Below are 288358 nucleotides of genomic sequence, written 5' to 3'. Positions count from 1 at the left end.
AGTTGCAGCGCACAGGCTCAGCTGCCCAGCAGCATGTGGGATTTTAGCTCCCCAATCAGAGATTGAACTCGTATCCCCTGCTTTGGACCACCAGGGAAGGCCCTATAGTTGATCTTTTAATCCAAGTTTTTATTCAATTCCATTATTAGGGTTTGAGCAACATGGTCCGTTTGAGTTCTTATAAGCCAGTGGAATCGAACGAGTTTCATGAGGAAAAGAGTCACAGATTAAACAATGAAAATGTCAATGTATTCTTTTATAAGAATTGTGGTAAAATATATATAACATGAGACCTAACCTCTTAACACATTTCTAAGTGTACAGTACAGTGTTTTTTAACTCTAAGCACAATGTTGCACCACAGATCTCAAGAGCTCTTCATCTCACATAATCCAAGCCTGGGCTCACTGAACAGCAATTCCCCATATTCCTCTCCCCTCGCCCCCTGCCAATCATCATGCTGCTTCCCGTGAGTTTGACTACTTTAGCTACATCATAGAAGTGAAACCATGCAGTATGTGTCCTTCTGTGGCTGGTGTATTTCACTTAGCATAATGTCCTCAAGGTGTAACCTTGTTGTCTTATATGATGGGACTTAAGAAGTAAAATGAGTTTTTACTAGCAATTGAGAATTATGACTGTCTAGGAATGCATCAGATTTTCTTCCATAGGAAGCTCTCAAGTAGGAATAAAACTCAAACCAGGAATATATTTGCTGTTTTTTTTGGTGTTCAGTCACTCAGTCATGTCCTACTTTTTGCTACGCCACAGACTGTAGCACACCAGGGTCTTCTGTCCTTCACCGTCTCCTGAACTTGGCTCAAATTCATGTCCATTGAGTCGGCCATGCTATCTAACCATCTCATTCTCTGCTAGCTTTAAATGACCCTCAGTTAATTACTTAAAAAAACCCCAAAGTAATGAATTTGTGGGCAGCAATTTAGACAATGCAGAGTTGCATAAAGCATGTTAAGTAATTTCCTCTCTTCCACTCCTATTCTGAGTTAACAAATATTAGCATTTTGATGTGTATCTTCTAGACCTTCTTCTACATTTACATAAGGATGTACAGTAAAATTGCATACACATAAAGGGTTTTTAATTTCAAAAATGAGATCATGAAAGTTAAAGTCTTTCCACACTTCACTTGCTAATATATTATTGACATCTTTCTAGGTCAATATAGGTATGTGTCAGTCACTTTTTAAATAGTTGTGTCATCTTCCATATAACTGATAAACCATAATTTATTGAAGCACTCACCTACTTATTGATACTGTATCAGGAGTCTCCTGACATGTGCCTTTGGACTACTGATTCCAGTCACAATTGAAGCAGACGCAGAATCACTTAAACTGACACTTTGTTGCTTCAAGCATGTGCCTTGAGTCTTTCTGTCCCACTCTGCCTCCCACCTCTGGGACTTCTCTAGTGGTTATGCTCTCACCTCCGACCTCCAGTGGACGATCCTAGAAGTTATTCAGGTGGCAGAATCAAGACCTTATGGCCCTCAGGGGCGATCACATTCCACTCTTATTTTGGTTTGTCCACCTTCTCTGTCTCACTATCCCTGGCCCCCTATTCCCATCACTGAATCGCCTTCCAAATAAACTGTGGGTGCACAAGTCCTTCTCTCAGAAGGCAGGTAAACAGGTAATTTTTTCACTGTTAAGAAACGCTTTTTAAAAATTGTATCAGTGCTTTCCCAAATTTCTAAGTGTTAGATTTTTAAACTAAATATGTCACCAAATTGCACTGCCACAAGGCTGGCGCTGATTGCAGGCCTCTCAGCAGTGCGCCCGATGCTCACTGATTCACACGCTAACCAGCAGGGTGTCATTACTCTGCGGTTTTCTCCACTCTGGTTTGAACAAAATGTTGTGTCACTTGGCTGTAATTTCCTTTTCAGTGACTTTGGGGAGGTGAGCATCTTTCCATGTTCTTAGAGATGTTTTGCTTCAACCCATGCAATGTAAATAAATCCCCAACAGAGTAAACATATAAATGAAGAATCATAGTAAAAATATTCAAAAATAATTCAAGAGAAAGCTTGTTTAACTGTGTATGAGAGAAGATATCAAGCATGAAGGAAAGACATTCTTTTTTTTTAATCAATCTACTTCCAGTTTTATTGAGATATAAATGACATATAACTTAGTTTAAGGTGTACAACATAATGATTTGATACATACTGTAAAATGATTATCACAATCAGTTTAACATCACCTCATATAGTTACATATTTTATTTCTCTGTGAAGAGAATTTTTAAGATCTACTCTGTTAGCAATGATCAAATATAAAGGCAGTATTGTTAACTATAGTCGCCAGGCTGTATACTAGATCCCTGGAACTTATTCATCTTATAAGTGGAAGTTTGTACTTTTGCCTCCTTTTGCCCATTTCACCCATCCCCTGCCCCTTACTTCTGGCAACCACCAGTCTGTTCTCTGTATTTATGAGTTCAGTTTTTTAGATTCTACATGTCAGTGAGAACACACAGTGTTTTTCTTCCTCTGTCAGATTTATTTCTCTTAGCATAATGTCCTCAAGATCCATTCACATTGTAGCAAATAACAGTATTTCTTTTCTCATGGCTAAATAATATTCCATCATATTATCTGTCTAGCTATATCCATTTATGCACTGATGGACACTTGGTTTGTTTCTATGCCTTGGCTATTGTAAATAATGCTGCAGTGAACAGTGGGGTGAGATACTTTTTCGACACTTTTTGTTTCCCTCACTTATATTTCCAGAAATGGAACAGCAGATTTAAATAGTTTGCTTTTTGGCCTAGGTTGAAATGTTCATATAATTAGACTATTTTATCTTCCATATTATCTACACAGTCAATAAATAATGAGTTTGCATATCACTCTGCTTCCCAGGTGATGCAGTGGTAAAGAATTCGCCTGCAATGCTGGAGACGCAAGAAACACGGATTCAATTCCTGGGTTGGGAAGATCCCCTGGAGAAGCAAATGTGCTACCCACTCCTGTCTTCCCGCCTGGAGAACTCCATGGACAGAGGAGCCCGGCAGGCTGCAGTTGATGGGGCTGCAGAGAGTCGGACACAACTGAATGACTGGGTGCACAGCTTGCTAGATGTCAGGGGGCTTGTGAATAGACACAGCCTGGTCCCTGCCCATAAGTTCCTCAGAATCTCAGAGAAAAAGCACACAAATGGCTATCGGAATAAGCAGTAAATTGTGATGCAAGAAGAACAACTTTCAACTTGGGTAGACAGGAAAAACTTCACTTACTGCCTCTCTGCAAATATTCACCCAGCAGCATGGAGAGGAGCTGGGCCACAGCAGTGGTTGTGACGGTCCCAGTCCCCACCCTGCTGGTGGTGCTGAGGTGTGAAGGCCATGTGAATTTCTCCCTGGTGGTGGTAGCTTGCAGTTTGAGGCAGAAATACTCTTTTCCCCACTCTCATGCACTTTTCTAGTATTTTGAGTTGTTCTTTTTGTCCTTCCAAGCATCCCACAATCTAGCACTACTTTATAACGCAACGAATTCCACCTGTCTGAACATGACATTCAAGACTTTATGGTGTGGCCCCAGATTCCTTCCCAACTTTGCCTCGTTACCCTCCCTCCCTCCTTCCATTCACTTCATTCTCTCAGCACCTGATGCTGCACCTTCCAGAAACACCTGTGTTGCTTTAAACCCCTGTTCCCTTGTTTCTCTGCCTGGAATGCAATCTTTTTCTCAGTCGCACATTTCCTTGACTTCAGCTTTTTGAAACCCTCTCCATCTTTCCTTTGAGTCTCAGTACACAGCCATGTCTTCCACATTGATGCCTCAGATCTTCCAGTAAAAAATATTCCCTTTCTTCTGTGTCTTCCCATGGCACTTAGTTCCCTTAACGATGTGTGCAGTTTCCAGATGTCTTGACTTCGCACAAGATCTTAAACTCCTTATAGAGCACCTGACAAAAGCTACTTCAAAAAATACTTGTTCACTGAATAAAACACCCAACTGTTGAGTCTGAATGAGTTCACTAATTGAATCAATATGTGCCTCATGTAAACATATAGTGGCTGATTTTCAGAAATCTGTTCTCACTATCCCGGAATTTCCAGAAAAACGTGGGACACAAGGTAATTCAATATGTGCTGTTAATAGTAATTGTATCCGAATGTCAGGTGTGGCTGAAGGGTCCAGATGAACAGCTTCATCTCTGTATGTTCACTCATGTTGTGATTGGTTTTCAATCTCGCATCCGTGTGAGTAGCTCTGATGCTATTTTCCCCTCTGAGCTTTTGCTCTAAGGATGCTAGATTCTTTACAGCAAGGTTCCTTGGGCTGGCATAGGCTGCTGCTGGAGACTTCTCAACAGTGCCTAACTGGACAATGGGATGAGGAAGAGTGTTTCAGGGCATCATGAAAGCCTGAGCCATGCTTGCCCAACCCATGATTGCCTCATTCCAACTTGCTACGCCAGGAGCACTTGCAGATCCAAGTGTTCTCCATGTCTTGTGTATCCATATGTGCAGTGAGAGTGTCCATTCACACTCAGGCACCTGGCTTCAGTCCAGCACCTCATCACGGATGAGGCTGGTTCTCTCTTTAATGCTGGGCTGTGCTAAGTTGCTTCAGTCATGTCCGACTCTGTGTGACCCCATGGACTGCAGCCCACCAGGCTCCTCTGTTCATGGAGTTCACCAGGCAAGAATACGGGAGCGGGTTGCCATTTCCTTCTGCAGGGGATCTTCCAGACCCAGAGAGCAAACGCTTGTCTCTTAAGTCTCCTGCACTGGCAGGCGGACTCCTCACCAATAACGCCACCTGGAAAGTCCTATTAAATGCTGCTGCTGCTGCTAAGTCGCTTCAGTCGTGTCCCACTCTGTGACCCCATAGACGGAAGCCCACAAGGCTCCCCCATCCCTGGGGTTCTCCAGGCAAGAACACAGGAGTGGGTTGCCATTTCCTTTTCCAATGCATGAAAGTGAAAAGTGAAAGTGAAGTTGCTCAGTCATTTTCAACCCTTAGCAACCCCTTGGGCGGCAGCCTACCAGGCTCCTCTGTCCATGGGATTCTCCAGGCAAGAGTACTGGAGTGGGCTGCCATTGCCTTCTCCGCCTGTTAAATGCAGGTGATGTCAAAATAAGTGCTCAAAGGAGTCTGTGTGTAGAAGGAACAGATTTTAACCCTCACAGCTGCTCTGCTTAAAATCATTACTAGGAAAGACATTCTTAACCATAAATAAAGGTGGACAGGTTTGACTACATTAAAATTGAGTTTTAAAATTTTTTAGTTGAACAAATAATACTAAGAAAATTTTAATGAAAATCCAATTGTGAAAAGTTAAATGATGGATTGGCAAAAATATCAAACGAAATATTTAACAGACACTATGAACTGATAAGGTCAAACTACCTTATAGAAAGACGGTCAATGAATAAAAGGGAAAGAGAAGAGATATGGTGTCTTCCTTGCTTTTGCAGTGTAATTTATGTTATTTTTGGGTACACACTCACACACTCACACACACACAGGCCCATGAGCCCAGAATGAATTTTTTCAAGAGAATTTGCCCAGACAGAGCTTACTTGACAGAGGAAATAAATCAAGTGCGCTGGAATTTTAGGGCCATATCTGTATAATACAATAGGAGTTAGAAGTGATCTAATGTGTTTTGCTTGGCCTTTCCTGGTGGCTCAGATAGTAAAGACTCTGCCTGCAATGCCGTAGACACAGGTCTGATCCCTAAGTCAGGAAGATCCCCTAGAGAAGGGCATAGCAACCTATTCTATATTCTTGCCTGGAGAATTCTGTGAACAGAGGAGCCTGGTGGGCTACAGTCCATGGGATTGCAAAGAGTTGGACACGACTGAGTGACTCATACTTTAATATATTTTGCTCACCTTGACATGAGAAAAGCTTCCTTGTATTATCTAGACTGCTACTTATACACCTAAATTCACTCTACCAGCATCATTCAGCCAAAAACCACCAATATAAAAATTCACTTCTTTATGTGCCTAGTTCTCCCAATAATATCAGCCACCAGGTAGAATCCCTAAGGCCACACTGGTCTGCACCATTTATTTTGATATCTTAAAAACACTAAAAATATCATTTTACATAGAGTATAAACTAGATGGGTTGCAATACAGCAATGCCAGTTGCTTGACATTTCTATTTCTTCTCTACTCAATGCTCCATGGTGAAAAAATAGTATTTCTTAATCCTTATTTGTATTGACTGAAATACCATGAATTATGACTCTCCTCCAAAGCTTATGAGTTATGAAACCATAATTCTGTTCATACACAAAATAAAATGCTTACCTGTATTTGGCCTTTGGACATGACTTCCAACCGGGGAAGATCTCACGAGATATCAGATCCATGGGCTGTATCAGGTGTGCCAGATATACCTGATGACATGGTATTTCTAGATAGAGTCCAAGCTTATGATTTCAATAGACCTGTGAACTACAAAAGTTGGGGGCCATGTTTCCTTCTCCATTAAATTAATCACCATTTACACCCTACTGGTAAAGAATCCACCTGCCAATGCAGGAGAGGTAAGAGATGTGGATTTGATCCCTGTGTTGGGAAGATTCCCTGGTGAAGGAAATGGCAACCCATTCCAGTATCTTGCCTGAGATATCCCATGGACAGAGAAGCCTGGCAGGCTACCGTCCATGGGATTGCAAAGAGTTGGATATGACCAAAGTGACTTAGCATGCTACTTATTTTAAGTGTAACTAGAGAGAGGAAAAAGTCTCCAAATGCAAGTGCTTGCTGGGAGAGGAGAGAAGAACTTGGTTCTTCCTTCTGTGGTTGCTATTGTTAAATTCCAGATGAAAATGGTCAGTGACATTAGACTGTGAAAAGTGACTTCAGATGATGTGTTTAGAACCTGAGATAAACAGAAATCTGATACAGTTAATTGTATATTCAAACGATTGAATTTACTTTATTGGATTTTTTCCAAATTGCATAAACCCTTAACTTGGAAGATACTTGTCAGTAAGGTTAGGTTCAAACTTAAATTTCTTAAAATCAACCAGTGCATATGTGAAAACAGTAGAGAAACTTCTCTCTAGGTCTGTCTACATAATTTATGTTTGGGGCATGAGGTTACATATATATTATTTGTAGTTGGTTGCATGACACATAATATACAAGGATTTAAGGTATTGTGTAGTTAATAGTTAACTGCCTGTGAAGTAGAGAAGGCTATTTTTATGGTCCTGACCTGAAAGACCCCAGTACTGGTTTATCTGTGAGGCAGTTGTGGGAAAGTTATAAAGTGATCACAATTGACTTCTATTTCATCCATTGACGTCAAGACCATTTTATAATTTTGTGTTGGGTGTATTTTTAGATTTTAAAGGCATGGCTGATGTATTTAGTAGCATTAATCTCTGGCTCAAAGATTTATTGTTAACCTTTATCATTTGTTTTTAATAGAGAAGCAGCTATGGGATGGCAAAAGGCTTCCATTCCTCTAATCTTTTTACCTGGGAAGAGGTCATTAAATATTTTACTCACATGCTATGGAGTAAGAGGACTTCCCTGATAGCTCAGGTGGTAAAGAATCCACCTGCAATGTGGGAGACCTGCGTTTGATCCCTGGGTCGGGAAGATCCCCTGGAGAAGGGAAAGGCTACCCACTCCTGTATTCTGGCCTGGAGAATTTCATGGACAGTCCATGGGGTCACAAAGAAAGAGTCAGACATGACTGAATGACTTTCACTTCTCTCTCACGGAGTAAGAGGTCTTTAGAATTAGTTTAGAAAGAAAATGTGACTGGGGACAAGAGCAGGAGATGTGGAGTCCTATACAGCAAGTGCAGTTTGCTATATTTGTGTATATTCTTCAATTCTCTCTGTGTGTGGATCTATAGATATTCCATGCAAGGGCTATCTCTCAAAGTTATCAGCTTAGAAAGTTTTATACTTACTCCAATGATGGAATCTTTGTTTATTAAATATAATAGATTAGAATCTTAAAATATCAGTGTTTCTAATAATATTTGGCTTTAACTGTATAAGGCAGTTTCTCACTTTATGCATCCATACGTATCCAGCAGGGATTTGAAAAGACTGAAGACTGTTCTGTGATAACTCTGCATGCTCCCACATTTTCATCCCATTTAATTTCATTCAACCCGTTAAGATACTTGATGGAAAGACCCATGAAGTGGGAATTCAAAGGTACTCCTGTTTCTGACTCTACAATTTGATTTGTATGACCTTGGGTAAATCATCTAGCTCCTGATCCAGATGTCAAGAAAGAAATATGTAATGTTTGCCTTTGGGAAATGCTATGAATTTTTTTGATAGTCACACAGAAAAAGTTTTCATGTGAAACTAGTTTACAGTATTTGTTTTCTCAAGAATTCGATATGGTTAGTCTCTTGTGAAATAGGTGGGAGGATAGTAATCAGCTGAAAATGATCTCCCTGTAATAGTATTTTCACTTTGTTCATCTTGAAGTTTCACAGTCATTTCTAAAACACAAGATTTAACAGTTACCACTGAGAAAAACTTTAGGCTTGGAGGTAGAAGGAAGCCATATATTGGGGGCTAGGCATCTTATTTTATAGTTTTAGGGACAAGTAAAGGTATTTCATTATAAATTTTTTTCTATTTACTTTAGGATAGTCTAAAAGTTTGCCATACAAATTACTAGCCCATACAGGTTAATCCCTGATTAACCCTGCAATGATTTCTGATAAAAAATAATGCTGACCATACAACACAGACTGTTATTAATGGACAGACTTATGTAATAACTTTCTTATAGAGTCCAGCAAATTGTATATTACTCAAAACTGACTGGTTTTATTTTAGTAAAAGGATTGTCCAATATTATATACTTTCCTTTGATTATTTGATTTCTCTCAACTTTAGTCTTCCTATCAGAGAAATAGTTTATACAATATTTCTCATAACACACACATCCAATAACTTTTAAAGAAATAAATAATAAAAATGAGAAAGAAACACAAATTATATATGACAATAAAAGTATTAAAACTGTTATTTACTGAGTGCTTATTTTGCAATAGTTTCTGTTCACCATTTTACCTGTATTATTTCACTTAAGCTGCTCAATAAATATATAGGTATCCAGTATTGTTATCACCCCAAGTTTGTAGATGAAGAAATAGGTTTGGAGAGATTAAGTAATTTACACAAGGTCACATAGCTGGTAAGTGGCAGAATAAGGTCAAAACCTAGCCAGTATGATAGATAACCAACAAGGACCTACTATATAGCCCAGGGAACTGTACTCACTAATCTAGAAGATAAAAAAATCTAAAAAAATTAGATATGCATGTATGTATAACCTAATCATTTTGTGGTACACCTGAAACTAACAAAACATTGTGGCTCAACCATACTTCAATTTAAAAAAAAGAGAAACATGTTGTTTTCAAAAGCAAAGACCCTAGACCGTATGGCTCCTGAATATCCCTTTAAGAAGTGAGTACATGCTAAGAACTCTATACGAAGTAGTAGCTTATACATCATGATTAAAAGACAAAGTCAGTCATTTCATTCACACTGAGCCAGATTTCCTCCGGGCTTTGGTTCCTAGTGGTCAGAAAGCCCATTCTGCCAATGCCCTGGGCCAGGGTGGACTGAGGAAGCCAACTAATGTTAGGGAGCCATCAGACCGTAGCTGCCCCTTCTTACCTATTGGCCTGAGAAGTGCAAAGGTGACTGGGCCAGACCAGCTGCGACTGGCGCCCTGATGGCATATGTGACCAGCACGACTGGAGAGCTGTTGTCTGCTCGATTGATGGGCAATTCTCCCAAGGAGCCCAGGCTTCCTTTTGCTTCTGAAATGACTTTCTGGCAAGGTCTTCTGCCATCGATATTAGCAATGAAGGCTGAAAACAGCTTAAAGGCCAAATAATCCCTTTATAATCCCAAACCTGGATGTTGAAGAGGATAGATAATTGTGTCTGCTGTGTGGCAGAAAGGATTCTAAATTATGCTCCCCAGCATCCCTGTGAGCGGCAGGCCCTGAGTCTCTCATTTCTGCCTCAACCCCTGCAAAAAGTCTTCCTTCTACTTGGTATCTACCTTGGGATTCTGCGTGAGATTTTGTATCATAAATTATTTTCTGAAAAAATACATTTATAGTTACTAATGTGATATGAAGGTTGTTTCATTTTTTCATTAGAGAGAAGATGTACATTCAGACCCAGGGGATACATTAATACATTACTGCATCCTTTCAAGGGTCCTTAAAAAGATGCCATTAATAAGACATTAAGATATGACACTTTTGTAGCTGACAGATCTTTATTCCTTTTTCTTGTTAGGATATTATACCTTTTGTTTTATGCCTTTTTTTTTTCCTTGCAAGGATATTCAGTCTAAGAAAGGTTAGAAGACAAGGTATTTAGAATGTCTTTAAAAAAAAATTCCTTTAGAGGAAAGGAAATCCTTTCATAAGATTGTATAAATGGAAAAACTTTGGCTCTTATTTCGGAAAAAGAATCATGCATGGAAAATCCCCATTTTAAAGGTCACTTTTAACTGAAACTGAAAGAAACAAATTCAGAGCATAAAACCAGAGAAAGAGACAAGGTAATATTTTTTAAGTTGTAAAAAAGTGATAGTTTTCCAAAGTGTTATCTCTGGGAAAGTTATGAAGTCATTTCCCAATTTTCTTAAATTATTTGATCATCTATCCAGAAAACAAAGTTAAGTATTTGTTAAGAATTTTGAGGAGAATTCCTAGCCTTACACAAAAGGAACATTTTTAAAATTTTTTTTTAATTGGAGTTCCTTTAAGGGGAATTTTTTTTTTCCCTGTTGAAGGAAATGTTCCATTAACATTTTACATAAAGTTTCCTTAAGAGTGGGGCAGAAAGATAAAGACCATTACAGTATACTAACACATATATATGGAATTTAGAAAGATGGTAACGATAACCCTATATGCAAAACAGAAAAAGAGACTCAGATGTATAGAACAGACTTGTGGACTCTGGGAGAAGGAGAGGGTGGGATGTTTCAAGAGAACAGCATTGAAACATGTATATTATCTAGGGTGAAACAGATCACCAGCCCAGGTTGGGTGCATGAGACAAGTGCTCGGGCCTGGTGCACTGGGAAGACTCAGAGGGATCGGGCAGAGAGGGAGGTGGGAGGGGGGACCGGGATGGGGAATACATGTAAATCCATGACTAATTCATGTCAATGTATGACAAAAACTACTGTAATGATGTAAAGTGATTAGCCTCCAACTAATAAAAATAAATGGGAAAAAAAAAAAAGAGTGGGTCATAGGGGTGGGGGTGGGAGTGGGGGTCTATAACATTGTGTTAATGTTGGCTTTGAGTGTTTTCTCTCTAATTTGTCAGTAAAGGGTACTTTGTCTTCTGGGATCACAGAATGTCTGAAGAGATGATTTGTATGTTGAAAGGTGGTTGCGGTCTTAGAATTGTCTCAGTGACAAAAGAGGTGTATTCTTGAGTTCTTTTCTGAGGAGGATGGAGTTTGGAGATTTGTTTTCCTGCGGAGTAATTCCGATATCAGAATCATCTGCTGGCACTTGCACTTCTATATCCCTTATAATGCTTCAGGAGAAAACTTGAGAACCATGTTTCTTGGGCCATTTTGCTTGTAGGGTTCCAAACTGTCAGGACTCTGCCAATGAGGTATTTTCATATGGGATCTCAAATGAGGAAGACGGGAAGGGGGCAGACACTGTTTTTTGCCTGTCCCTTGGCCTTGGTGGGCTGCTTGGCTGCCAAGAGCTAAGTGGTTGCCATTTTACCCACGCTGGAGCTGTGAGAAGCTGAGGAGTTGGCAGCAGCTACTTGCATGGTTCCAACTTTGGGTGGCAGCAGCTTCCTTTTTTCTTTGTGGTCACAAACTTGACACTTACCACTTCTGTTGATTATTGATTATTTCCTTCGCTGTGAAGAAGCTTTTTAGTTCAATACAATCCTATGCGTCTATTTTCAGATTTTGTTGCCTATACTTTTGGTGTCATATTCAAAACACCATCACCTGACCAGTGTCCAAAAGCTTTTCCCCTATGTTTTGTTCTAGTAGTTTTAGAGTTTCAGGTCTCATGTTTAAGTACTTAATCCATTTTGAGTTGATTATTGTATGTGTTGTGTGGTAAAAGTCCAATATCATGCTTCTTCATGTGGCATTCAGTTTCCCCAACCCGATTTATTGAAGAGCCTATTCTTTCTCCATTGTGGGTTCTTGAGATCCTTAGTAAAGGACACTAAAAGAAAATAAATTTAGTTACATGTCAAAGTCCCTAAATAACATAGATGCAAAAATCCTCAATAAAATATTAGCTAACGAAATCCAACAGCCACATTAAATGATCTTATACCATGACCAGATGAGATTTATCCCTAGGATTCAAGAATAGTTCAACCTACACAAATCAATAAATATACACCACATTCACAGAATAAAAATCATATGATTATCTCAATAGATACATTTGAGCAAGTTCAACATCTTTCTATGAAAACAGTTCTCAGTAAATTATGTCTAGAAGGAATGTACCTCAATAAAATAAAGGCCATTTGTGAAAAACCTACAGATTATATCATACTCAATGGTGTAAAGCTGAAAGCTTTGTCTAAGATCAGAAACAAGAAAATGATGCCCACTCTCACCACTTCTACTCAGTTTAGAGCTATAAGTCCTAGCCAGAGCAGTTAAGCAAGAAAAAAATCCAAATTGGAAAGGAAGAAGTAAAATTGTCTCTGTTTGCCAGTGACTATCTTATATATAGAAAACCATAAAGATTCTACCAAAAAAAAAAAACCTGTTAGAACTAATAATCTAATTCAATAAAAATAAAGGATACAAAATCAACATACAAAGTCAGTTGCATTTTTATAAACTACCAGCAAACTATCTGAAAAAGAAATGGAGAAAACAATCCCATTTACAGTAGCATTTAAGCAATAAAATACTCAGGAATAAATTTGGCCAAAAAGGTGAAAAATCTCTACACTGAAAACTATGAGACATTGATGAAAGAGATATTGAAGAAGACACAAATAAATAAAAGGTTTTCTGTGCTCATGAATTAAAAAAATGAATACTGTTAAAATGTGCATACTGTCCAAAGCAATCCACAGACTCAATGCAATCTCTATCAAAATTTCATTTCAACAGCCACATTAAATGGTCATACACCATGATCAAATGAGATGAGATATTTTTCACAGAAAAAGAAAAAATAATCCTAAGGTTCGTATGGAACCATAAAAGACACAAACCAGCCAAAGTAATCTTGAGAAAGAAGAACAAAGAAGAAGGCATTAAACTTCCTGATTTCAAAATATTTTATTAGCTGTATGGTATTGGCATAAAAATAAACACATAGATCAGCGGAATAGAATCGAGAGCCCAGAAATGAATTTATGTATTTACAATCAACTCTTCCACAAGTTCTGTATTCTTTATAAATGTAGTTCCTGAATACATTCTGAGACCTTATTTTATTCACAGATCAAATAAATGAGTATCATGGCTTTTACAAGCTAAGTAAATTAAAAGTAGTTATTTGGAATGGCATTGCTGGAGGAAAGTGAAAACAAAAAGTGCAAATGATCATATGCATGGAGAAGATAAATTGATCAAAGTAAATTAAATTACTTAAAAAATATCAGCCTGGGGGTAATTAGTGTGGGGATTCACATTTTCACTCATTAAGGGTTGCAAAGAACATCACTGTATCACAAAACACCACTGTATCCCACTGTTCACAGTGGAAATTCTAAATAATCAAAAAAGTTAAAAGTTTCTTCATGTTGTTCTATAGAAGCATTCAGGGAAGTATGTCATACAGTTTTGAAATTTTTCATTACAGAAAAACTGCACAAATTTAGAAACGGATGCTTTATATGATATACTTTCAAGTTTATGAAATGGATGTACACGTCAAACATTTCATTTTTTAAGGATGCCAGCAGGCTAGCTAATGCTAGGTGTCACATTCTCAGAATAAATATTAGGATTTTAGATTCTTGGGTCTAAAAGGCAACTTTCTGTTAAGCTTTCTCTAGCATTGAATAATTACAACAAACAGTTCACAATTTCAGCATCAAGTGATTTACAGGTGAAACAGAGGCCCTGTGGCTAGCTGTACAGACCTGAGGGCCTGGAACCAAATCTCCATTGAAAGCTCAGCTCCACCTGGTATCAAGCGAGAAATCTTGGGGACCTCCCTTAACTCCTCCAAGACTCAGTTTCCTCTGCCGTAAGTTGGGGTAATAAAGCCTAAGAATTAGGTAGTTAATATGTATAACACAGCATAGTCCAGGCACTAACAAGTACCCATCTGTGATCATTTATTTATCTTATAGTTATATAGCATCATTATTATATTACACCTACTTACAATTCTTAGTGTATTTTTCTGTGTTGAAAAACTCATTTCTGTTAAGGCAAGTAATACGATCATGCTAGAGATGAGTGAGAATTTTCTGCATTTTGATTGGTTTACCTCTGCTGTGGACTGAGCATTCAAAACCAAGCATATTGGGCATATTAGGCTGAAGGGATAAAGAAGAAATATGGGGCAGATTAATGGAATGTTGAGTTATAAACAGTTGGATATCAAGAAAAGGGAAAGACAGAACTCCGCTATGGTCTTATGGGCACTGAAAAGTAAGTAGGTCCAGTCAAGCAGGCAGAGACATTAGCAGAAAAGCAGGTGGCAGTGAGTATTGAAGTCAGGGGAATATCACCAGTGAGGTTCCAGACAACATGGTTATTCCCCAGCAGCTGAGAGTGAAGGAATCAGCAAGAGCTGAATAAAGTATCAGGTCTCAATAATCAGATAAGGCAAAGCTCTTGTCCTTTTAGCAGACTAATGAATTGGAATTCAGAGGAGCAGAGGCAGAAACCCAACAAGATAGAAAGGGCCAGCGCTGCCAGAAGTGGTGCAGGATCAGTATCTGCATAAGTGCCCGGGGTCTACTGCAAATTCTTTGAGTGCCAGGCGTCTTCAGCTGCTCTTTAGACGTCTTCAGGCGTCTTCAGCTGCATACTTTAACAAAATGCCATAGACTGGGTCACTTAAACCAGTAGGCACTTCCCAAGTTCTGGAGCTTGTAAAGTCCAAGATCAGGGTGTTAGCATGGTTAAATTCTTGTGAGGGCCTTTTTTTCTGTGGCTTGTCGAGGACTGCCTTCATTCTGCACCTTCACATGGCAGAGAAAGAGCTCTGGGGTCTCTTTCTTTTCCTAAGGATTTTGATCACATTGTGGATGGTGCCCTCATGACCTCCTCCAAGCATACTTGTCTCTCAAAGGTGCCACCTACTAATACTGTCACACTTAGAGTTTGGGCTTCACCATATGAATTTTGGAAGGACACAGATATTCAGTCCCTAGCAGCAGTCTCGGGCAGTAAATTGTAGGTCTTCTGTGTTGCAAGTTTAGGGCTCCTATGTGACCTGTTTTTCTTGAGTGTTAGGCAGTGTTAGTTACTTTTGCAAAAAATGGTAAAGGCAGGAAGGAGCTTATATTCAATAGAACATCTTCAAATTTTTGTAATCATATTACATGTTTACATGTTACATGTTTTGTAATCATGTTACAACTGAATACTCCAGAGTTCACAATATGTTGAAGAGATGTTCTTTTTATTTCTTTTTTAATTACTGAAATTGTTATGTTGTGATCCTTCATAATGGTTTTAGTGCAAAGGTATTTGAATGTAGTGGAAAGACTAACTGCATTTAAATTAAAAAATATATTAAGTATGACAGTATTGCATGGGAAAATTAGTTTAGTTGTGTTTAACTTTGTTGTGAGAAGGACATCCACTGGAACCTAAGATACATGTTTGACGTTTGTAATTATGAGAAACTCAAGGGAAAGACAGTGGGAGTACAGGATTTTACACAACTCATGTTAAAAGTTTTGTTTTATAAAACACTTTTTTTTCCTGGGGAGAATTTTAGAGTGTTAAATTTTGCATATTTTTAGAGTTGGTGGGAGTCTAAAAAGTTACATTCTTAAGGATCTCAGTGAAATCACCACAGTTTTCAGATGGTACTTATAAAAATCTTGTACTCTAAAGAAAGCTTTGCTGGAGGACCGCTTCCTAATCCTCTAATACCCTCTTCCTCTCTACTTAACACTTTATTTTAGAAACATTTACATTTGAGAAGACAGAAAGAAAGTTTCTTAATACTGTGTAAAATTACTTTTAAGTTTTGGTGAAAAGCATGGTTTTCTTTTCAAAGAAGAGAGTAGTTTTACCATGTAGCTTATTTCTGGTAAAATTTTTGCCAAGATTTTTAAATCCTTTTCATGTCATTGCTTAATTTAACCAGAAAGCAAAGAAGATATTAATAAAAAGTCTTTATTTCTAAGCTTGTTGGCCTATTCAGGCTCAGAATGTAGGGCTATCATAGTCCTATGAGCTTTCAGCTTCTCTGTAAATTACTCAAATTTGATTACTATTAGAAGAAAGTGTGCTTTGAGAAGAAATGAAATTTCATTTAAAAGAAAGATCATTAGGGTCTTAGAGATTATAGAGAATACCTACACAGTGTGATGATGTAGCTCTATAGTTGATGGTGTTTGGGCTACAGTAAGACTTTTGAGAGATCTTTCATGCAAAATCAGTCAAGGGAGTCTTCATTTGAATCAGTTCTAATGAGATGGATGAAACTGGAGCCCATTATACAGAGCGAAGTAAGCCAGAAAGATAAAGACCATTACAGTATAGTAACACATATATATGGAATTTAGAAAGATGGTAACGATAACCCTATATGCAAAACAGAAAAAGAGACTCAGATGTATAGAATAGGCTATAGTCTTGAAAAACTGAGTTGGTGTGGTGAATTTTTCTCTGGGAAATATTTTTGTAAAGACAGTAGGAATGGATAAATAAAAAAAATTGTTTGTTGTCCAGATATGGTAGTGAAAGGGAGGATTAGAAAAAGAAAAATGAAAGCAAGATCGGCGGATTTCTAGATGCAGTTGGTAGGAGACACAACTTCTTTTGTGAAATCAGGAAAGGATCTAACTAAATATGGAAAGAAAAACATCAGTGGGAATGCCTGTTGGGTGGACTAGCCAGGGCAGTTGGGGCAGAGACAACAAACATTTTTATGTTGGTCACTGCATGGCTTGTGAAGCTGGGTGGAATGGTATTACTGTCATTGTCCCAGCCAAGTGGCATAGAACTAGTGGAGAAAGGAGGGATATTTGTGGGGAGGGACTGGACAAGTAGTTTTCAGAATAGCCAGCATCATGGAATCTTCACGGGCTGCGAAAGTGAGGTCCAGTCAGTTGAAACACCACTGAGCCAAGAGATTCACCTCACTCTGATGTTATACCAGCTCTGAACAGAAACAGGAAAAAAGTAATTAAATCACACCATTTCCCAGTACTACTTGGAATTTTCCCAGAATTTCCATTCTAATACCAAGCTATATTGGCTAAAATAGACATAAGTAAACAAAATACAGAAGTTTTTGAGGTGGGAGAAGGGTAAACTGCCTTGTGCATGCGTGTGTGCTCAGATGCTAAGTCAGGTCTGACTCTTTGCTACACCGTGGACTGTAGCCTGCCAGGTGCCTCTGTCCGCAGGCATTCTCCAGGCAACAATACTGGAGTGGGTTGCCATGTCCTTCTCTAGGGGATCTTCCAGAACCAGGAATCAAACCTGTGTCTCCTGCATTGGCAGGTGACGTTTTCACCACTGAGGCACCAGGGAGATCCTAAATTGCTGGTTATACTCCTTGAGAGCAAACACCAAACTCTAGCATACATTTCTTTCTTGTTAAAAAAAAAAGAGAGAGAGAGGGAAATTCTACGAATAATGATTTTTACTGGACTAGTCTGATAAATAAAATAATATCAAGCAGTTTTTAGGTCTGCATAGTCAAAACTATGGTTTTTCCAGTGGTCATGTTACAGATGTGAGAGCTGGAACATAAAGGAGGCTGAACACCAAAGAACTGATGCTTTCAAACTGTGGTGCTGGAGAAGACTCTGGAGAGTCACTTGGACTGCAAGGAGATCAGATTAGTTAATCCTAAAGGAAATCAACCCTGAATATTCACTGGGAGGACAAATGCTTCCAGTGGCCACTTGATGCGAAGAGCCGACTCAATTGGAAAAGACAGTGATGCTGGGAAAGATTGAAGCAGGAGGAGAAGGGGACAACAGAGGATGAGATGGTTGGATGGCATCACCAACTCAATGGACATGAGTTTGAGCAAGCTCTGGGAGATGATGGACAGGGAAGCCTGGCATGCTACCATCCACAGGATCGCAAAGAGTCAGACATGACTTAGCAACTGAACAACAACAAGCAGTTTTTTATTTATCAGAATAGTTCAGTAAAAACTTTCTCTGTAAAATTTCCCTTTTTTCTAACAAAAAGGAAAAGAAGTATACTACAATGTAGTGTTTGCTTTCATTGAGTATAATCAGCTCCATTTCATGTTAAATTCTTTAAAAAATCTGATTGTGCATACTGAAATATCAGTGTTTTTAGAACTTGCTAATATTATGGGGTACTCTTTTGGACACTAAAGATTTTTTTGATACTTATTGCTTTCTGGAGGGGCAAATATTATGGAAAGCCCAATGTGTAAGCCTTCTGTGTGTAGTCATGATTTTGGGTGTGATATCATCAACACATTCAACAAATACTTCTTGAGCATTTAGGATGTACCATAGACTGTGTTAAATTTTGAGGCTGCCAAAATGAATGGGTGTGAAATCCTTTGTGAAGTTGTCAAATGATCTCCAGACTTGCGATCAGTAGGTTTGTGGGATCACTGAGAGCACTCCAGTACAGAAAGAGTTATAAAAGCTGATAAGAAATATATTAGAGTACAACTTCTATATCAGGCAGGAAGTTCAAAATTTTAAATTTCATTTAATTTATATATTTTATAATGATGTTGGCATTCCAGATTAGAAACTTCTAATATACTAAATTATCTGTGAATACAAATTAAATTTCATTTAATTTACATGTTTTATGATTGTAGTGACATTCTAGATTAGAAGCTTCTATTCATTTAATCTGTGAATATATAGTAACTGTATTTCTTTTGTCAGTTGACTGCTTTTCTAGATTCATCTTTACCTACAATTTCACCTTTTAGCTGATCCTCTGGTTTCTCTTCTCTTAGCACTGCAATATGCTACTCATGACTGCTGCTGGGAAAATCTAGAGCAGTGCTGTTTGATAGAAATACAATGTGAATCACATATGTAATTAGACTTTTTTAGTAGCCACCTTAAAAAGAGTACAAAGAAAACATTTGAAATTAATTTAAACAATACATTTTATTTAACCTGCCGTATACCAAATGACTGGAAAAGGTCAGTTTGCATTCAGTCCCAAAGAAAGGCAATGCCAAAGAATGTTCAGACTACCGCACAACTGCACTCATCCTACATGCTAGTAAAGTAACGCTTAACATTCTCAGAGCTAGGCTTCAACAGTATGTGAACCAATAACTTCCAGATGTTCAAACTGGATTTTAAAAAGGCAAACGAACCAGAGAGCAAATTGCCAACATCCATTGGATCAGTGAAAAAGCAAGAGAATTCCAGAAAAACATTTACTTTTGCTTCATTGATTTTGCTAAAGCCTTTGACTGTGTGGATCACAACAAACTGGAGAATTTTTCAAGAGATGGGAATACCAGACCACCTGGCCTGTCTCCTGAGAAAACCGTATGCAGGTCAAGAAGCAACAGTAAGAACTGGACATGGAACAACAAACTGGTTCCTAACTGGGAAAGGAGTACATCAAAGCTGTATGTTGTCACCCTGCTTATTTAACTTACATGCAGAATGTGCATGCTAGTTGTTCCATCATGTCCGACTCTTTGCAACCCCATGGACTGTAGCCCACCAGGCTCCTTTGTCCATTGGATTCTCCAGGTAAGACTATTGGAGTGGGTTGACATTTCCTTCTCCAAATATATGCAGAATACATCATGTGAAATGCTGAGCTGGATGAAGCACGAGCTGGAAATCAAGATTTTCGGGAGAAATATCAATAACCTCAGATATGCAGATGACACCACCCTTATGGCAGAAAGTAAAGAGGAACTAATGAGCCTCTTGATGACAGTGAAAGAGGAGAGTGAAAAAGCTGACTTAAAACTCAGCATTCAGAAAACTAAGATTATGGCATCTGGTTCCATCACTTCATGGCAAATAGATGGGGAAACAGTGGAAACAGTGGCTGACTTTATTTTTTGGAGCTCCAAAATCACTGCAGATGGTGACTGTGGCCATGAAATTAAAAGATGCTTGCTCCTTGGAAGAAAAGCTATGACAAATGTAAACAACATATTAAAAAGCAGAGACATTGCTTCGCCAACAAAGGTCTATCCAGTCAAAGCTATGGTTTTTCCAGTAGTCAGGTATGGGTGTGAGAGTTGGACCATAACGAAGGCAGAGTGTTGAAGAATTGATGCTTTTGAACTGGTGTTGGAGAAGACTCTTGAGAGTCCCTTGGACAGCAAGGAGATCAAACCAGTCAATCTGAAAGGAAATCAATCCTGAATATTCATCGGAAGGGCTGATGCTGAAGCTGAAGCTCCAACACTTTGGCCACCTGATGTGAAGAGCTGACTCATTTGAAAAGATCCTGATGCTGGGAAAGATTGAAAGTGGGAAGAGAAGGGGACAGCAGAGGCTGAGATGGTTGGATAGCATCACTGACCCGATGGACGTGAATTTGAGCAAGCTCCAGGAGTTGGTAACGGACAGGAAAGCCTGGCGTGCTGCAGTCCATGGGGTCACAAATAATCAGACACGGCTGAGCAACTGAACTGAACTTAACTGATCTCAAATGAAATGATATTATTTCAATATGTGATCAGTAAAAATGTACTAATGGGATATTTTACACTTTATTTTTCTGGTACCAAGTCTTTGAAATCTGTCATATATTTTATACTTATAGCACATTATTTTAGGTACTCAGTAGTCACATGTGGCTAGCCACTTTCCTATTGGGCAGTGCAAGAGCTAAGTACATCTTTTCTACTCTTCCTATTCCTGATGAAAATATGATGTTAAAATGTCATGCATTACAATTCCACTATGAACAATTTCTAGCTATCCATTATCCTTATCTGTTTTCAGATCTTATTCCTAGTAAAATGAATCTGCTTGTTAGATCATCAAAATTACCTTCTCTTTGCTGTTTTTACCCCTTTCACAAACTCCTCATGTGCCATCAGTTTTACCTGGTTCAAGATTTCAACCCGTTTTCTCCCTCAGGAAGCCTTTATCAGATCTTGTTTTCTGCTTTCCTTTGTACTAAGATTGAGAATCACATTACCAGTTGATACCTATATGTAGATATAATACCTACTTCATATCATTTCATGGTAAGCATTTTATATTGTCAGCCAGAATGTTTTGATTCTCTATAACCTCTCTTCACAATAGGTCAAAGTAAGTGTTCATTGATTGGCTGGCCAAGATTGGGTAGGCCAAATTTTTTAGAAGCATAAATAAAGTACGGAACCATATTTCTTATTCTGTGTGATTTCACAGGTACATTCATTCATCTAAAAAATATTAACTGAGCACTTATTATGAGTTAAAGACTGTGTTATGCAGTGACTCAATGCATCATGCATCATTCAGTGTCAACACTTGGTCTTCTGTGAGATTGAAATTTATTCTACTGTTTTTATATCCCCTGCTTTTTAGAATTATAGAGCCGGAAAGGATACAGAGAACATCTGGTGTTCATTCTCTGAAGTTTGCAAATTGTGGGAACTGAAGTCCATAGGGGTTATATAATTAGATGGTTTATGGAGTTTGTTGGTAGTGGATCTGGAACTAGAATTCAGGTACTATTTTTTCTCTGGTATGTTATGTTTCCTCTATTTTGTGGTCACTGGAATAAGCACATCAATTTACAAACCCCGTGTAACAAACCTAGATTTTATGGCAAACAACACAGCTAACACTATTGCATGCTAGAGCAAATTTTTAAGTTGAAAACTTTAAGTATTTTTCCTTTTTTTACTGTGGCAGATTTTTAAAAGTGCTGCAGCTTTCACAATCAAATCTTTGTTTCTGGATTAGAGGCAGTTAGAAAGAAGACAACATGTTCCCAAAAGTTAATTATAAATTTTATTTTTCCAAGACTTTCTGCTTCCAGGATTCCGCCTCATCAGTCAGTAAACTTGTAGGTGTGTCTGTCGCCAACATGAGAGTCTGCAAGGAAATTTGTTAAATGATACTTTCGAAGATAAATTTCAGGTTAGCCTAGAGCCATACCTCAGATGATAAAAATCCAGCTTCACAATATTGTCTTTAACTTTAACAAGCAACAGAATAAACCGAGTTTGTATTGACAGATGGAAGTGGTATTATAATATTCTTTAATTAATGTCTGAGTCTATGTATATAGCAATGACATTTCTTAAACAGAAAATATATTTAACTTTTTCCTGCTTTGAATGCTTTCCTTGTGGTGCTTATTCTTGGCTGTGTCACATGGCATGTGTGATCTTAGTTCCCCCACCAGGGATTGAACCCAAGCTCCTTGCAATCCAAGTATGGAGTCTTAACACTGGATTGTCAGGGAAGCTGTCAAGGTGCTGTTTAAAGGTACTGTAAAAAAACAAATAAACAAAAACCAAACCAAAACAAAAAAGATATTATTGTGGTAGAATATTATCTGCACAAAATATTTGTTAAATCATATTTTAAGATGTAATCTTTGTTTTACTGCATTTGAATAATTTCAGGTGCTTATTCCTGGTGATCACCTTAGACCGATGGATTTGAATTTTTTTGTGGACTGCTAACAGTTAATGGATTTGCATTTTCAATACATTTTTCAGATGATTTTTATGCACATGAAATTTTGGGAACCCCTGATTTGAATACAGAGAAGAGTATACATTTAAAAACATTTCTGTCCCTCAAGATACTGATGTTTTCCTTTCCATCTGTTTTCCCAGGTTTTATTGTGTGTTAGTTACTCAATCGTGTCTGATTCTTTGTGACTCCATGGACTGTAACCTGCCAGGCTTCTCTGTCCATTGAATCCTACAGGCAGGAATACTGGAGTGGGTAGCCATTCTCTTATTCAGGGGATCTTCCTGACTCACGGATTGAATTTGGGTCACCTGCATTGTAGGCAGATTCTTTACGATTTGAGCCACCAGGGAAGCCCTCCATGTTTCACTGTTGTTCAGTCGCTCAGTCAGGACCGACTCTTTGCAACCCCATGAAATTTAGCACTCCAGGCTTACCTGTCCTTCACCGTCTCACAAAGCTTGCTCAAACTCATGTTCATTGAGTCAGTGATGCCATCCAATCATCTCATTCTCTGTCGTCCCGTTCTCCTCCTGCCTTCAATCTTTCCCAGCATCAGGGTCTTTTGAAATGAGTCAGCTCTTTGCATCAGGTGGCCAAAGTATTGGAGCTTCAGCTTAAGCATTGGTCCTTCCAGGAAATATTCAGGGTTGATTTCCTGAAGATTGATTGGTTTGATCTTCTTGCTATCCATGGGACTCTCAAGAGTCTTCTCTAACACCACAGTTCAAAAGCATCAATCCTCCAACACTCAGCCTTCTTTGTGGTCCAACTCTCATATCCATACATGACTACTGGAAAAACCATAGGTTTGACTATATGGACCTTTGTTGGCAAAGCAATGTCTCTGCTTTTTAATATGCCATCTACATTTGTCATGGCTTTTCTTCCAAGGAGCAAGCATCTTTTAATTTCATGGCTGCAATCACCATCTGCAGTGATTTGGGAGAGCAAGAAAATAAAGTCTGTCACTGTTTCCACTGTTAACCCATCTATCTGCCATGAAGTGATGGGACCAGATGCCATGATCTTAGTTTTCTGAATGTTGAGTTTTAAGTTAGCTTTTTCACTCTCCTCTTTCACTGTCATCAAGAGGCTCTTTAGTTCCTCTTCACTTTCTGCCATAAGGGTGGTGTCATCTGCATATCTGAGGTTATTGATATTTCTCCCGGAAATCTTGATTCCAGCTTGTGCTTCTTCCAGTCCAGCATTTCTCATGATGTTCTCTGCATATAAGTTAAATAAGCGGGGTGACAATATACAGCCTTGACATACTCCTTTCCCTATTTGGAACCAGTCTGTTGTTCCATGTCCGTTTCTCGCTATTGCTTCCTGACCTGCATACAGGTTTCTCAAGAGGCAGACAAGGTGGTCTGGTATTCTCATCTCTTGACAAATTTTCCACAGTTTGTTGTGATCCACACAGTCAAAGGCTTTCGGTTCAGTCACTCAGTCATGTCCAACTCTTTGTGACCCCATGGATTGCAGCACACCAGGTTTCCCTGTCCATCACCAACTCCCAAAGCCTACTCAAACTAATATCCATCATGTCGGTGATGCCATCCAACCATCTTATCCTCTGTTATCCCCTTCTCCTCTCACCTTCAATCTTTCCCAGCATCATGGTCTTTTCCAATGAGTCTTCTTCACATTAGGTGGCCAAAGTATTGGAGTTTAAGCTTCAGCATCGGACCTTCCAATGAATATTCAGGACTGATTTCCCTTAGGATTGACTGGTTGGATGTCCTTGCTGTCTAAGGGATTCTCAAGAGTGTTCTCCAACACCACAGTTCAAAAGCATCAATTCTTTGGCGCTCAGCTTTCTTTATAGTCCCAGAGAAGGCAATGGCACCCCACTTCAGTACTCTTGCCTGGAAAAATCCCATGGACAGAGGACCCTGGTGGGCTGCAGTCCATGGGGTCTCGAAGAGTCGGACATGGCTGAGCGACTTCACTTTCACTTTTCACTTTTATGCACTGGAGAAGGAAATGGCAACCCACTCCAGTGTTCTTGCCTGGAGAATCCCAGGGATGGGGTCGCACAGAGTCGGACACGACTGAAGTGACTTAGCAGCAGTAGCAGTTCTTTATAGTCCAGCTCTCACATCCATACATGACTACTGGAAAAACCATAGCTTTGACAAGATGGACCTTTGTTGGCAAAGTAATGTCTCTGCTTTTTAATATGCTGTCTAGTTTGGTCATAGTTTTTCTTCTAAGGAGCAAGTATCTTTTAATTTCATGGCTTAAGTGCAGTCAATAAAGCAGAAGTAGATGTTTTTCTGGAACTCTCTTGCTTTTTCTATGATTCAGTGAATGTTGGCAGTTTGATCTCTGGTTCCTCTGCCTTTTCTAAATCCATCTTCAACATCTGGAAGTTCTTGGTTCATGTACTGTTGAAGCCTGGCTTGGAGATTTTAAGCATTACTTTGGTAGTATGTGAAATGAGTGCAATTGTGCGGCAGTTTGAACATTTTTTGCCACTGACTTTCTCTCTGATTGCCATGTTTTGTTCCTAGAAATAAAATCACCTGCTATTCATTAAGTTGATTTGCATGACTAGGTATTCTGAAGATTCTTACTGAATCATTTGTTCAGTTAAATGGATACCTTTATTTAATTTTAATTTCAGTCAATTAAATAACCAATATGATATTTTCAAGGTAGTTACCCAAGCAAGCCTCTTTGGAGAGCAACCAAATGTGTTTCAGAACTGAGCCTCCATCATACTGTGCTCCATTATTTTACCACATTGCTGTGTTCTGTGTCTATTCCCCTGCCTGAATGTGAATTCCATGATGGTTAGGCACCAAATCTAAATTATTTTTGTGTTCTCAGTCCCAGGACCTGGTGTGAAATAACTACTAATTTCTTTTGTCTGGATTTGGATTTTGAATGAACAGATATGCCACTGAGATATGTTCCAGGAAGTAGGATAGAATGATCAAGTGGTTAAGTTTGAAAGCCAGGGTGTGTTCAGATACCACAGGTAACTCTAGAGAAGTTTTCAGGGATGTACAGGTGGGTTTCAATTTACATTTATTAATATTTTATTTAAATGTAGTCAAAATATATTCTATTAAATTTTATGTGCTTTTCTGTATATTATCACATAGATGTTCCCTAATACTATTAAAATTCTCTAAGTATAACATTTAATTGAATGAATATACATATTTTATGGGTTTCCCTATTGGATCAGACGTAGGGCATCTGCCTGCAATGCAGGAGACCCAGGTTTGATCCCTGGGTTGGAAAGATCCCTTGGGGAAAGGAATGGCAACCCACTGCAGTACTCTTGCCTGGAAAAATCTCATGGACAGAGGGGCCTGGTGGGCTGCAGTCCACAAGGTCTCAAAGGAATCAGTTATAACTTAATGACTAAACAACAGCAAAGGGTTCAAACATATGACTCAGATGAGATAGAAAAGGGAAAAATTCACCATGTGGATTCTGTTAATGCTCTGCCTGCCCAGATCCCCTCTGGTGACTCTTATTACTGCTGAGGGCGCTCTCCCAGCCTTTGTGAACTGCTCATCTTTTTTCCTTTATTGAGATATCTTTGACATATAAAAATCACATATTTTAAGTTGTACAACTTGATGTTTTGATATATGAATACATCGTAAAAAGATTGCCACAATCCAAGTAATACATCCATCACCTCTGTATGATTGCCACTCTGAGAGAGTTGTGTGTTTGTGTGTGTGTGTGTGTGTGTGAGAGAGAAATATCACTTGCCACTCTCTTCAGATGACTGCCTTGGGGCCATGGGAGCCACTTTGCCACAGGCGCAAGGAACCTGCAGTTCTAGGGCATTCTCCATCAGAATCTCACCTCACTAGGTAGCTATTAGTTAATAACTGACTGCTTCCAAAATATGAAAGCTCAGCACACTTGCTTTGAGTAGGAAAAACTGAGGAGTATAATTTGCACTTCAGAATTCCCCTGCAGGATCAGGCTGAAACTGCTTGTGGGAGACTTTACCTGAAAGTCACATCATGCTTGGTTTCTGCTCTACCCTTAGCTGGTTCCACAGAGCCTTTTCCAGTGTTTTCTGAGAACACTTCTTCAATAAATTATTTGCAAGCAGATTCTCATTTCAGGGTCTGCATTTGGAGAGCTTCACCTAAGAAGTCCTGTTATCAAGTGGTTTCAGGTTTTATGCCTTCCCCATTCTTTTATTTCTTTACATCGTTGAACACATACTGCAACCACACAATCATCTACTTTTATTAGCAACTGAACAACAGCAATCTCATTAAATATCATTTCAACCATGTCATTAGTGACTTCACAATTTTCCACTGGTGTCCAGTTTAATATACATTTTTGGAATCCCAAATATTTTTGCTATTGCTTTAACATTATGAAAAGTTCTCTGATGACTAACTCAATGTTTTCCTTATTATATTATCCTAGGATATAGTCACAAAATGTCTACAAACATTTTCATAATGTAAACTTTGCAAAAACTAGGCCAGTTTAAAAAGACACTATTAATGACTACTACCTTGGCAATACTGAACAAGTGTAAGCATTAATTTCTTAGGTATTATGTGGCACTAAACATCATATTGACAACAACAATTTATTAAGCACTTTCTTTGTGTTAGGATATTATCAGATGCTTTGCTAAGATTATTTTGTTCAATCCTGCAAACAAACATGTGAAATGATTATGATAACAAGGGAACCAAAACAGAGATAGAAATACTTTGTGAGGCTCTTAGAGCTGGTAGGTGGCCAAGCTAGGACTTGACATAAGGTTTGATTGTGAACCCATGCTTTCCATCAATTTTCTATCAGCATCATTGTTTAATTTGTATTTATTTTTTACTACTAGCTTTGTTAAGCATTTCCTCCATTTATTTATTTGCAAATTGTATTTCTTCTTGTATGGATTATCTGATTGTGTCCTGCCAATTCATCTATTAGAACATTAATGGATTTTCTCACCATTTTGTATAATATATGAACTATTATATACTATAGTTTGGGGCCCTCTGAAAATAATATTTGTTGAAAATATTCAGATCCATTTTATTTCTTAGGTCATTTTTATTATAAACATAAAGTTCTTAATTTAGTGTTTTCTCTATATAACTTCTTCAAAGTAATAGAAACATCAAATATGATTGTTTCAAAGAGCTGATATGCTTTACTATTTTTTAGAATTTTGATTTATAAAATGTTTACTTTTAAAATTCAAATTATGTATATATGGTATATACTTTTAGTATATTGGCTATTTTGGAGGCAAGAAGAATGAACCAACATATAAGGTAGTGTTTTAGCAAATGAATGTGGAAGTTGGATGGAGTTGTGTGAGGGAAGGTACTGTGTGCTTTTACATATAGGCATGGAATCTGGTTAGAAGGCTTTTCAATTAACCCACTCTTGATATGACAGGAGCCTGAAATAAGGTGTTTGCAATGGAAGGAAAACAAGGAAACAGTAAGACAGGCTCACATAAGCTCTGCACCTTCACTTTTTTCTTTATGTCACACATTGAGTGTGAAACACTGTCAGATGAAGAATACTGAAGAATGCCTAGTAAGCTGGGGTTTTACAAACATAAACATTATTTTCTGGGAAAAAATATTTTAGTTAAAATTCAGGTAAAAGCACATTTATTTTTTAGACAAAATTGTGTGTCTTTAGAATTGATTTTACCTAAACAAGCTACTAATTATGAGATCATTGTCTACTGAGCCAGAGAAGCCATACTGGCATCTATCTACTGTAGATTTATGCATTTTATGGATTTAATATGGTGGGGAAAGATTACTGGAAGTAAATTATGCATTTCTGCTCTTTAGCTGTCATCTGCACCTGGTTGCTCATCTCCTGGTTTCTATGACTTGTTCCAAAGGCAGTTCTTGTGATGCTGGAACAGAATACAACCCACAATTGACCTCACTTAAAACTAGTCTAACTAGTTAACCCAGTTAATTTTACAGTTTGAGTGACAAAGTTTTATAATATTTGAGGAATATAAGGAAATAGTTAATATAATAATGGCTAACATTTGAATAAAACCTTACTGTTTACACATGCTTTCACAATATATTATTTAATCTTCATCATAGCATAAGATAGAATTATCTTGAATCTAAAACCTACCTTCAGTTTCCGTGCATTATACAATGCTGAAAGAACTGTTTTCAGTTAGTAGAAAGGAAGGCTTAGAGTTGTTTCCTAACAAACATCAGGTATCAAGGGTTGTGGCGTGAAAGAAAGGAAAACAAGCAAATGGATAAATGAGAGGAGCAAAATCTAAAAAGCATATCTGAGAAATAAATTCCTCATAGTGAAGACTGGGTATCTGAAGGAAGTTTCTTTCTTCTCTAGTTTGAGTCTACCGTTTGGAATGATTTGTAAATGTTCAAGCTTGATGGCTAGAAATGGAATAGTTGATATCCCCAAAGCATGTGAAACATTTTAAAATAATGACTCTTCACTCATCAAGGTTGATGATAATGATGATGATGCAAGTTAGTGTTTACTGAGACTTACCTTGGATCACATACTATGCTGACAGATTTACATGCAATATGTCATAATTCTTACAATAATCTGATGAAGCAATCTGTTTCCCCATTTTTAAACAAGGGAAAATGAAGCATAGAGAGTTTGATCAATAGTAAGTGGCTGTGATGTGATTGGATACCTGACCGTATGCGTGTTAAGTCACTTTAGTCATGTCTGACTCTTTGCAACCCTATGGACTATAGCCCGCCAAGCTTTTCTGTCTATGGGGTTCTCCAGGAGTGGGTTGCCTGCCATCCTCCAGGGTATCGTCCCAACCCTGGGATGGAACCCGTAACTTCTGTGTCTCTTGCATTTACAGGCGGGTTCTTTACCACTAGAGCCACCCAATCCCGGATACCTGATTACCTGACTCCAAAGTTTACATATTGAATGATTTTCCTTTTCTATAGGACAAATGTTAGGGACACCCTAGAAAACTTGTCTGTTAAAAAATCTTGCTATTTAGCAGTATATTAATTGGGTGAACAGCTCAGGGAAATTTGACACCAATAGTCACTGGTTATTCTTGTTTGTTAGGGGAAGATCCTCTGACGGAGGGCATGACAACCCACTCCACTATTCTTGCCTGGAGAATCCTATGGACAGAGGAGCCTGGCAGGCTATAGTCCATAGAGTTGCAAAGAGTCAGACATGACTGAAGCAACAGCATGCATGCACATTCTTGTTAATGGGTTTCCCCAAGCAATGTATAAAAGCTACTGTTATGCGGGCCACACGGCTGAGCTCGCTTCTCCACCGGACCACTGACAAAATGCCTGGTGCCTGCGTGAGACAGCCGGCATGGCCAAAGTGGGAGGCGGGGTGAGCTCACACAGAACGGCTCTGTCATCTTAATATTTGGCTTTGCTCTATTACTGATTTACTGATTATGCCTCTTTTGTAGATAAGAAACCTGAGGCCCAGGGAGATTTGCCTGGTTTTATTAAATATGTATCCTTGTTGGTGAGCAGGAAATAATGTTTTGGACCTGAGAGGTTTTCATTAAACATTAGCGGTGTGGAAGATAAAGGTCTCAGATCGCCTTTTCTGGAAAGCTACTCTGGAAACACCATAAATTGCAGAATATCCATCAGTCTAGATAATTTTCCATAGGAAGTAAAGGCTTTCTATATTTGGTTGGGTTCTAAAATACTAGGCTCTAATAGAGAAGAGAGATTTCTCTACTAAGAAAATAAATCTTAAAAAAATTTTTTTTTCTCAGAATTCTAACTTCCTTGCTTCTTGCCTTTTCAGAGAATGTGTGTTCTGTCAGCAGCTAAGAGCACAGATCTGGTTGCTGATCAAGACTGAAGTGAGGCCTGAGAAAGTGCAGAACTGAGGTAAAAAGTTCCAGGAAACACTGTAAATCCTGTCACGATGTTCTGTGGTATTTCAAATGGTTAGAAAAAGGTGAACCTGAGGTGAATATGAAAAAGGTAAAAGCTTAGTTTAGCCTGAGAAACATAAATGGAAAAGCAAAATGTGAATTTTTGTTTTTAATGTAAAATAAGGATGGCTTTTTACTTACATTAAAAAGAGGAAACATTAGTTAATTTGAGTGTGGGGCACACTCTGGATAAAATCTAAATTTTTAAAATCAGAATCCTTAAGGCTTTTAGTCATTTGGCCTCACAGACTCTGGTCATGGTGACCTTCATTTATTTCCTTCTACACTGGTTTTGGCCTAAGGACCTTTGCATCTGCCATTCCTTCTGTAAGGCCTCTCCTGTTGCTTTCACTGGGAGGGTTCATCCTCATCATTCAGATCTCAGTTCAGCTGTCATCTCCTTAGAAGGCCTTTGCTGGATCACCCTATGCAGCCCTGCGTTCCGCCTCACCGCCGTACTGTCTGCTCCTGGTTTTCCTCTCCTCTGGGACGCACGGGAAGATGGTGCTTTCCTGACATTCTTACAGGCCGGCAGACCTCTAGGGTAAGTTTTAGGCAACTGGATATAGTTAAAAAGATATGATGATTGAGTCTCATCAGCCATGGTGTTATCTCCGAGCAAAGCATGAAGCAGAGCCCCCGACATAGGGTGTAAGAAAAAGCTCCAACTGTCTTGTTTTGGAATACTGAGATTTGGAGGGCTGTTTGTTATTGTAACATAACCACCCTCATTCGTCTGAAATATCATCCTTCTATTTTCTTCAGAGCACCTGTCCCTCCTTGAAATCATTTATTTATTCTTAATCTCTCTCCTACTTCCAAACATTGCTAGGTGTGGTCATTGCACACAACACACTAAAGGATTAAACTTACGTGTGGCTCCCCATCAAACCCAAACAATCATAAACCTGTCTCTCAGACTAGCCCGTAGGCCGTCTGTTAACAGCTTTGGCATGAATCTGGTCAACAAGAAGGGGCCCTTGAATGGCCATTGGTGAACAACCCAGTACCTCGATGCTCTCCCTGACCCAGCCCATTTTTCCTAACAGAGGGAAGCTACTTAACTTATTCCAGAAAGACTCTAGACTAGCAGAACCAGACAAATGGATACTTTTTCCTATCCATAATGAGAGTCTCCTCCAAGCATGTGTTATAGGAAAGAAGAAGGTGTGTGTTTCCCTAGCCCACACAGATTCTGTTCTCCCCCATCCTCACCCTATTCACCTGGATAGAACTGATATCCCTGTAGGCTGGGGGGATACGGGGATCCCAACATGTGCAGGTCACCAGCCGTGCCTTGAATGTGTTGGTTTGGTGTGTAAAGCTTTAAAGGAATGTCTCCACTTAGGAAACGAAGCTTCTGCTCTGCATCTGTGGTTTCCAAATTGTGATTGCTGAGGTGCTGCAAGAAGCAAAGAGATTACTGACTGCTCTCCCTGCCTTTGTTTCCTCTTCAGCCAAAACATCTCTTTTTACAAAAATCTGCTTCATATATTCAAGATTCTGTATAGCTATTCATTTGAATATGAATTTTTCGCTTTAAAATGAGTTAAGAAATTGGACTAGATATTTTCTAAATCTTCTGTTTCCAATGTTCTAAAAATCTAGGACTCTGGTATGTTTAAGGTAGTGTGCTGGCCACAAGGTACAGTGAGGCACATGGAAATCGATGAAAACATTACCACTGACTTCCCAATGTGGCAGAAGAAGGAGACTCTGGCATAAATAATAGTAGAAAATGCATACAGGCCAGGGGAAGGATGGAGGAGAGGAGTGTGCCAAGTGAGACTGTTTGTGAAAGTCTCCACCAAAGGCAAGGCCTGCTCTTATAGGCCCTTCCCGCCCCATGCTAGCAGCGTGCTTCATGATGGGGAATCTTCTCCAGGTCTTGACACAGGCTTTTATTGCTTCTAAATTGACTTTGGTACCCAGTTTGCCAGTACTCAGCTTCTTGCTTTGTTTTCTTATTCATCCCTGGGTCTTCTTATCTGCTACCTTCCATGCCTTTTAGCAATTTTATTTCCTATTAAAAATATTGATGACACGTGGCTAGCAATTTAAAAATATAGAATTTTCTCTACTATCAAGAGATTTAGAGATGAGAAATATTGATGGCTACATTTATAGATTTGTGTACCTGGTGGTACCTCTAATAACCTCTAATAACTCAGAGACAAACATCTTACCATGCCTTATTCCAGAAGCATCCTCTGATTATCCATAGTTCTGATAAAGGCTCTGCTACTGTCTTTGGATTTGCAGCTGTTATTTTCACTCACTTTGGCTTTAGTTTTTCCCATGTATGAAGAGGTTGGATCTTACTATCTTACTGTATTTTAATCTTTCTCTTTTTTTGGTCATGCATTCATTTATTTAAATTTCTAATTTAACAAATAGGAAATATAGTCATGTGCCTTAAAATACAAATTTTGATTTTTATTTCCATGGGGTCGCAGAGTCAGACACGACTAAGTGACTGAACTGAAAATTCAAATGCTACAAGCTTACACACAAAATTTCTCCCTCCCACTCCTGCCTTCTGGTTGCCCAGTTCCCACTCTTCCCCTACCCCACTTTCGTTGTCATACAGTCACTAAGTTGTCTCTAATTCTTTGCAACTCCATGGACTGCAGCATGCCAGGCTTCCCTGTCCTTCACAATCTCCTGAAGTTTGCTCAAACTCATGTCCATTGAGTCGGTGATGCCATCCAACCATCTCGTCCTCTGTTGTCCCCTTCTCCTCCTGCCTTCAATCTTTTCCCATAGATAACTATTCTTATTACCTTTTATTAGATTTTCTAGATCTCCTTCCAGGAAATTTCCCTGCGAACATAAAGACAAATATCTTACCCCTCCTTCCCCCATTGGTACAATTGAGGAGCACATTGGAACACTCTTGGTACATAAAAGTCTCTTTTCTATTGATAGAATATGTCTTATTTCTTTTGTTCAGCTGGTGAACATTCCATTTTACTGGTGTAGTTTAATTTATTTAGCTAGTCTCCTAAATATAGTTGTATGTATTGCTTCTTATTTTTTGCTATTATAACTATGTTGTAATAAATATCCTTGTGCATGTCATTTTTAATGTATGCAAATATATCTGAGAAGAAATCCCTAGAAGTGGGATTGTTAGGTGAAAGGGTGTAAATTTGTAATTTTTCTAGCTGTAATCAAATAGCCCTCCATAGGCACTGTATTTACTGCAAGACTCTTCCATTGAAATGGTATGAAAGTGCCTGTTTCCCCACAGCTTTACCAGCAGAATGTTCTCTCAAACTCTTGGATTTATCTGGTCTAGTAGGTGCGATATGGTATCTCAATGCAATTTTGATTTTCATTTTCCTTTTTATGATTCAGGTTAATCATCTGTTAAATGTTTAAGAACCATTTGTTATCCATTCGTCTGCTGATGGGCATCTAGGTTGCTTCCATGTCCTGGCTATTATAAACAGTGCTGCGATGAACATTAGCTGTGGTACATATACACCATGGAATATTACTCAGCCATTAAAAAGAATTCATTTGAATCAGTTCTAATGAGATGGATGAAACTGGAGCCCATTATACAGAGTGAAGTAAGCCAGAAAGATAAAGACCATTACAGTATACTAACACATATATATGGAATTTAGAAAGATGGTAACGATAACCCTATATGCAAAACAGAAAAAGAGACACAGATGTATAGAACAGACTTTTGGACTCTGTGGGAGAAGGCGAGGGTGGGATGTTTCAAGAGAACAGCGTCGAAACATGTATATTATCTAGGGTGAAACAGATCACCAGCCCAGGTTGGATGCATGAGACAAGTGCTCGGACCTGGTGCACTGGGAAGACCCAGAGGGATCGGGTGGAGAGGGAGGTGGGAGGGGGGATTGGGATGGGGAATACATGTATATCCATGGCTGATTCATGTCAATGTATGACAAAAACCACTACAATATTGTAAAGCAATTAGCCTCCAACTAATAATAATAAAAAAAAGAACCATTTGTATTTTAAGATTCAGTTCTTAATCCTGAGATTTCTAATTGGCTTACGGTAAAAACAGTACTCCTCTGGTTTATCTAGATCTTCATCAAGCCATGTCCCCAGACTGTGAATGCTCTTTGTTCTCTTCAGCCTTCTCACTGATTTTATACTTGGAAACAAGTATTTTATACTTAGCCTATTCTTCACCATCTGTATTCATCTTTTTAAAAAATATTTTTTTATTGAAGTATAGTTGATTTGCAGTGTTGCATTATTTCTACAAAATGACTCAATTATATATATGTATATATATATATATATTTTTTTTTCATATTCTCTTCCACTATAGTTTATCACAGGATGTGGAATATAGTTCCTTGTGCTATACAATAGTATGTTGTTATTTATCTATTCTGTATATAATAGCTTATATTTGCAAATCCCAAATTCTCAACACTTCCCTCCCCTCCCCTCCTTTGTTCTTTTCTCTCTCTTTCTCTATTTGACCATGTCACATGGCATGTGGGGCCTTAGTTGCCCAATTATGGACCAAACCTGTGGCCTCTGAATTAGAAGCACAGAGTCTTAACCACTGGACCACCAGGGAAGTCTTGTTTTCATCTCTTTTTAATTTTACATTATACACTCACCCAACTTTTGTATGGGGGAATATGGCTCCTTGTTTTCCAGGAGTAGCACTCTTAGCCAAAGCAGTTGCTGAGACATTCAGTAGGATTGCCTCACTGCTACATAATTCCCTATGGTCTTGTTAATCATAAAAAAGCAAAAAACAAGCAAAACAAACAAAATACCAAGAACTTTTTCTCCTTGTGTTCAAATCCAACAAGGCTAGATATTTGCTCACTGAAGACAGAGTAATCAGTGTCATGAATGTGTGGAATTTTCCTGTGACTTTTGACCTGATAAGACTATTTGCACATAGATACTGTGTGAAGTTAAGGCTATGGTTTTCCAGTAGTCATGTATGGATGTGAGAGTTGGACTATAAACAAAGCTGAGTGCTGAAGAATTGATGGTTTTGAACTGTGGTGTTGGAGAAGATGCTTGAGAGTCCCTTGGACTGCAAGGAGATCCAACCAGTCCATCCTAAAGGAAATCAGTTCTGAATATTCATTGGAAGGACTGATGTTGAAACTGAAACTCCAATACTTTGCCCCTTGATGTGAAGAGCTGACTTATTTGAAAAGACCCTGATGCTGGGAAAGATTGAGGGCAGGAGGAGAAGGGGACGACAGGGGATGAGATTGATGGCATCACCCACTCAATGGACATGAGTTTGGGTAAACTCTAGGAACTGGTGAGGGACAGGGAGCCCTGGTGTGGTGCAGTTTGTGGAGTTGCAAAGAGTCAGACAAGGCTGAGCAACTGAACTGAACTGAACTGAACTGTGTGAAGGCATATTTACATCCTGATGCAAATTCATGGTGGGGATGTAGAGGGACTTGGCAAAGAGAATATGTGAGAGATTAGGCAAATACAAATGAGTGCAGAAAGAGGTCATGAGCTGTGGTGATATCTGACCTCCAAGTTCTGATGTAGATCCCTCTGTCAACTTTAAAGTATCTGGGTAATTTGATATTGGACATGATATACAATATCCATTTCCTTTGTCAAAGGGCTTTCAAAGGCAAAGGATAGCATTTCATTTTCTTGTATAGTAAGCACACATATACAATATTGCTATAAAGAGCAATATTGCATAGGAACTTGGAATGTTACGCCAATGAATCAAGGCAAATTGGAAGTGGTCAAACAGGAGATGACAAGAGTGAACTTCGACATTCTAGGAATCAGTGAACTAAAATGGACTGAAATGGGTGAATTTAACTCAGATGACCATTATATCTACTACTGTGGCCAGGAATCCTTTAGAAGAAATGGAGTAGCCAACATGGCCAACAAAACAGTCAAAAATGCAGTACTTGGATGCAATCTCAAAAATGACAGAATGATCTCTGTTTCCAAGGCAAACCATTCAATATCACAGTAATCCAAGTCTATGCCCCAATCAGTAATGCTGAAGAAGCTGAAGTTGAACGGTTCTATGAAGATCTACAAGACCTTTTAGAACTAACACCCAAAAAAGATGTCCTTTTCATGTAGGGGACTGGAATGCAAAAGTAGGAAGTCAGGAAACACCTGGAGTAACAGGCAAATTTGGCCTTGGAGTACGGAATGAAGCAGGGCAAAGGCTAACAGAGTTTTGCCAAGAGAACGCACTGGTCATAGCAAACACCCTCTTCCAACAACACAAGAGAAGCCTCTACACACGGACATCACCAGATGGCCAACACTGAAATCAGATTGATTGTATTCTTTGCAGCCAAAGATGGAGAAGCTCTATACAGTCAGCAAAAACAAGACTGGGAGCTGACTGTGGCTCAGATCATGAACTCCTTATTGCCAAATTCAGACTTCAATTGAAGAACGTGGGAAAAACCACTAAACCATTCGGGTATGACCTAAATCAAGTCCCTTATGATTATACAGTGGAAGTGAGAAATAGATTTAAGGGACTAGATCTGATAGACAGAGTGCCTGAAGAACTATGGACGGAGATTTGTGACATTGTACTGGAGACAGGGATCAAGACCATCCCCAAGAAAAAGGAGTGCAAAAGAGCAAAATGGCTGTCTGAGGAGGTGTTACAAATATCTGTGAAAAGAAGAGAAGCAAAAAACAAATGAGGAAAGGAAAGATATACCCATTTGAATGCAGAGTTCCAAAGAATAGCAAGGAGAGATAAGAAAGCCTTCCTCAGTGATCAGTGGAAATAGAGGAAAACAATAGAATGGGAAAGACTAGAGATCTCTTCAAGAAAATTAGAGATACCAAGAGAACATTTCATGCAAAGATGGGCTCAATAAAGGACAGAAATGGTATGGACGTAAAGAAGCAGAAGATATTAAGAGGTGGCAAGAACACACAGAAGAACTGTACAAAAAAGATCTTCATGACCCAGATAATCACAATGGTGTGATCATTCACCTAGGTCCAGACATCCTGAAATGTGAAGTCAAGTGGGCCTTAGGAAACATCACTACAAACAGGCTAGTGGAGGTGATGAATTCCAGTTGAACTATTTCAAATCCTAAAAGATGACACTGTGAAAGTGCTGCACTCAATATGTCAGCAAATTTGGAAAACTCAGCCATGGCCACAGGACTGGAAAAGATCGGTTTTCATTCCAATCCCAAAGAAAGGCAATGCCAAAGAATGTTCAAAATACCACACAGTTACAATCATCTCACACGCTAATGTTCAAAGCAATGCTCAAAATTCTCCAATGCAGGTTTCAACAGTATGTGAATCATGAAATTCCAGATGTTCAAGCTGGATTTAGAAAAGGCAGAGGAACCAGAGATGAAATTGCCAGCATCTGCTGGATCATCAAGAAAGTAAGAGAGTTCCAGAAAAGCATCTACTTCTGCTTTATTGACTACTCCAAAGCCTTTGAATGTATGGATTACAACAAACTGTGGAAAATTCTTAAAGAAGTGGGAATACCAGGCCACCTGACCTCCCTCCTGAGAAATCTTTACGCAGGTCAAGAAGCAACAGTGAGAACTAGACATGGAACAATAGACTGGTTCCAAATCGGGACAGTCAAAGCTATATATTGTCACTCTGCTTATTTAACTTATATGCAGAGTACATCATGCTAAATGCTGGGCTGGATGAAGCACAAGTTGGAATCAAGATTGCCAGGAGAAATATCAATGACCTTAGATATGCAGATGACACCACCCTTATAGCAGAAAGTGAAGAGGAACTAAAAAGCCTCTTGATGAAAGTGAAAGAGGAGAGTGAAAAAGTTGGCTTCAAACCCAACATTGAGAAAAGTAAGATCATGGCATTTGGTCACATCAGTTCATGGCAGATAGATGAGGAAACAATGGGAAACAGTGACAGACTTTATTTTGGGGGGCTCCAAAATCACTGTAGATGGTGACTGCAGCCATGAAATTAAAAGACACTTGCTCCTTAGAAGGAACGATATGATCAACCTAGACAGCATATTAAAGAGCAGAGACATTACTTTGCCAACAAAGGTCTCTCTAGTCAAAGCTATTGTTTTTCCAGTAGTCATGTACAGATGTGAGAGTTGGACTCTAAAGAAAACTGTGAATTGAAAAATTGATGCTTTTGAACTGTGGTGTTGGAGAAGGCTCCTGAGAGTCCCTTGGACTGCAAGGAGATCCAACCAGTCCATATAAAGGAAATCAGTCCTGAATATTCATTGGAAGGACTGATGCTGAAGCTGAAACTCCAATACTCTGGCTACCTGATGTGAAGAATGACTCACTAGAAAAGACTGTGATGCTGGGAAAGATTGAAGGTGGGAGGAGGAGGGAATGACAGAGGGTGAGATGGTTAGATGGCATCTTGACTCAATGTACATGAGTTTGAGTAAGTTCTGGGAGCTGGCGATGGTCAGGGAGGCTTGGTATTCTGCAGTCCATGAGGTTGCAAGTAGTCGGATATGACTGAGGGACTGAACTGAACAGATGCCCTCCAGGGTTGGCTTCAGGGATGTGTGAACTGTGCATTTGCTTAGGGCCATGTGCTCAATAGGGCCCCGTGCTTAGTTTAATGTGCCTCTGCATTATGAAATTCTTAATTTTTAAATAAAAGTGTTAATCCTTCATTTTCTTTCTGAGTGAATCCAACAGTTTATGTAATGGTTCTGATACAACCTGAGATTAGATTGCCTAGTAAATCAAGTCGGTTCATAGAGCAAAGTAAAATGGATTGGTGTTATTTGTAAACATCTATGAATATCCTTCCTTCTTTTAAGGTAATTGACACTTTTGTTTATAAATTTAGATTGGAAGTGACAGCTATATTATTGGTTTCAACAGGAAAGGATGATATTTATTTTAAGCCTTTATGCCTACTATAAAAAGTAGACTACATTCAGCCATGAGAAGCAAAATGAAGAGTGAAATATATTCCCTGTGCTCTTGTGAGTCAGTACAGTGAACACAGTTAAGAATCGTTTCAAAATTATTTAGTGTGTAGCCATTTCTTTCTACATAGAGATGCTAAGTCTCATTCCCACATATGTATTTAAATTTAAAATCTTAATTCAAGTTACTTGCAAAGATGACATCCAAAAAGACATGAAGATTCAATTTTGCCTGTTTAAACCTAGCGCTTTAACCATCATTTAAAAATTGGTTGCCAAATAATCCAATGCTAAAATAAATGTCCTAATTAAGATACTCAAAAGTTTAACCTGAAGATATACTAAACAGTAAGTCCTTTCTCTTTCTTTGAATCTACAGACTCAAAAAGAACTGAGTGATCTACATCCAGAGGGTTTGTTGTCCTGGGTTGGGGTGAAAAAATAAACACAACCATTCAGAAGCAAAAACAAAGGTAGACTAACTTCGATATTAGAGATACTATTGCATAATCAATGCACTGTGTCATAAGTGGAAATGTCAGAACCTGTTTAGTAAAAAGAATCCTCATCTCTCTGGAGCCCTAGAAAAGGGAGGAGTTATATACAAAGTAATTTTGTTTCTACCAAACAGGACCTCCATGGTATAGTAACAACAGCTTGCTTCCGTATGTGGCGGGAGGGCCATAGTTTATGATACGCTAACTTATTCTGCATGCTTTTTTTTATTCTATGAAATTAAAAAATCATAACACCTTAAACAGGTCAAAGTCCCATTCTTTAATCAGTGCTTCTAGCTTAGATGTAATGTTACTTCTGAAAACCCATCAGATAAATATTTTTGGAGATTCCAGAAGAGCTCCCTTTGTGCCAATAAGCTAAAGCTATAGGTCGCTTGTCTTGATCTACAAAAGCAACATGGAAAGTGTGGTTGAAGTATTGTCTCTAGAAGCTATCCCATTTATACACCTAAATTATTTTGAATTTAATTCATTCAATTTGGATAATTTGCCTTAAATTTTATCAGTCGGTAGTGTTTTGCTTGTCTCATTATCTCAACAAGAGGTATTGCCTTTCAATTTTCCCTGATTTTTAGATACATCTAAATAAGAAGCAGAATGAATTTTTTGATGCACCTAATTCCACCAGGCTCTATTTATAGTAAAAATTAAGAATCTATTATTACTTAATTCTCTTGAGAGAGTAGCATTGACGTATATTCAGTCCCATGTGTAAAATAGCTAGCTAGTAGGAAGCTGCTGCATAGAACAGGGAGCTCAGCTCGGTGCTGTGATGACCTAGAGGGATGAGATGGGGAAGACGGAAGGGAGACTCAAGAGGGAGGGTACACGTGTATAGTGACAGCTGATTTGCCCTGCTCTATAGCAGAGACTAACACGACATTATAAAGCAATTATATTCCAACTAGAAAATAAATGAAGAAAAGAATTTGGTTAAAAAAGCCCTATTGCTTAATTCTTTGGAGCTTGATCAGTTAATTTCAGTATTCTAAGTCTTTTTGTTGTTGAGAATCTGTCATTGAATAAGATTATATTTGCTAGGTAATTTTAATGAGCTACATTTGGGGAACTTGACCAAAGGATTGCTGGATTTTAACAATCTGAGCTAACGTTGAAATAGCAGGTGGAGGAAAATGGAGTGATGTGGGGTTCTATAATGTATCATGAGTTTACCAAATTATTCAAAATCTGATGCTAGTGCCATGGGTTTGGTTTCTTATGCACATTAAGTCCTTTATATATATGCTCATCTAACCTTCCCCTCAACCTACAGTAGTATTATTAGTATAGAATTATTACTAGAGAAGTAAGAACCTGCTTAATTTCATAGTATATATTGGTGTTGAAGATGCGTTGACTCTAGGTCTGACTCCAAAATCCAAGGCTTTAACCACCGTCTTTTGATAAAAAATTTAAAACATGACCACCACTCATTGTCTCCCAGAGTGTCATTTCCATTGCTGGTTATGATGAGTTTAGGAAATGTTACCCCATTAAGGGCATCATCATCATCATGATTATTAATAACAGGAGCTATTATTGCATGTTTACTGTTTTCCCAGCCCTGCTTTAAAGATTTATAAACATTGCATTTAATAGGTAATGCCAAATATTCCTATTTTATAGTGAGGGAAACTGAAATTTAGTATTAAGTAAAATTTCCCAAGATAATGGATAGAACTCATGTCAGAGTTGGATGTCCTGGATTCACGGTCAACTCTGTATCCTTCTCACCCTAATTACCTCCTAAAAGCCCAGTCTCCAAATGCCAACACATTGGGAGGGCAGGGCTTCAACTTATGAATTTTGAGGGAACATAAACATTCAGTCCATAACATCATCTGAGAGTTAACATAGCTTACTGTAGATATGAGTGTACAACACACACAGACACACAGACATACATACAAAAGGAAGGATCCATCACAGATCATGGATGGAATATTAATTAATCTTGTTATTTCCCATTTAAGCTACTGTGTCAGTATTTTTCTGTTTAAGTGCATTTAACGGTAAGCAGAATGTTATTAATTAATTAAATAGTGTTTTATTTTCTCATGTAACAAGAAACCCAGAGATAGATGGCTGCTGGTGTTTGTTCAGTAGCTTGAGGCTGTTGGGGTTGAAGTCTCTATTATTCTCCTGCCTTTCTTTCATGGTTGCAAGATGATGGCTCTAGCTGTTGTCCACATTTCAGGAATGGGAAATAAAAACTGAGAAAGAGCGCAAAGGTGTATGTCAGATGATTCTTTGACAGGTTTTCCTGGGAGCTCCACCCAATGACTTCAGCTTACACTTGATTGACCAGAACCATATTATGGTGGCTGCCATTACCTACTTGCAAGGAAAGCCAAGAAATATAGGTTTCCCCTGCTTCCTTAAAGTACAGTGTTTCTATGAAATGTTTTGGTAAGCTGAAATGGCATGAAGCAAATAAAGAGTTATCTGAGGACACACCTTGCTAACAGATACACAAAATAAGTGGGGAGAAAGCACAGATGCTCACAGAGTTCAAAGCTACGGTGGCTTGATGCTGAGATGTTGAGTGTAGTTTCCGGGGAAGGAGCTTGGTGGGGCCACTCTCGTGGGTCGGGTGCTCTCTGTCTCTATAACAGCTGCTGCAAAATAAACACTGAATGCTATTTTCATCTTTTGCCTTTTCCCATAAAAGCAAAATCCTCTTGGGATTTCTTTTGGTCAGTGAAAATACGTACTAACATAGGTCTTTTGTGAAAGCAAAGTGGGGTAAACCAAACTTTTGAAAAGCCAGGGATACCTGTGTAAGTTTTTTCTGGGAATATTAGTAGGCCCTCTAAGATGTGGATTGTGTTAATAAGCAAGAAGAGAAATAGAGATAGTGAGTTGGAAGTCAGCATGATGTACCACAAGTCCATCCCAATAGCAGAAAAGCTATTGTGAATTTACAGACCCTCCTGCAATGGATAGATAATCCTCTCACATAGCAGAGCTTTAGGAAATGCCTGCCACAAAGGGATTTTTAAACAATATATCAAAAGGAAACCATATTTAAGGGATCAGAGAAGGTAGCATACTTTTGACACTGGAGTCTTTACTCAGGACAGCCACTAGTTTAATCCAGTTGCAACCTGGGGAAAGTTTTTTGTGGTTGGCAGATGTGCTGCCTCAAGTCTGCCTTTTGGCTCTTATGATGATTCCTGCTTCTGATTTCCTGTGGTTGGAACACACTGTTTTCTTTCATTCGGAGACATCTTGTTCTTGTCTGAGTCACCACACCATTACTCATTTTCTGTTGGCTTCTTGTTGGGTTTTCCATAAGGTTATCCAAGGAGATGCAGAGACATGAAATCACTGAGCTGCTATAGATCAAGAGGAGGGTGTTGAGATGCACTCTTCATATTCCTTCCTTTCAATATTTCTTAGGGTGTATTTCAGACTGAGCAAGGCAGACATCCTCTGATTAGCACCCATACTAATTACTGCTTTAAGCTTGCCTTTTACGCTCTAGGTTTCTATACTTAAGTTGGTCCAAGGAGTTGGTTTCATAGAGTGCTACTGATGCAGGGAAACAGACTTGGAGTTTATTTTTTTTTTTTTTACTTTACTTCAGTCTCAAGTTTGTAAATTGGTGAGCAACTGCTCCACTTTCTGCTATAAGAGAGATGTAAAGTAAATTTACCTGTTTCTTTAGTTTCTTATTTTTTTTATACAATTATTTGGGTCTTCCCCTTTTTATTTTGATTGGCAATTCCAGTATTTTTTTTTTTTTTTTTTGACTGTGTTGTGTGGCACTTGAAATCTTAGCTCCCTGACTAGGGATCAAGCCCATGTGCCCTGAAATGGAAGCAGAGTCTTAACTGCCGGACTTCCAGGGTATTACTTACCTGCCTCTTTAAAAAGCTAGGGTTATATATCACTGTGGTCATAATGCATAACATTAGTTCTGTAGAGAGTGAAGCAAAAGCTAGGGACATTCAATGGGAGCATCATAGTTAAGTTGGCTTCCCTTGTAGCTCAGTTGATAAAGAATCTGCCTGTAGTGCAGGAGACCCGGGTTCGACCCCTGGGTTGGGAAGATCCCCTGGAGAAGGAAATGGCAACCCACTCCAGTATTCTTGCCTGGAAGATCCCATGGACAGAGGAGCCTGGTGGGCTGAATGCATGGGGTCGCAAAGAGTCGGGCACGACTGAGCGACTAACACTGTAACACTACAGTTAAGTCAGGTGAAGGGATATGAAAGCAAACAGAAGATTCATGCCAGAAACATGGCTTGGGTAGAAGGCACAGAGCATGGCCACTAACTGGAATGAGGAGAGAGAAAGGGAAGGCAGAGGAGAATCAGAGTTGATCCAGGCGTCTGGACTCTGAGGATGGGACTGCCACTGGGTTAAAGAAACCCAAAGTGAGATCTGTTTGGGAGTAATAGGGGCCATGTGCTCTCTATTCTCCCATTTATTAGCACTTTGTGGTGAAGGTGGAGGATGAAAGCATCACTAAACAGACTGGTATGGGTTATTAAAATGCTTGGCTGCAAATCTCTTCCCAATCACTTTGTGACAGCATTTGATTTGAATCTTGAATCCAGATCTATTGGGTAACATGCATAAAACTCATTATATATGAAAGTGAGGTGAGAATTTGTATGTCATCACTATCCCATCTCTCCTGTGTGTGTTAAGTCACTCAGTCATGTCCGACTCTTTGCAATCCCACAGACTATAGCCTGCTAGGCTCCTCTGGCCAAGGAATTCTCCAGGCAAGAATACTGGAGTGGTAGCCATTCCCTTCTCCAGGGGATCTTCCTGACCCAGGGATCAAACTCACGTCTCCTGCATTGCAGGCAGATTCTTTACTGCCTGAGCCATGGGAAGCCCCCTCAGTTTTCAGATACTATAAAAATTTGGGGTGGAAACTGAGGCACAACTGAATTCCCCCACCTCACATCTCCATTTGCCAGTTCAAGGTCTAGATGTACACCCTCCTGCTCTCTATCCCCAGTGGAATGAGCTGCATGTAGGCAGCCTTTTGCCAGGGGGAGGATTTCGGGAGCACATCTGGTGGCCCACGTGTGGAGAGGCTGGCCAGGCTAAGGGCTGTGGATGGTGGAGCAGGAGGAGGGGTGTTGTTGGAGGAGCAGCTGCCGTGTGCGTGCTTGGGGGGTGGTCAGCACTGAATAAGGGACCCCAGCCGGGGTTCCATAACAATATCAGTGGGGGACAGGCAGAGACCTCTGCTGTCCAGACGGGGAAACTGAGACGGAGGCTTCAGTTTCCAGTTTTTGAGAAAGGAGGGGCCTGCCATCTGCTATTGAGGTTCATTCATCTTCCCCAGGAAGGCACCATGGCCCAGGAGCCGCCGTGCCTTATCAACAGTAATTCAGTGACACATAAGCGGGGAAGCAGCTGGGTCCCCGGGCCACCCACCCCCACCTTAGCTGCTGGGAGAAGGAGTGCCCGGCCCAGGCACCTGCCAGCCGGCCTGCCTTCCCTTGCTCATTTTCAGCACCTGGACTCTTTTCCCTGCCTGGAGGGAGCTCAGGGGACAGAGTGGGAAGGCAGCCAAGGGGGACAGGGAGACCTGGATGTAGGGCCCCAGGGGACGGCTGATCGTTCTGTTCTCCCCACCCCCAGGGGGCCCAGACACAGACAGTGGCCCTTAGCCGCCATGCAGCGTAGAGATGACGAGGACGCTGTTCTGGTCCTCAAGCTGGTAGTCCAGCAGTTCCCAGTCGGCATCGTTAATCAGCACCAGAAGCCCTGCCTGCAGGGATGAATAGCTGTTGCCTTGGAAAAACAGCTCTGGCCACTCTGCTCTTTTAGCAAATTCTTCTTGATCCAGATAAGGAGGTTCCGGCTGTCCCAGGGTGCCTCCTGTCCAGGTAAGGTGACTTGATGCTTCTCCACACTGTTGAACAGGAGCTCCGCACTGCCTCCAAACTCCACCTCCACTGACAAGGGTGCTGCCATGTTGAGGAAGCCGAACTCACCGGAAACTCCCCATCTCTTCTCGTCTCTTCCATGTCCCTGAGCCTGCATGATCACATACTCCAATCAAATTGAACTTTATGTGTTAAATACTTTTTTCCTTTAAAACTGTAAAATAATATTGTCTCGTTCAGGTTCCAGGGGACATCTTTTTATGTTTGCCAAATTGGTACCCAGCTTTCCTAACTCAGCATTTTCCAACTGGCTTTGATCACATGGACAAATTGCTTGCTTGCATGGCAACCTGCACACACTCTAACAACAATTCTTTAATATACCGACTTTGTAGAGTGAATTCTATTGAGGATTGGTGAATTATTCCTGGATGATAAAGAGTATTTAAAATAAGTGAAGATATTTGACCCTTCTGATTGGCACCCATGCAAATCACTACTTTAAGCTTGTCTCTCTAGGTTTCCATATTTAAGTTGGTCCAAGGAGTTGTTTTTTCTGAGGCAGGGAAACAGAATTGAGTTTTATTTCTTTACTTCTTCCTTGTCTTTTGATAGGACTCTGTACACAGGCTGCATAGTGTGACAGCAGCTATATGCTATCTCCACCACAATTGTGCACTTGGAATATAAAAAGGGCAACATTAATATCAATTACCATGTCCCACCATCCCTGCCAGATTAGGGCACATCAAAACAGGGTTCTATGTATCTTGAAAGGCCTTTGACCTCTCTATTATATAGTTCAGCTAGCAAGTGTGTATGTTTTTTAGCTCTATCTTGGTTCCATTTTATGTTCTGATTCTTGCTTATTTAGACCTATTTTTATATTTTAGAGCTGTAGGCTCCTTTAAGTGATTTTTGGAAGAGGAAGTACCTGCATATGCATCAGTGAACCCCAGTATAGCTCCCAGACGCTCTTTCAAGCCTAATTGTGCATGTAGATTTGATGTAAGTGATTGAAATCTTTTTTGGTTTTGGTGAAGAAAGTATTTCTTTCATGAATTTTTTTTAGCTATCACCAACCAGTGGGTACACTCATTAGTCAAAAAACAAGAAACAAACCTAATACTTGTTGAGCCCTTTTTATGTACCAGAAACTTTTCTGAGCTTTTTACTTATTTAATTCTCTCAATGAGTCTGTGAGTTAGGTCCTGCCTATTATCTCCACTTAATAGATGTGAAAATTGAGACCCAGAGACATTGGTGAGTTGTTTGCACAGTTAGCGTGGAACCTGAGTTTGAACCCAGGTCATTTGATTCCTGAGCTCATGTGATTAAACAAGAACATGATATTGTCTCATTAGAACAGAATAATCACAGTTACACAGGCCCTGGTCCCTTTGTTCTCATAAGAGCTTCAGTTCTTTACAATGTGCCCTGAATATTCTTCACCACTGACGGCAGTGTCATACGTGCTCCCGAACTACTTAACTACTACAGGGCATCATTTGCATGTCCTCTAGGCGTTAATGGACCCTGGAATCCTTGGGAAGCCACTGCTGTGGGGTGGGGCAGGCCGTGGCAAAGGGGAACACACCCTTTCTGTGTCATACTCTGGAAGTGAGGCCTCACACCTGTGCTGAGGGCTTGCTGAATTTTAAACCCACCCCTTTCAGATTTTAGCTTGGTCTCCTTCCTCTCTCCAGGTCTCAAACATCAGTCCAACTGGGACTTTCGAGAGTTAGTGCCGCCATGTTGGGTCCACACCCCTCATCCATCCCTTCATAAAACTCTTTGTGGTTAGTGGAGCTCATTATGCATAACTCTTTCAACCTGGGTTTTCTCCTTAGAGACTTCCCAGTCACACAAAAATGGGCTTCTGTCAACACATTCTTCAGTTTTCTAAACATAACTGGGCAAGTCTGAATCCTGCAGTAGGTTTCTTGGAACTCTCAATTCCATCCCCATGAACCATCACTGGTTCCCACAAATTGAAGCCTTCCTTCTAAGATTCCCATAGCTGCTGTGGGCTCCATCCGGCCCAGAGGGGAAGGAGAAAATTAACCTGCTTTTCTTTTCAAAAATTGATTTCTTCTTTTAATTATTTCTCTTTTAAAAATTCATTTGTATTTATTTTTTGGCCACGCAGCCTGAGGGGTCTTAGTTCCCAGACTAGGGATCAAACTCATGCCCCCTGCAATGGAAGTGTGGATTCTTAACCACTGGACTGCCAGGGAAATCCCTCAAGTTGCTTTTCTGATTTGCACCTACTCAAGCTTGGGTCTCGGGCTACACTCTAGACATCATAATTTTCTGGCAGGCTATAATGATAAGTCTGATTTGCCTATCTGCCCTAACCTGGTAGTGAAAACTTAAATACATGTGACTGTTAAGCCTCAAGGCTTCCTCATGCTGAAAGCAGAGCTTACTTTCATTCCCAAATATTTCACTTCTGTAGACAGATTTGAGATTTCTTGGACGCATTCTCATCTGTATATTCTACAAAGGCTTGAGTGACGGTTTTTCTATGATTCAGTCATTTTTCACATTTTCTTATAAAATCTAAGATGGGTACTTGGCTTTTCACCTGTGTCACGGAGTAGCCTCACCAGGGGTGAGAATCTGGTGATCTTTCCTACTTCCCTGAAGGCTTGAGTTTCCACACTAGCATTTCGCTGTGAACATCCTTGACAACCTATTTGATCTCTGTGGGTCTCATCTGCATGTCAATTTGCTGCATCCTTGCCTCTTTTCTTCTTTGACTGTTTTATCATGAAGAGAACTATAAGCATTCCCTTCTGCCTTTTGATGTGGGTTTATATAGAAAGGCAGCTTACTCTACTCTACATTCCCTAAGCACCTTTAGTATTAGAGGGCAGTGCCTTGCTGCTTTCATGTACCAATGCCTTGGGGCACTTCAGCTTACTCTGTTCATCTCTTTCCTCACTTTCATTTACATCCCATCCCACCTAGCCCCACACCAGATAACCTGTGCAGAGTGGGCTGCTGTCTGTCTATGGCGTGTCCTGGTTATGGGTCAATCCCTACGGAACTCTTCTGGGGGAGAATAACTACGATGGCTTTGATACCTTTTAGATTAATCCATCCATGCCTGCCAAGAATCTTACACCGCTCTGAGGAAGCATATAATATTTTCACAAATTTAAAGCCCACAGAGGAGGGCTTAAAACTAAACTTCCAGGGCTTACTTCTTGATCACTCTGGGAAAGAGTTTGCAATGTTTTGCAGTTGTGACTGACCGTTTTGAGTCAGTCCCCAACAACGGTCCTTCTGCCTGGGGACTTTCTAACCCATAGACGCGGACAGACCAAATCTGATCCAGAAGAAAAGGAAAACTTCTTTGAACAGAGAATGGATAGAAGTGAGCTCACACTCTAAAGCAGCGGTCTCCAATACTTCTGACACCAGGGATTGATTTCGTGGAAGACAATTTTTCCATGGACCGAGTATGGGGGTGGGGGGTGGGGATGGTTTTAGGATGATTCAAGCGCATTACATTTATTGTGCACTTTATTTCTATCTAATGCCATGGTTGATCTGAAAGGAGTTTAAGGTCTGGAGGTTGGGCACACCTGCTCAAGAGCATGAACTCCTCTGATAGGTCAGGGGCGGGGCCGCTTTACAGAGATCTCTTCAAGGAGGGGGAATTCTCAGGAGAAGGCCAAGGGGCCGCTGAGGGCTCTGCGCAGCGCCTCTGCGCGCGGCCGGCCGCCGCCATCTTGAGTCGCCAAGGGACACGCGGTCCGTGGAGCCGAGGCGTCTGCGCCATCTTTTCTCGGGCGCACCCTGGTATGAAGGGCCTCGGGAGCACTCTATACACTGCGCCCTGTGAGCCGGTGACCCTAGACAAAGCACAAAGAAAACCAGAAAGAAAGGTTAGACTTTATTACTCAGATTCTATTTTATTTCCTGGGAATTTTTATTGGGCTTTGTCAGTGACACAAGCTTGGGCAGGTTATTAAAACCCATATAGATCGTCTCCTAGATAGGTCTGGATACACCCGTCCCTGTGTGTTTCAAAGGCCCCTGAAAGGTGGTTTCCATAACTCCCTCACTTTCTGAGGGTAGCACAGACCCACATGCATCTCTTGCAGTGTTTGGCAAGTCATTTGGCAGTTTGTTGAGGAGGGACAAACCCTAGTTGTAGAGACTGCAATAGCAAATGAATAGCAACTATTTTCAAAAGCACCCACCATGTGCCAGACACTATCACTTTCTGTACATTATCTCATTTTATCTTCACATAATGAGGTAGGTATTTTCCACATTTTACATATGACTAAGATTGAGTAACCTATTCAAGGTCATCCAATTTCCCAATGCCTCACAGGTGTGGCTTGTGTAATTTCCATCATTTTCATCTCTACACACAGAAACCTGGATGATGGAGATGTGCAAACTACGCAGCAAGCATAGAAATTAATAATGATGTTATGTTGGTGTGGTCCGAAATGATACTCTGAATTTTGGGATCCTGCTGAGAAATAACCTTTTGTCTCAAAAACCTGGTTTGAGTCTTTCACCAATTAAATAAGCTTTCTGGATTGCAGAGTGTATGCCTCTGTATGACTAGTTTCAGTTTATTGATTATGTGAATGTAGCAATAGAAATGCTTTAGTTTTTGTGACAGTGCATGATTTTTAAGATATATTTCATTATTTTTATATATTTAACATTTCTCCTTTTCACATGTTCACTTCATCTTGCCTCTCTTTTTATTTGGTTCATGTTGATATACACAATGTGTCAAGTTCACCAGCCATGGAAGTAAGTTGTTTTTCTTCTTCTTCCTGCATACGCTGTGTGACAATAAATATACTTCAAAAAGGGAAGCATAAAAGGGAAATTAATTAGAATATCTGTTTATGTCCATGGCACCAATAAAGACTGGACCTTCCATGGATAAGGTAGGCTTTAACTTGAATCTTCCCTTGAGAGATGTCAGTTAAGGTCAACCATGCACTCTTTAGACAGCAGATCCTGGGTGTTGCTACCTATTTAGGACAGTTATGAAATCACATTCTCAGGACTGGCATGGTACTGTTGAGTGGCAGTTAATTCCACAACTAGGAAAGATGTTGTTGCTTTTCTTGGTATAGGATGTTAATCATATTTGCCCTCCATCAGAGATCAGTGTTTTTATCCTATGGGGTATCTATGCCCATCATCCTTCTGAACAGCCAACTCTTGAAAGGTACAACTGGGCCTTTGTTCATACTTTTTCCTCTTCTGCAGAACATATAGTTCTTGGCACATAGTGAAAAAGTGTTTCTCTTAACTTTTCCACTACAGTATTCTAAGGGCAGTGTGAATTTGTATTTCTTGTCCATTGGTGAGGCCTGGGGGAAAATTAGAAACACTTCATGTCAAAAAGGACATTCCTCTATTTTATTTTTAAAATTTGTGTGTATTTTGTATTTTAAAGAGTGACATAACCCTTAAATTTTTTTTTTTAAAAATTCAAATGAAATGAGTGCTCTTGAAAGATATTATATTACACTGAGGCTTTTGGTGTCTACTGGCCTACCATTGTATATTCTCAGAGGTACATTACTTTAGGTTTAAAAGCAGAAAGTATTTGTTTTAGTCATTTCAGGCTGCAATAACAAGGTAGAATAGATCAGGTGGTTTAAACAGTAAACATTTATTTCTTGTAGTTCTGGAGGCTGAGAAGTCCAAGATCAGAATACTAGCATGATTGGGTTCTAGTGAGAGTCTTATTCATGATTTCCTTATTGATAATATACATTCTATGGTTTTGACACATGTGTAATGAAATGTATCCACGACTATGCTGTCATGAAGTTTCTCTACCATAAAAATCCTCTCTGCTTAGCCTACTCCTCCCTCCCTCTCCACTAAGCCCTGGCACCCCCTGATCTTTTTGTTATTGCACGGTTTAGCCTCTTTCAGAATGCTATATAGCAGGAGTCAGAGTATGTAGCCTCTTCAGATTGTCCTTTTACACTCAGTAACATACATTTCATATTCATTTGTGTCTTTTCATGCCTTGACAACTCATCTCTTTTTAGTACTGAATTATATTCTGTTGTCTGGAAGTACCACAGTTTATTCATCCATTACCTATGAAAGAACATCTTGGTTGGTTCCATGTTTTGGCAATGATGAATAAAGCTGCTTATAAACATTTGTGTGTAGGTTTTTGTGAGGTGAGTATAGTTTTTACTTGCCCCTTTTCCTTATGCTAAGTGGAAATCTGACCTCCTATCGCTTATCTGTGTTGGTGACCTAATATACCATCTAGTCCCTCTTCTGTGCATGAAAACAACTATCTAGGAATTCCTACAGTTTTTCATATTTTAAGCTAAAGAGCACCAATTTGGCTAATTTGTTCTTATCTTGTATAGGATATTAAGTCTCATACAATATAAGTCCTATACAATACTAGGAAATATTAATTTCCTAGTTACCCATTCTTCAACCCCCTGCCTGGGTAAGCTCCATTGTATGAAAAAAGGAAGACCAGTGAACACCAAGAGAACAGAGGGACCATTATTACTCTCCCTGTTTTGGGCAAAATATCTTGTTAATGTAATTTAAGTTTGTATCCACCCTTTTGGAATTGTGCTACTAAATGCATTTAAAATTTCTGTGTTTATTTTAACAAACTTATTGTTAGGTCAGTCTTTGCAAAACTGTACTTTATCCAGAGGACTTTAAGAACTTAAAAGCTGGGCATTTTATATGCTCCTAGTAAGCTGCTGCTTGTTAATTTTGATCCACTATTCTAGCTTGTTGAATGTGTTTTCTTCCTTTAAAATATCGGTTCTATAAGCAAATGTATTATCCATTGCTCTTTATTCAAAATGTTGTCCTTATGCTAAAGAATCATCTATTCATGACAGGATTTAAAAAATCTTGAGTTAAAAGGAGAAAACAAAGATGTTCCCTAACTCCTTGCCAGAGTTTAAATATTATTAGCATTTTAGTATATCTCTGTCTAGTCTTCATCTCTATGTACATACATATATCCCTCTATGCATACACACAGTACATATACATTTATTGCAATACCAGACATGTGTGATGCATATGATCTATGGCATAATTTATTTTATAATTTTATTTTTTCCTCACTTCATTCATCTTTTATTTGATATATTTTAAAAATACCCTTGAAGTGCATAGGAAATATAGTGATGATCAATGCAAATTAATTGCTGTTTGATTAGTCTCATGACTTGACATTTAGAGTTCCCCCAGATATTTTGCTAGAAATAATACCATGTAGCTAAAGCCTTGCAAACATCTGTGACTATTTCCTGAGGAAGTAGAACTGTGACTCAAGAAGTAAGTAAAATTGTAACAGGTTTTTATATGTTTCAGTAAGTTGTCCTCCAGAAAGTTATGACATAATCTGTTATTTAGTTGTTTGAAAGCTTGATAAGTATTCCTTTTATTTGTCAGCAAATTATTCATGAAAAATTTGCAAGAGAGGAGCAATGACAAGATTTTGGAGAAAACCAGTAAATCATTCTTCCAAAATTATATTCATTAATCAGCTGTCTGTGAGGACAATTGTTTGCTCAGTTGTTTTATAACTTGTCCATATTTCTATGTTTTTAATCAACTAGGGTTTCACAAGAAAGTTTGTTGGATTTTTTTTTGAAATTGATATAGTCTATATCTACATACTCCCTGTCTCCAACAGTATAACAATCCTATGAAATAATAGAAATTTTATTAGTTCAGTATAACATTCTCTGTAAATGATACTGGTTCCCAGTGCTCACTACTTCCTTTAACAGGACTGTCCAAAGGAACTTTCTGCAGTGATGAATATTACCTATGCTGTTCAGTATGGTAGCCACTAGCCATATGCGACTACTGAGTACTTAAAATGTGACTAGTGTGACTCAAGAATTGATTTTTATTTTTTAAAAACTTAAATAATTTAAATGATGAGATTTGACTAGTGATTATAGTGGTCAGCACAGCTTTATAATATCTGGTAAACCATCTTTCTATTAAGTATTGTATCAGTTCAGTTCAGTTCAGTCACTCAGTCATGTCTGACTCTTTGCGACCCCATGAATAGCAGCACGCCAAGCCTCCCTGTCCATTACCAACTCCCGGAGTCTACTCAAACTCATGTCCATCAGGTCGGTGATGCCATCCAGGCATCTCATCCTCTGTTGTCCCCATCTCCTCTTGCCCCCAATACCTCCCAGCATCAGGGTCTTTTCCAGTGAGTTAGTTCTTCGCATCAGGTGGCCAAAGTATTGGAGTTTTAGCTTCAGCATCAGTCCTTCCAATGAACACCCAGGATGGATCTCCTTTAGGATGGACTGGGTGGATCTCCTTGCAGTCCAAGGGACTCTCAAGAGTCTTCTCCAACACCACAGTTCAAAAGCATCTATTCTTCGGTGCTCAGCTTCCTTCACTGTCCAACTCTCACATCCATACATGACCACTGGAAAAACCATAGCCTTGACTAGACGGACCTTTGTTGGCAAAGTAATGTCTTTGCTTTTTAATATGCTATATAGGTTGGTCATAACTTTCCTTCTAATGAGTAAGCGTCTTTTAATTTCATGGCTGCAATCACCATCTGCAGTGATTTTAGAGCCCCAAAAACTAAAGTCTGACACTGTTTCCATTGTCTCCCCATCTATTTCCCATGAGGTGATGGGACCAGATGCTATGATCTTAGTTTTCTGAATGTTGAGCTTTAAGCCAACTTTTTCACTCTCCTCTTTCACTTTCATCAAGAGGCTTTTTAGTTCATCTTCACTTTCTGCCATAACGGTGGTGTCATCTGCATATCTGAGGTTATTGATATTCTCCCGGCAATCTTGATTCCAGCTTGTGCTTCTTCCAGCCCAGCGTTTCTCATGATGTACTCTGCATATAAGTTAAATAAGCAGGGTGACAATATACAGCCTTGACATACTCCTTTTCCTATTTGGAACCTGTCTGTTAGTCCACGTCCAGTTCTAACTGTTGCTTCCTGACCTGCATACAGGTTTCTCAAGAGGCAGATCAGGTGGTGTGGTATTCCCATCTCTTTCAGAATTTTCCACAGTTTATTGTGATCCATAGAGTCAAAGGCTTTGGCATAGTCAATAAAGCAGAAATAGATGTTTTTCTGGAACTCTCTTGCTTTTTTGATGATCGAGTGGATGTTGGCAATGTGATTTCTGGTTCCTCTGGCTTTCTAAAACCAGCTTGAACATCTGGAGGTTCACGGTTCACATATTGCTGAAGCCTGGCTTGGAGAATTTTGAGCATTACTCTACTAGAGTGTAAGATGAGTGCAATTGTGTGGTAGTTTGAGCATTCTTTGGGATTCCTTTTCTTAGGGATTGGAATGAAAACTGACCTTTTCCAGTCCTGTGGCCACTGCTGAGTTTTCCAAATTTGCTGGCATATTGAGTGCAGCACTTTCACAGCATCATTTTTTAGGATTTAAAATAGCTCAACTGGAATTCCATCACCTCCACTTTCTTTGTTCATAGTGATGCTTCCTAAGGCCCACTTGACTTCACATTCAGGATGTCTGGCTCTAGGTGAGTGATCACATTTGAGTCTAATATTAAACTGAGAAACTCACAGTTCCTTGTGAATGAAGTTCACATTTTGTTCACAGAACACTGATTTGCATTGGTCTCTCTCTCACTTAGTTCTTAATTGAAATTTTTTATTTTACTGCATCAACTCATAATTTTTTAAGGATTTCTGAGAATGATTCCATGTCAATGATTAATATCATCAAGTTGTTTTCAGGTGCAGGGATATAACTGAATCTGGAATATAACTGATAACTAGTTCTTTCAACCTGGCTTTATTTCCTTTAACAAGATTCTTCTTATAAGGTGAACATCATTCTCCTTGATGAAGATGTAAATAAAAAGTTGAGTAATTTTTTCCTACTTTTCATCTTTGACATTATTCTTATCTTTCATAAATAGCTGGCTTTCCCCTTACTTATTTTTCTTAAAGTTGATGTAGCTAATAGGATCCTTTCTGTTGTCAATGACATTTTTCACAAGCCTAAAATATTTAGGTTATTAGTATTCTTGTTAGAATACTATTCTTTTAGGTCCATCTACAATCATAGGGCTTTTATTTCCTCCTAGTTTTTTTTCAATGTCATTTAATAATTTAAGTTCAACAGGAACATGTATATCCATATATATACTCCTTTAACTGTTTCTCTCTGCATTCCCTAGGAATCAGATTTGGTTATATTTTAAATCAGTTCACCCCATTCAATGGTGTTGACAGGCCTTTAATTGCTAGGCAGTGGGTCCAGACTGGAGATTGTTAGGAGAATTAGATATGAGTGTTACCATCAGAAGACTTATACTCTACTCAGGTAAGCCAACTTGTATACTACAAGCCATATACAGTAAATATAGCATATGCTTATTAAGAGTAATCACAATGTTCTGTGGGAGCATAGCAGAGAGACAGGATTAGTCTTGCTTGTAGAGCATGTAGAATGGGATAAGGGGGCTGTGAAAAATCAGAGAAGCCTGAAATAGAAGTGATGTTTGATCAAGAATGAATAAGAGTTTGTGGGACAGAGAAGCTGGGTAATGTGATATCCTATTCATAAATGTGATCAGTTTGGTTAGTTTTCTGTGATTGTGGTTTTCAGTCTGTCTCCCCTCTGATGGAGAAGGACAAGAGGCTTATGGAAGCTACCTGATGGGAGAGGCTGACTGAGAGGGAAACTGGGTCTTGTTCTGATGGGCGGGGCCATGCTCAGTAAACCTTTAATCCACTTTTCTGTTAATGGGCAGGGCTGTATTCCCTCCTTGTTGTTTGACCTGAGGCCAAACTATGATGGAAGTAATGAAGATAATGCTTACCTCCTTAAAAAGCTCCCATGCACACGCTCAGGGCCCCTGACCCTGCAGCGGGCCCCTGCTGACCCACGCCTCCACCAGAGACTCCTGGACACTCTCGGGCAAGTCTGGGTCAGTCTCTTGTGGGGTCACTGCTCCTTTCTCCTGGGTCCTGGTGCACAAGGTTCTGTTTGTGCCCTTTATTTTCTTGGGCTCCAAAATCACTGCAGATGGTGACTGCAGCCATGAAATAAAAAGACTCTTGCTCCTTGGAAGAAAAGCTATGACCAAACTAGACAGCATATTATAAAGCAGAGACATTACTTTGCCAACAAAAGTCCATCTAGTCAAAGCTATGGTTTTTCCAGTAGTCATGTACAGGTGTGAGAGTTGGCCTATAAAGAAAGCTGAGCACCAAAGAATTGATGCTTTTGAACTGTGGTGTTGGAGAAGACTCTTGAGAGTCCCTTGGACTGCAAGGAGATCCAACCAGTCTGTCCTAAAGGAGATCAGTTTTGAATATTCATTGGAGGTACTGATGTTGAAGCTGAAATTCCAATACTTTGGCCACTTGATGTGAAGAACTGACTCACTGGAAAAGATCCTGATGCTGAGAAAGATTGAAGGCAGGAATAGGGGATGACAGAGGATGAGATGATTGGATGGCATCAACAACTCAATAGACATGAGTTTGAGTAAGCTTTTGGAGTTGGTGATGGACAGGGAAGCCTGGCATGCTGTAGTCCATGGGTTTGCAAAGAGTCGGATGCGATGGAGTGACTGAGCTAAATGACTAAGTGACTGTTTCATAAATGAAACATGAACAGAAGCCACATAATATATACTGGGCTTCAGTTAGTTCTGCAGCTGGAGTAGAGTCCTTCTCGGGTGAGTGAGCAGAGACGAGACTGAAGTTAGGGAACAGCTAAATGAGGAGGAGTGGTAAATGTTTTCCTAGGGCTTTGGATTTATTCCAAATGGAATCAACTTGAATGTTCTTGAACAGAGAAGGGAAATAGATTCTTTTAGAAAAACAACTCTGGCAACGTGGATGCAGGATATGTTAGACTTTGGAAAACTTGTGACAGGGAAGTCATTAGTCAAGAGGACGATGAACATACAACTAGTTCAGTGCAGAGTAATACGGGTTCGAATTGAGTGGCATTTTGAGGGTAGAATTGATAGGATTCAGTGGCTGATTGAATGTAGGGAAAAGGAAGAGGCAGGAAGATGATTCACAAGTTTCTCATATTTTTAATGTTTTTGTTTCAGTTCATTCTTTCTCTTGAATCACTTTCCCTCTAGGATCTCTGGATATGAGATCATGTCTGTCGTTCCTCTGAGCTTTTGGAAACTGTTTCCCAATGGTGAATGAGTGTGTGCTGATTTTACAAAGTGTTCCAGACCTCCTGTCCTAGGAATTCCAAGATGTGCTCATCACATTTTAAAAACTTCTTTATTTTGAGACCATTTTAGATTTGCAGAAGAGTTGAAGAAATAGCCCAGTGAGTTCGCATATACCCTTCACCAGCCTGTGTTTGTTAACATCTTACATAATTATAGAACAATTACCAAAACGATGTATTAAGCTTTAATTCAGTTACTATTAACTGAATTACAAAATTCATTTGGATTTCACTCATTTCTCCATAAATATTCTTTTTATTTTTTTTTTTTTTCTATTCCTGGATCCAAGCAAGGATCATACATTTCATTTAGTTGTCACATTCCCTTAGTATCTTCCAATCTGTGACAATGCCTTAGTTTTTCTTTATCTTTTATAACACAGATGATTCTGGAAAGTACTTTACTAGGGTTGTTAACTTTGATCAGTTAGCTAGGTTAGTGTCTCTTAGGATCTCCACTAAAAAGTTACTATTTCCCTCTTCTTATTACTCAATATTTTGTGGGAGTTTCTTTGAGAACATGCAAATATCCTTTTTTCACTTAAACTTTCACCCACTCATTTTAACATCCTGAAGTACACCTTACTTTCCGTGTTCTGGTTGTTATTTTCTATGTGTTAATTGAAATTTTTCCTTTTTTTTTTTTTTTTTAAATAGCCTGATTTAAACCAAACTTAAGGAAATAAAGTTGTGCTAATTTTTTCCAGCTTTGTTAAAATATTATTGACAAATAACATATGTAAATTTAAGTTATACAATGTGATAATTTGATATCCATATATGTTGCAAAATAATTACCACAACAATGTTTGTTTAGTTAACACCTGTATTCCTCCCATAATAAGCATTTTTTCTCTGTGTGTGAAGGCATAACATTCAAGATTTACTCCCTTAACTTTTGAGTATATAATATAGTATTGTTAAATATATTTGCCATTCTGTACCTTAAAGTCCCAAGAATTTATTCATCTTATAGTTAGAAGTTTATGTCCTTTGACATGTCCCCACCCTGCAAAACTCCAAGCCTCTGGCAACCATCAATCTACTCTCTATTTTTATGAATTTGACTTTTTTAGATTCTATGTACATGGACTATCATACAGTGTTTGTCTTCATCTGTCTGACTTATTTCATTTAGAGTAATGCCCTCAAAATCCATCTGTGTTCTTATAAATGGTAAGATATATGGCTGAATTATATAACATATAACAAATATAAATGCATATGATATATAAATATAATATTTTCTCTATTCATTCATCCATCAATGGACGCTTATATTGTTTCCATGTCTTGGATGTTGGGCAAATTGCTGCAATGAACATGGGGGTGCAGATATCTTTTCCAGATATTGTTTTCATTTACTTAGGTTATTAATCCAGAAGTGAGGTTCCTGGGTCATATGGGAGTTCTATTTTTAATTTTTTGAAGAACACCTCATCCTGCTTTCTGTAATGGCTGAAATAATTTTCATCCCACCAACAGTGCACGAGGTTTTCCATTTCTCTACATTCTCATTTGTTGTTTAGTCACTAAACTGTGTTCAACTCTTTTTGACCCCATGGACTATAGCCCACCAGGCCCCTTGCCATGGGATTTTCCGGGCAAGAATACTAGAGTGGGTTGCCATTTCCTTCTCCAGAGGATCTTTCAGACTCAGGGATTGAACCCACATCTCCTGCACTAGTAGGTAAATTCTTTACCACTTAGCCACATTCTCATTAACATTTGTATTTCTTTGATAATAGTCCTTCTAGCAGGTATGAGTTGACAGCTCATGTAATGCTTTTGTAAGGAAGAATTATCTCTTCTCTCTCATTGGTTTATGTCATTATTTATTTATAAAAGGATAGATTCATGGATCTTAATTTTGTTGTTAGGGTTATAAGTCTATATTCATTTCAGTTAATCTGTTGGTAAATATTTTTCACCTTTGGCTATTGGGTACTCTTTCAGGCTCTTACGCCATCTTCACGTGTTTGCATCCTTTATTTTTGAGTCTTTCCTTATTGTTTAGGATACTCTGTGCTCTTCTGGTGTTTTCCTTGCCTCAGCTGTGAAATCAGCCAGTTCTCCAAGGAGCGCTCATGACATTTTAATGTCCTATCACTTCTGCTTCACTAAGCAGTTCTTCCTTTCTGATCACAATTGAGCCGAAAATACAAGAATGACAGATTAAGTGTTCTCTTTTGTGCTTCCTCAAATTTTTGAGAGAGAAAAATTTCAGTAAGATATACTGAACTTGCATTTAACAGACAATTATACGAGTCCCCCCTCTGTCAGTGCTGGGCTCGGTATGAGGATGTGCCCCCCTCTGTGGGAGTATTCTCTAGGCAGCTTGCCCCATATTTCAGTACCACACACTGGCAGAAGAGCTCTTCTTTAATCAGCCCCAGGTTTGCTTTGTCAGACCTCTTCTGATGACCCAGGATTCCATTAACCTAAAATGTCCCTGACTTCCAATGTGTTGAGGTGTACTCAGGAGATGTCTCGTATGTGCTTACAAACAAGGCCAGTGAGTCACGTACAGTTACTATGAGGAAGCCTCTATTCCTTGTCTTCTTGCTTGAGCTTCCTTCCTCTGTTTTGAGTCAACAGAAGTAATGTTTTCCCATTTAAATAACTTTTGGTTAGTAACATAATTCCTTAATTATGTCTGGTTACATTCCTGAAGATGTAAGAACTAAAAATGAAAAATAATAAAAACTAGAAAAAAAAAGAGGAAAGGGTAAGAAAAGTAAGTGATGTGATTTCTGGACATCCTAAGATTTAAGCATGTTTTCTGGAATTTTTTTTCTCAGCACTAAAGGAAAATAAGTATGTCTATTGACTGAGCCAGACTCAGAGAGAGAGAGAGCAAAGGAGTCCACTGATGCTGTGTACAGGCCAGCACTCCCGGTCACAGCAGGCTGAAGGGTAGACTTGCAGGGACACATATGTAGCGTCTGACAGGAGAGGCTCATGCAAGAAGGAAATGGTAGTATGATAGATTCCTACATTATGCAACCTGATGCTGAGAATTCAAGAATTACATAGTTGGTCATTAATTTCATCCTTAAACCATTCAGTTCAGTTCACTCGCTCAGTTGTGTCCGCCTCTTTGCCACCCTATGGACTACAGCACACAGACTTCACAGTCCATCACCAGCTCCTGGAGCTTGCTTAAGCTCATGTCCCTTGAGTCAGTGATGCCATCCAGCCATCTCATCCTCTGTTGACTCCTTCTCCTCCTGCCTTCAATCTTTCCCAGCATCAGGGTCTTTTCAAATGAGTTAGCTCTTTGCATCAGGTGGCCAAAGTATTGAAGCTTCAGCTTCAGCATCAGTCCTTCCAATGAATATTCAGGACTGATTTCCTTTAGGATTGACTGGTTGGATCTCCTTGCAGTCCAAGGGACTCTCAAGAGTCTTCTCCAACACCACAGTTCAAAAATGTCAATTCTTCAGTGCTCAACTTTCTTTGTAGTCCAACTCTCACATCCATACATGACAACTGGAAAACCATCGCTTTGCCTATATAGACCTTTGTTGGCAAAGTAAGTGAAAGAGGAGAGTGAAAAAGTTGGCTTAAATCTCAACATTCAGAAAACTAAGATCATGGCATCTGGTCCCATCACTTCGTGTCAAATAGATGGGGAAACAGTGGAAAAAGTAGCTGACTTTATTTTTCTGGGCATCAAAATCACTGCAGATGGTGACTGCAGCCATTAAATTAAAAGATGCTTATTCTTTGGAAGGAAAGTTATGACCAACCTAGACAGCATATTAAAAAGCAGAGGCATTACTTTGCCAACAAAGGTTCATCTAGTCAAGGCTATGGTTTTTCCAGTAGTCATGTATGGATGTGAGAGTTGGAGGGTGAAGGAAGCTGAGCACTGAAGAATTGATGCTTTTGAAGTGTGGTGTTGGAGAAGACTCTTGAGCGTCCCTTGGACTGCAAGGAGATCCAACCAGTCCATCCTAAAGGAGATTAGTCCTGGGTGTTCATTGGAAGGACTGATGCTGAAGCTGAAGCTCCAATACTTTGGCCACCTGATGGGAAGAGCTGACTCATTGGAAAAGATCCTGATGCTGGGAGGCACTGGGAGCAGGAGGAGAAGGGGATGACAGAGGATGAGATGGCTGGATGGCATCACCGACTCGATGGACATGAGTTGGGTAAACTCCGGCAGTTGTTGATGGACAGGGAGGCCTGGCGTGCTGTGGTTAATGGGGTTGTAAAGAGTCAGACACGACTGAGCGACTGAACTGAACTGGCAAAGTAATGTCTCTGCTTTTTAATATGCTGTCCAGGTTGTCATAGCTTTTCTTCCAATGAGCTAGTGTCTTTTAATTTCATGGCTGCAGTCACCATCTGCAGTGATTTTGGAACCCAAGAAAGTAGTCTGTCACTTTTTCCATTGTTTCCTCATCTATTTGCCATTAAATGATGGGACTGGTTGACATGATCTTCGTTTTATGAATGCTGAATTTTAAACCAGATTTTTCACTCTCCTCTTTGATTTTCATCAAGAGGCTCTTTAGTTCCTCTTTGCTTTCATGCTATAAGGGGAGTGTCATCTGCATATATGAGGTGACAGCTATTTCTCCCGGCAGTCTTGATTCCAGCTTGTGCTTCATCCACCCCAGCATTTCTCATGATGTACTCTGCACATAAGTTAAATAAGCAGGGTGACAATATACAGCCTTGATGTACTCCTTTCCCTGTTTGGAACCAGTCTTTTGTTCCATGTCCAGTTCTAACTGTTGCTTCTTGACCTGCATACAGTTCTTTGGTGCTCAGCTTTCTGTGGTCTGGTATTCCCATCTCTTGAAGAATTTTCCACAGTTTGTTGTGATCCACACAGTCAAAGGCTTTAGCGTAGTCAATAAAGCAGAAGGAGATGTTTTTCTGGAATTCTCTTGCCTTTTCAATGATCCAACGGATGTTGGCAATTTGATATCTGGTTCTTCTGTCTTTTTAAATCCAGGTTGAACATCTGGAAGTTCTCAGTTCCTGCACTGTCAAAGCCCATCTTGGAGAATTTTGAGCATTAGTTTGCTAGCGTGTGAGATGAGTACAATTGTGTGGTAGTTTGAACATTCTTTGGGATTTCCTTTTTTTGGGATTGGAATGAAAATTGCCCTTTTGCAGTCCTGTGGCCACTGCTGAGTTTTCCAAATTTGCTGACATACTGAGTGCAGCACTTCCACAGGATCATCCTTTAGGACTTGCAATAGCTCAACTGGAGTTCCATCACCTCCACTAGCTTTGTTCATAGTGATGCTTCCCAAGGCCCACTTGACTTCTCATTCCAGGATGTCTGGCTCTAGGTGAGTGCTCACACCATCGTGGTTATCTGGGTCATGAATATCTTTTTTGTATAGTTCTTCTGTGTATTCTTGCCACCTCTTCTTAATATCTTCTGCTTCTGTTAGGTCCATACCATTTCTGTCCTTTATTGTACCCATCTTTGTATGAAATGGTCCCTTGGTATCTCTAATTTTCTTGAAGAGATCTCTAGTCTTTCCTATTCTATTTTTCCCCTCTATTTCTTTGCATTGATCACCAAGAAATGCTTTCTTATTTCTCCTTGCTGTTCTTTGGAATTCTGCATTCAAATGGGTGTATCTTTCCATTTTTTCCTTTGCCTTTTGGTTCTCTTCTTTTCACAGCTATTTGTTAGGCCTCCACAGTTTGCCTTTTTGCATTTCTTTCTCCTGGGGTGGTTTTAAATCACTGCTTCCTATACAGTGTCAGGAACCTCCATCCACAGTTCTTCAGGGACTCTTATCAGATCTAGTTCCTTGAATCTATTTCTCATGTCCACTGTATGATTATAAGGGATTTGATTTAGGCCATACCTTAATGGTCTATTGGTTTTCCCTACTTTCTTCAATTTAAATTTGAATTTGGCAATAAGGAGTTCGTGATCTGAGCCACAGTCAGCTCCGGGTCTTTTTTTTTTTTTTTTGCTGACTGTGTAAAGTAGCATTGTTTTGTGGTCCTTTTTGTAGGCTATTTCAGCATAATCTATAATCCAACTGCCTGATTCACATTTTCACCCAGAAATATTACTACTTCATATGTTTTCTATTGGTTTAATATTTTAAATTATTCCCTTTTTATTTCTAATTTATACAAGTTATAGAGAATGAGGACCATGTCATAAGACAAAATGGGGATTCAATTAGCAAATCTAGAAGGCAGGAAAAAACTAGTGGTCTGTTGATCTAGAAATAAGGAGGGAGGGTTGAAGGGTGGAGGGTTTCTCAACCTTGTCACTATTGACATTTTGGGCCAAGTCATTGTTTGTGGTTGGGGTTATCCTGTGCATTGTGGAATTTTTAGCAGCAGCTCTGGTCTCTACCAACCAGAAGCCATTGGAATTTTGAGCTCTTGCCTCTAAGTTGTAACCACCAAAAACGTTTCTAGAGATTGCCAGGAGCAATCTGTCCCTGGGAGCAAAATTGCCTGCCATAGCTTAAAAGAAAGGAGACTTAAATGACACAGAAAAAAGAGAATTGTGTTTGCATCTTGATTTATATAAACCAAACATAAAAAATTATAAGACAGCTGGAAAAATATCAATAACTGGATATTTGATAATAGGAATAATTGTTAAATTTGGAAGTGGGATAATAGTATTGTGATTATATTTTTTAAAAGATTTTTAAAAATGTTGTACCTCAAGTGATATATACTGAGATATGTAAAATTAAACTGATATTATTTACTTAAAAAATACAGTGAGATGAGTGGGTAAAAAAGTGAGTGGTTGTTTAGATGATTGGAGATTGGCCAAATGATGGGTCCTTCGGGTGGATTCATTATGCTATTTTCTAACTTTTGTATGTTTTTCACATTTTCTATAATAAAATGTTTTTTTAGAGTGATAATAGTGTAAAATGGTATTTAGACATATTCCAATAACTACCAGAAAAAAAAAAAAAACAGAAAAAACAGCTAAGAAAAGATGAAAGTGGTAGTTTTGGGGAGGGTTACAGTTAAATTAGAGTACTGCCTTTTTGTTAACCTTTTAGCACTACTCCGCTATTAAAGCTGTGTGCTACTAATTCTTTGACAAATAAGAAATAATATTAAAAAAAAAACCCTAAAATCCAAAATAAACACTGGAGAGATCCTATTGATTATTCCTTTTTTGAAGATGCAGTTAGATTTGGTTCTATAAAAATTCCTATATCTAGAGATCAAGTTAAATGACACTGCAGAAAATCAATCAGCTGAATCTAGAATGTGGAGCACTATGAATGGCTTATCACTTGCTTTTGATTCAGATCCAGTTACCTTCTTTTTCTCTTCTACCTCTTTTTTGGGAACACATTAAGAGAACAAAAGCCTTCTGGGGAGGTGGATATTTACCTTTACTTCTTGCAGCTTGTGGTAAAAGGATAAAGAAGACTTTTGTCCCAGGCATAGTTGCCAGTTCCTTGCCTCCTTCTTAACTTTCTTTTTTAAATGTCTTCTGGCCTAAGCTACATTTGCCAGCTCAGTTTTTGTCGGAGCCCTTTGTTGGGGGAGAAAGGAACATTTGTCAACCTATTATTAAAGAATATTATCTCTTATTTTTGCTAATGATTGTCATTTGTATGATTCCTTGGCAAGAAGCCCAGAATGGGCAAAGAATAAATGGATTACGGTACCCAAACCCCACCCTGAGCTCTAAAAATTTTCATGGTTACAAGCAAAACAAACATCTTTTGACCTACTATCCCTACTCCGTGTCAGATGCATAATTATACTTCTTTTGTGGTGACACAGATTTCCCAGAACTCCTAGGAGACAAAATAACATAGTGACCCAAGGCTGTTATAAATGTGCAGGCCAACAGGATAAGGTACTTTGAAATGTGCTCTAAAGGCTCTTGCTCTGTGAGGTCTATTCACCAAGATTCCTGTTACCATGGTGCTCAAAGCCACGCATTTTAGAATCAACCCTTTGTGTAAATACATGTAAATCTCTAGAAGCTTTCTAATAAGATACAAATGTGTTACTTGGGAGAAACAACATGTCGTCTCTGTGCACCCACAAATTGTCTAGATATGAATTAGTTTATCCAGTTATTTAAGTTTTGAGGAAGGTTTTCGAAGAAGGAATTGCAAAACAGAATTTTCTGTGGCGAACCATGAGAAAACTCAGAAAAGTTATGAAAGTAATAAAAGTAGAAGAAAGGAAAACATGAGGAAATGCTTGGTAAGCCATAACCTGGGTGGGGAGAATACTGGCCAAAGAGGGATCACAGAAGCTTTAAAAGTCGAGACCAACATTGTACATTAAAACCTTCTGCAATGATGAAAATCTTGTTTATCTGCACTACTCACTATAGTTGTTATTAGGTATATGTTATGACTGAGCACCTGAAATGTAGCCAGTGCAACAGAGGAACTGAATTTTAAATTTTATTTAATTTTAATTAAAATTTAGGTAGCCTCATGTGACTTGTGGTCTAGATGAAGGATATAGGGGATGGGGAAAAAATCATAGAAAGGCAACATGTGGGGGAGTCAAAGACACATTTCACTTAGTTCATACTTTGTATAGTATCACATTAGTAGCACGTACTTTACAAATTATATTTAGCAAATTAACATGTATCATGAAATTTTGTATAGATGATATAGATTGATTATGGTAAGCCATATTGATTAGATTTGTCCTTAGTGATCTTATTTTACTCATGAGCACAGCCAAATGAAGGAAAAGAGAATACTCACTTAGAACTATCAGGAAAGGGAATATTTTTTTGCTTAATAGTCCATTTCAAACTTTTCTATATTTTTTCTTTTGAATAATGATTGTTTTTCTTCAGTGTCAATGCCAAATCAAGGTGCTTACGAGGACCGTAGTCAACTTCAGTGAACCTCATCTAGGGTGGAGCCAAAGGACATTCTTCCCAACCCCCTCAGAAGTATTGCCACCCTTGGAAAAATCAGGCAAACAAACATCCCTAACAACTCTCTTTTAATGCTAGTTAGGCTTATTGGCATAGAAATAGAATTAGCTTCCTGGTATTACTGAGATGCATAATAATTTTTTTGATTGCTTTTTATCAAGGCTGAGCTGTTCAGAAAGTATTAATAAACTGGCACCAGAAAATTTTCCTAAATCACTTGGTGGCTATTGGGGGCCATGCATCCTAGATGAGAATGAAAATAATCTCTTTAAACATAGCATTAGCCTGGACAGTCTTTCTGTTGTTCAGTAGATAGGGTCCCCTTTGGAATCTTTAGGTTTTCCTAATTAATGTGGCATTTCACAAGTCACCCCTATGCCAGATGATTTCTCTAGAGATAGAAGTTTGTCAGCTTCTCATTTCAAGCCATGTGAAAATTCCCTGCCCCCAAATTTCTGCCTGTTTGTAGAGTTTTAAAATTCTTGTGGTCACCCATGACTCTGAAATGCTGTTTCCTCTGAGCTAATTGACTTGGATCATGAATCATCTTGCAAATCTGGAGCTGGTATTTCTGTTCTGCACTATGTTAAATCAAGTGTGTGATTATTCCTGTACTCATTTCCCACAGAATCCTACCATCACAAAGCATATGCATCAGAATTATTAAAGATTTTATGTATAAGTTATGACTTACAACTCTGAAAATTGTCTTGAGGTCAGTGGAGGTGGAGGATCCTTTCTTGTGAAAGGATCCATAAATAGCAGGGAGGCCAAAGAATTGATGGTGGTCACCAGGGAAAGGGTAGGAAAGTGGACCCATGGCCATAAGCCAGCTAACTTCAAAAAACTTTTTGAAAGGAATGAAGATATCTTTAAAAGGTGAACACAGGGATCTAATATTTTGCTGACATCTTTCTCTCATTACCAATATGTAAGTTGTCTTAACATGAAAGGACTGATTTCCTTATCAGCAGAAACCCAATATTCCTTATAAAAAGAGCAGTTTGGTTCAGTGGTGACCTGTATGGAAAAAAGAAGATGAAATGTGAAAAAAGAAATAAAACTTAAATTTACTCATCGTTGTCAGTTGTCTTCCTAAGTTCTTCTTATGACTATTATACTGTTCTCTCAGGTTCACCGGGAGCTTTTTGGAGTTCTTGTGGAGTTCTACCCATTTTCAAACCCCAAGTCAGGAGCAAATGGTCCAAATATCAATTCTATCTTTTCTACCTCTTCTGCCTTCTTTCATGGACAGCTCCCCCACCAGACTTGTTTGAAATTTTATCAAGGAGTTACTTCAGAAAATTTATAATATTAAAAGTACCTCAGGAAAGAAATCAAGGATGACACAAACAGATGGAGAGATACACCATGTTCCTGGATTGAAAGAATCAATGTAGTGAAAATGACTACACTACCCAAAGCAATTTATAGATTCAGTGCAATCCCTATCAAACTACCAATGGTATTATTCACAAGATTAGAACAAATAATTTCACAATTTGTGTGGAAACACAGAAAGACCCTGAATGGACAAAGCGATTTTGTCTAGAGAAAGAAAAATGAAACTGGAGAAATCAACCTTCCTGACTTCAGACTATACTACAAAGCTTCCGTCATCAAGATAGTTTGGTACTTGCACAAAAACAGAAATATAAACCAATGGAACAAGATAGAAAGCCTAGAGATAAGTCCACACACTTATGGGCACCTTATCTTTGACAAAGGAGGCAAAAATATGCAATGGATAAAAACTGGTCAGCTATGTATAAAAGAATGAAATTAAAACATTTCTTAACACACTGCACAAGAATAAACTCAAAATGGATTAAAGACCTAAATGTAAGATCAGAAACTATAAAACTCTTAAAGGAAAAAATAGGCAAAACATTCTCTGACATAAACCACAGCAGGATACTCTATGACCCACCTCCTAGAATAATGGGAATAAAAACAAAAGTAAACAAATGGGACCTAAATAAGCTTAAAAGTTTTTGCACAAGGAAGGAAGCTATAAGCAAAATGAAAAGACAAACCCCAGAATGGGAGAATTTAATAGCAAATGAAACAACTGACAAAGAATTAATCTCCAAAATATTCAAGTAGCCCATGCAGCTCATACCAAAAAATAATTCAGTCAAAAAGTGTGCACCGCAATATGTAAGGCAAACACTAACGAGTATGAAAGAGGAAATTAATAGTAACACAATAGTAGTAGGAGACTTTAATACCCCACTCACAACTATGGATAGATCAACTAAACAGAAAATGAACAAGGAAACACAAACTTTAAAGGACACAATGGACCAGCTAGACCTAATTGACATCTATAGGACGTTTCACCCCAAAACAATCAACTTCACCTTTTTCTCAAGTGCACACGGAACCTTCTCCAGAATAGATCACATCTTGGGCCATAAATCTAGTCTTGGTAAATTCAAAAAGATTGAAATCATTCCAGTCATCTTTTCTGACCACAGTGCAGTAAGATTAGATCTCAATTACAGGAAAAAAATTATTAAAAATTCAAACATATGGAGGCTAAACAACACGCTTCTGAATAACCAACAAATCATAGAAGAAATCAAAAAAGAAATCAAAATATGCATAGAAATGAATGAAAATGAAAACACAACAACCCAAAACCTATGGGACACTGTAAAAGCAGTGCTAAGGGGAAGATTCATAGCATTACAGGCCTACCTCAAGAAACAAGAAAAAAGTCAAATAAATAACCTAACTCTACACCTAAAGCAACTAGAAGAGGAAGAAATGAAGAACCCCAGGGTTAGTAGAAGGAAAGAAATCTTAAAAATTAGGGCAGAAATAAATGCAAAAGAAACTAAAGAGACCATAGCAAAAATTAACAAAGCTAAAAGCTGGTTTTTTGAAAAAATAAAATTGAGAAACCATTAGCAAGACTCATTAAGAAACAAAGGGAGAAGAACCAAATTAACAAAATTAGAAATGAAATTGGAGAGATCACAACAGACAACACTGAAATACAAAGGATCATAAGAGACTACTACCAGCAGCTCTATGCCAATAAAATGGACAACTTGGAAGAAATGGACAAGTTCTTAGAAAAGTATAACTTTCCAAAACTGAATCAGGAAGAAATAGATCTTAACAAAACCATCACAAGCAAGGAAATCGAAACTAATCAGAAATCTTCCAGCAAACAAAAGCCCAGGACCAGATGGCTTCACAGCTGAATTCTACCAAAAATTTAGAGAAGAGCTAACACCTATCTTACTCAAACTCTTCCAGAAAATTGCAGAAGAAGGTAAACTTCCAAACTCATTCTATGAGGCCACCATCACCCTAATTCCAAAACCAGACAAAGATGCCACAAAAAAAGAGAACTACAGGCCAATATCACTGATGAACATAGATGCAAAAATCCTTAACAAAATTCTAGCAATCAGAATCCAACAACATATTAAAAAAATCATACATCATGACCAAGTGGGCTTTATCCCCGGAATGCAAGGATTCTTTAATATCCGCAAATCAATTAATGTAATACACCACATTAACAAATTGAAAGATAAAAACCATATGATTATCTCAATAGATGCAGAAAAAGCCTTTGACAAAATTCAACATCCATTTATGATTAAAACTCTCCAGAAAGCAGGAATAGAAGGAACATACCTCAACATAATAAAAACTATATATGACAAACCCACAGCAAGCATCACCCTCAATGGTGAAAAATTGAAAGCATTTCCCCTGAAATCAGGAACAAGACAAGGGTGCCCACTCTCACCACTACTATTCAACATAGTTTTGGAAGTGTTGGCCACAGCAATCAGGGCAGAAAAAGAAGTAAAAGGAATCCAGATAGGAAAAGAAGAAGTGAAACTCTCTCTGTTTGCTGATGACATGATCCTCTACATAGAAAACCCTAAAGACTCTACCAGAAAATTACTAGAGCTAATCAATGAATACAGTAAAGTTGCAGGATATAAAATTAACACACAGAAATCTCTTGCATTCCTATACACTAACAATGAGAAAACAGAGAAATTAAGGAAACAATACCATTCACCATCGCAACAAAAAGAATAAAATACTTAGGAGTATATCTACCTAAAGAAACAAAAGACCTATACATAGAAAACTATAAAACACTGATGAAAGAAATCAAAGAGGACACAAACAGATGGAGAAATATACCGTGTTCATGGATTGGAAGAATCAATATTGTCAAAATGGCTATACTACCCAAAGCAATCTATAGATTCAATGCAATCCCTATCAAACTACCAACGGTATTTTTCACAGAACTAGAACAAATAATTTCACAATTTGTATGGAAATACAAAAAACCTCGAATAGCCAAAGTAATCCTGAGAAAGAAGAATGGAACTGGAGGAATCAATCTGCCTGACTTCAGACTCTACTACAAAGCCACAGTCATCAAGACAGTATGGTACTGGCACAAAGACAGAAATATAGATCAATGGAACAGAATAGAAAGCCCAGAGATAAATCCACGAACCTATGGTCACCTTATCTTCGACAAAGGAGGCAAGGATATACAATGGAAAAAAGACAACCTCTTTAACAAGTGGTGCTGGGAAAACTGGTCAACCACCTGTAAAAGAATGAAACTAGAACACTTTCTAACACCATACACAAAAATAAACTCAAAATGGATTAAAGATCTAAATGTAAGACCAGAAACTATCAAACTCCTAGAGGAGAACATAGGCAAAACACTCTCCGACATAAATCATAGCAGGATCCTCTATGATCCACATCCCAGAATTTTAGAAACAAAAGCAAAAATAAACAAATGGGACCTAATGAAACTTAAAAGCTTTTGCACAACAAAGGAAACTATAAGCAAGGTGAAAAGACAGCCCTCAGATTGGGAGAAAATAATAGCAAATGAAACAACAGACAAAGGATTAATCTCAAAAATATACAAGCAACTCCTCCAGCTCAACTCCAGAAAAATAAATGACCCAATCAAAAAATGGGCCAAAGAACTCAACAGACATTTCTCCAAGGAAGACGTACGGATGGCTAACAAACACATGAAAAGATGCTCAACATCACTCATTATCAGAGAAATGCAAATCAAAACCACAATGAGGTACCATTATATGCCAGTCAGGATGGCTGCTATCCAAAAGTCTACAAGCAATAAATGCTGGAGAGGGTGTGAAGAAAAGGGAACCCTCTTACACTGTTGGTGGGAATGCAAATTAGTATAGCCACTATGGAAAACAGTGTGGAGATTTCTTAAAAAGCTGGAAATAGAACTGCCATATGACCCAGCAATCCCACTTCTGGGCATACACACCGAGGAAACCAGATCTGAAAGAGACACGTGCACCCCAATGTTCATCACAGCACTGTTTATAATAGCCAGGACATGGGAGCAACCTAGATGCCCATCCACAGATGAATGGATGAGGAAGCTGTGGTACATATACACCATGGAATATTACACAGCCATTAAAAAGAATTCATTTGAATCAGTTCTAATGAGATGGATGAAACTGGAGCCCATTATACAGAGTGAAGTAAGCCAGAAAGATAAAGACCATTACAGTATACTAAGACATATATATGGAATTTAGAAACATGGTAATGATAACCCTATATGCAAAACAGAAAAAGAGACTCAGATGTATAGAACAGACTTGTGGACTCCGGGAGAAGGCGAGGGTGGGATGTTTCAAGAGAACAGCATCGAAACATGTATACTATCAAGGGTGAAACAGATCACCAGCCCAGGTTGGATGCATGAGACAAGTGCTCGGACTTGGTGCACTGGGAAGACCCAGAGGGATCGGTTGGAGAGGGAGGTGGGAGGGGGGACCGGGATGGGGAATACATGTAAATCCATGGCTAATTCATTTCAATGTATGACAAAAACCACTGCAATGATGTAAAGTAATTAGCCTCCAACTAATAAAAATAAATGGAAAAAAAAGTGTGCATACTTAAACAAATATTTCTGCAAAGAAGACATACAGATGGGTAATAAACATGTAAAGATGCTCAACATTGCTAATTATTAGAGAAATGCAAATAAAAACTGCAATGAGGTATCTTCTCACAGTGGTCAGAATGGCCATCATCAAAAAGTCTACCAACAATAAATGCTGATGAGGGCGTGGAGAAAAGTGAACTCTTACACTGCTAGTGGGAATGAAAATTGATACAGCCACTATGGAAAACAGTATGGAAATTCCTTAAAAAAGTAGGAATAAAGCTACTATATGACCCAGCAATCCCACTACTGGGCATATGCCCTGAGGAAACCAGAATTGAAAGACACATGTACCCCAATGTTCATTGCAGCACTATTTACAATAGCTAGGACAACCCAGATGTCTGTTGACAGATGAATGGATAAGGAAGTTGTGGTACATATACACAATGGAATAATACTCAGTTATAAAAAGAAACACATTAGAGTCAGTACTAATGAGGTTGATGAACCTAGAGCCTATTATATAGCATTAAGTAAGTCAGAAAGAGAAAGACAAATATGGTATATTAACACATACATATGGAATCTAGAAAGATAGTATTGATGATCTACTTGTAGCGCAGCAAAAGAGACATAGACATTTTGGACACAGTTGGGGAAGGAGAAGGTGGGATAATATGAGTGGATAGCATTGAAACATATACATTACCATATGTAAAATAGCCAGTGGGAGTTTGGTTTATGATGCAGGGAACTCAAAGCCAGTGCTCTGTGACAAGCTAAAGGAGTGTGATGGGGAGGGAGGTGGTAGGGAAGGTTCAAGAGGAAGGAGATATGTGTATACCTAGTACGGATTCATGTTGATGTATGCCAAAATTATCACAATATTGTAAAGTAATTATCCTCTAATTAAAAATAAAATATATTACAAAAGTAATTAATCACATTCTCTTTATGGAAAGAATAGCCTAGAAAGTTATTTTCAGAGCTTGTAACTCCTTGAAAGTGAAAGTCACTCAGTCATGTCCAACTCTTTGCAACCTCATGGACTAGTCCATGGAATTCTCTAGGCCAGAATACTGGAGTGGGTATCCTTTCCCAATCCAGGGATCAAAGCCAGGTCTCCCACATTGCAGGTGGATTCTTTACCTGCTGTGCCACAAGCGAAGCCCAAGAATACTGGAGTGGGTGGCCTATCCCTTCTCCAGTGGATCTTCCTGACCCAGGTATTGAACCGGAATCTCCTGCATTGCACACAGATTCTTTAACAACTGAGCTATCAGGGAAGCCCCTTGCAACTCCTTAGGGGAGACAAATGGAATAGGTTGTTAAGGAATGATAATATATTCTTAGGATGTTCAGCAAGAAATTATGCAAAGATTTTAGATGTGTTTATAACAAGAAGCTTAGAGTCTGGACTCAAGATTTCTGAAGCTTAAGTCTAGAAGTGGGAACAGATTATTAAATAATATTTTAGATAAAATTTGTTTATGGTCAAATTCACAAATCCTAAGTGTAAAATTGAATGAATTTTGATGAATACATTTGTATAACTGCCAAGCAAATTAAGATACAGACCATTTCTATCATCTCCCCCACCAAAATCCCCTATGCCTCCTTTCAGACAATCATCATTCTCCTTAGGCAACTATTATTCTGAGAAATATATTAATTTTGCATTACATAAAAGAAATAATAAAGGATGTGCTCCTTCATGTATGACTTCTTTCATTCAGCATAATGTTTTAAAAATTTATCCATGTTGTCACATGCGTTATTATTTTGTTCCTTTGTCTGTTGCTGAATAGCATTTGTCATATATCTTCATTTGTTTTACACTTCCTTTATTTTACAACAGCATTCTGCAGTTTTCAGTGTATACTAATTCTGTATTTAAAAATTGATACCTTATTGTTTGTTTTATTTTTTAATTAAATTTTTTTTCATTGGAATATGGTTGATTTACAATGTTGCATTTTAGTTTTAGATGTACAGCAAAGTGAATCAGTTGTCTATGTACATATATCTACTCTTTTTTTGACTCTTTTCTCATATAGGCCATTACAGAGGATTGAGTAGAATTCCCTCTGCTATACGGTAGGTCCTAATTAGTTATCTATTTTATATATAGTGGAGTGTATATGTCAGTTCCAATCTCCCAGTTCTCTCTCCTTCTTTACCCCACTGGTAACCATAAATTTATTTTCTGCATCTGTGACTATTTCTTTTGTAAGTAAGGCCATGTACCATTTTTAAAAAATTTTACATATAAGTGATAACTTATATTTGTCTTCCTCTGTCTGACTTCAGTTATTTTTGCTTATATTTTGGAGCTGTTTTTAATGGTGTTTTAAAAAATTTGTGTCCAATCATTTATTATTACTATATAGAAATACTGTTAATATTTGAATTTTGAATTTGTATCCTGAATTCTGCTAAATCAACTTATAAGTTCTAGAAGACCCCCTGTTTTAAAAAAAACTTCCTTCAAATTTTCTATGTAGACAGTCTTTTCATTTGCAAGTAGAGACAGTTTTGTTTGTTTGTTTTCTATTCTCTATGTCTTTATTTCCTTTTCTTGTGTATTACACTGGCTGGAACATACTGTTCTTGTATGGATGCGAGAGTTGGACTGTAAAGAAAGCTGAATGCTGAAGAATTGATGCTTTTGAACTGTGGTGTTGGAGGAGACTCTTGAGAGTCCCTTGGACTGCAAAGAGATTCAACCAGTCCAACCCAAAGGAAATCGGCCCTGAATATTCATTGGAAGAACTGATGCTGAAGCTGAAACTCCAATACTTTGGCCACCTGATGCAAAGAACTGACTCATTGGAAAAGACCCTGATGCTGGGAGAGATTGAAGGCAGGAGGAGAAGGGGATGACAGAGGATGAGATGGTTGGAATGCATCACTGACCAGATGAACATGAATTTGAGTAAGCTCCAGGAGTTGGTGATGGACAGGGAAGCCTGGCATGCTGCAGTCCATGGGTTTGCAAAGAGTCAGACATGACTGAGTGACTGAACTGAACTGAGCTGAACTGGATAAGAGTGGAGAAAGTTCAGACCTTTGCCTTCCACCTGATCTTAGAGGAAAAGTATTCAGTCTTTTACCATTGAGTATGGTGTGGGATTGTTGTAGATGTATCCTTTCAAGTTAAAGAAATTTCCCTCTATTCCAAGTTTTCTGGAAGTTTTTATCATAAAATATAATTGAATTTTGTCAAATGATTTTTCTATATTAATTGATATGATAATGTGATTGTTTTTCTTTAACATGTTAGAATGATGGATGACATTGATTGATTTTCAAATAGTGAATCCCCCTTACATTCTTAGGGGGAACCCCAATTGGTAGTGGTATATTTGTCTTTTTATATTTTTGTTGGATTTAATTTGCTAATATTTTGTTAAGGACTTTTGTGTTTATGTCCATTAAGTATTCTGGTCTGTAATTTTCTTGTACTGCAAAGCAAGAGATCTGGGTTTGATACCTGGGTCAAGAAGATTCCATAGAGAAGGGAATGGCAGGCCACTTCAGTGTCCCTGCCTGGAGAATTCCATGGACAGAGGAGCCTGGTGTGTTGCAGTTCATGGGACCACAAAGAGCCACAACTGAGTGACTAAGCAAACACAGTAATAACTATTTCTCCAAACACTGCTTTGGCTATATCCTACAAATTTTAATATGTTGATTTTTCATCTTCATTCAGTTCATAATATTTTCCAGTTTCTCTCATGACTTCCTCTTTGAGCTATAAATTATTTAGAATTATGGTGTTTCAGTTCAGTTCAATTGCTCAGTTGTGTCTGACTCTTTACAACCCCATTAACTGCAGCACGCCAGGCCTCCCTGTCCACCACCAGCTTCCGGAGTCCACCCAAACCCATGTCCATCAAGTCGGTGATGCCATCCAACCATCTCATCCTCTGTCATCCCCTTCTCCTCCTGCCCTCAATCTTTCCTAGCATCAGGGTCCTTTTAAATGAGTCAGCTCTTCGCATCAGGTGGCCAAAGTATTGGAGCTTCAGCTTCAGCATCAGTCCTTCCAATGAACACCCAGGACTGATCTCCTTTAGGATGGACTGGTTGGATCTCCTTGCAGTCCAAGGGACTCTCAAGAGTTGTCTCCAATACCACAGTTCAAAAGCATCAATTCTTTGGTGCTCAGCTTTTTTTATAGTCCAACTGTCACATCCATACATGACTACTGGGAAAACCATAGCTTTGACAAGATGGTCCTTTGTTGGCAAAGTAATGTCTCTGCTTTTTAATATGCTATCTAGGTTTGTCATAGTTTTTCTTCCAAGGAGCAAGTGTCTTTTAATTTCATGGCTGCAGTCACCATCTGCAGTAATTTTGGAGCCCCTGTTAAAATAAAATCAGCCACTGTTTCCACTGTTTCCCCATCTATTTGCCATGAAGTGATGGGACTGGATGCCATGGTCTTAGTTTTCTGAATGTTGAGCTTTAAGCCAACTTTTTCACTCTCCTCTTTCACTTTCATCAAGAGGCTCTTTAGTTCCTCTTCACTTTCTGCTATAAGGGTGGTGTCATCTGCATATCTGAAGTTATTGATGTTTCTCCCAGCAATCTTGATTCCAGCCCAGCATTTCTCATGATGTACTCTGCATTTAAGTTGAATAAGCAGGGTGACAATATACAGCTTAGACATACTCCTTTTCCTTTTGGAGCCAGTCTGTTGTTCCATGTCCAGTTCTAACTGTTGCTTCCTGACCTGCATACAGGTTTCTCAAGAGGCAGGTCAGGTGATCTGGTATTCCCATCTCTTTCAGAATTTTCCACAGTTTATTGTGATCCACACAGTCAAAGGCTTTGGCATAGTGAATAAAGCAGAAGGTAGATGTTTTTCTGGAACTCTCTTGCTTTTTTGATGATCGAGTGGATGTTGGCAATTTGATCTCTGGTTCCTCTGCCTTTTCTAAAACCAGCTTGAACATCTGGAAGCTCTCGGTTCATGTACTGTTGAAACATGGCTTGAAGAATTTTGAGCATTACTTTACTAGCATGTGAGATGAGTGCAATTGTGTGGTAGTTTGAGCATTCTTTGGCATTGCCTTTCTTTGGGAATGGAATGAAATACCAGATATTTAGAGGTTTCCTAGTTATTTTCCTGTTATTAAATTCTAGTTTCATTCCATTATGATCAGGAAACATATTTTGTATGGTTTCATTACAAAAATTTGTTAAGTTTTCTTTGACCTAGAATATGGTCTATTTTGAGGTATGTTTCATCTGCATTTGAGAAGAATGTGTATTCTGTCTTTTGGTGGAATTTTGTAAATGTTAATTAACTCCAGTTAATTAATAATATTGTTTTTTTTCCTTTGATGTCTTTGCTAAATTTAAAAAATTTTACTTGCTCTATTGATTATTGAATGAGATTGTTGAAGTCTCCAACTATAATTAGAAATTTCTGTTTTTAACTCTTTCAAATTTCATCTTGTTTTAGAGGCTTTGTTGTTGGATAATTGATGTTTAAGATTGTTATATTCTTAGTGAATTAACCCTTGAGTCATTAACCCTTGAATTGTTATAAATTGTCTTTCTTTATCCCTGGTAACTTTTTCTTGCTATATGCTTTCTTTCTTTCTGGTATGAATAGCTATCCCTATCTTCTTGTATACTATCTTCTTATCTTCTTTAATACTTGCATGCTATATCTTTTTTTATTCTTTTACTTCTGGTTTGCTTATATGATTATTTTTATAGTGGATTTGCTGTAAAATTTAGTTGTGTCTTTTTTTGGGTACATTTTGAAATCTACATTTTTAAAAGTGGTGTATTTACAGCACTTTTAATATAATTAACTATGCTTAGATTTATAAAAGCAAGTATGTCTATTGCTTTATTATTTTTTCTGTTGTTTTTCTCTGACTTTTGTTCCTCTGTTTCACTTTCCTGTTTTCTTGTGCGATATTTGAATGTTTTTTAAATATTCCCTTTATCTGTTGAGTTTTTAGGGCTTCCCAGGTGGCCTTAGTGGTAAAGGACCCGCCTGCCAATGTGAGTAGACATAAGAGACACAGGGTGGATCCCTGGGTCAGAAAGACCCCCTGAAGGAGGGCACGGCAACCCACTCTAGTGTTCTTGCCTGGAGAATCCCCACGGACAGAGGAGCCTGGCAGGCTACAGAGTCCATAGCGTCCAAAGAGTCAGACACAGCTGAAGTGACTTAGCTCATTGAGTTTTTAGCTGTCCCTCTGTGCATGTTTTTGTGTGTATTTTCATGGTTGCTCTAGAAATTATAATACATTTATACTTGTACAGTCTACTTAAAATTAATATTTTATCACCTCATATGGTATATGTAGAGATCCTACCACATATAGAACCCCTAATGTTATAATTTTCATATGCATTATATTGGCATATATTGAGACCATGGGACAATGTTATAATTTTTGCTTTTACCTATCATAATTAGTTAAATAACTTATCAGAAAAATAGTGTCATATTTATTTAGATAACTATCACTTCTGTTGATCTTCCTTCACTTTCAAAGCTTCAAGCTTCCCTTTTTTTCTACAGATCTTCCTTTAGCATTTCTTTCAGAGTAAGTCCGCTGCTGACAGATTCTTTTAGTTTTTCTTCACCTGGTAATGTTTCAATTTTTTCTTCATTTTTCAGGGCAGGATCCAGGGTAAGAGTCCTGGATGGAGGACTCTTAATTGATAGCTCTTTTATTTCAGCACGTTAAAAATTATGCCCTTCAGGCATTCATGGTTTCTCATGAGAAATCTGTGGTATTTCATATTGTTGTTCCCATCTATTCTTGCCTGGAGAATTATGTAATGCATTGTTATGTAATGCATTGCTTTTTTCTGGCTGCTTTTGAGAAATTTCTTTTGTTTTGTTTTTACTTTTCAGAAGCCTGGTGATGATGTGTCTGGGCATAAATTTCATTTAGTTTATCCTGTTTGGGGATTCATTGAGCTTAATCCTGTAAGTTATGTCTTTTTCCAAATTTAGGAAGTTTTCAGCCATTATTTATTTATTTATTTATTTATTTATTCTTTTTTTTGGGGGGGATGGATTTTATTTGGGCTTCTCACAGTGGTTAGAGCCACTCTGTCTTCAGAACAATCACAGCACAGGAAATGCGTCACCGAGACTGCCCAGAAAAGTCTGACCAGCTGAATCTTATTGCTTAAAATACACATATTCACAATAACTGACAAAGGGTGATGTGCCTCACCCAGGAATGTGTTAGCAATTGCAAACTTCCGACTGTAGCACCAAAGCCTTGACCATCCCTTTCTTCTCACTTGCCTGGAACACCAGGCTCCCTCCATCTCCCGGGCCCCTCAAGGGCCCTTCAGCTCCCTACTCCCGTGCGTCCATGTGCAGGGCAGCCTCAGGCAGCAGGGGCCAGGCGGTGACACAGGACTTGAGTCCAGCTCCACCCGCCGCATTTCCGTTTTCTTCTTCTCGTGCCTTTAGGGTCAGACACTGCAGTGAACCCAGCAGTAAACCTGCACACCAGTTCCCCACTCTGACTGGAGAAGGAATCTTCAGAGGGCCAGAATCCACCCCTTTGACCAGTTAACTCAAACAGGGTTCATTTTGGTAAAACTTGACAGCCTTTGAGACACTTCAGTGAGTTGTTTGGGATGAAAAATAAAAAAGGCGTCAGGAAAGGCATCTGAGGGGGGCTGCAGGCACACTCCTGCCTGCTCTGGCCACACGTCGGCCATGCGCTGGACCTCAGCAGAAGGAGGTAAGCCCTATGGCACTGTGGTGGCCGTCAAAGGCTCCTGGCAATTCCGGGTAGGGCCGATGCCTGGGCCAAAGGCAGTCTGAGCTTGACCCTGAAGATCCAGTCAAGCTTCAGTCTGAGGTTCCACCTTGGCCCTCTGTCCTGAAGGGGTTTGGACCCCCCTGGGGGCCGATGCCGAGGGCTAGGAGCAGCCGGGGAAAGCGGACAGGTTCAGAGCACTTTCCGCTTACAGGGAACAGGACACAGGCCTCCGCGTGTCCATGGAGCAATGTGCAAATTGCAGTGAGGGGTAGAGTAAAACCTCTACTCGGAGCACAGTATCTCTGGCAAACGTGGGGACTGCCGTCAACAGCACTGCTGAGTACACCCGAGTGCACAGTCAGACATTTGCTCAGTAAACAGTAAATGCATAAAATAAATTACCTTGAGAGGGCTGCACCTGCTCCGAATGCATGGTAATGTGAGCAGAGTGGCTGCCGTTCAAAGTATATTCACAGGAAAACAGGGCTGGGGGCTCACACACAATGGACAGACACACACAGGTTACTGGAAAAGTCATCGTATACAGACTGCACTTGTTCAACATGGATTTTGGTTTTGTGGACTCCAAATGCAGACACTTGTTCACCTCACAGCCTCAGATTTGTCTATTTTGTGTGTATGTGTTTATATACATATACATATATATACACATACACATGGATATGTGTGTATTCATATATATATATACAGATATATACCTTCCTTTCTTAACCAAAACGTCAACGCCTACTCTGAATATCATCATTCAAGAGTGGGGGAAGAACCAAGCTATTCATGTGAACAGGGCTGGGCAGGGAATGTTAGTTTCGGCAGTTTGCTTTCTCCATTCAGATTATTCCTATCAAAGCTCACCTGGTTTCTGAACCCTTTTCTTTTGAGTTTTAAATAGCATAAATGTTAGATCTTTTGATATTGTCCTATAGCCCCTTCAAGTTATGCTTATTTTTAAAAATCTTGTTTTTCTCTTTTTAATCCATATTAGATAATTTCTATTTAGATCCTCTTCAAGTTTATTAAGACTTTCTTCTATCACCTCCACTTTTCTATTGAACTTATTCAGTAAATTTTAAAATTTTATTATTATATTTTTAAATTCTAAAATTTCCATTTGGTTTTTAATATTTTTTTTAACATATTCTAGTTGTATACTAAGATTTTCCTCCCCATATTTATATTTTGTTTCTTAAATACTTTACTTCTGGAGCATAGTAATAATAGATGCTTTATAACTGTTATCTGAAAATTTCAACATCCATATCATCTTTGGGTTAGCATCTTTGGGTTGGCATTGCCTTTCCTTTTCAAGATGTTCAAATTTTCCTAGCATTTTGTCTATCAAGTCATTTGGGCATGTATCCTGCCTATTTTGAATGTTCCGTTATGTGACACTAGGTCTTGTTTAAATCATATGGGAAATTTTTTTCTTTCTTTTAACAGGACATCAACCGGTTAAGTTTAGGTTCTTCTCACCTTCTGTGAACTATGACTACAAGTCAGGTTAGTTTTCAGTCTGTAGAGTGCTTTTCTGATTGGTCCTGTGTGAGCATCATCAGTGGCTAGTCTGGGATCTGGTCAGTGATCTGCCTGGTCATTTATCAGAGCCTTTGATATGCTTTTTGAGGTTATATCTGTGAAGTCACAGCTTTAAAGTGAGCCTAAGCATTCACACAAAACTTTATGAGATCATTTTCTCTAGCTCCATTCTCTCTATCATGTACCTGATACTTTCTGGCTCCTAGTATCCAACCCTCTTCCCATTTCTCTGGCAATAAGTCTAGGGCTTTAGTCTCCTCACTCTCTTGTACATTTCCCATAATTGTCTCTGCCCCTGAGGTTAAACAGTGGCTATATAAAGAGAAACAAGCAATGGGATTCCTTGTACATTCTTGACTTCACTAAGAATCAGGCCATCTGGCCAGAGAGAAGGGTTACCCTCTTTTCTGCCCAACCACTGCTGTCGTCATCACCACCACCATTGTGAAATTGCCTGGGAACTGGGGTGATTTACTTAGTAATTTAATTGTCTGCTAGAAAAACAAATCAACCTGCTTCAGAGGATGATAATAGAATCCAGAGTCTCCATAGTGTATCATTCACCGTGTCTGGTTATAATAACAGAGCAGGCCTGCTAGAAAAACAAATCAACATGTTTCAGAGGAAGATAATAGAATCGAGAATCACTATGAGGTATCATTCACTATGTCTAGTTATAATAACGTGGCAAGAAATTAAATTACTGTATGATAAACTGAAATTTGATTATAAGTTTTGTAAATAGAAGACTGGTTTTTAGTTTTGTTTGGGTGAAATATGTTGGGAGCCCAGATGTTTATCAAGCCTATACTGAAGACTTTAGACCTTTTTTCCTTACAGAGTACAGTAAATCACATCTCTGCTAACTTCTTTCAGCCTTCTAGTTGTTATTTTTCACGGGGTCCTCGGGGCCAAACTCTGTCTACTGATAGTTAATACCAGCAAGCCTGTAAGTCTCTGCTTGAATTCTTGGTGAACCATGCAGGGAACATCCTTAGTGAAAATGTCTTATATACAGAGATTGTACACAGTAAAATCCCTCTTTCACTTTCTTCCTTCTTCTGATCACTCTGCAGCGACTTTGAAGTGTTTCTTGTATCCTGTCCCACAGTTTATGATTGTTATCTGTGGGATGGTTTCTCTGCTATAAGCTATTCTGCAAATACCAGATCAGAACTGCTAAGTATATTTATTCATTTCTTTACCTACCACCTTGGTTTATGTTAATATTTTGCCATATTTATTTTCATTTTATTTTTAAGAATAAAATCTTATAGAGTTGAAGGCCATTTGTATCACCTTCCCAATCCCATTCTCTTATCTTCTTTCCCAGAGACAGCTGATAGTTGATTGGTGAGGAGACTCCTTGTTCATGTTTCTGTATACTTACTGCCTATTTGTATAAATATATTTACATAAACTATTTCATGATATTCTACAACATTAAACATTTTTTCCAGATCTATCCATATTGTATATCTAATTCATTCATTCAAACTATCAGGTTACTATTTTAAAGCTGTTAGTGGTTTTCTCTGTTGCATTAAGGGTGAAGACATAGTTTATCTTTTAGTCAATATTGTGCTTTATTTTTGAAAAAAATTTAAATGACACTTCAAGTTATGCATAGGTAAACCCAAAATGCCAGTCTGGAATGGAAAGTTAGGGACAAGGAAAAGCTCAGCTGTTCTATAACAGGAAATTGTGACGCTGTTGTGGGCAGAGTGCTGTTTCTGCAGAATTTATGATCTAATGATGATTAAGGGAGGAGCAATAGAAACTGAGGGCTCCTTTGGGATACTTCAGTCTATGGGAGGTAATATGAGCCTAGCAGATGTCAGCAAGCCACAACACTAAAGATGGAGGAGTCCAGGTGAGAGCCTTCCACTGAAGAGAGGTGACCAGTTGTCTCTAGAAGGAGAAATAGCTGATACATATTTTTAAGCTTTTCAGTTCATGTCTGACTCTTTGCAACCCCATGCACTGCAGCACACCAGGCTTCCTTGTCCATCACCAACTCCCAGAGCTTGCTCAAACTCGTGTCCATCGAGGCAGTGGTGCCATCCAGCCATCTCATCCTCTGTCGTCCCCTTGTCCTTCTGCTTTCAATCTTTTGCAACATCAGGGTCTTTTCCAGTGAGTCAGTTCTTCACATCAGGTGGCCAAAGTATTGGTGTTTCAGCTTCAGCATCAGTCCCTCCAATGAATATACAAGACTGATTTCCCTTAGGATTGACTGGTTTCATCTCCTTGCTGTCCAAGGAACTCTCAAGAGTCTTCCTCAACACCACAGTTCAAAAGAATCAATTCTTCAGCACTCAGTTTTCTTTATAGTCCAGCTCTCACATCCGTACATGACTACTGGAAAAACCATAGCTTTGACAAGATGGACCTTTGTCAGCAAAATAATATCTCTGCTTCTTAATATGCTGTCTAGGTTTGTCATAGTTTTTCTTCCAAGGAGCAAGCATCTTTTAATTTCATGGCTGTAGTCACCATCTGCTGTGATTTTAGAGACCAAGAAAATAAAGTCTGTCACTGTTTCCATTGTTTCCCCACCTATTTGCCAAGAAGTGATTGGACTGGATGCCATGATCTTTGTTTTTTGAATGTTGAATTTTAAGCCAGCTTTTTCACTCTCCTCTTTTATTTTCATCAAAAGGCTCTTTAGTTCCTCTTTGCTTTCTGCCACAAGGGTGGTGTTATCTGCATATCTGAGATTACCGATATTTCTCCAGGCAGTCTTGATTCCAGCTTGTGCTTCATCCAGCCCAGCATTTAGCATGATGTACTGTGCCTCGGAGTTAAATAAGCAGGGTGACAATATACAGGCTTGATGTTCTCCTTTCCCAATTTGGAACCAGTCTGTTGTTCCATGTCCAGTTCTAACTATTGCTTCCTGACCTGTTTGCAGATTTCTCAGGAGGCAGGTAAGGTGGTCTGGTATTCTTCCTCTTGAAGAATTTTCCACAGTTTGTTGTGACCCATGCAGTCAAAGGCTTTGACATAGTCAATAAAGCAGAAATAGATGTTTTTCTGGAACTCTCTGGCTTTTTCAGTGATCCAACGGATGTTGGCAATTTGATCTCTGGTTCCTCTGCTTTTTCTAAATCCAGCTTGAACATCTGGAAGCTCTCGGTTCATGTACTGTCGAAGCCTGGCTTGGAGAATTTTCAGCATTACTTTGCTAGTGTGAGAGATGAGTGCAATTGTGCAATAGTTTGAGGATCCTTTGGCATTGCCTTTCTTTGGGATTGGAATGAAAACTGACCTTTTCCAGTCCTGTGGCCACTGATGAGTTTTCCAAATTTGCTGGCATATTGAGTGCAGCACTTTCATAGCATCATCTTTTAGGATTTGAAATAGCTCAGCTGGAATTCCATCACCTTCACTAGCATTGTTCATCGTCACACTTCCTAAGGCCCACTTTAATTCTCATTCCATGATGTCTGGCTCTAGGTGAATGATCATACCATCATGGTTATCTGGGTCATTAAGACCTTTTTCATACAATCCTTCTGTGTATCCTTGCTACCTCTTCTTCATATCTTCTGCTTCTGTTAGGTCCATACCATTTGTGTTCTTTATTGTCCTTTATTTTAAGCTTTTAGTTTGACTTTTAATTTCCCTTTTTAATATGCTAATATTCAGTAAAGAAGCCTGGACACTTGAGAGGTTTAGCAACAGAGATTCCTGGAGCATCTGGCTGAATTGACAGTGAATATATAATAACCTGCTTGGCTTTCCTGATGGCTCAGATGATAAAGAAGCTGCCTGCAATGCAGGAGACCTAGGTTTGATCCCTGGGCCAGGAAAATCCCCTGGAGAAGGGAATGGCAACCCACTCCTGTATTCTTGCCTGGAGAATCCAATGGAGCCTGGTGGGTTACAGTCCATGGGGTCACAAAGAGACATGACTTAACAACTTACAAATATGCACACACACACACACACACACACACGCGCGCGTGCGCGCGCACACATGCACACACACATAGTAGCCTACACAGATTTGTGGAATGTATATGAGCAGTCATTGGGACCTTTAAAAATACTTAGAAGGTCATCTGAAAGACTGACTATTATGCTGTTCAAAGAGAATGGGAGAATTTGATTATTGATTTTTGGAAAGTAAAGGGAGGGCCTCTGAAGACTAGAGTCCTTGTAGTGTACTTAATAAAAGGACAAAAAAACCTAATTTACCCCAGGAATACAAAACAACCATCTCCAACATTATTGATCTCATCATTTGACTTCAGGCAATTTCATAATGCTCAATGCAATACTTGAATTACAGCAGGTGTTTCCACAAGTGAATTTTCTATAAAGTCATGAAATTAACAATACTCTACTCTCTAAATTGGTTCAAGTTCTGGGTAGAGGTAATGAGTCCATATTTAATAGTTACTTAGGAGCAACTACAAATCACAATTGCCTAAAAAGCTATTCAACTGGGGGAAGAAAATGTTTAATTTACAAATAGCTTTTAAATTGAAAAATGCATTTTTAGTTAAGTGAACTATAAGAACTTCATGGTGAACCCTCCAGCAATGTTTCTCCACCAGTTGCTTCTTATTGTATACATTTTCAAGCATTAATGTTAACATTTTTTTCAGGCTGCACTAAATGAATACCCTAGATGAGTCTTAGAGCCCTGCAGGTTTATGACTGAGAAAGAACAACAACAAAAAATCCCCTCTCAAAATAGTGTTTTTCATTTTTTATTTGAAATGAGTTCCTTTTTATTATATGACTTTTAAAATCACTGGTCTCTTTTTTTCATCTGATTTCTAAGGTATTCATGATAATTGAACCAGGTCATCATTTACAAATATTTCTAAAAATTGAATTTTTCCTCATAGAAGAGATAAATATTTCTTCTTATATGATAATATTATTTATATTTACAATTATTCATAGAAAATCAGGCTATAAATCCCATTGAAGGATTGGTTGTTGCTCAGTAGAATTTTGGAGAAAAGCTTTTTATTACTATTTTTATGTCTTAAGGACTTCATCATTTAAACTTCACTTTAAATATTTCTCACAACATAAATTGAACTAATTGAACGCTTATATTGCCTAAAATTTAGACTTTAGCAGCTCTCTTACAATTTATACAGTTAGCTATGGTCAACTGGCTTAAAGCTTTAACTTACAAGCAATAACTGTGATGTTTCTTTCTATGTTCTGGAAGAAATTGCAGTGTTTTTTTCTTTTTTCTGTTAGAAGGTATAAGTTGATCATCTGTAAGTTATTCTACAGTCATGCTCATTGTCCTTGCAGTCTTGAGTTCTGGAGGAAGAGCGTTATGAGAACGTGGAAACAGAATATATAAAAGCCCTCCGATAGCCAGAAGCTTTGTGTGCTTGGGGGCTAGCAAGGAGGTCAGTAGAAGTGGGATGAGTAAAGGAGAGAGAAGTCGCAGATGAGACAGGATGTAGCTGGGGTCAGATTACACTCAGCCTCACAGGCTGCAGGAGTTCTATATTTATGAATATGGAATTATGCCCAAGAAATGCTTTAGTGAAAAAACATTGTTTTGAACAGCATGGATAAAAAGATACCCTTTGTATAAAACTCTATATTCACTTCCATACATGTCTAAAAACACAGAGAAAAATTGAGGTGTACATGTTCAGTTCAGTTCAGTTCAGTCGCTCAGTCATGTCCAACTCTTTGCAACCCCATGAACCGCAGCACGCCAGGCCTCCCTGTCCATCACCAACTCCCAGAGCCTACCCAGACTTATGTCCATTGAGTCGGTGATGCCATCCAATCATCTCATCCTCTGTTGTCCCCTTCTCCTCTGGCCCTCAGTCTTTTCCAGCATCAGGGTCTTTTCAAATGAGTCAGCTCTTTGCATCAGATGGCCAAAATATTGGAGTTTCAGCTTCAGCATCTGTCCTTACAATGAACACCCAGGACTGATCTCCTTTAGGATGGACTGGTTGGATCTCCTTGAAGTCCAAGGGACTTGCAAGAGCCTTCTCCAACACCACAGTTCAAAAGTATCAATTTTTCACTGCTTAGCTTTCTTTATAGTCCAACTCTTACATCCTTACATGATCACTGGAAAAACCATAACCTTGACTAGACGGACCTTTGTTGGTAAAGTAATGTCTCTGCTTTTAAGGTTCTTCAGACTGCCCTCCTGCAAGCTCTGGCTTTGAGTTTGCCCACAGAGTCAGAATTTAACTTGTTTGTCACTGAAAGAAAAGGTATGGCCTTGGGAGTTTTGACACAACCCCGAGGGCCTCATCAGCAACCTATTGCATATCTAAGCAAAGAATTAGATGTAATTGCACGTGGGTGGCCCCACTGCCTAAGAGTAATTGCAGCAACGGCTTTATTAGCACCTGAAGCTTTAAAAATAATTAATGGACGAAACCTTACTGTACTGACTTCTCATGATGTGAGTGGAATCTTGAATTCTAAAGTTAATATTTAGATGACAGACAGTAGGCTTCTTAAATATCAGTCACTATTGTTAGAAGGACCAGTAACTAAGCTTAAAGTTTGTGGAAATTTAAATCCTGCTACTTTCCTTCCTGAGAAGGAAAATGAAACACCTGATCATGATTGCTCTCAATTTTTAACTTTAAACTATGCAGCTCGGGAAGATCTAATGGATACCCCATTAGACAATCCTGACATGGAAATATTTACAGATGGCAGTTCTTTTGTTCGGGATGGAAAGCGTAAAGCAGGTTATGCTGTGGTGACTGCTGAACAGGTTTTAGAAGCAAAATCTCTCCCCCAGGGAACCAGTGCCCAGTTAGCGGAGCTTGTGGCCCTGACCCGAGCTCTACAGTTAAGCAAAGGGCAACGTGTGAATATTTACACTGATTCTAAGTATGCTTATTTGACTTTACATGCTCATGCTGCAATATGGAAAGAAAGACAGTTTAAAACAGCAACAGGAGAACCTATTAAGCATTTCAGAGAGATCTAGAGACTTTTAACTGCTATCTATTGTCCTAAAGAAGTAGCAGTTATGCATTGCAAAGGGCACAGCAGGGATGGGAGTAAAGTAGCTGCTGGTAACCTGTTAGCTGACTCTCAAGCCAAAAAAGCGGCACTTTACGAAACCCCCTCCCTGCAGACGCCTTTGATCTGGACAGGTCCTGTGGAACAGGAAAAACCACAATATACTGAGGAAGAATTAGAAAGATATGAGAAAAGAGGAGCAAAGATTACTGATAAAGGATGGTTACAGTCCGAGGATGGACGATTAATAATTCCTGAGAATGCTCAGTGGAAAATTCTTAAGGGTTTACATCAGAGTTTTCATTTGGGTGTAGAAAGTACTTACCAGATGGCTTCTCGTTTGTTTGAAGGTAAAAATGTAATGAAAACTTTAAAGAACATTATCAAACGATGTGAGGTTTGTCAGAAAAATAACCCAAAGACTGAAAAGCTAGCCAAATCTGGGTTACAACGAAAGGGAAAGTATCCTGGAGAAGACTGGGAAATTGATTTTACTCATATGCCAAAAGCTAATGGATATTCTTGCTTACAAGTTTGGGTGGATACTTTTACTGGATGGATTGAGGCTTTCCCCTGTCGTAGTGAACAAGCTAAAGAGGTTATAAAGATTTTAATCCATGAAATTATCCCCAGGTTTGGGCTGCCACGGAGGTTTCAGAGTGACAATGGCTCTGCCTTTAAAGCTGCTGTAACTCAGGGGGTGTCTAAAGCTCTAGGAATAGAGTATCACTTACACTGCTCCTGGAGACCCCAATCCTCAGGAAAGGTTGAAAAAGCTAATGACATTATCAAAAGACATCTGCGCAAATTAACTCAAGAAACGCAGGACAACTGGATTAAAGTCCTACCCATAGCTTTAATGAGGGCTCGAACTGCCCCAAAAAAGGAGGGACTGTCCCCCTTTGAATGTATTTATGGAAGGCCTTTCTTACGCACGGACATTGTTATAGATCCTGAAGCCTTAGAGTTAACTAATTATGTAACTCAGCTCTCAGCTTTTCAACAGGCATTAACAGAACTCCAGGAGACGACTCCTGACCCAGCCTCTGAATCCAGCAAGCCTCTATTTGAGCCAGGAACTGAGGTCCTTATAAAAACATTGGGATCTGGGGGCTCATCCCTCGAGCCCCTCTGGGAAGGCCCTTACCAGGTTATTCTTTCTTCTCCCACAGCTGTCAAAGTGCCAGGAATTGATTCATGGGTGCATCACACTCGAGTCAAGAGATGGCACCCTGACCAAAACTAAGTGATGTCATTTTATGTCTTTACTTTCTATGCTCTGGCTTTGTACGTTTCAGATGGGCCTGATAATCTATGTGAGCCTACTTCTGCTGACTCCAGAAATCCTGAGTCTGCCATTTGATCCTCAAGACAATGCCTTCCTGTCCTGGGCTCACTCCTATGCTGCATTCCACAATCGGTCTAACTGCTGGGTCTGCGGAGCACTCCCCACTTCATCAGTGGAAGGCTTCCCGTGGTGGACATCTCCACTTCAAGGAAAAGACTTTCTCCAAGTCTGCGAATACCTTCAACAACAATCACATGTGATGCCTCTTCTTCATCTGGTGACATCTAACAACCCTAGAATGGACTGGTGTAATACTCTGTACCTTAACTATGGACATAATGTGACTTTTAATTTTGATTATACACTGTCTCAGTTTAATGACTATTTTGCTGCACATAAGACCAATAGGTCTAGATCTGATGGTTTTTTACCTGATGTTTATCAAATATGGGATGAGGTTATTTGGTTAACTCCTGAAAAAGGACGTCTAATATCTACTGCCCCTATATGCTGGGAACAAACTGAGCCATCCCCCAAGGTTAGCCAACAACTTAATTACAATGATTGGAAACAATTGGGATTTTTGCCTCAAGAAATATGTAACGTAATCATTCCCGTGTTTTCCAACCCCAGTTCAGGACCTCCCTTTGCCTGGCCAGGCACTAATTGGGACTGGATATCTCAGTCACGCTGGCTTGCTCCAAACGGGACTTATTGGATATGTGGCTCTTACCTATGGGCTTGGCTTCCCCCTGGCTGGATAGGGAGATGCACCCTGGGTCTAGCATTTACTCATGGCTTTATATTTTCAGAGCTTCCAGAAAAGCCTGCTAATTTACCTCACCTTAAAACTCGGTGGGCAAGGTCTGTATTTCACTGGTATGATTATTTGGCTGCAGTGTTTGTCCCCTCTTTGGGAACTACAGATGTTATGCTACGAGTAGATGCTTTGACTAATTTTACTCAACAGGCATTACAAGATTCTCAAAAAGCTATTTCAGCTCTTAATGCTGAACAAACACAAATTAGAAAGGTGGTTTTACAAAATAGATTGGCTTTAGATATTCTGACAGCTGCACAAGGAGGAACTTGTGCCATCATTCATACTCAATGCTGCACATATATACCTGATATGAGCACTAATGTTACTCATTTTACTAAACACATGAACAAGATGATTGGGGCCATGGATACTCCTGAAGCCTCTATTGCCTCACTTTGGGATACGTTAACTAGTTCCCCATGGTGGAAATCTGTCTTAATTACAATAATTCTGATTGTTTTGTTTTTGCTGTTTGCTCCCTGCATCTGTAACTGTGTAACTGGATTTGTTTCTAGTCGCATGAAAGCTTTTAAGTTACAAATGGTTGCTCAAACTCCTGCTATCACTGCAGCTTCTCCCGACTACTATTTGGGGCCCCTGGATCAGACATCCTCACTATGAGGATTAGGAGAATATGTTGCCTCACCAATTTAGGGACAACGCCCCTTGTCAGCTCGGAAGCAGTTATGGAATGAAAACGACGCCCCTTTTCCCTAGGCAACATAATTCTCCTAAAAGGAAAGGGGGGAATGAGAGGGTAACAGGCAGGAAGGCCAGGGGTCTCCAAATGGAAAAAGAAGCTGCAGGTGCCAGACATTTTTATCTCTCTTAAGCGGCAAGAAGAAACAAACCTGCGATATGTTTTTCCTTCTCTATACAAATTTAAAAGAGGTTTCTCTTAAAGTGCTGTGTTGCCATGACACCTGGTCTCACCTGAAGCTAACTACTCTCAAACCTTGAGTTGACCAATACGTTTCTTTTTCGTATGGAAATGTTGTCTTAAGCTATGTTAATGAACCCCAGACTCTATCTTCAAGTTGGTTCCGCCAAATGGCCTAAATTTACTTACTCAGGTATTGTTCCCCTAATCTATGTAAATGAAAATATTTGTTGGTATTCTGCCCTTCTACAAGATTCAAGTCAATCGTTTTATGGCCAGAGATGAATTATCTGGTGTTATTCTAAATTTTATGACATCCTTTTCGTTAACAGACTGTGAGTGACTATATAACAGACAGCTAAAGACTAGAAGGGGGGTATTCTTTTGCCCCCTTCTGATGCCTATGTCAGAAGCTTTCCCTATCTCCTTTATACTTTAATAAAACTTTATTACACAAAAGCTCTGAGCGATCCAGCCTCGTCTCTGGCCCCGGATTGAATTCGTCTCCTCCGGAGGCCAAGAATCCCGCGTCTAATCGTTTGGCAACAACCTTTCAGTTGAAGGCCATTTGTATCACCTTCCCAATCCCATTCTCTTATCTTCTTTCCCAGAGACAGCTGATAGTTGATTGGTGAGGAGACTCCTTGTTCATGTTTCTGTATACTTACTGCCTATTTGTATAAATATATTTACATAAACTATTTCATGATATTCTACAACATTAAACAATTTTTCCAGATCTATCCATATTGTATACCTAATTCATTCATTCAAACTATCGGGTTACTATTTTAAAGCTGTTAGTGGTTTTCTCTGTTGCATTAAGGGTGAAGGCATAATTTATCTTTTAGTCAATATTGTGCTTTATTTTTGAAAAAAATTTAAATGACACTTCAAGTTATGCATAGGTAAACCCAAAATGCCAGTCTGGAATGGAAAGTTAGGGACAAGGAAAAGCTCAGCTGTTCTATAACAGGAAATTGTGGTGCTGTTTCTGCAGACTTTATGATCTAATGATGATTAAGGGAGGAGCAATAGAAACTGAGGCCTCCTTTGGGATACTTCAGTCTATGGGAGGTAATATGAGCCTAGCAGATGTCAGCAAGCCATAGCACTAAAGATGGAGGAGTCCAGGTGAGAGCCTTCCACTGAAGAGAGGTGACCAGTTGTCTCTAGAAGGAGAAATAGCTGATACATATTTTTAAGCTTTTCAGTTCATGTCTGACTCTTTGCAACCCCATGCACTGCAGCACTCCAGGCTTCCTTGTCCATCACCAACTCCCAGAGCTTGCTCAAACTCGTGTCCATCGAGGCAGTGGTGCCATCCAGCCATCTCATCCTCTGTCGTCCCCTTGTCCTTCTGCCTTCAATCTTTTGCAACATCAGGGTCTTTTCCAGTGAGTCAGTTCTTCACATCAGGTGGCCAAAGTATTGGTGTTTCAGCTTCAGCATCAGTCCCTCCAATGAATATACAAGACTGATTTCCCTTAGGATTGACTGGTTTCATCTCCTTGCTGTCCAAGGAACTCTCAAGAGTCTTCCTCAACACCACAGTTCAAAAGAATCAATTCTTCAGCACTCAGTTTTCTTTATAGTCCAGCTCTCACATCCATACATGACTACTGGAAAAACCATAGCTTTGACAAGATGGACCTTTGTCAGCAAAATAATATCTCTGCTTCTTAATATGCTGTCTAGGTTTGTCATAGTTTTTCTTCCAAGGAGCAAGCATCTTTTAATTTCATGGCTGTAGTCACCATCTGCTGTGATTTTAGAGACCAAGAAAATAAAGTCTGTCACTGTTTCCATTGTTTCCCCACCTATTTGCCAAGAAGTGATTGGACTGGATGCCATGATCTTTGTTTTTTGAATGTTGAATTTTAAGCCAGCTTTTTCACTCTCCTCTTTTATTTTCATCAAAAGGCTCTTTAGTTCCTCTTTGCTTTCTGCCACAAGGGTGGTGTTATCTGCATATCTGAGATTACCGATATTTCTCCAGGCAGTCTTGATTCCAGCTTGTGCTTCATCCAGCCCAGCATTTAGCATGATGTACTGTGCCTCGGAGTTAAATAAGCAGGGTGACAATATACAGGCTTGATGTTCTCCTTTCCCAATTGGAACCAGTCTGTTGTTCCATGTCCAGTTCTAACTATTGCTTCCTGACCTGTTTGCAGATTTCTCAGGAGGCAGGTAAGGTGGTCTGGTATTCTTCCTCTTGAAGAATTTTCCACAGTTTGTTGTGACCCATGCAGTCAAAGGCTTTGACATAGTCAATAAAGCAGAAATAGATGTTTTTCTGGAACTCTCTGGCTTTTTCAGTGATCCAACGGATGTTGGCAATTTGATCTCTGGTTCCTCTGCTTTTTCTAAATCCAGCTTGAACATCTGGAAGCTCTCGGTTCATGTACTGTCGAAGCCTGGCTTGGAGAATTTTCAGCATTACTTTGCTAGTGTGAGAGATGAGTGCAATTGTGCAATAGTTTGAGGATCCTTTGGCATTGCCTTTCTTTGGGATTGGAATGAAAACTGACCTTTTCCAGTCCTGTGGCCACTGATGAGTTTTCCAAATTTGCTGGCATATTGAGTGCAGCACTTTCATAGCATCATCTTTTAGGATTTGAAATAGCTCAGCTGGAATTCCATCACCTTCACTAGCATTGTTCATCGTCACACTTCCTAAGGCCCACTTTAATTCTCATTCCATGATGTCTGGCTCTAGGTGAATGATCATACCATCATGGTTATCTGGGTCATTAAGACCTTTTTCATACAATCCTTCTGTGTATCCTTGCTACCTCTTCTTCATATCTTCTGCTTCTGTTAGGTCCATACCATTTGTGTTCTTTATTGTCCTTTATTTTAAGCTTTTAGTTTGACTTTTAATTTCCCTTTTTAATATGCTAATATTCAGTAAAGAAGCCTGGACACTTGAGAGGTTTAGCAACAGAGATTCCTGGAGCATCTGGCTGAATTGACAGTGAATATATAATAACCTGCTTGGCTTTCCTGATGGCTCAGATGATAAAGAAGCTGCCTGCAATGCAGGAGACCTAGGTTTGATCCCTGGGCCAGGAAAATCCCCTGGAGAAGGGAATGGCAACCCACTCCTGTATTCTTGCCTGGAGAATCCAATGGAGCCTGGTGGGTTACAGTCCATGGGGTCACAAAGAGACATGACTTAACAACTTACAAATATGCACACACACACACACACACACACACGCGCGCGCGCGCGCACATGCACACACACATAGTAGCCTACACAGATTTGTGGAATGTATATGAGCAGTCATTGGGACCTTTAAAAATACTTAGAAGGTCATCTGAAAGACTGACTATTATGCTGTTCAAAGAGAATGGGAGAATTTGATTATTGATTTTTGGAAAGTAAAGGGAGGGCCTCTGAAGACTAGAGTCCTTGTAGTGTACTTAATAAAAGGACAAAAAAACCTAATTTACCCCAGGAATACAAAACAACCATCTCCAACATTATTGATCTCATCATTTGACTTCAGGCAATTTCATAATGCTCAATGCAATACTTGAATTACAGCAGGTGTTTCCACAAGTGAATTTTCTATAAAGTCATGAAATTAACAATACTCTACTCTCTAAATTGGTTCAAGTTCTGGGTAGAGGTAATGAGTCCATATTTAATAGTTACTTAGGAGCAACTACAAATCACAATTGCCTAAAAAGCTATTCAACTGGGGGAAGAAAATGTTTAATTTACAAATAGCTTTTAAATTGAAAAATGCATTTTTAGTTAAGTGAACTATAAGAACTTCGTGGTGAACCCTCCAGCAATGTTTCTCCACCAGTTGCTTCTTATTGTATATGTTTTCAAGCATTAATGTTAACATTTTTTTCAGGCTGCACCAAATGAATACCCTAGATGAGTCTTAGAGCCCTGCAGGTTTATGACTGAGAAAGAACAACAATAACAAAAAATCCCCTCTCAAAATAGTGTTTTTCATTTTTTATTTGAAATGAGTTCCTTTTTATTATATGACTTTTAAAATCACTGGTCTCTTTTTTCATCTGATTTCTAAGGTATTCATGATAATTGAACCAGGTCATCATTTACAAATATTTCTAAAAATTGAATTTTTCCTCATAGAAGAGATAAATATTTCTTCTTAAATGATAATATTATTTATGTTTACAATTATTCATAGAAAATCAGGCTATAAATCCCATTGAAGGATTGGTTCTTGATCAGTAGAATTTTGGAGAAAAGCTTTTTATTACTATTTTTATGTCTTAAGGACTTCGTCATTTGATCTGCACTTTAAATATTTCTCACAACATAAATTGAACTAATTGGAAGCTTATATTGCCTAAAATTTAGACTTTAGCAGCTCTCTTACAATTTATACAGTTAGCTATGGTCAACTGGCTTAAAGCTTTAACTTACAAGCAATAACTGTGATGTTTCTTTCTATGTTCTGGAAGAAATTGCAGTGTTTTTTTCTTTTTTCTGTTAGAAGGTATAAGTTGATCATCTGTAAGTTTTTCTACAGTCATGCTCTTTGTCCTTGCAGTCTTGAGTTCTGGAGGAAGAGCGTTATGAGAACGTGGAAACAGAATATATAAAAGCCCTCCGATAGCCAGAAGCTTTGTGTGCTTGCGGGCTAGCAAGGAGTCAGTAGAAGTGGGATGAGTAAAGGAGAGAGAAGTCGCAGATGAGACAGGATGTAGCTGGGGTCAGATTACACTCAGCCTCACAGGCTGCAGGAGTTCTATATTTATGAATATGGAATTATGCCCAAGATATGCTTTAATGAAAAAACATTGTTTGAACAGCATGGATAAAAAGATACCCTTTGTATAAAACTCTATATTCATTTCCATATATGTCTAAAAACACAGAGAAAAATTGAGGTGTACATGTTCAGTTCAATTCAATTCACTCGCTCAGTCATGTCTGACTCTTTTTGACCCCATGAATTGCAGCACGCCAGGCTTCCCTGTCCATCACCAACTCCCAGAGCCTACCCAAACTTATGTCCATTGAGTCGGTGATGCCATCCAATCATCTTATCCTCTGTTGTCCCCTTCTCCTCCGGCCTTCAGTCTTTTCCAGCATCAGGGTCTTTTCAAATGAGCCAGCTCTTCACATCAGGTGGCCAAAGTATTGGAGTTTCAGCTTCAGCATCTGTCCTTCCAATGAACACCCAGGACTGATCTCCTTTAGGATGGACTGGTTGGATCTCCCTGAAGTCCAAGGGACTCGCAAGAGCCTTCTCCAACACCATAGTTCAAAGTATCAATTTTTCAGTGCTCAGCTTTCTTTATAGTCCAACTCTTACATCCATACATGGCCACTGGAAAAACCATAGCCTTGGCTAGACAGACCTTTGTTGGTAAAGTAATGTCTCTGCTTTTTAATATGCTGTCTAGGTTGGTCATAACTTTCCTTCCAAGGAGTAAGTGTCTTTTAATTTCATGGCTGCAATCACCATCTGCAGAGATTTGGAGCCTCACTGTTTCTGCTGTTTTCCCATGTGCATGTTCAGTAAAATGCTAATACTGGAAATCTCTAGATGCTGAACATTAGGAGATAATCATCCTCCTATTTGTATTTTCTGTATTGCTTTGTTTACCAAAACCAACAGATACATACCAAATATACATTCATGAAAACTGGGCTGGAATTTTTTTGAATAAGATTTGAAGCTAAGACAACATTGACGTTATTGTAACTTCCAAACTCTTGCAAAGTAGGAAAAAGGGGGATTTATAAAGAAGGGTTTGTTGAATTTCATGAAAAAATATAGAAATAAAGTGACCTATATACTTTTGGGGGGGGCTCACTGAATATGGAAGATAGAAAAAAAAGTCCGCCAAAATTCAGAGTACACAGGATACAAATAATCAGCAAAACCTCCCTTCCTATGTAACTGTTAAAAAGAAGACAACAGGTTCAAAATGGAATCACTTACACTAAACCCCATGTTACCAAACAGACAATTAGTTTAAGTTTCATCCTCTCCCAGAAATGGAATCTTAAACCAGTCAATCAGGAATCACCTGGTGTGCACTCATGAGGCAATCTCCCTGATAGACCCCTGCCACCCGCTAAAAGGTAATCATCTTGCCACAACTAATCCATGTTTTTGCTTGTTCCTGGTCCCTTCTGCCTGTAAAGATCTTTCATACAGCTCCTCAGAGCTTCTTTCTATCTGCTGGATGAGACGCTGCCTAGCTCATACATTTCTGAATAAAGCCAATAAAATCTTTAAAATTTGCTCGGTTGAATTTTGTCTTTTAACAATGCCAAGGTAATTTTCCATATACAATTCGCAAAGGGTAAAATAAATGATAAAACATTCCAGAAAAAGAATAACTAAAGGAAGGAGGTGGCAAAGTAAATAGGACAAATAATATCTAAGCTACACATTAATTCAATTACTCATTCTTTCAATACAGATTTTAACATAATCTGTACTAAATAAACAAGGGTTGCGTGCGAGAAGTCTAGTTGGATTAAAAATTCTGAGAGGTGTAAGAATAAAAAGTGACCACAAAGGGAAGCAGAACTGGCAGAAAGATAGCACAGAGACTGCTTGCTGTCTTCATAACAGCATGGGAAGAATCTATTAGGGTTTTAGTATTCTAGCAAAAAAACACATTGAAAAGTCCTCCGTGGATTTACATCTCCTGTTAAAATCTTCCCCTTGTTCTATGCTCTCCTTTTTATTTCTCCACATTTATCTGTGGCTCCTATCCTCATACAGAAATTTCTGTGGTATCCATGGAGTTATGGGACAGAGGATTCACTTGAACCAGCTTTGTGTCTGATGTGTAACAAACGCAGGTCAAATAGTTTCATGGAAAACCACTAGGAGAATGGTGTTATTCCAGTGTTGGACTACTTCCATAGATAATCTGAGAACATGATTTTTTTTTTTTCTGCCTATAAAAATATCTTGGGTTCCATACCGTATATGGAGAACAGGCTTTTCTGTCTCTTCAATTAAGCAAATGCCTGTCTCTTGGCAAGGAAAGAAGAAAAGCATTAATCATTTCCAGTCATTCTTATCAGGATGTTTACTTCTAAAAGACAAAGATTTGATTTATACCTTTTTTTTTATGGCCTCCAGGTTTTTTCTCAATATGGATGATTCTAAAAAACTCCAAAAGAGCTTATTTGTAGATGCATACTGTTTAGAAAAGTAACATGGGTGAATAGCATGAGAATGCTTTAACAATGATTACAGATAACCTACTGTTTGCTCAGATCTGTCATAATCTAGAAACTAGATTTGTTATAATAAATCAAGTTTGATGGTGGGTCTTTGAGGTTTCTGGCTGCTTTTAAGGCCCTCCAAAATGTCCATTTCTCCAAATGTACTAGATTGTTGCCATAGTTAGATTTTATTTCTGACCCTCTGCTCTTCAGTCTTAGCTCTGTTGCTCCATCTGGTAGGATTGCACCTAACTTTAGTCTTCCTAAACTCTACGGGCTTAGATTTAACTCTCAATTCTTTCCCCAGTAGCTGCTACACTTGGCTTGGCAATCATTGCCAACATAGTTCCTCTTAGACTTTGATTCAGCAATTGTATAAGTAGAGCTGAAGCTGGCCCCCAGACTACAGTGGGATGGTCCAGGTAGAGGCTGCATTGGGCTGCATGGAAGAGAGGTAAATCTGAGAAAAAGAAAGCAGAAAGATGAAAACCCATGAGTCTATGTCTTTAGATATTTTGTCATTTTGTCTTCAGTAGAAGGGAGGTTATAAAGGGCTATACTGATCACCAGTGACTTTCTGCAAACATACTTCTCTGCCCAGTCCAGGATCAGGATGAAGCAGCACTTTTCCATCAAAGGCCACAGGTATTGGCTGAGTATGCCTTTTTCCTAATTAGTCCTGACTACTACTAGTTTAGAATCTTTAAAGGGACTGTGATGTTTGAAATTTTTAGGACTTAGGACTTGCAGATTCACTTTATAAGTTAAAAAAAAATGTAACAATTAAAAATAATTTTATTGAAATTAGTATTTTATCAGTTTGTAGTATACTAAATGATAATTTGACCTATGAAAATATTCTAAAATGATCATGACTTCTAATAACCATATAACTTTATATAAAGCTATTATACTAGTGATCATATACCTCACACTACATTACATTCCTATGGCTTACTTATCACACAACTGGAGGCTGGTACCTCTTAATCTCCTACACCTATTTTTGCCCAGCCTCCCTCACCCTCTTCTCTTCTGGCAACCACTTGTTTATTCTCTGTATCTATGAGTCTATTTCTGTTTTCATTTTGTTTGTTTTTAATTCCATATATGTGTGGAGTTTTTCTTTTTCTGACTTAATATTATTTTACTTAGCAAAATATCCTCTTAGATTGCCCATGATATCACAAATGGCAAGATTTTTCTTTTTTATGGCGAGTAGTATTCCATTGTGTGAGTGTGTACACGCCATATCTTCTTTATTTATTTGTCTATTAATGGATATTTAGATTTCTCCCATATCTTGACTATCATAAATAATGCTGCAATAAATACAGGAGTGTATATATCCTTTCAAATTGGTGGTTTTATTTTCTTCAGGTAGATACCCAGAAGTGAAATTGCTAGATCATATGACAGCCCTATTTTTAATTTTTGAAGAGCTTCCATACTGGTTTCCATAGTGGCTGCACCAATTTACAAACCTATCAAGAGTGCAGGAGGGTTTCATTTTCTCTGCGTTCTTGGCAACACTTGCTCTTTGTGTTCTTTTGAAACCATTCTGACAGGTGTGAGGTATTATCTCATTGCAGTTTTGATTTGTATTTTCTGGATGCTTGATGATGTTGAGCATCTTTTCATGTATCTGTCAGCCATCTGTGTGTTTTCTTTGGAAAAATTTCTATTCAGGTCCTCTGCCCATATTTTAAATAGGTTCTTTGTTTTTTCCTTGATATTAAATTATATGAGTTATTTATATATTTTTGATGTTAATCTCCTTAGTGATATATCATTTATAAATATATTCTTCCATTTAGTAGGCTTTCTTTTCAGTTTGTTGATAATTACTTGGCTGTGCAAAAGCTTTTTAGTTTGCTGTAGTCTCATTTATTTATTTTGTTTCCCTTGCCTAGGGAATACCAATCCAAAAAATAATGCTAAGATCAATGTCAAAGAGTGTACTTCCTGTTTTATTCTGGGTTTTTTATAGTTTCAGGTTTTATATTTAAGTCTTTAATCCATTTTGAGTTTACTTTTGTATGTGGTATGAGGAAGTAGTCCAGCTTGATTCTTTTGCATCTAGCTTTCTAGTTTCCCGGTACCATATATTGAAGAGGCTGTCCTCCCCATAGTACAAGCCAACAGACCATGTAAATGTGAGTTTATTTCTGAGCCCTCTATTCTGTTCCATTCACCTGTGTGTCTGCTTTGTGCCAGGATCACATTGTTTTGGTTATTGTAGCTTTGGTATTATAGTCTGAAATCAGAGCATGTGATTCCTTCAGCACTGTTCTTTACCAAGATCGTTTAGGCTATTTGGGGCCTTTTGTGTTTCCAGTCAAACTTTAGAATTATTTGTTCTAGTTCTGTGGAAAAATGCTGTTAAGTATTTTGATAGGTATTGTATTGAATTTGTAGATTGCCTTGGAGAGTATAATTTTAACAATAATAATTCTTCCAATCCATAAACATGGTTCATCTTTCCATTTGTTTGTGTCATCTTTAATTTCTTTCTTCAGCATCTTGTAGTTTTCCAAGTACAGTTCTTTTACCTCCTTATGTTGGTTTATTCCTGATTTTTTTTCTTTTTTTTTGATGTGATGGTAAATGGAATTATTTCCTTAATTTGTCTTCTGGATAGTTTGTTTTTAGCATATAAAAATGCAACAGATTTCTGCATATTAATTTTGTATCCTTTAACTTTACTGAGTGCATTAATGAGCTCTAGTAGTTCCTTGATGCCTTCTTAGTATGATGTCATCTGCAAACAGTGACAGTTTTACTTCTTTTCCCATTTGGATTCTTTTTCTTTCTTTCTTCTTTTGTCTGATTTCCATGGCTAGGACTTCCAGTAGTATATTGAATAAGAATGGTGACAGTGTCTTGTCCTGACATTAGAGGAATTGCTTTCTGTTTTTCACTGTTGAGTATGATGTTAGCCATGTGCTTGTCATATATGGCCTTTATTATTGAAAGTCACTTGTTTCTTGGAAGAATAGCTTTGTCAAACCTAAACAGTGTTTTAAAAAGCAGAGGACATCACTTTGCTGACAGAGGTCTGTATAGTCAAAGCTATGATTTTTCCAGTAGTCATGTATGGATGTGAGAGTTGGACCATAAAGAAGGCTGAGCGCTAAAGAATTGATGCTTTTGAATTGTGGTGTTGGAGAAGACTCTTGAGAGTCCCTTGGACTGCAAGGAAATCAAACCAATCAATCCTAAAGGAAATCAACCTTGAATAGTCACTGGAAGGACTGATGCTGAAGCTGAAGCTCCAGTACTTTGGCCACCTGGTGCAAAGAGCTGACTCATTGGAAAAGACCCTGATGCTGGGGAAAATTGAGGGCAAGAGGAGATGGGAATGACAGAGCAGGAGATGGCTGGATGGCATCACTGATTCAGTGGACATGAGTTTGAGGAAACTCAAGGAGATAGTGATGGACCGAGAAGCCTGGTGTGCTGCAGTTCATGGGGTTGCAAAGAGTCAGACAGGACTTAGTGACTGAACAACAACAGCAGTGTTGAGGTATATTTCCTCTATACACACTTTGTTGAGAGTTTTTATTATCATAGATGGATGTTGAATTTTGTCAAAAGCTTTTTCTGCATCTATTGAGATGACCATGTGATTTTTTTATTCTTCATTTTGTCAGTATGGTATATCACATTGACTAATTTGAAAATATTGAACCATCCTTGCATCTCTAGGATAATTCCATTTGATTCTTTTAATGTATTATTGATTTTGGCTTGCTAATATTTTGTTGAGGATTTTTTTATATGTATTCATCAATAATATTGGCCTGTAAGTTTGAATTCCAGTATTTTGGTCATCTGATGCAAACAACTGACTCACTGGATAAGTCCCTGATGCTGGGAAAGATTGGGGGCAGAAGGAGAAGAGGGTGTCAGAGGATGAGATGACTGGATGGCATCATCAGTGCAATGGGCATGAACTTGGGCAAACTTCGGGAGATGGTGAGGGACGGAGAGGCCTGATGTGTTGCAATTCATGCAACCGCTAAGAGTCAGACACCACTGGGTGACTGAACAACAGAAAAACAATTTTCTTTTTTGTGATTTCCATGTGTTCTTTTTATTATTTTTACTCACAGTGTAAACTAAATGTTCTTTGAGTATATAACTATGGCCTTTGAGATAGCTAGGAAAGATTTGTTTTACTCTAATTGAGGAAACTTAAAGAAAAAAAGTAATTTATCTATGAATTCATTTCCAGGTTTTACAGAATCAGGGCTAGATCTTAGTAAGTTTCCTGGAGTTTATAGGCAGCCTGCTTCTTTGCCACACAGTACTAAACGTCCTTAACCTAAAGGCAGCACAGAGGACATCTCTTTCCTTATCAGTTTCTTAGTTCCTGGATTCAGTGTTTTTACAGCAGGAAGGAAATAGCTGCCCAGAATCCACAGTCCAAAGGGATGCTGGAAAAATAGATCTCTCTTATATCTTTGAATGAAAGGGAGATATTCCTTGTCTTGCTGGCACACAATTTTATTGGCCTTTATACTTGTTTACACCAGTGCAAAAAATGGTTCGCTCATGTCTTCTAGTATGTTGATAGCAATGTGTGTGTGTGTGTGTTTGTGTGTTTGTATGTGTACCTGGATGTATTTTCAGGTCATAGCCATCAATATATTTTTGGAACACTAGCTTCACAAGATAATTTCTGAACACGGCACTTTTTTAACGATGTTTCCCTTCCTATAGGTTCATAGTAATATTATCATATTAAAGAGACTAGAAAGTCCCAAAGTGAAGAGATAGTTGAACTTTGTTTGACCCAGAATTTCTCCAACTTCACTTGACCATGAAGTCCTTTGTTCAGATGAAAAGTGAAAGTGTTAGTCGCTCAGTCATGTCCCACTCTTGGCAACCTCATGGACTGTGGCCTGTCAGGCTCCTAGGTTCATGGAATTTTCCAGGCAGAAATACTGGAATGGGTAGCCATTCTCTTCTCCAGGGGATCTTCCTGATCCAGGAATCAAACCTGGGTCTCCCATACTACAGGCAGATTCTTTACTTGTCTGAGCCACCATTAATAATATCTAGTTCTATAAGTAAATGTATTAGGAATACTAAATTATATACTTTTTTCTGAAGGATTTTCATGTCTACAATAGCCAGAGATATACAGAGGCACGTGAAAATATAGGCTGATACCAACTTCAAAGTTTTTGTTGGTTCCCTTAAGCTTACCTCAGTCAATTCCAATTCTTAAAAGCTTTGATCTGCTAAAGCACTATTAGGTCACCAAACTATAAAATCCTTTCTATGCAAGTAGCTAACAATAAAGGATCTTGTTAAGACTTAAAAAAAAAAAAAAAACGCAAAAAACTGGAATGTTTATTTTTCTGAAGTAAGTTCTATTAGGCAAATTCTATTTCTGTTAAGCAAATCAATAAATTTATTCAAGCCAGTCCTATTAGGCAAATCAATAAAATTACTTCTACCAACTTCTACAGTTTGATTGGTAAAGTTGAGACCAAATATGTATAGATTTGGGGGGAAATACATACTCAAACCAGGAAAAAAACAGAAGTGAAGAAATATGTTCTTCAGATATGTGAGGATTCCAATCTTTGATGGCATTTGTTGCAAAAGGCAGCAAGTAACATTTAATATGATAAAGACTTTTGGTTCCTTAGATTATTCATTGAATAGAAATCTGGGGCTATTTTGATTAAATCTAAGGGAAAAAGTTCTAAATTTCTTAGGCATTTGCCTGCTGTTAGAAAAAAGGGTAGAGAAAGGCACAAAGTTATTAATTAACTTCTGCAAAAGACACTTATTTGATTAATAGTTCAGAGCTAAGTTTTAATTAAGGCCAGATCTTCCAGATAATTAAGTGCTTACCTAGATTATTACCAGGATATCTTACCAGGATAGTTATTAACCTGTAGACTATTTCTGATCCTCCTTCCCCCCATCTTTCCCTTTCTCCTTTTTAAAGTATAACTTAAAAAAAATTACTATGACTTCAAGAAAGAGCAAACAAACAAACACCAAAGAACAGGTTTACTAGGATGCCTGAAATATTGACTCAAGACACAATGTAAATAACTGTCGTTTATTTGAAGTTAAAACCACAGATATTTTTCCCAGGCTGCACATGTATAGCTTTCTGACTTACTTAAAAGAGAACATCCCACAGCAGTGATCTGGAATAGTGTGGATTAAATCAAATGGCACAGACTGGTGATCTAGATAATAAAAATTCCCTTTCATACCTTTATTTGTCATTTCAGGCAAACATCTAGTTTGAGGATCAGCTATACGAGGATAACTGTTAACTTAAAAGATTATTTTTCCTTTATAACTTCCAGTATAGAAATGGTTTAGTACACAAGACTATAGAGGATAGTGTAATGAACTTCTAATACTGGTCAGTCAGCTCAATAATTATCAACGTTTTCCAAATTTTGTTATTTTTTTCCCATTCTTCCTCTTTTCTCTTGAGTATTTCAAAGCGAATCCCAGAAATCATGTCATTTTTCAGCATGCATCTCTAACTGATAAGCCTTTTATATTTCACAATAAGTATGCCATTACTCAATCTGACAAATCTGAGAATGATTCCTTAATATCATCTAGTACTGAGTCCATATAATATCCTCTATTAGCCTCCCAATTTTACCCTCTAACTCTAGATCATCTGAACCTCACTAGGACTCTCATCTCTGGGAAAAAGTAGATCAATAACGGGAACAAGTGGAAAGCATCTTTGCTGTTTTTTCAGTCCAAAGCACCAACTTAAATCCACTCTTTCCAGATTTCCCTAATTCTGAATTCTGCTGCTACTACTTAGAGCAATGTTTCATTGTCTAAGAATTGGGAGCAAAGACAGGCTGTTTTTTATGATAAGCCAGAGATGAAATTCTAGAATTTATCCTGTCTAGAATCTCTTTTCCAAACCCTTTGAGAGGCACATGATCAGGAAGTGGGTTTAGCTATTGGTTTAGAAGCAGGATTTCTTCATAAGGAGTAAGGTGTTTTCATTAAATGATATGTCTGTTTACATTTTCAAGTAACCTATAGTATCCTTAGTTGTAGTGGGTCACTCGTTCATGTCTTCAGTGAACTTTTATTTAGTTCCAGTTGTGGGTAAGGCATCATTTAGTAAGGAAAATACAGGATATAAAACAAGTACTCTACAGAAAATGAAGTACAGTGGGAACTCAGAAGCAAACTGGTTTTTAACTTGGGTGGTTTACGGACAAAAGGAGCATTTGAATAGAACTTTAACAGGCTTGTAGACTTTGAGCAATTTTTTTTTTTATTTTCCATTTATTTTTATTAGTTGGAGGCTAATTACTTTACATCATTACAGTGGTTTTTGTCATACATTGAAATGAATTAGCCATGGATTTACATGTATTCCCCATCCCGGTCCCCACTCCCACCTCCCTCTCCACCCGATCCCTCTGGGTCTTCCCAGTGCACCAGGCCCGAGCACTTGTCTCATGTACCCAACCAATTTGAAAAGGAAGAAAGGCCATTTTGGTTGGAGGAAAGAGAGTGAGCAAAGGCACAAAAGTAGGAAAAGTAAAATATGTGCAGCAAATAAGATCGGTCTGGTGACCGTGAGGCTTTTCAGTCTAAACATCACAAAGTATCGTGACTAGCCATGCAGCTAGGTGTAGATGTTACGTAATCACTCAGTACGCAGAGATTCCAGTAACTGCTATCAGTCACTGCTGCCAGGAACTACTAATCAGGCAGCGTGTTTAGAATGTCAAGACGATGATTGTTAATATGTGACCAACCAAGAAACCTGGTGCCTGGTAGAAGCATCTGGCCCAATGTGATATAATAATGACCCAACCCAGTGGCTGGGTCAGTTGGCAAACACTGTTACTGTTCATTTGTGAAGAATATTTTGGCAACTTCAAGAGGCTTGAGAGGAACAGGCTCCACACATGAAGCTTCTTTTGCTGTAGGGCGGGATGTTCCTTAGAACATTCATGTGGTAATATCATATATATATATATATTTTTTGCTTTCTAAACTCAAAATGCCAAAACTATATCAGTAACATAGAAATAGAAAAATCTAATTGACCTCAACCTCAAGCTTACAATTAATGTATCTTTCAGCTAAAGAATGAATTCAAATGATGGTAGCATTGCTGATATAAGTTTTCTTTGCTGCATTCAGCACTGAGCTAAACTGTCCTAGATCAGAGAATGATTCCAAGTCAGACTAGTTCAATGTCCTGGTCCAGACTATGTGCTTTATGGGCCCTGAGAAAAAGGCTTTTCTTTTATTCCTCAACGTTAGCTAGAAATGCATTTTCAGCTAACATTTGTCATGTGTTTATTATGTACACAGCACCATGTCAGGTACATCATAAGAATTACCCGTTTCAACCTTCAAAACAACTCTTGTGAGAGGAGTTAATATACTGATCTCTGTTTCAGAGATGAGGGAGCTGGGGATTAGGGAGGATTAGTAATTGATGCCCAGTCACGTAGCTAGTAAGAGGGGCAGAGCTGATTTTTGAGTCCTGCCGGTCTGTTACAGCAGGCCATGGGCATCTGAGCAGGGACAGAGCCTGTGTGTTGTGATGAGAAGCAGGCAAGAAGAGGCTATTGCTTTCCTCTGCCCTTCTGTCTTTTCAGTTTCTACCCTGCTCTTCTTTCTACTTCCTCATTTTTTGCTATTTTTCAAATCACAACTCCTCTATTTCCGTGTTCCTTGTATGTAAATCTTTTTTTTTGTTTATATATTAATTTATTCCTCATCTCACTCACTGGTTTATCTCTAAGGTAGCAGGCTTTGCCTGCTAGGAAATTACAATGAGAGCTGGTAAGTGAATGAATGAGTGGATACAGTACAATGAAATGAATGGAGTACAGTTGCTTTGTGGGCATAAAGAAGGAAAAATATAAAAATTTGAAGCCTGGGAGATTATGCTTGAATTGTGTCTTGAAGGAAGAGAAGTTAAGTGAAGAAGCAGGAAGAGCTTTCTAGGCAGACACACTAACATTTGTGTAGTCACTGAGTTGGGGCAATAGCCAAATAAAACTAGGATCTGATGGTCATATGGGTTGGTGGAATAAATGCAGAGTGGGATTGTTGAGAGATGAAGCTAGAGAGAAAGGCAGGGGCAAGCCTGTAAAGTTCTTCAGTGCTAAATTAAGGAGTTTGAATGTTAACCTGAAAGTTATAGGAAATTGTTGAAAGGATTTAAATTACGGAAATACATGATTTTGTATTTTAAAAATAACATTCTCATAAACATCACTTGCATAGTCGGTTCCCATGCCTCGAAAAAGAGGCCTTAAGTTTGCACCAAGATTGTACATTACCGGCCTTGAGAGATTTCAAAGCCTTCATCACCCTGTGATCTTCCCTGATAGAAAGAGTTTTCCACCCTACTTCCTGATTCAGAAGTCTTGCTCAGGTGGGTACAAGGCACCCTACATAAATTGGTCTTTAGAGATGAAATTTATTGTAACCATGAAAGCCTGCTTGCTAGGCACAAGATGCTCAGGTGTTACAGAGACACGCAGATCCCACTTCCTCTCAGAAATCTCCCCACCTACATTCTCATGTCTCTGTATGTTCTGGGCCACTGAATTACTGTAATCGTCTTTTTTTTTCCCTCTGCTGTTACTCTTGAAATCTGGGGAAGTTCAGGTGAACACCTCTGCAGAGAGTAAATTCACTGAGGCAAATGGGAGGTGTGATGTTGGAGCAGGAGCAACAGATGGCATCAAACAAGTTGCATCCAACAGACAATATGAGTGCCTTTAGCCAAGATGCAACTCTAAAGCAGTGGTGGTCAAATGTTTTTGCTCACATACCCCGTAAAATACTTGGGTAAAACTAGGTACCTCATCATATATTAGCAGCTGATAGCTACATTTTTTAACTGTATGTCTTAGTAGTTGCAAATGTAATTTCTAGTGTGTTGTCTCTACTGACATTTTAAACTTTGATAGTTTTATTGGCATAGAGCTGCTGGTAGTAGTCTCTTATGATCCTTTGTATTTCAGTGTTGTCTGTTGTGATCTCTCCATTTTCATTTCTAATTTTGTTAATTTGGTTCTTCTCCCTTTGTTTCTTAATGAGTCTTGCTAATGGTTTGTCAATTTTGTTTATTTTTTCAAAAAACCAGCTTTTAGCTTTGTTGATTTTTGCTATGGTCTCTTTAGTTTCTTTTGCATTTGTTTCTGCCTTAATTTTTAAGATTTCTTTCCTTCTACTAACCCTGGGGTTCTTCATTTCTTCCTCCTCTAGTTGCTTTAGGTGTAGAGTTAGGTTATTTATTTGACTTTTTTCTTGTTTTGAGGTAGGCCTGTAATGCTATGAATCTTCCCCTTAGCACTGCTTTTACAGTGTCCCATAGGTTTTGGGTTGTTGTGATTTCATTTTCATTCATTTCTATGCATGTTTTGATTTCTTTTTTGATTTCTTCTATGATTTGTTGGTTATTCAGAAGCATGTTGTTTAGCCTCCATATGTTTGAATTTTTAATAATTTTTTTCCTGTAATTGAGATCTAATCTTACTGCACTGTGGTCAGAAAAGATGACTGGAATGATTTCAATTTTTTTGAATTTACCAAGACTAGATTTATGGCCTAGGATGTGATCTATTCTGGAGAAGGTTCCGTGTGCACTTGAGAAAAAAGTGAAGTTGATTGTTTTGGGGTGAAACGTCCTATAGATGTCAATTAGGTCTAGCTGGTCCATTGTGTCCTTTAAAGTTTGTGTTTCCTTGTTCATTTTCTGTTTAGTTGATCTATCCATAGTTGTGAGTGGGGTATTAAAGTCTCCTACTATTATTGTGTTACTATTAATTTCCTCTTTCATACTCATTAGTGTTTGCCTTACATATTGCGGTGCTCCTATGTTGGGTGCATATATATTTATAATTGTTATATCTTCTTCTTGGATTGATCCTTTGATCATTATGTAGTGTCCATCTTTGTCTCTTTTCACAGCCTTTATTTGAAAGTCTATTTTATCTGATATGAGTATTGCGACTCCTGCTTTCTTTTGGTCTCCGTTTGCGTGGAATATTTTTTTCCAGCCCTTCACTTTTAGTCTGTATGTGTCCCTTGTTTTGAGGTGGGTCTCTTGTAGACAGCATATATAGGGGTCTTGCTTTTGTATCCATTCAGCCAGCCTTTGTCTTTTGGTTGGGGCATTCAACCCATTTACATTTAAGGTAATTATTGATAGGTATGGTCCCGTTGCCATTTATTTTGTTGTTTGGGGTTGACGTTTATACCACCTTTCTGTGTTTCCTGTCTAGAGAAGATCCTTTAGTATTTGTTGAAGAGCTGGTTTGGTAACAGTCTATTTTAAAACAAATTCAGATGCATTCAAAAGCACTATATCTTTATACTCCCCTCTCCACATTTTATGTGTTTGATGTCACAATTTACATCTTTATATTGTGTACTGATAAATTATTAGAGTTTCAGTCAATATTTTTTAACTTTATGCTAGAGGGTTAAGTGATTTACCCATTACCATGACAATCTTTTAGTATTCTGAATTTATGTATTAATTTTTACTTTCACCATAGAATTTTATACTTTCATGTATTTTTCATCTTCAGCTTGAAGAACTCCCTTTAACGTTTCTTATAAGCCAGGTCTGTGGTATGGAACTCCTCCAGCTTTTGCTTGTTTTGAAAACTCTTTATTTCTCTTTCAGTTCTTAAGAACAGTTTTGCCAGTTTCGGTGTTCTTTGCTGGTAGGTTTTTTTCTATCAGCATTCTGAGTATATTGGGCCACTCCTTACCTGTAAAGTTTGGGTGAAAAGTCTGATGATAGATTTATGGGTGTTCCCTTGAACTTAAATTATTTTTCTCCTGTTGCTTTTAAGAGTCTCTCCTTGTCTTTAACTTTAGACAGTTGAATTATAGTGTATCTTAGTGTGGGTCTCTTTAGATTCATCTTTTTTGGAACTCTTTCAGTTTCCTGGATCTGGGTGCTTATTTCTTTCCCCAGGTTAAGAAAGGTTGGGGCCATACTTCTTTGAATAAGCTTTCTGCACCTTTCTTTCTCTCTTCTTCTGGGAGAAGAGTATATTGATCCAGTTGACATCCCGTAGATGTTGTCCCATAGGTCCTTTAAGATATCTTAATTCTTTTCTTTTTTTTTTTGCTTCTTTGACTAGAATAATTCCACTGCCCTATCTTTGAACTCGTTGACTCCCCTTCCCACTGACCTGGTCTGCTATTTGAATCCTTTTATGTTGAGTTTTTTAGTTCAGCTATTGCATTCTTCAGCTCTAGGATATCTTTTAGTACATTTTAATATTTTCTATTTACTGAAATTCTTACTTTTTGCATTAATGCTCTACTCTGACAAGTATCTTTATGACCATGTCCATGACTTATCTCTGCTACATTAAGATTGATTCCTAGAGATTTATCTTGTCCTTCTTGCTTGGAACATATTCCTTTGTTTCTTTATTCACCTTGACTGTCTGTGTTGGTTTCTGTACATTAGGCAGAACAGTCACCTCTCCCAGTCTTGTGTAGGAGATTACCTTCACCAGCTAGCCCAGATTGAACTCATTGTCTCTCAAACCTTTGTGTTGGTCCAAGCTTCCATCTTTGGTCTTAGCAACTCTGAGTAGTAGTGTATGTGTGGGTCCAGTCACTCAGCCTTGTCCATTTCTTTGCGATCCCATGGACTGTGTCTGCCAGACTCCTCTGTCTATGGGATTTTCCAGGCAAGAATACTGGAGTGGGTTGCCATTTCCTACTTCAGAGGATCTTCCCAACTCAGGAATCAGACCCAAGTCTCTTGCATCTCCTAGACTGGCAAGCAGATTCTTTACCACTGGGAAGCCCCTTTGAGTGGTAGAGGGTGTGCTGAGACCCAGTAGAGTCCCACAGAGGAGGGTTAACCGTTAACACCTCAGTGTGAGCTGATGAGAAACCAAATCCTCAGGGAGCAGCTGGGAAACTGGAAAATGGGCATTTCTGCATGCTCCCTCTGCAATGAGTTTGAGTGTATTATTGCTGGGGATGCATGTGTTTAAAGACTGCTTTTGTTTGCTATAATCCTGTGGAACTCATGAATGCAAGGCCTACTGGCTATCAGAGCGAGGTAATTTGAGAGCCAGTCCCTACACTGCAAGCTGTAAAAATTGGGGTTCTAGAAATGTGTACAAACTCCTTATAGGGAGGTATCAGTGACTTGCTTTTCTTGTTGATGTGAGCAGGAAGGAGAAGGCGGGGAAGGTGCCCACTGGCTCTTTTGGACTCCAGAGGGGATCATAGCACCAAAGTGTGTGCTAATTAGAAGCTGGACTCTCAGGTTGTAACTTGTAAAATTTTCAATCAAACCCCTTGCAGTAAAAGACTGGGAACTGGACGTTTTTGCTACCTCTTTTGTGCTGAGCCCTGGGGGGATAGCTTTGGTGAGTACTGGCATTCCCACTGGGCTTCAAGAACTGCATGCTAGTTTGTTGCAATCCTGTGGGACTCATGAATACAAGCCCCTATTAGAGCTAGGGAATTCAGGGGCCTGTTTTCCTGGTGGTAGATGCAAGCGCTGGGGAACCAGGCTTGTACAAGTTTCTTCTAGAGATGCTAGTGACCTGGTTTTCTTGTTGGGAGAAGGCAGTGGAAGTGTCCACTGAGTCCCCTGGCTCCATGAAATAACAGCCAGCTTCCAGGATCATGCTAATTAGAAGTCAGACCCTCAGGCAACGGCTTGTAAAGTATAAAGTCAAACCATTTTCTGGGAAAGAATAGAATGCCCCTAGAGATAGGCATTTTTTTCCCTTTCCTTTTGCGTTGAGCTCCCAAAGTAGGGAGGTACCTACTTTGATGCTTGCACATTAGGAACTGCTCCTTTGCTCTCGTCCTGTGAATTTTGTAGACTCCAGCCCCACTGGCTTTCAGGAGCTAAGAAGTGTTTTGAGGATCATCTCTCATGTGGTAGTAATAAAAGTCAGAGGACTAGATGTGTGGTCTAAGCCTTTTGCTCTTCAGTACAAGAATTGAGGCTTCCTTTCCAATTGTATGGCACTATTCTGGGAGTGGGCTTTGTGGTGAGAGAGTGTCTCTGCCCTTACTATGTATTTCAGTTTCTTACATAGTTCAGTTTTTTCTTTTGCCCAGCGTGTAGGAGTCACTTCGGTAGTAACTGGCTTTCTTTCAGGGAGATAGATACTCCTTATATAGCTGTGCATTCAGTGCATCTGTGAGAGTAGGGATATTCCGGAGCCTACTATGTCACCATTACTGATCCCTCCCTCTGTCTGATATTATTTTATTAACTTCTTGAACTTATATTTCTGTTTCATTTTTCCTTCCTAGATTTATGCTAATATATTGTCTTATTTTTGAAAGTTTTAATTACCTTATCACACTTTTTCTTATAATGTATATATTTTATTGAAGTATAGTTGACTTACAATGTTTTAGGCGTACAGCAAGGTGATTTGGTTACACAAATACACATATACTATTTTTGAAATAATTTTCCATCAGTGGTTATTACAAGATAGTGACTGTAGTTTCCTATGCTATACAGTAAACCTCTGTGGCTTGTTGCATATCTATTTTTCAGTTACAAACATAACATTCTATTCATACTAAGTCAAACAAGTGGAATCAAAATGTCATAAATTTTTAGGTAGGCAAAAATTCATAAATTTTATAGAATAGATATAGTATACATATTTATATATATGTATACAAAAGCTTTTCTACTGCACTTGATAAAGGCTTGAGAAAGAACATAAAAAAAAATTAAGAATGAAGTAATGGAGAAATTGGAGAACACAAACTATATGAAATGGGAGCACTGATTATGAAATACGAAAAGTGAAACTAGACAAAAATAAGAGATCATCAAATAGTCCAGTTCAGTGCAGTTCAGTTGCTCAGTCGTGCCTGACTCTTTGCAACCCCATGGATTGCAACATGCCAGGCCTCCCTGTCCATCACCAACTCCCGGAGTTTACTCAAACTCATGTCCATTGAGTTGGTGATGCCATCCAACTGTCTCATCCTCTGTTGTTCCCTTCTCAGCCCACCTTCAATCTTTCCCAGGATCAGGGTCTTTTCAAATGAGTCAGTTCTTTGCATCAGGTGGCCAACATATTGGAGTTTCAAATAGTCCAGTTGTTTTAAAACATGACTTCCCATTAGAAACATATCTGGAGCTCTGGAGATAAAAAGCAATACCTAAGCATTTGTATTTTTCAGAAAACTTCAAGATAATTCTCATATGCATATGGATTTTAAAAAGAGATTACAGGTTTTTCTATTAGATCCTAGTTTGGTGATATATAGAGTTCTATTATTTTTCTGTTGACCAATCGTGATACAATGGTATTAAGTAATAGTCATATAATCATAATAGTAAAAAAAATGTTTATCAGTTTTGCAATCAATAGCCAGACAAAAAACAAAAGATAATTACAATTGCAAACCATAATGGGAACAATATAAAATAATTACATACAATTTGGGGGGAGGGTCAAGCAGAGTGATGTGGTAAGTGGAAGTGCATACACGCACATGTTTACATCCATCCAGCCAGTCTTTGTCTTTTGGCTGGTGCGTTTAATCCTTTTACATTTAAGTAATTATCCATATGCATGATCCTATTACCACTTCCTTATTAGTTTTGGGTTTATTTTCTGTAGGTCTTTCCCTTCTCTTGTGTTTCCTGCCTAGAGAAGTTCCTTTAGCATTTGTTGTAAAGCTGATTTGGTGGTGCTGAATTCTCTTAACTTTTGCTTGTCTGGATAGCTTTTGATTTCTCCATCAAATCTGAAGGAGGGTCTTGCTGGGTAGAGTATTCTTTGTTGTAATTCTTCCTTTTCATCACTTTAACTGTATCATGCCATTCTCTTCTGGCTTGTAGAGTTTCTGTTGAGAAATCAGCTGATAGTCTGACGGGAGTTTCCCCGTATGCTATTTATTGTTTTCCCCTTGTCGCTTTTAATATTTTACCTGTCTTCAGTTTTCGTCAGTTTAATTTACTGTGTGTCTCTGTGTGTTTCTCCTTGGGTTTTTTTTGTCTGGACTCTCTATGCTTCCTGGATTTGGTTGATTATTTCCTTTCCCATGTTAGGGAAGTTTTCAGCTATTATTTCTTCAAATGTTTTCTCAGGTCCTTCCTCTCTCTTCTTCTGGGACCCCTATAATGTGAATGTTGGTGCATTTAATGTTGCCCCAGAGGTCTCTTAGGCTGTCTTCATTTCTTTTCATTCTTTTTTCTATATTCTGTTCTGTGGCACTGATTTCCACCATTCCATCCTCTAGGTCATTTATCTGTTCTTCTGCCTCAGTTATTCTGCTATCGATTCCTTCTAGTTTATTATTCATCTCTGTTTGTTTGTTCTTTAGTTCTTCTGGTCTTTGGTAAATATTTCTTGCATCTTCTCAATATTTGGCTCCATTCTTTTTTTTGTTTTCTTGCCTCCGTTCTTTCCCAAGATCCTGGATCATCTTCACTATCATTATTCTGAATTCTTTTTCTGGAAGGTTGCCTTAATTTAGTTGTTTTTCTGAGGTTTTACATCATCCCTTCATCTGGGACTTTCTGCTTTTTCATTGTGATTATCTTTCTGTAATATGGTTTTTGTTTTAGCCGCTGTGAGACTGTGCTTCTTCTAGAGTTTCTCCTGTCTTCCCTCTGATGACTGAGGCTAAGAGGCTTGTGTAGACGTCTTGGTGGGAGGAACTGGCAATGGGAAAAACTGGGTCTTGTTCTGGTCGGCAGGGCCTTGCTCAATAAAGCTTTAATCCAATTATCTGCTGATGGGTAGGGTTGCACTCCCTCCCTAGTATTTGTTTGACCTAAGGCAACCCAGCCCTGGCATCTCTGGGCTCTATGTAGGTTTAGTGGTGAACTCCGAGAGGGTTTATGCCAAGGGGAAGCTTCCAGTGACCCTGTCCTGGTGGTGAGCCTCTGCCGACCCAGGCCTCCACAGGAGGCCCTCCAACACTAGCAGGTGGTTTTGATTCAGTCTCTTGTAAGGTCACTGCTCCTCTCCTCTGGGTGTTTATGTCCTCCAAGACCAGAGCCTCTGTTGCCCCCAGTCCTCTGGAAGCCTTATAATCAAATCCCACTGGCCCTCAAGGCCAGATTCCCTGGGGATTCCCAGGCCGTTTGTTGAATCCCCAGGCTGGGAAACCTGATGTGGGGTTCAGAATCTTTACAGCAGTGGGAGAACTTCCTTGGTATTATTGTTTTCCAGTCCATGGATCACCCACCCGGTGGTTATAGGATTTGATTTTATCCTGATTGTCCCCCTCCTACTGTCTTGCTGTGACTTCTTTGTCTTTGGATGTGGGGTATCATTTTTTGGTGGGTTCTGGCATCTTCCTGTCAATGGTTGTTCAACAGCTAGTGGCAATGTTGGTGCTCTTGCAGGAGGAGATGAGCATATGTCCTTCACTGTGCCATCTTGAACCGGAAGCCCACTTTTTTGGTCACAAAAATAAATACTGGTCCAGCTTTTTTATTTTTGTTTTTATTTCTATTATTCTAGGAAATGAACCAAAATAGATACTGCTATAATTTATGTCAGAGAGTTTTTACCTATGTTTTCCTTTAAGATTTTTATAGTGTCTGGACTGACATTTAGGTCTTTAATCCATTTGGAACTTATTTTTGTGTATGGTGTGAAAGAGTGTTCTAATTTTTCTTCTTTTTACATGTAGCTGTCCAGTTTTCCCAACACCATTTATTGAAGAGGCTGTTTCCTGCCCCACCCCGCACCCCATTGTATAGTCTTGCCTCCTTTGACATAGATTAATTGACCATAGGTGCATGGACTTGTTTCTGGGGTTTCTATTCTGTTATGTTGATTTGTATTTCTATTTTTTGTGTCAGTACCATACTGTTTTGACGACTTCATCCTTGCAGTATAGTCTGAAGTCAGGGAGACTAATTCCTCAAGCTCTGGTTTTCTTTCCCCCCTCAAGATTACTTTGGTTATTTGGGGTCTTTTATATCTCTATACTAGTTAAAAAAAATTTTTTTTGTTCTAGTTCTGTGAAAAATGCCATTGTTAATTTGATAGGAATTGCACTGAACCTGCAGATTTATTTGCATAGTATAGTCATTTTCACAATATTGGTTCTTCCAATCCAAGAACATGGTATATCTTTCCATCTGTTTGTGTTTTCTTTGATTTCTTTCATTAGCATCTTATAGTTTTTGTAGTACAGGTCTTTTGTCTCCTTAAGGAGGTTTATTCCTAAGCATTTTATTATTTTTGATGTGATGATAAATGGAATTGTTTCTTTAATTTCTCTTTCTGATCTTCCATTGTTAGTGTATAGAAATACAACAGATTTCTGTGTGTTAATTTTGTATTTTGCCACTTTACCAAATTCACAGACAAGCTGTAGTAGTTTTCTGGTTCCACCTTTAGGATTTTCTATGTGTAGTATCATGTCATCTGTAAACAGTGATAGTTTTATTTCTTTTCCCATTTGGATTCCTTTTATTTCTTTTTCTTCTCTGATTGCCATGGCTAGGACTTTGAAAACAAGAGTGGACATCCTTGTCTTGTTCCTGATCTCAGAGGAAATGCTTTCAGCTTTTTACCATTGCGTGTGATGTTAGCTTTAGGTTTGCTGTATATGGCTTTTATTATATTGAAGTATGTTCCCTCTATGCTCGCTTTCTGGATTTTTTTTTTTTTATCATAAGTGTGTGTTGAATTTTATCAGAAGATTTTTCTGCATCTATTGGGATGATCACGTGGTTTTTATTCTTGAATTTGTTAATGCTATGTATCACATTGATTGATTTGCCGGTATTGAAAAGTCCTTGTATCTCTGGGATAAATCCCACTTGATCCTTTAATGTATTAAAGGTGTTTGATCCTTTAATGTATTAGGCTGGAGAGGTTGTTAAGAGAAGGGAAGCCTCCTATACTGTTGGTGGGAATATAAATTGGTACAACCACTATGGAAAATAGTATGGAGATTCCTTAAAGTAACTGAAAATAGACCTACCATATGATCCTGCAATCCCAGTTCTGGGTGTATCTCCAGAGAAAGATTTGGTTCAAAAGGATACATGCACCCCAACATTCATTGCAGCACTGTACAGATTGCCAAGACATGGAAGCAACGTAAATGCCCATCGATAGAGGAATAGATAAATAAGATGTGATCCATATATACAATTAAATATTACTCAGCCATTAAAAAATGAAATAATGCCCTTGTAGCAACATAGATGGGCCTAGAGATTGTCATACTGAGTAAAGGAAGTCAGAGAAAGAGAAGTATCTTAGGATATCACTTATATGAGGAATCTAAAAAGAAATGATACAAATGAACTTATTTTCAAAACAGAAATAGACTTACAGACTTAGAGATGGATTTATAGTTGCTAGTGGAAAGGAATATTTAGGGAGTTTGGGATTGACATGTAGACACTGTCATATTTAAAGTGGATAACCAACAAGGACCTACCTTAGATCACAGGGAACTCTGCTCAATACTGTGTAACAACCTCAATGGGAAAATAATTTGAAAAAGAATAGACACATGTATATGTATAGCTGAATCACTTTGCTGTATACCTGAAGTTATCACAACATTGTTAATTAGCTATACTTGAATCTGAAATAAAAGCAGAAAAATATATTAACATACATAAATTATTTTAAAAGTTTCTCATGACTATAGGACCTAAATACAAAAAGTGAATAGCATACTAATGACCAAAAGGAAAATAATTTGAAATGCAATCATTTAACCTAATAAATCTTTCATGGAGCTATTTATTTTTTATTTGTTTATTTTCTGCCTAGAAGTTGGTTTACATGGTAGAACAACATGAAGGAAGGCATAGAGGAACCACAGACCACAGAAGCACGGGCTGTGGTGGCAAGGTGACTGCAGCATGCAGCCTGCTAAGGGAGGGAGGGGCTGAATTAATAGGAATATCATTGTCAGATTATTAAGGCCCCTGGGAAGCAGTTAGAGAAAGTTTACAGTCAATTCTAATTATGCGTGGCAAATATGTTGTATAAAGTCATCATGAACACTGAATTAGCAAATACCAAACTGTTTGTCTTAGGGGAAATACAGTGTTATTCCTGTGAGCCTCTGTTTAAAATATTTTCTTCCTTTTTTGATGTTTGTTTCTATTTAAAGACTTCAAATTTAACACATATCATTGATTCATTAACAACTGACTCTTTGTGACCCCATGGGCTGTAGTCTACCAGGCTCCTCCGTCCATGGGATTTTCCAGGCAAGAATACTGGAGTGGGTTGCCATTTCCTTCTCCAGGAGATCTTCCTGACCCAGGGTTTGAACCCAGGTCTCCTGCATTGTAGGCAGACACTTTACCGTCTGAGCCACCAGGGAAGGATATTAGATTTATAGCCAACAGCATAATTGCTCATGCCTGTACAGAGATTACCTAGCACATGTATTTTCTCCATAAGGTACATCACAACCTTCTTAGGCTTAGGAACAGTGGACAGGACTTTAGCACTATGCTTAGGGGCCCTTGTAAACAACAAAATCAACAACAAACAGCACATAAATATAAAAACCATAGCACTAAATAGACTATAAAAGGATAATTTTTTATAGTCTAAGAGCTGAAACAAGAAGGCAGAGCATCACCTTGTTCAAAATCAGCTGGGAATAGGTATACTGGGTGACCCAAAGTTTTCACTACTTTGCACATATTCATGAATGATCTTGAATATGCCCCTGTATTGATTGTGGGATTACAAATAAATTTTAAAAAGTAGGCAAGTTTGCAAATAGGAAATCTGAGCAATGACAAATTATGTGTTGGTGAGGTATGCTGTAACCAGCCATTAATGAGACAGAGCAGAGGAATTACACAATGAGAATTATTTAGGAAGCTTACTCAGTCATTCACTCTTTGTGAATTAGACATTAAAGGAGCCTCGCTATGTTAGAGGTTGCATAAGGTGCTTGGAGTACAAATGAACAAACAAAGTGGTTGGTCTTAAGGAACAGATACCTAAGCACACGTAGCCTACCGGGGAAGCCTGGGAGAAAAAGCTGGAGCAATCGGAAGTCTTGTTGGTACACTTATTCTTTAGGTGCTGAGGACCAGGTTTCGCAAAGTAGCCATGGGAGCAAAGGCAAACGTAAAGAGAGAATTAAAGGTTTTTGTTTTTGCTTTAATAGTAGTAGAGTGAGAGAGACTGCCCATTGATTCTAAACTTTAGGCTGAGGAAAGGTATTCTAAGTCCATGTGCTTGTGTTCCTGCAAAATTGTCTTTCTCCTATTGGTGGGAATGTAAATTGATACAGCCCCTATAGAGAACAGTATGGAGGTTTCTTTAAAAAGCTAGGAATAAAACTACCATATGACCCAGAAATCCCTCTATTGGGCACTATTTACAATAGCCAGGAAATAGAAGCAACCTAGATGTCTGTCAACGGATGAATGGATAAAGAAGCTCTGATCCATATATACAATGGACTATTACCCAGCTATAAAAAGGCAGATTTGAATCAGTTCTAGTGAGGTAAATGAACCAAGAACCTGTTATACAAAGTGAAGTAAGTCAGAAAGAGAAAAGCAAAAACAAAATATCATATACTAACACGTATATATGAAATCTAGAAAAATGGTACTGATGAACCTATTTGAAGGGCAGGAATAGAGACTCAGACATAGAGAACAGACTTCTGGATACAGCGGGGTCAAGAGAGGGTGAGATGAATTGAGGGAGTAGCATTGAAATGTATATATATTACCTTATGTAAAATAGATAGCTAATGGAATTTTGTGTATAACACAGGGGGCTCAACCAGGTGCTCTGTGACAACCTAGAGGGCTGGGATGGGGTGGGAGGTGGGAGGGAGGTTTAAGGGGGCGGGGACATATGTACACCTGTGGCTGATTCATGTTGATGTATGGCAGAACCCAACACAACACTGGAAAGCAATCATCCTCCAATTAAAAATAAAATTGTCTTTCTCAAAGTATGAAGCTTGCAGATGGAAATTGATTCCCACTTTCCCCAAGAATCAATTGTTATTAAGCCCAGAATGGCTAAAACTGCTTTCTTTAAAAGTAACAATGGTGGTGGTTTAGTCACTAAGTCATGTCTGACTCTTGCAACCCCATGGACTGTAGTCTGCCAGGCTCCTCTGTCTTTGGGATTCTCCAGGCAAGAATACTGGAGTGGGTTGCTATTTCCTTCTCCAGGGGATCTTCCCAACCCAGAAATCGAACCCTGGTCTCCTGCATTGCAGGCAGATTCTTTACCAACTGAGCTACAGGGGAAACAAAGCCAAAAGACTAGATTTATCCTGCAGGCAGAACACATTTTTCCAGTGTCCAGAGATGTCATTGATTTCTCTTTGGACAAGTTCTGAAAAATTCACTAACAAACTTCTGTTGAATTCATGTATTCACATTGAATGTGTATAGTAACCTTGGTCAGCAGCAAAGGACTTAACTGTTAACCTTCCTTTGGTATATGCACAGTTACCTTAATTATTTGTTTTCTATTTTCTAATGTTTTTTGAAAATAGGCTTTTTTGTCTTTAGAGCAAGAAGTATTTCAAGTCTCAGTTCAGTTTAGTTCAGTTCAGTTGCTCAGTTGTGTCCGACTCTTTGTGACCCCATGAATTGCAGCACGCCAGGCCTCCCTGTCCATCACCAACTCCCGGAGTTTACTCAAACTCATGCCCATCGAGTCAGTGATGCCATCCAGCCATGTCATCCTCTGTCATCCCCTTCTCCTCCTGCCTTCAATCTTTCCCAGCATCAGAGTCTTTTCCAATGAGTCAACTCTTTGCATGAGGTGGCCAAAGTATTGGAGCTTCAGCTTCAGCATCAGTCCTTCCAATGAACACCCAGGACTGATCTCCTTTAGGATGGACTGGTTGGATCTCCTTGCAGTCCAAGGGACTCTCAACAGTCTTCTCCAACACCACAGTTCAAAAGCATCAATTTTTCGGTGCTCAGCTTTCTTTATAGTCCAGCTGTTACATCCATCCATGACCACTGGAAAAACCATAGCCTTGACCAGACAGACCTTTGTTGGCAAAGTAATGTCTCTGCTTTTTAATATGCTATCTAGGTTGGTCATCACTTTCCTTCTAAGGAGTAAGCGTCTTTTAATTTCATGGCTGCAGTCACCATCTGCAGTGATTTTGGAGCCCCCAGAAACAAAGTCTGACACTGTGTCCACTGTCTCCCCATCTATTTCTCATGAAATGATGGGACCGGATGCCATGATCTTAGTTTTCTGAATGTTGAGTTTTAAGCCAACTTTTTCACTCTCCTCTTTTACTTTCATCAAGAGGCTTTTTAGTTCATCTTCACTTTCTGCCATAAGGGTGGTGTTATCTGCATATCTGAGGTTATTGATATTTCTCCCGAAAGTCTTGATTCCAGCTTGTGCTTCTTCCAGCCCAGCATTTCTCATAATGTACTCTGCATTTAAGTTAAATAAGCAGGGTGACAATATACAGCCTTTACATACTCCTTTTCCTTTTTGGAACCATTGTGTTGTTCCATGTCCAGTTCTAACTGTTGCTTCCTGACCTGCATACAGGTTTCTCAAGAGGCAGGTCAGGTCGTCTGGTATTCCCATCTCTTTCAGAATTTTCCACAGTTTATTGTGATCCACACAGTCGAAGGCTTTGGCATAGTCACTAAAGCAGAAATAGAAGTTTTTCTGGAACTCTCTTGCTTTTTCAATGATCCAGCATGTCTAGTTTTATTAATTAACAACATCTTACTTGTTCTGCTTGGGAAAAACTTGATGGTTCTTCTGGGTCTGTTACTGCTGTGCTGATTCACTGTACCCCAAAGAGCTTCTCTCCTTGAGTGGGGTCATAGATCAGATGGGTATACATTTTGAATCAAGTAAATTAATCAAGTAATGATCCCCTCCTTGAGTGTCAGGCATTGTGCTAGGCCTGGGGATAAGAAAGATAAAGTTTATGTCTTAAAAAGAGCTCACATTTGTGAAAGGCCTAAGGTATTCTCCTGACATTAAACTTCCACTTAGTGTTTTATCCTGCAGTTGCTTACCTTTCAGCACTAATAAAAGGCAGAGCAAGAAGCAGCAGCTTCAGTCTTCTTTTAAGAAATGTCTATTCCTTTGATCATTTTTAATGTTTGTTTTCTTTCGAGTTTTGTGAGATCCTCATATGTTTGAGACATTAATCTCTTATCAGATACGTGGTATTCTCCCATTCCACAAGTTGCATTTTCGCTTTGTTGATTGTTTCCTTTGCTGTACAGAAGCTTTTTAGCTTGATGTTTCCCTTCTCTATTTTTACTTTTGTCACCTGTGCTTTTAGTGTCCTACCGATGAAATCACTGCATTTGTTACCTACGATTTTAGTGTCATGCCCATGAAGTCACTGCCAAGACCAATGTCATGAACTTTAAACATGTTTTATTTTAGAAGTTTAAGAGTTTCAGGCATTGCATTTAAGTTTATAAACCAACTTTGATTTTGATTTTTGTGCATGATGTAAGATAAAGGTCCAACTTCATTTTTTTGCATATGGATATCCACTTTCCCAATGCCATTATTTGAAAAGGTTATCCTTTCCCCATTGTGTGTTCTTAGCATCCTTGTCAAAGATCAACTGGCTATATATGTTTGGATTTATTTCTTGGCTCTCTATTCTGTTTCTTATATGTATATATCTGTCTTTATGCCAGTGTTATGCTGTTTTCATTGCAGTAGCTTTGTAATATATTTTGAATTTAGGAAGAGTGATGCCTCCAGCTTTGTTCTTCTTTTTAAAGATTGATTTGGTTATTTGTGGTCCTTTGTGATTACATATGAATTTTGAAATCATTTTGTCTGTTTCTGAAAAAAAATCTCATTGGAATGTAATGAAAATCAAAACCACAGTGAGATATCACCTCACACCTGTCAGGATGGGTATTATGCAAAAAGCAAAGACAACATATGTTGGCAAGGATGTGAAGAAATTGTAAACCAGGAACACTGTTGATAGGAATGCAAAATGATGTCAATGTTATGGAAAATAGATTGTTCAAAAATAAAAATACCATATGATCCAGCAATAACACTTCTTGATATTTATCCAAAATAAATGAAATTAGGATCTCAAGTGATATTAGCACCTGCATGTTCATTTCAGCACTATTTGCAATGGAAAAACTAAATTTCCATCAATGGATGAATGGATAAAGAAAATATGGTATTGTGTACAATGGAATATTATTTAGCAATAAAAAAGAAGGAAATTTTGCAATGTGCAAACATGGATGATTTTAAGGACATTCATTATGCTAAGTGAAATAAGCCAGTCACAGAAAGAAAAATATGGCATGGTTCCACTTGTATGAGGTATCTAAAAGAGTCAAATTCTTAGAATCAAAGACTGGAATGATGATTTCCAGGGTCTAGGTGGCAGAAGAAATGGGGAGTTATTAATCAACAGGCACAAAGTTTCAGTTAAGCAAGATGAATATGTTTTAGAAATGTGGTGCACAACATTTTACCTAGTCAGCAATACTATATTGTACACTTAAAAAAGTGATAAGAAGATAGATTTCATGTTAAGCATTCTTACCACAATAAAATGAAATTTGAAAAAAGAGGAGAAGAATCCAGGCTCCTCAGCCAAGCCTCTGCTTTCAGACGTCCCTAGAAATCTCTTACACTCACTGTGTGTCAAATACTTTCAAAGATAATCCTTTACAAGGAGGCAGAAAATAGAAATCAAGTTCTAGAGGAAATGTGACTCAAAACAAACATCTTCCCTAAGACAGTTTTCCCACTTCCCATTTTTTATTCATTAATTTATTTATTCTTCAAAATGTCTAGGCAACTGAAACACTTTGATTCTCCATACCATGGATATTTTCTTATTAGGCAATTCACAGCAAACTCAATGCATTGAAAGGTTAACATAAGTTCACACACACAAGTATAACTATAATAAAACACTTTTGGTTGGCTTCTCTTAAAAGTTGCCACTCAGAAAAGAGTTTGATTAGGGAGTGTTCTATGTAGTATTTTACCTGCAGATACATGTTCACGGTTGTCTTCTCTTTATTTAGCTAGTGATTAAATTCTCATACCCTGCCTTGGTCTTTAATACTAGACAACATGGTCTTTGTTTTAATAAATACCTGTGCCTATATGGATTATTTTAGAAAGGTCACATAATACCAATGTGTCTGAGACAGTATTTCTTGCAGAGAAGTTTAAACTAAAGGAAACCTGTCCAAGCAGAGAATTCTATAAAGGCAGTATTGTAGGAGTTGTTGAGAAAGGGAAATAAAAGGCTGTTTTAATTGTATCTCCTCATATAGATGTTGGAAACAATATGAAATCATTTGATTCCAGCTACAGAAGGTGATGAGGCTTGTCTGCAGCAGGAAAGGGAAGGTAGTGGCCTATGGGTGTGGCATGTGGGGAAAAAGGGCCAATGATTCTAATTTACGAGTCTTTCTAGTCTTAAAATCCCACCTTTCTAGTCCTAAGAGGATAATATTAGAATAAATTCATTGTTACTTTGTAGGACTAGTTAAAACAGAAATTGTGCTAATAGTAATTATCTTATAGGATTATTGATATGTTAAATGAGATGATCTATGTACAGTACATTGCAAATATATATATGTATATGCTAGCTACTGTTATAATTATCATATGCACCTGAAGTCCTTACACTTCCCATCAGGGTTTGAAGAATTTTATGGTCAAACTTCACTTCCTTTTAAGTGATGACTTCTTTAAAAACAGATTTATTGAGGTGTAATTAATATTCAAAAATGCACACATTTAATATCTAAATTTGATGGGTTTGGACATATGTATACACATGTGAAACTGAAGCATTTGATACTTTGACTGAGCCCCATGCCACTGGGATAAGTCACTTGTCAGACTATCACGGGGTGCAGCTGTGTTCAGCTGACTACTGTGGGTGCCCTGTATTTATCACTCTTGACTAAATGGGACAAGTCACTGTGGAGTAATTTGAAACCTAATAAGCAGTATCCCATTTCTAAGAGATGTTTTGGTTAGCAGACCCCTTTCTAAGATGTAAGTAAGCCGGGCTTTGTTTTTCTCATCCGGGGTTGATAGCCAAGATCAGATAAAGCGCGAGGCTGTGTTCATGCCTGGAGTGGGCAGGAAGGGGAATCTTGGGCTCGGAGCCGATGATGAAAGACTGACTGTTGGAAGGGATGGCCTCGTGGAGTGCCAAGCTCCAGGCGCCTCTGGGACCAGGTTGAGCATGATGGGGGTAGGAGGGTGTGGGAGAGTACTTTGCCGAGGGCGGGTGAATGGTTGATGTGTCACTAAAATTCCCAGCAGGTTGCCTGTAGCTCTCTGGCTGTGCAGTGTGTTGCCAATGCCTGAGGAGAGATGTCAGGGCTCGTTTGGAAGGCTGCAAATTAAAAATGACTTACAGTTCTGGCCAGCTCAGTCTCTTCTGATCCAGCTAATTGTATAGTTAATCCAGTTCAGCCCAGTATCTTTCCTCTCAGTCTTGGCTTCCCCTGGGAGGCGAAGTTAAAGAGGGAAAGAAAATAGAAGATGTGGAAAAAGAAAAGAGCATCCCCCCCAACCCTTTTCCTGATGGAAAAGTTGATTAGACTTTTAGATCCCTGGTCTCTACCTTCTTTTTCATCTTCACTATATACACAAACCAAGATTTAAAAAATTTATTCTTGAAGAAATGGCTCCCTCCCCTAACTGCTAATGAAAATAGTGTTCTTGCCAAAATTAACATTCTAGCCTCATTTTCTAAATATAGAGGAAGAGATATCATGTTACCTTTGGATCAGTTTTGTACACTTGAAGAATTACACTTCCCTTCAGTTATGTACTGTAGGAGTCTGATATTTTAAGAAAGGGTCCCATGGAGTCTTGTGGACTTTATAAAGGCAGTGTCTCTTGGTATGCAGGAAAACGAGTTGGGGTTTAAGTAATAAAGTAGAAAAACTAAAATAGATGTAATTATGTTTGTACCTCAGACTCGTAAAGTGGGTCAGCCCAGTTTTACTCCCATGGGGCTTATGAAAGTATATCTTAGGGTACCTGACTGGTTCCTTGGAGGAAAATAAAGGAAATGCAACCAATAGTTTATGCGAGGTTTTTAGAGGACTTTTCCTGTTGACCACAGAGAGATACAATTTGTTGAGAGGACATCCCTGGAGCATTTTTGTCAACTCGGAGAGAAGAATCAGCCTAACTTGTATGAAAGGCATAAGATAGAGAAGGCATGCTCACTCAGTCTTAAAAAATGTTTATTGCAGTATAGTTGCTTTATAATTTTGTGTTAGTTTTTGCTGTATAGCAAAGTGAATCAACTATACGTGTATATATATGTGTGTGTGTATATATATATATTTTTTTTTTTTTTTTTAAATTTTCTTTCCATTTAGGTCACCACAGCGCATTGAGTAGAGTTCCCTGTGCTACACAGCATGTCCTCATTAGTTAACCACTCTATGGACAGTAGCATAAAATACTACTCCCCCTTGAAAGTGAAAGTGAAAGTGAAGCCACTCAGTCCTGTCCAACTCTTCGTGACCCCATGGACTGCAGCCCACCAGGCTCCTCTGCCCATGGAATTTTCCAGGCAGGAGCACTGGAGTGGGTTGCCATTGTTATCTTTGTCTGTGTCTCTATTTCTGCTTTGCAGATAGGTTCCTCTGTACCATTTTGGGGTCGCACAGTCGGACACGACTGCAGCGACTTAGCAGCAGCAGTACCATTTATATATATATAAAAATAGAATGATATTTGTTTTTCTGACTTACTTCGCTCTGTATGACAGTCTCTAGGTCCATACGCATCTCTGCAAATGGCACAACTGCATTCCTATTTAGGGCTGAGTAGTAGTCCTTTATATGGAAGCAACCTGAATGTCCATCAACAGGGGAATGTATAGAGATGTTCATTCACTCTTAGTGCAAAGAGCAGCTTTCTCTGTGCCCATCACCCTGTGATGCTCCCTTTCTCAGCCCTTCCCCCTTTACCTATCCTCTTACCATTTCTGAATGTGAGTTCCTCATAAGAAAGGGGTTTTGTCGCTCAGTTGTGTCCAGCTCTTTGCAGGCCCGTGAACCGTAGCCCACCAGGCTCCTCTGTCCCTGGAATTCTCCAGGCAAGAATACTGGAGTGGATTGCTCTTTTCTCCTCCAGGGGATCTTCCTGACCGAGGGATCAAACCCAGGTCTCCTGCATTGCAGGCAAATTCCTTACCATCTGAGCTGCCAGGGCCTTCCCAGGCGGCACAGGGGTAAAGAATGCACCTGCCAATGCAGGAGACACAAGAAATGAGGGTTTGATCCCTGGGTCGGGAAGATCCCCTGGAGGAGGAAATGGCAACCCACTCCAGTGTTTTTGCCTGGAGAATCCCATGGGCAGAGAAGCCTGCTGGGCTGCAGTCCGTGGGGTCACAAAGAGTCAGACATGACTGAGTGCAGCACAGAACAACGGCTTTTTGTCTGTCTTATTCACTGTTAAATCCTCAGTGCTTAGAACAGTCCATAGCACCCAGTGAGCATTCTATAAATCACTTAGTTTTAAATTAATAAGTGGATAAATTTAAACTTAGGGGAATATTAAAGATGTTGCATGATGGAGTAAGGATCTAAAGAGATCTGTTGAAACTATAAGCAGAATCTACTAGGTAAAATTTAATAATAAAAAAGTGGGAAACCCTGCCATGGGTTCAAAATTCAACTATAAGACATCCCCAGATGGGGAAATACAACTTGGTGGTATCTAATGTGAAAAATTTAGTTGACAGTAAGTACAACGTAAATTAGCAGTGTGCTATGATTATGATAGAAATTTAATATGACCACAAGTCCTATTAATTAAGATATGATATCTAGAATAGAGAAGGTGATTGCTTGTCTTCTTTATGCTGGTCAGCTGGTATTGGAGTACCTATGTTCTATTCTGTATGCTGTACTTAATATTAATAAATGAGGTATGTAAATAAGAATGTGTTTAGTGGAGACTAGCCAGAGAAGTAACGGGATTTGGAATGGGAGGGATAATTGATAATACTGAGGATGTTTTTAGTCAGCCTAAGAAAGGGTTCAATGAGCTTTAATCTTCCTGTATCTGAGGGGCTGTTCTGTGAAGAGGTACAAGATTTGCTTCCTGTGGTAGGAGGGCCTAAAACTCGGGCAACTGGGCTAAAGTTTCAGAAAGACAGATTTTATCTTCCTGCAAAGAAAGATTTCTAAATTTGTCTGATGTCTATGGAGTCTTGCAGGGAAGTAAATCTTCTGTATTTGGAGATATTCAGCCTGCACAAAGATTGCACAAAGACTTGAGTGCCTGTTTGAACCTGAGGATCAATAGATATCTTCATTAGAGATGAGCAGTGTGAGCAGGTGAAGCAGCCAGGAGGGGTGAGATGCTTCACTGATATCAGGACCAGCCAGACACTGGAATTCTTTCCATGAATCACACAGCTTAAAAGCAATTTAAAAGTGTTCTAATTTATCTGGTCTGGCTCTGTGACACCTGATTAATGTAACTCAAATCATCTGGAATTTGTATGTGGGCTTAATCATTTAGTGACGACTGCTTATTGTACACTAGATCTATACTAAGTAATTGGTAGGGATTGAGACAGAATAATGAGTAAGATTCAGTCTCTGTCCTTAAGAATCCTAGGTATCATGCTCATAGGGCCTCTGTACTACAACTTGGAGGCTTCATTCTCAGACTTCATTGAGCATTTGATTCACTTCCTTATATAATCTCTATGCTAATTAGTTCTCCAGGCAGACATTTCCTAAAGGGGAGGGGTTATTTCTTTTTGTCCTTGAATGTTCACAGAATTTCAAAGCACAGTGGTTGATATAAAAGTGTGTGTTTAATAAACGCTTATACAGGAATCCCTCCTCAGTCATAAAACTCCTAGAAAACATAGATGGTAAGCTCTTTGGCATAGATCTTAGTGATGCTTTTTAAAATCTGAATGAAAAGAAAAATCAACAAAAGCAAAAATAAGGGGGACTACGTTGAACTAAAAAACTTTTGCTTAGCAAAGGGAACTGTCAATAAAAGTAAATGACAGCCTACTGAACAGGGGAAAATATTTGCAAATGATATATCTGACAAAGGGCTATTATCCAAAATATATAAAGAAGTCATACAACTCAAAGTACCCAAACAATTCAATTAAAAGTGGACAGAAGATCTGAAAAGACATTCTTCCAAAGAAGACATTCATGTGGTCAGCAGGTACATGAAAAGATACTCAACATCATTAATTGTCAGGGAAATGCAAACCAAACCACAGTGAAATATCACTCACATATATTAGAACAATTTTCAAAAAGACAGCAAATAGCAGGTGTTGGTGAAGATGTGGAGAAAAAGCAGCCCTTGCACATTGTTGGTGGAAACACAGATTGAAGTAGCTGTCATGGAAAACATTCTGGTGATTCCTTAAAAAATTAAAAAATAGAGCTACCATATGATCCAGCAATCTCATTTCTTGGTATTTATCCAAAGAAAGCAAAAACACTAACTTGAAGACAATATCAATAATTCCCCTTTATTGGAAGAGGATATGTTCCAAGACCCCAGTGGGTGCCTGAATATTGGATAGTGTCAAATCCTATGTATACTACATTTTCCCCCCATACATACATACCAATGATAAACTTTAACTTATAAATTAGGCACAGTAAGATATTAATGACTAATAGAAAAATTATAACAATATGCTGCAGCAAAATATGAATATGGTCTCTCTTAAAATATCTTATTACACAAATTTAATGTTTTTTTTCCTGTATTAACAAAGCATTTATCATATACTGTGGCTGTAACTTTTGCAGTTTGAAGTGCAGAAGCAAATGTAGCACGGATTTCTTTTCCTTCTTCACAGTTTCATGGATGGAAGACTTGTTCTTATCACGGATCCTCATAACCTCAGCACATGAATTTTTTCTGTTTTTAGTAAGTCAAGAACTTTCACCTTTTCACTTAAAGGAAGCACTTTGTGGCTGCTCTTTGGCATATGTGAATTGCTAGTATCCCAACTCTTCTGCTTTGGGGCCATTATTAAGTAAAACAAGAGTTACTGGAAGACAAGTACTGTGGCATTATGGCAGTCTATCCAATAACCCAGGTGGCTACTAAGTAACTAAAAGGAGGGTAAATTGGATAAAGGGATGAGTTACATCCCAGCCTATATGGGATGGGACTGTGTGAGATTTCATCATGCTATTTGTGATGGTGCACAACTTAAAGCTTCTGAGTTGTTTATTTCTGGAAGTTTTCAGTTAGTATTTTTCGACTGTGGTTGACCACAGGTAACTGAAGCTGTGGGAAGCAAAACCATGGATAAGGGAGGATTACTTTATAAACATAACAGTGCTCTGCAAGTGAAGAAATCCCAAGAAAGACCAGTGGAGCTACAGTGGCTTAAAAACTGGAGGAATAATTAAGAAATCTCCTCCTAGGCCTTGAGGATGGGAGCAGGAGTGGATTGGAGGTGATTGTGGGAGCTGACAAAGCCTGATTGGTTCAAGGATGACCGTGTCTGGGGAACAAAGCCACCAGACGGGCTGTTACAAAGAAGTTAGTCTTTACTCAGGGGTCTCTCCAGCATCAGGAATCAAGTACATCATTCAGTACCCAACAGCACACACAGGAATGTGTTGAAGAAGCACTAGAACTCCAGGGTTTGAGTCATCTACAGGGAGAAGGAGGAGGTAGTTTCAGAGCAGGCTGAGGCTCAGTACTAAGACAGGGAGGCTCCCTCCTTAGTGCAAGGGATGGGATGAGGCTCAGAGGATCAAGTTAGCACATAAGAAGAGTGCTTATATCCACTGTTAGAGAGCACAGACTAATTCTAATGAGCAGCATTTGGAAAAAGCTGAACTCTTAAAATTAGAAAAAAAATTTTTTTCATTCTTTTTCAGATTCTTTTGTTTAGATTATTACAGAATTTTGAGCAGAGTTCCCTGTGCCATACAGTAGGTCCTTGTTGTTTATCTGTTTTCAATATAGCAGTGTGTACATGTCAATCCCAAACTCCCAGTCTATCCCTCCTGCCCACCCTTCTCCCTGGTAGCCACAAGTTCATTCTCTAAGTCTGTGAGTTTGCTTCTGCTTTGCAGATAAGTTCATTTGTCTCATTTTAAAAGAGTCCACATAAAAGTTATACCTTATATTTGTCTTTTGTTGTCTGATTTATTTCACTTAGTATGATAATCTTCAAGTCTATCATGATACTGCAAATGGCATTATTTCATTCTCTTATTATAGATGAATAATATTCCATTGTATATATGCACCACAGCTTCTTTATTCATTCATATGTTGATGGACATTTAGGTTGTTTCAATGGCTTGGCTATTGTGAACAGTGCTACAGTGAACATTAGGGCACATGTATTCTTTTAAACCAAGTTTTTTTCCGGATATATGCCCAAGAGTAGGATTCCTGGGTCATACGGTAACTCTACTTTTAGTTTTTTAAGGAACTGTTCTCCATAGTAAATCTACCAATTAACATTTCCACCAGCAACATAGGAGGGTTCTCTTTCCTCCACACCCTCTCCAGCATTTATTGTTTGTGGACTGTTTGATGAAGGCCATTCTGACTGGTGTGAGTTGATAGCTCATTGTAGTTTTGATTTTCATTTCTTTAATAATTAGTGATGCTGAGCATCTTTTCCTGTGCCTTCTTGGCCATCTGTATGTCTTCTTTGAAGAAATGTTTGTTTAGATCTTCTGCCCATTTTTTGATTGGGTTGTTTTTAAGGTATTGAGCCACATGAACTGTTTGTAAATTTTGAAGACTAATCCTTTTTTGGTCACATAATTTACAAATATTTTCTCCCAAACTGTGTGTTTTCTTTTAATTTTGTTTATGGCTTTCTTTGTTGTGCAAAAACTTTAGAGTTTAATTAAGTCCCATTTGTTTATTTTTGCTTTTATTTCCCCTATTGTGGGAGATAGATCAAAAAGATAATGTGATTCACGTCAAAGAGTATTCTGCCTTATTTTCCTCTAGGGATTTTATAGTATGCTAAATGTATATTATAGTATACTTTAGGTCTTTAATCCATTTTGATTTTATTTTTGTGCATGGTGTTAAAGTGTCCTAATTTCATTTTATTACATTTAGCTGTTCAATTTTCCCAGCACTATCTATTGAAGAGTCTGCCTTTCCTCCATTGTATAGTCTTGTCTCTTTTGCCATAGATTAATTGATCATAGGTAATGGGTTTCTTCCTGGACTTTCAATCTGTTCTATTGATCTGTATTTCTGTTTTTGCGCTAGTACTGTACTGTTTTGATGTCTGTAGTTTGTAGTATAGTCTGAAGTCAGGGAGCCTGATTCCTCCAGTTTCATTTGTCTTTCTCAAGATTGCTTTGGCTGTTTGGGATCTTTTGTGTCTGTGTGCTGTGCTGTAGCCTGCCAGGCTCCTCTGTTCATGGGGATTCTCCAGGCAAGAATACTGGAGTAGGTTGCTACGCCCTCCCCCACGGGATCTTCACAACCTGGGGATCGAGCCTAGGTCTCCTGCATTGGAGGCAGATTTTTTACCATCTGAGCCACCAGGGAAGCCCAAGAATACTGGAGTGGGTAGGCTATCCCTTCTCCAGGGGCTCTTCCCAACCCAGGAATTGAATCAGGGTCTCCTGCATTGCAGGTGGATTCTTCACCAGCTGAGCTACCAGGGGAGCCCTTTGTGTGCCTACACAAATGTTAAGATATTTTGTTTTAGTTATGTGAAAAATGCCATTGTTCATTTGATAGAGATTGCACTGAATCTGAAGATTGCCTTGAGTAGTATAACCCATTGGTGTATAACCATTGTGTATCATGTATATGTGTGCCATACACGTATTGTGTATCATGTGTAACATGTGTATCATATATGTATTGTGTATCATGTGTAACGTCTAACACGTGTATCACGCGTGACATGTTTATCATGTGTATGTGTATAATACATGTATTGTGTAACATGTGTATCATACATGTATTGTGTATCATGTGTATCATCACATGTATCATGTGTACACACCATGGGATCATGGTGTATAACCATTCATTTTATTGCTGGATTTGGATTGCTAGTATTTTGTTGAGTACTTTCGCATCTATGTTCATCAGTGTCAGTGGCCTGTACTTTTCTTTTTTGTAGTATCTTTATCTGGCAGAATGAGTTTGGAAGAATTCCTTCCTCTGCAGTTTTGTTTTGCAATAGTTTCAGAAGGATAGGTGTTAACTCTTTACATGTTTGTTAGAATTCACCTGTGAAGCCATCTGGTTCTAAACTTTTGCTTGTAGGGGTTTTTAAATCACACTTTGAATGTCAGTACTTGTGATTGACCTGTTTCCTTTTTAAATTTTTTAAAATTAATTTATAAATTATTCTATGTTTTTGGTTGTACTGGGTCTTCACTGCTGCACACAGGCTTTTTCTAGTTGAAGAGAGTGAGGGCTACTCTTTAGTTGTGGTTCGGGGACTTTTCATTGCAGAGCACGGGCTCTAGGTGCGTGGGTTTCAGTAGCTGCAGCACACAAGCTCAGCAGTTGCGACTTGCTGGCTCTATGGCACCGGCTCAGTAGTTGTAGCATATGGAATTAGTGGCTCCGTGGCCTGTGGAATCCTCATGGGCCAGGGATTGAACACATTTCCCCTGCAATGACAGGTGGATTCCTATCCACTATACCACCAGGGAAGTCCAGTTGGCCGGCCTGTTTCTATTTTTTTTTTTTCCCCTGTTTCAGTCTTGATAGATTGTACCCTTTTAAGAATTTGACCTTTTCTCCAGGTGGTCCATTTTACTGTCATAGTTGCTTATTGTAGTCTCTTATGGTTCTTTGTATTTCTGTGGTGTCCATTGTAACGTCTCCATTTTCATTTCTAATTTTGTTGATTTGAGTTCTCCCCCTTTTTTCTTGATGAGTCTGGCTAAGGGTTTATCGATTTTGTTTAACTTTTCAAAGAATGAATTGGTAAAAACTGAACTCTGCCCAGGTCTTTTCTTGGGCAAAGAGAATATTTGATTTGGTCTAGCAGCCAAAAGAGAGGACTGTGGTGAGTAGAAGGAAACAGGTCTGGGTGCCAAGCTGAGCTGGCTAGGTTGATGCAGGTAAACATTATTTCATTTGAACAAACAATATGCGCTTTGTATCTTAATCCATTTTTACATTTTGAATTTTGTTTTCTTTTCGCATGGTTTCTCAATAAAAATTCTTTTGCAAAAGTCCACGTTTATTGAGTCTTTTCATAAAGTGTGGAGTTAAGAGCATGCACTATGGACTTTGGAGACAAACTTCTAAGACTGTTAGCTTTGTGCTTACTATCTGGGTGTCTTTGAGCAAATGTCTTTACTTTCCTAATCTTTCCTGTTCATGTTGTAAAGTACATTGTGAGGATTAAGGGAGATAATTTCCATAAAGTTCATTACATACTATTTGAGTTCAGTCAGTGTTATCTGTGTGTTTATTAATGTTATTTAGGTGAAGAGGCAAGATGGCCCTGTGAGGGTTTTCTGTCTCCTAGCTTTAAGGGAGATATCTTTGTATTTGAGAAAGAAGAGATATATTCTGCTTTGGGCATGTTGAATTTATTAAGTCAGTGGGAAACCTGGGTTGAATTGTAGCTCAGGGTCTAGAGTTCAGAGAGGGACAAAGCAGAAGATTTGAATTTGTGTGTCAAAATGCAGAGATGGTCATTCAAAGAGAATGCCCAAGAAGAGCGTTTGAGATAAAGAGGAGAAGCCATGTGTCCAGGATGTCTGTCTTTCATATTCAAGGATTATCAGAAGAAATAGACTGTGGAGGGGATCAGAGTGAGCAGCCAGAGGTAAATGAAAAAGCAGGATAGAGAAAGGTTGGGAAGTCAAAGGAGGCATGTTTAACTATGGAAGGAGTTGTCAAGGAAGATAAGTCAAGTGAGCCAGAATTAGAAGTGGCCATGAAACCTGGCAATTATTATATCACTTATTTCCTTGGTCAGGGCAGGCAATGGTGCAGTGGTGACAAAACCATACTGCTGTTGGTTGAAAAATAAAAGGACATATTTACATATTAAAGGAAAAATCAGATTATAAAATCGTGTACCTAGTATGACCCATGTTGGCTTAAAACAATGAAAAGAGATTTAAGAAATTTTTACATTGATGATGGTCATTAAAGCATAGTAATTTCTTTGGTAACACCAATTGTTAATTGTTTTTAAAGAGTGAAAATTCAAGCTTTCCCCGTTTGTTTTTTTTTCTCATTTGCTTCTCATTCTATTTGTCTTTTATTCTTTTCCATTATATTTTATTACTTGATATGGAACATAGTTCCCTGTGCTATATAGTAGGATGTTTTTTATCTGTTTTACACATAGTAACTTGCATTACCAGTCCCAAACTCCTAATTTATATCTTCTCCCTACCTACTTTCCCTTTTGGTAGCCATGACTTTGTATTCTATATCTATGAATCTGTTTCCATTTTTTTTTTAATTGGAGGATAATTGCTTTACAATGTTGTATTGGTTTCACCATATAACAATGTGAATCAGTCATTAAGTTTAAGTTTATGTTTAAGACTCAAGAGGAAGGGATTATAAATATATAAACTTAAAATCCCTTCCTCTTGAGTCTCCCTCCCATCCCACCTCTCTAGGTTACTACAGAATTCCAGACTGGGCTTCCTGTGTTATATAGCAGCTTCCTGTTAGTTATCTATTTTACACATGATAGTGTATATACGTCAATGCTACTTTCTTAATTTGCCCTACCCTTTTTTTCCCCTGCTCTGTCCACAAGTGCATTCTTTGTGTCTGCATCTCCATTCCTTCCCTGCAAACAGGTTCATCAGTACCGTTTCTTCAGATTCCATGTACATGTGTTACTGTGTGGTATTTTTCTGTTTTGTAAATAAGTTCCTTTGTATAATATTTTAGATTCCGCATATAAGTTATATCATGTGATATTTGTCTTTCTCCATCTGACTTCTTTCATTCAGTATGATAATCTCTAGGTTCATCAATGTTGCTGTATTATTTCACTCTTTTTTATGGCTGAATGGTATTGCATTGTGTGTGTATATGCATACCTGTGTGTAGTGAGTGTATGTGTATCATCTTTATCTATTTGTCTGTTGATGAATATTTAGGTTGTTTCCATATCTTGGCTATTGTACATTTTGATGCTGTGAACATTTGGGTGCATACATCTTTATGAAATAGAGTTTTCATCTTTTCTGGATATATGCTCAGGAGTGGAATTACTGGATCATATGGTAATTCTATTTTTAGCTTTTTAAGTAACTTCCATGCTACTTTCCAGAGTAGCTGTGCCAATTTACATTCTCACCAAAAGTGGAAGAGGGTTCTTTTTTGCTATACCCTCTCCAGCATTTGTTATCTGTAGACTTAAAAAAATAAATTCATTTATTTTAATTGGAGGCTAATTACTTTATAATATTGAGTGGTTTTTGCCATACATTGACATGAATCAGACATGGGTGTACATGTGTTCCCCATCCTGAACCCCCTTCCCACCTCCCTCCCCATCCCATCCTTCAGGATCATCCCAGTGCATCAGCCCTGACCACCCTGTCTCATGCATTGAACCTGGACTGGTGATCTCTTTCAGATATGATAATATACATGTTATAATGTTATTCTCTCAAATCATCCCACCCGTGCCTTCTCCCACAGAGTCCAAAAGACTGTCCTATACATCTGTGTCTCTTTTGTTGTCTCACATATAGGGTCATCATTACTATCTTTCTAAATTCCATATATACACATTCAATTCAGTTCAGTCATTCAGTCGTGTCCGACTCTTTGTGACCCCATGAATCACAGCACGCCAGGCCTCCCTGTCCATCACCAACTTCCGGAGTCTACTAAAACCCATGTCCATCGAGTTGGTGATGCCATCCAGCCATCTCATCCTCTGTCGTCCCCTTCTCCTCCTGTCCCCAATCCCTCCCAGCATCAGGGTCTTTTCCAATGAGTCAACTCTTTGCATGAAGTGGCCAAAGTGTTAGAGTTTCAGCATCAGTCCTTCCAATGAATACCCAGGACTGATCTCCTTTAGGATGGACTGGTTGGATCTCCTTGCAGTCCAAGAGACTCTCAAGAGTCTTCTCCAACACCACAGCTCAAAAGCATCAATTTTTCAGCACTCAGCTTTCTTCACAGTCCAACTCTCACATCCATACATGACCACTGGAAAAACCATAGCCTTGACTAGGTGGACCTTTGTTGGCAGAGTAATGTCTCTGCTCTCTAATATGCTATCTAGTGTACTGTATTGGTGTTTTTCTTTTTGACTTTCTTCACTCTGTATAATAGGCTCCAGTTTCATCCACTTCATTAGAACTGATTCAAATGCATTCTTTTAAATAGCTGAGTAATACTCCATTGTGTATACATACCACAGCTTTCTTATCCATTTGTCTGCCGATGGACATCTATGTTGCTTCCATGTCCTAGCTATTGCAAACAGCACTGTGATGAACATTGGGGTGCACGTGTCTCTTTCAATTCTGGTTTCCTTGGTGTGTATGCCCAGCAGAGGGATTACTGGGTCATATGGCAGTTCTATTTCCAGTTTTTTAAGGAATCTCCACACTGTTCTCCATAGTGGCTGTACTAGTTTGCATTCCCACCAACAGTGTAAGAGGATTCCATTTTTTCCACATCCTCTCCAGCACTTATTGCTTGTAGACTTTTTGATACCAGCTGTTCTGACTGGTGTGAGATGGTACCTCATTGTGGTTTTGATTTGCATTTTTCTGATAATGAGTGATGTTGAGCACCTTTTCATGTGTTTGTTAGCCCTCTGTATGTCTTCTTTGGAGAAATGTCTGTTTAGTTCTTTGGCCCATTTTTTGATTGGGTCATTTGTTTTTCTGGAATTGAGCTGCAGGTGCTTCTTGTATATTTTTGAGATTAATTCTTTGTCAGTTGCTTCATTTCCTATTATTTTCTTCCATTCTGAAGGCTGTCTTTTCACCTTGCTTATAGTTTCCTTCATGTGCAAAAGCTTTTAAGTTTAATTAGGTCCCATTTATTTATTTTTGCTTTTATTTCCATTACTCTAGGAGGTGGGTCATAGAGGATCCTGCTGTGATTTATGTCAGAGAGTGTTTTGCCTATGTTTTCCTCTAGGAGTTTTTTAGTTTCTGGCCTTACGTTTAGATCTTTAATCTGTTTTGAGTTTATTTTTGTGTATGGTGTTAGAAAGTGTTCTAATTTCATTCTTTTACAGGTGGTTGACCAGTTTTCCCAGCACCACTTGTTAAAGAGATTGTCTTTTCTCCATTGTATATTCTTGCCTCCTCTGTCAAAGATAAGGTGTCCATAGGTGCATGGATTTATTGCTGGACTTTCTATTTTGTTCGATTGAGCTATATTTCTGTCTTTGTGCCAGTACCACACTGTCTTGATGACTGTGGCTTTGTAATATAGTCTGAAGTCAGGCAGGTTGATTCCTCCAGTTCCATTCTTCTTTCTCAAGATTGCTTTGGCTATTTGAGGATTTTTGTATTTCCATACAAATTATGAAATTATTTGTTCTAGTTCTCTGAAAAATACCGTTGGTAGCTTGATAAGGAGTGCATTGACTCTATAGATTGCTTTGGATAGTATACTGATTTTCACTGTATTGATTTTTCCGATCCATAAACATGGTATATTTCTCCATCCATATGTATCATCTTTGATTTCTTTCCTCAGTGTTTTATAGTTTTCTATATATGGGTCTTTTGTTCCATTAGGTAGATTTATTCCTAAGTATTTTATTTTTTTCATTGCAATGGTGAATGGAATTGTTTCCTTAATTTCTCTTTCTGTTTTCTCATTGTTAGTATATAGGAATGCAAGGGATTTCTGCATGTTAATTTTATATCCTGCAACTTTACTATATTCATTGATTAGCTCTAGTAATTTTCTGGTGGAGTCTTTAGGGTTTTAAGGATCATGTTATCTGCAAACAGTCAGAGTTTTACTTCTTGTTTTCCAATCTGGATTCCTTTTATTTCTATTTCTTCTCTGATTGCTGTGGCTAAAACTTCCAAAACTGTGTTGAATAGTAGTGGTGAGAGTGGGCACCCTGTCTCTTGTTCCTGGCTTTAGGGAAAATGCTTTCAGTTTTTCACCATTGAAGATAATGTTTGCTGTGGGTTTATCATATATGGCTTTTATTATGGTGAGGTATGTTGACTTAAAGCTTAACATTCAGAAAACTAAGATCATGGCATCTGGTCCCATCACTTCATGGGAAATAGATGGGGAAACAGTGGAAACAGTGTCAGACTTTATGTTTTGGGGCTCCAAAAATCACTGCAGATGGTGACTGCAGCCATGAAGTTAAAAGACGCTTACTTCTTGGAAGGAAAGTGATGACCAACCTAGATAGCATATTAAAAAGCAGAGACATTACTTTGCCAACAAAGGTCTGTCTGGTCAAGGCTATGATTTTTCCAGTGGTCTTGTATGGATGTGAGAGTTAGACAATAAAGAAAGCTGAGCACTGAAGAATTGATGCTTTTGAATTGTGGTGTTGGAGAAGACTCTTGAGAGTCCCTTGGACTGCAAGGAGATCCAACCAGTCCATCCTAAAGGAGATCAGTCCTGGGTGTTCATTGGAAGAACTGATGCTGAAGCGGACAGTCCAGTACTTTGGCCACCTCATGCGAAGAACTGACTCATTGGAAAAAGCCTTGATGCTGGGAGGGATTGGGGGCAGGAGGAGAAGGGGACGACAGAAGATGAGATGGCTGGATGGAATCACCAACTCGATGGACATGGGTTTAAGTAAACTCTGGGAGTTTGTGATGGACAGGTAGGCCTGGCATGCTGCGATTCATGGGGTTGCAAAGATTCGGATATGACTGAGCGACTGAACTGAACTGAACTGATGTTCCTTCTCTTCTTGCTATTCTTTGGAACTCTGCCATCAAATGGGCATATCTTTCCTTTTCTCTTTTGCTTTTCGCTTCTCTTCTTTTCACAGCTATTTGTAAGGCCTCCTCAGACAGCCATTTTGCTTTTATGCATGTGTTTTTCTTGGGGATGGTCTTGATCTCTGTCCTCTGTACAATGTCACAAACCTCCGTCCATAGTTCATCAGGCATTCTGTCTATCAGATCTAGTCCCATAAATCTATTTCTTGCTTCCACTGTGTAGTCATAAGGGATTTGATTTAGGTCATACCTGAAAGGTCTAGTGGTTTTCCTCACTTTCTTTGATTGAAGTCTGAATTTGGCAAAAGGAGTTCATGGTCTGAGCCACAGTCAGCTCCTGGTCTTGTTTTTGCTGACTGTATAGAGCTTCTCCATCTTTGGCTGGATAGAATGTAATGTGAAGAGCTGACTCATTTGAAAAGACCCTGATGTTGGGAAAGATGGAAGGCAGGAGGAGAAGGGGACAACAGATCGTGAGATGGTCAGATGGCATCACTGACTTAATGGACATGAGTTTGGGTAAACTCCGGGAGTTGGTGATAGACAGGGAGGCCTGGTGTGCTGCAGTTCATGGGGTTGCGAAGAGTCGGACATGACTGAGTGACTGAATGGAACTGAAGTGATGTTCCTTCTATTCCTGCTTTCAGGAGGGTTTTTATCATAAATGGGTTAAATTTTGTCAAAGGCTTTCTCTGCATCTATTGAGATAATCATATATATTTTTTATCTTTCCATTTGTTAATGTGGTGTATCACATTGATTTGTGAATATTGAAGAATCCTTGCATTACTGGGATAAAGCCCACTTGTTCATGATGTATGATCTTTTTAATATGTTGTTGGATTCTGTTTGCTAGAATTTTGTTAAGGATTTTTGCATCTATGTTCATCAGTGATATTGGCCTGTAGTTTTCTTTTTTGTGTTTTGTGTGGTTTTGGTATTAGGGCTCATAGAATGAGTTTGGAAGTTAACCTTCCTCTGCAATTTTCTGGAAGAGTTTGAGTAGGATAGGTGTTAACTCTTCTCTAAATTTTTGGTAGAATTCAGCTGTGAAGCTGTCTGGTCCTGAGCTTTTGTTTGCTGGAAGATTTCTGATTACAGTTTTGATTTCCATGCTTGTGATGGGTCTGTTAAGATTTTCTGTTTCTTCCTGGTTCAGTTTTGGAAAGTTATACTTCTCTAAGAACTTGTCCATTTCTTCCCAGTTGTCCATTTTATAGTTGCTGATAGTGGTCTCTTATGATCTTTTGTATTTCTTTGCTGTCTGTTGTGATTTCTCCATTTTCATTTCTAATTTTGTTGATTTGATTCTTCTCCCCCCTTTTTTTTTCTTGATGAGTCTGGCTAATTGTTTATTTTATTTATCTTCTCAAAGAACCAGCTTTTAGCTTTGCTGATTTTTGCTATGGTCTCCTTTGTTTCTTTTTTCATTTATTTCTGCCCTAATTTTTATGATTTCTTTCCTTCTACTAATGCTGGGGTTCTTCATTTCTTCCTTTTTTAGTTGCTTTAGGTGTAGAGTTGGGTTATTTATTTGATTTTTATCTTGTTTATTGAGGTAAGCTTATATTGCTGCGAACCTTCCCCTTAGTACTGCTTTTACTGAGTCCCACAGGTTTTGTGTTGTTGCGTTTTCACTTTCATTCATTTATATGCATTTTTTGATTTCTTCTGTGATTTGTTGGTTATTCAGAAGCGTGTTGTTTAGCCTCCATATGTTGGTATTTTTAATAGTTTTTTAAATTTCCTGTAGTGGACATCTAATCTCACTGCATTGTGATCAGAAAAGATGCTTGGAATGATTTTAAATTCTTTGAATTTACCAAGGCTAGATTTATGGTCCAGGATGTGATCTATCCTGGAGATTGTTCTGTGTGCACTTGAGAAAAAGGTGAAATTCATTGTTTTGGGGTGAAATGTCCTATAAATATTAATTAGGCCCAATTGATCCATTGAATCATTTAAAGTTTGTGTTTCCTTGCTAATTTTCTGTTTAGATGATCTATCCATAGGTGTGAGTGGGGTATTAAAGTCTCCCATATTATTGTGTTACTGTTAATTTCCCCTTCCATACTTGTTAGCATTTGCCTTACATATTGTGGTGCTCCTCTGTTGGGTGCATATATATTTATAATTGTTATATCTTCTTCTTGGATTGATCCTTTGATCATTATGTAGTGTCCTTCTTTGTCTCTTTTCACAGCCTTTGTTTCAAAGTCTATTTTATCTGATATGAGTATTGCTACTCCTGCTTTCTTTTGGTCTCCATTTGTGTGAAATATCTTTTTCCAGTCCTTCACTTTCAGTCTGTATGTGTCCCTTGCTTTGAGGTGGGTCTCTTGTAGACAGCATATATAGGGATCTTGTTTTTGTATCCATTCAGCCAGTCTTTGTCTTTTGGTTGGGGCATTCAACCCATTTACATTTAAGGTAATTATTGTAATAAGTATGATCCCGTTGCCATTTACTTTGTTGTTTTGGGTTCACGTTTATACACCTTTTCTGTGTTTCCTGTCTAGAGAAGATCCTTTAGCATTTGTTGAAGAGCTGGTTTGGTGGTGCTGAATTCTCTCAGCCTTTGCTTGTCTGTAAAGCTTTTGATTTCTCTTTCATGTTTGAATGAGATCCTTGCTGGGTGCAATAATCTGGGTTGTAGGTTTTTCTCTTTCATCACTTTAAGTATGTCCTGCCATTCCCTTCTGGCCTGAAGAGTTTCTATTGAAAGATCAGCTGTTTTCCTTATGGGAATCCCCTTGTGTGTTATTTGTTGTTTCTCCCTTGCTGCTTTTAATATTTGTTCATTGTGTTTGATCTTTGTTAATTTGACTAATATGTGTCTTGGGGTGTTTTACCTTGGGTGTATCCTGTTTGGGACTCTCTGGGTTTCTTGGACTTGGGTGGCTATTTCCTTCCCCATTTTGGGGGAGTTTTCAACTATTATTTACTCAAGTACTTTCTCATGGCCTTTCTTTTTGTCTTCTTCTGGGACTCCTATAATTTGAATGTTGGGGCATTTGACATTGTCCCAGAGGTCTCTGAGGTTGTCCTCAATTCTTTTAATTCTTTTTTTCTTTTTTACTCTCTTCTTCATTTATTTCCACCATTATATTTTCCACCTCACTTATCCTATCTTCTGCCTCAGTTATTCTTCTCTTGGTTCCCTCCAGAGTGTTTTTTATCTCAGTTATTGCATTATTCATTATTGATTGACTCTTTTTTATTTCTTCTAGGTCCTTGTTAAACATTTCTTGCATCTTCTCAATCCTTGTCTCCAGACTATTCATCTGTAACTCCATTTTGTTTTCAAGATTTTGGATCATTTTTACTATCGTTATTCTGAATTCTTTTTCAGGTAGACTTCCTATCTCCTCCTCTTTTATTTGGTTTGGTGGGCTTTTATCATGTTCCTTTATCTACTGAATATTTCTCTGCCTTTTCATCTTGTTTAGATTGCTGTGTTTGGGGTGGCTTTTCTGTATGCTGGAAGTCTGTGGTCCCTCTTTATTGTGGAGGTTCCTCCCTGTGGGTGGGGTTGGAGGGGTGGCTTCTCAAGGTTTCCTGGTTAGGGAAGCTTGTGTTGGTGTTCTGGTGGGTGGAGCTGGATCTCTTCTCTCTGGATGCAATGAAGAGTCCAGTAGTGGGTTTTGAGGTGTCTATGAGTTTGGTGTGACTTTGAGCAGCCTGTATATTAATGCTCAAGGCTTTGTTCCTGCTTTTCTGGAGAATTAGCATGGTATTTCTTGCCCTGGAACTTGTTGGCTTTGGGGTGGAGCTTGGTTTCAGTGTAGGTATGGAGGCTTTTGGATCAGCTCTTGTCGATTAATGTTCCCTGGAGTCAGGAATTTTCTGGTGCTCTCAGATTTTGGATTTAAGCCTCCTGCCTCTGGTTTTCAGTCTTATTCTGACAGTAGCCTCAAGACTTCTCCATCCATACAGAACCGATGATAAAACATCTAGCTTAATGGAGAAAAGATTCTCCACAGTGAGGGGCACCCAGAGAGGTTCGCAGAGTTACATGGAGAAGAGAAGAGGAAGGTGGGAGACAGAGGTGACCAGGAGGAGAAGAGGGGGAAACAAAAGGGGAGAGAGCAATCTATCCAATAATCAAATCCCTATGTCCTCTCCACAGCCTGGAACACCCAGAGGGGTTCACGGAGTTACATAGAGAAGAGAAGGGGAAGGAGATAGAGGTGACCAGGAGGAGAAGAGGGGAGTCAAAAGGAGGGAGCTAGATCTAGCCAGTAATCAGTTCCCAGAGTGATCTCCGCAGCCAAGAATACCCAAAGAGAGTCACAGAGTTGGGTAGAGAAGAGAAGGGGGATAGAGGAGATAGAGGCGATCTGGGGGAGAAAAGGACAGTCAAAAGGGGGAGAGAGAAATCAAGCCAGGAATCACATTCCTAAGTAAAAATGGGTACTGAAGACTGGATTCTTAAAGGTACAAAATTGACAACAATACTAAAAATCAGAAATTAAAAATCTAAAGTAGGGGTTACACTCTCAAAAATACAATATTAAAAAAACAAAGCAAAAATCACAAAAATTATAAAAAATATGTATGAAAATTGAGCATTCTTTGGCATTGCCTTTCTTTGGGTTCTGCCGCCACCCTAGTCTCCACGCCGGAAACCCAGTACCTCCCACGATCCCGGCGCCGGAGCTGGACCTGCCCGGCCCCCCCGCGCAGCTGCCGCCCCACAGCCCCCCAGCGCGCGCTTGGGCTCTGGGCCATGGGGCGCCCGGCGGGCGGCCGGCCGGAGCAGGAGCCCGGCGGGACTCGGCGTTCAAGCTTCAGCAGTGGTGGCACACTGGAGAAGGCGATGGCGCCCCACTCCAGTGCTCTCGCCTGGAGAATCCCAGGGACGGAGGGGCCTGATGGGCTGCGGTCCACGGGGTCGCTAAGAGCCGGACACGACTGAGCGACTTCACTTTCACTTTTCACTTTCATGTACTGAAGCAGGAAATGGCAACCCACTCCAGTGTTCTTGCCTGGAGAATCCCAGGGATGGCGGAGCCTGCTGGGCTGCCGTCCAGGGGGTCACACAGAGTCGAACCCAACTGAAGTGACTTAGAAGCTTAGCAGCAGCTTCTTTGGGATTGGAATGAAAACTGACCTTTTCCAGTCCTGTGGCCATTGCTGAGTTTTCCAAATTTGCTGAAATATTGAGTGAAGCACTTTCACAGCATCATCTTTTAGGATTTCAAATAGCTCAACTGGAATGCCATCACCTCCACTAGCTTTGTTCATAGTGTTGCTTCCTAAGGCCCACTTGACTTCACATTCCAGGATGTCTGGCTCTAGGTGAGTGATCACACCATCATGATTATCTGGATCGTGGAGATTTTTTTTTGTATAGTTCTTCTGTGTATTCTTGCCACCTCTTCTTAATATCTTCTGCTTCTGTTAGGTCCATACCATTTCTGTCCTTTATTGAGCCCATCTTTGAATGAAATGTTCCCTTGGTATCTCTAATTTTCTTGAAGAGATCTCTAGTCTTTCCCATTCTATTGTTTTCCTCAATTTCTTTGCATTGATCACTGAGGAAGGCTTTCTTATGTATCCTTGCTATTCTTTGGAACTCTGCCATCAAATGGGTATATCTTTCCTTTTCTCCTTTGCTTTTCACTTCTCATCTTTTCACAGCTATTTGTAAGGCCTCCTCAGACAGCCATTTTGCTTTTATGCATATGTTTTTCTTGGGGATGGTCTTGGTTTCTGTCTCCTGTACAATGTCATGAACCTCATCCACAGTTCATCAGGCACTCTGTCTATCAGATCTAGTCCCTTAAATCTATTTCTCACTTTCACTGTATAGTCATAAGGGATTTGATTTATGTCATACCTGAATTGTCTACTGGTTTTCCCCACTTTCTTCAATTGAAGTCTGAATTTGGCAATAAGGAGTTCATGATCTGAGCCACAGTCAGCTCCCAGTCTTGTATTTGTTGACTGTATAGAGCTTCTCCATCTTTGGCTGCAAAGAATATAATCAATCTGATTTCAGTGTTGACCATCTGGTGATGTCTGTGTGTAGAGTCTTCTCTTGTGTTGTTGGAACAGGGTGTTTGCTATGACCAGTGCGTTCTCTTTGCAGTGCGTTCTCTATTAGCCTTTGCCCTGCTTCATTGTGTACTCCAGGGCCAATTTTGCCTGTTACTCTAGGTGTCTCTTGACTGACTTCCTACTTTTGCATTCCAGTCCCCTATAATGAAAAGGACATCTTTTTTGGGTGTTAGTTCTAGAAGATCTTGTAGGTCTTCACAGACTGTTCAACTTCAGCTTCTTCAGCATTACTGGTCAGGGCATAGACTTGGATTGCCGTGATATTGAATGGTTTGCCTTGTAATTGAACAGAGATCATTCTGTCGTTTTTGAGATTGCATCCAAGTACTGCAAGTTCAGTTCAGTTCAGTTCAGTTGCTCAGTCTTGTCTCTTTGCGACCCCATGAATTGCAGCACGCCAGGCCTCCCTGTCCATCACCAACTCCTGGATTCTACTCAAACCCATGTCCATCAAGTCGGTGATGCCATCCAGCCACCTCATCCTCCATTGTCCTCTTCTCCTCCTGCCCCCAATCCTTCCTAGCATTAGGGTCTTTTCCAATGAGTCAACTCTTCGCATGAGGTGGCCAAAGTATTGGAGTTTCAGCCTCAACATCAGTCCTTCCAACGAACACACAGGACTGATCTCCTTTAGGATGGACTGGTTGGATCTTCTTGCAGTCCAAGGGACTCTCAAGAATCTTCTCCAGCACCACAGTTCTGCACTCATCTCATACACTAGTAAAGTAATGCTCAAAATTCTCCAAGCCAGGCTTCAGCAATACGTGAACCATGAACTTCCAGATGTTCAAGCTAGTTTTAGAAACAGCAGAGGAACCAGAGATCAAATTGCCAACATCTGCTGGCTCATTGAAAAAGCAAGAGAGTTTCAGAAAAACATCTATTTCTGCTTTAGTGCCTATGCCAAAGCCTGTGACTGTGTGGATCACAATAAACTGTGGAAAATTCTGAAGGAAATGGGAATACCATACCACCTGACTTACCTCTTGAGAAACCTGTGTGCAGGTCAGGAAGCAACAGTTAGAACTGGACATGGAACAACAGACTGGTTCCAAATAGGAAAAGGAGTACGTCAAGGCTGTATATTGTCACTCTGCTTATTTAACTTATATGCAGAGTACATCCTGAGAAACGTTGGGTTGGAGGAAGCACAAGCTGGAATCAAGATTGCTGGGAGAAACATCAATAACCTCAGATATGCAGATGACACCACCCTTATGTCATAAAGTGAATTAGAATGAAACAGCCTCTTGATGAAAGTGAAAAGAGAGTGAAAAAGTTGGCTTAAAGTTCAGCATTCAGGAAACTAAGATCATAGCATCTGATCCCATCACTTCATGGCAAATAGAAGGGGAAACAGTGGAAACAGTAGCTGACTTTATTTTTTTTGTGTCTCCAAAATCACTGCAGATGGTGATTGCAGCCATGAAATTAAAAGACACTTACTCCTTGGAAGGAAAGTTATGACCAACCTAGATAGCATATTAAAAAGCAGACATTACTTTGTCAACAAAGGTCCATCTAGTCAAGGCTATGGTTTTTCCAGTAGTTATATATGGATGTGAGAGTTTGACTATAAAGAAAGCTGAGCACTGAAGATTTGATGCTCTTGAACTGTGGTGTTGGAGAAGACTCTTGAGAGTCCCTTGGGCTGCAAGGAGATCCAACCAGTCCGTCCTAAAGGAGATCAGTCCTGGTGTTCATTGGAAGGACTGATGTTGAAGCTGAAACTCCAATACTTTGGCCACCTAATGTGAAGTACTGACTCATTTGAAAAAACCTGGATGCTGGGAAAAATTGAGGGCCGGAGGAGACAGGGATGACAGAGGATGAGATGGTCAGGTGGTGTCACTGACACAATGGACATAGGTTTGGGTAAAGTCTTGCAGTTGGTGATGGACAGGGAGACCTGGTGTGCCACAGTTCATGGGGTCGCAAAGAGTCAGACACAACTGAGGCACTGAACTGAACTGATATGAAATTTGTTTTAAAAATTGCATCTTTTTTTTGGCAAGGTAGTAGTAGGTTATAAAAATGAAAATTAAAGAAATAATATAGGATAAAAATTAAAAAAAATTAAAAATTTAAAAAATGATGATAGTAAAATATATCTAGGAATTTCTCTGGAGCTCTTGCGGGCAGTATGGGGTCAGTTCAGTTTCAGGAAGTTTCTTTTTCCAGCTTATACTTCCTCTCAAGGGCTATAGGCCCCTTCCCATGTAGTCAGTGCTAACTACAGGGTTTTCATCTGTTGGAGCTGTCACTTCCAAAGCGGTTCCCTGTGTTTATTTTGGCTTCTTCTGTTTGCAAGTCTCTTCAGTGTCTAATTTCTGCCCTGACACAAGGGGGTGAAGGTGGTTCCTTATTTAGGCTCACTTGTTCAGTCGTGCTTTTGGGAGGGAGGAACTCTGCAAACAAACATCACTGGCGTGTGTGGGGAGCGCTCGCAGTGCCTGGGCCACACTGGGTTTGCCCCTGCTCACAGCGTGTGTGCTTTCCCGGTCTACACTGCTCAAGCTCCAGGTTGCTCTGCTGGGAACTGTCTAAAGCCGGCCCTGGGTTGCGTGCAGTTCCCAGGTCTCAGCCGCTGAGGTTCACTTTCTCAGGCACTCCACAAAGGCGCAGACTCGGTTGGGCCTGCGTTTTGTGCCCTTCCCAGGTCTGAGCAGCTCAGGCGACCAGGTGCTTGGTGAGCGCAGTCTCCCCAGGTGGGCGGTGCATCTTATCACCTCCCAGGTCCCGGCTGCTCAGAATCCCGGGTGCGCAGCAGGAGCGCTGTCTCAGGTGGGCCATATGTCTCCTCTGGGGAGCTGATCTCCGGCTGCGACCCTCCTGGCAGATGTCACCCGCCCAGGATCCCAGGAAGACTTGGTCAGCAGCTGGGAGCCTGCTCGCAGTTTGGTGGAGGATGCCATCTCTGGGGCCGAGCTTGCCCCTCTCCTTCCGGCTCTGGCTGTCGCCCGCCTGCCTCTCTGCCTCCGGCGAGAATGGGCCGGTCCGCAGCCGGCTAGCTCTCCTCTGGTATTTGCTCAGTCCTTAGTTCTGTGAGCGGGCCAGCAGTGCCTTAGGTTAGAGCTTTTCACAGAAAAGCTTTCTCTCTCTCTCTTTTTTTCTCTGTCTCTGGCTATCCCACAGTGTGGGTTGCTATCTCACGTTAGCTCCCTCAGATTGCCCACAGGGCATTCAGGCCCGGTCCTTACCCTAAGCAATGCAGCCCGCACCTCCCCATTCAGCCCCCACTTGCTAGTGGTGGACATGAGCGTCTGGGCTACTTTTCCATTGGGAGTTGCAGTTAGGCATGTAATCTGTGGGTTTTATTTATTTATTTACTTTCCCAACCTGTTACGTTGCCCTCTGAGATTCCAAAACTCCCCCCAGACCCACCAGTGAGAGGGTTTCCTGGTGTTTGGAAACTTCTCTTTCACGACTCCCTCCCCGGGATGGGTCTCCATCCCTAACTCTTTTGTCTCTCTTTTTATCATTTATATTTTGTCCTACCTCCTTTCGTAGACAATGGGCTGCCTTTCTGGGTGCCTGGTGTCCTCCGCCAGTGTTCAGAAGTTGTTTTGTGGAATTTGCTCAATGTTCAAATGATCTTTCAATGAATTTGTGGGGGAGAAAGTGGTCTACCTGTCCTATTCCTCTGCCATCTTAGGACAGCTCCCTATCTGTAGACTTTCTAATGATGGGTATTCTGACCAGTGTGATGTGATACTTCATTGTAATTTTAGTGTGAAACTTTCTAATGATTAGCAAGGTTAAATATCTTTTCATATGATATGGGCTATTTGTATTTGACTATTATTTTTAATTCTGCACTGCTTCTGCCAGCTTCTTACTTTCAGACCTTGCTCTCAGATTCCAATCTGCATTAAACTCCAGGGCTGAACTCTCTTTCCTGTGGCTGATTTTCGGTGCTCTCCAAAGACTGAGCAATTAATTACACAGCCCTGGTTCTTCCTGCTACAGCTTGTTTTGTAACAGTATTCCACCTCTACCCATCCGACTTTGGGGCACAAATCCTGGCAGAAGATTTGTGCGCTCTTGCCAGCTGCTTGGGGGACTGGGACAAGGGTACTGTATTTGGGAGTTATGTGATGGAGACATAGATGTTTCTAAGGAAGCTTAACTGATAAGCCCAGTGAAGCCTTAACAAAATTGGAGCCTGCTACGGTTACTATAGGAAATATGTGCTCACAAAATCACTTCCTACTTTTCCATGCTGAGTCATGTCCTGCTTCTTTCATATTCTCAAGTCATAATAGCTATTGTCAGTGCCACAAAAACATATTACTAATTAGAGAGTTCTACGCTCTTGAAGACAAGGTTTATTTTTTAGTTCAATACTAAGAGAAGAAGCAAGCTGTAAGTTTTGGGGACTAAATCTTTCCACTCCCCGCAAGCCTTTACAGCACCCCCACTGGTCTGTGAGAATTAGGGCAAATTCCAAACCTTTCTTTGCCTTAGTTTGCTCATTTGTGAAAGAGAATTATGATGCCAAACTTACCATTTGTTGTGAGAAATTCCTGTGATAATGGTACAGAGGGTTTACATAGCTGATTTCTTTTTTGTAAGCTTTCTTCAACTTAACTTCATTTTACTTCCAGAGAGTATCTTATCTTTTTCCTAATTGAGAGGGAAATATCTAAAAAAAATATAGTCATTCAGTTGAATTGTAATTTCCATCTCAAAATGTTCCTTCATGTCCAGTCTTTCTCTGCCCTTCTGTAATTTTGAGGTCAGCCTGCTACCTTCTTTTAGAACTTGATCCTGTAACTGTGATGTTTTTGAAATATTAACCAGTGCTGTTGTTTTTCCCTCAGATACTTTCTTTTCCATCTTTCTTTCTTCCTTGCCTCCATAAAAATAACAAGCCCATACTCACTGTCTCAAGAGTGGGAGAAAGGTCTGAGCCTTCTGTTTTCCTCTTAAGCATTAAAGAGGGAGACCTGGATCGAGGTTGCTTGAATAGTAAGGAATGTAACTTCCCACTGCTTACCTCCCTCACCACTGAGGATTGCTGGGGTTGTCAGATACAGAAGGATAAGGAAGGGCAGGAAAGCTGGGGAGTTTCTAAGGAAAGTCATGCATCCTGCTCTGGGTCAAGTCCAGGACTTTGGCAATAGCTCCAGAAAACTTGTGTGACCCGAGAGCAGAAAGGGCCTGTAACTCATTTCCCTTTAGCACTCTGCGTAGGTAGTGAGACAATAGAGAAAAATGGCTCTGTGGTATAATTCTAGCCAGATGGGACACCTCATAGAGTGTCTCACACTATTGTGAATTGTGGTGAGGGTAGTTGCCAATGATGTCTTTGCTTTAAAGAATGGTGCAGAAGGGACAGTGCAGACAGAAATCAAAGGTTATGTTTCCAGGTTCCCAGATGGACTAGCCACCACAGACAAGATGTGATCATGGATGGGTCAGCAGGCGCCAGTGTGGGGAGATGACTTAGAGGTTGGAATGCAAGTGCTCTTTCAACTCTCCATCCCGACTGCAAACACACAAGACACGTAGACACACAGATACACAGATGTCAGCCTTGCCTGTGTACATCAACCATGTACATATACATGCATACCTTAGCACTAGGTAAGATTCCAGAATTTAGATGAAAACAAACTCAGGGGAAATTAGATTACATTTCTACTACTGCATTTCTACTACTGGAGAATCAGAGAGATTGGATTCTGGAAAAAATAAATTGTGTTTCTTACACATCAGGCTTTGTAGGCTAAGATATATATCTGCCACAATTTATTAACTATCCTTTCTTTCTATTTATTTCTTTTACCTTTTTTTTACTGAGATATAATTGACATCATCACCACAATAACCATCTGTCACCATACATAGTTACAAAATATAAAAATTTTTAAATTTAGTTTTTGTTTCTTAAAAAATTGAGGTATAGTTGATTTACAGTATTATGTTAGTTTTAGGTATACAGCTTAGCGATTCAAAATGTCTGTAGATTATACTCCTTTTTTAGTTTTCAGAAAATATTGACAATTTACTCTTGTAGTTTATTTACTTTATACGTACTAGTTCATACCTCTTAATTGTGTACCCCTATCTTGTCCCTCCCCACCGCCTTCTCTCCATAAGTAACCACTAGTTTGTTCTTTATATCAGTAAGTCTGTTTCTTCCTTTATTTCTTTCTTCCTTTCCTTCCTTCTCTCTTCCTTCCTTCCTTCTGTTCTCTCCTTTCCTTCCTCCTTGCTTCCTTCCCTCCCTCCCTCGTTCCTTTCCCTATCTCCCTCCCTCCTTTCTTCCCCTTTATCATTTTGCATTATCCATCTCTGCCACTTTCCATAGCTTCTTTCCTCTTGGTTTATGTACATACTCAGGACTTTTCTAATACTGATGCCAAAAATTGTAAAACTCAGGACCTATACCTTATTAATACTGTCTGTTTGGAGCCCACCAGACTTCAAATAATCTCATTATTCTCTTAACTCCTGTTTGTGTCAATTGGTATAGAAAATACTAGATTCCCAGGTCCCATTTCATCTGCCACTTAAGTTCTCATACAGTTTGGCAAATTTCCAATATTGTACTATCTCCAGTTCCTCCCCAACTCCTGAACTTCTATTGGACCTTTTGGAACTCATGAGACATCATAGTGAAAATTTTAAAGCATCAGCTGTTTGCATTCTTGTGTCCTTATGTTTTCAAGTCCCTGTTCCAGTCGTCCCCTCCCAGGCCCTGTATTACAGAGGGCAGAGCTCCTCAAAACTCCCCTGTTAGCTGGCTGCCATCTAGATTCTGCCAATAGAAAGCATTGATGGGACATCAAAGGGCGACAGGAAAGGAGAGGCCAGGGCACCCTTCTTATTCTCTCCCTTTCAGTCTCCAGCAGTGGCCACAGCTTCTCTTTGGCTCTTATTCCTTTTGGATGACTTTCCTCTGTGGCCCCAGTTCCCACGAATCCCAGTTCCTGCCAGGTGATCCAGTTCCTGGGCGCTGGTACCATCACCTCCTCCTCTGGGATCCCCAGCCAAATCAGTGATGGGCATACTCTTGCCAGTCTCTGGGTTTCTTTACTGCACCTTCAGCTATTCCAAGGGCTTTTATAACCAGGTCTTTGTGGAAAGGGTGTGGTGGTGTGGGGAAGGAGAGGGTGAGACAAACTGAGAGAGAAGAATTGGAACATATATATTACCATATGTAAAATTAGAAAGCCAGTGGAAATTTGCTGTATTATGCAAAGAATTCAAATCTAGTGCTCTGTGACACCTAGAGGGGTGGGATAGAGTAGGAGGTGGGAGGTGGGAGAAGGAGGGGACATACATATACCTATGGCTGACTGAAGCACAATGTGGAATTAAGAATGCAGGGAGAAATATCAGTAAACTCAGATATGCAGATGACACCACCCTTATGGCAGAAAGAGAAGAAGTACTAAAGAGACTCTTGATGAAAGTGCAAGAGGAGAATGAGAAAGTTGGCTTAAAGCTCAACATTCAGAAAACTAAGATCATGGAATCTGGTCCCGTCACTCCATGGAAAATAGATGGGGAAACAGTGGAAACAGTGAGAGACTTTATTTTTTTGTTCTCCAAAATCACTGCAGATGGTGATTGCAGCCATGAAATTAAAAGACGCTTACTCCTTGGAAGGAAAGTTATGGCCAACCTAGACAGCATATTAAAAAGCAGAGACATTAGATTGCCAACAAAGGTCCATCTAGTCAAAACTATGGTTTTTCCAGTAGTCATGTATGGATGTGAGAGTTGGACTATAAAGAAAGCTGAGTGCCGAAGAATTGATGCTTTTGAACTGTGGTGTTGGAGAAGACTCTTGAGAGTCCCTTGACTGCAAGGAGATCCAATCAGTCCATCCTAAAGGAAATCAGTCCTGAATATTCATTGGAAGGACTGATGCTGAAGCTGAAACTCCAATATTTTGGCCACCTGAAACAAAGAGCTGACTCACTGGAAAAGACCCTGATGCTGGGAAAGATTGAAGACGGGAGGAGAAGGGGACGATAGAGGATGAGATGGCTGGATGGCATCACCGACTCAATGGACATGAGTTTGAGTAAACTCCGGGAGTTGGTGATGGACAGGGAGGCCTGGAGTGCTGCAGTCCATGGGGTCGCAAAGAGTTGGACTCAAGTGAGTGACTGAACTGAACTGAACTAATTCGTGTTGATATATGGCAGAAACTAACACAAATTGTAAAGCAATTATCCTCCAATTAAAAAAAATTCAAATAAAAAATAATGTTAGCTATAAAGAAAAAGAAAAAACATAAAAAAGAGCTACCTTGTGTGGGTTTTCTTCTAACCCAATCCCTAAAATACACTTTTTTTTCACCTTTCTGCTCTGACTGAAACCAAGATCTGCCTCTGAGGATCATATTTCCTCAGCAGTACTTCCGATTTGGGACAGTTTTTATATCCTGTTGAGTCTATATGTAAGTCAAGTATCTGCTTGTTTCTTACTGCCATTTTCATACTGTTCTTCCATTCTCTGTAAACCATTTCAACTTTGAATCTCATGTGAATCTCAACCTCATTTAGACTATGTCATCTACTCTCCTCCATCTTATCCTCCTTGGGTTATTCATTTATGGATGATATTAGCTACTGTCTCTTGTTATTCTCTTCACTATGATTCCTGCCTTAATTCTTGGATATATGAACACTCATGTAAATGACCTCTCCAACATTCTGCCTTTTCTACTTCTGAAGCTTTTCTCTGTTGATGATATCACCTTATACTCTACCTTAACTATCCATTTTCTTGGTGATATTCTGGGTCTTATTATTTTCAATAACTACATCTCCCTCAAAGCCTTAGTTCAAATATATCCCAGCCTCTGATCACTCCCTTTAGTGACCTGTATTTCCAGGTCACACTCTCTAGTACTCAAATTTCATCAGTCCCTCCATCCCAGCATGGTTTTCAGTTTATTGATTCTTCTGCCTTTTCAGTGCTTGTTACTCTCCATGCCTTTATTTCTCTCTTTATCTAGATCTAATTCCATGTCAATTATTACTTACTCTCATGTATACACTTCAAATACCTCAAAGTGCTCTCTTGCTTTATTGTACTCACTTGTCAAAACCCCATACTTGGTTAAAACCAGTTTTCTGTCTGCTCCACACCTGAATCTGAGCAGGTGCATGCATCTGGGCAGAAATATAGCTCCATGCTTTTCCCCCCTAAGATTGCTTTAGCAATTTGGGGTCTTTTGTGGTTCCATATACGTTTTAGCAATTTGTGAAAAATGTCATGGATATTTTGACAGGACTTGCATTAAATCTGTGGCCGAAACCTTCAACTACTGTTATTTACCACTTCACTCGTATGTACAAGCTGTCCATGAAGGCTGACACTGAGGCCAAGTTAGCCTGAATGCAGAGGCACCACCATGCCAGAGGCTTGGATTGCTAACTCCAAATCTGGACATGAAGAGAATTCTATTTAGAGATCAAGGACTATTATGTATATCGAATGTCTATTTTGTGCTTCCAAATGTCAGGAATAGAGAAGTTAATAAAATATGGTTCCCACCTCAAAACACGTATCATGTGACTATTGCATCTATGAATTGGGCACGTGACAGTTTTGCCTCTTCAGTCAGCATATTTTATGAACACCTGGTCAATCTCTTTAGGATGAGTAAGCCACAAGTGCACTCCTTTTTGTCTAAACCACTAAATTAAGTTAATTCCTACCATATGTTAGTTACTCATAAAGATACCACCAGAAGCTAGTATAAGAGTATAAATATTTGATTCCTTTAAAGATTCATTTCCAAGTTTTCTGAGTAAACTGTATGGTTAATAAAGAAGATAAAAGAACAAGATGACAAAGGAGTAGGTGGACGTGGAGTACATCTCTCTCCATGGATACATCAGGAATACACCTTCAGACACAGAAGGGCATACAGAACAGCAGTTGAGACCAAACTGGAGTACCTGACCAGTGGGAAAGAATATACAGAACCACACAAATCTCAGTAGCATGAAGGAACCAGGGCGAAAAACAGGAGCGTTGGGAGAACTGGACCTGCCCTCGGCAGGTGGGAGAACTGAAGCAGGGGTCCTATCGCCACATCAGGGCAATTGTCTGAGTCAGGGGAGAAACATTTAAGGCTGAGAGTGAAACAGCTGATCTGTGGTCTAAATGGAATGAGAATCAGATGGTCCTTGCCACAGCCATACATACCCCAGACAGGGACGAGGGTCCCCTGGATGGTGCAGCATCCTAGAGCTGGAGTTTGGGGAGTGTGGAGCAACCCCAGGGTGAGGGCTGCTGTTGACTGTGGAGAGGTGGATCGAGGGAAGGCGAGGGGGGGAATTGTGAGGGGAATTGCCTGTGGAGGAAAGCTGGGCGGCCATGGAAGCAGGGCGATACTGCGGAGTCATGCGTAGGGGGCGGAGCCATCACCACAGCCGCTGTCTCCCCGCATACCAGCGACAGCAGCTGAACAGTACAGAGGCTGGCCCATCAAATGCCTGACCCACTGAACTGCAAAGCAGGACCCCACCCAGGGTGCTCCTTTAAGTGCCTGACATGCTTATCTACAGAGTAGGACCCCAGCGAAGGGGGTCCGGCTATGTGATTGATACGATGAACAGCAGAGACGGACCCCAGGCAAGGGATCCCTCTAAGTGCCTGAACAGGCGGAGCAGCGGAGAGAGACTGGCCAAAGAGGCCTTCTGATTGCCAGCTACAAGAGGCTCGAAAAAAGACCCTGATGGGGCCATAACTCCTGCGGTGGGGGCAGTCCGTGTCCCTGCACACTTGGCACCGCCAGGGTCCCCGCGAGCCAAGCAGCTGCACCAGCTTCACACTCAGCTCTCACTGGGGAAGAGACGCCACAGGCAAGAAGAGCCTTACGTCTATGCGCGCAGGGTTGCTTCGGTCGTGTCCCACTCTTGTGACCCTGTAGACTGTGGCCTGCCAGGCTTCTCTGTCAGGGACGGGGGGTTCTCCAGGCAATAATAGTGGAGCATATTGGCCAATACTAGTTGCCGTACCCTTCTAGAGCACTGTATTTCCTGCTGCTCTAGCTGCCAACTTCCCTGAATACCCGGTGTCGCCAGAACCCCTGGGATCCAAGCAGCCGCGCCCCCTCTGAAGGAGGGAGCAGACAGAACAGGACCCATCTTGAAAGCATGACTCTATCTTAGGCTGGACTGTGGACGCTGGGCGACCTGCATGGTCACCCTCCCAATGGACTGTGAACTCTGCGCCTGGTGTCCATGGAAACAGCATGCCGACGGGAAACCGGACCCCCCGGACGGAAGAGCCTCAGGACTTGGACCTGGACTCTCCGTCGCCTGAAATAATACTCTAATTGGCTCTGTAACAGAGCGGAGTCATAAATATTATGCTTACTGGGGTATGACCACAGGCCTGTTGACAACTGTACACTGTTAACTACCTAGGCTTAAGGCACGTGAATCATGGATTAACTTTGATTTTATCTCTCTTTTCCTTTGTCCAGACTAGTTTCAGGAAATTTGGGGAGGTGGGTTTGAGCATGTACATTTAGGGTATATAGCGTTTTGGCAAAAACTGGTCAGAGTCCTTGGCTAAGAGGAGACTCTGCCTTGGGCCCGTGGGTGTAATAAACTGAACTCCACTACTTGTGATGTCCTTCTGAGTGAGTTTGTTTCCCAGAACACGTGGCTATAACACCTCCACACCTGGCCCTCACAGGGGCAAGCCCAAGTCCTCCAGGGAAGCCTCAGGAGCAAGCCCCAGTGCACGGCCCCCATGTAGAGGTGGAAATAAAACCACAATTGAAACCCAGGGGCACTCTGGCTAAGGCAGAAGACCCAAAACCTTCCCACCAGCTGTACAAACTGCAGATTAAGTCCACACGATCAATTAGGCAGACTCTGTGTCTTTGGAATATATAAAGGGTCACTGAGAGCTCCCACAAAAGAAAACGCACTAGTTCTGATAACTGTGGGCATTGGAAGCAAGAACACAGAGGAGTAGGACCAGATTAGAATCTGAGCTGCCCCCGCAGCAGAAGCAGGGATCAGTACAGTGTTGGAGGGCATCCCGGGGAGGGGAGGTGGCCTGTGACTCCCAGCGAGGGAAAGGACCCTGACAGCAGTGACTCAAGAACAACATTTATTATTCTTATGTTTTGACTAGCTCTGTAGATTCTTTTGGATTTTTTGTTCTTTATTTTTTCCCTTACCTTCCCCCACCAACCCCATTGAAGTTGTTGATTTTATTAGTACTATGAAATCTAATTAAGCTTTTGAGGTTTTCTTTTTTCCTTCTTAGTCATATTTTTTTATTGCTGTTATAAACCTCTAGGTCTACATTGAGCTTTTACAGTTCTGTGGAGTTTTCCTTTTTTTTTTTTCCTCCTTTTAATTTTAATTTTTTAAACCTATTATTATTTTTCTACATTTATTCTTTTGTTTGCTTTTCCTACTGTTCTTTTCCCCTTGCAGTTAATCTTTAATGTATATAAATCTTCTTTATCTATCTCTATTTAACTTTGCATATCTATTCTTTTATTTTCTTTCTCTTCTTTCCTCTCAACATGTTTGTTAGTTTTACTTTCATTGCTTTATTCCCCAGTTGGCACCTTGCTTTAGTTTTGTTTTCCAGTTTTTGCTTTACTTGGTTTTGTTCTGGTAGATATAATTGTTGGTTTCTTTTGTTCTCTGGGTTGATCTATTGTACTTTTTTGTTGTTGTTGTTGGCGTGTTTTGATTTTGCAAATGGGTGTATATGTATATGTGTATATTCAGTCATGCTTTTTATTATTGCTATAAATGTCTGTCTCTGTGTTGCGCTTTTGCAGTTCTGTGGAGTTTTCCTTTTTTTCCTTCTTCCTTTTTTTTCTTTTTTCTTTTTTATAATTTTAATTTTTAACCTTTAAAAAACCTATTATATTTTTCTACATTTATTCCTTCATTTTCCTTTCCTACTGTACTTTCCCCCTTGCAGTTAATCTTTAATGTATATAAATCTTCATCTACCTCTATTTAACTTTGCATATCCTTCTATCTTTTTTTCCTCTCAACATATTTGTTAGTTTTGTTTTCATTGCTTTATTCCCCACTTGGCACCTTGCTTTAGTTTTGTTTTCCAGTTTGTGCTGTAGTTTTGTTCTTAACTGGTAAGTATAATTTTGATTGCCTTTGTTCAGAGTCAATCTATTGCACTTTATTTTTGTTGGACTGTTTTGACTTTGCTCACGGGTGTATACATATATGTGTATATTCCATTATTTTAATATTATTTGCCTGATCTTGTAACTGTCATTTGCCTGGGGATCATCTTTCATTTCTCATTTTTGGGTATTTGTTTTAATCTAACTTAATGCCGTGACAAAGCACTTGTGGAATCTTTGTTCCTGATCAGAGATCATGCCCGGAGCCTTTGGAGTGGGAGCCCTGACTCCAAGACCCTGGACTCAGAGAACCGACCTTAGAGAGTGTCAGGTAGTGAGAACTCACACAAAGGAAACTTTCCACTTGGATACATGGCCCAGCATCACCCAACCACCAGTGGCAGCCTGTGCAGGATGTCTCATCTAGACAAAACACAAAACAAAAATGCAAACCCAATCATGAGCATACAAGAATACCACCTCACTCAGCCTTGCCCATCAGAGGAAAAACAAACAAACAAACAAACAAACAAACAAAAGCTCAGCACAAATCTCACCCTATAGGAAGCGGACACAAACCACTGGACCAACCTTAAGAGGGCAGAAACCAAAAGGAAGAAAGAATTCAACCTTGAGGCCTGGGAAAAGGAGACCTCAAACACAAAAGTTAAAAAAATAATAATGAAAAGGCAGAGAAATACTACACAGATGAAGGAACAAGCTAGAAACACGGAAGTCCAAATAAATGAAGAGGAAGATTCAAACTGCCTGAAAAAGAATTCAGAATAATTATCACAGAAAGGATCAAAAACCTTGAAAACAAAATGGAGGAAATGCAAGACTCAATTAACAAAGACCTAGAAGAATTAAAGAATAAACATACAGAGACAAACAACACAATTACGGAAATCAAAAATACTCTAGAAGGAATTAATTTCAGAATATCTGAAGCAGAAGAATGAATCAGTGACCTGGAAGATGAAACGGTAGAAATTCTGAAGAACAGAATAAAGTAAAAAGAATGCAAAGAACTGATGATAGTCCCAGAGACCACTGGGACAGTATCAAACACACCAACATTTAAATATAGGGGTCCCAGAAGAAGAGAAAAAGAAAGGGTATGAGAAAAATTTTGAAGATATTATAGTTGAAAACTTCCCCAATATGGAAAAGAAAATAGTCGATCAAGTCCATGAGACACAAAGAATCCCATACAGGATAAGCCTAAGGAGAAACAGGATAAGCCAAGGCATATACTAATCAAACTAACAAAGACTAAATGCAAAGAAAGAATATTAAAAGCAGCAAGGGAGAAGCAACAAGTAACATACAAGGGAAACCCCATACACTTAACAACTGATCTCTCAGCAGAAGCTCTGCAGGCCAGAAGGGAATGGCAGGATATATTTGAAGTATTGAAAGGGGGAAATCTACAACCAAGATTACTGTACCTGGCAAGGATCTCATTCAAAATTGATGGAGAAATAAACTTTTCAGAGAGACAAAAGATAAGAGAATTCAGTACCACCAAACCAGTTTTATAACTAATGTTAAGGGGACTTATATAGTCAAGAAATACAAGAGAAGAAAAAAGATCTACAAAATCAAGCCCAAACAATTAAGAAAATGGCAATAGGACATATATCAATAATTACTTTAAATGTAAATAGATTAAATGCTCCAATGAAGAGACACAGACTGGCTAAATGGATACAAAAACAAGATCCATATATATGTTGCCTATAAGAAACCCACTTCAGACCTCAAGACACATATAGCTTGAAAGTGAGATGATGGAAAAATATATTTCATGCAAATGGGAAGCAAAAGAAAGCTGGAGTAACAATCCTCATATCAGACAAAATATACTTTAAAATAAAGATTACAAGAGATAAGGAAGGACACTACATAATGATCAATGGATCAATCCAAGAGGAAGACAAGAATTGTAAATATCTATGCACCCAACATAGGAGCACCTCAATACATAAGACAAACACTAACATACATAAAAGGAGAAATTGACAGTAACACAATAATAGTAGGAGACTTTAACACCCCACTCACACACCTATCATCAAAACAGAAAATTAATAAGGAAACACAAGTCTTAAATGGTACATTAGATAAGATGAACCTCATTGATTTCTTCAGGACATTCCATCCAAATGCAGAAGAATATACCTTCTCAAGTGCACAAAGAACATTTTCCAGGGTAGACCACATCTTGGGTCACACATCAAACCTCAGTAAATTTAAGAAAGTTGAAATCATAGCAAGCATCTTCTCTGACCACAACACTATGAGGCTAGATAGCAATTACAAGAAAAAAATTGTAAGAAACACAAACAAATGGAGATTAAACAACATGTTTCTAAATAAAAGATTACTGAAGAAATCAAAACAGATATCAAAGAATTTCTAGAAATTAATGACAATGAAAATATGACACTCAAAACCTATGGGATGCAGCAAAAGCAGTTGTAAGAGGGAAGTTTATAGCAATACAATGCTACCTCAGGAAACGAGAAAGACATAGAATAGAAAGCTAACTCTACCCCTGAAACAACTGTAAAAGAAAAACAAAAAAACCCAAATTAGTAGAAGGAAAGAAATAATAAAGATCCAAGCAGAAATAAATGAAAGAGAAATGAAAGAAGCCATTGTAAAGATTAATAAAGCTAAAAGCTGGTTCTTTGAGAAAATAAACAAAATTGACAAGCCTTTAGCCAGACTCATCAAGAGAAAAAAGAGAGTAGAAATCAAATCAACAAAATTATAAATGAAGAATGAGAGGTTACAACAGACAGTGAATAAATAAAAAGATTATAAGAGACTATTATGAACAACTATATGGCAATAAAATGGATAACCTGGAAGAAATGGACAGATTCTTAGAAAAGTTCAAGCTTCCAAGACTGAACCAGGAAGAAAAGAAATTATGAACAACTCAATTACAAGCACTGAAATTGAAGCTGTGTTCAAAAATCTATCAAAAAACAAAAGCCCAGGACCGGATGGCTTCACAGGAGAATTTTATCAAACATTTAGAGAAGGACTTATTCCTATTTTTCTAAAACTCTCAAAATTTGCAGAGGAAGGAACAGTTCCAAACTCATTCTACAAGGCCACCATCACCCTGATACAAAAACCAGAGAAAGACAACACAAAAAAAGAAAACGATAGGCTAATACCATTGATGAACATAGATTAAAAAGTCTTCAACAAAATTTTAGCAAACAAAATTCAGCAACACATCAAAAAGTTCATATACCATGATCAAGTTGGGTTTATTCCAGGAATGCGAGGATTCTTCAATGTACACAAATCAGTCAAAGTGATATACCATATTAACAAATTGAAAGATAAAAACCACATGATCATCTCAATAGATGCAGAAAAAGTCTTTGACAAAATTCAGCACCCATTTGTGATTAAAACTCTTCCAAAAATGTGCTTAGAAGGAACCTACCTCAACATAGTAAAAGTCATATATGATAAGCCTACAGCAAACATTATCCTCAATGGTGTAAAACTGAAAGCATTCCCCCTAAGATCAGGAACAAGACAAGGATGTCCACTTTCACCACTATTATTCAACAGTTCTGGAAGCCCTAGCTACAGCAATCAGATAAGAAAAAGAAATGAAAGGAATGCAGACTGGAAAAGAAGAAGTAAAACTCTCACTGTTTGCAGGTGACATGATACTGTATATAGGTAACCCTAAAGATAGTATCAGAAAATTACCAGTGCTCATCAGTGAATTTAACAAAGTTGCAGGTTATAAAATCAATACACAGAAATCACTTGCATTTCTATATACAAACAATTAAAAATCAGAAAAAGAAATTAAGGAATCAACCACATTTACCATTGCAACAAAAATAATTAAATATCTCGGAATAAACTTACCTAAAAAGATGAAAGAACTGTACACAGAAAATTTGTAAGACACTAATGAAAGAAATCAAAGATGACATAAACAGATGGAGAGATATTCCATGTTCCTGGGTAGGAAGAATCAATATTGTGAAAACGACTATACTACCAAATGCAATCTACAGATTCAGTGTGACCCCTATCAAATTACCAATGTCATGTTTCACATAACTAGAACAAAAAACGTCACAATTCATGTGGAAACACAGAAGACCATGAATAGCCAAAGCAGTCCTGAGAAGGAAGAATGGAGTGGGAGGAATCAAGCTTCCCAACTTCAGGTTATACTACAAAGCTACAGTCATCAAGATAGTGTGACACCGGCACAAAATCAGAAATATAGATCAATGGAACAAGATAGAAAGCCCAGAAATAAACCCACGCACCTATGGGTACCTTGTTTTTGACAAAAGAGGCAAGAATATACAACGGGGCAAAGACAGCCTCTTCAATAAATGTTGCTGGGAAAACTGGACAGCTACATGTAGAAGAATGAAATTAGAGCACTTCCTAACACCATACACAAAGATAAACTCAAAATGGATTAAAGACCTAATGTAAGACCAGAAACTATAAAACTCTTAGAGGAAAACATGGGCAGAACACTCGATGACATAAATTAAAGCAAGATCCTCTATGACCCACCTCCTAGAGTAATGGAAATAAAAACAAAAGTAAACAAGTGGGACCTGATTAAACTTAAAAGCTTTTGCACATCAAAGGAAACTATAAGCAAGGTGAAAAGACAACCCCAAGAATGGGAGAAAATAATAGCAAATGAAACAACTGACAAAGGATTAATTTCCAAAATATACAAGCAGCTCATGCAACTCAATGCCAGAAAAGCAAACAACCCAATCCAAAAGTGGGAAAAAGACCTAAGCAGTCATTACTCCAAAGAAGACATACAGGTGACTGACAAACATGTAAAAAGATGCTCAACATAGCTCATTATTAGAGAAATGCCAATCAAAACTACAATGAGATATCACCTCACACCGGTCAGAATGGCCCTCATCAAAATGTTTACAAACAATAAATGCTGGAGAGGGTGTGGAGAAAAGGGGATGCTCTTGCACTGTTGGTGGGGTTGTAAATTGATACAGCCACTATGGAAGACAGTATGGAGATTCCTTAAAAAACTGGGAATAAAACCACCATATGACCCAGCAATCCCACTCCTAGGCATTTACCCTGAGGAAACCAAAATTTTAAAAGACACATGTATCCCCTTGTTCATTGCGTCACTATATACAATAGCTAGAATATGGAAGCAACCTAGATGTCCATTGGCAGATGAATGGATGAAGTAGTCGTGGTACATATACACAGTGGAACATTACTCAACCATAAAAAGGAATGCATTTGAGTCAGTTCTGATGAGGTGGATAAATCTAGAATCTATTATACAGAGTGAAGTAAGTCAGAAAAAGAAAGATAAATATCATATTCTAATGCATATATACAGAATCTAGAATAATGGTACTGGATAATTTATTTGCAGGGCAGCAATGGACAAACAGACGTAGAGAATAGAGTTATGGACATGGGGAGAGCGGAGGAGAGGGTGAGATGTACGGAAGGAGTAACATGGAAACTCACATCACCATATGTGAATAAATAGCCAATGAGAACTTGCTCTGTGGCTCAGGAAACTCAAACAGGGGCTCCATATCAACCTAGAGGGGTGGGATGGGGAGGGAGATGGGAGGGAGCTTCAACAGGGAGGGGATGTATGTATGCCTATGGCTGATTCACGTTGAGGTTTGACAGAAAACAACAAATTTCTGTAAAGCAATCATCCTTCAATAAAAAATAAATTAAAAAAAAGAAAGTAAAATACTTAGCTCTGCCATCTACTAGATAAGTATATGTTTTGGAAAAGTAATACATGTATATGTACATGCTTATCATATGTATGTACTTATATATTTTAATCTTGAGCATGTCACTTTGATTTTCTATACTTTATCAACTGTAAAATGGGGAAACAAATGTCCTACCACACCCAGAGTTTTATGAAATTAAAAATGCATCTGCTAGTTTGATATTTAAAGTAGTCATGGGAAACACCCATTCCAGAGAAAATTTCCTCAACTCTTTGCTATAAATTTTGTTCAGTAAAAGATGTAAGTAATGTCTGCCAGTAAAACCCAAAGGTCATGGCTTGAAGGCACTGTTGGAGATTATCAAGTTATGCATCTAATCTAGCAATCTAGTAAATTGCAATAAATTTAATGATAATTAAAAAAAAGCAAGTCAGTCAGAGCACTTTACTCAAGACCCTCTAGTAATTTCAGTTCAGCCAGAGTAAAATCAGGATCTTTCCAATGGCCTCAGGAGTCCCTAGGACTTTTTTCTGACCAACTTTATTACATTACTGACCTTAGACGTTGCTCCAACCTTCTTGGCCTCCTAGATGATTCCCCCTTAAACTAAGTACATTTATACTTTAGGTACATATACTTTTCACTGGCTCTTCCCTTTGCCTGGAATTTCCTTCCAAATGAGTACCTTACCTTCTTAAAGTCCTTGCTCAAATCTCACTTTCATAATGAGGCCAGTTGGACTACTGGGTTTAAAAATTGCAATGTCCTCAGCACTCAGGTCACTCTCTCACCCTGTTCTTTTTTTTTATCCCCATGGAACTCATCACCTCTTAACATTCTGTTTAATTTATTTTTTGTCTGTTTGTTATCTATCCAAATGGTACATGAGTTCCATGAGGGTGGACTTCTATGTCTCCAGTAAAAAGAAATGTTCCTGGAACATAACAGTTACTCAATGATGATGACTAAAAGAAAAATGTGAAAGTTGGCACATAATCCTGGAATAATGTCTCATAACTCAGAGAAAAGGAAGGTCTTCAGATATCTTGGGTGCAAAAGTATATTCTCTCAGGATGGGAAGATTTCACTTCTCAAATAGGTGAAGTGAATCATTGCTGTAAGTGGTGAAGTAAGTGACAGAACTTGGAGTCTCCGGCCTGTACTAGTTCCTGCAGCAACTCTGGGTACCTGTAGATCTCGGTTGAGCCGCTTAGAATGTGGTCTAGCCAAGGACTTAGCCAGAAACATCTGCCTACCTTGTGCCTGGGACCTTGGTAAGAATGAAAATTTCCCTTCCATGAGGGTGGGGCCTATGAATCTTCATTTTAATTTAGCATCTTTGTAATTATCTTAAACAAGAGCCACAATTAAAGGGAAAAGTGGCCCAATTCATGTACACATCAAGGGCGTTAGTTTTCACAGGAAATTCATGTCCAGTCAGGGTTTTAAAGACATGTTTCATCGTTGCTCCATTTGCACAAGGAGGTGGAATAGGCTTCCTTGGCAGTGGGGAATGTTGAGGGACCAACTGCTTAATTCTTTTGATCTTGAAATAAAAAGAGTAATTTACCATAAAAGCAAGTTTATTCAGCAATATCAGGGGATTGCAATTCGGGACACGCAGATTATGGTGACCACAGGCAAGTCCAAAGAATAGAAGAGAAGGGCTCACTTTTATAGAGGAAAAAAGGAAGTTGGGAAGAATTGTTTCAAGGAACCCAAGGTGGTAAATGTCTCTCCATGGCTGAACTGGTGCTGGGAAGGAGAAATTCTTTCTCCTTCAGGCACCTTCCTTTTCAGGGATCTGAGTAGTTAGTGAAAGCTCCTCATTTGTGACTCTATTTTAAATGTTTCCTTTATTTATTTCCATAACTCCCGGTTTCTAGGAGGCTTTCTTCAAAACTTTTAAGACAGATGGATTTCAAAAAGCAATTAATTCTCAACATGAATTCTTTTCTGGGCATTCCATGGCTAAGTTTCTGCATCTTGTCAAAAGAATTTCTGAGGAAAAATGGAGCGATTTAGAACAGATGTCTCAGTGACAGGAGTTATTTTGGCCATGAGAAGTATCTTTCGACCCTGATTCTGAGCCAGTCAGGCACATTGCTTTTCTGAGAACACCCACGTTTTTTTATGTCTTCTTCTTGCACTTCCTGCAACCTCCATATCCAAATTCTTACCCTGGGCCAATGTCTCAGTTAACTGGCAAAGATTATGTTAGACATTCCCTGCTCTACACTCAAATTGTGTCTTTTGTGTCTGTCTGGCTTTGCTATCTTTTTTCCCCATCTTTATTTTAAAGAAAAAAAAGGTCATGCAAATATTCTGGAACTATGATCTAACCTGCAGCATTTTACTTTCTTTAATAGGATCCTGGAAGAACTCATTAACTCAGTTGCAACATCCATGAACTTTTTCTCATTGTGAGTTTTCTATTTCTTCTCTCCTCTTGCCCTCATTCTGTTTATTCTCATCTCTTTCTTCCTCCTTTTCACGTTCTTGGATAGATAACTTTTTATTTCCAATGTTCTCTCTTGATTTGGGCCTTCTTTTCTCTTGAGCACTTTAGACTCATAGGATGTTGGAAGCAGCAGGTCCTTAGAGATCACCTGCTTCAAGACTCGTCTTTAAGGTAAAGATGCTGAAGCCCAGGCAGGTAACAAGATTTGCCCAGAGTTCACAGACTTCACAGACCAGGAGCCCTGTCCTCTGATCCCCAGGTCAGTTCCCCGCCACAGTGGGCTTTCTTATCTTCTCTTTCTGTAAGGTAGACCTTTCAGTTGCCAGCTCAGGAGCCACCTTTAACCCATGGGCAACTTTTGTTTGGCCTGAATGTAAGTAAAAGGAAATCATTTGTCATTTAAAAATGGAGGGTTTCAGAAAAGATCTGGAGGCGGACAGACCATGATTCCCGGAGCTGAGAGCCCCACTTCAAATCCCAGTTAGACTTCTCACTAAGTGGGCATGGACGAGTTAGAGGAATATAGAGGAATAAATGGCAACATGGGTAAAGTGCACACAACAGTGCCTGGTACTTGGCAAGTGCTGTGTGTGTCTGTCCTCATCTACCTCTTATTTTTACGGTCACGCTGTTGTGAAGCTTGCTTAGAACCAAGCAGCCTATCCCATTTGTCTACCCTTCCTGTCCTCTGTGGGCGGCTCCCTCACACACCTGTGTGTCTTCCAAGCACCAGATCTCTGACTCTTGAGTTTTCCTTCAGCAGTTTTAAGAATAGTGAAGGTTTACAAGCTCACTCTTATCTAGAGGGACAGTCTGTCTGGAGTTTTTTTTTAAGTATGAAATAACAATATTAGAGAAGCAGAAATGCAGTTGTGTTACTTCAGATATGTAGAATAATGCTGCGATCGGGGCTTGCTGAGCTGGTCTTTTGAAGCTCGGGTGGTGTGTTTCAAACTGCAGAGGTAGACTCATTAGTGGAAAGGGAAACCAGTTGAGGAAGGTGTGACTATAGTTTTAAAAATGGAATGAAGTAGATGTGTTTCATTTTGTTCTACATTATCAGGATGAAAAGTGTTTTGTGGAATCCTTTTCAATTGCATATTTATGTGTATATTGGGATAGGATGAAACATGCATTTCTTACTGTGAGCCTTCATCTAGAAGTTATACAAGCTTTCTAATTTTTAGGTAATCTTGTATTTTAAAGAGATTAAAATAAAAATCTTGTATTTTAATAAATTTTAAATATGTTTAATTTATAATTTAAAATATATTTAAGATTGAAATAAAATCTTGCATTCTAGTAATCATAAGATAATCTTGTATTTTAATAATTAGATAAGAATGATTCTTAATTGGCAGTACTAATGTATTTAATAGGATACACCTAAATTCCTCTCTTTTGAGAAGACTTGTCTTTATATTATTTATTTGCTTAACAAACCACTTTGTCACAAGTTCAGGGAAAATTCCATTAGCAAAGGATTGTGTGAGAGGCTTGTCATCCAGCAGATTTGTGGAGGTGTTCTAATCATAACATATTCTCAAAAATAATAATAACCTTGAATAATAAATCTTTTTTCTGGTTCTTATCCATGAACACAAGGAAAGTTTGAGACTATGCATAGCTTATACTGTCAGTGTAGAGGAGAGGATTTAGCTGTTAACAACTCTTTATTCTTCTATCTTGTGCAATTTCCTCATGCCATTTCAGTCAGTGCTCACCAAGGCCCATATTCTGGCTCCCTGGCAACAGACACGTTAAACATGTTCTTTGAGCTGAACTTTCAAGACATCCTCTATTCTTCTTTGTGGCTCCAAGGCTTGATTTCACTTATAAACACAAGGAAGCAGGTCCTCAAGAACTGTTTAAGGTTGAACATGAGGCTACTTTAAACTTTCACACTCCAACTTGAATTCCTGGAGGTAGTTTATCTGATAAAGTAGCTAACTATCCCCACAAATGTATACTTATTTCATGGAGATGGACTACCATACTGATACATTATATGCATTATCAAACACATACAAGAGTAGGAATAAAAAGGATAAGATGAAATAAATCAACTTTCAAATAATGCTTAAATGATAAAAAAAAATTGCCAATAGTAATATTTATTATATTGAATGTCTTTGTTACTTTAAAACAATGTGATATTGAGAATCGAAGTTCTAGTTTTAAGTATAGTTCATTTCAGCACTTAGTTTTAGTGGCATAATGTTATAGGTGGAAAAGATACCTCACATTGATATACAGGCCCTAATGAAGAAATATGTCATTAGCTGCTATTGCTTTATGGATACTTTTTAATCTCAATGCATCAATTATGCTAAAGTTTTATTAAAACTCAGCTTGTAATATCTATCTTCCCTTATGACAATCAGTTACTGTTTTAAAATTCATCAAAATGGATTCAATATATACTGAAGTATTTCATTTGGAAGATTTTTATTTGGGTTAAATAATTCTGTTCCTATATTTTAAAGTGTGCAGATATGAAAGTTGTTATAGGTGATATACATCATTTATAGCAAAAAAAACCCATAATGCTGAAAATATTTCTTAGTATTCACTTTCAGAATCTTTTTTCTATAATTTTTATTGAAAATCAGCTACTGCCTTACTCAGACAGGTTTTGTTTGCTTATTCATTTTAAAAATTAATCATTAAGAAAAAGTCAGCAAATTTGGATCCGTTGTGTTTGTGGAAGAAAAAATAGATATCTTATCAGTAAGTTTGATACCTTTTTAATACTTTGCCATGAAATAATCAGGGAATCTTAAGCACTTTAAAAGATTTTCATCGTTACTCTCCATCTCATTACAAAGTATTGCAGATATCTTATTTTTATAAAATCAATTGCATTAATGACATTGTGTAGTATTTTGTACACTTGTTTCATTTTCTTTGCTGTAACTGCTTGTCTTTTAATGATCGAGTACATAAATTTCATTTGATTTGCTCTCTCCAAAATTTACTCCAATAATTTAAATTGTTATTATTTTTACTACATTCAAAGCTTTCAGTCCACCAAGAGTTAGCTTAAATGATTTTCATTCATACATCGGAGAGGTAATTTACTAAGTAGAATAAATCTTTGCATATCTTTTTAGTTTAGTTGTTCACAAGGAAATTAGTGCTACATAAATGTTGTTATTGGAAAAAAAAACTAGAGTATATAATAAGTATAGACATGTGAAAAATATATATTTTCATTCAGTTGTATAGTAAACCTCCCATACTGGTTCATACTTATTTCTTTAAATATGCAATATGTTTATATTTTCCAATAGTATTTTCTGACAAAAAATATATTTTAATTTGTAGCCATATTATTTCTCGTATTTTTATTGTAGAAAGGACAATCTTTACTAGTGGTACATAGTTTTTCTTTTTGTGCTTAAGTCAGGAATTTAGTATGTATTACATATTTAGTGAAATATTATAAAGGCCTGGGTTAAGTATCACATGGTATTTTGAACCACTACTAAAAAAACTTTGACATTTGTCATCATGTTTCACATTAGTGTGTGCCTTAGTAATTATGATGGCTTTCAAACTATCATTAACTAATATTTCAAGGTACAGTATCTACTTATGGCAAAATCAATCTTTAATGATGGTGAATATAAGTGTATATTTCACAGACTCTTCTTGATAATTTGAGTTATTTGGGGCAAATTCTTGTTAGGTTAAATCGGTGACAACTTACTTGGAGTAAAAGTAAAAAGTCTGACATTGTCTTATTGCTTTAAATTACTTGAGGCAAATGGGCTTCCCAGGTGAAACAGTGGTAAAGAATCTGCCTGCCAGTGCAGGAGATGCAAAAGATGTGGATTTGATCCCTAGGTTTGGAAGATCCCCTGGCAACCCCTTCCAGTATTCTAGCCTGGAAAATTTGAGGCAAGCTATTCAAAATTTTTCCCATTACTTTATCATGGAATTTTGCAAATGAATAAAAAATAAAAGAGTATAATGAACCTGATATGCCTTTCACTTAGTTTTAGTAATTATCACTGCATGGTATATCTTATTTCCCCTATATATATCTTCCTACTCATCTCACCTTAAATTATTGTAAATCAGTTCTCAGACAATGTATCCTTTTACTTGTGTATATTTCAGTACATACTTCCAAAAATGATTATAATGTTGAACACATTAAAATTAATGATACTTTGAAATATTGTTGAATATTTAGTGTTCAAATTTCTGCTATTGTTTTATAACTCCATTTTATTTTTGAGATTAGAGTAATATGTTGAGGATGCATTTGGGGAGTAGATGCTGCAGTCCTTTCTGTTTGACTGAGTTAATGTGGGAGAAAAGAGAGAAAGAGTTTGAAGGTAAAAATTTTCTGGGTGAGAGAGGGTATTGTATGCTGACATGAGGAGAAATGTAGAGGTGGTGAGTGAGAAAATGAAGACTTCAGTTTAAGATGTGTGGAAATAACAAGTTGACATTTGGATGAATAAACCCAGAACTCATAAAGGAGGCATGACTGAGATATAGGAATTTGGGAATATATGTGGCAGAGATAATATTTAAAACCATGAGAATAAGAGGCAAAACAAGATAAGACTGTAGCTTAAGAGAGCTCAGAACTAGGATTGGCTAATCCAACTCCTTAAACAGAATGAGAAGGTCTATGCAGAAAAATCAAGGGTGTGTGCAGAGGAAACCCTGAGAGAGATGGTTCAGGAAGGCAATAGGGGTCAACAGTGCTGGGTGCTGCAGGGATGTTTTATGAAATGAGAATGAAAAGTCCCTCAGTTATTCTGAGATCCTGCTCCTCCACTTGCATAATTTCTACTGCTGAGAAATTATTATCACCTAACATACCTGAGTCTCAATTTAACCATCTGAAATATGGTGCTTGTGAAAGATGGTGTTGGATGGTCGGGGTAAGTGGTGTCGGTCAGGAAGTGCTAGGCATTTCATCTAGCACTGTAAGTGGGTTAGTGTGAGGAAAAGGTGATATAGACAATTTTCTCTGTGTGTCTTTAGTTGCCAAGTTGTGTCTAATTCCTTTGGGACCCTGTGGACTATAGCCCACCATGCTCCTCTGTCCATGGGATTTCCCAAACAAGAATACTGGAGTGGGTTGCCATTTCCTTCTCCAGGGGGTCTTCCCAACTGAGGGATCAAACCCTCATTTCCTCCATTGCAGGTGAATTCTTTACTAATGAGCCACTGGGTTGTACCAACTCTATAAATCTGTGAGGTGTGAGAACATTGTACTTTATGGGACAGACAAAGGGATTTTCCGAGTCACTCTGTAAATTACTAGGTAAATATAAAGTGACATTTCTGTTTCTGAGACAATAAATGTCAAAGAGAATTTTTTTCTGTGCACTGGTTGTGGCAGATTTAAGGCAGATGCAACCATGATGTTGATTTCACATAGAAGAATCTGGAGACAAGGTTGTCAAGGCTGTGATCCCAAGTGTTACTGTGTCAGCATCTTAGGAGTTTCGAGGTCCCTAAGGCTTTAAGATTTGTTTGCCACTAGTGTTACTAAGTTATGGCCACTAGGAAACTCTATCTTATCTTCATATCACAGAGCTATCTAGAAATAATGAATCCTCTGAAACCCCCATTTTCAGTTCAGGACCTGTATTTCCATCCCTCAGTGAGACTCTCAGAACCTCCCCACCCTGTCCCTGTCATTTATTGTCAAATAGAGGTGGTGGAGGAAAGAGGAGGATGATCCCCGTTCTGCAGGTCCTTGCCCTGGAGATGGTGCTGAGGCTCCAGTGGCGTTTTGGTACCTTGTGCAGGAAGAAATCAAATCCTCAAGCAGTGATCCCATGCGTTAGGGAAGTGAACCCAGGGCGCTTGGGATCAGGAACTCAGTTAATGTGTTTCTCATGTGCAGGAACCTGATCTTGTGTCCTCACACAAAACCTCGTATCAGTAAATGCTCAATAAGTGCTGTTAAAAAACAAAAGAAGAAGAAGAATGCCTTACCCATTCAGGCTGCATTCATTATTGGGGAGACAAGGCCAGCCTTTGTCATTGGCCTATGATGTCAGTTCCATGGGATGATTTTGAAGTTGCTGTCAATCACCCTGTCCCCCCAGTTATTATGCTTCTGGATGATTGCAATTCTACTTTTGGAATTCCACCAATAAAAAGTCTTGTTCTCTGACAAAATGCAGATGTGCCCAGGAGAGCAAAATTTCATCACCAGATTCATATATCTTACTGAATTTGAGTTTTTTCGATCTCTCCTGAGAGGAGAGTTTGACTAAGGATATTGAGAAGAGAGACAGTAGGAGTGATGAAGGGACGGGGAATGGTAGCTACAAAGTATCTGAGTTTACAGACACCACAGTTGTGTCTAGAGCTGGTCCTGATTGGAAACTTCACAAGGCAGCTGTCCAAGGATAATGTGTGTTCACGATTACTCATTTTTTCCCACTCATTCCTTTATACTTCAACAGGAATACAGGCAATGGGTCAAGTGCCACATACACAGGCAGTCACGTATTCTTATCACAGTCACACCTAGATGCACAAAGAAGACAGGAAACACTTTTAGTCTTGCAGCCCCACTTCCTTGCAACTGATTGATTAGCACAGTAACATGAGCAAGCACTGAGCCCTGGGCTCCAGGTGACACCTTCAATTAATGACATTCAGGCATGCAAAGAAAGATAAGCATTCTGGTACCAGGCAATTACAAATTACAGACTAATGAATGCAATTTTGTTTTCACAGATTTTCCCATTCTACTCTATAACACTGGGATCGACATCCATTAGCTCAGAAGGATCTAGGTTCAGGCGTGCCGGCAAGGCATTAATATAAGGTAAGCTTCTGCCTTTGCTAAATGTGTATGCCAGATTAGATGGAATTACCAAGCTTAATCTGACCTCTAGTGGCATTTGGTAATAATGAGCACACTTGAAATATACCTAGAAGCTTTGCTGTGGGAATCCTGCCATGTTTTGTTTTAAAACTGGAAGAAACCTTAAAGATGATCTGCTTGGCAAGCGTCCCACCCACTGCTCCATTCTGCAGGTGAGGAGACTGAGGTCTGGAAACGTTGAGTGATTTGACTGAAAGGTTGAAGAGCTAACTGATGGTAAAGATACTAATGATAGAATCCGGGCTTTTATATTTGCATGCAAATATGACACTGTTGTCAAAGAAAAATCAATATGAAAATATGTTTAAATGTTGATAAGGATAAGCTGAGATATATAAACTTAATGGCTTTCTGAATACTGTGAGTCAAAATCATCAAGGCACTTTCAGCTCAATACCTGAATATTTTAGTTGAAAGCATGTGGAAACTCAGTCAAAATTACTGACTGCAGTTGAAACATTCTTTTTTTTTTACATTTGATACATTGATTCTAATAGTATTTGTTTTTTAAATTAATTTATTTATTTTAGTTGGAGGCTAATTACTTTACAATATTGTACTGGTTTTTGCCATACATTGACATGAATCAGCCGTGGGTGTACATGTGTTCCCCATCCTGAACCCCGCTCCCACCTCCCTCCCCATCCCATCCCTCTGGGTCTTCCCAGTGCACCAGGCCTGAGTGCCCTGTCTCATGCATCAAACCTGGACTGGTGATCTGTTTCATATATGATAATATACATGTTTCAATGCTATTCTCTCAAATCCTCCCACCCTCACCTTCTCCCACAGAGTCCAAAAGTCTGTTCTATACATCTGTGTCTCTTTTGCTGTCTCACATATAGGGTCACTATTACCATCTTTCTAAATTCTATACGTATGCGTTAATATACTGTATTGGTGTTTTTCTTTCTGACTTACTTCACTCTGTATAATAGGCTCCAGTTTCATCCACCTCATTAGAACTGATTCAAATGCATTCTTTTTAATGGCTGAGTAATATTCCATTGTGTATATGTACCACAGCTTTCTTATCCATTCATCTGCTGATGGACGTCTAGGTTGTGTCCATGTCCTGGCTATTATAAACAGTGCTGCGATGAACATTGGGGTACACGTCTCTCTTTCAATTCTTGTTTCCTTGGTGTGTGTGCCCAGCAGTGGGATTGCTGGGTCATATGGCAGTTCTACTTCCAGTTTTTTAAGGAAACTCCACACTGTTCTCCATAGCGGCTGTACTAGTTTGCATTCCCATTAACAGTGTAAGAGGGTTCCATTTTCTCCACACCCTCTCCAGCATTTATCATTTGTAGACTTTTTGATAGCAGCCATTCTGACTGGCGTGAGATAGTACCTCATTGTGATTTTGATTTGTGTTTCTCTGATGATGTGTGAGAAACATTCTTTAAAAAAAAAAACAAACAGTATTTATTGGTTGCCTCGGGTCTTAGTTGTGGCACTCAGGATCCTTGTTGCCTCAAGTGGGATCTTTCACTGCAGTGAATAAAGTCTCTAGTTGTGGCCCACATCAGCTTAAGTTGTTCAGTGGCATGTGAGATCTTAGTCCTTGGCCAGGGATCAAAACCGTGTTCCCTGCATTGCAAAGCAGATTCTTAACCACTGCACCATCAGGAAGCCTATTCCTAATGGTGAATTTCTGTTTTTTTTTTTTTTCTCTCTGAAGCTACTCTTTAGAACTATCATGACAATAATCAATACATGGGATAGTTGTGATGATTTAATTAGAGGAACACTTGGTCATGTGATTCAGTACTCAGTTCCAGATTTGGGGAGTGTTCAAATTGGGACAAGATATGAGTCTCTGAGTACTTAGTTCCAGGCTTCAGTAAAATTGCAGGCAGTGTGAAGTAGGGAAAAAGAATGCAGGTTTCAAGTTTGAGCAGACCTGGCTAGAATTCTGGCTCATCTCTGCATTAATTTCTATTGCTGCTGTGACACATCACCACAGACTGAATGACTGAAACAATACAAATTATTCTGTGTCTCTGGAGGTTAGAATTCCAAGGTGAGTCTCACGGAGCAGCAAGGTGTGAGCGGGGCTGGCTCCTTCTGGAAGCTTCAAGGGAGGATTTGTTTCTCACCTCTTCTCCTTCTAGGGGCTGTTGGCATCCCTCGGCTCCTGCCTATATAGCATCCCAGTCTCCATTTCCGTGGTCGGTCGTATCACCTTCCTTTTAGTAGCCAAATTTCCCTCTTATAAAGACACATGTGATTGCATTTAGATGACACCTAGATTATCTAGGATAATCTTCCCAACTCAAGACTCTTAATTTAATCATATCTGGATTGTCCCTTTTGCCGTATCACCCTCACAGGTTTTTGGGATTAGGGCAGGGGCATCTTTTGGAACCATTATTCACCTGCCACAATCTCTTACCAGCTGTGTGATCTTGGTCTTATCATGTTGACCTCCTTTTTATAATTGGTTGTGAGGGTTAAAATAGAGGATGGATGATGTATCTAGCAGGCTGCCTGGTACTCAATAGGTGCTCAGCAATATTCACTATTTGTACCTTCATTTAATCAATAAATAAAATTTCTAACAGTATATTATGCACATAAAAGAGGAGATGAATTCAGTGTAGTCCAAGATCTGTTTCTGGAAGTGAGATTACCATCACTAATAGTGGGCATCACCAGTCCTCAAAATGTAGTGTTTCTCAGTCTAGCATTTCCAATGTGATGGGCTCCTCTCTCCCCAGCCTCCTTAATTATGCATTTTACATTCTGATTTTGGAAACTTGGTTACTTTCTTCATCTCATTGCCAGGCTCCTAGTTTGTACAGATAAAAAGTTCATCACTGGTAAACAAATTAACTGTATTTTAAAATGATTATGTCCTGTGGCCATCAATTACATAATTCTAGCAGATGGCATATAAAGTGTGTGCTGAATGGAATGCTCACCATATTCAAGTCTACCCAATTTTACAGTTTCTACTCAGCCATGGGCTTGGTCTAGCTGAGAGACACACTTAGAAAATGTTCTATTGTATTTGGCTCTGTATGTATTGCTTTCCTCCTCTTTTTTTTTTTTTCTTAATTATTCCTTTTCGATATGACTTAGAGGACAGCTGTAGTAGAACTCAGTTTCCTTTATTGGGAGTGACTCATTGATAGTCATTCTGAAAGCCTTACTCTGGAACTCTGCCTTGGTGATGCCATAAATTACAGGTTATGACCAGGCTGTCACCAAGCTGAGTGGTCTTCTTGGGTAGCATCAGTCAATCAGTCAGTTCAGCTGCTCAGTCATGTCTGACTCTTTGCGACCCCATGAACCGCAGCACACCAGGCCTCCCTGTCCATCACCAACTCCCGGAGTTTACTCAAACTCATGTCCATCGAGTCGGTGATGCCATCCAGCCATCTCATCCTCTGTCGTCCCCTTCTCCTCCTGCCCCCAATCCCTTCCAGCATCAGGGTCTTTCCAATGAGTCAACTCTTCACGTGAGGTGGCCCAAGTATTGGAGTTTCATAGGGTTCACAATTTTAAACTTTCATGTCTTCAAATGGGCAAACTGTCTATAGCCGTCCCAGTGATAATACCACCACTTTGTAGGATACCACATATATAGGGTTCCAGACATTTCTGTGACCCACCAGGTCCCTGAAGGCATTTCTCTAGGGCAGAAACAGACATCTGAAAAAGAAAGTGAGGAAAGAAAGGCCTTTCAAAGATTCCCCTTACCTCCTCTAGTCCAAACACTATTTCTTATCTTGAAGTCCTATGGACACTGCTGTATATGGCTATCTTTACCCTATGACCACCCTTTCTTTTTCAGTGTTGCTTACCTGCATTAGAGTTGTTGTTCACTGGTTCTGAAAATAAACTGGTTTATGGCTGTAGCCAAGTTACTCAAAGTGCGTAGATCCTATACGTAGGAGAGAAGTGAAATAATCAGCAAAAATACATTAACATTCTGTGAGTCTATGCTTTGATGATTTTGTCAGAGGAAAATGTTAACTTTTTGCCAATAGAAAAATCCATAATAAATCTTGAGAAGGAGGAATGGGTTGGATGTGCAGGTGGAATGGCCTTGAGAGAGAGAAGAGAAAGAGCAGCTCATAGATTCTGCACTGGTGACTGTGGCCTGAAATAAATTCATTGGGGCTTATCTCCTGTTTTCGCTTTGCTCTGAGTTATTTTCCGTCTTTATCAGATGGTGATTAAGAGTTCCTCAGCTCAAAAATTCTTAGATTCTCTGTTACAGCATCTCTGCTTGACTTCTATGCAAGTTAGATCCCAGAGAGCACATTCATTTGTTAGCAACAGCTTCCGTCTCTTCTGTCAGTTCTTTGTGCTCATTTTTTGTGTGCTGCACCACAGCAGAAATTCCTGGCAAGAACAAAACATTCTAAAGGTAGAGTTTTCAGTAGGAAATACTGTAAACACAAAAGCATCCGTCATTGCTAAAACAACAACTTCAGAGTGTGTAGCTCTAGCCCTGGGCTTCTAAAGATACATCAAGGTATTGGTTTTTCCATAGTTCTGTGGATACTCTGCCCCATGAGAGGTAGAGGTATTTTCTAGCCACAAAAGCCTGAATAGATTTGCAGTTACAGATTTCGGGAGAAAGACCTTGAGGATGGCAGGCTGCAGGCAAGGCTGAGCTGCAGTTCACGCTTACTCCACTAGATGGAGGTAGAGGAGCGCAGAAAAGTATCCTTGGGTTGTCTATCAGGTTGACTCCAGAAGCTAAGGGGGAAGCTTATCTGCCGTTAGGTAACATGACAGGTTTTATCACAGACAGAATGCACGAATCTCATACCTTCGAACACTGGTGGAAAATATTGGCTTGAGGTCTAAGATTGTTGTAAGATCTTTTGTTCGGTTCAGTCATTCAGTCGTGTCTGACTCTTTGTGACCCCATGGACTGCAGCACGCCAGGCTTCCCTGTCCATTAACAACTCCCGGAGTTTACTCAGACTCATGTCCATTAAGTCGGTGATGCCATCCAACCATCTCATCCTCTGTCATCCCCTTCTCTTCCCGCCTTCAGTCTTTCCCAGCATCAGGGTCTTTTCCAGTGAGTCAGTTCTTCTCATGAGGTGGCCAAAGTATTGGAGTTTCAGCTTCATCAGTCCTTCCAGTGAACACCCAGGACTGATCTCCTTTAGGATGGACTGGTTGGATCTCCTTGCAGTCCAAGGGACTCTCAAGAGTCTTCTCCAACACCACAGTTCAAAAGCATCAATTCTTCACCACTCAGCTTTCTTTATAGTCCAACTCTCCCGTCCATACATGACTACTGGAAAAACCGTAGCTTTGACTAGACAGACCTTTGTTGGCAAAGTAATGTCTCTGCTTTTTAATATGCTGTCTAGGTTGGTCATGGCTTTTCTTCCAAGGAGCAAGCATCTTTTAATTTCATGGCTGCAGTCACTGTCTGCAGTGATTTTGGAGCCCCCCCCTCCCCAGAAAAGCCTGTCACTGTTTCCATTGTTTTCCCATCTATTTGCCATGAAGTGATGGGACTGGATGCCATGATCTTAGTTTTCTGAATGTTGAGCTTTAAGTCAGCTTTTTCACTCTCCTCTTTCACTTTCATCAAGAGGCTCCTTAGTTCTTCACTTTCTGCCATAAGGGTGGCGTCATCTGCATATCTGAGGTTATTGATATTTCTCCCGGCAACCTTGATTCTGGTTTGTGTTTCATCTAGCCCAGTGTTTCGCATGATGCAATCTTCATTTAAGTTAAATAAGCAGAGTGCCAGTATATAGCCTTGATGTACTCCTTTCCCTTTTTGGAACCAGTCTGTTGTTCCATGTCCAGTTCTAACTGTTGCTTCTTGACCTGTATACAGATTTCTCAGGAGGCAGGTCAGGTGGTCTGATATTGCCATCTCTTTCAGAATTTTCCGCAGTTTATTGTGATCCACACGGTCAAAGGCTTTGGCAGAGTCAATAAAGGAAAAGTAGATGTTTTTCTGGAACTCCCGTGCTTTTTCAATGATCCAACAGATGTTGGCAATTTGGTCTCTTGTTCACCTGCATTTTCTAAGTCCAGTTGAACACTTGTAAGTTCATGGTTCACGTACTGTTGAAGCCTGGCTTGGAGGATTTTGAGAATTACTTTGCTAGTGTGTGAGATGAGTGCAGTTGTTCTATGAAGTTCTATAAGTCGTTCTAGAACTAACACCCCCAAAAGATGCCCTTTTCATTCTAGGGGACTGGAATGCAAAAGTAGGAAGTCAAGAAACACCTGGAGTAACAGGCAAATTTGGCCTTGGAGTACAGAATGAAGCAGGGCAAAGGCTAATAGAGTTTTGCCAAGAGAATGCACTGGTCATAGCAAACACCCTCTTCCAACAACACAAGAGAAGACTCTACACATGGACATCACCAGATGGTCAACACCAAAATCAGATTGATTATATTCTTTACAGCCAAAGATGGAGAAGCTCTACACAGTCATCAAAAACAAGACTGGGAGCTGACTGTGGCTCAGATCACGAACTCCTTATTGCCAAATTCAGACTTCAATTGAAGAAAGTAGGGAGAACCACTACACCGTTCAGGTATGACCTAAATCAAATCCCTTACGATTATATGATGGACGTGACAAATAGATTCAAGGGATTAGATCTGATAGACAGAGTACCTGAGGAACTGTGGATGAGGTTTGTGACATTGTACATGAGGCAGGGCTCAAGACCATCTCCAAGAAAAAGAAATGCAAAAAGGTAAAATGGCTGTCTGAGGAGGCCTTTAAAATAGCTGAGAAAAGAAGAGAAGTGAAAGGCAAAGGAATAAAGGAAAGATATTCCCATCTGAATGCAGAGTTCCAAAGAATAGCCAGGAGAGATAAGAAAGCCTTCATCAGTGAGTGATCAATGCAAAAAATAGAGGAAAACAATAGAATGGGAAAGACTAGAGATCTCTTCAGGAAAATTAGAGATACCAAGGGAACATTTCATGCGAAGATGGGTTCGACAAAGGACAGAAATGGTAGGGACCTAACAGAAGCAGAAGATATTAAGAAGAGGTGGTAAGAATACACAGAAGAACTGTACAAAAAAGATCTTCATGACCCAGATAACCATGATGGTGTGATCACTCACCTAGAGCCAGACATTCTGGAATGTGAATTCAAGTGGACCTTAGGAAGCATCACTAAGTACAAAGCTAGTGGAGGTGATGGAATTCCAGCTGAGCTATTTCAAATCCTAAAAATGATGCTGTGAAAGTGCTGCACTCAATATGGCAGCAAATTTGGAAAACTCAGCAGTGGCCACAGGACTGGAAAAGGTCAGTTTTCATTCCAGTCCCAAAGAAAGGCAATGCCAAAGAATGTTCAAACTACTGCACAATTGCACTCATCTCACATGCTGGCAAAGATCTTTTGATTTTATGCAAAAATTATATTCCTCTGTCATCCTCAAATAGCAGTCCATACCTTTGCCTGATTTGGGCATTTTTTCAGTATTTGTGCAGTTGGAACTACCAAAGGCCTTTGCTTTTAGACCACAGCAGCCCCAAATCCGAAGGAACTCCCCACAACAGGAGGGGTAGCAGCTGCCTCTGGGTAGGTGCCTTTCATCAGCAGAGTTGTGGTCATACATGGGAAGCTTCTGGTTTCTCAGGGGTATTAATTTCTGCCTCTTACTAAGAGTCCCATGGTTTAGAAATTCATAGAACAGGAAAATGATTTAGATGCTGGTTCAGGGCTTCCCAGGTGGCACCAGTGGTAAAGGACCCACCTGCCGATGCAGGAGACTGACGAGACAGAGGTTCCATCCCTAGGTTGGGAAGATCTTCTAGAGGAGGGCACAGCAGCCCATCCCAGCATTCTCGCCTGGAGAATCCCATGGACAGGCGGGGGTACGGTCCATAGGGTCACAGAGTTGAGCAGGAGTGAATGGCTTAGGACACACGCACAGGCAACAAATAACAGTGATATTGGAATATTGACCAAGACTGAGTTCACCCACAATTGGTAAGATACTTGAGCGCTAACTAGGATCTCAGCTTTCTTTTTATTTCCACTGGTATTCCTTCCTTCCTTCCATTGACCTCCTCTGTCCTCATTCTTCCCCACTTCCTCTCTGTGTATGCCTCCCCCACCCTTCCTGTTTCTCTCCATCTCTCCCTTTCTTTCTCTTCTTTATGGTCCAGAAGGTCTTGGATCTGGAGCCTGAAGGGCACTCTTCCAGCTCTGGATTCGCTCACTCTGCTTTCTCTCTGCTTTCACTGTGTCGTGGGTTTTACCTGGCCCTGTACTGAACTCCTCCTCTGACAGACACCTTTGGAGCCAATCCTCTGTCCTCTGCCTTGGAGGCTACAGTCCTAGAAATGCAAATAGCCCACTTAAATAAAAGAAACACTGTCCATCTTGTTCCTAGGCTTCTGCCCCTAGAGTGTATCTCCTAACATGTAGATATTGTCTGGGTCACACCTGAACCTTTTCATGAAGCGTAGGGCCAAATAAATAACCCTGGGAGTGGGAGGGAAAGGAAAGGAGGCAGGCAGAATGTGAGACATAGTCTCAGGTGGGACTGTTTCAAAAAAGATAATATTTTGGTGCCTTCTATTTTACTTTAAAAACATGTATGAATTACATGTTAGGCTCATGTGCATCCTTTTTTGTTTTAATATATTGAAGTGTATTCCGTTACCTTGTCATTGTGCAAAATTGCTCTAGGAAGGTTCATCCTGTTTATCCCGTGACTCTGAGTCCTTCCAGTCAAACCAGTGGTTACTCCTCACATTTGAATTTTTCAGTTAAGCTTAGATAGCAGCAGTGGTGAAGATGATAGGTTTTGGAGGCAGACTGAACTAGGTTTATCCCAGCTCCTCCAGCTTACTAGTTGTGTATCCTTAGGTACAAGCAGGCCTCTCTCGGCCTCATTCCCCATCCGTGAAAAGGAATAATTGTGACCACATAGAATTGTTGTGAAGGTTAAGTGATAGAACGTGCACAGAAGGACAGAAAGTATAGAAAGCACTGAGTATGGCGCCAACGCAGAGCAAGCCGGTAAACATTGCCGGTGTTAGGGACAAGTCCTTTGCACACTACACTGAGCCATCCACGTGTTCTCACTTGCTGCAGGTAAACAAGCTGGTCTTCTCAATGGTACCAAGTTAAACATGGCTTCTACGATGTAAAGGAAACCTAGAAACTATCAGAGTTGCTTTAGTGTTGCTCTTTGTGGTTTGCACTTCTCTCAGTTGTTGTTCTGTCACTCAGATGTGTCCGACTCTTTGCAGCCCCATGCACTGCAGCACGCCAGGCTTCCCTGTCCTTCACCATCTCCCGGAGCTTGCTCAAACTCATGTCCATTGAGTCGGTGATGCCATCCAACCATCTCATTCTGTCGTCCCCTTCTCCTCCTGCCTTCAATCTTTTCCCAGCAGGGTTTTTTCTAATGAGTCAGCTCTTTGCATTGGGTGGCCAAAGTATTGAGTTTCAGCTTCAGCATGAGTCCTTCCAATGAATATTCAGGATTGATTTCCTTCAGGATTGACTGCTTTATCTCCTTGCAGTCTAAGGGACTCCAAGAGTCTTCTCCAATACCACAGTTCAAAAGAATCAGTTCTTCAGTGCTCAGTCTTTTTTGTGGTCCAACTCTTACAACCATACAGGCCTACTGGAAAAACCACAGTTTTGCCTATATGGACTTTTGTTGGCAAAATAATGTCTCTGCTTTTTAATACACCATCTAGGTTTGTCATAGCTTTTCTTCCAAGGGGATAGTGGCTTTTAATTTCATGGCTGCAATCACTATCTGCAGTGATTTTGGAGCCCAAGAAAATAAAATCTGCCACTGTTTCCATTGTTTTCCCATCTATTTGTCATGAAGTGATGGGACTGGATGCCATGATTTTCATTTTTTGAATGTTGAGGTTTAAGCCAGCTTTTTCACTCTCCTTTTTCACTTTCATCGAGAGGCTCTTCAGTTCCTCTTTGCTTTCTGCCATAAGGGTGGTATCATCTGCATATCTGAGGTTAATGATATTTTTCCCTGCAGTCTTGATTCTACCTTGTGTTTCATCTAGCCCAGCATTCCACAGGGTGTATTCTGCATAGAAGTTAAATAAGCAGGGTGACAATATACAGCCTTGATGTATTCCTTTCCCAATTTTGAACCAGTTCATTGTTCCATGTCTGACTTCTCTCAGTAAGACAACCTATATAAATGAAACATTGTCATTTTGGAGTATGGAATGAAAGTGGAGTGAGAACAGGGCTTCTTTTTGACTCCCATAGCTTGACTTCTTGGTTCTGCAGTGATCAGGAGACCTGAAATTTGGCAGCTATTTGATGCCAAAGCTTTTAAGGAACCTGGGCAAGATAGCATTTCAAGTAACACAGAAGAGGAATAGTTGGCTTTGGTTACAGAACTCAGTTTTATTTATTTATTTATTTATTTTTCATTTATTTTTATTAGTTGGAGGCTAATTGCTTTACAACATTGTAGTGGTTTTTGTCATACATTGACATGAATTAGCCATGGATTTACATGTATTCCCCATCCTGATCCCCCCTCCCACCTCCCTCTCCACCCGATCCCTCTGGGTCTTCCCAGTGCACCAGGTCCGAGCACTTGTCTCATGCATCCAACCTGGGCTGGTGATCTGTTTCACCCTAGATAATATACATGTTTCGATGCTGTTCTCTTGAAACATCCTACCCTCAAGAACTCAGTTTTAAAGTCTGGTTTCTAACCTCCTGTAGTGACTAAATTCCCTTTATCACCCTGTGCTTCCACACAAAGCAGTGTTAGAAGCCAAATGAGATTCAAGGGCCAGCTTATACTTCATGTTAGCATAATAGATTCTGGAGGAGTATCTGAGAAATGGTAGTCTTAAATGATCTCTTGAATGAAGCTTATAATATAGAAATAGGGAAATGTGTTTTGGTTGCAACCTGGTTCCAGTTTGTGCTGCACTGAGTAGAAAGATGCTGCCTACATCAAACACAAGTTACCACGTAGGCACCTACTAACTTTAAGGCATTGCCTTAGATTCTCTGAAGTATAAAGAAATGGAACACTCTGGCCTGGCAGTTAAATACTTTACATATGAGTGGGGGAACAGCATATACTCCTGCAACACTATATTTAACACAATCACTAATGTAAACTCTCTTCACACAAGGAATCTCTTAAGGAATTAATTCAACCCACAAAGTATATACAGGTCCAAAGCATGTGTGTGGATTTGCTTGAACAAGATACGACTCTTGCACTTAACAATCTCATCTTCTAGGTGGAGGGAGGCACATACAGATAACTGTGATACAATTTCTAAGAGAAGGTACTGCCTGATTGGGTCAGGGGAAGCCCTAATCTGAGTGCCTGAATGGAATCATGTCTTTGGAAGGCATGTGGCTGTTGCCAGCAGAATGGCTTGGAATAATTCTGGTGCTGCTGAGGATTGGCCCTGGAAATAGGGAAAGATGACTGATAAAGTCATTTTAGGTGGCTCAGTGGTAAAGAATCTGCCTGCAATTCAGGAGATACAAGAGGAGCAAGTCCGATCCTTGGGTTGGGAAGATCCCGTGGAAGGAATTGGCAACCCACTCCAGTATTCTTGCCTGGAGAATTCCATGGACAGAGGAGACTGGTGGGCTACAGTCCATGGGGTTGCGAAAGAGCTGGACACACCTGGCGACTAACTAGCAACAGATTTCACTTTAAAATGTGAAGGAAGGCCTGCAGGTCTCTGTGACTTACTGGGTGAAGAATTTGGGGAGAAGGAAAGGTTCATGATGATTCCGAGGCATGAGCTGGGTGCCCAAAAGAATGGTGGTGTATCATGGCCACAAAAGGAGAACAAAAGAGTGCCCAACTAATATTGGCTTTGAGAATACTATATGTCTAGAGTTTACAGGTAAACTCTGAGATATAATTCCTAAATATATATTAAGGAATATGTTAATATCCGAGGCTGTTTTATTTGCATTAATAGATCTTTATTTTCAATATCCAGTGACAATGTCTAGCATGTTTAGATTTGTAACATTAAAGTGTATTTGGGAAAGGTGATCAGAATATGTTAGAAAGCATGTTAGATTGAATTAAAGATATTTTTCAACATGTGCTAGCAGAGTTATAAATCAAGGAGATGTGGAAATGCTAATTGAGTGGACTGAGAAAAGTGAAAAATAGAGTAATGCTCCCCAGAAGTTCTTTGTGATAGAAGCCATTAATTTCCCCAAATTTTCTTGACCTTATTATTTAAAAGTCTCTCAAATCTGTTTCCTTGCCTTTAATCATATTTCTCTGATAGAGTTCCAGTTTTCTTTCTTCGTCTTCTAGGTTAATAGGAAATTTCTAACTTTCCTCTTTGTTTCAGTCTCTATCCCAGTCCATTTTCCTCACTGTTACCAGAGTGGTCATTCTAAAGGGCACAAAGCCATATCACACCCTTTGTTTAAACTCATCCACAGTCCTTTTATTCTACAGCATTTTATCGCTCTTTTAGATTCTAATATCTGTACTTTGGTCGCTGACTTGGGTCCTAGATAGTTATATACACATTGATCTCCTCACTAAGTTGTGTACTTTTTGAGGCCAGGGAAAATGTCTTATTTACTTTTGTATTTCCTGAGTCTAGTGCCACATCTTTATTCTACCAGACTATCAATAAACATGAATTTGTTATGGACTTAGCATGTTCTCACAAAATTCATATGTTGAATATCTAACCTCTAATGTGACTGTATCTAGAGACAGGATATTTAAGGAGGTAATTAAGTTAAGTGAGTCATATGGATGGGGCCCTAGTCCAATGCGATTAGTGTCCATATAAGTGCAGAGATAAAGAACTTTCTCTTTTCATGCACTCACAGAGAGAAAAGGCCATGTGAGGACATGGAAAAACTGTCACTTGCAAGTGGAGGAATTTCCCGTTACCAATCCTGATGGCAGCTTGACTGTGGGACGTACAGACTCCAGAACTGTGGGAAAATGCATTTCTGTTACTTAAGCCCCCTGACTGTGGTATATTGTTAAGTCGGCCTGGCTGGCTAGTACAGAGTTGAGCTGGGGAGACGTGAGGTGTTGTCTCTAGAAGCCACTGCCGTGAAAGGTCACTGTCAGCTCCTCTAGGGTGGTTGGTGATGCAGAGCATCTCAAAGTCTGTGTGACAAAAACGGAGCCGCAGGAACTTGACTCCTTGGCTGTGGTCTAGATCCTGATATTAGTGATATGTTCTTCGATAAGCATCTAAGAGAACATTCAGGAATGGTAAACAAATGCACTCACATTTGCTACAGATTGTAAACAAATGCTGTTCTTGAGTTGCTAAGTCAGGTCCAACTCTTTGCTACTCCATGGACTGCAACATGCCAGGCTTCTCTGTCCATCACTGTCTCCTTGAGTTTCCTCAAATTCATGTCCACTGAGTCAGTGATGCTATCCAACCACCTCATCCTCTTTCACCCCCTTCTCTGGCCCTCAATTTTCCCCAGCATCAGGGTCTTGTCTAATGAGTCATCTCTTTGCATCAGGTGGCCAAATTATTGGAGCTTCAGCTTCAGCATCAGTCCTTCCAATGAACATTCAGGGTTGATTTCTTTTAGGATTGACTGGTTTGATCTCCTTGCAGTCCAAAGGACTCTCAAGAGTCTTCTCCAGTTCCACAGTATGAAAGCGTCAGTTCTTTGGCACTCAGCCTTCTTTATGGTCCAGTTCTCACATCCATACTTGACTACTGGAAAAACCATAGCTTTGACTAGATGGACCTTTGTCAGCACAGTGAGGTCTCTGCTTTTTAAAACATGGTCTAGGTCTGACATAGCTATTCTGCCAAGGAGCAAGAGTCTTTTAATTTCTCTGTAAGAAGGGCTTTTTAAATTTCTTCTGTGATCCTACTTTTCCTGTACAAACTGCTGGGATGTAATGATGACCCAAGGAAATTTGACGTCGTTAGAGGAAACAGCAAAAGGGTTGCTGGGAATCTGAGACTGTGTCTGTATGTGTCAGGACTCATAGGGTTTTATAGGCTCATGAATCAAGCCTGTGGTATCCTGATTTTGATTTAATATTATCCGCGGGGGAGCAGATTTTGTTTTGAACTTTGCTTAAACCTTCCTGAGCAAAGAGATCCTTCAGAAATGCACTGGAGTTTCCCTACGTGGCAGCATAGGACACTTGGGGGTTGGATGTTCCACGTAATTTACTGTGTGCTTCGACTGGACACACATCCCTGCTCTCTGCACAGAACAACAGTGTTCAGATAGGTGCCGCTGGCAATCTGGACTTCTGTTCTCTGTTTGGCTGCTGCTCCATGTTCATTCTGAGAATTAAGATAGAAAATTAGACAATTGTGATGAAAGAAAAAATAAGATTAAGCTGCCTCACAAACAGTCTTCAAACCAAAAGTTAATGGGAAGTTTCAAAGCTGAGTCTTACTTTTGCAGTGGCCGTACTTTTTTAACTTCTGGGGTGTATTTTCTCATCTAGTTTATTTTATCTATTTGGTCAAATTGTACATGTGTGTTTGTGATGGAGCTCTCCTCTACAATCATGTTGGTGAGGTAACTCTATTATGAGAATAATACTTATTTAGATTTGCATGATGTATAATTTTGAGTGCTTTCCCATCTTCTCTTTGAATTGATTTATACATTGGTAGTCAGGTTTCAAGTTAATACAAGATCAAGAATTGTTTTATATCATTCATCGTCTAGTGCTACACACTAGATGCACTCTCCATATTCATTCACCTATGGTTTGTTCAATAATTATGGTAGAATTTAGAGAAATAAAACTTCTGGGCATGTGTCTGATAGAAGACCAAACATATTCCAAAGATACATTTTTATAAACATCTGAACTGAAAGAAAGGGAGATAATTAAGAAAGCACATGGGTCATACTGGTTCTTTTGTTTTATGATTGTGTTTTCTGTTTAATTTTGCTTTAAAATTTGTCTTTGGTTGAGTTTCATCTCTCTTAAAGTGAATGAATATCACGTAACACAAGGGTGTTTGATCTCTTGTTAGTTAGAAATTCTCTGAAAATTAGAACTTTTATAATTACTTCATGTGATATATAATTGGGAAGTTTGGACAAAAACAAAAATTAGTATTAAATACTTTTTGTGGTTTACATTTAACCTAAATTGAAGACTGTTTTCTTAGATAGGATTGTTCAGAGGACACCATCATCATAACTTAGCTCATCCTTGAAAGTGCAAAATATCTTATTTTTCCATAATTTTACATATTATCTGTGAAAGGAAAAGTATGGGAAAAAATAGATATATGGATTATCTATTTATCTAATTATCTATGAAGTATTCTATGAATTAGTTTTCTATTTACTGTTAAAACAGTTTTCTGTATTTTAATGCTTGTAACTGACTCTGAAAATGGAAAATAAAACAACTGTGTTGGTTTATTTTATCAGCCATTAAATATATTTTGTTGCCTGGAGTTTGGTTTAATGCTAGTGGGAAGAAAAGCTACCACGAGTTAATTAAACTCTACATATAAATAAATTAAAAATAAGATTAATGTCATTAGTAGGAACATGTCTATGGTGTTACAGCAATTTATGAGCTCTTTTGTCATCTGTACTTCCTGTCTCCATAACAGTTCCTGCCTGTATTACAAAAATATTTGAAGAGAGGAGGGAGAAAAATCAGTGATTGCTGCTCGGTTACACTTCAGTTACCTTCCTGCCCAGTTGCACTTCAAGCTCAATGAGACCGTGAAAGCAGCTTAAAATAGCTGTTTGGGTAGAAGGCAACCTGAGGGGTTTGTGGATCTCAAACCAGCAGAAAGAGCAGGGTGAAAGAGGGTTCCCTTTTCTCCACACCCTCTCCAGCATTTATTGCTTGTAGACTTTTGGATAGCAGCCATCCTGACTGGCGTATAATGGTACCTCATTGTGGTTTTGATTTGCATTTCTCTGATAATGAGTGATGTTGAGCATCTTTTCATGTGTTTGTTAGCCATCTGTATGTCTTCCTTGGAGAAATGTCTGTTGAGTTCTTTGGCCCATTTTTTGATTGGGTCATTTATTTTTCTGGAGTTGAGCTGGAGGAGTTGCTTGTATATTTTTGAGATTAATCCTTTGTCTGTTGCTTCATTTGCTATTATTTTCTCCCAATCTGAGGGCTGTCTTTTCACCTTGCTTATAGTTTCCTTTGTTGTGCAAAAGCTTTTAAGTTTCATTAGGTCCCATTTGTTTATTTTTGCTTTTATTTCTGAAATTCTGGGATGTGGGTCATAGAGGATCCTGCTGTGATTTATGTCGGAGAGTGTTTTGCCTATGTTCTCCTCTAGGAGTTTGATAGTTTCTGGTCTTACATTTAGATCTTTAATCCATTTTGAGTTTATTTTTGTGTATGGTGTTAGAAAGTGTTCTAGTTTCATTCTTTTACAGGTGGTTGACCAGTTTTCCCAGCACCACTTGTTAAAGAGGTTATCTTTTTTCCATTGTATATCCTTGCCTCCTTTGTCGAAGATAAGGTGACCATAGGTTCGTGGACTTATCTCTGGGCTTTCTATTCTGTTCCATTGATCTATATTTCTGTCTTTGTGCCAGTACCATACTGTCTTGATGACTGTGGCTTTGTAGTAGAGTCTGAAGTCAGGCAGATTGATTCCTCCAGTTCCATTCTTCTTTCTCAGGATTACTTTGGCTATTCGAGGTTTTTTGTATTTCCATACAAATTGTGAAATTATTTGTTCTAGTTCTGTGAAAAATACTGTTGGTAGTTTGATAGGGATTGCATTGAATCTATAGATTACTTTGGGTAGTATAGCCATTTTGACAATATTGATTCTTCCAATCCATGAACATGGTAAATTTCTCCATCTATTTGTGTCCTCTTTGATTTCTTTCATCAGTGTTTTATAGTTTTCTATGTATAGGTCTTTTGTTTCTTTAGGTGCACTGTTGGTGGGAATGCAAATTAGTACAGCCACTATGGAAAACAGTGTGGAGATTTCTTAAAAAGCTGGAAATAGAACTGCCATATGACCCAGCAATCCCACTTCTGGGCATACACACCAAGGAAACCAGATCTGAAAGAGCCACATGCACCCCAATGTTCATTGCAGCACTGTTTATAATAGCCAGGACATGGAAGCAACCCAGATGCCCATCAGCAGACGAATGGATGAGGAAGCTGTGGTACATATACACCATGGAATATTACTCAGCCATTAAAAAGAATTCATTTGAATCACTTCTAATGAGATGGATGAAACTGGAGCCCATTATACAGAGCGAAGTAAGCCAGAAAGATAAAGACCATTACAGTATACTAACACATATATATGGACTTTAGAAAGATGGTAACGATAACCCTATATGCAAAACAGAAAAAGAGACTCAGATGTATGGAACAGACTTGTGGACTCTGGGAGAAGGCAAGGGTGGGATGTTTCAGGAGAACAGCATTGAAACATGTGTATTATCTAGGGTGAAACGGATAACCAGCTCAGGTTGGGTACATGAGACAAGTGCTCGGGCCTGGTGCACTGGGAAGACCCAGAGGGATCGGGTGGAGAGGGAGGTGGGAGGGGGGACTGGGATGGGGAATACATGTAAATCCATGGCTAATTCATATCAATGTATAACAAAAACTACTGTAATGATGTAAAGTAATTAGCCTCCAACTAATAAAAATTTAAAAAAAAAAAACAAAAAAAAAAAAAGAAAGAGCAGGGTGAGTGCTTGTCAGGCAGTGGCCACCAGGAGACAGTGCAGCTCAAGGAATCGAGGGAAGACGTCTCTCCTGGAACAGAGCCGCCAGAAGCCTGACTTTAAGCCAGCGACAGAAATGATCTGAAAGTGTTCAAATATGTCAAAGCTTGCAGAAAACCTTGGAAAGACAGTCTCTTGCCAGTTGCAGACGCTTGATTGTTGAGACTGAATCTTGGATGTTTCTGAATGGACCACTGATGAGATTGTGGGTCTCCTGAAGGCAGCTGCAGCCGGCCACGTGCTTCAGGCTCCTTGTGGGGCTCCGTGGGGCCTCAGCGTCCCTTCTTCCTAATCTGCGCTCTCTCCTGAGGTGATCCCATTGACTCCGTGGGTTTCAGTCTCATCTCCACCCCTCATGGTGACCCCTGGATATAACTGCTGGCCACTCAGACACCCACCTTTTATACTATGTCTCACAGACATTGTTAATTCCATCTTAATTCCAACTTAACTTTAATACCCGGATCTCTGCAGCATTCTCCTTTTACAGTGCTTGCCAGTTTACCCTCTAAACAGTCCCGAAACCCAGAAATCTGGGATCATTTTAAAACTCCTCTCTCTTCCTCACTCTTGATATCTTTCAGTCTTAGGGCCTGGTGATTCTCTTCTTGTCCAGATGTTTCGTTAATCTGCCCACTTTTACGGTGCCTTCGTCCCACCCTTGATCCTGCGCAGAATTTCAGACATCACCTGTGTGTTTGCATCTTTGCTCCCGTCCTGTCTGTTCTCGGCAGCCTGAGTGACCTCCACGCTTTCTCTTCCCCTGTCTCTGCCCCTCTCCACTCAATCTCTGGGAGCCCGTCACACTGATACTCTTTCAATTCTTTGTTCTTCCCAACTTCAAAGCCTTGGGCTGTGGCATTAACCACTGCTTGGAATGCCTTTCCTCTCTCCTTTTCCTAACTAGCATTTTATCTTTCAAACCTCACCTCAAACATCACTTGCTAAGGAGGCCTTCCCTAACCCAGCAGACAAGGTCAGACCTTCCTCTTAGATCATTTGCTGCTTTCCCTGTGTCGTCTGTGTCAGACTTGTAATAGCTTGTTCACTGTTTCCTGCTAGACTGTTGGTTCCTTGAGGAAACAGACGATGACTGTCTTATCCACCAGTGTACCTTCTGTGCCGGCACAGTGCCTGGTAGAGAGATATCTCTTGATTCACATTTGTAAGATGGATGACCTCATGAGAGTTAATGCGCTAACAGACATAATATAATTCTTTTTATGGTGGCCGTTTTGGTGGAGTATTTTGGGTATGTAGGGATGGAGTGGGCATGCTTTAAGAATTTACCATGAAGGGTGGATGTGAGGCATGGTTAGAAAACTCAAACTATGTTTCTCCTGGAGTAATCTTCCTACAGTGTTCTAGGAAGTCTCACTAGCTCCTGATGCTGGGGTTGGGGAGTAGAAACAGAGGGAAGACGCTCTTGAGAGTAAGTGTATGTGGCTCACAGTTTTATCTTACTGTGCTTCAGTTGGTTGTGTTAAGAATAGTAATATGATGCTTTTCTGGTAAGTGGTCTGAGGTGACCTCTAAACATGACTCACTATTCACTTAACCCAGAAAACCCCACAAAATCATACAAATCAGTAGGTTCTTCATGTTCACATTAAAAACACTCATGAAACTGCCCAAGCCATGAAGGATGCGCCTATCTAAAAAGCCACCAAGCATCTGAAGGATTTGCTCAAATTCGTAACTCAGTGGACATGCATTTGAACAGACTTGAGGAGACCGTGGAGGACAGAGGGGCCTGTTGAAGTCCATGGGGTCACGAGAGTCAGCTGTGATTTAGTGACTGAACAACGACAACATCTGAAGGATGTCACTCTTCATTCCATCCTTACAATCGTGGAGTTGGTAGGTGTGCCCAGGCCTGACAGTGGCATTGGATGCAGGGTTAGTGGTGCAAAAAGAGTGCTGAGTTTTACTGCACATGCTGAAAAATGCAGAGAGTAATGCTGAACCTAGAGGCTTAGATGTAGAATCTTTGGTCATTGAGCACATCCAGGCAGACAAATCCCCTGAGATGCAGCCCAGGGCTCACCGAGCTCATGCTCCAGTCAACTCGTACATGAGCGCTCCCCGCCACATTGAGATGGCCCTTACTGAAAAAGAGCAGGTTGTTCCTAAACCGGAAGAGGTTGCGCAGAAGAAAAAGACATCCTAGAAGAAGCTGAAGAGACAAAAACTTATGGCCTGGAAATAAATGCCCCCAAAAGTGCAGATCAAATTAAAAAATACAGTAATATGAAGTAAAAAAAAATAGTAATATGATAAAGAAAGGCCCTTTGACCCCTTTCTGCAAGAATCTAGGGGCGGAACATACTTTATTTGGACAGTCTGGAGTAGCACCTTCTAATAGAACTGTCTGTGGTAGTGGAAATAATTTATCTATGCATATCCACTGTGGTAGTCATTACTCATATGTGACTTCTGAACTCTTGAAATATAGTAAATGCTAATTTGAAACTGAATTTTTTATCCTGTTTGATTTAAATTAATTTATATTTAAATTTAAGCTTCAACTAATTTTATTTAAATTTAAGTGTGGCTGACGTCAGCTGTGTGGAACTGCATGAGGTGGGTCGAGAGTACCTGGGTTGTGCTGAGACTGAAGATGGCTAAGTGCCCCGAATGTCTTGCATTGGAGCGCCTTGTGTTACAAAGAAGCTGACACGCTTTTATTTATACTGATGCTCCCTTTCTAATAAGCATGTAAAATCAAGTATTTCCAGAGAAAAAGTAAGTTGCAGGTATTTTCTCAATAGGAAAATGTAAGGGGCTGTTTTATAAGCCTAGATTCCTCTCATTCTTAGAGTATGCTGTCAAGTTATAACTCAATGTAATGGCTGTCATTTCCCATCAGATAAAGAAAGGCGCCTCAAACCTACTCCAAAAGTCGCTGTCACAGAGCACTGGGATTTGGATATCATCCTGCCCTTCTGGGATACCAAATAGTCAGTCCTCAGAACAAAGCAGCAGCTGCGTGCCTTCTGGAATCCCAGTGTGTCCCGTTAGTGTTGATAAAAATAACCCCTTGATGATTTTATGGCATGTTTTGAGACATCAAAGTCCCCTACAAAATTGAATTCATGTTTCCAACACTTGTTCAAGTTCACTCAGTTGTTAGAACAGTCCTTAATCTTTCTCATGCAGAGAGTACGTGAAAAGTACATAACTTTTTCTTATGTACATGCAAGAAATACAAGCCTGTGTTTACGTGGTATGCCAGGGTAAGTGGACAGGCTGTGCATGACTGGAGGCCGCTGGCCCCGTGGCTTTGAAGAATTCAGGCTCTGCCCACCTCTGCTAAAGCTGAGGAAACTGCTAACTCAGCACAGCTCTCAGGCTTTTGTCTCACTGGACTTGGGAAGCTCTGGGGACTTGGTGCTCACCAGGTCTAGGACAGTGCTTCATAAAATTTAGTGTGTATGTGAGTCACCCGGATATCTTGTTGAGGTACAGATTTTGATTCAGTAGATGGGCAACTGGGCCTGAGATCCTGCATTTCTAACAAGCTCCCAAGAGATGCTAATATTGCTGGTCCACTGACTGTATTTTAAGTTGTTAGGTGCACAGATTTGATTTACAGTTTGGTCAGTTTTGCATTGAAAAGTCTTTCTCCATCACTACAAAGCTTCTTCTTACTTTCTACCAACCCTGATATTATACTATCAGACCAGGTAAGAGTGGATGAAGACATTGACACTAGCTCTTTTCTGGGGCTAGAAAAATAGCTGGTGGTCATGTGTTTGCATTATCAATGGAAAACTGTATCAGGTTAGAGTATAGCTCAGAGGCAGGCAAACTTGGGAGTTTTCATTCGCTTTTAATAGTTCTAAGTCAATCCACTTTTAAGCCCAAATAAATGATTTTTTTAAACAAGGTGGAGTAACTGTGGGAATAACTCTGAACTAGGAAGGGATTGGGAGATGTATGCCTGGGTCGAATTCTCCTCTGACTGATTGATTCAGCATAGGGGAGACATGACATTTCTTTGAGCCTCAAATTTCATCTTTCAAGCATGATCCATGCTGACTATGGAGACGCAAACTCTTCTACTCTTCTCCCTCACGCAGGTATTTGTAATGTTACACACGTGTGTGATGAGCTGCCAGTTCCTTAGTAGCAGCCAGCTGGGCTGTGATGAGAGGAGAGCGACTACTTTGTAGAAAAAAGAATCAATTTAAAAAATAACAGTAACAGTAGGTTTGTGCTTCAGGTTTTGTAGCTTCACTTACTTAAATTCCAATCTGTTAATTCCACAGGTATAAGGGCAGTTGGCCAGGTACAGAGTGGGTACTGTACAGATTCTTGGTGGTAATGATAATGATGGTGGCAAGTATTCTGTGACTGTAGCCTGGAGTTGGGCACATAGTAGGTGCACAGTATGGAGAAGGAAATGGCAACCCACTCCAGTATTCTTGCCTGGAGAATCCCATGGCCAGAGGAGAGTGGTGGGCCACAGTCCATGGGGTCGCAAGAGTAGGACACGGCTTGGCGACTAAATCACGCCCACCCAGGAGCGCAGTAAACAGTAGTCAGTGGGAAGAGCGGGTCAGATGAATGGGGACTGAAGGGTCTTTTTCTGAGAGGAGCTCCATCAGCAGAGAAGTTGCGTCATCTCTGTCTGCGATCTTATAGCATTCATACACAACACGCTCATCTTTCAGGCTTTCTCTTTTTCACCTCTCAACGCTTGCAAATTTACAAAAATGCTCCTTTGAGTTTCACGTGCTGATGAGAAAGGTCTGTGTTCTCACAACCACATTCACATGACAAACGAGCCTTGCTTTTTCCAGAATGTCAGGCTTTTCTTTGGTTCTCAGTAGGATCAGTGAAATTATGACCTCACACGGTTAATTTTCTAGTTAATAATAATCATGTTATTGCTTATGCAGTAAAACAAACCAGAGAAAAGTCAAGGTTCAGCCATGCATTTGCACAGATAAATGTGAACATTTGAGTCAGCGCACACTTGTGGACATTTTGACAAAGAGAAGTGGGAACAGAGATGATCAATGAGGCATTAAGTGTGAACTGTCCAGTCTCCATACTCTCAGATTTAAAAACACATTATAGGTAATTCCCATGAGAAATTTCACTCTCTAGTTTTCTCTGTCTTCCCAACCCTTTCCCTTTAAATCATAGAAGATGATTATTTTGGTAATTGATGTAAGTAAAATTAATTGAAACATTTTTTTGTTATAGCAGCTAAAGTAATGCTGCATTTCATCTTTTCTATTTGTCTCTACATTGATGAAACCTTGTTATAATTGACATTAGGATGCTCTAGATTTGAAGTAGCCACTAGATTCTAGTCAATACTTATCAGTCTCTGATTAATTTCTCAGATAATACAAAGCCAATTAATCCTAGCCTGATTAACTTTTGACAGAAATTTTCTTTTAAAGATAACACAGTTCAAATTTATATAGCTCCTTCCCTAAAGGAATTCAGACTGATCCTCCTTTTCTTATGAAATAATTTAATTGCATTATCATTTCTTAAAACCCATTCCTTCACTTGCCTTCCCTAGATAAGTTTATAGCTATGTGTCAACTAGGGCAACTGAATCAGAGATACCATCCCTTCCCGCTAAGTCACCTAAGTAGAAACAGGGAAGGAATTCTTTCTAATTCCTTTCCCGTATGTCCCATATTAAATTCATTCGTCAAACCTCAAACATCGCTCTCAAAAATCTCTCTTTCCCCTCTATTTCTTCATTCACTGCCTTAAGTCAGGTCTTCCTAATTTTTCTCCCGGTTCATGGTTGACCTCCAATCAGGCACCCCTACCCCCTTCCTCTTCGCTTCAGCCCAGTGTCCATATTGTGACAAGAGTAAATGTAAAACAGATGTGGGATGATGCCGCTAATGGCGGGGTCCCTTATGGGCCTTCAGGTCCATGCTTGTGGACAAATAGATCCTTTCTCCACTGGCTCCTTCTAGCCTTGTCCGTCTCCATCTGATATCCCCTCAGCTCTTCCCCTTGCTTGTATCCCAGGTTCTAATTGCTTTGGGCAGATTTCTCAAATGCAATGTGTTCCTTTATTTGTCGTGCATTTTCATCTTGCTCTTTCTGCTTTACTTTTTTTTTTTTTTAATCTACATGTCATCCTCCTAATGACTCCTCAAGATCCATTTCACAGGTCACCTTCTTCCTGGGACTTTATATCATTCCCTCCCTTTCTATCTTTCTCAGCATAATGAATTCCTTTTTATCTGTATTCCCAAGGGATCATATCCATAGTTCTATTATAGCACTTATCATGGAATTAAGTTTATGAAAGTATGTGTCTGCTTTCTTTAGGAGTTTAAAATCTCTGAGGGTGAAGATCTGTTTTATTCATTTTTGTATCTCCTGTTCTTGGCACTTAATAAAATTCTCTATAGTTGTGTGTTGAATTGGATGTGTCAGACCTTGTTGGTTTTTTTTTTTTCCCCTCCTCTTTAAAATGTGAGGCAGAAACTGCCACCTCTATATTACTGAAGGGAAAATTCTTGCCCCAAAGCCACAAGCAGCTTAGGCAGTGGCCTCAGGAGGAGTAGACTATGGGTGGTTAAGTGATGCTGAGAAACTGACCTTGGTGCTAAGGCTAGTGGCTGCTCTCTCCCCTCTTCTGAGGTTATCTGTGTTGTCTCTCCCATCCCATTTGCCTTTGAGCTTCTTGAGGGCAAGAATCATGCCTCTTTTATGTTTGTGTCCCCAGATCCTGGCGGCAATGGTTTTCCATTGTTGCTGTAACAAATCACCACAAACTTAGTGCCTTAAAACAGCACAGATTTATTATCTTATAGTTCTAGAGACCAGAAGTCTGAAATTAAGCTAGCTAGGCTACAGTCAGGCGTTGGCAGGGTTGAGTTCCTTTTGGGCCGCTTGAGGGAAGGCTCCACTTTCTTCTCTTTTCCAGATTCCAGAGGCTTCCCACATTCCTTGGCTTATGCTTTCCCTCCATCTCCAAAGCCAGCAGGGGCTGGATGAGTCTCTCTTACGTTGCATCGCTCTGACACACTCTCTTCTGCCTCTCTTTCCCATGTGTAAGAATCCTTGTGGTTAAATTGGACCTACCCAGACAATGCAGGATAATCTTTCCATCTCCAGGTCACCTGATTCACAAACTTAATTCCATCTGCAATCTAAATTCCACTTTGACATTTAACCAAACATATTCATAGATTCTGGAAATTAGGACCTGGGCATATTTTTTGCTGTGTGTACGTGTATCCATGTGGCATTATTCTGACCACCACACAAGCATAGCGTCTGACTTAGGAGATAAATTTGCAGAATGAATGGACAGGGCCTCTTGTGAGTATGAGTGGCTTTAAGTCTCAGGGCTGTAGGAACAACTGTGAAAGCAGTGGTGATTGGGAAATGGTGAGGAAGAAATTCCCTGGTAAGAATGGAGGGCTTCAGCTGTAGAGCTTCATGGTTGATTTCACTGTTGGGGGCTAGTAGCACAGACTGACTGTAAGATGACCCGCAGAAAATCCAGCCTTCTAGTGTTCACAGATTTGTTCCATGTTCCACCTTTTACTGTGGCTAGGACCCATGACTTGCTTCTAAGCAATAGAATCTGGCAATATGATGAGTTATCACTCTCATGATTAGGTTATTTATATGGTAAAGGTGATTGTCATTCCTGTAATTATCTTGCATTATATGACTTTGGTCTTAGTAGATTGGAGCTGGAGACTTTTCTTGTGGGCCTGATGAAGTAAATAGCCATGTTGGAGAAGTCCATATGGAAGGTAGCCTCCAGGACCTGAGGATGACCTCCTGCCAATACCTAGTAAAAAGCCAGGGCCCTTAGTAGTACAGTCAAGAGGAAATGAACCTGTCAACAGCTTGAATTAATTTGGACACAGACTGTTTCTCAATTGAGATTCCAGATGGGAATGCAGCCCAGCCAACACCTTAATTTCAGCGTGTAAACCCAGACCTCAAACCCAGTTAAGCTGCACTGACTCCTGAGCTACAGAAACTTTGAAATAATAGGGACTGTGTTTTAAGCTGCTAAATTGGTTTTAGTTTGTAAACAGAACAAGAAAATTTTTGCAGGCCATTTGAGAATCACGTGAGAGATGGAGATGGATCTTTTCTACCCATGCTTGTGGGGAAAAGAGCCCCTGACTGTGGGTTTACCTCCACTTTACAACTGAATAAAGATGAGAAAGAACAAGTTGTTACTCATGACTCTTTATCCAGTGGTCAGTAAGAAATACAGGAAGAGAGCCTGTTATTCTGACTTACGCTGAGCTTCCTCCCAGCCCTTCCAGAGGTCATGACTTAGAATTGGAGTTCATAGCAGGTGACTTTGCATCATGTAACCTCATAACAGTATTCTGAAAGAAGACTTTGGGGCTTTTATTTTCCTTCAGACAGAATCCCAGAGAGAGGTACCACTTATCTAAAATCATGGTAAAGATTCAGGCTGATATCTGGGCATGAATGAGTAACATTCATTAAGCTTAGTGGTTAAGTTCTTAAAAGTTGTACTCACTGAATATACTGTTTAACATCCCTGTCCTGTAGCTATAAAGCTCAGTCAAAACTCAGCTTGGATTTAAAAAAAAAAAAAAACTTCTTTGAAGAGGCTATTTTAAATTCATCAATAGCATTTGATGAATTTAAATGACCAATTTTTATATATGTACATTACTTTAATATCTCCTCCCTATCACTCTCCTCATCTCATAGATGGGATTATTGAGTGCAAAAAAAATTAAGTGAATTGTTCCACCTGCTTACACAGCTAATTCTCACTAGAATCCAGTTTCCAAGCTTAGAGTTTCATATTGTTTTCACATATAAGCTCTAGAATCAGAATTTATGAAAGATGGTAACAGTCTTATAGCTAAGTCTGTATTCCTGCTTTAAACAGAACCAGCTATGCTTAAAACATTCCAGACATGTAATGATCTTTCTTTACAAAAAATTCCAATGTAGGTGATAGGATACTTTGGTGCCTCAGCTTTAATTTCAACTGATATCTGCTGGCACTTTGAGTAACAATTGTCTTTATCTTTCTTGATTAGATATTGATTATGGTCAGAAGTTTGGTGCCATTTTTCACAGATCTGTGGACTCTTATTTTGGACTAAGGGACCAAGGACAAGTGGGTTTGGAATCACATCATATTTGCCCTGGGCTGGGGCACCAAATATGGATTTGGAGCAGAGCTAAAAGGGGGGCATTTGTGGGTTGAGCATCAAGACAGGCTTGATATGGGCTTCCTCTGTTCCCTGGTGGCTCAGATGATAAAGAATCTGCCTGCCATGTGAAAGACTCGGGTTTGATCCCTGGAACAGGAAGATCCCCTGGAAAAGGAAATGGCAACCCACTCCAGTATTCTTGCCTGGAGAATTCCATGGACAGAGGAGCCTGGTGGGCTACAATCCATGGGGTCGCAAAGAGTTGGACACGACTGAATGACTGACACTTTCATTTTCTTCTGTGACAGCATGAAGAGTGTAAGTGTGGTACGTGGATTAAGAGCTGCTAGGTGTCTTGATGCTGGCTTGGAAGGGGATAAGGTTCTGGCATAACCTCCTTCCAGAGCTAAACAGGGCATCACAGAATGTTAGAACTGGATGGCACTTTGGAGTCTGTCTTGTTCAATCTGACATTAATGGATTCAGGCTTAGAAAGATGACTTGCCCAGGAACATATAACGAATCGGTTCAGGCTTAGAACTTAGAACCTCCTAAGTGTCAAAGCTTTTATTTGTTTTTATTTTATACCTTTACTACTTCTGTGTTTTTTATCTACCCCACTCAGTTATTGACACAACACATACACAAATGCACATGCATGCACACATACACACATCTTTCCCTAACAGATTACAGGAGTTGGTGGTAGTGCTGACAGTTAAGGTACAAATACACAAAAATGTTGTGAATGGTTCTCAGGGAAGTAGCATGATAAAGTAGAGAGATACCTGAATTTGGAGTTAGAAGACCAGGACTTGCCTTCAGGTTCTCACAAACCCATAAATATAGGGGAAGCAGCTTTTTTGTCTTGATTTTTTTCTTCTGTAAAATGCAGATAGAGAGTTAAAGGTGAGAGCAGTGGATGAATGGCTTGGGGGATTCTCAAGAGTGAGGCTAGGACAGTGGGATCCAGTGATAATATTGCTGGGAGTTTGGTTACCTTGAGAGCTGCCTTGAGGGAGCTTTGTATACTCCAGGGCTGCTCAAATGTGTAATATGACTCCCATGTACTGGATGCTATGGTGGATATAGGACAAATGTTGCGTGAGAAATATCCCCTACCTCCAGTAAAGTTATGACCTTAGGATAAAAGAGGCAGCATATGCTGAATGACTGATGAAGAGTGAGGGCAAATACTTAGAAGTGAGATGATTACGAAAGGGGGCAGTTGAGGGAGACTACAGGAGTTGTGACTTGGGCCGGGTCGTGAAGGAAAGTAGCAGACTGAAGGGGCCATTTTAGCAGGTAGAACATGTTGAGCCAACACATGGGAAAGCTCAAGGAGTGGTGAATATACAGAAGAGGAAATGTGGAATAATATTTACAAGAGTAGGATTGAGCCCTGGTGGATATTTACATCTAAGCCTTCTTTTTGTTATGCAGGCAATAGGGAGCCGTGGGTGACTCTGGAGCAGGATTAACTTGTCCAGAGTGTTGGTTGAGGAATGTCCCTTTGGCAGGGGTGTACACTGGTTAATAGTAGAAGGCGTTGGCCAAGAACTGCTTATGCTTTTCTCTGCCTAAGCACTTCAGGGGCATTTGTTCTGCTGGCCTTTCATAATGACTCTTAAAAAAGGTTGATATTATACCAGGCTTCACTTGGAAATGATTTCTGAAATGCCTCCTCCCCCCACTCCCACATAGGTCTGAGAGTCCTGCTCTTTCCTAAGCTGCAGAAAACCACAAGGATGGTCACTTTGTCATTTGGGGCCAGATGACTTGATTGACTAGCAATCACATCACAGATGACTGACAACAAAAAGATCTTTTTTTTTCAAAGTACAAGGAAAGGAGACAGAATCAGAAATCCTCATAACAGAAAAGGGACCTATTAAGATTACCAAATCCACTCCTAACAGAGTAGAATTTTTTTACTCCTCTGAATGTTTGTTGTGTTATATATCCTCTTCACCACTTCTGGTGAAAGATTTTTCAGTAGGTTGATTCAACCATTGACATTTTTCTGATTTTTAACCAAAATATCCATATAATAAAAAAACTTGGTAATATTCCTGATGCCCATTATGGAAGGAGCATTATTTGAATGAACATAGAAATAATGTTTTCATATTAGGTGCTTACATGTGTAATCTTAAAATCTATGATCAATTAGAATACATTGTTTATATTTTGAACTTTTTTCTTTCCAAAGCAGACTAGTCACTAATCCAGGATCAAATTGGGAGAAAAAGAATTAATGTGCTTCCAATCACTGATGTGATGAACAAATATGAAAGTAATGGAGAAAGATAAGAATAATTTAGTGAGATTTTACTTTTGTTCAAGTCAAAAAAAGAGAAGAGTGTTTCATTCACTTTCTGTAAAATTAAAGATGATTTTGAGTTGGAGAACATTGCTCTGTGATTGATGCAATATGCTTCCTTCCCCTTAGAAATCATCAAGACCTTTGGCTTAGATTTAAGTAATGACACTTTCAAAGACAAGGAACTTTCAAAATCAGAAAAAAATTTGAAAGGCATTCAAACTGTCTACTTCTCTTTCTTCTACATCAACTATTCATCAGATCGATCATCATCTCTAGTCCTTTCTTATTCATCAAGATATAAGCCTAAGTGTGTGTTATTTGCCTCATCTGAAAAATGAGGTTGACACTGCCAATATTCATTTTAGTGATGTTAGGAAAAAAATGATTACATGGTAATGAAGGTCTTAGAGTTTCAAAGCGCTCTACATATTATTAATAACAGAAATTAATTCACATTACTCTATTTCTGATGACATGCTTTGTCAATTGGAGAGTACTTGTAAATGTTGAGAATTGAAGGCTCAGAGAGGAGGGGTTATTTTAACTATTATCACTGTTTATTATTCTTTTCTGATGTTTGTGTAGCCTTGCACAAGTCACTGGACTTCTCACCACGTATACCTGGACCCTTCATGAGGAGTGTGCAGGTATCCCACCATTCTTGTTTCCTTACTCCACAAACCCTAAATACCTGCCTCACAGCATTCCTTTACCAGTAAAACATGAATAGAACATATTAAAAGATAGCTTTATTACACTATTTGTGCCATGAGCTGGCATCTCTGATGGGTGCCCCATACCCATAACCCCTCTCAGACCTAGAGAGAACAGTGTGTTTTGTCTCCACTTGCTTACACTGTTTTGCTGATCTTGGCCTTGAGGCTGGAGTTCCAGGCCCACCAGGCCACTGGTAGCATCATAGGGCTGTCTTTTGTGATTCCAGACATTCGTGATCCTTAGGAAAGTCTTTTGTGGCTGTCTGTGGTCTTGATTCTGACATCAAGCAGCAGGGTATGGTGGTAGCAGCCGGGGAGTGAAGATTTTGAGCACTCCAGTTCTGCTGAAGAGTAAACCCACAGCTCGAGGAAATTTCTATCATGAGCTTCACATTTACCACAAAGTTGTTGTGAAGAGCCAAAGAATAACGATAGGCCAAAAGACTTTAAAATTATTAACTGCTGTGGGGAGGTAACATTGATTGAGGGTCTGTTTTCAACAGCAACCTTGTGATTTTCCCTTTTAAATTCATTCAGTTTTTCAGTGAAGCAGAAACAACCTTTGTAACTCACTGAATGTACCACTATCCCTTGCTCCAGCCCTCCAGGAGATGACTTTGATATCCTCATACAGATAATTCCAGGTAGTAGTAGGGAGAAGCTCAGGGCAGTATTTGCAATGAAGAGAATCAGAAAATGTACCAGAACTGTAAACCATCATAATGGAAATCAAAGAAGAACCCTGGATTCTAGGGGGAAATGGTAAAATACTCATTTTACCAAAATATATATACAGCTTTGCGGTATCCCAATTTGTAAAACTTTATCTGAGCTTCATAATCCTTTTGTTTCACTTCTTAGTAATAAATAGAGAAATCAATTTGCCATAAACAATTCCAAGGGCAAGAGAAAGCATGAATAGAATTTCAAAGTTGTTTTGTTTTGGGTGTGGTGGTGGGAACTTTTTAGACATTCTGAGAAAATCAAGTGGCTTGCAAAGAACTGACTAGTCTCAGGTTACAGTTTGGGGAGCAGAGATGGAAGCTCCATCATATAAATGCTGGGAGCCAAATTGTTTGAGAATAAACTCGGGCTGTTGTTTTTCCAGGTTAGAAATTTATTTTCATATGAAGTGTTGGATCAAATCAGAGGAGCAAAATCCTTAAGAACAACATTTTAAACTTCAAAACAAAGCGAAATCCAAGGCATGCTCAAAGATACTATTTTGTATGGTGGTCTGAGAGGGTGATGTACTATATTTAGAAGTTTCTACCTGGTATATTTATTTCATATTTTTCAATTGCTCTGTAGCCTCTGGCCCCTAAGAACCTATTGAAAAATATTTTTAACCTGTACTAGTAATTGGGCTAGCTTGCCTGTCATATGTCTAATATAAATAAGGCTGTGGACCTGACTGGAATGTTAGAGCTGGCTGTTACTTATCTTAAGACTGGTGTTGAAGAGTAGGATGTGGAGACTTATGAAGTCCTTTGTAAAGACTGAAACACTAAAAAGAAACACTTGTCACCATCAACTGGTCACAAATCTGCTTCTTTAGCATCTTCTTTGACCCACTGACCATCTACCAAAATTTCTTTTTTCTTGACCCAGGCCAGTTCCTCAAATTCCACATCAGGTAAGAAAAGAAGAGTTAAGATTATGAGTTCCCCAAGGTTTTCTCCAGTATTTATTTTCCTTATTGAGGTCTCCTTTATCTAAAAAATTTACGGATAATCACACAAGTAGAAAACAAGAAAAGACAAAGTGAGATGAGTGATAGATCTTACAAGAGATTAGCACAGACCCTTCCTTCCCACTCATTCAAACTCAAGTTCTTTCAAGGCTGTCCTATTCAATATTCTCTGAGCAGCTTTTCGGAGATCACTCAAGAACCCCTTTAACTTTTCCTTCTCTGAATTTCTATCTTATTAATAATCTACCCCACACTAGTAGGATCAGTTTGAGTCATATACTTTCTAATCTTTCATAGATATATATTTAAGTAGTCATATGTCTCAACTTGGAATTATAAACTCTGTGAGGGCAAGGACATCTTACATTTCTTGGTTAGTATGTTAGGCACATAATATATGCACTTGGATGTTGATAAAGACTGCAGAAGCAGAGAAAGTCACTAAGTGATGGGGCATTTAATACAAATTAAATATCACTCCTAGGTGGCTCAGTGGGTAAAGAATCCGCTTGCAGTCCTGGAGATGCAGGTTCGATCCCTGGGTCGGGAAGCTCCCCTGGAGGAGGGAATGACAACCCACCCCAGTATTCTTGCCTGGAGAATCCCATGGACAGAGGACTCTGGTGGGCTGCAGTCAATAGGGTCGCAAAGAGTCGGACACAACTGAAGCAACTGATCACACAAATGCCACAGCAGCATGAAGATGAAGGGGACCGTTTTCAGATTCTAGTAGAATCCCTGTCCTTTCAGCTTTGTTCCTGAGCTGTATTTCCTCTTGTTATTAAGTAGCACGTTGCTGGGCTAGTCGTGATTCTCCCATTTAAAAGCAACTGTTTAGAGTCAAGGAAAACAAAAATAAATTCTGAGAAGGGAATGAGCAATAGCAGCAGGCTCAACATCCTTTTGTTAGGGGATTAAAGCATTAATCATCCTATTATCTGCTATTTTGAGCTTTGCTAAAGTTGCTGGAGGTTGATAGGAATTAGTTTCAATTAAAGAACTTTAGAACTTTCCCTCTTATATCACCCACTGTTTTGGATTAAAAGAAGATGATGATGATAACATGGTCCTGATAGTCTAATTGTGGTTTCTTTCCACTTTTGCTAAGAAATTGTAGAAAAGGTTACTTTGGGTTAAAAAAATTAAGGGCTTCATTGTCAGAAAGTATTACTAATGCATTTAATTATAGTCTTAGATCATCAAGAAGATCTAAAGACATTTTATTTTAATACTTGCTATTCAGTTGCATTGGTGACATTTGCTAATAACCTAAGGAAGTTACCTACTGTGATGGTGAGTTTTGAGTTGTAACGTTTAGCATTTTGAAATGCAATGGCAGCAATGTGTATAATGCACATAAAGAGAGCAAGAATCAATAAACATGTCAATTTAAAAATGTTAAAAACCTGAAATATTTCTCAATAACTCCATTAGGAAAGACAAAATGTAATGGACAGTAGCAGTTATTTCTTGACAGACTGCCCAGTAGCTTCTGTGGCAGAATTGCCACAATTCACACTTAAAAAATTAGGTGAATCCTGGCAGATTGAGGTTGGCAGGTAAGCTAATTCTGCAAAGTAGTAAACATGGGTGGGTTAATTGCTATAGCTTCACTATTTTTCAGAGTTGTGTTTTCTTACTTGGGGTACTGATTAAAAATAAAAATTTCAGTATTTTTCCAGTCTTTAGAGAACTACCTGGTATGATTAAGAAAATATTGGATAATTATTCAGTCTCTGATATTTTTCAGTTATTCCTCAAGCATCCTTTCTGGACGGTGAGATGAAAAGCTCAGTGTCTTACTGCCAGATGTTAGGCTTTTTGTACATACTATTAAAACACTTGGTAGCCCAGTTTATTTTGTTATTTGGAGAAAGAAGAAAGATGACTCAGTTTAGAAGTTTCTATCTACTCCAGTATGGGGCTTTGGCTCAAAGACATTAATCTCAAGACTACTACTGAAGTTAATCTATTTATTGTGCAGACTGGGATTTTATGAATACACATTGAAAAAGTTGCTTTATTTTTTTCCTCATGAAAGTAACAAATGTTCCTTATAGAAAGCTTGATTTGAAGAAAAAAACTAAATTACTAAAAAATCTCTTCATAGGAATAAAGTTACTGATATTTTAATATATTTACAATTTTTTTTTCTGTGCAGAGACTTTTTTATATACAGTTGTCCATCCATATGCTCCATTTTGGACATTTTTTTTTTTTTTTCATCTGAACATTCTGACCTAAGAATGTCTCATGTTAATTCAAATTACAGCTATTAATGAGTATGAGAGTTCTTTTGAGTGGGTGTTTCCTGACTTACTTAGCCATTATCATATTGTTGAATATTAAAATTTTTCAATCAAAAATGTTTTCACTTTTCAAGTGAAAAGTTTACAATTTTTCACTATTTTAGTAGAACAGAAACAGAAATCTCTGTGAATGTGGATTTTTCTGGTATTTGAAGTGCTTTTTATGGTTGATTTGTTAGTGTAGAGTTTTTAGTCAAAGGGTATGATCATATAATGAGATGGTAAAATGGAGGCTTTGGCTGAGGTAACAAGGTACAAGATAACAGAGGAGCTATCACACAAGAAGCTAAAGTTTAAGGAGATTATTAAAAGCCAGTTACATTTGTCTTAATTCTCCTATAGCATCAAGAGTATGAAAGGATCATGATTTGAATTTTAGTGGGGATTTTAGGTACAAGTTCTTCCATTTGTTGTGAGTCTCCCTTCTTCCCCTCCAAGGAAATGAATGTGGTGTGCCTACAGCTTTCCTCACCTCACATAATTCAGTAATACCTCTATGGATTTGAATGACATGTTAGGCCAATTTCTGACTCACATCTGAGAAATCTGAGAGGTGAGTGACTGTCTGACTAAATGCTGTGACGAGGGTACACAGGAGAAAAGGTCAAAATGGGAGAATTTGAAACTCCCGATGTTTGTCCAGGAAAGAATCTGTGAAAATTTCTCAGGAGCCACATGTTGGCAGGTTCCATAAGAGAAAACCAACATAGCTTCATCTTCATTCTGTCCATCAAATGCTATTTGATATTGCAGCAGATTTTTGAATCCTGGAAATATATATGACAAGCCTAACAAAAAGATACATTTGGTAGTGCTGAGGATACTGTAGGTCTCTGAATACTTATGAAAGACAAAGGAGAAAGAGGGAAAACAGATACAGCGGCATTAAGAAGCAAATATTGAAAAATTTAGTTGAGTTTTGAGTTTGAGTGTTGAGTTTCAGGTAGCTGTGAGACATCCAGATGGAAGTGCCTGGCAGGTGGTGGGTCACAGGGTGGAACTCAGAGAGACATTGGCTAGAAATATAGATATTTAGAATATTGAAAGCCTGAGACAATCTAAAGAGGGTGTAGAATAAAGGGAAAAGAAGGTCAAAGGCAGAATCCTGGCTTAGAACAGCCTGGAAAAGATGAGAAACTAGCAAAAGAGACTGAGAAAGGAAAAAGAGCTAGATCCGAGGAGACCCAGGACTGAGCGTTGCCATCAGATCTAGTTTGGGAAAGAGTTCCAAGCGGGTCATGGTCAATAACGGGGCCAAATAAGCCGGGTTTTAGATTAAACTGTTGGGGGTTCTCTGGCAGCCCCATGGTTACCCTCCATCCTTTCATTGCCGTGGGTTCAGGATTCAGTCCCTAGTTGGGGAGCTAAGACCCCATAAGCTGCGCCAAATGACCAAAAAGCAAAACAAAAAGATTAAACTGTTGGGGGGTTCTCTGGCAGCCCCTTGGTTACCCTCCATCCTTTCATTGCCATGGGTTCAGGATTCAGCCCCTAGTCGGGGAGCTAAGACCCCATAAGCTGTGCCAAATGACCAAAAAGCAAAACAAAAAGATTAAACTGTTGGGGGGTTCTCTGGCAGCCCCATGGTTACCCTCCATCCTTTCATTGCCGTGGGTTCAGGATTCAGCCCCTAGTCGGGGAGCTAAGACCCTATAAGCTGTGCCAAATGACCAAAAAGCAAAACAAAAAGATTAAATTGTTTGGGGCAAATAGTGGGGCACTGGTGATTGTATCTGGCTTATTCTCAGTATAATGATGAGGACAGAGGCCCAACTACAATGGATTGAATAGTGAATGGATGGAGAAAGGGAGTCCTAAGTAAAGACCATCCTTTCTAGCATCTTGATTGTGAAAGAAAAGGGAGATTTTATTTTAGTGAGAGAAAGGCTTAAAAGATCAAGGAGAAGACTTGAACACATGTGTCAGTCATAGGGAAGGTGTGAGTGGAGTGTGGAAACGAAATAGAGGAGAGAGAAGAATTAACAAATTGGTCAAGATACTGGAGAAAACAAGGTGAGTTTAGATTAAGAGTCTCCAGGCCTTCTGAATTGGAAGCTTAAACAAATTAAGGAACATAAAGCAAGGAATGCTATGCGTGCATGCTAAGTTGCTTCAGTCATGTCTGACTCTTTGTGATCCCATAAACGCTAGCCCGCCAGGCTACTATGTCCATTCGCCAGGCAAGAATACTGAAGTGGGTTGCCATTTCCTCCTCCAGGGGATCTTCCCAACCCAAGAATCCAACTCGCATCTCTTAGGTCTCCTGCGTTGGCAGGTGGGTTCTTTACCACTGGTGCCATCTATGCAGCCCTACAAAAGAATGATGTCATTCTTTAGCATTGATATGGAACATTCTCTAGTATATACTGTGAATGCAAAAACAAGGTAAATATTCTATTTAGTATCCTGCCAGGGCTATGACAAATGGTCATGTGAATTGTGTACTAATATTTGAATGACATGCCTCTGGATCTGTGTTGCATGGTCTTTTAGGTGACATTCCTCTTGTGTGAGAGACAGTGCTTCACATTACCTTTGCTTTTTTAAGATTCTTCATATTCCTTTGTTCTGGTCAATATTCACAAAAGTAGTCTTTTGATCGTTTAACTTTCCACTTATATGTTTATTCAAGGATATTCAACAATCAGACTGACAGATCAGAGACTCTGCTTGATAACTGTTTTAAAATTGAACATTAATAAAGTGGTCTTCTGATGATAATTTGGTTCTTCATGTCACTTGATCACAAAAAGAGACTGTGTTGGCATGCTAACATAAGTGTTTCTGCCTGATGGTTGGGCCTCTCTTAAATGAATATATCATCATTCTGGTGTATAATAGTAGTTGGTGAGAACTTGATTAATGAGAACTTGATTAACCCCTCTGAGTTCGACCTACTTCAGTACACTAATAAAACAATAGATCTCCCCCGTTCTTGCAAGTTAGAGGCCAGTTTCTAGACTGTGGTGAATTCTTTAAGCTCAGTTTCACTTGTTCAGGGGACTTCCCTGGTGGCTCAGACGGTAAAGCGTCTGCCTACAATGCAGGAGACCCAGGTTCAATCCCTGGGTCTGGAAGATCTCCTGGAGAAGGCAATGGCAACCCACTCCAGTATTCTTGCCTGGAAAATCCCATGGATGGAGGAGCCTGGTAGGCTATAGTCCATGGGGCCACAAAGAGTTGGACATGACTGAACAACTTCACACTTACTTGTTCAGGTTCATTTCAGGCAGTCATCTGGCTTTTTCCTGTTGATGCTGTTAAAGATAAAATTGTTCATAGAATTCGTTGAAGATGGTAGGAAAGGCTACTCAAGATAGGACTACTGCGGTAGGTGTAGGACCACTGCAGTGGGGTTTGCCGTTGGGGAGAGAGAGAGATTAGGTTTAACCCCAAGTGCAGCATGAGTAAGTGGGACTTTATAGCCAAGCAGGAGGGTTAATGAATGAAAATTCAGTAAGAGAAAACATCAGGAATAAGGGGGGATTCTTGCTGAAGGCAGGCCAGGGTGATCAGACATCACATGGAAAGTGATCAGATAGTAAGCGGGTTTAGTTACTGAGAATGGGACATTCTGGCTTAACGGATTTAGCAGGATTTTTGCTAAAATTGGACAATGCAGAGACAAACATAAGACCCAAAGTCAGGACCTTTGGGTGAAAAAGACCTCAGAATAGCTGGCGTGCATATGGTCAAGGAGGTAATCTTTGTTGTCACATTCCTACGTGTATCCTTTCCTTCTCAAATGATGCTCTCAGTCTGCTTGGTAAAGAGGAAAGTCATGTGCTTTGAGGAGTCTAAGAGAGAGGAGGGGTGTGACTGTGTGGGATGGGGAGAAGAACTGAATTGGGTCATGAAAAGGATTACTGAGACTTGTTAAGGATGCAGCTAAGTTGTCCCAGCAAGCTAAAAACTGTTCCAATTTTTAGGTTTCATATCCTAGGAACTCCTTCAGTTTGAGACAAGCCAGAACCATTGGTCACTGTAGATATCATTGATATTGAAGACAAAAATCTGTAGAAAAAGGAATCTGTAGGATTCATTAATTTCTCCTAGAGGATTTTGGCAGCCAAGGAGTAGAGCCAGGCGTATGGGTGTTTGGATTGATCCCACATAACAGGGAGGTTGTGGAAAAAAGATGACTGGTGGGGGGATGTTGAGAGAGTTAAAATGATCCAGAGAGGGCAGAGTGGGAGGTGAGGCTAGGTTGGTCCTGTCTCAGGGTAACAGCTTGAGTCTGCATCTCCTGGCTCTGGTCTCCTTTCCAGATTCCTGGACTTATTTCTTATTTCTCAATGAATTAAAGTGTGAAATAATTCTCTGATAAGAGAGTTAGACACACAAGAGCAGAGAACACCAAACAGGTAGTCCTCCTCAATCATCCTTTAAGCTTCTGTAGAATCATGGAAAGTTAGAACTTGAAGGAACCTAGCATTCTTCTGGTCCAGTTCCTCCCCTGGACATCTTAAACTTGTTTTTCCATTGCAAATGAGTAGGTAAAGATTGTTTGACATTTTCTCTCTAATTGTGAAAGTGACTGAAGCAATCACTGAAAGAGTTCAGTTTGGTTAAGAAAATGGAAATAACCACAGGTTATTAGCCAGGTTACTGCAGATGTCTTAATGATATTGCTTTAATACATAATATTTTGCTTGATGGCTAAGAGAATATCAGACAGGATAAGAATTAGATTGGTCCTATGCTGTGCAGACTGAGATTCATGCCAGTTACATGGCTGCTGATAAAAGGATGTAAGGAACAAACTCTTTGTTCAATATTGAATAATTTTGTGATTAGCATGTCTAAAATAGCAGTATGATTTGTTAATAAATTCAATTCAGAGGCAGTTGTTGTCTATTATTGTGTGTCAATACTTAGATGTCATTGGACAGAAACCAACAATTTACTTGACCTGCATGGGTTTGCCAAGTGTGGTAGGCAGAATAATGTATTCCCATCCCCAAGCCCATGTCATGTCTTAATCCCAGGAATCTGTCAATATATTGTTATATGCCATTATTATCTAGCAAGAGGGAATTAAGGTTTCAGATGGAATTAAGTTTGCTAATCAGCTGACTTTAAAATAGTGATGAGGTTATCCTGAATTACCTGGGTGAGTCCAGTTTAATCACAAGGCATCTTAACAGATGGAAGAGGGAGGCAGAAAAGTTAGTGTCAAAATGATGCAATATGAGGGACTTCCTGGTGGCTCAGTGATTAAGAATCCACCTCCCAGTAAAGGGGACATGGGTTCAGCCCTTGTTTGGGGAACTAGGATCCTGCATGCCACGGGGCAACTAAGGCTGTGGGCCAGGACTAGAGGAAGCCCATGCACATCAACAGAGACCCAGGGCAGTCAAAATTTTTTTTAAAAAGGTGCAATATTAGAAAGCCATTGCTGGCTCTGAAGATGGAAGGTGAACGAACAGTAGCCAAGGAATGCAGAAAGACTGTAGAAGCTGGAAAAGACAGGAAGACAGATTCTTTCCTACAGCCTTCAGAGAGGAATACAGCCTTCTGACACCTTGCTTTTAACCCAGTGAGGCCCATTGTAGACTTCTAACCTCTAGAACCATGAGATAAGAAGTTTGTGTTGTTTTAAGCCACTAAGTTTGTGGTAATTTGCTGTATCAGCAATAGGAAAATAACACAGAGAAGGGAAGTGGTGTCAGGAGGCAACCTGGAGCGGTGGCATGTGGAAACCTGGAGAGTGCCTGCCCAACACATAGCTCCTGCTCAGTGCCAGCCAATATTTCTCGGAGGGAATAAAAGGTCACAGTTTTCAAATTTTTCAATTTTCCCAAATAAGGTGAAAATATAGATTTCTGTGTGGAAGTTATTATTTTTATTTAATTATTTGAAATTAATTCAAATAAAAATGAGTTGTGCATGTATAGAAATAGATCTATATGAGGACAGTCATCACAGTATTGTTGGTGTAGCAAAGATTGGAAACAAATTAAATGTCTATCATGTATAAGTAAATATGTTTAAATATATATGGGCTTCCCTGATAGCTCAGTTGGTAAAGAATCTGCCTTCCATGCAGGAGACCCCAGTTCGATTCCTGGGTCAGGAAGATCCCCTGGAGAAGGGAAAGGCTATTCACTCCGGTATTTTGGCCTGGAGAATTCCATGGACTGTATTGTCCATGAGGTCACAAAAATGTTTTATATACATTTAACTATATATGATTAAAAACACACACTTTAGTTATGGCAATGAACTGTATACTCTAAACATGTTAAGTAAAGATGTAAAACAGAAAAAAGAAAGCTGTAAAACAGAATGAGGTATGTAGCATGACATCTCATTTATTAGTACAAATATATAGCCATAAAATTAATACATGTAGTTTAGGGATACTTAAACACATAAATGGGCTTCCCTGGTGGCTCAGAAGTTAAAGCGTCTGCCTGCAATGTGGGAGACCTGGGTTCAATCCCTGGGTTGGGAAGATCCCCTGGAAAAGGAAATGGGAACCCACTCCAGTGCTCTTGCCTGAAAAATCCCATGGAAGGAGGAGCCTGGTAGGCTACAGTCCATGGGGTCACAAAGAGTCAGACACGACTGAGCGACTTCACTTCACTTCACTTATTGGTTCTACCTGGATAATCCAGGACCCCACTCCAGTCCTCTTGCCTGGAGAATCCCATGGACGGAGGAGCCTGGTGGGCTACAGTCCACGGTGTCGCAAAGAGTTGGACATGACTGAACGACTTCACTTTCACTTTCAAACATATAAATAAAGAGAGTAATGTGATCAGGGATGTGTGTGGACTTGTGATGATCATGTGCTGTGAACTAAGGTTCTCAATCCCCAGCTTTGATTGCTCACTGTGTAGGCCAGACCAGAGAAGATTGTGAGTTGAGTTGGATCCTGCGTTTCCACGGGAACTACAAAGGTAACAAGGACATAATTCATCCTTTCAAAAGTCTTACGGAGAATTGGGGCAGAAAGTTGTGAAAAATGAAGCTTAAAAAAATCCAGTTATAAAAAACTGAACATGAATTCATTCATTAATTTATTCATTCACTCATTCATTTATTTATTCAACATTCATTGAATCATTTATTAAGCACCTGCTGTGCTCCCAGCAGTTTGTTGCATTGCAGTGTATTTGCATAGGATAAGATTTGGTTGTAAGAATAGTAAGTCAGTTCAGTCAGTTCAGTCTCTCAGTCGTGTAAGAGCTATGTTTAATTTGGTTTTTAAATTCCACCCTGTCTCCACCCCAAGATTAGGTCCAATAATTGTGAAATGGAAGTTAGACTTTCTGGGTAAGTCTTAGATTCGTCTTAGGTCCCTCTTGACAGAAAGGGCATTATTCCTGTTCTAACACCACATGAGGTTGTTGTGAGAAGATAAGCAGGAAAGTGCTTGTGAAATAGGAGGCATTCCACAGATGGAAGAAAACTTTACTGGGCTTCATCTGCACTTTTGGCGTGGTTCTTCCCCATACCTCCGCTGCTTTTCTAACTTGCCTCTGCCTGCATCTGGTCAATGCCATCATTGCTGGTTCCCAGTTCACTGGGAACACAGGCCCTCAGAGGCTGACAACATCCCACTTCAGTCTGGCTTGCAATTTAGGCAAGACAGGATATTCCTAAAACACTTCCTTTATCACTGTCATAAACTCACAAAGGAAGGGAGTTAGATGTCTTCTTCAATCTGCGTACTTCGCAGGAATCCCAGATGGTTCACCTTGGAAATTTCTTCTTTCTATCTGTTTCCAGTCTTTCCATTAAATTTTTCTAAATTGCCTGCTGTGGTGAAGATGTGGTCATAGTTTCCCTTTGTTCTAGACAATTACTTTATCCAAGTTTCACCAATTGAAATAATCTTCTCCCCTACAGGCAGTTACAAAGATTCATTCGTGGGAAAATTTTTCCTGGAATAGAAGTGTACCTGCTGTGATGTTTCCTAGAGAAAAATTTATTCCTGATAATAGGTCTCAGAAAGTCTGCCTAATTCTCACTGATACACATCTGTTCAATAAAGAGACATGTCTTTGGAATCAGTGGGATTTTAGAACAGCTCATCAAAGGAAGTATGAAGATCAGGTTGGGGCAGATTTTCACATTGGAACCAAATACCTCTATCAGAATAATATAACAATCCACATGTTGAGATTTATTAACACTTATTGACCATTTGAAACCAAAAGCTTCTGATGAAATGAAACATTGACCTGAAATTTATGGAGAGATGGCTCTGTTTTATAGTTGGAGTTCTTGAGTATTTTTGGTGTTAAAACAATGCATGATTATAAGGGGATGTTAGCTATAAACTGAAGCTGCTTCCTAGAGGGAATACATTTTGCAATAACTCCCATTCAGCCAGAGTTCTCTGCAAACCAAGGATGAGTTGAATTCCTCGTATTTACTTTTTATTGTTTGAAAATTGCTATTGCATTGCAAGTGTTATAGATGTTTGGGAAAGAAGAATGAGGCGTTATTAGAAACATATCCCTGGGGCATAATTTAGCATCACTAGTAGGAGATGGAAGAAATGGCTTCAAACTGAAAAAGCAATGTCTGAGAAATATTCTCAGTAACAAGCTACTAAAACTAAACGCTGTCCTGATTAGAATCAGCGGGAGTTTTGCAACATAAAAAGGCATTATAAGAACCTGTGGAAAGAGGAAAAGAGAAAGTAGCCTTATTGGTAAGGTAGGTTGTACTGTAGTAAAGAAAACATTCCAAATAATTTATTAAAAGGTGGAGAGAGTATTAACTGTCCTCTTGCAGAGTTGTTACACATCAGGTTTTTTTTTGTTTTTTTTACGGACTCGAAGTGTTTTGAAAAGTGTAAATATGCTTCATGGACTTCTGAGGTATTCTGCATATGGTTATATTATAAAGACAAATACAATGACTGAAAATTTGACTCACCTACAGGCATAGAAAGTTGAAAGGGAAATTAGAACTTGAATCCAAGTATTACCCTGATCATGGAAACTCTTTAATTGGCATATGCGAAATTTGAAATAATTTTTGTATAAACTGAGAATTCACAAAACATTTTAATTGTAGGGTTAATAGTCTTCCTGTGTTTGTTCTGACAATATAAATTATTTTTATCTCAAAATAATTGGAAGGAAAAAAATTAATTTAAATAAGTAGAGTAATAAAGCATTATTTGATCTTTGAGGCCATACCTTTTGGAATTGGGTTAATTAAAAAGTGTTATTGTTATTTATATTTGTTTTATGATTATAAAGAAGTAAATCTTACACATAATAAAAATTCAAATAGTGCATAATAAGTTTAAAATGGAAAGCAAAGATATCTCTTTCTCAGAGAAATTAAGGAAACAATCCCATTCATCATTGCAAAAAGAATAAAATACCCAGGAATAAACCTACCTAAAGAGACAAAAGACCTGTATGCAGAAAACTGTAAGACACCGATGAAAGAAATCAATGACACAAACAGAGAGGTATATACCAAGTTCTCAGACTGGAAGAATGAATACTGTCAAAATGACTACGCTAATCAAAGCAATCTACAGATTAAATGCAATCCCTATCAAATTACCAATGGCATTTTTCACAGAACTAGAACAAAAGATTTCACAATTTGTGTGGAAACACATAAAACCCCGAATAGCCAAAACAATCTTGAGAAAGAAAAATGGAACTGGTGGAATCAACCTCTCTGACTTCAAATTATACTAGAAAGCTACAGTCATCAAGACAGTGTGGTACTGACACAAAAACAGAAATATAGACCAATAGAACAAGATAGAAAGCCCAGAGATAAACCTACACACATATGGGCAACTTATCTTTGATAAAGGAGGCAAGAATATACAATGGAAAGAGACCCTGTTCAGTAAGTGTTGCTGGGAAAACTGGACAGCTGCATGTGAAAGAACGAAATTAGAACACTTCCAAACACCATACACAAAAAGAAACTCAAAATGGATTAAAGACTTAAATGTAAGGCCAGAAACCATGAAGTTCTTAGTGGGAAACATAGGTAGTACACTCTTTGACATAAATTGCAGGAAGATTCTCTCTGACCTCTAGATTAATGGAAATAAAAACAAAAATAAACAAATGTGACCTAATAAAACTTAAAAGTTTTTGCACAGGAAAGGAAACTATCAGTTCAGTTCAGTTCAGTCGCTCAGTCATGTCTGACTCTTTGTGACCCCATGAATCGCAGCACACCAGGCCCCCTGTCCATCACCACCTCCCAGAGCTTTCTCAAATTCATGTCCACCAAGTAGGTGATGCCACCCAACCATCTCATCCTCTGTCATCCCCTTCTCTTCCCACCTTCAATCTTTCCCAGTATCGGGGTATTTTCCAGTGAGTCAGCTCTTCGCATCAGGGGGCCAAGTATTGGAGTTTCAGCTTCAACATCAGTCCTTCCAAAGAATATTCAGGACTGATTTGCTTTAGGATGGAATGGTTGGATCTCCTTGTAGTCCAAGGGACCCTCAAGAGTCTTCTCCAACACCACAGTTCAAAAGCATCAATTCTTCAATGCTCAACTTTCTTTATAGTCCAGCTCTCACATCCATACATGACTACTGGAAAAAGAATAGCTTTGACTAGATGGACCTTTGTTGGCAAAGTAATGTCTCTACCTTTTAATATGTTGTCTAGTTTTGTCATAGCTCTTCTTCCATAGTGCAGGTGTCTTTTAATTTCATGACTTCAGTGATTTTGGAGCTCAAAAAATAAAGTCTGTTACTGTTTCCATTGTTTCCCCATCTATTTGCCATGAAGTGATGAGACAGGATGCCATGATCTTAGTTTTCTGAATGTTGAGATTTAAGCCAACTTTTTCACTCTCCTCTTTCATTTTCATCAAGAGGCTCTTTAGTTCTTCACCCTTTCTGCCATAAGGGTGGTGTCATCTAAATATCTGAGGTTATTGATATTTCTTCCGGCAATCTTGATTCCAGTTTGTGCTTCTTCCAGCCCAGCGTTTCTCATGATGTACTCTGCATATAAGTTAAATAAGCAGGGTGACAATATATAGCCTTGATGTACTCCTTTCCCGATTTGGAACCAGTCTGTTGTTCCATGTCCAGTTCTAACTGTTGCTTCCTGACCTGCATATAGGTTTCTCAAGAGGCAGGTCAGGTGGTCTGATATTCCCATCTCTTTCAGAATTTTCTACAGTTTATTGTGATCCACACAGTCAAAGGCTTTGGCATAGTCAATAAAGCAGAAATAGATGTTTTTCTGGAACTCTCTTGCTTTTTCAGTAATCCAGCAGATATTGGCAATTTGATCTCTGGTTCCTCTGCCTTTTCTAAAAGCAGCTTGAACATCTGGAAGTTCACCGTTCACGTATTGCTGAAGCCTGGCTTGGAGAATTTTGAGCATTACTTTATTAGTGTGTGAGATGAGTGCAATTGTGTGGTAGTTTGAGCATTCTTTGGGATTTCCTTTCTTTAGGATTGGAATGAAAACTGACCTTCTCCAGTCCTGTGGCTACTGCTGAGTTTTCCAAATTTGCTGGCATATTGAGTGAAGCACTTTCACAGCATCATCTTTCAGGATTTGAAATAGCTCAACTGGAATTCCATCACCTCCACTAGCTTTGTTTGTAGTGATGCTTTCTAAGGCCCACTTGACTTCACATTCCAGGATGTCTGGCTCTAGGTGAGCGATCACACCATCGTGATTATCTGGGTCGTGAAGATCTTTTTTGTACAGTCAGCCATAAAAAGGAACAAGTTTAAGTCAGTTGTAATTAGGTGGATGAACCTGGAGCCTCTCATACAGAGGGAAGTAAGTCAGAAAGAGAAAAACAAGTATTGCATACTAACTCACATAAATGAAATCTGGAAAAATGGTACTGATCATCCAGGAGAGAACAGACTGGTGGACACAGTGCGGAAAGTTGAGGGTGGGACGAATTGAAAAAGTGGCATTGACATATATACATCATCATGTGAGAAACTGCTAAATCACACAGGGAGGCCAGCCTGGTGCTCTGTCATGACCTGGAAGGGTGAACCAGGGGCGGGGAAGCAGCTCAGGAGGGAGGGATGTATATACAATTATGACTCATTTGCATTATTGTATGGCAGAAACAACACAGAATTATAAAGTGATTTTCTACCAATTAAAATAGAAATGAAATTTAAAAAGATCTTTCTCTGAATCCTGTTCCCATGCCCTGGAGTTTAAATATTAACTCTTTCAATTAATATGCTTTTAATTGCTTCTGTAATATCATTTTCCTGTGTGTATACACAATGCTGTATATTATATAGCATATAAACTGTATATCAGAATCAGAATCCTTCTGATATTAGTTGAATGAGTAATGCATACTGCTTTATACATTACCTTTTCCACTTGTCTGAATATCTTGTGTATCTTATCTTTCCAAATCAGTGCATTAGACTTACCTTTTTTGCAAGGATGGTATACCATTCTATTTTGTGTTTTACCCGAAGTCTTTAGCCAACCTCTATTAATACACATTTAAGTTTTCCTCCTTGCTTAGAAGAACTAAAGAGGCTCTTTATGAAAGTGAAAGAGGAGAGTGAAAAAGTTGGCTTAAAGCTCAACATTCAGAAAACTAAGATCATGGCATCCAGCCCCATCACTTCATGGCAAATAGATGGGGAAATAGTAGAAACAGTGACAGACTTTTTTTTTTTTGGGCTCCATAGTCATTGCAGATGGTGACTGCAGCCATGAAATTAAAAGAGGCTTACTCCTTGGGAGAAAAGTTATGACCAACCTAGATGGCATATTAAAAAGCAGAGACATTACTTTACCAACAAAGGTCCATCTAGTTAAGGTTATGGTTTTTCCAGTAGTCATGTATGGATGTGAGAGTTTGACTCTAAAGAAAGCTGAGCATCAAAGAATTGATGGTTTTGAACTGTGGTGTTGGAGAATACTCTTGAGAGTCCCTTGGACTGCAAGGAGATCCAACCAGTCCATCCTAAAGGAAATCAGTTCTGAATATTCATTGCAAGGACTGATGTTGAAACTGAAACGCCAATACTTTGGCTACCTGATGTGAAGAGCTGACTCATTTGAAAAGACCCTGATGCTGGGAAAGATTGAAGGTGGGAGGAGAAGGGGATGACAGAGGATGAGATGGTTGGGTGGCATCACCGACTCAGTGGACATGAGTTTGAGAAAGCTCTGGGAGTTGGTGATGGACAGAGAGGTCTGGCATGCTGCAATCCATGGGGTCACAAAGAGTCAGACATGACTGAGTGAGTGAATTGAACTGAAGTTTTCCTCCTGTGTGTATATTTATGTGTGTGTGTGTGCATGCATGCTAAAACAAGCAATGCTGCAGTTAATCTCCTTGTATATACATTTGCACACTCAAGCAAGTATAACTGGAGGGAAAGTTCTTTCATGTTGGATGTTTTTGCCAAACGAAGAACATGTATATGTTAAATTTTACCAGATATTTCCAAATTGTCCTTAAAAGGATGTATCAGTGTCTTCTCTCTAAATGTGTGTGAAAAGAACTACTTAAGTCCCTCAATGGAGTTGTAAATTCCATTGTATGTTGTTTCTTCAGTTGTGTCCAACTCTTTGCAACCCTATGGACCATAGCCCGCAAGCCTCCTCTGTTCATGGGATTCTCCAGGCAAGAATACTAAAGTGGGTTGCCTTGCCCTCCTCAAGGAATCTTCCTGACCAAGGGATCAAACCCACATCTCTTCTGTCTCCTGCATTTGCAGTGAGGTTCTTTACCAGGGCTCAGACAGTAAAGAATCTGCCTGCAATGCAGGAGATCCAGTTTCAACCCCTGGGTTGGGAGGATCCTCTGGAAAAGGGAATGGTTACCCACTCCATTTTCTTGCCTGGAGAATTCCATGAACAGAGAAGCCTGGCAGACTATAGTCTATGGGGTCACAAGGAGTCTGGCATGACTGACTGACTACATTACCACACATCTGATAGCAAACAATGGTATCCCATTGCTGTATTTGTATGTCTTTAATCAAGAATGAGGTTGAGGATCTTTCTCTGTGTTTGTTTCCCATTTAAGTTCTTCGTTTTCTGAAATGTTAGTTCATGTCCTTGTGACTAATTTTCTCATAGATTGCTTATTTTTCTTTGATGATTTGTCAGAACTTTTTTATATATTAAGGAAATGACTCATCTTTCTCTCACATAGTCTGAAAATACTTTTGGTTTTTCTTTGCATTTTGACTTTTCAATGATTATTTTTGCACACTGAATTTTATACACCAACGTTTATCAAATTCTTCCTTTAGAGTTTCTGGAGTTTTGTTTGATGCATAGAAAAGTTTTTCTCATTCTATGTTTATAAAAATATTCACTCACATTTTATTTTAGTTACTTTACATTTTAATTCTTTTTAAATCTTCAAAGTATGTAGAATGTATTTTGTAGAAAAGAATGAGACAGGAAACTATTTTAATTCTTTTTTGTAAATGGCTAGTGTTTTGTAAATGGCTATTGTATTCATATCTTACTTATTGAATAATTTATTATTTCCCTAGTGAAGAAATTTCATGTTAAAATGAATTAGTCATTTCAATTAAAAATGAAATAATCAGTATAGTTAGCTTTATTTTCATACTATTCATTTTGTCCCTTTCCTCTGTATATATTTTCTATCCTAATACTGAAGAATTTTCAATGGCAGTTGCTTTAAAGCATGTTAACTACCTCGTGGGGATAGTTTACCCTCGTTACTCTATTTTCATGTAATTTTCCTAGCTAAACCAGTGTGTGCATTTTTCTAGATGATCTTGATCATTATTAAGAGACACTGCAAACAAATCAATAGGTTTACATTGATTTCATAGATTAATTTGAGGGCGAATTGGCATCAAATTTTCTTCTTATTAGTCTTGTAAGGTTCTTACTAAGTTTATTTTTAGTTTTTCTTCCCTTTTACTATTGTTAATGTGGTATTTTGTCCTACTGTGTTTTGAATTTTTATTGTATTTGAAAATTAGGTTAATCTACAATATGGTACACAGATGATTAGCTTGGCCTGCAGTATTATATTTATGTGTAGAAATTACGTATCTATTCTCTATATTGTGCTTTTGTAGCTGTGTTATTCGTTGTAATAAGAGTTTTAAAATTTGCCTTCTTCTTCTTTCTCTGGAATATTTAGCCTCAGAACTATGTTTTTTGAAGGTTTGATAAAATTCATGCCATCTGGACTATAATTTTATCCACATTTCAAATGTATTGCATAGTACAGACAATATATCCTCCTGTAATTCAATTTATTTTCTGTGTTTATGTCCTAAAATTTTATGTTTGTTTTTAAACATCTTGATTAGTTTACCTACTTAAATTTTTTTCTTTTATTTGATTTTTGAAGGAGTCAGCTCTTGAGTATATTTTCTTGCCTAATCTATCTTTTGCCTATTGAATTTTTATTATTTTCTTTCTTTAATTTTAAAATTTCTTGGTTCTTTTTCTAACTTTATGGTTGAGTTAGTTTTTACTTTATCTTGCTTAGAAATACATTTTAGACTATTATTGTTCTATTAGAGCTTTGCTATTTCTGTGTTTAATTGGTTTCAGTGTATAGGGCATTTATAGTTGTTACTTTCCAGATATATTACAATCTTAACTTTTGATTTTTAATATTTTCAAGTGGCTGGATTTTTCTTTTTGCATCATTTGTTACTTAACCATTAGTTTTCTTGTATTATGGCCAGTGAATGGTTTCTGTATTATTTACACTTTGTGTAAGGTATTATGATTTCTTCTGTGGCAAAATATGTAATCAATTTTTGTACCACATTCCATGAGCTTAAAAAAAAAATGTTCTGTTTTTGGGAGATACAGAAATCAGTAAATCATTCATTCACTCAATAAGTAATGTGTAAATGCATAATTATTCATTTTAATTATAAGTATTTATATGTCCAGATTCCATCCAAAGCACTAGGGATGGTAGAGTGAGTAGGACAAAGTAAATTTTTGAGTAGTGTTTGAGGAGCTTTTGTTCTAGTAAAGGAGACAGAAAGTAATCAAGCAAATACATACAGATGTATTTTCATTTCTGACAGATGCTTTGAAGAAAAGTCACTCATGCAAGGAGGTAGGGAGTGACTAGCCTGAGATGAGAGGGCACCATGTTAGGCGGTCCTTGGCGAAGGCCTAGTGGAGTGGTGACATTTGAGCAGGGACTTGTGGGAAGTGAAGGAGGGAGCGGTGATTCATGAGAGAGGTGCATGGCTGGCAGAGAAGTGGAGCTGGAGGTGAGAAGGCTTGGGTATTTGGGGAGAGCAACACGGAGGGCCGCTGAGCGCGTAGAGTGAGTGAAGACGACCATGGCAGGAGGTAGGTCAGAGAAGCAGGCCGGAATCCCAGTGATGAATTTGGAGAGACAATGGGGATTTTTGAACCAAGGAGAGATACAATCTTTTTCATGTTTTTAAAATGCAGTTATCTATTAAGTCTGTTCTGTTATAATATTTACATATTTCATGTGTCTTTATTTATTATACTTTTGTCTACTTGGTTTGTCAGAGATTCAGAAAGTTGGGTATTTCTCCTACTGTGCTGCTTTCTGTTTATTTCCAACTTGTATGTCATGTTTTCTTTATGTGATTTGATGCTAAGTTAGCTAAGGATAAAAGTTTCAAGCACTTTGCTTTGGATTCATTTTAAAGATCTCTTCCTTTTCTAGTGTAATGATTTTCCCCTTGAATTCACCCATTATGAGTCAATATTGCAGAGATTGCTTCTTTTTTGTTTGAATTTTCTTGGTAATTCTTTGCTTGTCCCTTTTAAAAAAACATTCTGTCATGTTAAAATTTTTTTTTTTAATTTATTTTTTATTGGAGCTTAGTTGCTTTACACTTCCCTGATAGCTCAATTGGTGAAGAATCTGCCTGGAATGCAGGAGATCCTGGTTCGATTCCTGGGTTGGGAAAATCCACTGGAGAAGGGATAGGCCACCCACTCCAGTATTCTTGGGCTTGCCTTGTGGCTCCACTGGTAAAGAATCTGTCTGCAATGCAGGAGACCTGAGTTCGATCCCTGCGTTGGGAAGATCCCCTGGAGAAGGGAAAGGCTACCCACTCCAGTACTCTGGCCTGGAGAATTCCATGGACTGTATCATCCATGTAGTCGCAAACAGTCAGACACAGGTGAGTGACTTTCACTTTCATTTAGTTGCTTTACAATGTTGTGTTATTTTCTGCTGTGTAACAAGGTGAATCAATTATACCTGTACATATGTCCCCTCTTTGGCACCAAAGAGCATGAATAGAGTTCCTAGGGCTATAGAGTAGGTTCTCACTAGTTATCTATTTTACACATACTAGTGTATACATGCCAACCCCAATCGCCCAGTTTATACCACTCTCCTTGGTGTCCATACATTTGTCCTCTTTGCAAATAAGTTCATCTATACCATTTTTCTAGATTCCACATATATGTGTTAATATACAACATTCGTTTTTCTCTTTCTGACCTACTTTATGCTATATGACTGTCTCTAGGCCCATCCACGTCTCTGCAAATGGCACAGTTTCTTTCCCTTTTATGGCCAAGTAATAGTCCATTGTATATATGTGCAAATATTCTGTTGCACATATGTGCCATATCTTCTTTATCCATTCCTCTGTTGAGGGACATTTTGGTTGCTCCCATGGCCTGGCTATCATAAATACAGCTGCAGTGAACATTGGGGTGTATGTATCTTTTGTAATTATGGTTTTCTCTGGGTTTATGGCCAGGAGTAGGGTTGTGGAGTCATATGGTAGTTCTGCTTTTAGTTTTCTAAGGAAACTCCATATTGTTTTCTGAAGTGGCTGCATCAGTTTACATTCCCACCAACAGTGTAACAGGCTTCCCTTTTATTCACACCCTCTCCAGTATTTATTGCTTACAGATTTTTTGATGATAGCCATCCATTCTGACTTGTGTGAGGTGATACCTCATTGCAGTTTTCATGTACATGTTTTCTAACAGTTAGTGATGTTGAACATCTTTTCATGTGCCTCTTGGCCATCTGTATGTCTTTGGAGAAATGTCTATTCAGGTCTTTTGCCTATTTCTTCATTTTCTTTCTTTTTTTTTTTTGTGGTATTGAGCTGCATAAGCTGTTTGTATATTTTGGAGATTAATCCTTGGTCAGTTGCCACATTTGCAAATATTTTCTCCTGTTCTTTTTTTTTTTTGTCTTATTTATGGTTTCCTTTGCTGTGCAAAAGCTTTTAAGTTTAATTAGGTCCCATTTGTTTATTTTTATTTTAATTTTCATTACTGTAGGAGATGAGTCAAATAACATCTTGCTGTGATTTATATCAAATAGTGTTCTGCCTATGTTTCCTTTGAGTTTCATGGTGTTCGGCCTTATTTTAAGTCTTTAATCTCTTTTGAGTTCTGAGTCATGCTTTGTCAACATCATACAGTCAAAGAGTTAGATTTTAAAATTTAATCTATTTTTGCTTATTAAAAAATGTATAATTTGTGTGTAAGTGTTTGGTGGTTAATTCTCCAAATTTGCATATATACTTAAGTCAATTTCTTGATTTTTAGATGGTTTGTATTGAGTTACCGCTGTGAAATTTGCATAAATTGGCATGCTTCCCTGTCACATCCTTACTTAATAATCTACCTTCTTTGAGAATATTTACATTGTATTCTATAATTCTAATTATCTCAGTCATTTAGACACATCCAATTTCTTTATTACACAATAAATCTCCTGAGATATTTATTTTAATTAATTTTTGTTTTTACTAAATTAAAAAAAAATTCTAGAAATTTAAAAAGAAATTTTTAAAAAAACAGTTCTCAGAATTACTTTATGTCTATTATATTCTTGATTCTCTCTTAAGGTCTGACTTATAATAAACCTTGGCTGCATATGCAATTTTGGAGTCCAATTTATTTCCAATAAAAGTCTGTAGACATTGTTGAGGAAAATTAGAAAAAGTTTTTCCTCTGTTACATTTTCTTCAAAATTAACATAAGTACCATGATTCCCCATGTGTCTCTTCCTGATCTATCATCAACTCTAATTACTTGCATCTTTTATCTTTTTAATCCAATTCTCTTTGACTGTATATTCAAAACTGTCTTCTAATTTGAGTTGCTTTTAATGTGATTTTTATTTCTATAATGATTTTATTTAATTTTTTCCTTCCATTTATCATCTGTCAAATTATCTTATTATCTCTTCTTTGGTTTCTTTGTCTTCTTTGAGTTTTTATTTTTTTCCCTTAGAGTTCAAGTTAACTTTATATGGAATTTATTTTCTTTGAAATTTTCTTCTGTAGTTTTCTTTGAAATGCCTCTTCTGATGTCTAATTTTCAACTAATTTTTGCTGCTTATATTATTTTCTAACTTTCCTGTAATACCATAGTTTAGACCATGTGCTGGTTCTGTTGTTTTCCTTTTTAAAAAATATTTATTTCTACATTTGGTGTGCTAGGTCTTAGCTGCAGCATGCAGGATATTTTAGTTGTGGCATGTGGGATCTAGTTCCCTTACCAGGAATTGAATATGGGTCCCCTGCATTGGGATCGAAGAGTCTTAGCCACTGGACCACTGGGGAAGTCCCTATTTTTCCTTTTATATTGATGTTTCTTGGACCTGGGCCATCTACTTGCCCAGCAGTAGTATGGAGAGGCATGGGAGGATGACCTAACTTTGCAATGCAGTCTCACACACATTTTTTTTCTAAATTATATTTATTTATTTTTTATTGAAGGACAATTGCTTTACAGGATTTTGTTGTTTTCTGTCAAACCTCAACATGAGTCAGCCATAAGTATACACATACCTCCTCCCTTTTGAACCTCCCTCCCATCTCCCTCCCCATCCCACCCCTCTGGGTTAATACAGAGCCCCTGTTTGAGTTTCCTGGGCCATACAGCAAATTCTTGTTGGCTGTCTAATTTATATATGGTAATGTAAGTTTCTATGTTACTCTTTCCATACATCTCACCCTCTCCCCGTGTCCATAAATCTATTCTCTATGTCTGTTTCTTCATAGTTGCCCTGTAAATAAATTCTTCAGTACCATTTTTTCTACATTTCGTGTATGTGCGTTAGAATACAATATTTATCTTTCTCTTTCTGACTCACTTCACACTGTATAATAGTTTCTAGGTTCATCCACCTCATTATAACTGACTCAAAGGCATTCCTTTTTATGGCTGAGTAATATTCCATTGTGTATACATACAACTTCTTTATCTATTCATCTGTCAATGGACATATTGATATTGTCACAGAGGTCTCTGAGACTATCCTCATTTTTTTTCTTTCTTTTTACTTTATTCTGCTCTTCAGAAATTATTTCTACCATTTTATCTTCCAGCTCACTGATTCATTCTTCTGCTTTAGATATTCTGCTATTGATCCCTTCTAGAGTATTTTTAATTTCAGTGATTGTGTTGTTTATCTCTGTATGCTTATTATTTAATTCTTCTAGGTCTTTGTTAATTGTTTATTGCATTTTCTCCATTTTGTTTTCAAGGTTTTTGATCATCTTTGCTATCATTATTCTGAATTCTTTTTCGGGTAATTTATCTATTTCCTCTTCATTTATTTGGACTTCTGTGTTTCTAGTTTGTTCCTTCATTTGTGTACTATTTCTCTGCCTTTTCATTATTTTTTTTTAACTTATTGTGTTTGAGGTCTCCTTTTCCCAGACATCAAGGAGAGTTGAGGTCTTCCCTTGAAGAAGGTTGAATTCTTCCTTCCTTTTGGTTTCTGCCTTCCTAAGGTTGGTCCAGTGGTTTGTATAAACCTCCTATAGGGTGAGACTTGTGCCGGGTTTTTGTTTGTTTGTTTTCCCCTGATGGGCAGGGCTGAGTGAGGTAGTGATCCCCTCTGCTGATGGTTGGGTTTGTATTTTTGTTTTGTTGTTGTTTAGATGAGGCGTCCTGCACGGGGTGCTACTGGTGGTTGGGTGATGCTGGGTCTTGTGTTCAAGTGGTTTCCTTTGTGTGCTCACTCTTTGATATCCCCCAGGCTTAGTTTTCTGGCAGTCTAGGGTCTTGGGGTCAGGGCTCCCACTCCAAAGGCTCAAGGCTTGATCTCTGGTCAGGAACAAAGATTCCACAAGTGGTTTGTTATGGCATTGAGTGAGACTAAAACAAATTTCCAAAAACAAGAAACCAAAGATGAACCCTAGACAAATGGCAGTTACATAATCAGGCAAATAATAGTTAAAGTAATGGAATATGCACATATACATATACACCCATGAGTGAAGTCAAAGCAGTCCATCAAAAATAAAGTACAGTTGAATGACCTGGTGAATAAAAGAAATAAAAAATTATACTCACCAGTTAAGAACAAAACTAACTAAAGCACAAATTGGAAAACAAAACTAAAGCAAGGTGCCAGTGGCGAATAAAGCAATGAAAACAAAACTAATAAATATGTTGAGAGGAAAGGAAAGAAAGAAAAGAAAGAAAGAATAGATATGCAAAGTTAAGTAGAGGTAGATGAAGATTTATATACATTAAAGATTAACTGCAAGGGGAAAAGAACAGTAGGAAAGGCAAACAAAGGAATAAATGTAGAAAAAATATAATAGGTTTAAAAAAATTAAAAATTAAAATTATAAAAAAGAGAAAAGAAAATGGAAAAAGAAAGAAAAAAGGAAAACTTCACAGAACTGCAACAGCCCAATGTAAGAGGCAGAGGTTTATAACAACAATAAAATGTGTGGCTGAATATACACATATACATAGACACCCATAAGCAAAATCAAAACAGTCCAACAAAAATAAAATACAATAGATTGACACAGCAAACAAAGAAAACCAAACATTTTATCTACCAGAAGAAAACTAAGTAAAGCACAAACTGGAAAACAAAACTAAAGCAAGGTGCCAATTGGGGAATAAAGCAATGAAAACAAAACTAACAAATATGTTGAGGGGAAGGGAGAGAAAGAAAAGAAAGAATAGATAAGAAAATTTAAATAGAAGTAGATAAAGAAGATTTATATACATTAAAGATTAACTGCAAGGGGAAAAGAACAGTGGGAAAAGCAAACAGAAGAATAAATGTATAAAAAATAATAATAGGTTTAAAAAGTTAAAAATTAAAATTTAAAAAAAATAAAAGAAGGAAAATAAAAGGAAAACTCCACAGAACTGCAAAAGCCTGACGTAGTGGCAGAGGTTTATAACAACAATAAAAAATATGGTTGAGAAAAAAAAGCTCCAAAGGTTAATTAGATTTCATAGTGCCAATAAATAAACAACTACAACAGAGGGGGAAGAGAAGAAAAAAAGTCCAAAAATCCAGAAGAATCTACGGAACACGTCTACACATCAGAATAATAAATGTTCCTGAGTCACTGCCGTCAGGGTCCTCACCCTCGCTGGGAGTCACAGGCCACCTCCCCTCCCCGGGACGCCCTCCAATACGGCGCTGGTCTCTGGACCTGCCGTGGGGGCAGCTCAGACGCTAACCTGGTCCTGCTCCTGTGTGTTCTTACCTCCAGTGTTCACAGCTATCGGAGCGGTGCGTTTTCTTTTGTGGGAGCTCTCAGTGACCCTTTATAGATTCCAAAGACACACAGTCTGCCTAGTTGATCCTGTGGATTTAATCTGTAGCTTGCACAGCTGGTGGGAAGGTTTGGGGTCTTCCTTAGCCACACTGCCCCTGGGTTTCAATTGTGGTTTTATTTCCACCTCCACACGTGGGTCGTCCACTGGGGTTTGCTCCTGAGGCTGCCCTGGAGGACTCGGCTTTGCCCCAGTGAGGGCCAGGTGTGGAGGTGGGGCAGCTGCTTGGGTCGCAGGGGTTCTGGCAGCACCAGGTACTCAGGGGGGTTGGCAGCTAGGGCGGCAGGAAATATAGTGCTCTAGAGGGGTGTGGCAGCCAGTATTGGCCAATTCACTCCAGTATTCTTGCCTGGAGAATCCCCCTCCCTGACCGAGAAGCCTGTCTGCAGGGTCGTAAAGAGTCGGGCACGACCAAAGCGACCCTGCACGAATAGATGTAAGACTCTTTGCCTGTGGCAGCTCCGCCCTGGTGAGAGTTGAGCGTGAAGCTTGTGCAGTTGTTTGGCTTGTGGGGACCCTGGCGGTGCCAAGTGTGCAGGGACACGGACTGCCTCCACCACAGGAGGTATGGCCCTCTCAGAGTCCTTTTTTGAGCCTCTTGTAGCTGGCGATCAGAAGGCCTCTGGCCAGTCTTTCAGCTCCTCCCATCCAGGCGCTTAGAGGTTTCCCTTCCTGGGCTCCTTCTCTGTAGGTTGGCGTGTCAGGCACGTAAAGGAGCCCCTGGGCGGGGTCCTGCTCTGTAGTCAGTGTAATTGGCCAGCCTGTCTATTGTTCAGCTGCTGATGCTGGCCTGTTGAGGGAGGCACAATATGGTGATGGCTCCACCCCCTATGTGTGACTCATCTGTTTCGCCTTCCTTGACTTTCCTCCATAGGCATTTGCCCCCACAGTCTCCTCCCTCACCTCCCCTCAATCCATCTCTCCACAGTCAACAGCAGCCCTCGCCCTGGGATTGCTCCGTAATCCCTAAATTCCAGCTCCCAGTCGCTGCACCTTCCAGGGAACCTGCATCCCTGTCCGGGTATGTATGGCTGCGGCAAGGACTGTCTGATTTTCATTCTATTTAGGCTGCCACAGATCACCTGTTTCACTCTCAGCCTTAAATGTTTCTCCTCTGACTCAGCCAATTACCCTGATGTGGGGATCGGACCCCTGCTTCAGTTCCCCCACCTGCCGAGGGCAGGTCCAATCCTACTGACACCCCTATTCTTCCCCCTAGTTCCTTCATCCTACCGAGTTTTGCATAGTTGTATATATTCTTTTCCACCAGCCAGGTCCTCCTGTCCGCTCTCGCCTGGTGTTTTGCATGTATTCTCTTCCTGAAGGTGTATTCCTGGTGTGTCGGTGGAGAGAGATGTTCTCCAAGTCCACCTGCTCCTCCGCCATCTTGTTCTCCTCCACTTTTTTTTTTTAATAACCAAAACCCCTCTATCATCTTCTCTCTGATTCATGTCTCCCCTTAATTTGTGTATTTCTCTTTTGGGGGACAATCAAGTGGTCAATCAAGTGGGGGAGTTGCAAGGATGGTTGGAATGTCAAAAGTCTTCCATGGACAATCGAGCATGTGTTTAATTCACATTTAGCTCCCTCCAGCAGTAGAATTGCGATTGCCATTTACCCTCTCTGCTGTTTTCTGTTTTTCTGTTCAACTGCTTCCTAGTCATGAGGCACCACTATTGTTTTGGCAGATATTCTTTCTAGTTTATGATTCAGATTTGTACATTCCCAGTTTCATTAGAGATGCTGTTTCTTCTTCACATTTTGCTGCTTTCATTGTGCTTTGAGGAAGACTCTTATTAAACAAACAAACAAACAAAAAAACATTTATACCACTACCTTTAATTAGAAATCCCCATGCCAGTAGGGAATTTTTTTTTTAATTCTAAAGAAATCTAATTACAAATGATTTTTAAGGGACTCACAGTGACTAAATTCTGTGAGAAATTTATCAAAATATAAATCCACTAAGGCATCACCAAATTTTCACTGAGAACTCAAGGGGTTTCTAGCTAGCAATAGTGTTCATTCAAGTTCATATTCCCAAAATATTATTATTACTGAGCCATTAACTCACAATATGATGGTTGGAATGTGTAAAACCAAAGGTTTGGATAAGACTGCAAGTTTTAACTTTGGCCTAGTTAGTTTCAACATTGTTTAGTAGGAAATGAGGGAGTCATTGACATCTTTACAAGGGAAGTCGTTCGATTATAACTCTGGCTTCCCCGTTGGCTCAAATGGTAAAAAATCTGTCTGCAGTGCAGGAGACCTAGCTTCTATCCCTGAGTCAGGAAGATCCCCTGGAGAAAGAAACGGCAGCCCACTCCAGTATTCTTGTCTGGAGAATTCCATGAACAGAGGAGCCTAGTAGGCTACACTCTATACGATTGCAAAGTGTCAGATACAACTGAGCGACTAAAACTTTCACTTTCACTTTTATTGTTCAAGAAAGATGGATTGAAGAGAGAAGAGAAGAAAGATTAGCAGAGAGGAAACTGATTAAGGGGCTTCCCAGTGATATTTCTGGAATTTGTATCATGTTTTTCAATGACTACATCAGATTTACCAATCCTGAAATAGAGAATAAAAAGAGCAAAATATTACCTGTATTTGGCGAACTCTCTAGTGTAAATGACATTTGTCACAGTTCCCCCGCTTGTCCATTACTAAAATACAACAAGTTCCAATTTTTACTCAGAACAATTGATGGCTACCTGAAATGCACATAATACTCTGGACCAAGATGATGACATCAGAAGCCCCTGAATTTCCTTCCTCTCACTTACACCCTGAATATGTGGTTACACATGGAGCAGTTCCTTCACAGAGGAATCCAGAAACTAGTTGAGTGACTCCTAGACATGGGGAGACTAAGAGAATAGCTGCATTGAAATAGGTAGGAGATACTGAGACATATTCTTGTCATAATTCCTACTCCCATCAGTGCACCATATAGTTAAGAGAGAACCCCTAACTCCCAAATTATCCATGAGGAGTGAAGGGTTTGAACCACAAATATACAGCCCAGACTTTTAAGGCTTCCACACCTAGGGGATGTCTCCCAAATCACCTAGTTCTGAAGTCCAATGGGGCTTATGTTCATGAGTCCTACAGGATTATAGCAAACATAGACGTAGTTGTTAACAGGTGTGCGGACACTACATGCAGCTCTACCTTCCAGGGCTCAGTGCAGAGAGCAGGCAAAAACAAAAAAAGGCCAATTTTCTATTGCCAATATGCCAATGTATATTGTGGATACAAAATATAAAGGTTGTAACTTGTGACACTGAGAATGCAAAATGTGGGAGAAGGCAATATAAAAATGTAGAGCTTTTGTATGTGTTTGAAGTTGAGTTGTTACCAGCTTAAAACAGACTTATAACTGTAGGATGTTTCATGTAAGCCTCATGATAACCACAAAGCAAAACCTTTAGTAGACACACAAAAGATAAAGGAGACAAAGTATCAAATGATTTCAGATCATTTGATGATCTGAAAATAATCAAATCACAAGGAAGAGATAAAGAGAAAGAAACCAAGGGACTGCAAAATAATCAGAAAACCCTGAACAAAATGGCCATATTCAGTCAAAACCTATCAGTAATTACCTTAAATAAAAATGGATAGGATTCTTCAATTAAAAGATAGAGTGTCTGGTTGGATAAAAGAATAAGACCTAATTTTATGTTGCTTGAAAGAATATCACTTCAGCATTGTGGACGTACAGCCTGAAAGAGGAGGGATGGAATGCGATTTTCCATGTAAATGTAAACAAAGCAAAACCAGGAATAGCTATTTCTGTATCAGCTAAAATAGAGTTTAAAACAAAGACAGTAACTGGAGATAATTTTTCCGGCTTTGAAAATGAAGAAAAGAACTCATTAGCCAAGGAACATGAGTGACATCTAGAAGCTATAAAGGGCAAGGAAATGGATTCTTTCCTAGAGCTTCCAGAAAGGAATGATACCCTACTGACTCAATTTTATGCCAGTGAAACCCATGTTAGAACTGTTGGATGATAAATTTGTGTTGTTTTCAGTTCAGTTCAGTCGCTCAGTCATGTCTGACTCTACAACCCCATGAACCGAAGCACGCCAGGCCTCCCTGTCCATCACTAACTCCAGGAGTTTACTCAAACCCATGTCCATTGAGTGGGTGATGCCATCCAACCATCTCATCCTCTGTCGTCCCCTTCTCCTCCTGCCCTCAATCTTTCCCAGCATCAGGGTCTTTTCCAATGAGTCAGCTCTTCGCATCAGGTGGCCAAAGTATTGGAATTTCAGCTTCAGCATCAGTCCTTCCAGTGAACACCCAGGACTGATCTCCCTGGGATGGACTGGTTGGATCTCCTTGCAGTCCAAGAGACTCTTAAGAGTCTTCTCCAACACCACAGTTCAAAAGCATCAATTCTTTGATGCTCAGCTTTCTTTATAGTCCAACTCTCACATCCATACATGACCACTGGGAAAACCATAGCCTTGACTAGATGGAACCTTTGTTGGTAAAGTAATGTCTCTGCTTTTTAATATGCTGTCTAGGTCGGTCATAACTTACCTTCCAAGGAGCAAGTGTCTTTTAATTTCATGGCTGCAGTCACCATCTGCAGTGATTTTGGAGCCTCAAAAAAGAAAGTCAGCCACTGTTTCCACTGTTGTTTTAAGCCACTATATTATAATAATTTGTAATGACCTAGAAACCTACTGGAATAAAACTATACCTATAGTAATTATGTGTTTAGTTGCTCAGTCATGTCCGACTCTTTGTGACCCCATGGACTGTAGCCTGTCAGGCTCCTCTGTTAATAGGGATTCTCCAGGCAAGAATACTGGAGTGGATTGCCATGCCCTTCTCCAGTGGATCTTCCCAACCCAGGGATCAAACCCAGGTGTCCTGCATTGCAGGCAGATTCTTTGCTGTCTCAGTCACCAGGGAAGCCCAATAGGGATTATATCTATAGGGATATATACATGAATTACAGCACAAAATATGCCACTGCCCATATTTTTCCAATTCAGTTTTGACAGTTTGAAGCAAAATATGGAAAATACCATAGAGACAATGACCAAAGCCCTCTAAAAGTTGAGAGCAAAAGAAGGACAAAAAGGACTTCGAGAAGTAGGGGACATTTGATTTGGGTTTTTGAGGTTTAACACAATATCAAGAAGTAGACATAAGGACAAATTCTAAGCAGAGGGAATGCAAATAACAAAAATAAGCAAGTGTGGAAATATGTGCTATGCTGGGATAGCATATAGTATGGTTGATTTGTTTAATATTGCTAAAATATTTTATTAATAAATGTTTTTATTGAATTGAAAATTTATACAGTATTCAGAATGCAATGATATAGAGAAGCTTAGGCTGGATCCAGATTGTAAAAGGTTTTGAATATTAGACAAAGTCCACTATTTCTATCTAACACATATTAAAAATAATAAATTGATATATTAAAAACCTGTTGCTTTTTAAGAAAAAGGTAGAGCCTTAGTCAGTAATTACTTTAGAAAGGAAAACTGGCTGAGGAAGAAAGGGAAGAAAGATTAATCGGCAGGAGAATAGTTAGAAGGGCACTGAGCCTATCTAGATGAGGTGATGACATCTGGATGAGGTTCTCTATCTTGTGGACTTTTGGGCACCTGTGAAATTCAAGGCCAATGTGCTTAACTTAAAATTATATTTACAAGCAATTTAATTAACTTGAAACATATTACTTCAGTTAGCCCCAATGCTGAAATAATTTTTATCTTCAGAGCCAGCTTGATTTTTTTGGTTGAACAGGAGGAGAGCCTCTTATATTTTCCACCTTTCTTGGTTTGGCTGTAATCCTGCTCAATACTCAACCATGATGTCTGAGATCTATTCTTATGAGATCCATTACTTGTATCGTTAGATGCTGCCTGCCTCAGCTGTGGGCAACTTGCACTTCAAGGCTCTTGAAAACTAGTCAATTTCTCCAGAAGAAGTAAAAATAATTTCCTTGAGTTTATTTTTTCTCTCTGTGCTTTTCTTCTTACTAGCTGTCTCCTGCTTTTTTTCTTATCTCTTGTGTTCTGTGAAGCACATCCCTCTTCAACCAGTCCATAGACTCCTTTGTTTAGGCCATGCCTCACAAGGAACAACCTTCAGCTTTATTTTTATGGTTCATATCTAGATGGGAGACATCGCAGAGGAGGTGGGTTTTGTGACAAGGAATTGATTGGCTTAGGATGAGAAGGGATGAGAGGATAAAAATAGTTGGACTATTTCATCTGAGTCCCTGGGAGAATGTGATTCATTAACAGATAACGACAGTTAAGGGGGGAACTGGCTTAGCTGGCCAAGGTTTGATTTTAGAACATGTTGAATGTGAGACTGTAAATGTCTCATTTTAGTGAAGCTGAGTAGCAGACATTTGGAAATGGCAGTGTGGCCTGGTAGAAATAATGATTCTATGGTAAAATTTGCTGGCAGACGTAAAGGAGGATAATTTTAGAGGTGAAAATATGTGAGGTGGGACATGGTGAAGAAGAGGAGGGCCAAAGAAGGCAAAAGATCATGGGCAGGGGGCTTTGTTACCCTTGACAGTCTTTTGTTCTTCTATTGGTGAGAAGTTTGGTTGTTTCACTGAGGATGTCTTCCTGGCCAACTTATAGCAGCTAGAAGTCACTGTTTTTGCTCTTGGACCCACTGCTCGTGTCATTTTGCCTAGGATATGGGGATTTGACAAATCAATTCTCGAGTGGCTTATCTCATTCATTGCCATTTTGCCACTAAAATTAAAAGTCTGCAACCTGATCTGCATGTTCCAGTAAACGTTCTGCCTTTACCTAGCAAAGTCTCTTGAAGTTAATCCTGAGAGGGAATATCCAAATACTGTTTTCCCACTTGAGTCTATGGCAATAAGCAGTAATGAAAATGCAGTCTTTTGAATGGAAAAAAATGATCTGCACCCATGTTGGTATGTTCTTGGAATACTTCAATGCCTCCAAATAGCTTTTGCTGTAATATATTTCTTTACACTAATGGCTAGCTCAGTTGCACCCATATGAAAAGTTTTTAATTTGGTTAAATTTATGCTTGGAGCTGTTGGAAATTAGAGCTTTGCAGGGGTTCCTTCCCTCCTTTCATTGTAATTCTCATGTGAATTTCTCCCCTGCAAAGTTATGCAGCTCTCCATCTGGCCATATTCATAAGCTATCTTTCTCATAGAACTTTGATAAAATGCATCAGCTTCTTTGGAGTCAGATTAGCATCTTGATCTGAGAGCTTTCCAGGCTCTTTCTGCTGACAGGAGTTGAAAACCTCATATATAAAAATACTGCTTTTTTGCCTCTATGTTGTGATGGACTCTGTGGAAGAGAAAGACAATTAGATTTAAACATCTTTTCATTCGATGTTACATATCCTCTCTTCTTCCATGACTTGACACTAATGCCCTCTCTTCTCGTGTTATCTACCGTGAAGACTGTGTAATGGCCCTGGAAAGTTAAATAGCACCCTTCAAACTATCACTCGCTTCTTCTAACTACTCTAGAAATCTTCTCAGGGCAAGATGTGGATTCTTTATGTGTCGTTATCAATTACTATCATTCTAAGTAAGGTAATGCTGAATTAATTATTTTTCTCCTCAGAATTTTCATGTCCAAAAAATAGTCAATAGTAATTGATCTTCTGTTTTGAATAAAACACTGTAATAAAGTCTACATATGTTAGACTTGAATTCGATACTCAAATCTATGTCTCTTGTTAACGTATGTTAATAATTTGTAGATGACATTTAAGCACATAAGGCAATTCTGGGACACAAAATTCAGACTTAGGTTCTGCTTAACTCAAGATACAACTGAATAAAATTCAGATGAAACTGAATTTGTCTTTAGCATCATGTTATGATTTTCCTACTTTTGTATTAAAATGATTTGGGGGAAGGCGAGCTTATTACTATTGTTAATATATCTATGATAACTATTGTTAATATATCTATGATAAAGTTGTTGATTATAATCATTTATATAACTTGAGAATAAGGTGGTTAGGGTCTGGAAGAGTACTCTGACTGTAAGCGTTGGAGAAATATCAGTCAGGACATCAGCCCTGTGGCAGCGTGAGATGTTCATTTCAATCCACAATCAGTAAAATGTCCATAACTCACCAAAAGTTCTGCTGCCCAACACACTCGGATGCTGGAAAATTCCACATATCCATATATCTAAAGGTGGGTGTATTGAAGCAAATGGAGGAGGAAAAACTAGGGGGACAGTGAAGGCAATGACTGTCATTGCACCCCTGGTCACCCCTAGCCGCAGCAGCTGAGCCTTCCAGCTCAGAGAACCCAGGATCAGAAGACGCGATGCACATAATCTGGCTTCCTGGCCACAGCAGTGTCCTTGGCCACGGAGAAGTGGACAGCAGCATCACGGCCTGCGACCCTACCCCTCCAGCTGGGGAAGCACCTGTGTCTCTGCCCCCCAATCTGCAGCAGTGGCACCTGTGAAGCTGACAAGCCCAGCGGTAGCAGAGACACCCTCGTCTTCGCCCATTCCCGCCTGTGCGGTCAGAGGCCGCAACCCCAGTCGAGGTGGAAGCGCCAGCCATCCCTGTGTTCCAGCAAGAGCTGCAGCATCAGCAGCAGGAAGGCCCTGGAGACCCAGGAGGCACAGCGCCAGCAACAGGGGCCCTGGGCAATACCTCTGGCAGAGGTGGTAGATGATAGAAAGTGCTGATCTTAAATGTGACCAGAGTCAGCTCGGGTTGGGGCTTCCCCGGCGGCGCTAGTGGTAAAGAACCTGCCTGCCAGTGCAGGAGACAAGAGATGTGGGTTTGATCCCTGAGTTGGGAAGATCCCTTGGAGGGAAATGGCAACTTACTCCAATATTCCTGCCTGGAGAATTCCATGGACAGAGGAGCCTGGTGGGCTACAGTCCATGGGGTCGCAAAGAGTCAGTCACGACTGAAGTGACTTATCCCAGAACAGCACAGCTCAGGTAAGAGAAACCAAAAATTTGCGCTATAGCACCATGGACTGAAAAACAAAAGAAAGACCTTTATTTGCTAATGGTGAATTGTCAGAATCAAGTAAAAAAAGCTTTGCCTAAAGGAGAAATGTGTTTGTTACCGCAGATGCACCAGTAGAGGAATGACCATCAAGCACATGGAGAAACATGGTATCATGGTGTCACGAGAAGATGTTATAACTCCGTAAACTGAACTTAAAGGCACACAATATTGTGCTTGAACTAATAGAGATTCACAAGAGCTGTTCTGAATAAACTCAGTGAGCTACAAAAGAACTCAGAAAGGAAATCCAGTGAGCTTAGAAACAAAGATAATGAGTAGAAAAAGTACTTTACCAAAGAGATTTTATAGAGATTTTCTATAGATTTCTATAGATTTTCTATAGAGATTTTCTGTATAAAAAGAACCAAACTGAAATCTTGGAGCTGAAGAACTCGATAAATGTGTTGAAGAACACATTCAGAAGCATTGTAAGAACAGACTATATGGAAGACAGAGTTAGTGAGCTCAAAGATAGAAATACAGAAATAACAGTTAGAAGAGGAAAGAGAACTATGATATAAAAAATTGAGGAGGTTCTGTGAGAACTATATGACTTCATTAGGAAGCTCAACATAAGAATAATTGGTATTACAAGTGGAGAGGAGAGGGAGAAGGAGGCAGAGAGTTTATTTAAATAATAGCTGAGAATGTTCCAAACTTGGGGAAAGAACTGGATATATAAGTCCATGAAGCTTAGAGAACACCTGATTACCTCAACACAAAAAGACTTTATCAAAGACACAGTATACTAGAACTGTCAAAAGTGAGTGAGAAAGAATTCTAAAGATAGCAAGGGGAAAAGGACAGTGACCTACAAAGGACCCCTCATTAGGCTATCAGCAGATATCTCAGCAGAAACCCTATAGGCCAGGATAGAGTTGAATGATATATTAAAAATATTGAAAGATAATGTTCAGCAAGAGTACTCTGAATCCAGCAAAGGTATTATCATATCTGAAGGAGAAATAAATGTTTTCTCAGACAAACAAAAGCTGAGGGAGTTCATCACCACTAGACCTGCCTTACAAGAAATGTTGAAAGGAGCTCTCCTACCTGAAATGAAAAGGCAAAAGTAATGAAATTCTGTATCAGAGTAGACTGTTAAATACTTAATTATAGCATACAGGTTAAAGGCAAAGAAGTCAGTAAGATTAACCGTAGCAACTTCAGTTTGGTTATAAACTCACAAAGTAAAAAGGACTATTTTATTTATGAGAATTTATATACAAACTTCATAGGAATCACAAAACATAAATCTAGAGAAGAGACTCAAAACATAAAAAAAAAAAAAAAAAAGGAACTGAGCAAACATCTTAGAAAACCACCAAACTAAAATGGCAGATAGAAATGTAAGAGAAAGAAAAATGGAGGTATAGAGCAACCAGGAAACAGAAGATAAAATGGCAGTGCTAAGTCTCATTCATCAACAGGTACTCCAAGTGTAGGTGGATTGAATTCATCAATCGAAAGCCACATAGTTACCGGCTGGATTAAGAAAAAAAACAAGACCCAATGTTATTCTATCTCTGGGAGACTCAGTGCTGAAGACAAATATAGGATCAAAGAAAAGGAATGAAAGATTATACTCCAAGCAAACAGTAACCAGAAGGAAGTATGGTGTAGCCATACTTATGTCAGACCATCAAGCCAAAAATGGTAACAGGAGACAAAAATAGATATTATATTATGATAAAGCCTTTAGCTTGACTAACTAAGAAAAAAATAAGAGGAGACTCAGGTAAATAAAATAAAAAACTAAAGAAGAAAAAATTATAGTGCAAACCACAGAAATACAAAAAATTATAAGAGAATCCTATGAACAACTATACACCATCAAGTTGAACAACCTAGAATAAATGGACAAGTTCTTAGAATGATACCACCTTCTAAGACTGAACTGTGAGAAACAGAAAATCTTAATAGACTGATAATTAGTAAGGAAATTAAAACAGTAATCTAAAACTTCCCCCAAACCAAATGGCCAAAATTAGATGGGTTGGCAGGAAAATTCTAATGAACATTCAGAGAATAATTAATACCTGTCCTCAAACTCTTCCAAAAGCCTGAAGAGAAGGGAATACTTCCTAACATATTTTACAAAGCCAGCATTCGTACTGATACCAAAAGCAGACAAAACAACACAAAATAGATAATTACAGGCCAATGTCTCTGATGAACATAGATGCAAAAAATCATTAACAAAATATTAGCAAACTGAATACAGTAATACATCAAAAGGATCATAAACCATGGTCCAGTTGGACCTATCCATGGATGCAAGGGTGATGGTTCAATAGCCACGAATCAATCAACATGATACACCATATTAACAAAACAAAAAATAGAAATCACACAAACATCTCAATAGATGCATTGAAAGCATTTGACAAGATTTAAAAGCCATTTATGATAAAACTCAATAAAATGGATATAGAAGGAATGTACCTCAATGTAGGAAGGTAATATATGACAACTCAGCTAACATCATACTCTTTGGTTAAAAAGCTGAAAGCTTTTCCTCTAGGATCAGGAACAAGACAAGGATGTCCACTAACCCTACTTTTATTCACTGTGGTATTGGAATTCCTAGCCACAGAAATCAGATAAGAAAAAGAAATAAAAAAAGGCAACTAAATTAGAAGGGTAGTAGTAAAACTCTCTCTCATTGCCAATAACAGTACTATATATAGAAAACCATAAGTACTCCACCAAAAAACTATTAGAATTAATAAGCAAATTCAGTGAAGTTTTAGGTTATAAGATTAATACACAGAAATTTGTTGCATTTATATACAGTAATAAAGAGCTATCAGAAAGAGAAGTCAAGAAAACAATTCATTTAAAATTGTATCAAAAAGAAAAAAAAAATACCTAGGAATAAATTTAACCAAGGAAGTGAAAGACCTGTACACTGAAAACTTATACTGTTGAAAGGAACTGAAGAAGAGACAAAGAAATGGAGAGATTTTCTGTGCTCATGGCTTGGAAGAATTAGTATTGTTAAAATATTCATACCACCTAAAGCAATCTGCAGATTCAGTGTAATCCCTATCAAAATTCCAGGAACATTTTTCACGGAAATAAGACAAAAAACCCTAAAATTTGTAGGGAGTCACATAAGATCCCAAAGAGAAAAAAAGAACAAAGGTGAAAGTATCACACTCCGTGATTTCAAATTATTCTTAAAAGTTATAGTAATCAATATGACCTGGCATTGGCAAAAAAAAAAAAGACACTGAAATTAATGGAACAGAGTTGAGATCCCATAAATAAACCCATACAAATACAGGCAATTAATTTATAACAGGAGCAAAGCACATACAATAGGGAAATGATAGTCTCTTCAGTAAGTAGTGTTGAGGAAATCTAGACGGCCATATGCCAAAGAATGAAACTAAAGCGCTCTCTCACACCAGGCACAAAAATCCACTCAAAATTGATTAAAAACTTGAAATAATAAAATTCCTAGAAGGAAACATAGGCAGTATGCTCTCTGACATTTTACCAATATCCTTCTCATTGTCTTCTCAGTCGAGGGAAACAAAAGGGAAAATAAACAAATGAGACTACATGAAAGTAAAAAAACTTCTGCACAGAGGAACCTATCAACAAAATGAAAAGTCAACCTCCTGAGTGGGGGAGTGTACTTGGAAATGTTATATTTGGTAAAGGTTAATATACAAAATATGTGAATAAATCACATAACGCAATAACAAAAATGACAATTTGATTAAAAAAAACTGGCAGGGGATTTGAATACAAGTGAACAGACACATGAAAAGATGAGCAATATCACTAAAATTAGGAAAATTCAAATAAAAACCATAATAAGATATAATCTTTTGCCTGTTAGAATGGCTATTGATAAAATAGCAAGAAATTGCAGGTATTGGAGAGGGTATAGACAAGGAGACCCTCATACACTGTGGTGGGAATGTCAATGTAAATTGGCACAGCAAGTATGGTGCACAGTATGGAGATTCCTCCCAGAATTAAGAAGAGAACTATCACATGATTCAGCTATTTCACTTCTGGGTCTTACCTGAGGAATATGAAAACCCTAGTTTGAAAAGATATATGCATCCCTAAGATTATTGCAGCAATATTTACAATATCCAAGATATGAAAACAACCTAAGTGTGTATCAGTGGATGAGTGCATAAAGAAGATATATGTTATAACCAATGTTACCTCAATTAAAAAAGTGTCTCTGAAGTAAAAAAGTTGAAGAGATTTAGGGAAAGAGGAGTATGTAGTCTCAGAACCAAAAGTCTGAAGGAAAGCACAAAGAAAACTAGCAGATTTTGCCTGGAGTATAGTTTCTTGATCTGTTGAAAAAATATTTATAATTGAGTCATGAGGATGAACATGACTACTAATAATCAGACTCATTCAAGAAAGAGCTGATGGAGAGACATGTGGAAAGGCTAGAAAAAATAAAGCATATTCAAATGTCTCGGGATAACTTGGAATTTTAAAACTTTTCTGAAAATAGAGTTTTAAATATGATATTTGTCTCATTCACATTCTCAAGACTGACGTATCTTACAAGCTACTTTCTACCTTTAAATTACTCCAATTTATCTTCCATACACTTTGAAAACATTTTTAAAATAAATTTTAGCAGAAAATAGTTTATTTTATTTTCTGAAGTGTGGAGAAATTTATGACTCATTACCTTTATATATGAGGACTTCCCTAAAGCTAAACTCTACTTTGGGGGAAAGCAATTGCCTAATAAAATGGTTAAAATTTTAGGCCAGTTTTGATCAGCAATTTATGCTTGAGTTATGCTGCCTAGTGATAGAAAACCAAGAGTAAGTTTTCTTAAAATACCAGCTATGATTTCAGAAAACTGTCAGGCTCATCATGGTTTTATTATGGGAAAGAATCCTAATTGCAACAGAAATAAAAAATAGACAGGAGCCATATGGAACTTTACCCATTTGCTGCCAAGAAATTGTCTTCCGTTTTAAAAGCCAAAAACATCCAAGATGTATAGAAGAAAATAATTCTTTATATATGCAATGATGCATTTGACTGAATGGCATTGATTAGAAAGATGGAATGAGATGTTTGTTTTTAAGAAATTATTTAATGTGCTGGTTGTGAATTGAATTATCCCAAATGAATTTACTGATCACAGAATTTTCACTTATTTTCAGTTAGCTTTAGATTTCCATTCATAAGCACACTTTAAACTAGCCCTTTACTTGTTAACTTCTACAGGACTGTGTGTATGAGTGTGGGGTGGAAGAGGAGTTTTTGTTTACACTGGAGAAAAGAGGGTGATTTTATACTTTTTAAGATATTTAAAGTGTATATGAAATTAAGATGAAATAACTTGGCCCAGGTAACTTATGTTGGTTTGAAGTCACAGCATAAAACTGAACATTAGAATCAAGTGAATTTGAATCTTACTAAATTGCATATGCCAATTCCTGACGTGGAAACTATAGATTGAGGAACAAGTGGGTCATAGTTCCATGTGAGATGGTGGTATTCATCGTGTACTAGACCTAAAAGAAGGGAATCTCTGGGCAGGAGGGCTGAGCTCTATCTCTGAGGAGGGTACATCTTTTTATGCTAGAAAATGGAGGCTGAAGAAGCAGCCATGGAAACAAACAAACAAACAAAAAAAAAAAAAAAAAAAGAGGAAGAAGTCGTGGAGCAAATGCACAGTTTTTTTCAGAAAACAGAAGACCTAAGTAGCTATAGTCTGACTTAGTTCATATACCTGTTTGTTGTACATGGTTGATGTGTTTTTATTTGTATTGAGGTATCATATGCCTGTAGAAAAGTCCACTTGTCATAATCACAAGTAAGTTTGGAGTCTTCTATATGAAAGGAGCATGGGTCTGTGGAGAAGTTGGAGAGGTCTCAGTGAAGGGAAATCTTTGCCTGCTTTTAAGAAATAGAACTGAACGACTTATAAATGCGTAGTAGAGAAAAAAGAAACAGCTTTACTTATACATGGTGGCCTATACATTTTGCTTGAAAGCTTAAATTGTGGTTGCAGCCATCCCTGCTGCTCTGGTCCTTTTTTAATAAATAATTTATTCGGCTGCATCTGATCTTAGTTGCAGCAGACACCATCTCTGATCTTTGTTGTGGCATGTGCAAGCTTTAGTTGTGGTATGGGAACACTTAGGTATGGTAGGTGGGCTCTAGTTCCCCGACCAGGGATGGAACCTGGCCCCTCTGCACTGGGAGGGCAGACTCTTAGACACTGGACAATCAGGGAAGTCCCTTCTGATGTCACTCTGACTTTCAAAGGGTTTGGAGAATTTATCACACTCATTTTGATGGCATTTTTCTTCTCTATAGTGAGTGGTCCTTGTTTTTCTTCCTTTCATCAAACAGATTAAGGACACACCCACTCATCTATCTCTTCATTCTTTCTTTAGAGCCTAATAAAGGGCCTTTTCTTTGTTTCTTATAAAGGCCCTTGTAGCAAAACTCTTTTATTTAGGCATTCCTGAAGGTTCAGATGATAAAGAATCTGCCTGTGATGCAGGAGACTGGGTTTGATCCCTGGGTAGGGAAGATCCCCTTGAGAAGCAAATGGTTACCCAGTCCAGAACTCTTGTCTGGAGAATTCCATGGACAGAGGAGCCTGGTGGCTACAATCCACAGGATCGCATAGAGTCTGACGTGACTGAATGACTAATGCTTCACTTTCTCATGACTTCTCAGAGATAGTCTCATGATACCTTGAGCACTGGGCTTCCCTGGTGGTTCAGACAATAAAGAATCTTCCTGGAATGTGGGAGACCTAGGTTCGATTCCTGAGTCTGAATGCTCCCCTAGAGAAGGAAGTGGCTACCTACTTCAGTATTCTTGCCTGGAGAATCCCCTGGACAGAGGAGCCTGGTGGAATACAGTTCATGGGGTTGCAAGGAGTTGGACATGACTGAGTGACTAACACACACACCCCCGCTTGAACAATGCTGTTTAATTCAGTATCCTAGACCATCTCTGGAGAAGGAACTGGCAACCCACTCCAGTATTCTTCCCTGGAGAATCCCAGGGACGGGGGAGCCTGGTGGGCTGCCGTCTATGGGGTTGCACAGAGTCAGACACGACTGAAGTGACTCAGCAGCAGCAGCAGCAACAGACCATCTCTTGCAGCAAGAGTTGCAGATGATCCCACATGGCATGGAATACCTGTATGGTCTCTTACCTTAGGATGAGTTCCCTGCCCATCAGGTGAGAGCTTCTAGGAGTGAATATGGGGTACAGTAGCTCTCTTTGGTGCCCTTGGGAAGATCTTCTACTCCACCCATGGAAGAAAGAAGTGGTAAAAATGCTTGAGGGATAGGTTTGCTGAACTGACTGTTTCCAAGTCTCCTTTTCTCTCTGTTCTCCAGTTAGCAGTTCTACAAGAACGAATGTGTATGTTTGTGTAAGTGACTCACACACCCTAATATAAAACTTTATAGAAATGAATTTCAGTGTTTTTTTTTTTTAGCACAAGACCACATCAAAGAAAAAAACACTCTTGAGCTATTGACAGGCTTTCACCACTTATTATGTGAGAAAGGAAATGTCAGTAACTTAAAAGAAGTTTTAAGATCAATGTGTTTGAGCTTTTCTAATTTTAAAATTCTTTACAAAATCTTGTCAAAAAGGTTATGTAATGGTAACAAGGAGGCTGGAACTTCTCGGAGCAATGGGAACTTTCTTTGTTTCCTCTGAGAGCAAAATATATAGAAGTGGAGCTTTATTCTGGGGAGACCACCCCCCCACCACCACCCTAGCACAGGTGTGTGTCTGTTAGTTATGTGCAGTTATTGCTTTTTAGGATCTACTGCTCTGACTCACAGGAAAACAAAGACTGGGTTACAGCCATGTATTTGCAAGAGCCACGGTGAAATAATTGGTGAGGCAAGGGTGGTAAATAAACCAATTGGTGGGGTAGTTCAGGCCCAAATAGGCTTTCTGCTAAGGTGACCTGAAGTTGCCCTAATTCTTCCTTTGTTCCAGCTGTATAGATTGGCTTAGAAATGCGGTAGAAGGTTGACATGTCAGACTGTGACTGTATTCTGTCCCTGGAATAACCAAGGATGTTTTAGGAAATCAATCTGCTCTCTCCAGGAGGGCTCCACTGAAGTAACAGGAACGAAGTCTTTTGGGGAAAGTTCCTGTGAAGATGGACATGGTTTCATTAGCTCTTGCTGCAGAGAAGATGATGGATAAACTTAGTTACTTGCGGCTTCTCTTGTTAAGGGTTTTATCCATTTCTTTTCAATGTAGAGGAATATGGGAGCCTAAATGTGATTGCTGAGATTTGTCATTTTCAGCAGCTCAGGGATCTCCCTGAAATAAACTAAAGGCATCTGCTTTCAACACTCATGTCTATAAAACCACAAGTGAGAGGGAAATGTGTGAACTTTCAAACCCTAGACATTGCTGCATTTAAAAAGAATTGTTGCTATGACTGTCGAAATATTTTCCTCCTAAGTCTCTGTTTATGCTGTGTGTGTGTGTGTGTGTCGGCTCTGGTGTATGTCACCTATTCAAGAATTCTGAATTGAGGAATTTTGCATGTGATTAGTGTAAAATGAAAAACTTAGCCAAATATCCTAACGTACACATTGTTTATAGAAATTGAAGTATACATTCTCCTATTTTGATGAAAATTTTTTACCTTAATGCAATTTTAAGAAAAACCATCTTTTTGTCTGCTTTGTTGTTCCGAGTCTGCCTTATAAAAATTATGACTTTTTAAAAAAGCTGTGACACTCTTGAAACAAAATGAGATAAAGTAAAATTCGGAAGTACCCAAAGTTTCTTTTCATTTTGTTAAGCAGTGACTGTAGTGAAAGTTCCCCTGGAAGGCGTCTGGAGAGAGCAGTGCTATAGGAAGCCCGTGATGCCTCTTAACCTTCTGTGCCTTTGTTTCCTTTCTTACAGAGCTGGAGACGTGGGGAACTATCTTTGTGGTCCCTCCCCCGTCAGCCCCTTCAGCCCCGAACGCTGTATTTCGCTTTCTCTGCTATGCACACAGCTCTAGCCGGCATTCCTCTGGGAAGGACACTAGCAGTGTGTAGCTGTTTTCAAATAGTATTCAAGAGAGAGGAAACTGAGGTGGCAGATCCAGCATTTTCAGACTTTAAAGCTCAACTGAGAAGAAGAGAATTTATCCAGAGAAGTGTATAAGCTCCATTTGACTAAATCTGCGCGCTTTCCACACACTTCCATTAGGGAAGGGGCAGACCCATCCCTGATGGTCGCGGTTGACAGTCTTGATTGAGCAATATTTTGACTTGTGCTTCGGAGTTCCCTCATCATCTCCATCTATGTCCATGGGTAGCTCTTGAAGTACAGCAGCTGTGCCATCTGTTTCAAATATTATTTCAGCCCTCGCTGTTTTGGGATAAATTTCATAAAGCGTGTTGCGTACACACACATTTAATTGAACAAACGAGAAGCCTTTCCAGTCTAAAAAAGCTTCCTAAATGACAAGAAGTGTCCAATTTCCATTCAAATGGTTACTCCGGGGCTTTAAAATGTGTGAATTCATCTAACAGAGGCTGGTGGTGTATTTTGAGGCAGATGGCTTGATTCTGTGAAGAAAAAAATTAAGTGGATTTTACTATCAATCTTATTTTTTTTTGGCAAAAGACTGACATAATAAAGATGTGTATTACTGAGAATGCTTTTTAATAATGATTCTACCTTATGTTTTCCCCCAAGAATATGGTTAACTGACTAGGAAAATCTATTTAGAGATTTTATGTTTATCTATAATGATCAGTTTAGGAAAAAAAAAAAAAGAAGCCCACTAACAAAACTGCTGAAATACAAAAGGAACATAATGCTCTACAACTTTCTAAAGGAGTCCAAGAGGAAAGGAATGCTCAAGTTAATCTGCTTGTTCTCTTGCTAAATAGTTGTGAAATCAGTAAGTTGACTACTTTGAAGGAAGATTTCATTTGAAGGGATTTCATTTCCTGTGGGAATATCTTTTTTTTTTTTTTCATTTATTTTTATTAGTTGGAGGCTAATTACTTTACAATATTGTAGTGGTTTTTGCCATACATTGACATGAATCAGCCATGGATTTACCTGTGTTCCCCATCCTGATCCCCCCTCCTGCCTCCTCCCTCTCCATCCCATCCCTCTGGGTCTTCCCAGTGCACCAGCCCTGAGCACTTGTCTCATGCATCCAACCTGGGCTGGTGATCTGTTTCACCCTTGATAGTATACTTGTTTCAATGCTGTTCTCTCAGAACATCCTACCCTCGCCTTCTCGCACAGAGTCAAAAAGTCTGTTCTGTACATCTGTGTCTCTTTTTCTGTTTTGCATATAAGGTTATTGTTACCATCTTTCTAAATTCCATATATATGCATTAGTATACTGTATTGGTCTTTATCTTTCTGGCTTACTTCACTCTGTATAATGGGCTCCAGTTTCATCCATCTCATTAGAACTGATTCAAATGAGTTCTTTTTAATACACAATATTCCATTGTGTATATGTACCATAGCTTCCTTATCCATTCATCTGCTGATGGACATCTAGGTTGCTTCCATGTCCTGGCTATTATAAACAGTGCTGCGATGAACATTGGGGTGCACATGTCTCTTTCAGATCTGGTTTCCTCGGTATTTATGCCCAGGAGTGGGATTGCTGGGTCATATGGCAGTTCTATTTCCAGTTTTTAAAGGAATCTCTGCACTGTTCTCCATAGTGGCTGTACTAGTTTGCATTCCCACCAACAGTGTAAGAGGGTTCCATTTTCTCTACATCCTCTCCAGCATTTATTGCTTGTAGACTTTTGGATGGCAGCCATCCTGACTGGCATGTAATGGTACCTCATTGTGGTTTTGATTTGCATTTCTCTGATAATGAGTGATGTTGAGCATCTTTTCATGTGTTTGTTAGCCATCTGTATGTCTTCTTTGGAGAAATGTCTGTTTAGATCTTTGGCCCATTTTTTGATTAGGTCATTTATTTTTCTGGAATTGAGCTGGAGGAGTTGCTTGTATATTTTTGAGCTTAATCCTTTGTCTGTTGCTTCATTTGCTATTATTTTCTCCCATTCTGAAGGCTGTCTTTTCACCTTGCTTATAGTTTCCTTTGTTGTGCAAAAGCTTTTAAGTTTCATTAGGTCCCATTTGTTTATTTTTGCTTTTATTTCCAATATTCTGGGAGGTGGGTCATAGAGGATCCTGCTGTGATTTATGTTAGAGAGTGTTTTGCCTATGTTCTCCTCTAGGAGTTTTATAGTTTCTGGTCTTACATTTAGATCTTTAATCCATTTTGAGTTTATTTTTGTGTATGGTGTTAGAAAGTGTTCTAGTTTCATTCTTCTACAAGTGGTTGACCAGTTTTCCCAGCACCACTTGTTAAAGAGGTTGTCTTTTCTCCATTGTATATCCTTGCCTCCTTTGTTGAAGATAAGGTGTCCATGGGTTCGTGGATTTGTCTCTGGACTTTCTATTCTGTTCCATTGATCTATATTTCTGTCTTTGTGCCAGAACCATACTGTCTTGATGACTGTGGCTTTGTAGTATAGTCTGAAGTCAGGCAGGTTGATTCCTCCAGTTCCATTCTTCTGAGTATCTTTAGAGGATATCTTCAGCAGGTGTTTCAGATGTCATGTCCAAGACACTTGGTATATTTAATATCAGAAGTTTTAGAGATGAGTCATTGAAATTATGTGTACTCTCAAATTTAGACTCATGTCAGCACATGTCAAAATTATGTCAAAAGTTCTATGTTCTAACCCTCCAGTTCCCTTTCCCATTGGATCTAAACCCTGGTCTTGGTGGTCGTAAAAGGAGGAACAGTAGTACTGAAACTGTGCTTGTAGTGTGTGCTGTATAGCATGCGGGATAGTTTCAGACAAGGTTGAAAAAAAAACAAAAAAACAACAAAAAAAAGTTCTGTGTTCTAAAGGTCGTTTCAAGTCGTGCTTGCTTTATGAACATTATAGTTTCCCCCTACCAAATCTACTTGGCTTTTCTTCCATTAGTAGTTTGCAGAATTGGCTCGAGTTCTTGGTTAGTTCCTGATTGATTTTAACTAATCACATGTCTCATCCATCTTAGAAATGATTGGTCAGCAGCCTTGGCCTAAGCCAATCAACCCTTTGCTTCCTTTGGTATCAATTATTAGCTTAGGGCTAAGCATATGACTTAAGTTGTCCCAATCAGTCTGAAAGAAAAAGCATTTCTTTGATAACTTGGAAAAGGTGCTTTCTTCCTTCTGGTAGACATGGATAGAAAAGCATATAGCCATTATTGCTACTGACAACTTCTTGGAACCATAAAGAAAGCCGACCTTAGGATGAAGTGAACAGTACAGATATTAGCATGAAATGTAGGAAGAGCTTTGATAACATGTGAGACTTTGAGTCCGTTGCTCTAAAGTCCACTGTGCCTCTGGACTTCCCTGGTGTTAGCCAAAGCTCATGGTTAGAACCGTTTTTATTCTTCACGTCTATTGGAGTGAGTCTTTTTTTAAGTGTAAAGGTTTTGTGTTTTCTTTTTCAGTTGTGTGTAACACAGGCAAAATTATGTCAACGAAATGTTATTTTAAGGAATTGCACATGTTGTGAATCCTTCCACAGCCAATCACATTAGCTCCTCCAAACTCTGAGTCATAATCCTCAACATATCTTTAGAAAATGACTTGCTTAATCTACCATTGCCATGTCTGTCCACAATTCTTTTAGCTGGGTTTCTTTGATCTCTACTTGGATATGGAACTACTTAAAACATTCCCCCCTACCCCTGTAATCTTTAGGATCTAATTCCTTCAAGCAGTGTATACTTCAGATGCATGCTTAGGGTCAGAGTAGATAGACATGCCTGGTTCTCAATTGCAGACACATAAGTTGAATCAAATTCACTCCTAAGCTATCACATCCTAGAATAGTACAGATAATTGGGATGTGCCAGTTTGTAAGACAAAATTTCTGACTATTAGGTATGTCATAGTATTAGCTGCTCTGCCTATGGCTCTTTACCACAGATCTAACATATACTTCTGTGAGTAAAGAGAACCACATATCTATGCTATGAGGTGTTTCCAATGATGTGGATCTTCAAAAAAGCCTCCCTGCTCAGACTTAACTCATGTAAGGCTTTTTGATACTTGCAGCTAAAAGCTTCCCAGCAGACACACCTGAGGATGTGGCTCAGTCATGTGTCAGGAGACTGTTTCCCAGTCATAGGTGCTGGATCTTATTTCCCTACTCTGATCATACTGTGTTGTTTTTGATGTGAAGTCCATTAACTGGAGCAAATAATACTATGAAAATTTATTTATTTAATGTGGGTTTAGGACTTACTATGTAGTAGTCCCTTAAACTACCACATAATCTTTGAAGGTGGTTATTTCCTCACTAATCTGGTGGTTCTCAAATAGTTCCCCAAAGACCTGACTTCTGGTTTCATCCCAAACATGCTAAAAACTGTTACTGCTTTCCTCGCAGTAAGAAGAAAATCTGAACAAACCGGAAATCAATAACTCTTCTTAGATCCATGGATAATTGAGGTGACAGGGCAAATTGGCACCTAGAAAACTGGAGAGACAAGCGAATACAGAGAATCACAGGTCAGCAGGAGCACAAGCCTGCTGAAGCCAATTACGGCAGGGACATTTACACAGTAACTGCGAAACTTCTAGAGGCTGATTGTGGACGAGTTTGAAAGTTAAAAACTCCCGGGGACCCGGTCTTAGGGGGAACCCTCACCCTTCCATGACATTACCTGTAAGAACCCCACCAAGTTCTCACAGTGAAGATCAGAGAAAAACCCCTTTGCGCTTTGGGTAGACAGAAAGTCGCAGAGTGTCCTCCAACGCAAAGGCTTACCTGCCAGGAAAATAGCTTTTTCAGAGTGTCATCTAACATGGAATGGGGCAGTTAGATAGAGAGCTGATTCCCCCCCCCCAACCCCACCCATAGCCTTTCTGTCTCACGTAAGAGTAGCAAAAAGATTAAGAAACACTTCTGAAAGTCACAGTTTAGGGGGTCAGGCTCATTAAAAATGGAGTGTTAGTCATAAGGTATAGAATGCTTCCTTCCCAGAACCTTAGCACCACATCAATGGGGGTTCTGTATAGTAATAGTAAATTATAACCGAAAGAACTGAAAGACACCAACTCTCTCTGAAGAGGAGATTCTAGGGAAACTCAAAAGAAAACAGGGGAGAAAAGTAAGTTCACTATAGCAGACATTATGCGCAGCCTGCCTCCTAGTCAGATAAGCCTAAAACCTCACACTAAAGGCCCCAGTTCTCATTACCCAATACATCATGTTCGGCTTCCAATAAAAAAAATTACAAGGCATGCCAAAAGGAACAAAACAGATCATCCTCTTTCCCCCAAGTAAACCAGACCAAAGAGTTAAAACAAGCATCAGAACCAGACTCAGAAATTTGGAATTGAATTGCAGTCCCAGGAGGAGCAGCATCTGCTTCCCATGTTAGAACTGCGGATTTTTGGATCCTCCCCTAAATGTGTTAGATCAGAAACTCTGGGCTGAGGACCCCAGCAGCCTGTTCTTTAATCAGCCCTCCAGGGGACTGTGCTTGAAGACCACTGCAGGAAGCATATCAAGCAGATGTGGAATTTGTAAACTCTTGTGTTTCTTTAGATTCTCAGAAATAGAATAGGAAAATTTTTGCTATGCTAGTAGCAAGGTGATTCAAAACATAAAGAATCCACTAAAGACATTGTTTATAACTTTGACTTTCAGTTTTGCCAAGTGATGTTGTTGCTAATGAATTGTTTTGGATGACTGTATGCAGTTTAGAGTTCCCCCAGCTGTGTTTTTGTGATACTTACTACCTGACCTGGGAGCCTAACTGCCAGTGGACAGCCAGGCAGAGGGAGTTTAAATCTGGATAAAGGGCACAGGATCTTGGGGAATTTTCAGGGCAGGATTATCACACCCCGTGGCCTCAGAAGCTTTAGGTAAAAAATAACTATGGTTAGTTTTTCTATGAGGTGGGTTTAGGAAAAAAGAGAGGGTGTTAATATGTGTCCTTCTAAAGGAGGATTATGCTTTTATCTAGCTCTTGGCTAATTCAGTGCTCAACTGCCCTCAGGCATGATCAGAGTTCTGCAGTCCCTTGAGAGTCAGTTGTTAAGCCTAACGTTCATCACTTTGAACTTCCCCGACACTCTGATGTCAAAGGTCTGCTTTTAGGTCTTTGATCATGGTTTTTCGTCTTAGGTCACCTCTTCTGTGGTCATATATTGCTGCATTCTTGCTCACATACTGAGAGTCTGTCTCTTCTTGGTGCCTGCTGCTAAGTGATGATAAATGTTTTCTGTCTAGCCCAAAAAAGAGGATCATAACGTGCTATTATTTATAGAGGCCTCCTATTTTAACACTGGAGAAAAGTAAAGCCTACAGAGGTATGGTAATGTTACTCCATTCATTCATGTGTTCAAAAACCCTTATTGAGCACCTACTATGTGCCAGGCACTGTTTAATAATGTCAATAATAATGACAAAAACCTGACTAGAATAAAGACATCATAATTTCTATGCCTTACAAATAGCTGAAAAAGAAAAGAAGTGAAAAGCAAGGAGCAAAGGAAAGATAGATCCATCTGAATGCAGAGTTCCAAAGAATAGCAAGGACAGAGAAGAAAGCCTACCTCAGTGATCACTGCAAAGAAATTAAGGAAAACAACAGAATGGGAAAGACTAGAGATCTCTTCAAGAAAATTAGACATACCAAGGGAACATTTCATGCAAAGATGGGCACAATAAAGGACAGAAATGGTATGGACCTAACAGAAGCAGAAGATATTAAGAAAAGGTGGCAAGAATACATAGAAGAACTATGCAAACAAGATCTTAATACCCAGATAACCATGATGGTGTGATCACTCATCTAGAGCCAGACATCCTGGAGTGCAAAGTCGAGTGGGCCTTAGGAAGCATCACGTGAACAAAGCTAGTGGAGGTGATGGAATTCCAGCTGAACTATTTCAAATCCTAAAAGATAATGCTGTTAAAGTGATGCACTCAATATGCCAGCAAATTTGGAAAACTCAGCAGTGGCCACAGGACTGGAAAAGGTCAGTTTTCATTTCAGTCCAACTCTCACATCCACACATGATTACTGGAAAAACCATAGCTTGACTAAATGGACCTTTGTTGGCAAAGTAATGTCTCTGCTTTTTAATATGCTGTCTAGGTTGGTCATAACTTTTCTTCCAAGGAGCAAACCTTTTTTAATTTCATGGCTGTAGTCACCATCTGCAGTGATTTTGCAGCCCCCCAAAAATAAAGTCTGCCTTTGTTTCCACTGTTTCCCCATCTATTTGTCATGAAGTGATGGGACCAGATGCCATGATCTTAGTTTTCTGAATGTTGAGTTTTAAGCCAACTTTTTCACTCTCCTCTTTCACTTTCATCAACAGACTCTTTAGTTCCTCTTCACTTTCTGCCATAAAGGTGATATCATCTGCATATCTGAGGTTACTGATATTTCTCCTGGCAATCCTGATTCCAGCTTGTGCTTCATTCAGCCTAGCATTTCTCATGATGTACTCTTCATATAAGTTAAATAAGCAGGGTGACTGTGTGCAGGTCAAAAAGCACCAGTTAAAACCATACATGGAACAAGAAATGGGTTCGAAATTGGTAAAGGAGTACATCAAGGCTGTATGTTGTCACCCTGCTTATTCAAGTTATGTATGGTAGAACATGTGAAATGTCAGCCTGGATGAAGCACAAGCTGGAGTCAAGATTGCTAGCAGAAATATCAGTAATCTTAGTTATGCAGATGGCACCACCCTTATGGGTATAAGCAAAGAGGAACTAAAGAACCTCTTGATGAAAGTGAAAAAGGAGAGTGAAAATGCTGGCTTAAATCTCAACATTCAAAAAAACAGATCATGACATCCAGTCCCATCATTTCGTGGTAAATAGATGGGAAAACAATGGAAGCAGTGACAGACTTTATTTTCTTGGGCTCCAAAATCACTGCAGATGGTGACTGCATGAAATTAGAAGACACTTGCTCCTTGGAAGAAGAGCTATGGCAAACTTAGACAACATATTAAAAAGCAGAGATGTTTCTTTGCCAACAAAGATCCATATAGTCAAAGATATAGTTTTTCCAGTTGTCATGTATGGACGTGAGACTTGGACCATAAATAAAGCTGAGCAGCAAAGAATTGATGCTTTTGAACTGTGGTGTTGGAGAAGACTCTTGAGAGTCCCTTGGACTGCAAGGGGATCAAACCAGTCAATCCTAAAGGGAATCAGTCCTGAATATTCATTGGAAGGACTAATGCTAAAGCTGAAGCTCCAATACTTGGGCCACCTAATGTGAAGAACTGACTCATTTGAAAAGACCCCGATGCTGGGAAAGATTGAAGGCAGGAGGAGAAGGGGACGACAGAGGATGAGGTGGTTGGATGTCATCACTGACTCAGTGGACATGAGTTTGAACAAGCTCTGGGAGGTGGTGAAGGACAGGAAAGCTTAGCATGCTGTAGTCCATGGGGTTGCAAAGAGTTGGACATGACTGAATGACTGAACAACAACAATGATTAAAATAATATCTTGGGAGAGATTTGATTGACACTGTATTTTAAAACTAGGACAGACCACTCAGCAAAGGTAAAAGTATAAGAGAGAATTTATAGAAACTGAAAACCCCTACATGATTGTTGAAATAAATGTGACAGTACAACTGATGATGCAGAATGCATTAGATTCATTTCCCCAAACCACCTTCATATTTATGGACTAGAAAAGTCTCTCTGGGGCAAATATTTATTCTGGAAAGTGCCACTTGAATAGACAGAATTAACTTATTGCCCAGGTGAAAAAAGACAATGCAAGCTTCTTTGGCTTAAAAAAATGTTGCTGTTAATCTGACTTTGGATTGCTGCGTTGATTACTGGAGAGGAGATAGGAATTTTTCCTCAAGAAGAAAAAATTACCTAAGAGGAAAGCTCAACTCTTTCCCTTTTGAGGCTCAATCTTGTTAACACCACTCTGACAGACCAGGTCTTTGAAAAGTCCAGTGACATAAATGTCTCCAGTGTCCCCAGGGAGGAACACACTGTGGGAGAAGGTAAGAGTTGAACAGCTGAGCAAAGTGAAAGATCAAAGTGGAAGATTGACTTGGGGAGGCTTGGATATGGGATATAATTCAGTGAAGACCAGAAATACATATAAACCCAACCATTTTGGCAAATTGGTTATGGAAGCAAGTAATCATTAAACTTGAATGTGAGCTGACTTATATTCTTGGAATTTAAGTCTAGTGCATCAGTGAAACTTGTGCAGGGAACTGTCCCTCTGCGGGCATAACTGCAGGGACGGACAAGGTGAAAGAATAGTTTTCAAAAGTGTTTTTGTGGGTCAGTGACAGAAGAAATAGTATTAGCAGACTCACCACACTTAAGTTTTCTCTGTCAACTGATTGTCAAAAGAACTAAGACCTTGGACTGCAGCAAACTCAAGATTCTCATGAAATTTAGGGAGAAGGGCTGCTTCAAGAAAGAGTTAGTTAAATGCCAGCTAAAGAGCAATTAAAAAAAAAAAGTAACTAAATTCATACCCCTCAATGCTGAAGTAAGTCACACAAATTACCTAAAAATCTAAATTAAAAAGAAAAATAAACTTGAATAGTAGAATAGAAATGGTTGAATGCCAAATCAGTCCCATGCATGATCAACCCAAGAAGTTTTCTCAGAATATGGTACAAAAAGAGATTAAAAAATTTGAGGAATAAACTTGGAAGAAAGGATGTCTTTTAAAGAAAGGATGTTTTAAAAAGACAGAAAGTGAACAGTGTTGGCAAGAATGTGGAGAAACTGGTATCCTTGCACATTGCTGATGGGAATGTTAAATGGTGAAGCTGCTGTGAAAAATTGTGTGGCAATTCCTCAAAAAAAGAAAAAGTAAACATAGAATTACCTTCCGATCTAGAGATTCCATTTCTGGGTATATATTCAAAACCAATGAAAGCAAAAACTTGAACAGATAGTTGTATATTCATGTTCATGGCACTATTAGTTACAAATAACACAGTATACACAATCGACACATCCAGAGATGGATAAATGAAATGTGGCATATATATAGAGAGTATTATTAAGTCTTAAAAAGTAAGGAAGTTCTGACATATTATGCAATGTGGATGGACTTGAGGATATCATATTAAGTGAAATAAGCCAGTTACAGATAAATAAATACTGCATGATTCCACTTATATTATGTGCCCATAGTAGTCAAATGCATAGAGATGAAAAGTAGAATGGTGCTTTCCAGGGGCTAGGGGTATGGGATAGTGGGGAATTAGTGTTAAATGGGTACAAAGTTTTAGCTGGGGAAGGAAAAAAATCTAGAGATGGATGGTGGTGATGGCTGAAGGAAGGAGAGACACACTACGGAGGGCTGGAGAATGTGGGCCTGTGTCTGATTCCTGATGTCACCACTGGTTAGCGCTGTGCCTGAGGGCAAGTCACTTAATGGCTCTGTACTTAAATCACTTAATGTCTTAGTTTCCTTATCTGTAAGATATGGATAATAGTAACTTTCTCATATAATTGTTCGAGGATTTTATTATTAATGAGAATAGTACACAGAAATAATATGTCTATGGTCTAATTTGGCTTCCCTTGTAGCTCAATTGGTAAAGAATCTGCCTGCACTGCAGGAGACCGGGGTTCGATTCCTGGCTTGGGAAGATTCCCTGGAGAAGGAAATGGCAACCCACTCCAGTATTCTTGCCTGGAGAATCCCATGGTCTAATTTGGAAACATGTATTAAAATTTAAAATGTATTTACTTCTTCGATACTGTTCATGGGGTTCTCAAGGCAAGAATACTGAAGTGGCCTGCCATTTCCTTCTCCAGTGAACCATGTTTTGTAAGAACTCTCCACCATGACCCGTCCATCTTGGGTGGCCCTACACAGCATGGCTCACAGTTTCATTGAGTTAGGCAAGGCTGTGGTCTATGTGATCATATTGGTTAGTTTTCTGTGATTGTGGTATTCAGTCTGTCTGCCCTCTGATGGAGAAGGATAAGAGGGCTTATGGAAGCTTCCTGATGGGAGAGGCTGACTGAGGGGGAAACTGGGCCTTATTCTGATGGAAGGGACCATGCTCAGTAAATCTTTAATCCAATTTTCTGTTGGAGGGTGGGGTTGTGTTCCCTCCTTGTTATTTGATCTGAGGCCAAACTATTGTGGAGGTAATGAAGGTAATGTGACCTCCTTCAAAAGGTCCCATGTATGCACTGCTATACTCAGGGCCCCTGACCCTGCAGCAGGCCACCGCTGACCCACACCTCCGCCAGAGACTCCTGGACACTCTCGGGCAAGTCCAAGTCGGTCTCTTGTGGGGTCACTGCTCCTTTCTCCTGGGTCCTCGTGCACAAGGTTCTGTTTGTGCCCTCCCAGAGTCTGTTTCCCCAGTCCTGTGTGAGTTCTCGTGGCTCTATGTTGGGTTAATGGCGACCTCCTCCAAGAGGGCTTATGCCAACCCAGGTCTGCTGCACCCAGGGCCTCTGCCCCCGCAGCAGGCCACTGCTGACCCATACCTCCTCAGGAGACACCCAAACACAGTTCTGTCGCAGTCTCTGTGGGCTCTCTGGGTCCTGGTGCAAACAAATTATGTTTGAGCAAAGAGTTGGACACGACTGAGTGACTGAGCTGAACTGAACTCTTTGATAAGAAAATTCCACTTTCCTGCAGAGTCAGTGTTCAATAAAAACCAGGTGGCTAGTTTAGGAAAAAGGACATAGAGTACAGAACAACAATAAAACAAAACAAACAAAAAACCCCAGCACCTTGGAGAGTGAGTGGAGCTATGGAGAAAGACTGGTTAAAGAGGCCTCTGATTGCCAGCTACAAGAAGCTCAAAAAAAGACAGGGCCGTAACTCCTGCGGTGGAGGCAGTCCATATGTCTCTGCACACTCGGTGCTGCCGGAGTCTCCACAAGCCAAGTAGCTGCACCAGTTTCACGCTCAGCTCTCACTGGGGTAGAGCTGCCACAGGAAAACGATTCTTACGGCTGTGCGTGCAGGGTCACTTCAGTCGTGTCTGACTCTTTGTGACCCTGTGGACTGTGGCAGGCCAGGCTTCTCTGTCAAGGAGAGGGCGTTCTCCAGGCAAGAATCCTGGACTGTATTGGCCAGTACTGATTGCCATGTTATAGCCACGCTTTCCGGGAAACAAACTCACTCAGAAGGACAATGCAGATAGTGGAGTGCAGTTTATTACACCGGTGGGCCCAAGGCAGAGTCTCCTCTTAGCAAAGGGCCCCGACCAGCATTTGTGAAAATCTTTTATACCCCGTGTGTACGTGTCCAAACCCACCACCCCAAATCCCTTGAGGCTTACAAAGGAAGGGTAAATACAATCACAATAACCCCGTCATTCACGTGTTATGTGTTCAAACAGTTAATAATCAATAAGCCCGCGGTTACATTCCAACCAGTTAATAACCGATAAGCCTGTGGTTACATTCCCATAGATACTGTCCGGAGGCAGGGGTGATTAGTGATTCCCCTGCCCAGAGGAGGGATCTTATGCTTCCATTGTCATTCCCACAGGCGCTAAGCGCAGAGCTCAGAGTCCGCCGGAGAGGTGGCCGTGCACGACCATCACGGACAGGCCTGAGATGGAGTCCAGGCCCTGTGAATTCCTTCTTCAGCCACACCCCTCTAGAGCACTATATTCCCTGCCGCCCTAGCTGCCAACCCCCTGAGTACCTGGTGCTGCCAGAACCCCTGGGACCCAAGCAGCTGCACCGCCTCCACACCTGGCCCTCACAGGGGCAAACCCGAGTCCTCCAGGGCAGCCTCAGGAGCAGACCCCAGTGGATGACCCACGTGTGGAGGTGGAAATAAAACCACAGTTGAAACCCCGGGTCAGTGTGACTAAGGAAGAAGACCCAAAACCTTCCCACCAGCTGTACAAGCAGATTAAATCCACACGATCAACTCGGCAGACTGTATGTCTTTGGAATATATAAAGGGTCATTGAGAGCTCCCCAAAAAGAAAACACATTAGCTCTGATAGCTGTGGACATGGGAGGCAAGAACACACAGGAGTAGGACCAGGTTAGAATCTGAGCTGCCCCCACGGCAGGTCCAGAGATCAGCGCAGTGTTGGAGGGCATCCCGGGGAGGGGAGGTGGCCTGTGACGCCCAGCGAGGATAAGGATCCTGACAGCAGAGACTCAAGAAACATTTATTATTCTTATGTTTAGACTTGTTGGACTTTTTTTTCCCCTTTTCTTCCCCCTCTGTTGTAGTTGTCGATTTTATTGGCACTATGAAATCTAATTAACCTTTTGAGCTTTTATTTCCCTCAACCACACTTTTTATTGTTGTTAACAAACCTCTGCCTCTACATTGGGCTTTTGTAGTTCTGTAGAATTTTCCTTTTTTCTTCTCTTTTCTCAGTTTTAGTTTTAAAAACCTATTATTGTATTTTCTACATTTATTCCTTTGTTTGCTTTTCTTACTGCTCTTTTCCCCTTGCAATTAATCTTTAATGTATATAAATCTTCTTTATCTACCTCTATTTAACTTTGCATATCTATTCTTTCTTTCTTTTCTTTCTCTCCCTTCCTCTCAACATATTTGTTAGTCTTATTTTCATTGCTTTATTCCCCAGTTGGGGAATTTAGTTAGTGCGTTAGTTCATTTTGTTCTGGTAGATGTAATTTTTGATTCCCTTTGTTTGCTGTTTCAATCTATTGTATTTTATTTTTGTTGGACTGTTTTGATTTTACTTATGGTGTACATGCATATGTGTATATTCAGTCACACTTTTTATTGTTGTTATAAACCCCTGCCACTACATTGGGCTTTTGCAGTTCTGTGGAGTTTTCCTAATTTTCTTTTTTCTGTCTTCTTCCATTTTTTCCTTATAATTATAATTTTTAATTTTTCTAAATCTATTATATTTTTCTACATTTATTCCTTTGTTTGCCCTTCCTACTGTTCTTTTCCACTTGTGGTTAATCTTTAATGCATATAAATCTTCATCTACATCTATTTAACTCTGTATATCTATTATTTCTTTCTTTCCTTTCCTCTCAACGTATTTGTTATTTTTATCTAAACAACAAACAAAACAAATATACAAACCCATCAGCAGCAGACAGGATTACCACCTCACTCAGCCTTGTCCATCAGAGGAAAAACAAACAAAAACTCAGCACAATTCTCACCCTATAGGAAGCTTATACAAACCACTGGACCAACCTTCGGAGGGCAGAAACCAAAAGGAAGAGAGAGTTCAATCTTCTTCAAGGAAAGAATTCAACTTTCCTTGAAGCCTGGGAAAAGGAGACCTCAAACACAATAATTTAAAAAAAAATAATGAAAAGGCAGAGAAATACTATACAAATGAAGGAACAAACTAGAAATACAGAAGTCCAAATAAATGAAGAGGAAATAGGCAAACTGCCTGAAAAAGAATTCAGAGTAATGATAGTAAAGATGATCAAAAACCTTGAAAACAAAATGGAGGAAATGCAAGAATCAATTAATAAAGACCTAGAAGAGTTAAAGAATAAGCATACAGAGACAAACAACATGATTACTGAAATTAAAAATACTCTAGAAGGAATTTATAGCAGAATATCTGAAGCAGAAGAATGCATCAGTGAGCTAGAAGGTAAAATGGTAGAAACAATTTCTGAAGAGCAGAATAAGGTAAAAAGAATGAAAAGAACTGAGGATAGTCTCAGAGACCTCTGGGACAATGTCCAATGCACCAACATTCGAATTATAGGGGTCCCAGAAGAAGAAGGGAAACAGAAAGGGCATGAGAAAATTTTTGAAGAGATTATGGTTGAAAGTTTCCCTAACATGGAAAAGGAAATGGTCAATCAAGTCCAAGAGACACAAAGAGTCCCATCCAGGATAAACCCAAGGAGAAACATGCCAAGACATATACTAATGCAACTAACAAAAACTAAGCACAAAGAAAAAAATTAAAAGCCTCAAGGGAGAAGCAACAAGTAACATACCAGGGAAACCCCATACGCTTAACAGCTGATCTTTCAGCAGAAACTCTGCAGGACAGAAGGGAATGGCAGGATACAGTTAAAGTACTGAAATGGGGAAGTCTACAACCCAGATTTCTGTACCCGGCAAGGATCTCATTCAAAATTGATGGAGAAATAAAAGGCTTTTCAGACGAGCAAAAGTTAAGGGAATTCAGTACCACCAAACCAGCTTTACAACAAATGTTAAAGGGATTTATATAGTCAAGAAATACAAGAGAAGAAAAAAGATCTACAAAATCAACTCCAAGCAACCAAGAAAATGACAATAGGAACATATATATTAATTAGTTTCAATGTAAATGGATTAAATGCTCCAACCAAAAGACACAGACTGCCTGAATGGATACAAAAACAAGACCCATATGTACGCTGTCTACAAGAAACCCACTTCAGACCTCAAGACACATATAGACTGAAAATGAGAGGATGGAAAAATATATTCCGTGCAAATGGAAAGAAAAAGAAAGCTGGAGTAGCAGTCCTCATATCAGACAAAATAGACCTTAAAATAAAGAAGATTACGAGAGATAAGGAAGTACACTTCATAGTGATCAAGGGATCAGTCCAAAAGGAAGACATAACAATTGTAAATATGCACCCAACATAGGAGCATGTCAATACACGTAAGACAAACACTAACAGACATAAAAGGAGAAATTGACAGTTACACAATAATGCTAGGAGATTTTAACACCTCACTCACACAAATGGACAGATCATCAAAACAGAAAATTAAAAAACAAACAAACACAAGTCTTAAATGATACATTAGATGAGATGAATCTCATTGGTATCTTCAGGACATTCCATCCAAATGCAGAAGAATACACCTTCTTCTCAAGTGCACATGAAGCATTTTCCAGGATAGAAAATCTTAGGTCACATATTGGGTCACATCTTGAATTATAAATCAAACCTCAGTAAATTTAAGAAAATTGAAATTGTATCAAGCATCTTCTCTGACCACAATGCTATGAGACTAGATATCAATTACAAGAAAAAATTTGTAAGAAGCTCAAACACATGATTATTAAACAACACGTTTCTAAATAACCAACTAGTTACTGAAGAAGTGAAAATGGAAATCAGAAAATTTCTAGAAACAAATGACACTGAAAACACAATTCAAAACCTATGGGATGCAGCAAAGGCAGCTCTAAGAGGGAAGTTTATAGCAATAGAATCCTACCCAAGAAACAAGAAAAACATCGAATAGACAACCTAACTTTACACTTAAAATGACTTCTTTTCCAAAGAACAAAAAAACCCCCAGAATTAGTACAAGGAAAGAAATCATAAAGATCCAAGCAGAAATAAATGAAAAATAAATGAAACAGACAATGCAGAAATACAAAAGGTTATAAGTGACTATTATGAAAAACTATATGGCAATAAAATGGATAACCTGGAAGAAATGGACAGATTCTTAGAAAAGTTCAGTCTTCCAAGACTGAACCAGGAAGAAATAGAAATTATGAACAACCCAATTACAAGCACTGAAATTGAAGCTGTGATAAAAAAAAATCTCCCTCAAAACAAAAGCCCATGACTAGATGACTTCAAAGGAGAATTCTATCAAACATTTAGAGAGGAGCTAATGCCTATCCTGCTAAAACTCTTTCAAAAAATTGCAGAGGAAGGAACACTCCAAAACTCATCCTACAAGGCCACCATCACCCTGATACCAAAATCAGACAAAGACAACAACAAAAAAAGAAAACTACAGGTCAGTATCACTGATGAACATAGATGCAAAAATCCTGAACAAAATTTTATTCAGCAAAACAGAATTCAGCAACACATCCAAAAGCTCATACACCATGATCAAGTTGGGTTTATTCCAGGAATGCAAGGATTTTTCAATATACACAAATCAGTCAATGTGATATACCATATTAACAAATTGAAAGATAAAAACCACATGATCATCTCAATAGATGCAGAAAAAGCCTTTGACAAAATTCACCACCCATTTATGATTAAAATTCTTCCAAAAATGTGCATAGAAGTAACCTACCTCAACATAGTGAAGGTCATGTGTTATAAGCTTGCCACAAACATTATTCTTAATGGTGAAAAATTAAAAGCATTCTCCCTAAGATTAGGAACAAGACAAGGGTGTCCACTTCCACCACTATTATTTAACACAGTTCTGGAAACCTAGCTACAGCAATCAGAGAAGAAAAAGAAATAAAAGGAATGCAGATCAGAAAAGAAGTAGTAAAACACTCACTGCTTGCACATGACATGATACTGTACATAGAAAACCATAAAGATGGTATCAGAAAGTTACTAGTTAATCAGTGAATTTAGCAAAGTTGAAGAATACAAAATCAATACACAGAAATCACTTGCATTTCTATATACTATCAATGAAAATCAGAGAGATTAAGGAATCAATCCCATTCACCATTGCATCAAAAATAATTTAATATCTAGGAATAAATCAACCTAAAGAGACAAAAGAACTGTAAACAGAAAATTATAAGACAGTAATGAAAGACATGAAAGATGACAAACAGATGGAGAGATATTCCATGTTCCTGGGTAGGAAGAATCAATATTGTGGAAAACTATACTACCAAACAATCTACAGATTCAATGTGATCCCTATCAAATTCAGTTTAGTTCAGTCACTCAGCCGTGTCGGACTCTTTGCCCCATCGAGTGCAGCACACCAGGCTTCCCTGTCCATCACCAACTCCCAGAGCTTACTCAAACTCATGTCAGCTGAGTTGGAGACACCATCCAACCATCTCATCCTCTGTTGTCCCCTTCTCCTCCCACCTTCATTCTTTCACAGCATCTTTTCCAATGAGTCAGTTCTTCACATGACATGACCAAAATATTGGAGCTTCAGCTTCAGCATCAGTCCTTCCCATGAATATTCAATATTCAGGACTCATGTCCTTTAGGATTGACTGGTTTAATCTCCTTGAAGTCCAAGGGACTCTCAAGAGTCTTCTCCAACACCACAGTTTGAAAGCATCAGTTCTTTGGCATTCAGCTTTCTTTAGAGTCTGACTCTCACATCCATTTATGACTACTGGAAAAACCATGTCTTTGACTATATGGACCTTTTTTGATAAAGTAAAGTCTCTGCTTTTTACTACTATGCTGTCTAGGTTGGTCATAGCTTTTCTTCCAAGGAGCAAGTGTCTTTTAATTTCATGGCTCCAGTTGCCATCTGCAGTGATTTTGGAAACCCCCCAAATAAACTTATTAAATTACCAATGACTCTTTTCACAGAACTAGAACAAAAATTTTCACAATTCATATGGAAACACAAAAGACCCTGAGTAGCCAAAGCAGTCTTTAGAAAGAAGAATGGAACTGGTGGAATCAACCTTCCTGACTTCAGATTATACTACAAAGTTACAGTCATCAAGACAGTATGGCACTGGCACAAAAACCAAAATATAGACCAATGGAAAAAGATTAATAAATCATTAATGCTAGAAATAAATCCATGCACCTATGGGTACCTTGTTTTTGACAAAGGAGGCAAGAATATTCCATGGGGCAAAGAGAGCCTCTTCAATAAGTGCTGCTGGGAAAACTGGACAGCCACAAGTAAAAGAATGAAATCAGAACACTTCCTAACACCATACACAAAGATAAACTCAAAATGGATTAAAGACCTAAATGTAGGACCAGAAACTATAAAACACTTAGAGGAAAACATGGGCAGAACACTCGATGACATAAATCAAAGCAAGATACTCTATGACCCATCTCTTAGAGTAATGCAAATAAATGCAAAAGTAAAGAAGTGGGACCTAATTAAACTTAAATGCTTTTCCACAGTAAAGGAAACTATAAGCAAGGTGAAAAGACAGCCTTCAGAATGGGAGTAAATAATAGCAAATGAAACAACTGACGAAGGATTGATTTCCAAAATATACAAGCAGCTCATACATCTCAATGCCAGAAAAACAAACAACCCAATCAAAAAGTGGGAAAAAGACCTAAACAGACATTTCTCCAAAGAAGACATACATATGGCTAACAAACACATGAAAAGATGCTCAACATCATTCATTACTAGAGAGATGCTGATCAAAACTACAATGAGGTATCACCTCATATCGTTCAGAATGGCCCTCATCAAAAAGTCTACAAACAATAAATGCTGGAGAGAGTGTGGAGAAAAAGGAAGACTCTTGCACTGTTGGTGGGAATGTAAATTGATGCAGCCACTATGGAAGATGGTATGGAGATTCCTTAAAAACCTAGAAATAAAACCACAGTATGACCCAGCAATCCCACTCATAGGCATATACAGTGCAGAAACTGAAATTGAAAAAGACTCATGTATCCCATTGTTCATTGTGGCACTATTTACAATAGCTAGAACATGGAAGCAACCTAGATGTCCACTGACAGATGAATGGATAAAGAAGTTGTGGTACATATACACAACGGAACATTCAGTTCAGTTCAGTCACTCTGTCGTGTCCGACTCTTTGCAGCCCCGTGGACTGCAGCATGCCAGGCTTCCCTGTTCATCACCAACTCCTGGAGCTTACTCAAACTCATGTTGATTGAGTCGGTGATGCCATCCAACCATCTCATCCTCTGTCATCCCCTTCTCCTCCCACCTTCAGTCTTTCCCAGCATCAGGGTCTGTTCAAATGAGTCAGTTCTTCACGTCAGGCATCAGGTGGCCAAATATTGGAACATTACTCAGCCATCAAAAGGAAAGCATTTGAGTCAGTTGTTATGAGGTGGATGAAACTAGAACCTATTATACAGAGTGAAGAAAGTCAGAAAGAGAAAGATAAATATTGTATTCTAACACATATATATGGAATCTAGAAAAATAGTACTGAAGAATTTATTTACAGGGCAGCAGTGGAGAAACGGACATAGAGAATAGACTTATGGAAATGGGGAGAGGAGAGGAGAGGGTGAAATGTATGGAAAGAATAACATGGAAACTTACACTACCATATGTAAAATAGATGGCCAACGGGAATTTGCTGTGTGGCTTAGGAAGCTCAAACGGGCTCTGTATCAGTCTAGAGGAGTGGGACGGAGAGGGAAATGGGAGGGAGGATCAAAAAGGAGGGGATATATGTATACCTGTGGCTGATTCATGTTGAGTTTTGACAGAAAACAACAAATTTCTGTAAAGAAATTATCCTTCAATAAAAAATAAATTAATTTAAAAAACCACTTTGGACTATCAGGGTCAAATTTATGAAACACTGAAAGAAAGACATAGTCTTATAATGTTTTAGAGATTAAAAAGAGGTGACCTACTAGGGGAGGAAAATCATAATGATACTAATTTTTTGTAACACAATGCTAGAAAATATGGAGCAATATCTATAAAATCCTAAGGGATATAAATTTTAGACTCCATTAAGAAAGTTATTATTCTAGTGTTAGGCAAAATAAAGACTTTACAAACACGGGAATTTGAACTTCTTTGGGAAAATAAGTTACTACGGGATGTTCTCTAGCAAAATGAGAAAGGAAAATAGAGAAGACACATGAGTGTTGAATAAAGTAATGAACATGACTTCAATAAGTCTAAATAGTCATGAACTGATCACAAAAAGTAGGTTTGAGTTTAGTGCAGTTGTAAGGCAGAGTTCCTAAAACAGAAGCATAAAACATAAGAAGAGCTATGTATTAGTGTAAGTCATTTGAGAGATTCCTGATTTTTAACTTACTATGTTTAAGGACACATCTAAAGGTTGAGGTATTTTAAAAATATAAGTTAAGGACAACTAATTTAAGTGAAAATTAATCTGGAAAGGGAAAATTGGTTGTATAATTAGTACAAATGTAGTAATCATAACCCCAAGAATATATAGTGAGACAATACGCTACCATTGATGGTTAATTTTATTTGAGGATTTATTACATGCTAGATACTCTGCCAGGTGGGTACTTTTATCATCACCATTTATATTAATAGATGAGGAAACTGAGGACAGAGAGATGAAGCAATTTACCCAGAGTCATCAGCTAGCAAGGGGCAAAGCCAGGCTATCTCACTTCACAGCCATGCTATTAATCACTACCCTAAATATTGTGTCCTTGACACATTATTGGAATATAAATTTCTCAAAAATGACCCCATAAAAGAGAAAACCCAATACTCTTTTTAAATGAAGTTTACAGGCATTTTTCCAATCTGTATCAGACAGATTTCTTATATCCTGTATACTGTGTAGTATCTGTAACCCATTGCTACAGACTTCTGTGGAACAAACCACCTTATATGTGACCACGTGAATGAACCTTGAGGACATTATGCTAAGTGAAATAAGACAGTCACAGAAAGGATGTTGCATAATTCCATTTATATGAGGTATTTAAAAATAGTCAAATACATAAAATCAAAGAATGGAATGGTGGTTGCCAGGGGCTGAAGGGAGATACAAATGGGAGGTTACTAATCAATGGTCATAAAGTTTCAATTAAACAAAATGAATAAGTTCTAGAAATCTAGCATACAATTTTGCATGCATAGCTAACAATAATATATTGTGCACTTCAAAATTTCTTAAGAGGGTAGGTCTCATTTTAAGTGTTTTTACCACAATAAAAGCCTCTTGATGAAAGTGAAAGAGGAGAGTGAAAAAGTTGGCTTAAAACTCAACATTCAGAAAACTAAGATCATGGCATCTGGTCCCATCACTTCATGGCAAATAGATGGGGAAACAGTGGGAACAGTTGCCGACTTTATTTTTGGGGGCTCCAAAATCTCTGCAGATAGTGACTGCAGCCATGAAATTAAAAGATGCCTGCTCCTTGGAAGAAAAGTTATGACCAACCTAGACAGCATATTAAAAGGCAGAGGCATTACTTTGCCAACAAAGGTCCATCTAGTCAAAGCTTTGGTTTTTCCAGTAGTCACGTATGCATGTGAGAGTTGGACTATAAAGAAAGCTGAGCGTCAAAGAATTGATGCTTTTGAACTGTGGTGTTGGAGAAGACTCTTGAGAGTCCCTTGGACTGTAAGGAGATCCAACTAGTCCATCCTAAAGGAAATGAGTCCTGAATATTCGTTGGAAGGATGGATGCTGAAAGTGACACTCCAGTGCTTTGGCCACCTGATATGAAGAACTGACTCACTTGAAAAGATCCTGTTGCTGTGAAAGATTGAAGGCTGGAGGAGAAGGGGATGACAGAGGATGAGATGGTTGGATGGCATCACCGACTCAATGGAAATGAGTCTGAGTAAGCTCCAGGAGTTGGTGATGGACAGGGAGGCCTGGCATGCTGCAGTCCATGGGGTCACAAAAAGTTGGAAATGGCTGAGCGACTGAACTGAGCTGAATTAAACCACAATAATATAAAAAATAAAATAAACATAGTGGCTTGAAACAACCATCTTTTGCTCTCATTTATATGGGTCACCTGAGGCTCTGCTCTAGGCTTGGTCCAACAAGGGTGGGTAGGCTTAGTTCTACATGTCTTTCATCCCCTCTTTGTGAAAACAGAATACTTAGGACATGTCCTTTTCATTGCTTGGCAGAGGCACAAGGGACATATGTGCTTTTCATTGCCCAGCGGTTGATTTATAAGCAAACCCAAATATGCCCACAAGTGCAAATTCTTTTCAAACCTTTGCTTCCCATCATGCCTGTTAACATTCCACTGAACAACTCACATAGCCAGACAAGAGACAGGAAAGTCATATGGCAAAGGATGTGAACACAGGAAGGATAATGAAGTAGGTTTATCAATGCTACATGACATCACTGATCTTCCTTTTTTGTTAGTTGGGAGGAAAATCCTATAAATGAAACATATATGAGGATTTGCAAGACAAACAGCATGTTGAGAACAGTGTAGATATTACAGTCACTAGCACCCACATGGCACAAAGAGTGTAAAACACTTTGTGTTTAAAATGTTGGGTGAAATAATAAATTATTTTTCACTTGTTCAAAGAGAACCTTCCTTAACCATAATGATCCTATAAGGATGGGATGCTTGGATCCTCCTAGTTTAGTACTGAGACTACCTTCCTTGTAACAACTAGGGGAGGAAGGTGAAGAGAGGCCAAGAGTGAAAATATTTAAGAAAATACACCTATACCTATCCCTCTATTATCTCTGCTCCTGTCTCTATCTATAGAAGTATATTTGCCTTAGATATATTATATGAGTATCTTCTGTTAGTAAAAAATAAAAATGATGAGTGCATAATAGTGAATGAGATGCATTTTTTCTCCTTCTAGGTAGGTGTTTGAGAAGAAGTTTTACAAGTGGTGGAAAGAACATTTGATGGCATACTCTAGAAATTGGCTTTTTGCCCTCAATCTGCCACTAATAAAAGATAAAATCTTGAACAAATTACTTAACTTCTCTGAGTGACAATTTGCTTATCATTAAAATTGGGCTGGAGGATCTCTAAGATTCTCTTCAACCCTAAGGATTTAAGATGGAAATTTAAAAAGTGGAAATATGACCACAGCATAGATGGAAATTCATTGAAATGCATTTTTGTAAAATTAGGAGCAGCAGCTGATTTATAAGAAGCAATAACATGCTCTCTAAAATGATTAATTATAATTGAGCAGTTACTATTGATTTAAAGATGGATAGATCTCATGAATAAAATTGTAAAGCTCATTCCCAATTCATGTTCTTTTTTGAACAAAGAGGGGAAGCAAGATGTTTCAGTATTAGGTAAATTTTGAATAGAAGAAAACTAAAGGTTATAAAGCTTATACTAGGTTATAATTCATTTACTAGTCTCTGATTCAAAGTGACATACTAAAGTAAGAAAATAAGAAATATCATAGTGGCCCTGCCCTAAGATCTATCCTTTCTAGTTGGCAACACTTCCTGTATTGTATTATGGAAGAGCCTAGTTACCATTTGTTCTATTGACCCAAAATGTTATGGCTGTGTTCCAAACATCTCTATCTTCCTCAAAGAAGTTATAAATACAAAGTCCACTAATGTGTATGAATATACATTATAGATTAGGTTTACATATACAAAATGATTCACGTTACCAACTAGGAGTACCAATATATCACATTTTCTTTATTTTGACAGGAATTATTCAATTCAAGGAATTATTCACTTATTAGTGGGACATGCATATTCCACTTGAATGCTCCTCCTTCCTTCCTTTCCAAGTTGGTCAGATGCCTTTCTCAGTCCAAAGACTGTCAATGATATTTCAAAGATAATTGCAAATTTACGTAGACTTTTTACTTATGATTTCTGATTGGTATCATTATTGAACACTGGTCCTATCCATTTCCATAGTTGTTCCTCACTTGATGGTAATTCCTTTCTAGTCTAAGTTCCTACATTGACTTCCCTACCTACTATTTTCCCCTCTAGCATGAACTTGGCATTTATTTTATTTTTTAAATTAATTTTTATTGGAATATAGTTGATTTACACCAAAATGTTAGTTTCTGATGTATGGCAAAGTGAATCAGCTACACATATACACATATCTACTCCTTTTTAGATTCTTTTGCCATATAGGCCATTACAGAATATTGAGTAGAGTGCCTTGTGCTGTACCGTAGATAGTTATTGCTTTATCTGTTTTATATATTGTAGTGTATGTATATCAGACTGAATCTCCCAATTTTACCCCCTTTTCCTCTTGGTAACTCCAAGATTGTTTTCTACATCTGTGACCTGTGTTGTGTAAAGAAGTTTATTTGTACCATTTTTTTATATCCCACATATAAATGATATCAGTATGACATTTGTCTTTCTCTTTCTGCCTTTCTTCACTCAGTATGACAGTCTCTAGGCCCATCCATATTGCTGCAAATGGCATATTTCATCCTTTCTATGGCTGAGTAATATTCCATTGTATATATGGACCATATCATCTTTATCCATTCAAATGTTGATGGACATTTGGGTTGCTTCCATATCCTGGCAATTGTAATAGAGCTTCAGTGAACATTGTAGTTTATGTGTCTCTTTGAATTATGGTTTTCTCCAGATATATACCCAGGAATCTGACTGCTAGATCATATAGTAGCTCTATTTTTAGTTTTTTAAGGAACCTCCATACTATTCTCCATAGTGGTGCCACCAATTTACATTCACATCAACAGTATAGGAGGGTCCTCTTTTCTCCACATCCTCTCCAGCATTTACTGTTTGTAAATTTTGACTTTGCTACATATTAAGACTGAGTTCTGGAGTCATGTAACCTAGATTTGAATTTTGCCTTTGCTTCTTTTTGGCTATGTGACTTGAGCTAAGTTATCTAACTTTTCCTCATCTAACTTTCCTTATCCATAAAATAAAGATAATAATACAATTTACCCCACATAGTTGTTGTGAAAATTAAGTGAGACAATACATAACAAGCAGAGTGCCTGGCACCTACAAGATTCATATTAATAAAAAATATATGCTCCTGCTACCAATATGACTACTACTACTATTAGTACTATAGTAATCATTTCTAAAAGTGTAACAATACTGCCAGATTGCTGTGATGCAGAGCTTAATGGTCCCATTATTTTCCTTTTAGAAGGAATCTGGATATTTATGCAAAGTAGCCTACCTTTATCCCAGAGCTCTAAATACCAGAGCAGTAGACTTCCCTGTTAATTGTTTCTTTAAGAAAAATGGGCAAATTTTTTAAACAGGCAATTCATGGAAGATTAAATTTCAGTGGCCACTACATATAATCTCAGGTAGATAGAAATTAAGATGAAAATGAGGTAATATTCTATAGATCTGCAGTTATAGACAATATTCTATAGATCTATCCCACAGATCTGCAAAAATGAATTTCTAATAACATCAGTCTATAAGGGCTCTGAAGCAAAGGTGACCCTTGTGTGTTACTGCTGAGAGGATAAATCACTGCAACCAATCTAGTTCACACTATATGTAGTAGAAAATTGACAAAGAAACTTTGATTTATGTATAAAATAGAATGTGAAGTGAAACAAGTCTCATTCGTATCTGATTCTTTGCGACCATGTGGACTGTAGCCTGCCAGGCTCTTCTGTCCATGGGATTCTCCAGTCAGGAATATGGGAGTGGGCTTCCATTCCCTTCTCCAGGGTATCTTCCTGATCCAGGAATTGAACCCAGGTCTCCTGCAATGCAGGCAGATTCTTTACCATCTGGGCCACCAGGGGAGCCCATAAAATAGAATACTACACAATATTAAAATGAAGTACGTGTGTGTGTGTGTGTGTGTGTGTGTGTGTACATGTGTGTGAACGTGGATGCATCAGAAGAACAATGCTAAATAAGAAAAAAAAGGTTGCTAAAGGCCTTACTTTGAGGCTGATGTTCTAATTCAGGGATTGGCAAATTATGGCAGACCACAGTCTAAATCGAGCCTATTACCTACTTATATGTAGTACCCAAGGTAAGACTGGTTTTTATATTTTTAAATAATTTAAAAAAACTTTTGAATAATATTTTGTGACATGTGAAAACTATATGAATTCAAGTTTCAGTGTCTATAAAGTTTTATTGGCACACACACAAAATTTTTAAAAACGTTGCTAAAAGATGTAGAGTACATCATTTATGTGTATTTCTTAAAGTAAATTATATTAAATATTAAAATATGTAAGATAAACATACATGCCAGCTTCAGAATGTTAACTAGTTCTGGGAAGTGAGGGGGTGGACAAGATAGAGGGGTTATAGTTCTCCATGTAACATTTTATTTTTTTAAGAAATTTTAAGACAGTGTAGTAGTATGGTACCATCTATTACCTGTATGTGATGGGTCTATAGATATCTATGAAATTCAGTTTTTTTATCCTGTCTACAAGCATAAATATTTAATAATAAGACATTAGATCAAGAATATTAGAGCAGGGTCAGTGGCTGGGTTGGGAAGAGATTGTGGAGCAGGAAATAGCAACCTACTCCAGGACTCTTGCCTGAAAAACCCCATGGACCGAGGAGCCTGGTGGGCTACAGTCCAAAGGGTTGCAAATAGTTGGCCACAAATGTGTACAAGACAACAGTAAAAATAAATATTTAATAATATGACATTAGATAAAGAAAATTAGAGGGAAATGATAGGTCATTTATCTTTTGGGATAATTAGAAAATATTTGGGGAAGAATAGAATTAGATTTATGCCTTATGTCATACAAAAAAGACAATTCCAGATGGGTTAAATTTTAAATGAAAAAAGTATAAGATAATGTAGGTGATAATTTTTTTTGATACTAAGTATGGGAAATTACCTCTAAATATGTAGATGAAAGAAATCTAGACAAAAAAAAAAATCTGATAAAAGGAAATGATTAATAGATTTTTAATAAGAATATAAATCTCTATGTCCTAGAGCTATAAACAAAATATATATGTATAAACTGAACTAAATTGATGTTCTTAACATGCAAAGTATTTGTAAAAACCAAAGCTATAAAATCTTCTCAGGAAAAAAATATGAAAATAACCTGAACAGACAACTTGCAAATATGTGAAAATGTTCAACACACAGTTATCAATTTATCGCCTCTTAGCTCAGAATGGCCCTTCAGCACCTGCTGTGTAGTAATGGATGGGATTGTCTTCACATTTCTCTTACGCATCTAGCATAATATTAAGCCTTGTCAGTAGGAAAAAATGCCATTGGAGAGACATTATTAGAGCAAGGGATCTTCTCTTACTGAGTCTAGTGCACTCAGATTTTTTTTTTTAATTGACTTAATTCTACATCTTAGTAATTTAACATAGGACATATTTAGAACCAAAATTTAATATCTTACAAAGAGAAAGCATAAATGCTACTAGTAATCTTCACTTGAAGCCCTGTTTACTCATTTATATTCTAACTATAATAAGCAGATATTGAGGGTAGTTGATATTAGTCATCAAAATTTATTGATTGGAGATGAGTGAGTGAGTGAGTGAAGTCGCTCAGTCGTGTCCGACTCTTTGTGACCCCATGGACTGTAGCCTACCAGGCTCCTCCATCCATGGGATTCTCCAGGCAAGAGTACTGGAGCGGGTTGCCATTTCCTTATCCAGGGGATCTTCCCGACCCAGGGATCGAACCCGGGTCTCCCACATTGCAGGCAGACGCTTTAACCTCTGAGCCACCAGGGAATAAATATCGTCTAAAAGTAATCCAAGTCTATTCCCCAACCAGTAATGCTGAAGAAGATGAAGTTGAACAGTTTTATGAAGACCTAGAAGACCTTCTAGAACTAACACCCCCAAAACATGTCTTTTTCATTATAGCGGACTAGAATGCAAAAGTAGGAAGTCAAGAGATACCTGGAGTAACTGGCAAACTTGGCCTTGGAGTACGGAATGAAGCAGAGCAAAGGCTAATAAAGTTTTGCCAACAGAACTCACTGATCGTAGCACACACCCTTTTCCAACAATAAAAGGGAAGACTCTACACATGGACATCACCAGATGGTCAATACTGAAATCAGATTGATTATATTCTTTGCAGCCAAAGATGGAGAAGTTCTATACAATCAGCAAAAGCAAGACCTGGAGCTGACTGTGCCACAGACCATGAAATCCTTATTGCCAAATTCAGACTGAAATTGAAGAAAGTAGGGAAAACCACTAGACCATTCAGGTATGACCTAAATCAAATCCCTTATGATTATACAGTGGAAGTGTGAAATAGATTTAAGGGACTAGATCTGATAGACAGAGTGCCTGATGAACTATGGATGGAGGTTCATGACTTTGTACAGGAGACAGGGACAAAGACCATCCGCAAGGAAAAGAAATGCAAAAAGGCAAAATGGTTGTCTGAGGAGGCCTTACAAATAGCTGTGAATAAAAGAGAAGTGAAAGACAAAAGAGAAAAGGAAAGATATACCCATTTGAATGCAGAGTTCCAAAGAATAGCAAGGAGAGATAAGATAGCCTTCCTCATTGATCAATGCAAAGAAATAGAGGAAAATAATAGAATGGGAAAGACTAGAGATCTCTTTAAAAAAATTAGAAATACCAAGGGAACACTTCAGGCAACGATGGGCTCAATAAAGGACAGAAATGGTATGGACCTAACAGAAGCAGAATATATTAAGAAGAGGTGTCAAGAATACACAGAAGAACTATACAAAAAAGATTTTCATGACCCAGATAATCACGATGGTGTGATCACCAACCTAGAGCCAGACATCCTGGAATGTGAAGTCAAGTGGGCCTTAGGAAACATCACTATGAACAAAGCTAGTGGAGGTGATGGAATTCCGGTTGAGCTATTTTAAATCCTGAAAGATGATGCTGTGAAAGTGCTGCACTCAGTCTGCCAGCGAATTTGGAATACTCAGCAGGGGTCACAGGACTGGAAAAGGTCAGTTTTCATTGAGGTCCCAAAGAAAGGCAGTGCCAAAGAATGCTCAAACTACCACACAGTTGCACTCATCTCACACACTAGTAAAGTAATACTCAAAATTCTCCAAGCCAGGCTTCAACAGTACATGAACTGTGAACTTCCAGATGTTCAAGCTTGATTTAGAAAAGGCAGAAGAACCAGAGATCAAATTGCCAACATCCACTGGATCATCAAAAAAGCAAGAGAGTTCCAGAAAAACATCTACTTCTGCTTTTATTGACTATGCCAAAGTGTTTGACTATGTGGACCACAACAAACTGGAAAATTCTTCAAGAGATGGGAATACCAGACCACCTGACCTGCCACTTGAGAAACCTGTATGCAGGTCAGGAAGCAACAGTGAGAACAGGACATGGAACAAAAGACTGGTTCAAAATAGGAAAAGGAGTACGTCAAGGCTGTATATTATCAACCTGCTTGTTTAACTTACCTGCAGAGTACATCATGAGAAATGCTGGGCTGGATGGAACACAAGCTGTAATCAGGATTACTGGCAGAAATATCAATAACCTCAGGTATGCAGATGACAACACCCTTGTGGAAGAAAGGAAGAAGAACTAAAGAGCCTCTTGATGAATTGAAAAAGGAGAGTAAAAAAGTTGGCTTAAAACTCAACATTCAGAAAACAAGATCATGACATCCGGTCCCATCACTTCATGACAAATAGATGGGGAAACAGTGGCAAACTTTATTTTTGGGGGCTCCAAAATCGCTGCAGATGGTGACTGCAGCCATGAAATTAAAAGATGCCTGCTCCTTGGAAGAAAAGTTATGACCAACCTAGGCAACATATTAAAAAGCAGAAACATTACTTTGCCAACAAAGGTCCATCTAGTCAAAGCTATGGTTTTTCCAGTAGTCACATATGGATGTGAGAATTGGACTATAAACAAAGCTGAGTGGTGAGGAATTGACACTTTTGAACTGTGGTGTTGAAGAAGACTCTTGAGAGTTGCTTGGACTGCAAGGAAATCCAACCAGTCCATCCTAAAGGAGATCAGTCCTGAATATTCACTGGAAGGACTGATTCTAAAGCTGATACTGCAATACTTTGTCCACCGGATGTGAAGAACTGACTCAATGGAAAAGACCCTAATGCTGAGAAAGATTGAAGACTGGAGGAGAAGGGGATGACAGAGGATGAGATGGCTGGATGGCATCACCGACTCAATGGACATGAGTTTGAGTAAACTCCAGGAGTTGGTGATGGACAGGGAGGCCTGGTGTGCTGCAGTCCATGGGGTTGCAAAGAGTCAGACACAACTGAGTTACTGAACTTAACGGACTGAACTGAAAATAATGTGAAGGTCAATATATTCTCAAGAGATCATGGAAATTGCATGAAGGCTAGAAGATTATCAATATTGCTATTGTTCTTCCCTGTATGCTATCACATTTTCTGTTTTAAAAACTTGATTAATTTATTTTAATTGGAGGCTAATTACTTTACAATATTGTGGTTGTTTTTGCCATACATTGACATGAATCAGCCATGGTGTACTTGTATCCCCTCGTCCTGGACCCATCTCCCACCTCCCTTCCCATCCCATCATTCTGGATTGTAAAAGGTAGTTTTCAGGAACTAAAAAGTTCATTGTGAATAAGGATGAGGAGACTATTTAGAACCTGTTATCATTATGGCCATGGAGACAAAACAACAGCGGAGTCCAGAGGAACACCACAGTTTCTTTCCTGAAACCACTTATCTAGTTTATTTGTATTTTGGTGACCGAATTTTGGGGTAGATTGTACTTGAACTAGGCTAATGAAAGCCTGAAGGAAGACGTGCAAAGGGGATCGATGGGTTTAAGTATCTAGATGGCAGAACAGAACTGGGAAGAGGAGCAGGCTTGAAAAAACAAGAAACCTACAAAACATTTGTTAGGTAGTTAGAATAGGAAACAGGAGTCCAGAATGGCGGTGCCTAAAAGACAAGGAAGGGAAAAGCTCAGGAAAATAGAACAAAGGAAGGTTGACTGGAGTGAGGACCTCAGGTAGAAGGAACAGCACTCCTGGCTAGCCCAATTTACACAGGGCAGGCCCAGGCAGAAGAAAAAAACATACATAAAGAGGAGCCAAAGGGTCGGGGGTCTCTCTTTCTCCTGTGTGCCGGCTCTCTCTTCTCTTCACATCTTTGGGTCGCATGCCCTCATGCCTCAAGGATGTATTTTCCTGCTATTTTCTAAATAAAATTGAGCTATAACACTGAGCTGTGACACTGATCTAAGCGCTATAACACGGTCTGTTGGAGATCTGAGAGCTATAACACGGTCTGTTCGAGACCGGAGAGCTATAACATGGTCTGTCTGAGAGCTGTGACATGTTGAGGGCTCTAACATCCGTTGCTTCAAATTTTTGTTGAGATGAGACAGAACCGAGGAGACTACACTCCCCTGACACATTCATTTAGATTTCACTTTCAATAACCTTCCCTATTCTACATAACTCTGTTATGTATGGTTCTACTGTAGTTAGCAGGGTAATGTCACAGTGGAAGAAGCAGAAACAACAGATACTGTAAATAGAACAAATTTATATTTTTATAATAGAGAATAAATTGATACATGTGAATGAAAATAAGATTTTGATAGCTAGGCCAAATTCTGTTTTAGAGACCATGGGCTTATATTGAAGCAGGACTGACTACTGGTTAGAGATGATCAAGAACCATCAGCACTATGTCATTAACAAGAAGGACCCAGGTGAGTTTAAAAAAAAATTATTGAATCTCTCCTTCAGTCCTCCTACTGAGCTCCTGCTGAGTTTACTAAGAACTCCCAGTCCCCAATATTGGAAAAAATGCTTTGTTTGATTGGGATGGTGATGTTTCCAAAGTGTGTGGTTCTAGTTGTAAGTTTTCTAATTATACGTTAAAGAGATGCTGATAAGATACTTTATAGTGGCTTGGTCTATTTGGCAGTAACTGGAAAATCATTAATTATTTCCACAAATTAATATTAAAATAATTGTGGATACAAATAGGTTTTATATATAGATATCAATCTCTATATCTTTATTTGTATATATTTAGTTTTACCAAGCCTATAGTGGATTATTACAAATATATAAATGTCTTATAATTCAATAAGAAAATATTTAATCCCAAGAGAATAAAAGACAAATACATTTATAGTTAATTCATAAAAGAAGAAATACAAATTCTAATATATGTATTAAAAGCTTACTTTAGCAATAATTAGATAGATATTAATGAGAATTAATGTGATTTTAAGGAAAATTCCAAATTTTAAGACTACAAATGATTATCTATTGTTAGTATGAATTTCTGGAAAATTAGCTTTTTCATATAATCTCATAAGTGAAATATTTATCAAAGGTTAAAAAGCCTAAACGAAACTACTGATCATACAATCTGTTTTTAAGGATTTATCCTAAGTAAATACTGAGAAATATATTTTAAGTACAAAATAGTTTACTGTGGCATTATTTAAAAGTGGAAAAAAATTAAATGCTTTAATGTCTAGCAACTGTTGGGAAAGACAGTCTGCCATGGGTCTCAAGTAGCACCTTCACATGAGGATTAGGTCTTCAACCTATGAGTTTTGTGGGGGAGATACATTCAGCCCGTAGCAAATACTAAGCTGCCACTAAAAGGTATGTTCTGAAAAAATGATCAATATATGAAAATTCTCATGACATATTGATTAGAGAAGAAATAAATAACATAACAGTACAATGTGATATATTTTTAAGAGTACATACAGACTTGTAGAAAATTCTAGAGTGTATATACAAAAGGATGAGTCTAAGATCATCTTAGAAATGATTGCATCATTTCTTAGTTTAGTGGTTATCAAACTGTTGCATCCCTCAGCATCACATGTGGGGCTCTTAAAACACTGCATGCTCAATGTCACCCCCGAAGATTCTGATTCAGTGGACCTGGGATAGGGCCCCCAAATTCCTGATTCTAAGAAGTTCCTTGGTGATGGTCCTGCTTGTCAGAAAGCCACACTCTGAAAGCCCATTGTCTTGGTCTATGTGATAGTTTAGTGCAGTAGTTTTTAGCATGGACTCTGGAGTCAGCTTCCCTGGGTTTGTAATTGATTCTGTCACTTCCTACTTAAGTGTCTTTAAGCAAGTTTTGAAATTCTCTGTGCCTTATTTTCTCATCTGGGAAGGGGTAACTAGTAACTCACAAATAGATTAGAAAAATCTTAGCACAATGTCTAAGACTTATAAGTACTCTTACATTTTTGTCTAGAAATTGTCTGTTAATACAAAGAATTTTACTCTTGACTCTCTGAAGTTCCTTTGTGCTGCACCTATGCACCATTGTAGCAAAAAGAGTAGGAGATTTTACAATCAGGTAAACTGCTTATTGTCACCTATTACCTTTAGTTTCCTCATCTATAAAATGGGGGGACTAAATCTTTTCTGCATTACTTTTGGAAGGATTAAATGCAATCACATGAATAAAATAGTTGTCAAGTAACCTAAGTCAATTAATATTAATCCTCTTACTTCCCATACCAATTCTGACTAAGCATCTCTCATTAACCTAATAAAAATGAATGACTGGTTATTAAATTATTCTTAGTGTTTTAGGCTTTAGAAATACATCATTTCACAGGACCTAAAAAAACCTGCTTTCTTGAGGCTTACATATATTGGGGAGAAATTTAAAGAAAAGAGTGTTGCAGTGGAAAAGCAATATCAATAGTAAGTAAGTCTGATTTTCCTGCTACTAATTTAATATTTAGCACTGAGCCAATCATTTATCTGAGGCTCATTAATAAAGTGAGAAGACTGGGACATATATTTCTAAGACCCTTTAAACTCTAACATCCTCTCTAAAACTGCTAAAGCTTTACAAATTAGGTGTTGAAAATCTGTGGCTTTGAGGGCCAGCTAGGTAACAAATGTGTGTAAAAATGGGTGGTTAACTATAGATGGTGCTGGAAACAGTATAGTTTGATATATTTTTAAGAGGGTATATAGATTTGGAGAAAATTCTAGGAGTGTATATACAAAATGATGAGTCTAAGATCATCTTAAAAATGATTGCATCATTTTTTAGTTCAGTGGTTCTCAAACTGTAGCATCTTTCAGCATCATGTGTATGGCTGTTTGGAGAATTCATGTCTTCCTGAAGATACTTACATTAAAATTGTTTTTAAAACATTTGCTTGTCAGATAACATGTATTGATAAGCCAGATTCTGAAACCTATGGTCTAAGTCTTTTATTCCTAGAATTCCTTGGTAATTCCTAACCTGTACTCTTCTGTGTTCTTGTAACTACTCAGAATGTCTGACTCTTTATGAGAGTGTTTTTGCTGATTGTTGTCTGTGTGATGCCCTTTTATCTTGTTTCCTTTTGTCTGTTCTACAGTTTTAGGTAGAATCAAGTAAATCTAATAAACAATAAATTTAGAGAGTTGATGTCAAATATTTCTCCCTTCCTTAAATAACAGAGTTTTATAGGAATGTATTTTATAATGTTTTCAACTTTTATCCTTGTATTGCTTTCAAAGCTAAAGTCTGTGTAACAAGCAATTGATTTCTGTTCTCTAAAATGGCACTGTCCAACAGAAGATGTCCTATTATTGGAAGTGTTCTTTAATTGTGCTGTCTGATATCACTTTGCCACATGTGGTACAGAGCACTAAAATATGGCTTGTATAACTGAGGATTAAGAATTTAATTTAAATAGCCATATGTGGCTAGTGGCTACTATGTTGGATAGTACAGCTCTGGAAAATAGATTTATTTTTAAAACTGAATAAACCTCTGGCTCCCACAAAATCCCTCATAAACTTCTCATTTTATTTCATGTATTCATTTCATTTTAAAGAATATTATGAAGATTGGACTTCTTTTTCTTAAACAGATAAGCAAGCTTCAGCATAGGGAAGAAGTGCTTTTGTGAAAGCTCAATATTTCAAACCGAAGTGTCCATTTATCTTCAGTAATACCTTGCTTTGAAATGTTGTTGCTGTTAGCATAAGTGGAGTCTCAATTTCCATGCTTTGGAAATGGTATTGATGAACATTAGACATGTGTGCATGGAGCACACAGCTTTAAGCAAACAACACATGCATTGAGGTCTGTGCTTAACAACTCTGCCTCAGGATTCTACAGATTCCTTGAGTGTTCTTTTAAAGGCACCACTGTCAGTTTTAAGAAAGGAACAGATGCAGCTTTCCATATAATACAGTCAGCAAAGTTCAGAGGATATAAGGCCAGACCAGATTCATATTTCTTTCACAATATTGCGTACATTGGTGGTACTGAAACCAGACTTCTCAACAGCTAGCTTCTTTTGTTTTTTAAAAAAAGTTGGTTTCTATTTTGGGTGTTTGGGATCAGGAACTATTGAGTTTCCATGTGAGTGAATTTCTTTTATTGTCTGTAATCCTTTTTAGTGTAGTGCTTTAAGATATACTAGTATTTCTAGTTTAAAAACTAATTTTCAGAAGTTTCTTTCTTTATGAAGAAAATAATTTTTTCTCCTTATTCCTTTGAAAATAAGATGATGATTTTAAATTAAAATAAATTCTTGGTCTCACAGTATTGTCTTTCTTTTGTAAGTAGTATCATGAACCACCATGGATAAAAGTATGAGAAAAAATGTCTAGGTAAGTACATATAACTTTTTATATATATTGTGAAACCCTGCCCCCACCTACAAACACACCAATCAATTGCACCCCATTAGAAGGTGCAAAAATGTACAGAAGCTATCTGTACATTTTTATGCGTGTGTAAATATATAATGCAGACTTGTAGTTTTATTTTGTAGATGATTGAACAAAACACTTTAAATGACAGAAAACCAAGCCTAACTAAAATTTATTCAGTCTTAGTATATATTTTCTTAGATGTAATACATTTAAGTTCTCCATACAGTGCCGAAGTCTCCTCGATGATAGGTGTGATGTATGTTTTTAATATGTCTCTTGGATATTTCCAATGATGGGGGGGCTCACTACTTCACCAGGTAGCCTATCTATTGTCAGCTAGCTGTTGTTTTTAGAAAAATGTCAATATGAGTTGCATCTCCCTCCTTATATCATCCATTTACTGGTTCTATTTTTGACCATTTTAACGTGTGTACTGAAAATATATATAAAGGCTCAAAAAAAAAATCTATGTTCATGTGGAAAAACAAACATGTCAAACAAATATCTCTAGAAAGTTCTAGAACTTTTAGTGACTAAAATGTCATTAGACCATATAAACTAATGTTATACCTTGCATTAGGTAAAATACTATTTATGAAAATCTTAATTTGCAACATGAATAAAGTGGAGGATGGTTATCAAATTTTCATAATAAATTTTCCATCTATGTAAGGATTCAGCATAGAATTTTTCTAAATAATGAGTTGTAGTGCACTAAAATGTAAATCAGCTTATAAAAACTCAATTCTTGTTTAATTTCCCATATCTATAAATAGTGATTAATTTACTTTATATCAGAAGCCAGCTTGTTGATGTCTATGAAGCACTATCAAATTACATCTTTAATGGATGTCAGTGAAAAAGAATGACTTCTCATTCTGTGTTGGAACTTGAAGCAAAAAAAACTTTTCAGAAAGGCATTCTTAATTAAAGACATGCAATGATAGCTGACCTCTGTATCAAAATTAGTATTTTTAAATCTATGCCAAAATCATTTATATGCATTGTTTTGACTTTTTGTTTTTGTTTTTAAAGATTCTTAGAGATACTATTTATCTTAAAGATCTGGAAAATATCTGAATGAACAAATACCCGTGGTGATTTTCACTTACATTATATGTGTATTTCTTTTTAGTAGTGCTTCCTGCTATGGGGAAATTTTTTTGCAACTTTGCTTAAAAACTGTAGTATACACTGAGAAACTATTATAAATAATAAAAATGTGCATCAAGATTAAAAATACAAGAACAATATATATAAAAATCAGTTGTGCCTCAATACAATGGCAGTCTACAAACCAAAAATGAAATTAAGGAAATAAATCCATTTACAAAGTTTTCAAGAGGAATAAAATACTTATGAATTAATTTAACAAAAGCAATGTAAAATTTATATACTGAAAACAACAAAACTTTGTTCAAAAAATTTGAAAAGATCTAAATGCAAAGGAAGTTATATTCCATTGCATGGATATATTGTATTTTATTTATCTAGTTATATTTATCAGTTGATAGGCGGGTTGTTTCCACTTCTTGATATTGTATATGATGCTTGTATAAACAGACAGGTATAAGTTTCAGTGTAGACACATATTTTAATTAATTTGTGGTATATGGTGAATTTGTTTCCTTAGGAAATGCAAATCAAAACCATAATGAGATATTGTTGTTCAGTCACTCAGTTGTGTCTGATTGTGACCTGGTGGACTGCAGCACTCCAGACTTCCCTGCCCTTCACCATCTCTCAGAGCTTGCTCAAACTCATGTCCATTAAGTTCTTGATGCCATCCAACCATCTCATCCTCTGTTGTCCCCAGTAGGGTTGTTAAAGTAAGAAACACATACAGTAGCAAGTGTTGTCTAAGATGTGGAGAAACTGGAACCCTCATTTATTGCTGGAAGTGTTGTCAAATGGTGTAGACACTTTGGGAAACAGGTTGGCAGTTCCTTAAAATGTTAATTGTAGAGTTAATGTATTTCCCAGAAATTCTTCTCCTAGGTATATTCCCACTAGCCAATATTTTTCAATCAATGGTTCTCATGATTCAAATGTTGTATCAAATTAAACATGTCACTTACAAATTTTTCAGTATTTACAGTAGACATAAAAACAACATTAAATCTGCCTGTATGGAAAATTGTCACTGAATAAAAATAAAAGTGGGAAAAAATTAAAATAACCTATGAATTTTTTT

The 288358-nt window shown here is 38.9% G+C and overlaps 1 long non-coding RNA gene, 2 other non-coding genes and 1 pseudogene across 5 annotated transcripts; 3 read left to right on the top strand and 1 right to left on the bottom strand.

Moving 5' to 3' along the window:
* Positions 1-45789: 45789 nt before the first annotated feature.
* Positions 45790-46100, bottom strand: LOC110145717 (ubiquitin-related modifier 1 pseudogene; annotated as a pseudogene).
* A 3679-nt stretch (positions 46101-49779) lies between these two features.
* On the top strand, positions 49780-282215 carry LOC110145000 (uncharacterized). 3 transcript variants are annotated; one of them, XR_011483524.1, is made up of 3 exons: positions 49780-49908; positions 175618-175708; positions 282132-282215. It is a non-coding gene; the product is annotated as an uncharacterized lncRNA (long non-coding RNA). The 3 variants fall into 3 exon arrangements; XR_011483525.1 differs by lacking the exon at positions 282132-282215 and adding an exon at positions 254636-255065; XR_011483523.1 differs by lacking the exon at positions 282132-282215 and adding an exon at positions 191332-191522.
* Positions 215666-215738, top strand: TRNAG-UCC (transfer RNA glycine (anticodon UCC)). Its single transcript has one exon. It is a non-coding gene; the product is annotated as a tRNA-Gly (tRNA).
* LOC139031163 (small nucleolar RNA SNORA61) lies at positions 252922-253047 on the top strand. Its single transcript, XR_011483567.1, has one exon. It is a non-coding gene; the product is annotated as a small nucleolar RNA SNORA61 (small nucleolar RNA).
* Positions 282216-288358: the final 6143 nt, after the last annotated feature.

Source organism: Odocoileus virginianus, chromosome 25, assembly GCF_023699985.2.
Source record: "Odocoileus virginianus isolate 20LAN1187 ecotype Illinois chromosome 25, Ovbor_1.2, whole genome shotgun sequence".
Classification (NCBI taxonomy): domain Eukaryota; kingdom Metazoa; phylum Chordata; class Mammalia; order Artiodactyla; family Cervidae; genus Odocoileus; species Odocoileus virginianus.
This window is presented reverse-complemented; position numbering and strand designations above follow the sequence as displayed.